The 287,196-nt window shown below is 36.0% G+C and overlaps 29 protein-coding genes, 3 long non-coding RNA genes, 2 other non-coding genes and 4 pseudogenes across 46 annotated transcripts in view; 17 read left to right on the top strand and 21 right to left on the bottom strand.

The window, feature by feature from the left end:
* The window catches only part of LOC125583603, a 4,232-nt gene extending 902 nt beyond the window's left edge, over positions 1–3,330 (top strand). The window contains exons 1-2 of the mRNA XM_048750812.1: positions 1–2,265; positions 2,606–3,330. The exon at positions 1–2,265 is cut by the window's left edge and continues 902 nt beyond it. Coding sequence (XP_048606769.1) covers positions 1–1,022 — 1,022 coding nt within the window. The 3' untranslated portion in view covers positions 1,023–2,265; positions 2,606–3,330. The remainder of the gene's footprint in view (positions 2,266–2,605) is intronic.
* Positions 3,331–6,728: 3,398 nt separating this feature from the next.
* LOC106389488 (extensin-2-like) lies at positions 6,729–8,013 on the top strand. Its single transcript, XM_022698266.2, has one exon. The coding sequence runs from the start codon at positions 6,855–6,857 to the stop codon at positions 7,776–7,778; it is 924 nt and encodes a 307-aa protein (XP_022553987.2). The 5' UTR covers positions 6,729–6,854; the 3' UTR covers positions 7,779–8,013.
* Positions 8,014–10,402: 2,389 nt separating this feature from the next.
* On the top strand, positions 10,403–11,251 carry LOC106359244. Its single transcript, XM_013798972.2, has 2 exons — positions 10,403–10,655; positions 10,764–11,251. The coding sequence occupies exons 1-2, from the start codon at positions 10,403–10,405 to the stop codon at positions 11,249–11,251; spliced, it is 741 nt and encodes a 246-aa protein (XP_013654426.2).
* Positions 11,252–19,283: 8,032 nt separating this feature from the next.
* Positions 19,284–22,039, bottom strand: LOC106389489 (phosphatidylinositol 4-kinase gamma 5-like). Of its 2 annotated transcripts, none has more exons than XM_048750810.1 (2): positions 21,779–22,039; positions 19,284–21,627 (listed from the first exon to the last, which is right to left on the bottom strand). In XM_048750810.1, the coding sequence occupies exon 2, from the start codon at positions 21,474–21,476 to the stop codon at positions 19,620–19,622; it is 1,857 nt and encodes a 618-aa protein (XP_048606767.1). In that variant the 5' UTR covers positions 21,477–21,627; positions 21,779–22,039; the 3' UTR covers positions 19,284–19,619. The 2 variants fall into 2 exon arrangements, with proteins under 2 accessions (XP_048606767.1, XP_048606768.1); XM_048750811.1 differs by having other exon boundaries at positions 21,741–22,028.
* Positions 22,040–38,860: 16,821 nt separating this feature from the next.
* Positions 38,861–43,637, bottom strand: LOC106386001 (transcription factor CAULIFLOWER). 4 transcript variants are annotated; one of them, XR_007320634.1, is made up of 11 exons: positions 43,271–43,634; positions 41,951–42,029; positions 41,767–41,837; positions 41,539–41,638; positions 41,369–41,410; positions 40,961–41,002; positions 40,203–40,336; positions 39,548–39,921; positions 39,344–39,456; positions 39,168–39,253; positions 38,867–39,050 (listed from the first exon to the last, which is right to left on the bottom strand). XR_007320634.1 is itself a non-coding variant. In XM_048750809.1 (8 exons), exons 1-8 carry the CDS (start codon positions 43,453–43,455, stop codon positions 39,819–39,821), a joined length of 756 nt encoding a protein of 251 aa, XP_048606766.1. In that variant the 5' UTR covers positions 43,456–43,634; the 3' UTR covers positions 39,274–39,818. The 4 variants fall into 4 exon arrangements, 1 of the variants encoding a protein (XP_048606766.1); XR_007320635.1 differs by having other exon boundaries at positions 38,861–39,050; positions 39,344–39,921; positions 40,197–40,336; positions 43,271–43,637; XR_007320633.1 differs by having other exon boundaries at positions 38,865–39,050; positions 39,344–39,921.
* Positions 43,638–55,695: 12,058 nt separating this feature from the next.
* LOC106386758 (putative methylesterase 13, chloroplastic) lies at positions 55,696–58,127 on the bottom strand. The gene is made up of 5 exons (XM_013826571.3): positions 57,651–58,127; positions 57,027–57,266; positions 56,808–56,951; positions 56,425–56,556; positions 55,696–56,359 (listed from the first exon to the last, which is right to left on the bottom strand). The coding sequence occupies exons 1-5, from the start codon at positions 58,116–58,118 to the stop codon at positions 56,072–56,074; spliced, it is 1,272 nt and encodes a 423-aa protein (XP_013682025.2). The 5' UTR covers positions 58,119–58,127; the 3' UTR covers positions 55,696–56,071.
* A 1,362-nt stretch (positions 58,128–59,489) lies between these two features.
* On the bottom strand, positions 59,490–62,794 carry LOC106386390 (annotated as a pseudogene).
* Positions 62,795–64,781: 1,987 nt separating this feature from the next.
* On the bottom strand, positions 64,782–65,168 carry LOC111203781. Its single transcript, XM_022697825.1, has one exon. The coding sequence runs from the start codon at positions 65,166–65,168 to the stop codon at positions 64,782–64,784; it is 387 nt and encodes a 128-aa protein (XP_022553546.1).
* A 17,063-nt stretch (positions 65,169–82,231) lies between these two features.
* On the bottom strand, positions 82,232–83,584 carry LOC125583602. Its single transcript, XM_048750807.1, has one exon. It carries the CDS (start codon positions 82,976–82,978, stop codon positions 82,391–82,393), a length of 588 nt encoding a protein of 195 aa, XP_048606764.1. The 5' UTR covers positions 82,979–83,584; the 3' UTR covers positions 82,232–82,390.
* Positions 83,585–92,828: 9,244 nt separating this feature from the next.
* On the bottom strand, positions 92,829–95,842 carry LOC106360156 (annotated as a pseudogene).
* An 8,351-nt stretch (positions 95,843–104,193) lies between these two features.
* LOC106385925 lies at positions 104,194–106,398 on the bottom strand. Of its 2 annotated transcripts, XR_007320632.1 has the most exons (5): positions 106,265–106,397; positions 106,046–106,153; positions 105,849–105,963; positions 105,180–105,671; positions 104,194–104,395 (listed from the first exon to the last, which is right to left on the bottom strand). It is a non-coding gene; the product is annotated as an uncharacterized LOC106385925 (long non-coding RNA). The 2 variants fall into 2 exon arrangements; XR_007320631.1 differs by having other exon boundaries at positions 105,180–105,963; positions 106,265–106,398.
* A 12,448-nt stretch (positions 106,399–118,846) lies between these two features.
* LOC111203780 (valine--tRNA ligase, mitochondrial 1-like) lies at positions 118,847–124,189 on the bottom strand. The gene is made up of 20 exons (XM_048750806.1): positions 124,042–124,189; positions 123,898–123,939; positions 123,640–123,705; positions 123,312–123,487; positions 123,161–123,233; positions 123,002–123,067; positions 122,828–122,911; positions 122,650–122,727; positions 122,491–122,574; positions 122,324–122,403; positions 122,189–122,246; positions 121,800–122,105; positions 121,553–121,723; positions 121,286–121,476; positions 120,549–121,209; positions 119,970–120,467; positions 119,785–119,891; positions 119,587–119,686; positions 119,357–119,508; positions 118,847–119,258 (listed from the first exon to the last, which is right to left on the bottom strand). Exons 1-20 carry the CDS (start codon positions 124,042–124,044, stop codon positions 119,072–119,074), a joined length of 3,183 nt encoding a protein of 1,060 aa, XP_048606763.1. The 5' UTR covers positions 124,045–124,189; the 3' UTR covers positions 118,847–119,071.
* A 3,658-nt stretch (positions 124,190–127,847) lies between these two features.
* Positions 127,848–129,877, top strand: LOC125583180. The gene is made up of 5 exons (XM_048749787.1): positions 127,848–128,085; positions 128,155–128,289; positions 128,366–128,587; positions 128,697–129,334; positions 129,422–129,877. Exons 1-5 carry the CDS (start codon positions 127,848–127,850, stop codon positions 129,875–129,877), a joined length of 1,689 nt encoding a protein of 562 aa, XP_048605744.1.
* A 7,911-nt stretch (positions 129,878–137,788) lies between these two features.
* Positions 137,789–138,625, top strand: LOC106384493 (berberine bridge enzyme-like 4). Its single transcript, XM_048749786.1, has one exon. It carries the CDS (start codon positions 137,789–137,791, stop codon positions 138,623–138,625), a length of 837 nt encoding a protein of 278 aa, XP_048605743.1.
* Positions 138,626–147,511: 8,886 nt separating this feature from the next.
* Positions 147,512–148,270, bottom strand: LOC106384495 (berberine bridge enzyme-like 4). The gene has a single exon (XM_013824452.2). The coding sequence runs from the start codon at positions 148,268–148,270 to the stop codon at positions 147,512–147,514; it is 759 nt and encodes a 252-aa protein (XP_013679906.2).
* Positions 148,271–154,904: 6,634 nt separating this feature from the next.
* LOC106386821 (berberine bridge enzyme-like 4) lies at positions 154,905–158,048 on the bottom strand. Its single transcript, XM_013826636.3, has one exon. The coding sequence runs from the start codon at positions 156,625–156,627 to the stop codon at positions 155,047–155,049; it is 1,581 nt and encodes a 526-aa protein (XP_013682090.2). The 5' UTR covers positions 156,628–158,048; the 3' UTR covers positions 154,905–155,046.
* A 997-nt stretch (positions 158,049–159,045) lies between these two features.
* TRNAN-GUU lies at positions 159,046–159,119 on the top strand. Its single transcript has one exon. It is a non-coding gene; the product is annotated as a tRNA-Asn (tRNA).
* Positions 159,120–159,570: 451 nt separating this feature from the next.
* Positions 159,571–161,347, bottom strand: LOC106386505 (14-3-3-like protein GF14 iota). Of its 2 annotated transcripts, XM_013826337.3 has the most exons (7): positions 161,200–161,347; positions 160,809–161,115; positions 160,530–160,617; positions 160,337–160,446; positions 160,117–160,265; positions 159,973–160,037; positions 159,571–159,884 (listed from the first exon to the last, which is right to left on the bottom strand). In XM_013826337.3, exons 1-7 carry the CDS (start codon positions 161,276–161,278, stop codon positions 159,879–159,881), a joined length of 804 nt encoding a protein of 267 aa, XP_013681791.2. In that variant the 5' UTR covers positions 161,279–161,347; the 3' UTR covers positions 159,571–159,878. The 2 variants fall into 2 exon arrangements, with proteins under 2 accessions (XP_013681791.2, XP_048606762.1); XM_048750805.1 differs by lacking the exon at positions 159,571–159,884 and having other exon boundaries at positions 159,958–160,037.
* Positions 161,348–161,545: 198 nt separating this feature from the next.
* Positions 161,546–161,618, top strand: TRNAA-UGC. The gene has a single exon. It is a non-coding gene; the product is annotated as a tRNA-Ala (tRNA).
* Positions 161,619–161,955: 337 nt separating this feature from the next.
* Positions 161,956–165,255, bottom strand: LOC106384497 (PR5-like receptor kinase). The gene is made up of 5 exons (XM_048750804.1): positions 163,987–165,255; positions 163,628–163,696; positions 163,441–163,520; positions 163,326–163,358; positions 161,956–163,240 (listed from the first exon to the last, which is right to left on the bottom strand). Exons 1-5 carry the CDS (start codon positions 164,283–164,285, stop codon positions 162,060–162,062), a joined length of 1,662 nt encoding a protein of 553 aa, XP_048606761.1. The 5' UTR covers positions 164,286–165,255; the 3' UTR covers positions 161,956–162,059.
* On the bottom strand, positions 164,327–164,813 carry LOC125575382 (PR5-like receptor kinase). The gene is made up of 3 exons (XM_048749785.1): positions 164,759–164,813; positions 164,432–164,692; positions 164,327–164,370 (listed from the first exon to the last, which is right to left on the bottom strand). Exons 1-3 carry the CDS (start codon positions 164,811–164,813, stop codon positions 164,327–164,329), a joined length of 360 nt encoding a protein of 119 aa, XP_048605742.1.
* A 2,518-nt stretch (positions 165,256–167,773) lies between the features above and the next one.
* LOC125583179 (glutathione S-transferase T3-like) lies at positions 167,774–168,436 on the bottom strand. The gene has a single exon (XM_048749784.1). The coding sequence runs from the start codon at positions 168,434–168,436 to the stop codon at positions 167,774–167,776; it is 663 nt and encodes a 220-aa protein (XP_048605741.1).
* A 1,144-nt stretch (positions 168,437–169,580) lies between these two features.
* LOC106384500 lies at positions 169,581–172,367 on the top strand (annotated as a pseudogene).
* Positions 172,368–174,033: 1,666 nt separating this feature from the next.
* LOC106397593 (peptidyl-prolyl cis-trans isomerase NIMA-interacting 4-like) lies at positions 174,034–174,607 on the top strand. Its single transcript, XM_048750803.1, has 2 exons — positions 174,034–174,277; positions 174,387–174,607. The coding sequence occupies exons 1-2, from the start codon at positions 174,090–174,092 to the stop codon at positions 174,427–174,429; spliced, it is 231 nt and encodes a 76-aa protein (XP_048606760.1). The 5' UTR covers positions 174,034–174,089; the 3' UTR covers positions 174,430–174,607.
* A 3,178-nt stretch (positions 174,608–177,785) lies between these two features.
* LOC111204669 lies at positions 177,786–178,235 on the bottom strand. The gene is made up of 2 exons (XR_002657181.2): positions 178,079–178,235; positions 177,786–177,997 (listed from the first exon to the last, which is right to left on the bottom strand). It is a non-coding gene; the product is annotated as an uncharacterized LOC111204669 (long non-coding RNA).
* LOC106402257 (beta-glucosidase 40) lies at positions 177,901–186,013 on the top strand. Of its 3 annotated transcripts, none has more exons than XM_048750801.1 (12): positions 177,901–178,205; positions 183,701–183,739; positions 183,773–183,826; positions 183,933–184,008; positions 184,135–184,206; positions 184,292–184,379; positions 184,482–184,737; positions 184,814–184,929; positions 185,015–185,238; positions 185,307–185,338; positions 185,423–185,525; positions 185,599–186,013. In XM_048750801.1, the coding sequence occupies exons 1-12, from the start codon at positions 178,047–178,049 to the stop codon at positions 185,883–185,885; spliced, it is 1,506 nt and encodes a 501-aa protein (XP_048606758.1). In that variant the 5' UTR covers positions 177,901–178,046; the 3' UTR covers positions 185,886–186,013. The 3 variants fall into 3 exon arrangements, with proteins under 3 accessions (XP_048606758.1, XP_048606757.1, XP_048606759.1); XM_048750802.1 differs by adding an exon at positions 178,686–178,789 and having other exon boundaries at positions 178,035–178,205; positions 183,701–183,826; XM_048750800.1 differs by having other exon boundaries at positions 183,701–183,826.
* Positions 186,014–190,660: 4,647 nt separating this feature from the next.
* Positions 190,661–192,885, top strand: LOC125583601. Its single transcript, XM_048750799.1, has 2 exons — positions 190,661–191,946; positions 192,135–192,885. The coding sequence occupies exons 1-2, from the start codon at positions 191,737–191,739 to the stop codon at positions 192,270–192,272; spliced, it is 348 nt and encodes a 115-aa protein (XP_048606756.1). The 5' UTR covers positions 190,661–191,736; the 3' UTR covers positions 192,273–192,885.
* Positions 192,886–197,511: 4,626 nt separating this feature from the next.
* Positions 197,512–198,471, bottom strand: LOC106384515 (glutamic acid-rich protein-like). The gene is made up of 2 exons (XM_013824467.2): positions 197,860–198,471; positions 197,512–197,673 (listed from the first exon to the last, which is right to left on the bottom strand). Exons 1-2 carry the CDS (start codon positions 198,469–198,471, stop codon positions 197,512–197,514), a joined length of 774 nt encoding a protein of 257 aa, XP_013679921.2.
* Positions 198,472–198,580: 109 nt separating this feature from the next.
* On the top strand, positions 198,581–201,970 carry LOC125583600 (annotated as a pseudogene).
* Positions 201,971–202,179: 209 nt separating this feature from the next.
* On the top strand, positions 202,180–204,137 carry LOC111210381 (zinc finger protein ZAT9-like). Its single transcript, XM_022710714.2, has 2 exons — positions 202,180–202,827; positions 202,923–204,137. The coding sequence occupies exon 2, from the start codon at positions 202,957–202,959 to the stop codon at positions 203,914–203,916; it is 960 nt and encodes a 319-aa protein (XP_022566435.2). The 5' UTR covers positions 202,180–202,827; positions 202,923–202,956; the 3' UTR covers positions 203,917–204,137.
* Positions 204,138–223,422: 19,285 nt separating this feature from the next.
* Positions 223,423–225,335, top strand: LOC106389543 (CLAVATA3/ESR (CLE)-related protein 9-like). The gene has a single exon (XM_048750797.1). It carries the CDS (start codon positions 224,533–224,535, stop codon positions 224,998–225,000), a length of 468 nt encoding a protein of 155 aa, XP_048606754.1. The 5' UTR covers positions 223,423–224,532; the 3' UTR covers positions 225,001–225,335.
* An 823-nt stretch (positions 225,336–226,158) lies between these two features.
* LOC106389539 (zinc finger protein ZAT4-like) lies at positions 226,159–228,354 on the top strand. Of its 2 annotated transcripts, none has more exons than XM_048750795.1 (2): positions 226,159–226,882; positions 226,947–228,354. In XM_048750795.1, the coding sequence occupies exon 2, from the start codon at positions 226,972–226,974 to the stop codon at positions 228,169–228,171; it is 1,200 nt and encodes a 399-aa protein (XP_048606752.1). In that variant the 5' UTR covers positions 226,159–226,882; positions 226,947–226,971; the 3' UTR covers positions 228,172–228,354. The 2 variants fall into 2 exon arrangements, with proteins under 2 accessions (XP_048606752.1, XP_048606751.1); XM_048750794.1 differs by having other exon boundaries at positions 226,170–226,882; positions 226,963–228,354.
* A 98-nt stretch (positions 228,355–228,452) lies between these two features.
* Positions 228,453–232,517, bottom strand: LOC106389544. 3 transcript variants are annotated; one of them, XM_013829829.3, is made up of 4 exons: positions 231,181–232,517; positions 230,635–230,708; positions 230,043–230,542; positions 228,453–229,879 (listed from the first exon to the last, which is right to left on the bottom strand). In XM_013829829.3, exons 3-4 carry the CDS (start codon positions 230,488–230,490, stop codon positions 228,582–228,584), a joined length of 1,746 nt encoding a protein of 581 aa, XP_013685283.2. In that variant the 5' UTR covers positions 230,491–230,542; positions 230,635–230,708; positions 231,181–232,517; the 3' UTR covers positions 228,453–228,581. The 3 variants fall into 3 exon arrangements, with proteins under 3 accessions (XP_013685283.2, XP_013685282.2, XP_048606750.1); XM_013829828.3 differs by having other exon boundaries at positions 230,635–230,697; positions 231,181–232,013; XM_048750793.1 differs by lacking the exon at positions 231,181–232,517 and having other exon boundaries at positions 230,635–231,159.
* Positions 232,518–233,068: 551 nt separating this feature from the next.
* On the top strand, positions 233,069–234,487 carry LOC125583599 (eukaryotic translation initiation factor 5A-2-like). The gene is made up of 5 exons (XM_048750796.1): positions 233,069–233,397; positions 233,670–233,792; positions 233,869–233,925; positions 234,016–234,090; positions 234,184–234,487. Exons 1-5 carry the CDS (start codon positions 233,278–233,280, stop codon positions 234,286–234,288), a joined length of 480 nt encoding a protein of 159 aa, XP_048606753.1. The 5' UTR covers positions 233,069–233,277; the 3' UTR covers positions 234,289–234,487.
* Positions 234,380–236,341, bottom strand: LOC106385954 (transmembrane emp24 domain-containing protein p24delta9). Its single transcript, XM_013825851.3, has 4 exons — positions 235,889–236,341; positions 235,617–235,826; positions 235,452–235,528; positions 234,380–235,353 (listed from the first exon to the last, which is right to left on the bottom strand). Exons 1-4 carry the CDS (start codon positions 236,099–236,101, stop codon positions 235,209–235,211), a joined length of 645 nt encoding a protein of 214 aa, XP_013681305.2. The 5' UTR covers positions 236,102–236,341; the 3' UTR covers positions 234,380–235,208.
* Positions 236,342–246,372: 10,031 nt separating this feature from the next.
* LOC106389546 lies at positions 246,373–251,968 on the bottom strand. 2 transcript variants are annotated; one of them, XM_048750792.1, is made up of 4 exons: positions 248,262–251,968; positions 247,831–248,170; positions 246,688–247,760; positions 246,373–246,603 (listed from the first exon to the last, which is right to left on the bottom strand). In XM_048750792.1, the coding sequence occupies exons 1-3, from the start codon at positions 249,113–249,115 to the stop codon at positions 246,699–246,701; spliced, it is 2,256 nt and encodes a 751-aa protein (XP_048606749.1). In that variant the 5' UTR covers positions 249,116–251,968; the 3' UTR covers positions 246,373–246,603; positions 246,688–246,698. The 2 variants fall into 2 exon arrangements, with proteins under 2 accessions (XP_048606749.1, XP_022553542.2); XM_022697821.2 differs by having other exon boundaries at positions 246,699–247,760.
* Positions 251,969–254,157: 2,189 nt separating this feature from the next.
* Positions 254,158–254,493, bottom strand: BNAC03G57340D. The gene has a single exon (XM_013824468.1). The coding sequence runs from the start codon at positions 254,491–254,493 to the stop codon at positions 254,158–254,160; it is 336 nt and encodes a 111-aa protein (XP_013679922.1).
* Positions 254,494–268,128: 13,635 nt separating this feature from the next.
* Positions 268,129–272,561, top strand: LOC106386437. Its single transcript, XR_001277511.3, has 3 exons — positions 268,129–270,560; positions 270,649–270,752; positions 270,847–272,561. It is a non-coding gene; the product is annotated as an uncharacterized LOC106386437 (long non-coding RNA).
* The last annotated feature ends 14,635 nt before the right edge of the window (positions 272,562–287,196 follow it).

Raw genomic sequence — 287,196 nt, 5'->3', positions numbered from 1 at the left:
TATTGTATAGGAAGGAGTATGAGAACCTAGAAAGCTGTCCAAGATGCAAAGTTTCAAGATGGGAAATGGATAAGCACAGTAATGAGTTAAAGGTGGGGATTCCGGCAAAGGTCCTTAGATATTTTCCAATCAAGGACAGGTTTAGGAGGATGTTTAGATCACAAAGGATGGCTGAAGATCTGCGTTGGCACTATACCAATGCCACTGAAGATGGTACAATGCGGCACCCTGTTGATTCTATCTCTTGGGCACAAGTGAATGCTAAATGGCCAGACTTTGCTGCTGATCCACGGAATCTTCGACTTGGGATTTCTACAGATGGGATGAACCCTTTCTCCATGCAAAGCACCAATCACAGCACATGGCCAGTGTTGTTAGTGAACTATAACACGCCTCCAACCATGTGTATGAAGGCTGAGAATATAATGCTGACTTTGTTGATCCCTGGTCCTACTGCTCCTGGTAACAACATTGATGTTTACCTAGCACCACTGATAGACGATCTAAAGGATTTGTGGGCTGAGGGTATTGAAGTGTATGACTCATTTGCGAAGGAGAACTTTAATCTCAGAGCCTTGCTGCTTTGGAGTATCAGTGACTATCCAGCCTTAGGAACACTGTCTGGATGTAAAGTAAAGGGGAAACAAGCCTGCAATGTATGTGGAAAGGATACACCTGCAAGGTGGCTTAAGTTTAGCCGCAAGTTTGTCTACATGAGTAACAGAAGGAGACTACCGCCTGGCCATCGTTACAGATATAAAAAAGCTTGGTTTGACAACACTGTGGAGGAAGGGAATGCTAATAGGATACAAACAGGCGCTGAGATATATGAGACACTACAAGCTTTTACGAATGATTTTGGTAGACCTCTAGAGAAGGAAAAAAAAAGGAAAAGACTAGAGTTGGAAGATGATGAGAGGTTACAAGAAGAAGAGTGTGAAGAATCAAATGAACTATGGCGGTGGAAGAAGAGATCAATATTCTTTGATCTACCTTACTGGAAGGTAAACTATAGTAACTGACCTATATTATCTGATTACTGGAAGAAGAGATCAATATGTCTAACAGTTTCTTGTTTAATGTGTTAGGAGTTGCCTGTTCGTCACAATATTGATGTTATGCACGTAGAAAAGAATGTGTCCGATGCTATATTGTCTCTGTTGATGCAAAGTGCGAAGTCAAAAGATGGGTTGAAAGCAAGAAAAGACTTAGAAGATATTGGAATCAGAAAGCACTTGCACACAGAGGTGAGGGGAAAGAAAACATACTTACCTCCTGCTGCCTACTGGTTATCGAAGAGAGAGAAGACCATTTTCTGCCAAAGGTTAGCTAAGTTTAGAGGCCCTGATGGTTATTGTGGTAATATTGCGAATAGTGTTTCAGTTAACCCTCCAAATATTGGTAGTTTAAAGTCGCATGATCATCATGTCTTAGTACAGAACTTGTTACCAGCTGCATTAAGAGGGTTGTTACATAGGGGTCCTAGGATAGCCATAAATAGATTATGCAGTTACTTCAACAGGTTGTGTCAGCGCATCATTGACCCAGAGAAACTTATATCCATGGAGACAGAGTTTGTGGAGACAATGTGTCAGCTGGAGCGCTTCTTCCCTCCAGCCCTTTTTGATATCATGTTTCACCTTCCACTACATTTATCAAGAGAGGCACGGTTGGGAGGACCAGTTCACTTCCGATGGATGTATCCCTTCGAAAGGTTTGATCAACATCTCTCTTCAATATATCCACTTCCCACAATGATGTTTGACTAATATTCATATTTCCTGAGTTATAGGTACATGAAAACACTAAAGGCTTTTGTTAAGAATTATGCAAGGCCAGAAGCATGTATGGCTGAGGCGTATTTAGCTGGAGAATGTGTTGCATTTTGTTTAGAGTTCCTTAAAGAATCAGTACCAGTTCAAGAAGCAGTTAATCGTAATGAAGATGTTGAGGCTGATAGAATGATGGTTGAAGGCTGACCTCTGCAGAAGGGTATAGAGGTTACCCTGTCAGATAAAGATAGAGACATTGCACATCGATATGTGCTAATGAACATGGCATCTTTGGATCCCTTTCTTGAGTAAGTAATTCTCTATGTTTCTTCTACTTGTTTTACTCATAATTTCATTTTCATATACTGTTGTTTAATTTAAAATCAGGATGCATTTGGAAGAGTTGCAAGCTAAGGATGCTCGATTGGCTAAAAATGAAACTTTGTTATGGAAAAACCATACTGAACACTTTACAGAATGGCTTAAAAATAAGGTTACAAACTCCAAATTCTTTTCTTGATTATTATTGTAAATACTGGGTAGCTTGTTTGGTGATGACTGGTTAGCTTGTTTGGTGATGACTGGTTAGCTTGTTTGGTGATGACTAGTTAGCTTGTATCATGATGCCTGGTTTGTATCTTGAAGAACATGTCCATATTTTAGCGAATTGATGTCTGAGTAGCCTATAGCTTGATGAAACTGTCTGGATTTTTAGTATTTTTATGACTGGTTAGCTTGTAGATTGATGATTGGTTTTGTGGTACATATTATCATGTTTTGATTATAATTTAAGTACCTCGGCTTGATGATAATCCTCTGATTTCCTGCGGCAGATTCATTTAGACTCAAAAGATAGTCATTCTAAGGAGATAAGGTGGTTGGCATTTGGACCAAGAAATGTTGCTTTAGCACATAAAGGATTCATCATCAATGGCCAACGGTTTCATACTGATGCGGTCAAGCTGAAGACACAAAACAGTGGAGTAACTTATGAAGCCTTTAGCATGTGTAGATCAAGTGCAAGAGATATGAGACAGGTCGCGGATATGATTACATACTATGGAGTGATAAAGGAGATTTTGGTCATCGACTATCACATGTTCAAAGTGCCACTCTTTAGATGCAACTGGGCAAACACAGCGAATGGTGTGAAGGAAGAAGATGGCTTCACTCTTGTTAACCTTCATATGAACCAAGCAGCCTATTTGAAAGATCCATTCATTCTACCTTCTCAAGCGAAACAGGTTTTCTACTCTAGGGAGGATGATGCTTCAAATTGGTATGTTGTTATGAGAGCACCACCTAGAGGTTATCATGAGTTGGAAACAGAAGAGGATTTAGGTGGTGCTCCTTTACCTGTCCAAGAAGTTGATGATATGGGTGATGATATGGATGATGATAGTGTATATGTTAGGGATGATTGTGAAGGTTTATTAGTGGTAGATTGATGATATGTTGTATGCTTGTGTGATGGTTTGTATGAATGTGATAATGTTGTGTTATGGGATTTGAATAATTATATTGATTTTTGGAATTTTAATAATTTATATTGTTTTTATTTCATATTTTTGAATTAATTATTTAAAAATCAATTCAATAATTATTATTAATTAATTTTGGGATAATTATAAAACTAATTAATAACACGAAACATTTGCTATCTTTGCTACTAGGAAAAATCAAATTATTTGGTTCTAATAACATTTATTAAACGTTATTATAAATACTAACAATTGCGAACACAAAAACGCTATTGTTATACACTTAGTAATAGCACAGAGGAAATCGCTACTAAAAGGGTTGGACTTTTTATAACGGGTGATGTCAGAGCGTCCAAGGAAACGCTATTAAACCAAAATGATAGCGCTTTTCGTCCGCTATTACTAACCAAATTTCCTGCAGTGAGTAGAAGATAAGGAAGATGGGGTTTGGGGTTTCGGATCTTAGGGATTTAAACATAATCCTCTTTATTTCCTCGTAAACTAACGAGGAGCTTAAAACGAATCCTAAAAATAAAGAACGCGGGACTCGTTAATTCCACGTAAGCAGAATTCGTCGTAAAGCCCTCGTAATAGGAAAACGCGGGCCTCGCTTATTCCTCGTAATTAAAAATGCGGGTCTCGCTAATTCCTCGTAAATCAACGACGAAGTTACGAAGAAACAGAATGCGGGCCTCACTAATTCTTCGTAAAGAAAAACACGGGTCTCGCGAGTTCCTCGTAACTTTACGAGGAAATTACGAGGATTACTGATTTCTTATATATACACTCGAGCTTCTCACTTCCATTTCGTCTCCACTTCCTCTCTCTTTCGTAGCAAAGGTACGTACTCTCTCTATTTGCTCTCTAATTTGATTAGTTTAGGATAGATTAGGTGGTTAGTGTAGAGAATTTAGATAGGTTTACGGATTTTATGTTAATTAGTATTGATTAAATGGTTAATGTAAGGAATTTAGCTAGATTTATAGAATTTGTTAATTATAGAATTTGTTAATTACTGTTGATGTTAATTTTAAAATTTTAATTTTTTTTCCAGACGGTTCGAAAGAACACACTTACTCCCCATTACAGAGAGATGTTCGGTGAGCCTGGTAGTCGTTTAGACCCGTCTTCTTCAGCTCTCGGTTCTTTGGGTCCAGAGACCGTCCCCGAGACTCAGTCTTCTCAGAGAATCTCTCGGTCGCCTCCTTCTGGTGCCCCATCGGTTCCTCGATTCGTTGCACCACTGATCATGTGCCACAGGTGCCTCCTCATGTGCCTCCTCCGATGGCTCCTCCGATGCCGATCGGGATTCATCTGGATTTGATGGTGCCGCCGAGTGCTCCTTACTCGCAGTACACTGTCGACGACCTTCTTGCTCAGCCAGGCAGAAAAGGTTTACCATTCTTAGACCCCGACCGACCGGACGGAACTTTGTGGTACGTTACATTTTTTTTTAATTCTTTTATAACAATAATAAATAATTTATACTTTAAATTTGTATTTTTTTTTCAGGTTTGGGGTTGACAATTGTGTTGCTCGGAATGTAACCGAGACGATCAAAGGTTACTTCTCCGAGCCACATCCGAACTGGAAAAAGACGCCGATCTACGTCAGAAAGACGTGGTTCAAAATTTTCGCTGTAAATTACTAGTAATTAATTATATATACTTTAATTCTTTATGATGTAGATTTTTTAATTTTTTAAAACTAATTCTTAATTTAATTTTTTTCTGTCATAGCAAAAATACCATTGGTCCATGTGAGTCAATGAGAAGGCGAAAGCTCGCTTGTTGGATACGGTCTCCAACTGGAAGGGTGACTGGATCGGGAAGGGATATGAGCGTGGAAAACCCCCTGAGCTAGCTCACCACGGATGTGTGGGATGGCCTCATCCGTGATTGGCGGGATCCTGACTCCATTAGAGTCGCCGAATCTTGCTCCGCCTCCCGTCAGATGGTAGATGAGCACGGCCACGGGCCGATGCTTCACTCTACGGGTCAAAAACCCCACGCCGGTGTCCGTCTGGATATGGTAATTAAATATTTAATTTAATTAATTTATATATATATATATATATTCTAACTTTCTTAAATGTTTTTTAAGCCAAAGAGATGGGAGAACTCCCGTCTCTTTCGGAACTTTACCAGAGGACCCACAAGAACAAGGCGGGCCAATTTCTAGATGCTAGGTCCGAGCAGATCTTCAACGACTTGGTTGGTCAGGTTGAAGACCGCCAGACCCAGCTGACCCAGCAGTCCACCGACGGATTACACGTCACCTTATCCACATTTGAAGTGGATAGGATTTACGAGGAGGTAAATTTTTCTAAATTTTAAATTTTTTTATTATTCATTTAATTTAACTTTAACTTTTTACTAACAATATTTATTTTTTTGTTTTTAAGGTTGTCCCTAAGAAAAAGGGACGTACGTTGGGGACTGGTTCCGTCAATGATGTTCCGAGAGCGACATCGTCTTATGGTCAGAGAGACGGGATTATGAAGTCACTCAGCTGCGTAACGAGTTGGACTCGATGCGATCTGCGTTCACGGCTTGTATGGGTGGAGTTGAGGGCTTCTTGGACGTTGTAGCGGCCTCAAATCCGGAATGGGAGTCCTTGTTGAGGAACATGCGACGACAAAATCTCATTCTAGGCGAGTCATCCGGCACACATGACGAGGCGGATGTAGAGAGGAGGAGTGAGGAATTCTATCGGGCGATGAACGACCCTTAGTTCTTTTTTTTTCTTTTCGTTGGTTGTATTATAAATTCAAAACTTATTTATGTATAAAATATTTTCGTATTTACGTTTATTTTTCAAATTATATTTTTATAATAAATTAAATAATTTTTATTATTTTTTTTGTTCTGGAAAATAAAAATCGACTTATCGTAGATAAATTACGACTACATTACGTGGAAAGTTTACGAGGAGAATACGGGGAAAACTTTTACGTCAACACTACGAGGAAAGCTGTACGAGTATTTTACGTGGAAGAGTTTACGTGTAATTTACGAGGAATTACTTTCGAGGTATTTACGAGGAAATGAAGCGTCCTCCTTACGTGGAAAGGTTACATGGTTTTTACGATGAATACTTTTCTTCGTCTTTACGACGAAATGTGTTTTTCGCTAGTTTACGACGAATTAACGAGGAAAAATGTGTTACGACGAACTAATAACGACGAAACTTGTTTCCTTGGTAATTCCTCGTAAAATCTATTTTACGACGAACTTACTACGAATTTCGCCATCGTTAATGTTGTGTTTTCTTGTACTTATGCGCTTTAGCCATCTAAAGCTACACTGCTAAATGACGTTGAGTTTAAATTGACAACTTCAAAGTCTAACCATCCGATCTGAAAGTTATTAAAGGGTAGCTACCAAAGACTTCTTCCTGATTTTTATCTTAAACAAACTCTGAAGTTAATTTGACTTATTAAACAATTTAACCCTATAGCAATAAGAAACATTCATAACCTTCAATAAACAATCATACCAATTGCAGTGATGACTGCTATATAAACTGCTTGGTTGCTATTACAACATATTCAACAATAAGTTGGTTAGAAAGGCTTAGACAGTATAACAGTTTTGTCAACATGGCCAATCCTAATTGGCCATCTCTACTTATGTTGGTCTTGGCTTTGTTTACCATTGTTGTTCATTCAAGTGCACAATATTCTCCCCCATCACCACCACCATATGCTTATAGTTCTCCATGGCTTCCACCATATGTTTACAAGTCTCCTCCACTACCTCCATACGTATATAGCTCTCCACCGCCTCCTCCATATGTTTACAACTCGCCACCACCACCTCCATACGTCTATAGCTCTCCACCACCACCACCATATGTCTACAAGTCTCCTCCACCACCTCCATATGTCTATAGCTCTCCACCGCCACCACCATATGTCTACAAGTCTCCTCCACCACCTCCATACGTATATCCCTCTCCACCGCCTCCTCCCTATGTTTACAAGTCTCCTCCACCACCTCCATACGTCTATAGCTCTCCACCACCACCACCATATGTCTACAAGTCTCCTCCACCACCTCCATATGTCTATAGCTCTCCACCACCACCACCATATGTCTACAAGTCTCCTCCACCACCTCCATACGTCTATAGCTCTCCACCACCTCCTCCGTATGTCTACAAGTCTCCTCCACCACCTCCTTATGTCTACAGCTCTCCACCGCCTCCCCTGTATGTTTACAAGTCTCCTCCACCACCTCCTTATGTCTACAGCTCTCCACCGCCTCCCCCGTATGTTTACAAGTCTCCTCCACCACCTCCCTACGTGTATAGCTCTCCACCACCTCCACCATATGTCTACAAGTCTCCTCCACCACCTCCTTATGTCTACAGCTCCCCACCGCCTCCTCCGTATGTTTACAAGTCTCCTCCACCACCTCCGTACGTGTACAGTTCTCCTCCACCACCATCTTACATCTACAGCTCTCCACCACCTCCAAGCTATAGTTATAGCTATAGCTCACCCCCTCCACCAATATACTAACCATATATATATAATACAAAGAAGGTTTTACTAATAAATTACGACCATGGTATCCACGGTTTTACAATATTTCCCTTTCGAGACTTCAATATAGACGAAATGTACTTTCGTTTGTACTTATACTTTGTGCATTTTGATATTGGGTTGTTGCTTATGATGTTTGTTATGCCTACTAAAAGGCCAGTGTATTAATGTCTTAATTTATAGCTATTGAATAAACTCAATTACTTTTTAATGAATCGGGTAAATATATTGGTTCATAAATTTTTCAAGTTGTACAATAGAGTATATATATGAAAGTATAGCTCAATTAGCCGGCAGACCTAAGTCAAAGTTGGCCAGATCCTGGACATAAACAGGCCATTAACTATATAGAGAAAAGATCGATTAACTTACTATTGTGGCCGCGCGAGTACACCAATATATAGGAAAGTAGAACGTGTAAGATTATTCATATATATTTGCTTCTAAACGAAAAGTTGGTACAGAATTTGTTATCGTTGTGTGTAGTACATATGTTGTAAAGGTCAAATATGAAAACTGATTAATTCACATTAACAAGAATATTATAATAATAATTATTACTATTATTATTATTTTATACTAGACATAGAATCCATGCAATATCGCACGAGAACTCATTTTATATTAAAAAAATATGCTATATTTTATATAATTGGTTTTAGAGAAATACATGTGTTACAAATTATCTAGCATATATCTATATTTTGTTTATAGATTGGTTGTGATAAAAAAAAATACAAATATGTCAATACCAGTTAGTAAAGACACACATTAAAAATTTAATGCATGTTCTAAATTATTATCAGAATTTTTTTATATTAAAAAAGTATACCACTTTGTAGAAATTATACTTTTATATAAAATATTTTATTGTGCTATAAAAGAAGTTCTTGTATCATCAAAGTAAACTTAAATGAGAAGAAAATTCATATATTTTGATTTCCATAAACTTTTAAAATATATAATATAAGTAAAATGAGAATAACCACAAACCATATCAATAACAAATATTCAAAATGAAGACACATAGTTACATATATTGTTTTACTGAGAAATATGGTTGCCAAATAACTTGTTAGTAACAATATCTTATTTGTTTCAGTGATTGCTATTCCAGCCAGATTAGAACTAAAGTTATATGATTTATTTTTATAGTAAAAATAAATTCTTGACAAACAAAATTTACACTCAAAATTGACATTAGGACATTTCTCCAGCCCCACTGTCAATTTTATTTCATGTATACTATATTTGATATCATAGTTTTCTTTAAATATCATTTTATGTATTCAGAATAACTTATAATATGTTCAAGTTATTCGGTAGATAATTTATTTAAAATCTCTGAAACATCTTTGTTAACATTGTAAAGGATGATGTATATAAACTAATTTCAATTATTTTTGCATGACATTTAAATAATTTTTGTTAACATTTTTTAAAAAAATATGGAGAGGTATTAAAATAATTTTTTATATCAGATTAGGAAATTGTCTTCAGAATACATATTTTAAATGTTAAATTCATCTTTATGTTACAAAAGTCAAATATGGCAGGAGACGCTTCAATTATTGATTTTGTAAACAAATGTGGGGTCCACTGTCACTATGCACGTACAGTAACTTTACTTTTTAACTTCTATATAAACGATCGATTTCGATCATTTGTAACATATCTCATCTCTCTTCTCCCTCTTCATAATAAGTATTCTCTCTCGCATATTTATCATATATTAGTGTTATCTTCTTTCTGCAGCTATAAAATTTTGCCCTACTTAAAATTTCGCGATACAATAAAATTCCAGTTCTTTTCATAACACGTTGTCAGCACGATCGTTCTCCAATTTGATAAAATTTATTTGTATCATTTATACCCTGCTATAATGGTCGGTATACCGCCTCTACTATTATTTATATCATGTTATAATGGTCGGAATACCGCCTGTATTATTTATTAGTAATTTAATTAATTTATTTGTCGGCCGAGCCGCCTTATATTCTATTTATTGTTAATTACTCGGCCGAGCCGCCGTATAATTTATTTATTACTCTGCATTGATCGGCTGAGCCGTCGCATGATTTGTTGTCATAACATAAATATTCCATTGCCATAATTTTATACTTTTATTAATTTTTATGAAATTGTATAAATTTGATTGACTGTTTAATACGATATTTACAGACTGATTTTTGGTGCACTCGATTTAACCCCAACGGTCACAAAGAAAAATTTCAAAAAATTTCCCCTTTTCAAACAGCTATGAATAGTGTTTTTCATCTATAAATACACTCATACTTCACTCATTTACTTCATCCAAAACATTTCATCTTCTCTCAAATATTTTCAAATCACTGTATTCCGGTTTTTCATTGCAAGAAAGATGATTCGCATATTTTTGGTCTTATGTGCAATTTTTATTTTTGTTTCTATGTACGGTCTTTTTATTGGAGAATTTGCTCCTGGAGAATTTACGCTTAATGTTGGTTTACTTTTCTATGTGTTGTTTCTCCTTGTAATTGTGTGTATTATTAATATAAATGGTTCGTTTTAAAATTATGAAATTCTAATAAAATATATTACTTTGTGTATTAGAAATACAAATGGAAAACGTGGAGAAGCTCCAATTTCCCGCTTTAGATATCACCGGTACCAACTACATTTCATGGGTTACAAATGTTGAACTTCATCTTGAATCTCTTAGTCTATCCCAGACCATTAAAGAGAATAATACTTCAACGCCTCAAGAAAAGGCTAAATCGGTGATCTTCCTTAGAAGACACCTTGATGAAAGTATTATTTATGACTATGCCAACATGAGAGACCCTAAAGAGCTATGGAAGTCTCTGAAAGATCGTTTTGATCATCAGAAAGACATAACACTTCCACTTGCTCGGGATGAATGACAGAGTCTGAGATTCCAAGATTTCGACAAAGTGATGAATTACAATTCTGTTGTGTTAGGAATTGTGGCCGAATTGAGATACTGTGGTGAAACGATCACCGAATCTCAAATGCTTGAGAAGACATACACCACATTCCACAAGAGCCACATCACCCTTCAACAACAGTACAGGTTGCGGGGATATACCAAATTTTCGGAATTGATTGTAGCGCTTCTCATAGCAGAAAAGAACAACGAGTTAATGATCAAGAATCACATGACTCGTCCAACTGGTTCTAAACCGTTTCCTGAAGCAAACACATTAGATGCGAAGAAACCACTCAAGGAAAATAATACCTTTCGGGGTCGCGGTCGTCAAAACTACCGTGGACGACGACGAAAGTACAATCCACAAGATAGGAAGTCATTCCAGTGGGTCCGCTCTGAGCAAACCCCTAAGGGAAAAGAGCACCAAGGAAATACCTCCCAGAAGCGAGAAGAGGCTTGTTTCAGATGCGGTACTAAGGGACATTGGTCTCATTTATGTCGTACCCCTGCACACCTTTGATGTTAGGAGTTTTCAAGGCTCCTAAGACAAATGATGTAGTATAAAAGATTGTCGAACCAATTCTAAGGGTTTCAAAGCACCGAGAATGCAAGTACGTACTTAATCTAAGTGCAACCGATAATTTGGATGGTTTTAAACTACTACTAATAATAGAATGCAATAACAGAACAATAAAACAATAAAAGAAGTGACTTTCTTTGGTTATGATAAAAGAGAACTCATGGGGATAGGAATTAGACCTTGGGTGATCAAGTTTCGAACTAAGGATGGCAAATGATCAATCAAACTATCAACCTTAAGCTTAGACACAATCTTAAACAAACTCTACGTCTAGATGAATGTTCATTTACTAACATATTTCAAACATCAAATGTCTTTGGTTGAATAATATGAAAGCAATCATTACTAACAAGTCTATTGGCTATCTTAACACCTTTAACAACAAATGTCTTTGGTAAAGTATGTTAAAAGCTTAGGAGAGTTGTCTCAGACATTTCATCAAACGCGTTGTGGGTGGGAAATGCTTAAAGATCAACTTTTGAGAGGCCAACTCAGAAGATGCATTATGAATACTCTACTAGGAAGAATAAGAAGGATCTACACTATAACATCCTAGATCTAGCCTGATCACCCTTAATCTCCCTAACCCATGAATGCAAGAGTGGATTACTCACTACTCTTCATGATTCCTCTTAAACTCATATTGGATTTCAGATTAATCATGTAGAGAAATATAGATAATAGATTAGAAGTCAACAGGATAATATATGATCAAATGAATCAAAGAGATGAACTTTTCAAGAGGTTTTTGGTGGTTTTCTCAAAGATCAAAGATAATCTCCTCCTTTTGCTTACAAAAGGTACTTAAACTTAGGTTTAGAAAGTGTAAAATGTCAAGACAAATGACCAAAAGGTCCCTGGAAAATCATAAGTTTCGACTGAGTAAATGACGCGCAGAGACTTCGTGGTGTCGCTCCGGGAAGTCGCTCTGGCTTGGGAGCGACCTCAGGTGGTCGCTCTGAGAGGTCGCTCCAGGCCTATTTTTTTTTGCCTCCAAAGCGATGAAAAGGCGAGTGATGTAGGTGGGTCGCTCTGGAGGTCGCTCTGGGTTAGGAGCGACCTCAGGAGGTCGCTCTGAGAGGTCGCTCCAGGATGGATATGCCTCTAGTAAATTGATCATAACTCCTTCATTACATCTCCAAATGACTTGAAACCACTTCCACTAGAAAGCTAACTCAATTTTCTGTGTTTCCACAAAATCTTAGCAACATAAGATTTCTCTAAGGCCTCCATCCATGCTCATCTTTCACCCCTTTTTGGATCACAATGCTCCCAAACATCTCAAATCACTCCATGGCACACTCCAACACTTAATAAGGACAATGAATGCAATATGGACTCTAAAGCTGCCTAATTCTTAATCTATATGATCAAAATGTACAAGAATTAATGGCTAAAATCATGTAATTATACATGATATCAACCTTTGCGCTCTATACAAGGAGTCCGTCAAAGGGAAAGAAAAAGAAGTAAACTTTGCGGAACACTCTGAGGGTACAACGCACCTCGATGCGTCTGACTTTGTGAATGATTTCGAGGAGACCGCTATCACGGAAGCTTAAGTGCCCATCATGTGACTCTTGAAATTCCACAATTATACCATAAATAATTGTTGTTTGTGGAAGATTAATGTATAATTATTGTGTGCTTTTCACCTTCTTATGTATAATTATTGTGTGTTTAATGTTTCCTAATGATGTATAATATTTTATGAATAATATTATCTTATGTTAATTCTTTTTGTTTGTCTTAGAAATGGACATTACAAATGGAACATCAACCAAGATCAATACTAAAGATATTTGTATACCAGATAGTGGAACAATGCACACTATTCTGAAACACACAAAATATTTTTCTGAATTAAAATCGACAAATATCACTGTTAACACAATATCGGGTCATGCAGACTTGATTGAATGGATTAGTAAAGCCCATTTCACATTACCCAATGGGACAAAATTCTCGATAAATATTGCACTATTTTCTACAATTTCTAAAAGGAATTTGTTGAGTTTTAAAGACATATTTCTTCAAGGATTTGATACTCAGACTGCAACTGAGGATGGAAAGAAGTATATGTATATTACTCTTGAGAAATCGGGAAAACAAAAGGTATTGGAAAAATTACCAAAACTCTCTTCTGGTCTGCATCATACATATATAAGTACCATTGAATCACATTTGGTGATTAAGGAAAATTCTGGTGATTTTACACTATGGCATGATCGTCTTGGTCATCCAGGCACTACAATGATGCGAAAAATCAACGAGAACTCACATGGTCATTCACTGAAACCCCAAGAAGTTTATCAGGGGAGTAAAATGACATGTATTGCGTGTTCTCTTGGAAAGTTGATTATAAGACCATCGCCAACCAAAATAGAGAAAGAGTTACCAAAGTTCCTTGAATGAATTCAAGGCGATATTTGTGGACCTATACATCCACCTTGTGGACCATTCTATTATTTTATGGTAATGATCGACGCGTCGAGTAGATGGTCACATGTTTGTCTATTGTCCTCTCGAAATTTGGCATTTGCGAGATTTTTATCTCAGATAATCAAACTAAGAGCTCAGTTTCCTGATTATCCGATAAAGAGAGTTAGACTGGACAACGCTGGTGAATTTACCGCTCAAGCATTCAATGATTATTGTATGGTAACTGGAATTGATGTTGAACACCATGTCGCTCATGTTCATACACAAAATGGTTTGGCTGAATCATTAATTAAACGTCTGCAACTGATTGCGAGACCATTGATCATGAAGTCTAAACTCCCAACTTCCGTGTGGGGACATGCTATTTTGCATGCAGAAGCACTGATTCGGGTGAGACCAAGTGCATATCACAAATACTCCCCAATACAGTTAGCATTTGGACGAGAACCAAATATTTCTCATTTAAGAATTTTTGGTTGTGCTGTATATGTGTCAATTGTACCTCCCCAACGTACAAAGATGGGATCCCAAAGGAGGTTAGGGATATATGTTAGTTGTGACTCTCCATCAATTATACGATACCTAGAACCGCAAACTGGTGACGTATTTATGGCCCGTTTTGCTCATTGCCACTTTGATGAAAAAGTATTCCCAGTTCTAGGGAGAGAAAATAAACAAGTAGGAAAGGATATCAAATGGTGTGTACCATCTTTGCTACACCTTGATCCCCCTACAAAACAGTCGGAATTAGAGGTCCGTCGAATTATGCATTTACAAAGCATCGCAAATCAACTACCCGATGCTTTTGCAGACACCAAATTGGTTACAAAATCACATATACCGGCTACAAATGCTCCTGCTCGTGCAGAAATGCCACATGAACGTGGAGTAGAAGATAATACACGAGAGTCTAAAATACGCTTGAAGCGTGGTAGACCTATTGGTTCTAAGGATAAGAATCCTAGAAAATGAAAGGATGCAGAGAAACAAAATCTTTCCAATATAGCAGAAAAGTTGGAAGAGATTAACAATGAGGTCGATGAAAATGTTGAACATCATGACTCTGAAGAAATTCATGAGATTTCTATAAATTACATTCATAACAGAAAAATATAGAATCGAAACAAAGTGAATGGTGTTGATGATTCTTTCTCATACTTTGTTTCGAATGAAATAGATGAAGAGAGTGATGACCCTGAACCATAACTATATCGGAATGTCAAAAGAGACATGATTGGATAAAATGGAAAGATGCAATACAAGTTGAACTTGATTCACTTAACAAACGAGAGGTATTTGGTCCTATTATAGTCACACCTGAAGCTGTGAAACCAGTTGGGTACAAATGGGTTTTCGTTCGGAAACGAAATGAGAAAAACGAGGTTTTGAGATATAAGGCTCGTCTCGTAGCTCAAGGCTTTTCTCAAAGACCTGGGATCGATTATGAAGAAACAAATTCTCCTGTTATGGATGCAATCACATTTAGATTTTTGATGAGTCTTGCGGCTAATCAAAATCTAGAGATGCGTCTAATGGATGTTGTTACTGCATACTTATATGGATCTTTGGACACTGATATTTATATCAGAATCCCTGAGGGATTTAAAATGCTAGAACCACTAAGTTCTAAACCTAAAGAGTTATGTGCAATAAAATTGTAAAGATCATTATACGGTTTAAAACAGTCAGGACGCATGTGGTATAATCGTCTCAGTGAACATCAAACTAAAGAAGGATATGTAAACAGTCCTATATGCCCATGTGTTTTCATCAAGAAAACATCATCTGGATTTGTTATCATTGCCGTATATGTTGATGACCTAAATATTATTGGGACTAAAGTCGAAATACAAAAGGCATCTGATTATTTAAAAGGAGAATTTGAGATGAAAGATCTCGGACAAACAAAGTATTGTCTTGGCCTACAAAATAGAACATTCACAAAATGGTATATTTGTGCATCAATTCACATACCCTAAAAGAGTGTTGAAACGATTTAACATGGATAAATCAACTCCTCTTAGCACCCCGATGGTCGTTCGGTCATTTAATATTGAAAGTGATCCATTTCGACCACCTGAGGAGAAAGAAGAGATACTTGGTCCAGAAGTACCATATCTAAGTGCAATTGGAGCGCTGATGTACCTTGCAAATTGTACACGGCCTGATATTTCATTTTCTGTGAATCTTTTGGCAAAATTCAGCTCATCTCCAACTCGAAGATATTGAAATGGAATTAAACATGTTTTTCGTTACCTCCAAGGGACCATTGATTTAGGCTTGTTTTATCCTAAAAGTTCAAAAGATCAAAGGGTTGGTTTTGCAGATGCAGGATATCTTTCAGATCCACACAAAGCCCGATCGCAAACAGAATACGTTTTCACTATCAGAGGCACTGCTATATCTTGGCGTTCTCAGAAACAAAACGCTCGTGGCTACTTCTTCAAATCATGCTGAGATCATTGCACTCCATGAAGCGAGTAGAGAATTTGTATGGCTAAGATCAATAAGCCGACACATCTGGTCGAGCAGTGGGATTGACAAAAATATAGATCCAACTATTCTATATGAAGATAACGCGGCATGTGTTGATCAAACGAAGGAAGGATATATCAAAAGCGATAGGACAAAACATATACATCCGAAGTTCTTCTCATATACTCAAGAGCTCGAGAAAAAGAAAGAAATCGAAGTAAGATATGTCCAATCATGCGACATATCTTCACAAAATCACTTCCGACTTTGGTATTCAGAAAACATGTCCATAACATTGGAATGCGCCCTCAGAAAAATCTACAACTGCTCATTCGAGGGGAAGTTTACGTAGTTGTACTCTTTTTACCTTACTATGGTTTTTCTCATTGGGTTTTCTTGGAAAGGTTTTTAACGAGGCAACATAGACGTTAAGCAAAAGACGATAGTGACACTGGTCCCCAAGGGGGAGTGTTACAAAAGTAAAATATGGTAGGAGACGCCTCAATTGTTGATTTTGTAAACAAATGTGGGGCCCACTGTCACTATGCATGCACGGTAACTTTACTTTTTAACTTCTATATAAACGATCGATTTCGATCATTTGTAACACACATCTCATATCTCTTCTCCCTCTTCATAATAAGTATTTTGTCTCGCATATTTATCATATATTGGTGTACGGGTATAAAATTTTGCCCTACTTATTAAAATTTCGCGATACAATAAAATTCTGGTTCTTTTCATAACACTTTATGTGCTTCTAATACGTTTCCAACAATACATATTTAAAAACACGTTGGAAGCTTACGCTTCTGTTTAGAAATCACGCCTCCATTTTAAAAACTTAGTTTCATGAATAAGTATAAAATAAATTGTATTATTATTTTTTATAAAATCTAAAACTAATAGTATTAAAATAAAGGAAATACAAAATATGCAAATATCAAAACTACTACTAAAATTATCTTTGTGCATAATAATTTTTATAAGAGATTAGCGCATATATATACAAATATATTGTGACAGATATTTATGAACTATTAAAAATAATTAGTTTGATAATATTTTAATAAGCTTAATCTGTTAATAATTTTATAATTAAATATGAAATCAACTAAATGAAAAATTATTGAAAATGAATGTGATTTTTTTTATTTCAAATCACATTTTTAGTCATAAGTTTTATAAAATAATTTTTTATGTTATATATATATATATATATATATACATATGGATATACGTTTCCAATATGTACTCGCTTCATAATTTTTAAAAAAATCTTGATTCTACGTTGCCACACGATTCCATTTCCGCATAACCGATTCCGTTTCCATGTAACATAGGTCGATACGAGGAAACAACAATTGGAGGGAATAATATATCAGATGTAAGAACTGGAAATTTCAATTTATAAATCTTTTCTAAAAGGTATCTTTGAAAACTCCAATTCCCGATAGGCAAAAACACGTCCTTTGCTTCAATAAATGATGACATCATATTTTTACAATCTTAGAAAATTATTTGCATTATGAGTGAGAAGACACATTATTTTAGAATGTAAAGACACATTCTAATGATCTTAAAACATATCTATATACATTTTCACAATTTTTTCATAAGACACATACATACTTATAGAAATACATATCACTTCATAATTTGACAAAAAAGTTAAACCAGTTTTATTTTTACAATGGAAAGACATAACTATTTACACTAACTAATAAACAACTCTTGAAAGTTGAAACAAATGATTGTACAAAGACATTTTTGGGATATTTTACAACTTTTGAAAACTAATTTATCATTTATGATGAAAAGACACAACTCTTAAATTTAATATTTTTTAGAGTTAATGTCTTAAAACACAACATATCACCTTAATTGAATAGATTATTTATAGATTTTAAAAATCTATCTGAATAGTCACAACTCTTCAATTTAAACAGTCATATCATTTTCATTCAAATGTAGTTATTTTGAAAAGATACTTATAAGAATAATTGTGTTCACCTTATAAAAATAGTTACAACTTATCAAATTTTTCTTTTATAAAAGCAAATCATGACACAACATAACCAATTACACTAACAAAATACACATCTCTTAAAACAAAGAATTGTACAAAGACATTTTGAGTATTTAACATCATAAAAAAAACAAATATTATTTTAAATGAAAAGACACAATTCTTAATGTTAATGATTTTTTGTTAACATTTAAAAAAGACACTTCCTTTTGACAACTTTTTAAAAAGACACAACCTTTTAACATAATTTAGATTCACAACATTTGGAATTAATTGAAATTGCTATTATTTGTAGATTAACGTCGCAAAACTTTATATTTTGATGGACATATGTATATATATATAGTTTCATTATTATTCAAAACATGAGGACGAAACAGATCTTCATCTTTGCAATATGTACTTCTTTTGTCAGCCTTTGTAATATGTACATATGCAGAGAAAGAATCAAGAGTAAGAAGCAACAACATTGTGTCATGAAAAGAAACATATGTTGTTAGGGTCACTGCCACGAGACTACTGTTGTGTTCTTTTCTTCCCCTATAATGCTTTTTTGGAATAAAATGTGTCTTATCTTCATAATTAAATGAAACTTGAACTCATCATCATGATCAAAGCCTGACCTTGTAGACTCATTTAGCCTCTACACAGACCACTTGAACATCACTAGACTTTCCGCCTCTCCTTAAGCAAAATGAAAGGCATGCCTCTCTACTACCATCATTGAACTTACGTCCTATTCAGACAAAGGGACTAATGCCCATAGCAAAGTGATCAAATCTAAACTAGCTCTATACTTGGCAACTGAATCTTTTCAAACACCATTCAAGATTCTAATGACAATAATCTCCGTTTTGATGGGCGGTCGTAACAGACTAACAGGCAGCTAGATGAGCTATGCTCGCTTAGATTAAAAAAAAACATGAGGTTGAATAGAAGCAAACACTGACGTTTTGGCAAGAGCAGTTGAAGGAATATGTGCAAAATGAAGATGATCAAGTTCACAAAAAAAAGTAGACGATGATATGAAACAAAGCTCTCTATTATCCCATTTATTTTTCTAATCTACAAAGTGACTTATAAAACATAAGAGGGCTATACATGGCTTTGAACTAGACAGCATAAACCAACAAGATCCTAGAGGTTTACGAAGTTAAAAAAAAATGCAAAGAGAATTAAACTCTCTCCATCTCTCGAGTCTCCTCCACACTAAAAGCTGAATCAACGAATATTTACACTAAATCCATACCACTCATCATCCCTTCTTGCCCATCTTTTTCCACCAAGTCCAGTCTCAGGCAAAAGCCCTTAGAAACAAAGACTACACGATCCTTTATTCTTCTTCTTCAGTCTCTGACATCCTCAAAACTGGCAAGAAGTTCCCAGCCTCTGCCTCAGATTCTGTCCTAAAGTTATCGCCTTACGCTTAGCAAAAGCTGGATAAAGCAGCTCCTGATACTTCTCCAGGAACATAGTCCACTCCTCTTCACTCATATCCGCCAGATTCACAAAGCTTGTACTTGCTGGGATCTGCTCTTCTGCACTCCTGTGTGCAGACGACGCATATGCGCTCTCTGCTCTCACTCCTGGATGTTTCTGATACTTTTGGCTCTTCTCACCAAGAAAAGTGGTTTTCAGAGACATTGAAAGCTTTGTAATCGCCTGCACTTTCCCTTCCTTCTCCTTGATGTCTTCTTCTTCTTCCTCTTCATCATCTTCTTCCTCTGTTGTTTCTTCCACCTTTGGAAGATGACTACGAGTGAACCCTAGTGTAAATGCTTCCTCACAGTCCAAATCAAACTGGAACTCAACCTCACCACCCAAGTCTGATCTTGGTGACTCAGCTTCCTTCTCTCCTATCAAACTCCTAGCCTCAAGACAAACCACTTCAATCTCACTCGGCTCCTCGTCTCCAGGACGAACCTCTCTCGTCATCATCTCACCAATCTCAGCCAAACACAACCCATACGCAGCAGCTTCCTTGAGCAAAACAGTACAGAGAACCAAAACACGGAGACTCGCCTCACGTACCATAGGAAGCTCCCTTCTCAGCATCTCACAATCCTCAAAAGGATCAAGACTCGCTATGTACTTCAGCTCCTCTTCAGAGAACGGTATCGACGCCTGAGGCCAATGAATCCACTCGAAGTAAGGATCCTCCAGAGTCTCCGGCAAGGAGAGACCGTGATCAATCGGAATCAGCTCCACTTGTCCAAACATCCCAACTCCGTCCAGCTTCCTAACCAGAAGGTTCCCTGAGTGCCTATCAGTATTCAAGATTCTGATATCAAGAATCCCTACACGGTGCACGGATGAAACAGGGAAGCTAGACGTTCCGTGCTCGCTAGCGTCATAATCATGAGCTATGAACTGCTGCAAGGAAGCAATCTTGCTCACCAACATCTTCTCCATACGCTTGCTCCCACCCTTCACACCATTATTGACATTGAATATGGAATGAGAGATCTTCACGAGAGCAGTGGGAGGAACCTTTGCAAAACCGTCCTTGTCAAGGAGATAAGCCGCCACTTCTCTGTAACCCGTTTCCCCAACGCGCACGGAGCGTTTCAAACCAGGCTGTCCAAGCGCCTTGCCGACAAAGCCTTTAGGGTTGTTAGGAGCAAAAGGCTCCTCATCAGTTGGTTTCACAATCGCAACGCTCTCTCCACGAACGTTCTTGAAGAAGTAAACACCTCCAAGGCCGCTATGTACAGAAACTGGTTCAACATCCCTCTTCAAGGCCTTTGTGATATCCTTAACGACTTGCCTCAAACAAACCGAGTTCCCAAGAATCTCTATAGAACCGCTCTCATCTCTATGCTGCTGAACATCACCACCACGCCTCATTGGTGAAAGACATGGAGTCGACGAGCTTCTATGAAAACTGTTCCTAGTTAGTAGCAGAGGAGAATCACTCCTCACAGCAGTTAGATCGTTCTTAAGCACCAAATCCCCAAAGGTCAAGGAGCTTTCATCCGTAGGGAAATGAAGAGCAACCTGTAACTTCCTTTTCACTGTGTGAGCGTTGTCGCTGCGATCCAGATCCAACCCCAGCACACAACCAGTGTCCGTCTGTACAAAAACACGCCTACGGCCCACCACAGGAGAGTTGATTCCTAATCCCACCTTGTTAAACTCATGAAACTCCCCGGTCAAGGGACTCTTCAGAACCGAAACTGCCATTTGTGTTTGGATAGGACTGTCTAGCTTACGTGACATGAGCGTGGGGGAAGAATCAAAAGCTAAAGAGCAAGTCACAAAAGATAGCTCCTTTCTTCCTCGGCTAGATCCAATCAAACGGAAGAATGAATCAAACTCCACAACGAGCTTCCGTAGTTAAACCCTAAGATGACATTAAACAACAACGAATCTGCAAGTAAACAAAATAAAAATCAAAACTTTAAGCTTAATCTCAGCATAGATCTCCAAAAGCAACAACATACATGAACAGAGCTATCTATTAAACTTTTCTCAGATTCATACTTAAAAACGCAAGCTTCATAAGACAAAGACTCTCTCACCAGGCTCGACGGAGAAGAGAAAATGACGCGCCGGCGAGGGGGAAATGAGCTTAGATGAAACAGCCAACGGAGGAGGAAGAGATCGAAAACGAATACAGTAACAAAATCAACTCGGTCCGAGTCGACTCAGGCAGGTCTCTCTCGCTTGAAGCTGTTCTTTCTCTGTTCCTCTCTCTCTCTCTCTCTCTCTGGTCACTCGCATTTAACCTCTCCCCACAGCTTAACCCAAGCGTTAAAAACTAACCATGGTTAAATGGCCTTAAAGGCCCCAGGAGAATATATATAAGAAAATTTAAAAGATCACAGCCGTTGATCGACTGAGAATAATGTTGGCGAGACGAGGAACGTACGATGGGAGACACCGGCCTTGGAAGGGACTAAGAAACAGAAGATGATGACGTGGACATTAAAGATTTGAGCTTTGACGTGGCTGGGTCAAACTTGATTTACCCCTCAGGAGGACCAGTTTTATTTTGCTAAATTTGGAGTTTTTCTTTTTTTTGTCATAAAGACAAGTGTGTGATCGATACCGACATCTCTAAATTGCATTTGACGTATTCTCCAAGTGATTTTGACGATCTTAACGCAGTATCGTCGGGATAGTTTAGAACAAGATCATAATCTTTGGTCACTTTAAAGTTAGAAACACAATGATCTAATACTTCATGATTAGAGATTAGACAACTGTATTATTCTAATTATAAATCATTTAAAAGCAATTTTCTTTGATATTCGCATTTTATAAATATAAACGTTTATATGCAATTCAAAATGCGTCTTCGACGTGTTATATTCCAGTTCGAAAACGCGGTCGCCTAAGCGGCGAATATACCCGAATAGGTGTAGTTATTCATTGATCCGCGTTGACCTGCGTAATTTCTGCGTTAACCGCCTAATTTTCGCCTAATTTTCACATTGACCGCCTAATTTTTTTCTTTTTTTCGTCCGTATAAAGTTGAAACGCGATTGATTATTTTTTACTCATTATTGACAGATTTTGTGTAATTATTCATTATTATTAAATAATTACAATTAGCTATCAAACCCAAAACAAACACATACGTACTGTATTTAGGGATTTTTCATACTAAACACACTATAATCTAAATGTTCGACGAATCAAAAATAAGCTGTTTAAAATTATATATAAAATATTATATAATTATGTCTAATAACTTGTGTCATCATGTTTAAAATTAGCTAAATATATTATAAATATATTAAATTATATTTAAAATTAGACCCCGTGTAATTTCCAAATACTCTCTGATTTTTCGGTAACTCACTAGGTCCGGAGTTACCGTCCGACTAGCGCCTATCATAGTTCTGAACGGCTTATATTCGAAGTCTCTTCCTCCATTTTAGCCTATTTCCATATTTTCTTTATTCTTTATCTTTCATTATTTTTAAAGTGATAGCATGTGTTAGTGTTTTTAATCGTTAGATAACATATATCAACTTTTTTAAAAAATAGTTTAGAATTTATTATTATTAGAAATAGCCATTTTTATAGTTAATCTTGAACCTCTAATAAGGCATTAATGCCATACCACCATGCATACTTTTGTCTCGTAGAAAATAAAATTTGGTAAGTGAGTGAAATTTCTCCATTTTGATTTTCACATAATATGCTGGTTAAATAGAATGTCTTACATTAAACTAGTAAAATATGAATAAACATGGGGAAAAACAACTTATTGTGTTTCATCAAAAAAAAAAACAACTTATTGTGTTTCAGCAGTTAAAAAGGTTCATTTTACAGTTGAAAAACTATGGCTAGTCTCTTTCTGAGTTTCTGTTGTGATTTTAATCGTGGTTGACAACTATCTATGTTTTATATGACATGAACTGTCGGTGCTACACAAGTTCGAGGAATTAGTCTCGACTTAGAGTCGAGATTTCTAAGACTGAGTGAATTGACTTGCAAGAAAATTGATCTGCAGATTACATTGAAGGTTGTGTATAAACACCGTAGTGTTTATACTGTACATGTTTAAATATTTTTGGAGTTTAATTTTTTATCATTGTATTAGTTCTAGAATAAAATGTCATTCTCTATCCACTCATTCAAACCCCTTTCACACAACATTCAAATATTCAATATTAATTAAATACCCAACCATATATGTGAACACCAAATATGAACCACCAATGTTATTGTAAGCATCATGTTTAGGCACGATGTACGTGGTAGAGGTGCAGAGCCGCAACGGCCGGGATAGATATTTTTCGACATAAGCAATTCCACTACAATGTTTGTTTATTCGTCTGCAGGCGCATTTAATATATTATTTCGAAAAGCTGAAATTTCACTTGTTTTAATCTCAATGAAAATGACGATTACTAAAACTGTTATAAACCTGAGTAAAATAAACTAAAATTAGACTCCACTTTTATCTACCATACAAAATTAGAATCGATGTTAGTGTATATTGGGACAGGTACTATCGAATCGACATTAGTTTTTAGAAGAAGAAACTAAAAATAAAATTAAAAAAAAATAAAAATTTCAGTTACAAAAAAAAACCTAAAAATAAAATAGTTAATACATTCCACCAAGAGGAGAAGACAAGGTCGTGCAGGCGACTAAATGCAGAGGACTGGTGATTGGTGAACGTGAGGCTGATTCAGTGGCTAGTTGAGCTATACGACGATCTTATCCCCTCACGTGTCATTATCTCGTGCTCAAAGTCTAATACTGCAAACTCGCTTATATTTAGATTTACTTAACTGGGCCATATACAATTTTTATTGTTTAATATTTTTTTTTGAAACCCCATTTTTCTTGTTTAATCAAAATTATTAATTGTAACCAAAAGTTCAAGTTGACAAATAAAAACGAAGTTCAAAAATTAAAATTGTGATAAATGAACTGTGGTTAGGGATGCTATGGGTTGAATATATATATGTGGGGTTTGGGCTCTAGATTTTGTCTTTTTCATATAGATTGGTATATAATTAAGGGTTAATCAGGTGAATATACAAATTTTTTTGTGTCGAAATTGAAAAAATGTGCATATTAAAAATTAATTTGCGAACAGAATGAGAAGGTTAAAATGACATAAGTAACCTCGTGTAGCACCGAGAAACAATTATCTTTACCCCGTAGCCAATTATCTTGTCTGCTTCAAAGAACATGTAGTTTGACAACGACAGCTTTAAAACAATAGAATTTGATGAACTAAAAATTAGAAACAAAAGACGTAATATCTTATAACTTTGTGCAAACTCGCTTATATTTAGATTTACTTAACTGGGGCATATACAATTTTTATTGTTTAATATTTTTTTTTGAAACCCCATTTTTCTTGTTTAATCAAAATTATTAATTGTAACCAAAAGTTCAAGTTGACAAATAAAAACGAAGTTCAAAAATTAAAATTGTGATAAATGAACTGTGGTTAGGGATGCTATGGGTTGAATATATATATGTGGGGTTTGGGCTCTAGATTTTGTCTTTTTCATATAGATTGGTATATAATTAAGGGTTAATCAGGTGAATATACAAATTTTTTTGTGTCGAAATTGAAAAAATGTGCATATTAAAAATTAATTTGCGAACAGAATGAGAAGGTTAAAATGACATAAGTAACCTCGTGTAGCACCGAGAAACAATTATCTTTACCCCGTAGCCAATTATCTTGTCTGCTTCAAAGAACATGTAGTTTGACAACGACAGCTTTAAAACAATAGAATTTGATGAACTAAAAATTAGAAACAAAAGACGTAATATCTTATAACTTTGTTCGAAAATGCGGGTAACGCGTCCGATTAGGGGCTGGCGAGTCGCTCGGCAGAGCTGGGTCGTGGAGATTTCACCATAGTCGGCGAACAAATCGGAGATTGCTGTATAATTTTTTTTTTTGAGTTTTGAATGTTTAAAACTGAATTTTTATGGCAAATCTATGTATTTGAGGCATAACTACCACGAATTCACACAACAATTTGATTATTTACATGGGAATAGTTGATGGCCGCCATGGATTTAGCTTTGCAGAGGCGAAGTGAAAGGACCCGACCCATTTTTTCGTAACATCAGTACGAGTCTGGCTCGACTTCCTCGATCAGACTTGGGCCGTTTTCAAATTTTTCCTTACTTAGAATTATTTCAGGGTTTTAGTTCTTTTTCAGACAGTCAAGTAAAGCATAATACGATTTGAATAGATAATCTGAGGTTCGAGTTAACAAGTCAGTTCGCTATAGGCTATTACATGTTAATCTCGTCCTATATCTACCCAAACCCACCATCCTTCCTCCCTGCCCTTGTCTCGCGTTCAAGCTATGTCTTTACCCTTTCGGGTCTGGTCCTGATCTGCATCCAAACAAGGAGGCATAAGCAACAGTATGCTTAGTGAGAGCGGTCATTCCGTCCCACTCAGCCAAGTAAAACAATCAAGTCAATCAGTCAATAAACGGACATGCTTATCATCAGTCAGTTACTTAGCCGACCCAATCGTTCCAAGCCAAAGCGCCATCAGATTCAGTCAAGCCCTAGCAGGCCAATACGGCTCTAGGCGCATGATCTGATCCTGATGCGTCGATGGAAGGAACCGACTGTTCGGACCAAGCCAGAACTTAGCAGATAATTCGAATTAGACAAGCAATCAGTACACAGAACATTCCTATCAATCAGACTATGATTCAATACGTTAGGCTACGGTCACGCACTCACCTTTTCTTAGAGTCGGTTTGTTCTGTTTGATTCGGTCTCTTCTGACACCTCTTTGAGCGGTTTCCGTCGGATCTTCGAACGTTCAGACAGTCGGATTCACCCCACAGACGATCGTTCTTGACTCGGTCTTGATCAATCCAGCCAAATATCGAAAACTCTCTCTTAATCGGACTTTTCTCTTTCTGAGTTTCTCTCTGGTTCTCCCCTTCTGTTTCCCGTACAGAAAAATGGCAAAATAAGGCAAAGGAGACGATTAAAATGGGCAGTTGGGCGGTTTAGGCCCGAGAAACTGTCAAGTTAACCATCCCCGCTCATTTTACTCGCGGCTCTTAATCCGTAACCGCCACCCCGCGCTCCAAAGCGTTCCAGCGCGAGTTTTTTCCCTTTTTCGGACTTTAACTGTTCCTGCCAGTTTTACTTAGACAAAACTCGAGCTAGAGCTGACTGATCCAGTCGACAACTCTAACCGCCTTGTCCGAATCAGACTGATACTACTAGATCAGCTCATCACAGCTTAGCCAGCAGACTTAACTTGTCTGATTTCCGACAATCGCTGTCTAGCCGACCAGCTCAACCGTCTTGTCCGAATCCAACAACACTTGTCCGGATCCGACCTTAGCTGTCCGAACATTCCGCTTTGCCTGGATTTTCATCGAGTTGTCCGAACATCCTGAGTTTCAACAAACCGAACGGCCTGTCCAAGAACCCGAGCGTAAGACCGACTGATGGAGCTTTGTTTGGCTCAAAAATAGATCCGTTCCTAGCTTTAATCGGGTACATGGTTCCGCTCAGTCGCTACTAATCAAGCGCCGATCCAAGTTCTCCCATCCACCCACGGAAAGTCCTTCGAACTCTGATCAGCTCTTTCTAGCATCATCCAATCCATTCAGTACGTTCTCACAGTTCGGCCAGTCAGTCCTTAGATCATCCTAACATCGATCTTCGGAACACGGTCGCTACAAGTTCTCCCCCACTTGGCTCAGACTCGTCCTCGAGTCTTTCTTCCTGAATCTTCTGTGAGTTTGTCAAACCACTTGGGAAACTCAACTTTCATTCTCGCCTCTGGCTCCCAAGTCGTTTCTTCCTCTCCATCGCAGTCCCAAACGACTTGAATCATTTTGATATTCTTCCTGCCTTCAGGCTTGGTTTTTCTACCAATGATCCGGACTGGTCGTCCCTCCACAGTAAGGTTCTCTCTCAAGTCAGATGGTGGTTCAGGAACCACATTGTCTTGATTCCTTATGCATTTTCGCAGCAAAGATACATGGAACACGGTATGAAACTGAGCCATCGATGAGGGCAGTTCCAGTTTGTAGGCGACCTTTCCAATCCTTTCCAGGATCTTGTACGGTCCCATGTATCTTGGACTTAGCTTAGCATTCTTTGAGGATCGGTCCTTTCCTTTGTAGGTGACGGTTTTGAGATATACCATGTCTCCTACTTCGAACTCAAGGTCTTTTCTACGTCTGTCTGCATAACTCTTCTGTCTGTCCTGAGACTCTTTCATCTTCAGTTTCAAGACTCGGATTCTTTCAGTTGTCTCTTCCACAAAATCTCGGCCAAATATGCTGCGCTCCCCCACTTGGGTCCAGCATAGCGGTGTCCTACACGGACGTCCATATAATGCCTCGTAAGGCGACATTCCAATGCTTGCGTGATAGCTGTTGTTATAGGAAAACTCAGCCAGATGCAAGTACTGATCCCATTTGTCTCCCCAATCCAGAACACAAGATCGCAGTAAGTCTTCAAGTGTTCGGATTGTCCTCTCTGATTGTCCATCCGTTTGCGGATGATATGCTGTACTCATATGGACCTTGGTCCCCATCGACTTCTGCATAGCTCTCCAGAAGGCCGAATAAAACTTGGAGTCTCGGTCTGACACTATGCTTACCGGAACTCCATGAAGTCTGACGATCTGTTCCACGTACAACTTGGCTAGCACCGCTGCATTGTCTGTTTTGTTGATAGCCAAGAAGTGTGCGGACTTGGTCAATCTGTCCACTATCACCCAGATAGCGTCCTTGCCGTTCCTGATGGGCAAGCCAGTCACGAAGTCCATCGTGATCTTATCCCAAGGCCATTCTGGGATGGGTAAACTCTGAAGTAGTCCACTCGGAACTTGATTTTCTGCCTTAACCATTTGGCAGATTTGGCACCCAGCTACCCATTTTGCAACATCACGCTTCATTCCAACCCAATGATAGTATCTCTTCAAGTCTCGATACATCTTATTGGCTCCTGGATGTATCGAAAACTTTGACTGATGTGCCTCCTTTAGGATTTCATCCCGCAATCCTTTGTCGTTAGGAACGCACACTCGGCCATTTACCAGAATTGTCCCATTGTTTGAAGTCTGATACTCTGTCTTCTCGTTCTCGGAAGCTTTGATCAGATCCTCATCCTTTTCCTGTGCAAGGCGAACTCGGGACAACAAGTCCGCCTGATCCGCTGCACCAAGACCCAACGGTTCCAATTCGTCAGTCAAGGCAGCTAATCGTAAGGTTCCAACCATGTGAACCAATTCCTCCATGTCTCTCTCTGAAGCCGAAGCTACTCTCTTCCGGCTCAGGGCATCCGCGACCAGATTTGCCTTTCCCGGATGGTAGGCAATATCCAAGTCGTAATCTGCAACCAGTTCCATCCAACGCCTCTGTCTAAGGTTCAGCTCTGGTTGAGTAAAGATATACTTCAAGCTCTTATGGTCCGTGAAGACTTGGACCTTAGCACCATAGAGATATGACCGCCATATCTTCAGGGCAAACACGACAGCAGCCATCTCTAAGTCGTGTGTTGGGTAGTTCCCTTCGTGTTTCCTTAGCTGTCTAGAAGCATACGCGATCACTTTTCCTTGCTGCATCAATACGCACCCAAGTCCAACTTTGGATGCATCTGTGTACACCACGTATGGCTCGTTGTCCATTGGAAGAGCCAATACTGGAGTAGTCGTCAACATCATCTTGAGTTTGCTGAAACTCACAGCACAGCCTTCTGTCCACACAAACTGAACATCTTTCCCGGTCAACTTTGTCAATGGTTGAGCCATGCTGGCAAATCCCTTAACAAACCGTCGGTAGTATCCAGCCAGTCCGAGAAAACTCCTGATCTCAGTTGCGTTCCTTGGTCTGGGCCAGTCCGCAATGGCCTTGATCTTCTCTTGGTCCACGGACACTCCCTTGTCCGAGACCACATGACCCAAGAAACCAATTTCTCTTTGCCAAAAACTGCATTTGCTGAGCTTGGCGAACAACTTATGTTCCCGCAGCTTGTCCAAAACCTTTCTCAGATGGTCCTTGTGCTCTTCCTGATTCTTTGAGTAAATCAAGATGTCGTCTATGAAGACTATAACGAATTCATCCAGGTAATCTCTGAAAACGTTATTCATCATCTTCATAAAGGCTGCAGGGGCGTTGGTCAATCCGAAGGGCATGACCACAAACTCATAGTGGCCATATCTCGATCTGAAGGCTGTCTTACGGACATCCTCTTCAGCAATCGGGATCTGATGGTATCCCGAAGCTAAATCAATCTTGGAGAAACAAGTAGCACCTCGGAGTTGGTCCAATAACTCGTCTATCCTTGGAAGAGGGTACTTGTTCTTCACTGTGACTCTGTTAATTCCCCTGTAGTCAATGCATAGCCTGAAGCTACCATCTTTCTTCTTCACGAACAGAACTGGTGTGCCCCAAGGTGAACTGCTTGGGCGTACAAACCCTTTCTCCATCAGTTCATCCAACTGTTTCTTAAGTTCTGCCATTTCAGCCGGAACCATCCGGTATGGAGCTTTCGAGATTGGCTTTGTGCCCGGCTCAAGCTCAATCGTGAAAGGATCAGCACGGTCCGGTGGTAATCCTACCAAGGATTCGAACACGTCATCATACTCCTTTACAATCGGAATCCCTTCCAACTCAGTATCAGGTCCGACTTCCACAGTTGTGATTGAAGCCAGATAAGCCTCACATCCTTTTTCCAGCATTCTTTCTGCTTGAAGTGCTGAAATGATCAGACTCCCATTGGTCGGTCTGACCCCTTGATAGACAAGCTTCCCATTGCCTATCTCAAACTGAACTCGGCCACGATGACAATCAAGATGTGCCTTGTATTTGCTCAGCCAATCCATTCCAAGGATCACATCGTATGATTTCACTGGACAAACGACCAAGTCGGCTGGCATGTTCACTCCTCCGATCATCACAGAGACGTTTCGGATTTTCCCTGAAGTGTACATGATCTGACCACCAGCTGCCCAAACCACTCTTACTTCTTCTTCTGGTTCTTTCTGGAATTCCCCAATTCCAATCATCTCGGGTTGCACAAAGCAGTGAGATGCACCGGAATCAAACAGAACATGGGTTGCCACTCCACCCATGACTAAGGTCCCTACATATTCACTCGGAACACTAAGGACCTACTCTACAAGCAAGCAATTTCACACAGAAATTTTTAAGGCAAAGGTGAGAGATAGGATGACTCACCAGTGATCGGACAAGACGTGCTTGGGTCCATTGACTCATCACCGATTGTGTACACCCGCGGCATGATGGCCTGCCTCTTTGCCGCCGGTTGAGGCCCATCACTTGGACGCTTCCCAGCAGATTGTGCATCCTTCGGACACTGATTCTTGTAGTGTCCCGTTTCGCCGCAGTTGTAGCACACACGTTCCCCAGCACCCTTGTTCTGGCTCTTCAGCCTTAGATCTTCCTCAGGGCAATCACGCACCTTGTGATCCATACTTCCGCAACGATGACAAGCTCCCGTAGCAGCATGGCAGACACCAGAGTGCATCTTCCCGCAAGTCGAACACGCACTGCGACCTGTTGCATTCGGCTTGCTGGAAGAGCCAGCCTTCACCGGCTTTTGATTCTTTCCCGCATGCTTACCAGGATGGACATGCGCCACTGTGCCAAACACCTTGGCTTCCTCACTGATTCCAGCTTCTTGTTCTGCGGCCTTTTCTACCAGCTCGGCCACAGTATCATAGTTGCGGATTTTACAACGAGTTCGGAGATCAACCCTGAGTCCGCGCATGAATTTGCGGACCAAGGAGATTTCCGACTCGGCCTCACGCCCAGCATACTTCTTGAGGCTGTTGAATTCCGCTTCATACTCCCTCACAGTCATAGTTCCCTGTTCCAGTCTGAGGAAAGCTCCTTCGAGCTGGTCAAATGCTTCCGGCGGAAAATACTTCCCACGGAATTCAGTCTTAAAGTTGGCCCATGTGCAATGGTCTGCACCAATCCGAGCCGCTACACCTCGCCACCAGAGGTGTGCATCACCGTCCAAGTAGTGGACATCAATGTCCTTCTTGTAAGCAAGAGGACAACGGATCGACTTAAAGTTCCGCCCTATCCTGTCAATCCATTGATCTGCTTCCTTTGGTTTGGAACCACCAGAAAAGAACTTCGTTCCCAATTTCTGCATGTGGTCCATAACCTTGAGGTAAGACGGATTCCTAGCAACGTGTGCCTCTTCTCTATCCGGCACCACGTTCTCCACTTCCTCCACAACAGGTGGAGCCACTGGAGGTGCCGCCGCAGCAGGCAATCTTGCCAAGACTTGCGCCAAAATAGCCAAAACGGCTTCCAATCCCACCGGAGCAGCAGCAGCTCCAGCAGCAGCACCAGCCGCTGCAGCATTGTTCAAATTCGCTGCATTCTGAGCAGCATTCCGAGCCTCTTCCGTACCAGCTTCATTCCTGGCCACGTTGCTCGCAGACCCCTCAGCGGTCTCATTCACAGTCCTTCTTGTGTTACGGTTACTTTTTGCCATCTGCAAACAGATCACAGGCAAGTTAGTCAAAACTAACTTGGGATCAGGACTCGGTACACAGAATTTACCGCGAGACGTCAGGCTTGGAAGGATGGTTTGCCCCAATAACCCACTATACTTAGATTGTCCTAGAACTCGACTCCGCTCTGATACCACTTGAAAGGACCCGACCCATTTTTTCGTAACATCAGTACGAGTCTGGCTCGACTTCCTCGATCAGACTTTGGCCGTTTTCAAATTTTTCCTTACTTAGAATTATTTCAGGGTTTTAGTTCTTTTTCAGACAGTCAAGTAAAGCATAATACGATTTGAATAGATAATCTGAGGTTCGAGTTAACAAGTCAGTTCGCTATAGGCTATTACATGTTAATCTCGTCCTATATCTACCCAAACCCACCATCCTTCCTCCCTGCCCTTGTCTCGCGTTCAAGCTATGTCTTTACCCTTTCGGGTCTGGTCCTGATCTGCATCCAAACAAGGAGGCATAAGCAACAGTATGCTTAGTGAGAGCGGTCATTCCGTCCCACTCAGCCAAGTAAAACAATCGAGTCAATCAGTCAATAAACGGACATGCTTATCATCAGTCAGTTACTTAGCCGACCCAATCGTTCCAAGCCAAAGCGCCATCAGATTCAGTCAAGCCCTAGCAGGCCAATACGGCTCTAGGCGCATGATCTGATCCTGATGCGTCGATGGAAGGAACCGACTGTTCGGACCAAGCCAGAACTTAGCAGATAATTCAAATTAGACAAGCAATCAGTACACAGAACATTCCTATCAATCAGACTACGATTCAATACGTTAGGCTACGGTCACGCACTCACCTTTTCTTAGAGTCAGTTTGTTCTGTTTGATTCGGTCTCTTCTGACACCTCTTTGAGCGGTTTCCGTCGGATCTTCGAACGTTCAGACAGTCGGATTCACCCCACAGACGATCGTTCTTGACTCGGTCTTGATCAATCCAGCCAAATATCGAAAACTCTCTCTTAATCGGACTTTTCTCTTTCTGAGTTTCTCTCTGGTTCTCCCCTTCTGTTTCCCGTACAGAAAAATGGCAAAATAAGGCAAAGGAGACGATTAAAATGGGCAGTTGGGCGGTTTAGGCCCGAGAAACTGTCAAGTTAACCATCCCGGCTCATTTTACTCGCGGCTCTTAATCCGTAACCGCCACCCCGCGCTCCAAAGCGTTCCAGCGCGAGTTTTTTCCCTTTTTCGGACTTTAACTGTTCCCGCCAGTTTTACTTAGACAAAACTCGAGCTAGAGCTGACTGATCCAGTCGACAACTCTAACCGCCTTGTCCGAATCAGACTGATACTACTAGATCAGCTCATCACAGCTTAGCCAGCAGACTTAACTTGTCTGATTTCCGACAATCGCTGTCTAGCCGACCAGCTCAACCGTCTTGTCCGAATCCAACAACACTTGTCCGGATCCGACCTTAGCTGTCCGAACATTCCGCTTTGCCTGGATTTTCATCGAGTTGTCCGAACATCCTGAGTTTCAACAAACCGAACGGCCTGTCCAAGAACCCGAGCGTAAGACCGACTGATGGAGCTTTGTTTGGCTCAAAAACAGATCCGTTCCTAGCTTTAATCGGGTACATGGTTCCGCTCAGTCGCTACTAATCAAGCGCCGATCCAAGTTCTCCCATCCACCCACGGAAAGTCCTTCGAACTCTGATCAGCTCTTTCTAGCATCATCCAATCCATTCAGTACGTTCTCACAGTTCGGCCAGTCAGTCCTTAGATCATCCTAACATCGATCTTCGGAACACGGTCGCTACACGAAGCCCTAAAAAAAATCTGGGAAGATGATGAAACTGTTACGATTATGCCACACATTAAAAAATTAAATAAAAAGCCCAAAAAGAGCTTTGGTTTGAACCCAGCAACCGGTGAATACCAATGTCTCTTACCACTAGGACATTGACAATTATTGTTACATCTCCCAAATACTAAATTAAATTAACTATAATATCCGAAAATTGAAAACTGTACCAAAAACTAGTCCCTCGTTAATCCTCGCTTAAATCCCGATTTTTTGGTAACTCGCTAGGCCCGGATTTAACCACTTAAATTAATGAATACTAAAGTTATATAGTAGCACAACTCAATTTGGCCATGTGTAATCTTTTGTAATAACTCAATTTGGCCATGTGTAATCTCTAGTAGTTTCTTTTGAAAATAGAATAAGACAATGAAAGTAAAAAAAGTTGTTACATAAAACATGATGGTTATTGGATGTTGTATCCGGTATTTTAAAATTATAACTGGTTATATGTGGTTATTAAATTATTTAAACTAAATTGCATGTGAAAACAATTCATAGTTTATCAAGATCGATAAAAAGTAATTTGGTTAAATTGATAAATATAGCAATGATTTGTTTTACAATCGTAATTTTAAGATATTAGTAGGTTAATATTACCAGATATACGATAAGCAATCTGGTTAAATCTATATAAGACGAGTTTGTGATTTTCATATAAATTTATGTATTATTCGTGTGGCATGATACATTTTTAATTTTTTAGTATTCAAAATATATAAGTTTAATATCCAAGTATTGTTTTTAGCTGATTTTTGTAAAATTAAACCAGTTATTTCGGGCGGACAAAATTAATTATGCTAAATTGCATGTGAAAAATATTATACATGGCTAAATTGAGTTATTAGAATATATGAAGTAGTGTTGATACATGGATCTTATAATTGGATATTGCACACTTATGTTGGATCATACTTATAATAGCCTTGACATCTAACAAAAACAAAAGGAAGATACAACTTTTGAATCCAAAGCCAGAGAAAGTCACCATCTTTCCACGAAAATAGTAACTCATTTCATCCTCCTCTTAGCATACAAAATTAGATCCAAAACCAAAAAAACTAAATGAAAGACTTGAGTAAACAGTGCCAAAAGAGTTATTCTTGGGTTTCCCTTATGATGAATCTATATATTCACCCCTAGATAATAACTAATAAAAAACTACCACAAGTCATATTTTGTTTATGAGAAAAAAATAAATTAAAAATAATATGAATTGTAAAAATAATTGAAATTGTAACACTTTAAACCCTAAATCTCATACCTCAAATTTTAAACACTAAATCCTAAGATTAACTCTAATCCTTATAGCCCAAACTCTAAACACTAAACCCAAAAAAAAAATTGGGTTCACCAACCAATAGTATTTTTTTATTTCATATTTCATATTATTTTAAAGGGAAACAAAATAATAAGTATTTGTCAAGTTATATTATGTTTTTAAAATAAAAAGATAAAAAAATAGTAGAATTTGCAAAAAAAATATTTTTTAAAATAGTTTTAACGCCGTCAACAAAGCACTAAATCCTAAACCCTAAATACTAAATCCTAAACCCTTGGGTAAATCCTAAACCCTTGGGTACACAATAAACCCTAGGGTTTAGGATTAAAAATAGTAGAAATTGCAAAAAAAATGATTTTTTAAAATAATTTCAACGCCATCAGCAAAGCACTAAACCCTAAAACCCTTAGATAAACCCTAAACCCTTGGATAAACCATAAACTCTAGGGTTTAAGATTTATCCAAGGGTTTATGATTAAAAATAGTAGAAGTTGCAAAAAATGAATTTCTAAAATATTTTTAACCTCGTCAGCAAAGCATTAAATCATAAACCGTTGGGTAAATCATAAATCCTTGGATAAACCCTAAACCCTTAGGTACACAATAAACCCTAGGGCTTAGGATTTATCTAAGGGTTTACGATTAAAAATAGTAGAAGTTGCAAACAAAGATGATTTTTTAAAATATTTTTAACGCCAAAGCACTAAACCCTAAACCCTTGGATAAACCCTAAACCCTTGAGTAAACCATAAACCCTAGGATTTAAGATTTATCCAAGGGTTTATGATTAAAAATAGTAGAAGTTGCAAAAAATGATTTTTAAAAATATTTTTAACGCCGTCAGCAAAACACAAAACCCTAAACCCTAAATACTAAACCATAAACCCTTGAGTAAACCCTAAACCCTAGGGTTTAGGATTTATCAAAGGGTTTATGATTTAGGATTAAGGGTTTAGTGTTTTTAAGATTTAGTGTTCAGTGTTTAGGATTTAGGATTTAAGATTTATGCAAGGGTCTAGTGTTTACCCAATGGTTTAGGGTTTACCCAATGGTTCAGGATTTAGTATTTAGGGTTTAGAGTTTTGTTGACGGCGTTAGAAATGTTTTTTTAATCGTTTTTTATAAATCAGATATGGGGTTCGAATCCCAGACTATACAATTTCTTACATATTGCACATTATAGGAGATATAGGTTTCGGAAAAAAAACGATTTATTAAATAATTATTCCTGCAACAAAAAATAACAATCAATCATTTAATACCAAGAACAACAATGAATTATATTTTAGTGGAAAAGAAACTTGGTAGACTATATTATGCAGGAATATAAGACCTCAAATTAGGGTGATCTAATAATAGCGATACATTAATATGTGTGTATCTGGTTATGTTTTTTAAAAACCAGTTATATAACAATATATATTAAAATCACAGGCAGATATATGTTATTCGAAAAATACTCATTTGTTCGATGACTGACTATATACAAGCTCTCAAATTATATATTAATAGATTTCTTTTGAAAAAATCACTTGGATCAAACGACATGGTCATGTAAAACCAATGATGACCATATATGGTCTTTGACAGTATAAATCTTTAAATAATGATTAATGGCTAGCATTATATAAAATAATTCAGAATACTAACCGAATACAGAATATCCAGTCTAAATATTGTTTTGTTACTGAGATTTCAATGTTTGTGAGCTCCAAATATAACCGGAAATGTGATGAGTTATCCGGATAAATAATATCCAGTCATATTCTACAATTGTCGTGGATTAGCCATCATCTACAATGATGGGATCTAGAAACCACTAAGAATACATTCATCTATACGAGAAAGCCACAAGCAGCTCGTAACTTTCTCTTCCTCACCAAGCTTTGCGTCGTCTCTGGTCGTGGCGCAGTTGAAATCCACTAGAAATTTTTGAGAAACTTCTTCTTGTTCGTTTGGTTCATTGTCATCTGCGTTGAGTGAGCCGACGTAGAGGAACTCTGATTCTGGAGGGAAATCATCTGTGAGTTGGAGAGAGTCTTCGTCCCATGAGAAACTACATTTACCGACTTTAGCGTCTCTTTTGGATTAGAGAAAAACATAACTTTTAACAAAAAAAAAAAAGAAAAAAAAAAGAGAAAAAAAAGAAACAGACCGAGAAAGAGAGAAGGAGAAAGAAATGGCTAAAGAGGTAACAAGTTTTGTTGGATTATGTTTGCAAAATACAATAAGGTTAATCTTGGAATTATGAAAATTGTAAAGTGCCTATGGGTATACACCTAATAAAATAAGTTTTCGTGTATATCCACCGTAAATTCCCTATAATTAATAAATTAATATGATTCATTCAGGAAAAATGCAGTTTCAAATACTCTTTAAAAAATGCAGCAGCAACGGCTATGTGAAAGGATATAGTAACAAAAAGAATATGAGTACATTAGTTAAATGACAAAACTTTAGAGATAATTAAGTAAATATCAATTGGGTAAAGAAAAATTAAGTAATTGGCAAAAGACTGAATCAAAATATTTTAATTTAATTCTTACAGTTCAAGATATTTTTTTCTGGATCATGATTGTTTTTCATGTATATATTTTTTAACGATATTGAATTTATCTAATAGATGATTTAACAAAATTATATCGTTAAATTAAAATCCTAAAATATAATCTATATTAAATACACTAGACACTTACAATTAAATAGGTCAGAAAAGAGTTAGCTTACCTCATAACAGTTACGTAAAACACAAATGTTCTAAATTCGTCTAAAAATTAACTAACACTTGGTTTACTTCCATTGTTATTTTCTTAAGTATCACTTAACTTTGCCATTGTATACACATATTCTGAAAATATTGTACATCGTTTTCTGTTTCATATTCGGCATATAAGTCAGAATAAATTTTTATGAGTAATCATAAAAGTGCACTCTTCATCTTGGCAAAGAAGTGTACCGGCCGCTATTAACCTTTTTACTTATACCGTTATTAATTTAAGATTCGTTTGTTTTTCTGATAACCCGAGAGTATTCACTAGGCAGAGGTCCAACCGACTAATTTCATAGAAATCTATTTATCAAATGGGAATTAAATATATCACACAAACTAAAGTTAGATTTAGTAGGTTTCGAATCCGGAATGTTTATCATCTTTCTAAGTCCATGTTAGCACTTGATTGCGTTTAACTTAAGAGTTCAATTAAACTATTTGTCATTTTGCAACGAAGCATGCACTATACAAAAAATAATAAACATATAAAACGAAGATTCATGTATTATTCTCGATTAAAAATGTAAGGAATACTTGACACAAGATAATGTCGTTATTGATGATGTGTCAGCGATGATTATGTAACGGTTCCCCCAGTTTCTTGATGTTCTTCTTGAATTATTTAGACGATCTTCGCTTTTTCTACTTTTGTTCTGTATATTGTCCTACTTTATTAAAAAAGTTTTTTTTTAGTACAGAAAATTGCTACTACAAAAAATAAAATAAAATATTTAGAATAGAGAAATTTTTATTTCTTTTTTTTTCCAGTGAATTTGTCGTCTTTAAAGTATGACATGTTGCTCAAAAAAAAAAAGTATGGCAATATATATCGTTTCTTAAAAAGAAATAAAAGCTGTAATATAGAAAGAAAAAAGTAGAATTGATTGTTTCTTCTTGTCTGACAGAATTTTCTCTATGGGCGGGACTATCTGTTGGCTGACCAGCCTTCTGTTTCTGGTTACTTGCACACGCACGGAGCAATAAATCAGTCCTCCAATATTTTTTAACAATATTCATCACAAATTCACAATATGTATTTGAATATACAAAATATCAGTCTGTTCAACTTACCAATACATTCGAAAAATAGTTGATACAAAGTTATTTTCTTTTCGCAGCGGTGAATCTCTCAACGGTAGTGTTTCGCCAAATTAGGCCTTATCCGGCCAAAAAAATCGGAGAAAAAAATCTGGTCTTATTCAGTTCAAAATCACATATTTGTTCAACATGCGAAAAGTTCAAATTACCTATGATAGAATGAACACAAACGTAATGCACACAGTTCATCTGGATCCACCAAAGAACATTGGGGAAGTGGCTCCACAGAATATATACCACTTCTTCACAGAGGATTTGTTCACTAGGAGCAACAAAAATAAGTTTGAAAAATTTTAAATATCGTGAAAGAGTAAAATTCAAAACAATCAATAAAAACATAGAAAACGCCAAACCAAAAATTAGTCGGAGTCATGGAGTGTGTAGCATGTCTAGGAAATCTATCAGTTGGCATGGAGACGAGTTTGGTCTGGAGGGTTTATGTAGTATAAATCAATGTAACGAATTTTACACAGAATAGTTTCACTCAAAAAGTTAAATATATTAATTAAGGATAAATAGAATTTCCGGTGTATATAGATATGGTGGCTAACCATTGCTGCCTATTATTATACGTAAAAATCGATCTTATATAAATTATTTTATGTCGATATATGGCGAGTCCATTCATGCGGCAAAGTAACCAAGGTTGCAGTTGTAAATGGGTTCAAGAGTCAGATCGAGACGGTTCCTCCTCACCGCCGTTGGATATTCTCCTTGGTACATGCCACTGAAATCACAATCATATGGCAAATTAAAAAAAAAAAAAAAAAATATATATATATATATATATATATATATATATATATATCATTCCATCTTATTAATTATTGTATAGTTCTAGACTTGTAGTTACAAAGCCATCAACCTCTAACGCCACACTTAACACAAACCCTAAATATGAACATACATACATACAACATCATCGCATACACTGAATTACTAACACCAAGAGTGTCGGATCTATATGTATATATGTATACCAAGATAAAAATGAAACACTACCGTTACCCCATATTTAGGAAAGGAGATGATGCCATGTAAGGATTTAACTGCGGTTGCGGCTGAGGAGCTACATGGTGGCTGCGGTTTTGCTGCTCTGATTGGTTTTGATGTGTCCTTAGGATACTCTCCCTCTCCCTTATCTACCAATTTCAAATACCGATAAACGTTATGATCAACCAAATTTATGTATCGAATCACAATCAATGTTGGCACGGAATTATAGTAAGAGCAAGCATGTATGTAATATTATATATATATAGCACCAAATACATAGTAATTATATTAGTTTCCATTTTGATTAAGTAATTAGTTGCAATTATCAAGGAATTACTCCTTAGTATTGTTACATAATTTTTCTTGTAGTATGTTATTTTCAAACAAAACTACGAGACTAGGTACATATTTTCATAATGCTCTTTCTTAAGAAAACTCAAGGAAGATGATGTACTTGTTCAAATAAACCTACTGGCTACTGTATGTGCAGCGTGTTTATATATAGACTATGATTACGAGAAGACAGTTCAAGTTCAATTCTAGGAGACAACCTTAATACTAAACGGACAAAGCCCACCTACATGTGTGCACATATGCTCATGATTATACCAATCAAATGAAACAACTAATTCTTCCTTTTTTAAAAAAGAGTTGGTGCCGAAAGTTGAGCAATGGTAGTTTAATGTAGAGGTTGAAGTGGAGTAGAACAGTGGAGTTTAAATAGTAAAACAGTTGTGAAACAATTAAAAAATGCAACATACAATGATTACCTGTTTGGCAAGCATGCTGTTTTCCTCCAGTATTTCTTTCTCCTGTCAATTTTACAAAATGAAACAATTCTCAGGGATCGCGCGCTCAAGAGGTTCTTTCTACATCTATATGTATATACACATATAATTAAACACTAATATATTAACCTCTATAAATATATATATATATATATATATATATATAATCATATAAACCGAATATATATGAACCATATGTTTTTTTGAATGAATGTTAAATTTTATTCAATCCAAAAAAGCCCCTTTGTTTTACATTTACAATGCTTCCTTCACCCAAATAGTCTAACATGTGTAAAACCATATGTTTTGTATTTAACTGAAAGATTTAAACGGTAACATAAGTCACACATACACACGTACGACTTGAGAGATGAAATGGGTTTAACGTACCTTTCTTTGGAGGTGGTTGAGGGACTCGTGCATTAGTTGATTCTGCATACAATTGAGTCCAAATTGTAATCATTCATATGAGACAAACTCTATAAAATTAGGCATGTATATCTTCACAAACTCAAAGATAAGATAGAGATGTTTGCGTTTGTATGTTCTTATTTACACACTTTTCTCGAGCGAATATGTTTAAGAGAAGTGTCAAGCTGCTGCTCCAGATTCTGTAGCTCCTTTATGCTGATTGATTCTAAATCTTCGCCCAGATAATGCCTATGATTAATCCATACCACCATCTTTTTTGTTAATTCCCAGTGTTTAACTAATACAATAATTTTACCAAAAAAACTAATACAATAAACTATTATTTACACATGCTAATTTCTAAATTCTATAAGTACCTTTGGTTTCTCTCCAAAAGCTCAATCTTAGCCTTAAGCCTGCTATATTCCACTGACCAGTTCGTTTGTGCCTACACATTTTCATTATGTAAACAGTGCATCAATTATGTTAATTAAGAAAACACATTCAAGATATAGTACATAAATATATGTTTGATAGAGTCTTGGAGATCATTAAACATACATTGACGTGAGAGTCTGGAACTTTTAGCTGTTTCTCGGCGTAAGAGTACCTCTCGTAGTGTTCTAGTACCTTCTCCATGCTATCATTAGGCTTAGGATTAGTGTAGATTCATTCACCCAAAAAGTTGCCGTATTAAATTAGTATATGTGCATTTCTAGATATAATTAATTACCACTAATAGTCTGCACCCAAATATTTTCTCAGCTTATCAGAAGACCACACATTTGTCTAAGATGTAACTATTAACCCAAAATATCCAATACACACACACTACTATCATTTAGTTTGCCTAATTAATTAGCGATGCATTTAAAACATTAACTTTTATTATGGAAAAGAGATAATCCCTGGTTTAGTGCCTTAACCCTAAAAATATTCTTACATCTACAGTTTCTCTACATTAAAAACCAGTTGAATCACTAACCCCACACCTCTAGACGTGCAGCGTCCTATATGTCCCAGCTTTGAGTTCCAAATTCTTCAATAAAGTTTTGTTATATGTTTTTAAAAATAAATTTGTTATTAGATATTTATGTATGAAACGACATAACATAATACACATATAATAGTTTGTCCTCTTCTTAAAGGAAAAACAGTTGTTGAAGTTAAGTTTTGACCATCGGTAGACTGAGAAGCTGATAGAAAATAGAATGATCTCTTTTACATTGATCCCCAGAGGTCAAAGACCCCCTATACCTAGATGTCACATCCTAGTTCTAGTTTCTCTATATAAACCATTTGCAAAAAAAAAAACGAGAATTATACAACTTTTATACAACGATATTGAAAGATTTTCTTTCATACTACTATGCTGCTGAAAGATATTTAAGCATAAGGACAGCTTTTCAAAATTGTAAGGCAAAAATCACTCTAGCCTAGATCAACATAACGTTGGTTCTTTCTATGATTAAATTACTTAACTCTCTATTTGAAACAAAAAGGTCTATACATGTTTAAATTAAAGAAGATATACAGTGACGATTCTTGTAAATCCATGTCGCGACCAGTAGAAGTAGATCTTGATCTAGGGTTAAGCATATCTTAATAAGGTGTTACCTGAAGTAAATCTTTCACTTCACATAACACCTTATTATGCCCTAATTTTTTTATTTTCTTCTGATATAAGCAAATATGCTATAATGGTTTAATTTCACTTTGGTGAAATCAATTCGTAGATCCAAGTAATTAACTATAAAATTTGTGAGAATTTTCATAAAAACATAAGAAGATACCAAGAAAAGGCCTAAAGGAGAACAAAAACTATTTATTAGGGCAAACAAAGGCACACTAAAACAATTAAAAAGGGAATTATGCAGTTACCAAGATTCAGACGAGTACTCGAACAGTTTCCCCTTATGGGAGAAGACAATAAGGGAAACCTCAGCATCACAAAGGATCGAGATCTCATGGGCTTTCTTCAAAAGACCAGCTCTTCTTTTCGAAAACGTCACTTGTCGGTTGATCTTGTTCTCTATCCTCTTCATTTCAACCCTACCCCTTCCCATTTCTCGTAGAATATATAAATTATATAAAAGAAGTCCAAAAAGAGAAGCAACCAAACAAGCCCCAGTAAGAAATATAAACTATAATAGAGAGATAACGAAGAGCTCGATCTAATTAGGAAAGTTTTTCTTCTTTCCCTTCTGATGATAATAACAATGTGAAAGAGTCTTTCTTTATTTAAGGAGAAGATATTTTGGAATAAGCGGTTTCAGGGAAACCTAAAGCTGGTTTTGGACAAGGATAAAACAAGAGTAGTTTACTAGGTTTTGCTGTCGACTTCTCATTGGTCTGACTGGACTTCCATTGGCTAATGCAAGTCTATTTATTTCGATTTTTTTACTCGCCATGGCACTTTTTTACTTAGGTATTTCACGATGAGGCACATCTCACCTGAGGCAACCTTTCATATAAGTTAAAGACATCAATACCCTCATAGTAAATGAAACCAAACCGAACTGAGTATTCCCCTAAACCAAATCATACCAAGACCAACTTATACGAAACCCTAGCGATCTATCTCCCTCATTTCCCTTCTTTTCTAACTCTCTCACTCTCTCCCAACGTTTGCGGCGGAGACTAAGAACCCTAGTTTCAGACTCGCCTGTTTCACTTCTACTATCCCAGCCGATAACACTTTTTACGCCGGCGTAGACAGATTCCAACATGCAAGGTTTACTCCGAGGTAAACACTTTCTGAAACTGGTCTCTCAAACCAAACTCTGAGATTTGATTTTTTATTTTCGCGATTTTTTCTGTCTTACCAAAGATTTTATTTTTAATTTACGAGATTTCCCCCTTCTCTATCCATTTGTCTTCTGCTTTCTCCCCTCTCTATTCATGTGTTTTGTTTGTTTTATTCTCACGGTCATAATCTTTTTCTCATCTCGTTGTAGGAAACAACAAACCGGACAAACGCCTCCCACCAAGGCTGTTCGCGACAGACCGGTTCCCTACCGGTCGGCTCAACATCTACTCCAAGCCAGACATTCTACCTTTCATACAACATGTCTTAAGGAACACGAAGGAGCTTCAGTACATCAAAAACTCTTGTTTCGGGAAGTTGTTTGAGCTCCCAGCACGTCAATGTCATGTCTCGTGTAAACTAATTCACGTCTTTCTCACCAAACAACTAATTTGCGAGGATAATAACACACTCTGGATAGTCTTCCGTAGCGATCCCATCCGGTTTGGGCTTCAAGAGTTTGGCACAATCACAGGGTTACCATGTGGAGAGTTCCCTACAGGCTATGACACCGAACTAGAAGTCTAGAGCAACAACATCAGAGATCCTGACTGGGTCAAGCTGTTCGGGAAGGAAAAAATTGTTACCATTGCTGATCTGCGCCACAAGCTCGAGACCGATGCACGAATGCCAGGGTGGAAGAAGCTGCAACTGGCTCTAATATTAATTGTTGACGGTGTTCTAATTGCTCATCAACAGAAGACACGCCCTACTTTGAAGTATGTCAAAATGGTCCAGAACATCGACGCTTTCTGCCAACACCCTTGGGGCAGGGAGTCTTTTCTGAAGACCATTACTTGCATGAAACCTCCCCAGGAATGCAAAGACCCAATCGGAGAGCTTGTCTGTCTGTTGAGGCAGGATTCTTTCAGACTCAAGGGATTCCCCCTAGCATTACAACTTCTTGCATTTCAAGCTATCCCACAACTTCAGACCATAATCCCTGCGCCTGTAGAAAATTTATCAATCAGTCAACTTGAAGAACCTCATATTCCTCTTCACTCAAACATTAACTACGTCGACATACTCCGCGTGGAAGCTGAGCATAATGTAAGAACCTCACTGTCTTTGTTTTTTAAGTTTAATTTGCTTGTCTATTAGAGCTAGGCTGATGATGGTTGAGATATGTGCATATAAGCTATGTTTGATAATTTTTGAGATTATGATTTATGCTGCTCATTTTTTTGCCATTTACAGCTTGCAGTAACATCACTGATACAAATACAAAGCCAAACACAATCGGGATGGGGAGTTTGGACTGACGTTGTTGCTGATGAGCGGGTAACTTACATGGAGAACCTCATAGCGAACCACTACCCCTTCAGGAAGCATCTTTGGCCTGGAGGAGACAGGTCTGGGCCCATTCTAATTTATGTGCCTCATGAGGAGCAACCAGCACCGAATAGGAATGCTCTCAAGCCCAGGAAAACCCTAAAGAAACCATCATCGTCCCGTAAGCAGAGGAGGATCAGCAACTACTTCCCCAGAACTGGTTCAACCAGCAACTCAAACGATCAGGTTCTTCAAATGTTGACTAAAGTTTCTACCCAAGTTTCCAAACTCCGAAAAGAGAACAAGGTGATGCGCCAACTGATCAAACGCAGAAAGTCTCGTACCCACAGCAAGCAATCTGCTTTCCACTCTGTCATTTGTTGTTCTAAGAAAGCTCATCTATCACACAGAGGATGTCAGACTGACCCAATGGTCCAAACTACAGATGTTCCACCTAACAAAACAGTACAATTTATTAATTTCCTTCAAATTCACAAAAAAATATTTTTTCTTTACTCGCCTCTGCCACCAATTACAGGGACCGACACCTATGGAGGAAGACCAGACTCAATGCAACTCCCCTGTCGTCAGTCAATATGCAGCTCAGCACTACGGCCAAAATACAAGCAACTCAGATCCGTTACACATCCCTGCACTACCCCAACACACATCCCCCGTCCACAACTCCCCTGAGAACACCTCTCCCGTTCACAAATCCCTTGAACACACACCCCCCATCCACAACTCCCCTAAGAACACCTCTCCCATTCACAAATCCCCTGAACACACACCCCCCGTCCACAGCTCCCCCGTCCACAACTCCCCTGAGAACACCTCTCCCGTCCACAGATCCCCTGAACACACACCCCCCGTCCACAGCTCCCCCGTCCCCAACTCTCCACAACACACATCTCCCGTCCACAACTCACCGCAACACACTCCCTCTGTTCCACCAGGTTCCAAACTCATTGCACATGTACGAACTTCACCACTCCCAGCTTCCCCTTCTGGCACACCTCCTTCGTTGTACACTCCCGAGTCCCTCCCTGTCATTTATCGTTCTTACATCTACGATGCTGCTGATCATCCTAACAGCCCCCCCCCCCCCTTGCACCACCTCCTTAACCAAGGTCTTGAAATCTTCGAGCCCTTCGGTCAAGAGCCCTCTTCACTGAATAATCCTCGATACGACACTTCAACGTGCAAAGATCCTCAGCAGCAACTAAACCCCATCACACCAGAGACCTCTCCAACTAAGAGCAGCAACTTTACTGAACATGCCGACTCTGTCAATGCCTTCGCTGCAACCGCTACATCTAAACGTACCTCCACCCCCATCTTAAATTTTGATCAAAGCCAGGTAGAAATTGATTGTAGATGTACTGTTAATCTATCATTCTTTCTTTCCAATCCTTACTGCCTTAACCTCTTTTGTAAAGGAGGAATGTGTTGATGTAAGTGACTCCTCCCCGGCGAGGCCCACTCCAAGGCATCAGCCATCAGATGAGGAATGCCACCTCGCAGCAGAACTCAGGAAATGCCCTTCTATACCAGCCCTTGCACTCTTGGTTCCACTCCCACAGACTCAGTGGGAGCTCTTCAAGTCGACTCTTAAGTCTAATATTCAAGTGTAAGGGTGTTTCTACCTTTATTCATGTCCAAACGACACATTTAAGCATTTACCGCCATCTTGACATTCAAGTTCTAACACTTGAACAGGTTTCACATCACGCCCTCTAAATTTGACTTTTCCAACAAATTCATTCTTGAAATAGCGGAGCCTCAAAAATGGGTCACCACATTTGTAAGTTCTTTTTTTGTGGTTTGTAGATTTTATGATCAATACTTGTCTTATCACGTAGTAACATAAGACGTTTCATCCTAATGCAGCATATGGAAATTTTTATGTACATGCTCGTTGGAAGGCACAAAGAAATGCTTCATCGAGAGGGTCTTGCGTTCACAACACCCCATCTAGTTTTTGGAATTCAGGAGTTATGGAAGAGGTTCAAATCATTGAGAAGGAAAGACCTATTCCAATGGGGCAAGCGTCTGGCTGACTTGGTGCTAAAGGCGGGGGAAAAGTGGATGGAGGATGTGACCAAGGTATACACTCCAATGATCTGGGCCGATAAACATTGGGTGGGGCTCGCTATTAACCTCGACATGGGCTACGTTGAGATTATGGACCCACAACCTTCGTTGAACAAAGACAAGAAGGTGTTCACGTTTATGGAAGTGCTTCTCACTGCACTCCCCTACCTCGTGAAGAAGGTTTCCAAACCACAACAAACTCAGTTCCGTGGTCTCGAGCCTTTCTATTGGAAAAGGATGAAGGATATCTACATCAACGAACGCTCGGGTGATTGTGGACCTCTCAGCATCAAGTTCATGGATTTTCACGTTCACGGTGATCCAGCACCCCACATGTCTGGAATCACAGACATCGTAGTTGATTATCTACGCAAGCAGTATGCCATGGATGTCTACAAAACCATCGTCCTACCTGCTTATCACGCTCCAACATTTCCTTGATCATGAGTCCATTCCATCACCGCTCTAGTACTATTGTCTCTAAGCTTTTAATTGTGTCTTATGCTATGTAAACTCTGGTGACTGCAAAACCTTTTTTTTGTAGAGTCACTAGTTGGCTTCTTAATCGGCTTTCTCTAGGGTGATAATGTTTTCCAGACTTTTTGCCCAGTTTGTGTTGGATCTTTTTTAAGTTTCCTATTGTTGCTTCTGTTTAATTGGAACCAACATAGCTGTATAATGGTCCCTTAAATCACCTTATAATTGGATGTACATACTGACCGGTTAGATCAATCTAAACCACCATTACTTAACCTGTCTTCTATATATGTACCAAACGATAAGCTTAAGACGTATCTCTCAATTAGGGTTAAAACTCTGAAAACCATCTCCGCCTCTCTACTTTCTACATCCTCGTCGGAGTGAAGATGACCAGTTCGTCTTCTTCAAGCTCCAGATCCGCTGCCCGCAGGTCCGTTCACGGCGTCCCAAAAAAATTTTGGTGTGGGAAAGGACTCAGCATCTGGGCTTCCGAAACCAAGGAGAACCCATTCCAAAGATTTTACCGCTGCGAAATCGCCCTACAGGTCCTCCTTTCACCCCAGTTATCTATTATTCGAATATCACTGCTTTAAGTCGTAACTTTTTCTTCTGTTCTGCCCTTAAAACATAGGAAATCTGAGTCCCACCTCTTTAAGTGGGAAGACGAAGCAATACTAGATGAAGTTAGTATGGTGGAGGCCAAAGTCTTGGATCTCGTCCACGACTTTCAGTCCCTCTCGAAGAGCGTAACTGAACAGATTGACTCACACAAGACTTGGCTACAGGAGCTTGAGGTTGAGATGATGTCTAAGCTCAATGAACACATGTCGAAGGTGGCCCAATCTATGGATGAAGCAACTCGACAGTTCAAAGAAGACATGGATGCTACTCTCAATTCAAACATGAACACAACACTTCTCAGCAACAATGGACCGGTTCATAACTTCGCAGCTGCTGTTGGCATTGTGTTAGCTATCGCATGCCTCTATTGGAAGCTCCTCTGAACATTATAAATAAGTTATCGATGCTTGCTTCTCGTTTTAGTTCTTCTTCGTCGCTACTCTAAGTTTTTATGTCAATCTATGAATCCTAGTTCAACCAACTATCTCATCTTATAATCTAATCTGATTTACAACTCTTTACATATATAATTAGCACAGATGATCTCAAAGTGTTTTTTGTGATGGAGGGGATTTACTATGTGTTTGCCTTACTTTAGGTTCGTTGTACATGTGTTCCATGTATATATCCACATCCACACCTCTATTTATGTGTGCGTATAACAACGCCCACATGCATTACACACTACCTAATCCGACAATCAAAAGTGATAACAAAAATCAACAACAACTCAACATCCTTAAGTTTTGGAAACACAATTATCCCAACTTAGTAACAATACACTTAAATCTTGATAAGCAAATGATTTAGTCTCAAAATACTCCGAAAAGCAATACTGATCCCAAATAAACGACTTAAACATGATAAGTTCGTTTTTTCTAAAAAAAAATTCTCTCCTCCGATGGGGTCCTATCCCACTTATGTTTCCTGCAAAAAAATCTCACTCTCCTCTCTATATGGATTCATTGCAACGGCTCCTGTTGTGCCCTACACCACGACATCTTCCACACCTATTAGGAATCAGCTTTGTCTTCTTAGACACCTGAAACAAATTTACCAATTTTAATGATTCTCATTGGCCACACATTATGTTCACGAGGTAAAGACATAACTATGCATGTACGTACCGGGAATTCACCAGTAGAGGGGATCCTGTTCTTCCTACGAAGCCCTGCTGGCCTCGACGTCAAGGGCGGCATCAACACCATTTCCTTAACGTGTTCAGGAACATCCACATCTCTTGGATCTCCCTCTGGATTAATTATACCAGCATATGTCTCCCTCCAAGTCGTTGTCTTGTACCAGTGACCCACCAATGTTTCATATGTCACTCCCAAACTGTCAGCAGCAATCATTGCATGACCATAGGGAATTTGCAGCTTATCAAAATACTTGCAATCACATTTCTTTTCAGCAAGCATCACACGCTCCTTTCTTCCAAACTTTCCCACAATTTCACAAGTCCAATTAGAGACCGAGTTCACTTTGCTACCCTTCATTGTTGCCATACTTTTCGTCATCTCTTTATCAACCTCCACACTAACAATCCCCCTATGCTTCTCTGCTTTCTTTCTCCTAGCAGCAAACCACCTTGTCATCTTCCTCTGAATGAATATTATCAATTCCATTATCGGAGACGTCCTCCCTTCCACCAAAGCGTTGTTAAGCTGCTCAGCTATATTGCTAATCATTATATTATAGCGCTCGCCAGGAAAGTTCGCTCTAGACCAATGAGCAGAACCGATCTTCCCCAAATAAATGCCGCATGCATTGTTCGTTGCTCTCACCTTACTGAACAGATCTCTGTAATCCCGTTGTCTGTATGCAGTTGCAGCATCAGTCACCATCTTGGCCAAGTGCTTGCTAGAGTAGCGTGAGTTGACGTTCCTTGCCAAATGGACAATGCAGGCCCCATGTTGAGCAGATGGATATGCACGTTTCACAGCATTAGAGATTGATGTAGCACGATCAGATATAATAGCCAGACTTGGGGAATCAGCTAATATACACTCAACCTTCTGGAGGAACCAAGTCCACGCATCAGTGTCTTCACTGTCCACAACAGCAAAAGCTAGAGGAAATATCTGGAAATTTGCATCCTGCCCACTAGCAGTCAATAGCACCCCCTTGTACTTGCCTCCTAGGTGTGTACCATCTATCACCAGCACACGACGTAGCTTCTTAAACCCATCTATGGACGCCCCAAAGGAAAGGAACATATAAAGAAACCGCTCATCTCCATCCTCATTTATCTCAGTTTCCAAATCAGCAACAGTTCCAGGATTGGCAAGTTTTAACATGTGTAAATACTCGGGCAGCTTCAAGTACAACTCTTCCTCTGATCCACGAATGTCAATGATAGCTTTTTCTTTTGCCCGATAGCACTTCATGTAAGATGCTGTCACTCGGAGATCCTCCGGCACTAGCCTCTGCAACTCAGACGCCACTGGTCCTTTACCGGGTTGCCCAAACTTACTTTTGTAAACCGCTGCAATCACCTTAGATGTAGCTTTGCTCTTATACCCCTGCCTTGACTCGATGGGGCAACGATGATCTAGTTGAGCTTTCCTTATCTCATAATACCCACATCCTCTAATCTCGTGAGCTGTAACCCTCCAATCACAGTGTTCATCGGGACACTCAACAACAAAGGAATCAACTTTGGTTCTTGTCTGCTTGAAATGGAATTGATTCTTAATAGCATATATTGCCAAAGATATCTGACAATCTTCCTTGTTACCAAAGACCTTCCCAACATAGATCCTCCCATCCCTGTCATCCAAATCCATGTCCGGGATCTCTGCTGCAGCGTCGCTAGTATCATAAAACAGTGGAGGGATATCAAACTCCTCATCATCAACTTCATCTAATTTTCTTGTGGACACCCTACACGGCCTGTCCACACTAACATGGGCATCCACGCCATAGAGCCACGGGTTTTGCTTACGAAAGTCTTCATCTTTCGGGAGTTTGACGCCACTGCTACTACCACCCAACTCAACAACATGGTCAAAAGCATCATTAGTGGTGAAAGTGTAACGGCGAGGTCCACTATTTGTTGTCAAACCATCAACAATCTCATCCTCATTGTAGATGACATTAACAGCATTGGAGCCTTTATAGTCACTGCTTAGTAATGGGTTCCAGAAATCTTTGTCATACCCTCGAGGGCGAACGTCTAGCTCGTTCACTTCTTCTCCTCTTACAGTTTCGTCCTCCCCACCACTACTACCGCTAAAAGCATCTCCTTCGACATACTTGCTACCGCTTTTGCTTTTCTCCCCACCACCACTAGCCCCAAAATTGTCACCTTTCCCACACTTGCTTTCGCTTTCAATCTCTGCCTCAACTCTCTCCACCTCGCTCATAAACTCCACATCAACAAAGTCAAAAGCTTTTGCCTTCGAACCATCCGTTATAACATATCCCCCGTTGGAGATACCATACCCTATTTTTGATGAACGCTTAGATCCAAAGGCAACCGGCGTAACGAAACCCATTCAAGAGTCGTCAACATTCTCACTCCCATCACAGGTTGTAAGTTTCTGCTCAAACCTCACAAACAGATACATAGCCCCCTTCACCCTAAAGTGCTGCACAAAATACTTTATAGCTCCATCACTTGTAAGCTGGACAGGAGGTGTTCGAATCCCCGTTGCTAGCTCCAAGCTACTCGGCGGCCAGTAACTGAGAACAAGTTTCCACAGCTTCTCTTCTTTACCAAACTCCCTCAATACACTCACTTGAAGTTCTTTCATTGTAATACCTTCTGAAACAGGAACAAGCCGCGCCATTTGCCATTTGTCAACCACAAAATCCCACTTGCTTCCATGTCCACACACCCAGTCGCCGCACATCACCAAGCACTGCTCCTCCATAGCGCCTGAAAAACTCAAAAAGGCATAACAGAATACGAAATACAAGTGAGGATTTAGCTTCTTTTTCCTTCATTATGCTGAAAGGAAACAAAAGAAAAATAACCTAGTTTGCTACCTCTTGCACAAACACAGAAGATAGTGTCTGTTTCTTGTTCTTAAACGTCGAGCACCAATGTGCATTTAACTCACGTCATTTTCACACCCAACGCTCACACAACTTTCAAAACTCACCCTTGGATTTAAAAGTTCTTTTTCCAATCCAACGGTGTAAAAATAAAGTACACACACGATCCTTGGAGTGTACAAACCGGCCAGACAGCTAGCAAACCGGTTTCCTAACCAGACAACAACTTCCCTAAAGCAACTATGGGGGCAGAAATGTCCAATTTCCTACTTGATCCAAGATAATGTACCTTACAAGCTCATTGTTTCTCGATATGCAAACCAAAGACATAATGTGTCCCTTCTGGTAATCAACTCATTCATTTCTCGCACTGTATCCCCTATATATTATTTGTGAAACATTACAACTTCTTTTTGTAGCCACATGTCATCACTACGATGATTCTTAGAATTACTAGAGAAATAGGTTGGTCCATCTAATTATATAATAAAATTTTTATTAAACTAACCATAAATTCATTATTAATGTCATTTATTATTTCCTTAAATAAAGATTACGGAATTACCTAATGTGGATAAAGTATATATGACAATTAATGATTTTGAATAATAAAGATCTGATAAAAAAATGTATCTTCTATCAAATTTGTTTAATTTAAAACTATTAAAATAACTTTTAAAAAACACAATAACCATATTATAAAATTTTAGATTTTTCTGTATATTTTATATTTTGAATTTTAAAAAATGACTATAAATTACTAAAACTGTTAAAAGTCTCACATTCAAATTTTGCGATCCATTGTTTAAAATTTTTGTTATGACAAAATAAAAATAATTACAAAATCATATAAGTAAAAGTCTAATTTAATTAATCATTAAGATTTAAAATATATATGTATATATATCATTCTAAATTAAACTATAAACCATATTGAATAAATAAATATTTTAGTTTCAAAATTTACTTTGAATAATTTTTTTTGATAAAAGTTTTGAACTAACATTGATAATGTTTTTTAAATTATCAATTACTAAAATTATTAATCCCACAATGAAAATTTTGTTATCAGTAATTTAAAGTTTTTGCTGTTAAAGATACACATGATCAAAAAAACATATGAGTAGAAAGCATCATTTAAAAAAAAAATAGACATTAATATTAAAAATATACTATGTATGTTAATATCATTTAAATTTAATTACATATCCTATCAAATTTTTTTAAAAAATTGTTTGTATTAATAAAATTGATTTATACGTTCGCACCAATTTAATTATATATGTAATAGTTACTGACTTTTAATTATTCAATATATATTTATTATTTCATAATATGTAAGAACATATAATACATAAAATAATTTTTATATATAATTTTTATCTCGCGCAAAGTGCGGATATTGATCTAGTTATTTACTACTCCCTCCGTTCCTAAAAGATCCATGTTATAGTTTTTTCACGCTTATTAAGAAAACATTTAAAATTGTATTTTCCAATACATTGTTTTCCTTAATTAGCTATTTTCAATAACTTTTAACCAATGAAATTTTATTAAACACAATTATATTTTTTGAAAAGTACAATTTTTCATTAATTAATGTCTTGAAAATGTAAAAAATGTATCTTTTTAAAACAAATTTTTTTTCTAAAAAATAGATCTATAAGGAACAGAGGGAGTATTAGTGAACACAACTAAAATTAAAGTACAGTAGTTGGGTTATATCGACGTCTAGTAACAAGTGAAATAAGCACGGACCATGGCGCTATCCCAAGTGTCACCTTCACTTTGCATTGACGGCGGAGTTTTTTTCGGTAAATGTAAATAAGTACTTATAGAGTTTTTAATTGCTCGGCGGTAACAGTGGTGAAGTACGTATAGATGTTATTGGCAGACATGAACACCAATTGACAATTGTGTATTATGTCGAGTCAATAGATATTAATTCACGTTATATTTTTGGAAACATTAGAAGAAAATTGATTATCAATTCTGGTAATTAATGAACATATCATTTTATAACAACTTCGGGAGACTGTTATCATTATTTATATATACATATGTATTATCATAGACCCAAAATATAACTTATATGACACAATTTACGCATGTGGTATGCTGAGTTATAGCGGAATGAAGGATCGAATGAGATACGAGAGAAAAAACAATATCGTAGGGTTTTCATTTATTTATAACAATACATAAAAAAAAAAAAAAAATAATAATAATACATATATGGAGATGAAATCAGTTAAACAGTATCAAAAGAGAAAATTTAGAGCGAAACTAAAAGAATCTAAATCTCGTGCTCTCGGCGACAGCATCCGCTGATCTCCACTATCGACATCTTTCTTACATATGAGTACTCTCCTTTGTCCATTATGTATCTTGTATGTATAGGAAAAGTTGCAACTGCTCAACTCGGCTCATTTTTTTTAACTAACTGGGGTCATTTTTTTCATACTTTTGAGTTTTTTTTTCTTTACCTTTTCTCACAACCAGAGGAGCGAAGCCTGTTAAAGTACATGTAGCGTTCCCCGAACCCACTTTTTAGCGACATGATAGCATGAACTCTTCCCCAATGTAAACATTTTAAGGTCTCCCGGTTTGATTAATCTTCCGATCAAAAACTTTATTTCTGAAAAAGATTTAGTCCTATACCTTTCAATGAAAAATTCCTGTTCTTTCAGTCGAGTTTGTGTTCACAACCTAAAATCTAGACAGAATTTAAAATGTTAAGAAAATCACCAAGCAGAGTATAGATTAACGCGTGACTAACAGACTGACTATTACATTTAACATTACATAATTCGTGGACAGCTCCGTGGAGTCAAGTTGCAAATGATGATAGTGAGTCTATTGTACGAGAGGCAGATCCAGAATGTATTAAAAGTCTTGAGGATAAGAAATATGATCAAACCTTTTGTACCATAAGAACAAAAAAAAAAAGATGGTAACGACACTCAAGATTGGGTAACATATATATATGGTGTCAACAAGTTGCATTTCTCATAGACCAACCGTGTGCAACAAGCGATTTCGAATGTCTATCGGAGAAATATATATGATTATACAAAATATCTAGAATATGCATATGAAACAAAAGGAGATTAAAGAGGCTATAGAAGTAGGAAATTAAAAACCTAAATGTGAAATTCATTTCCTCGACATAAGGAATTATTAATATGGCATACTTTTTGTGATTACTAGAAATATTCTTTTTATTAGAAAAATGTATCAAAATAAATCAACAAATAACATACGATATTCAGACCAGGACCAGATAATGTTCTGCTCACTGCTCGGTCCAACTCTCAAAACAATCTCTAAGGTTATGAGATCCAATAACCGATTTGGTTTAGTCTTTGTTATCCGGTTTGGAATAATAACCAAAATCATCAAATATATCACGATGATTTTTTAAATGGTAGTTTAGCTATCTCGACGAGGATTCGGTTCAAGGACTGAGGCCGAGAAAAGAACGGTGCATGATCGGCTCCTTTGAGCTGAAAAACTTGTTCAGGTGGGTTCAATTTTATCATCACGTCCTGAAGAGGAACCGGTATGGCACAATCCTCCATAGTTTTTATGTAGAACCGTCGAATAGAGCCGTAGTTTTTCTCCGACACGTGAAGTTTTTCAACAATTGGCGCGAACGGAAACGGTCTCATGGATACCGATGACAATGCGAGGTCCTATACAAAAAATCCAAGTAAATTCAGTAATCAAACCGGACTGTAACGGCTCGGTTTAGATTTACCTTTGGTGGGCTCTTATCAAAGATAAAATCTCTAAGCAAAGATCTGTCGTAGTCAACGGCAGTTGGAGGGTTCTTTTTGCCGTTGGCGTACAGAAATATATGAGCTTGTTGCATCAGATCATTTGATCCCAGCTGAAAAAGAATTAATTGAACCAATGAGCGCAATTAAAAAAGCATATTAGAAGCAATGAATTTTTCATTCACCAAAAGATTTGAATTGTCGGTTTGTAAAATCATCAATGTAATATCTTGGACGTGTATATTCATTAAAAGTTTGAATTGTCTTGATTAGTAAAATCATCAATGTAATATATTTTTATAATTTGTAATAAAATAATAAATTAATGTAACGAGCAGAAGATCTAATAAAATGAAAAAGGTACCGGTTGATTAAAGAGATCGAGAGTGCTTTGACCATTGGCCAACATAACAGCAGAGATAAAAACAGCTTTGGAGATTTTAGTAGGAAACATTTCCATCGCATAAGACATACAAGCCCCTCCAAAATCATGCCCCACCAAAATTACCTGTAATTAATTATGGTCTTAAAACATTATAAATTGTCTTAATTTCATCACAAATGTTCAAAGACTAAGTCGAACCTTCTCGTTGGGTTTGAGGGATTCCAGAAAGTGGAGGAGAGGCTTGGAGTAATGATCGAGGCTTGTGATGGTATTGGTGTCAGTAGAGCTAATACCTGAACCGGTCAAGTCAACAGCATCTACTTGGAAACCATGTTTCTCTAAGAGAGTTATGGTTCTGTACCAACACCAAGCCCCAAATCCTCCACCATGAACTAGCACACACCTCTTCGTCTCTGAAACTTCCACCTTCTTCAGCTCCTGTTACAGATACACACATATCGCTCACAATGTCACAAGACATAGATAAGCTACTATTGTTCAAATGCCATTTTGTGTGTTTGCATCTTATTTTCTTAAATGATAAATAATGTTTACGACAATGTAAAATATAAAAAAAAAAACAAATGTAAAATTTAAACCTAAAAGAAGAAACTTTTTTCTCAATTTGTTTGCAATTTTGTATAATTACAGAATGATTTCATTTAAAATGCTAAAAGTAGTGGCTTATTCTAATTAAAAAATACGAATATCTATGATAATTTTCAATGTAACGAATAAGCTTATGCGTAAACGCAAAACGCAAACACATATACCTCAAAATAAGCATATATTCACTAGTTTTCTATTAAATAAAAGGCTTGCCTTGTCTGGGACCTGGTTAGGCTTGATCACTGGATTGACACTAGACTTTCGCCTAGAGCTAGAGGTTCTTACGAATCCACAAGTCGATTTCTTGGGACTCTGGACGGCTGAGACAGGTCCTGAACCGCCGCTTGAGCTGGTGGACTGTCTGAAATTAGGAGGAACAACATAGTTGCTGTTACGAGGGGTTTGGTTGAAGAGGAGATTAGTGGCTGCCAAAGTTTCCTCCTGAATAATATGAGAGTTTTTATCGTGTCCATGGTGATCTTGATGATGTCTCTCTCTTATCTTCTTTTTTGGTTTGTTTACACCTTTCTTGGAAGATGAAGTGGAGGATGAGCCAGAGCAGGAGAGCGATAGGCGACGCATGTATTTTCTGGTTTTACTTCCTCCTTTGCCACGGCCGGCCGAGGATTTTGTGGGACGTCGTTCTTCCTCGTGCGAGATGCATGTGAACGAGTTCCCCATTTTTTTCTAAATTTTCTGTGTTAGTTTCTCCTCAAAAGGACAAAAGAATGTTTATAGATGCATCACCACATGTTCTAATGTTTGTTCGTGCTTGCCTCTGTTGGAGAAATGTAACAGTTGAGACCTTCACGTCGTGAAAAAGGTCTTTGCATTAGACTTTGAGGTTGCTGGGTACTCAAACTATTAAATATTTGACTAATTTGACCTGGTATTAAGGAAACATTCTGAGAATAGTTGTTCTCAAAAGCTATGTTATTTTTATTTTTGACATAAAATAAAATAATAACTTTTTGTGTGTTTATGTTGATTCATTATAACATTACGAATTATGATCAATATTAATTAGACGATTTTATAACCCATAATTATATGTCTTATCTAAAAACATTTATAAAATTTTAATTAAACCACTTGATATAACTTAATTATGAACAATTTATGTAAACAAATTTGGTGGCCAAGATGGAGACATATATAATGGAGAAACATGGAGGGCACACCCTTCGAGCACTATTTATTACTCCTTCCGATTCGAATTAGATGTCGTTTTAGAGTAAAATTTTTGTTTCAAAATTAGTGTCGTTTTATGATTTCAATGCAAAATTTATTTACTTTTTATTCTAATATATTTTTCTATTGGTTGAAATTTAGTTAGGTGTATTGATAATGATGTTTTTATCTAGTAAATAGATAAACTTAAATGTTTTATTAATCTGTATGTCGAAGTCTACAACGACAAGTAAAATGAAACGGAGGGAGTATAAGGTAAACACATTGGTGTATTGATTGTTATTCACCTTCATGACCTGGCTTTACATCTTCAGCATTTCTAAAATTGTTTTTAATTTCAGAGAAGAGTTTTCGTTTCTTCGCAGTCATTGGCCTAGACTCATTTCCACCTATACACCATATGTTTCTATTTTCTAATAGAACTAACTTCAGGAATGGTTGTCCCAACGATGAAACCATTACATGCAGGGAATAAGATTCATTCTTATATTAGACAATGGACAGATACAGTCATGCAAAACATTGTGTGGTTGAAGGCAAATGGTGATATTGATAGAATTAACTTTCTACCTTGACTATAACAAGAGGTAATCATTGCTTCCTTGTATTCGGAGTGGTCCTCTTCTTGCTTTAAGTTTCCTTCTGCTGCACAGAGTTCCTCAGATTCTTGGGTTAAATCCTGCAAGTTGGACTGGTTCAGTGTGGTATTCATGACATAGACTTCTTGACACATCCGATTATACTCAAATGAGGGCTGGTCGATTTTTTTCTGTCACCTAGATTTGTCTCCTCCGTTTTGTTCGACGATATTGTTGCATGTGCGCGAAGCTCTTCCCGTAATCCGAATTTTAAAACAATTTGGTTTTTATGTATTTCATATTTAGCGGTTTAGCTATATAAACGTCTTAAGAGTGATCTGTGAGACACAACATACATTTTTATTTTCATTAATTGAATTTCAGAGATTTTAGTCTTTTAATGGTTCAAAAATTTAAGAATCTGTTTGGTGAATGAAACGGTTGAGACTTGAGACCTTCACATCGTGAAAAGGGACTATGCGTAAGGTTTTGAGGTTGCAAAGTACTCAAAAGCATTAATTGGTATTTTTCTTATATAACTTTATTATGAATAACAAGCAAATTTGGCTTCAAAAACATATAATGGAGAAACATGAATAGAATCACTAATCTACACCAGAGAAAGAACACTGGTTGTGTTTAAACAAGATGCGTTAAAGTCACTCATCTGTTTTGTAATGATGAGAGCCGACTCAGCCAACCATAAGGGATCAATTCTTGTCAGGTTGTTGATGTACTTCTGGCTGGTTTGCATAAGCTCGTCGAAGATAACACACTCAGGTTTGGAACGGAATAAAACAGAACTTGGGTGGATGTGCACAATCTCACCACTTTCCAAAGCCCTGTATGTACCATCCATCTGTCTCTGTGCTGCTTTAAGGAAAAACGACGCAGCAAGACATTTACGGTACTCAAGCATGTCATCTCCGCAAGAAGACACATTAAACCCCATCTGTTCAACGTTTCCACGAATTTGTCTGCAACAAGAAGCATATTCAAAATTGATCAAAAGACAGAACCACAATCATGTGCAAAAAGAATTTCAAAAAGAAGACAAGACAAACCTATAAATGTCACGAGCATGTTTCAAGGAACGACTATTCACGAAGTTGTCCTTACACCACTTTCTCATATTTTTCTCAGCTTTGGCTTCACTGTTTTCCGCCTTTCTCTCCTCCAAGAACTCATCCAACTCTCGATAGACACTGAGATAAGTTAGATGATCCCCTTCAACGCTAACAAAGTGGTTTCTTGAAGTTCTTGCCTGACCAAACAAAGATTAAAAAAAAGCAGCTGCTTTAATGAACTGTATATATAAAGAAAAAAATGACAATCTCTCACCTCTTCTCTCTTCTCACGACGATCATATATAATATATGGATTCCACAGAAAGCATTGCGACAGTGATTAACATTTCCTCAAGACAGTTGAACTGATTAGCTAAAATCAGAGCTCTGGAGTAAACAGGCTTTAGTGGGAGCCGTGCCATTTGTTCCCCAGCGGGTTTTGCTAGTTTGCAATCGTCAGTCAAGGCACCAAGCAAGTGCAACTCCGCCAATGCTTTTACAATGGCGCTCCTGTTCTTTTTCAACAAAGCAATAAAAGAATAGATACTTCAGCCATGTGTCAAGACTACAAATCAATTCATTTGAAAGTAACAAAGATAACAACAACAACAACAACAGGAAGTACCTTGAAGGTTTATCAATAAAATCAAATCCAACAATATCATCAATCCCCAGAGCCTTGAGCTGCAAAATAACATTAGAGAGATTGCATCTCTTGATCTCTGGTTTGGTTGAATCCTCCAGTTTCCAAAAATCTCTCTCAGGATAAAGATGGAAACTTTTCCCATAACCCTCACGTCCTGCGCGCCCACTAAAATATAATCCAAAAGAAAAAAAAAACATATAAACCCATGCACATTGAATGTAAAACATAAATGGATACAGAACATGGTACCTTCTTTGAATGGCCTGTGCTTTTGATACTGGAACAACATCAAGCGTCTCCATTCCTTTGTTCGGATCATAGGTTCGTGCCTTAACAACCCCAGAGTCTACCACATATCTTATTCCAGGAATTGTAATCGATGTCTCCGCTATATTTGTGGCCAAAACCACCTACAAATTTTACAAAACTGGATTAGTATCATCAAATGTCCCAACCAAAAAAATGTTACTCAACTTTACTAACCTTACGGGAACCAATAGGCGCAGGGGCGAAAACTCTCATCTGCTGCTCTGACGGAAGAGCAGAGAATATAGCAAGTGGAAGCAGCTTCCTCTCGTCTTCAGGTAAATGCTGAAGTTTTTCTTGGACTAGTCTCTCAACAGATTCAATCTCCTCTTGTCCAGTGAGGAAAACAAGTATATCACCTTCCTCCTCCTCTGAATGAATCTTTAAAAATAAAAAATAACAAATGTAAAAAATTAGATTTACTTATTCCCTATAAGATGATAAGGTAACAAGATCAATTAACCTGAAATATAGTATTCAAAGCTGCATCTACATAATCAGTCTCGGGATGAACAGTGTAAAAAATGTCCACATCAAACTGTCTCCCTTCCACATGAAAATCTTTGGCACCGCCGTAGTAGTCACAGAAAACACGTGCGTCTAAACTCGCGGACATGATTATCAGCTTTAACGGAGATACTTTTCTGCCTTGACACCCTCTCAACACACCACCACCAATCTCACTTCTCTCCCGTTGCACCTTTTTAAGCAAGGCCAGGAGAACATCCGTGTGGACAGTCCTCTCATGAGCTTCATCGATAATAATGACTGAATATCTAGAAAGAAGCCGATCCACCAAGGCCTCTCTGCCAAAAAAAAAAAAATTTGATGAGAAGAGACCAAGGCCTCACAGCATAAAGTTTTCTAACTTGTGGTTTTTTAGTTTTACCTCAGCAAGAAACCATCAGTCATGTATTTTAACCTCGTGGAGCTGGAAGTAGTATCATCAAACCTAACGGCGTAGCCAACCTTTTGTCCTAACGGAACATCACACTCCTCAGCTACCCTTTTGGCAATGGTCAAGGCAGCGATACGCCTCGGCTGTGTTATCCCTACCATCTTTCCTTCCCGACAGAAACCAGCATTGAACAGGAACTGAGGCAGCTCTGTCAAAAACAAAAAAAAAACATATGATCAAGTCCAAACAACTTGGATTAGAAAGTAATTGAGAGTTAACAACTTACGAGTAGTCTTCCCACTACCGGTTTCACCAACAATAATCAGAATATCATTCTTTTGAACCGCCTTAATAAGATGTTCCTCCTCTGTTAATTAAAAAAAAAATACAATCAGTTAGTCTCTCCACGGACATGAGACAAGTGTGAATTAGGGTAAGTGAAATAAAACTTGCACCTGAAGCTATAGGAAGAGACTTTCTATGTTCTGCTATCTTCTGCCTCTTGCTGTGTGATAAGTTCAGAGTGAAAATCGTTACTTTTTGTTCTGGGGATCATTGTAAATTACTCTAGAGAGTAGAGTAGATACTAACCTTGAGCGAGAAGCAACGGGTGATTTAGGGTTTCGTTTTCTGTTTAGCACAGAGCTCTTGAGTTCTCCTTGCGCCATTGATCAGACAATTTTCACCTAGATTTGACAGAGTTCGTTTGGTTCGAGTTTCGATTTGGGACAGAACAGGAAACGGTAAGGCTTGTGTTTTGTGTTCTTCTACTGTGAACGGAAATTAGGTTTTTGCTAGGTTTGTGGAAAATACCGGACGGTTGAACCGGCTAACTAACTTTTATTTTCTTTTCTCTATTTGATAGTCGACCTCAATTTTGAACCTTAAAGAGGTAGAGTCAAACCAATCCGGTTTTAAAGTTAATTCCTTATATTTTTTTTTGATGAAATGTTAAATTTATTGATCATTTTAAAAAGAATATATGTACAGCTATATTGAATTCAAAAGAGTAAACTTAGGAAGGAAACTGAAATATGAAACTAGAACCTTTAAAAAGGAACTTGAAACTACGCAGACTAAGTTGTAGTGTCGTGTGCTTCAAACCATCGAATCATCAAGCCCCGCAATCGCAGGTTGCAGGCATACTTGAGGGAAGTGATACGATTCCTTACGGTTTTGTCGATCAAGTTAGCTAGCTGATCCACAGACTTGTAGCTGGTGTTGTGCTTTCTTTCATTACGCTCACGCCAGATTAAAAGAGAAGTATTGTAATAAACGTATTCACACTATAATAGATACGTAGCATCTTCACAATTATTTGATAATAAGTATGCTAACGCATTCACACTATATACATAAATGTGTTCACACTATGTACTTTGCATTTTTTTTTAATATAAAACTCACATACATGGTTCAAATAAAATTTTGAATTTTTCAGTTCGAATAAAAATAGATAACGAATCAAAAATCAAACTATATATATATATATATATATATATATATTATTTTTATTGTTTACGGATAAAGTTGAGCAAAATATTCATAAATTTTGATTCGATTCGTTATCCGTTTTGATTTGAACCAAAAAATCTGGATATCCGTAACTCTACGAAACAAATCAAATAATAAAATACAATATCAAAAAAAGAAGCAAATCATAAATACCAATATTTTTAGGAACATATATCTAATTCGATCTGTTATATGGATATATATATACATATATGTAAAGAATTATATATATACATTATATATATATTATACTTTATATCAGTTTTACAATATTTTTATGAATTAAATTTATTATATTAGGTACTAGAATTTAAAATTTTAAATAATTTTTTATTTTTGTAATAAAATGTTATTATTAAAATTTTCAATTATTTTTAGAATTATATTTTATTTACAGATCAAATCGTTCTTTAAAATTCTAAAAAATTTCGCATATCCGAGTCACCGAATATCTAGGTGGCTAAAGATTGAATCGACACGAATGCTTCCAAATACCCAAATATTTAATCTGTGTCCACCCCTATCTACGGATATAATTTTATTTTCTTTATATGAAAAAATGACTATTGTCAAAGCCTTTTTTATTTTAAATTAATTTTGATTTTATCTTTCATATATTATTTTGAACAAAAATGTCATTTAATATTCATTAACAATATCTTTATATATTTGTCAACTATTTTTATATTCTTTTTTACATACATATACATGTTCACCTTGATGTGAGCACCTTGTAACTAAGTATTTACCACAACTCAAGTATCTAATTTTTTGAAAGTTGAAATATTTTTTCTTAATGCTTCTTTTACTACCGACAAAATTGTATTGAAATGATTTGTCTTAATAAACTTTTTTTTTCTTAAACTATTATCTGTTTAGTAATCTTCTTTAGTTGACCGTTAATTTTTTTTTTTTTTGCTAGTTGTGCATATTTGAAAATTTCTCTAGAATTAGTCTAACGTATAGTAGTATACGATTGCTTTTGTAATGAAGGTATTTTTTTTTTTGGTAAAATGTTAAGTTTACCATTTTCTGAAAGAAGATTACAATGCTGTTTTTAAACAACTTATTACAAGAAAAGAAGCACAAACAGAGGAACATGAAATGAAAACAGCCTAATAAAAGTAGTAGAATAAAAGAGAACTAAGGCGGAAACAAGGAGCGGGAGGATAGGTAGAGCTGCAGGTAAGAGACTGAGCCGTCCCGAGGTGGTGGAAGAGATTCGACCGCGTTGATGACTGCAGCTACAGAGGAGGATGATTGCCTGAAGATACGATGGTTTCTTTCTCTCCACAGCATATAAACAATGGACTGCATCAAGAGTTTCACCACAGTTGCTGCACCAAGGCATGAAACTATGTGAGACCGGCCTATGATAGTCAAAACTGAAGCAAGGGAAGCAGGAGGAGCTGAGGACATCCATCCGACATAATGAGACCAAACTGCTGTAGAGAAAGGGCACGTGAAGAACAGGTGAGAATGAGATTCTTGACCCGAGGAGCATAAGGGACAGGACGCTGGAACTGTCATTCCCCATGAGATAAGTCTCTCTTGTAGGCAACCTTGCCAACATTGTCATCCAAGATACAAAGGAAAACCGAGGGATCCCTTCTTTAAACCAGATAAGATTTGACCATGAAACGGTAGGAGATCTCTGCCTCAAGATATTCAAGATATTTGACCATGAAGGTTAATTATTATAGTCAAAGTATACTAAAACGTTTATCATATGTAATGCTTTTGTGTTCAAAAGATTCTTGAATTGGTTTAATAAAAATATTTGAGTTTTAATCATTGAACTTCATTACGAAACAAACCATATATGGTGAATTAACCATTTCAAGAAAGCCAACAAGATTGTAGTTACCGGTCGTATACTTTTATAGTTTTATTTCAGAATACACGCATGGCATTACTCATACGATATGCGTGAAAATCCTCATCCCCCTATATATTAAAAGAGAACTTACTTTAGTGATTTCTGCTGACATGACATTAATATAGAGTTTCTCAGAAAAATTGTTATAATTCTATTATTCAATTTTTTTGAATTTTATTTTTCATTCATTTTAATCAATCGCTTATGTAGACAAGCCCAAAACTATTGTCGATTTCGTTAAGCCCATATATAGCTAGGAGGATAATAATTATCGATTTAATTTAGCCTTGGGCAAGATTTAGAACTAAGACAAATATTAAAAACTTTCCTTATTATTCAAACAGTAAACTTGCGCATGTTGATATCATATTAATTACATTTGCTTAGAAAATATTTTAATGTTTATAATTAGGTTGTTTGTTTTTAATAACTTACCTTTCTAATATGAATTACTTGCGTAAGTTGAAATCATTAAATATGCAAATAACTTATTGACAAAATTTGTTTTTAATAACTTACCTTTCTAATGTGGATTACTTACGTAAGTTGAAATCATTAAATATGCAAATCACTTATTCACAATACACATTTAATATCTTTTTTTAAGCGTTTGATTTATTTATTATGCAAATTATTGTGCGTCGTTAATATGAGAAATAAATCGACTGTATATATATAGAAAACAACCAAGGTCTTATAATGCAAATTCTTGAATGGCTCTACTGATCATGCGTCTCTCTTCTCCCAACAGGGAAAGATAGGTCCTAACCAGGACGCCATGATTGTCTGGGAGGTGCGTTTGTTCTGTTAAAACCAATTTTGTTAATTAGTATGTGTACATTCTCATTAAATGTATTACTTCAATATAGTTCTTGTTGCTGTAAATTCTATATAACTATCTTCATTTACTTTCTAAAAGTATGTCATCAAATGTTTTACTCCAAGGACCATTGGTTTAATTGTCAAATATATAACTTTTTGAAGTTTTATCTTTTTAATAAGTTGTATAGGCTTAGTGTCACTCAGCTGAATATTTGATTTTTTTTTGAAATGTTTCAGAATTTTGGGTCAATGGAGGACACTGTATTTTGTGGTGTATTTGATGGACATGGTCCTTACGGTCACGTTATCGCAAAGAGAGTTTGGGATTTGCTTCCTCTCAAATTAGGCTCTCACTTGGAGTCCTATCTCTCCTGCGAGGAGGTTCTTAAAGAGATCAGCCTCAACATTGCTGACAGAATGACCTCTGACAGCCTTGTGCAAATATCTGCTAATGGTGAATCCCAAGTCTACAACAAGGATCAGGATACGGTTCAGATGTTGTTGACCTCGATTGTTAAAGCCTACAGATTCATGGACAAGGAATTGAAGATGCAAGTGGATGTTGATTGCTTTTGTAGTGGTACTACTGCAGTTACTATGGTTAAGCAGGTAGATAGTTGGACCAAATATTCTCATGTTGTGTTAGGAGCTGGTGTTTTTTTTAATGAAGATGAACCTATTGGGAGTATTCTCAACAAAAAGACTGTCAACCAATCCATGTTTTTGGCCTGGTTCATAGCAAACAAAAAAAATACCCAGAGGTAAGAGAGTTGACATTTGTAACTATTTCCAACAAAATTTGTTTGGAAATCAGGTACGAGAGAATGGGTACCACGGAGACGAGGCTTTGCGATAGGGAGGATTGCGCATATTCATCCAAAATATGTTGTCTACAAACAAGTTTTTCAGAATATTCCGTAGTCACCGTACATAATTTTAATCTACTTTTTTTTTTCAAATACAAATTTTAAAATATATAAACTGTTACAATTATTTATTTTTTGTATTTGCCAGATGGGTTGTGATTAGTTAGGAGACCGATGACGGTATGTCAATTTAATATTATTTCGTGTTCAATAAAATTTAGAAATTTATAAATCTATCAAATAATGTTAACCCGTCAAATTGCTTACAAAATTTATTTAATTTTTTGCAGGTTTCTAATTGAATTTGCTTTCTTTATCGAGAATTGTACTTCATAATTTATATTATTTATAGATAATATTTTCAATTTTATTATATTTTCTTTTAATATGTCTACATAAATGTTTGTTTATTATTTATGGAAAAATAATATTATTCACCTAAAATAAAGAATTATGACACATATACAATAAAATTCTAATTAATGATAATATAAAATCTGTTACTTCTAAAACTATACACTATTTATTCCATTTTTTGAATGAAAGTATCTTCTTAAACACACAAAATATTTTGTGACGTTGCAATTATACATACACACAATATCTGCCTCTTCATACTGATATTACTTTGTTCCCTCTCGTCCATCTTAAATATTGACTACTAGTTTTTTTCCATGGCTGAAGAATTCTCCCAAAGACGGTGGTATTATGTTGTAAAAGCCGTTACTTCTAAAAACTATATAATATTTATTCCATATTTTTAATTTTCTTATGCCCGCACAGAGTGCGGACCGGTCACCTAGTATATATTAATTGAGAAGTCATTCTGCTGACGTGTCGCTCATAGAAGAACTCTCCAATTAATTGTTATAATTTGATTGGTTGATGATTTTTCATTTTTCATTTATTTAATTAAAATTTTTAAAAGGAAACTACTCATAGAATTACATAATCTAATCTATATTTCCAAACATACAATTAAGCATCTTAAATATCCTCATATATATTTAGTGACTTCTGCTAATATGTCGCTCATAGAAAAACTCTCTAATTAATTGTTATAATTTGATTGGTTGATGATTTTTCATTTTTCATTTATTTAATTAAAGTTTTTAAAAGGAAACTACTCATATAATTACCTAATCTAATCTATATTTCCAAACATACAATTAAACATCTTAAATATAGATGAATTAACATAATTTTTTTATAAAAATAATTAAATATCTAGATTACATTATATAAATTGATAAGATACATATAAATACATATGATACTATAGAAACAATTATAAAAACAGTTTTTATTATGTTTATATTAGTAGTGAATAAAATAAATCATAGATTTTAGAAAACTAATTAATCTAAACTTAATAATATTGATTAAATTCACTCATTCACTATATATATAGTATAAAAATGTGTCAAATGAATGAACAACAGTGAAATATATAATTCTAAAAAATTCCAATCATTTTTCAATGACAATGTGATATCATATATGCGTTATCACTTTTAGAAATGATTAAATTTTTTTTATATTTTAAAACATAAAAATTATATGGTAAGTTATTTAAACGTATATTAATCAAGAAATTTTTTATTTAATTCATCTATTAATATAAACAGATGAATTAACATTATTATATGGTAAGTCATTTAAAATTATATTATTTGGTAATTCATTTAATTTATTATATGGTAAGTCATTTAATTATATTAATCAAAGTATTTTTTACATGATTTTTCTAGAATTAATACTCTATTAATATAATTCATATAGCTTGGATTATAATAAAATTAGCATGCTTATTTTTAATAGGAAAAAGCTGACATAAATAAAATAACATAAGGGAAGAATAATAAAATATGTTTGTTGTGTTCTTGGTATTTTTATATTCTTATGTATTTAATTTTTATTTGTTTGTCGAGGTACATGTACTTCTTTGTGTTACTATAAATGTGAACTAAAATGTTAAGTTAAATTTAGTAAGGACGTTTCAATAAAAATGACCATTTCTACAATTGTTAAAGTCAAAAATGGAAACTTTAATGTAAATTGAAAGCAAGAAAAAATATTTAAAATTAATTAGATGTATTTTTACGCTATAATAAACTTTTAAAATGTACGATAATAAAATTTTAACAAAACTTATACAAATAAAAACATTTTATTTCATATAATATTGGATCTCACATTAATATTAAGTATATATGCCTAAAATAAAGAAATTTGGTTATTTAAAAAATGAAATATATTTTTTTTCTTATTAGTTAGTCAGTTTTAATTAATATAGGCATGCTTTAATTTAATTTAAAATAAATTAAAACAATAATTATAAAAGATATGTAAACTATGATTAGTTTTAATTAAAAGATATGAATGAGAAAATGTGATTTGGAACAAATTATGAGAAAAATTGCTTAAACTACAATTTTCCTAATACATGTTTTTATGTTTAATAGGTTAAGTTTTAAGAAAATAGTTATATTTTAATTTTTTTTTTGTCATCGATTTATACAAACTCATATGGACCCTGTGGCCCACACCGGGAGATCTTGATCCATGTGAACGACGAAAGACGGCTGCTTCCTGACACTACGTGCTAGGCGATCCACCATTGAATTTTGCGTCCTTGGTACATAGATGATCTCTGATCGGATGAAACTTCCTTTTAGGATTCTAATATCTTCCAAATAACTTGCAAATGCTGGCCATTGTTCTGGATCCGAAATCATCTTCACCAATTGAGAACAATCTGTTGAAAACTTAACCTGAAATTGACGTAAATTCTTCATACATTTCATTGCCCATATTAATGCTTCCATCTCCGCATGCAGAGGAGTTAAACAAGCCCGGACATTCCTTGTCCCCAACAAGGCATCAAAACCTTCTAAAGTATTACACCAGCCTTGTCCAGAAAAAATATCATTCTCCTTCCATGAACCATCTGTGAAACACCATCTTCCTCTGATAAATGGGATAGTCGTAACCTACCGATGATACTATCCTGTTTTCATTCAATACTTGTGCCGCAGCCCAAAGTGTTGACTATGTTTCTGCCAATTTGAGTGTATCCCTAGGATCCATGTCCAGATTACTAAAAACTTTATTATTCCTTCCTTTTCAAATATACCAAAGAATCCACGCAAACTGATGATCATCCATCTGTGGTGTAACTCTCCAGAAAAGATGATCCATATTTGTAAAGAGAGAGCATGTTGGGAAAGTAGATGGGTTTGATGGTATCTTGGATATAGCCTATACCTGAAGTGCTGGAGGACATTAAAAAAACACGTGGTTAATCGATTCTTCCTCTGCTCCATATCGTGCACAACATATATCCCCTTGTATTCCTCTCGCTTTCAGATTCCTCTTGACTGCTATACATCATGTTACCAATTGCCATAGAAAATGTTTCAACTTAGGAGGACACCTATTTTCCAACAGTAAGGCTTCAATGCATCAACTGTAGGTCCAAACATTAAAGGTAGTTTTTCCCTGTCTGGGTAAACTCGTTTTATCTGATATCCTGATTTAACCGTATACTTTCCATTCTTTGTAAAATGTCATCCATCCCTATCCAACATCTGAGTTCTACTCAATGGTATACTGTCTATAATTTTCACATTCTGGGGATCCATCAAAGTCCAGAGTACCTGCGATTTCCGAGTTCGCGAAGTAGAATCGATAAGAGAATCCACTGTAAGGTTTGGGTCGAAAATGTGTTGATTTTTATTTGCTGGTCTCGGGCGAGTGGTTGGGAACCATGGATCATTCCATACAGAGATAGATGATCATGATCCCACCCTTTTAATTAGTCCTTTGCTTACCAGAGATCTAGCAGAAACTATGCTCCGCCAACCATATGACGGAGAATATGAATGAATCGGTTCCAGGGGTGAGGCATTCCTGTAATACCGACCTTTGAAAACTCGAGAAAATAAAGTATTTGGCATCTCAATCAGACGCCATAACTGTTTACCAAGCATCGCTGTATTGAAATCAGTGATGTCCTTAAATCCTAACCCTCCATCCTCCTTGTTAACACATACTTTGTCCCATGATTTCCAGTGCATACCTCTCGTACTTCCCCCTGGGCTCCACCAGAATTGTGCGACCGCAGACGTCAATTTTTTGGCTGTTGCCTTAGGTAGTCGATAGCAAGACATTACATGATTTGGCAATGCCGTAACCACCGATTTTATAATCACTTCCTTTCCTCCTTTTGTAAAGAATTTAAATGTCCATCCATTAACCCTATTATTTAACAGGTCCTGCACAAAACTAAAAACTTGTATCTTGGAACCCCCCAGATTTTCTGGAAGGCCTAGATAAGACCCCATACCTCCAAGATTCTGGATGCCCAATATATCTTGTAGTTCATGTCTAGCCGATTTCTCAATTTTGTGCCCAAATTGAATCGAAGACTTATCAAAATTTATAAGTTGGCCAGATACTACCTCATACTCCTTTAAAATTCTGAGAATAGTAAGACACTCTTCTTTTTAAGCTTTGCAAAAGAAAAGGCTATCGTCTGCGAAAAGCAAATGAGATAACGATGGACATGCTCTAGCTACCTTCATGCCCGTTAAAAGTCGCCCTCGTTCCGCCTTTTTAATATTTGCAATTAAAGCCTTAGTACACAAGATAAATAAATAAGGCGATAAAGGATCTCCTTGTCTTAATCCCCTCTGTGGAACAATAAGGCCCCGTGGTTGACCATTTAGTAGAATCCGATATTGAACCGATGATATACATTCCATCATTAATGTAATCCAATGTAAATCAAAGCCCATCTTCTGGAGTAAGGCCTTGATAAAAACCCACTCCACTCTATCATACGCTTTACTCATATCCGTTTTAATCGCCATAAATTTTTCTTGACATGCCTTATTAGTCCGTAATCCATGAAACATTTCCTGAGCTATAAGAATATTATCTGAAATCAACCTTCCGGGCACAAAAGCCGATTGGGTTTCGGAAACGAGTGAGGGTAGGCAAATTTTCAGTCGCTGACACAGAACCTTCGAGATAATTTTATACCCAACATTACATAGGCTAATTGGCCTGAACTCTGTCATCCTTGTAAGCCTCTCTGTCTTTGGGATCATACAGATGTTTGTAATATTTAATTTTGGGTCCAATATTCCAGAGACCAAAAAATTATTCACCATAACCACCAAATCCTTCTTGATAATATGCCAAGAGTGTTGGAAAAAAAAAGTTGTCATGTCGTCCGGTCATGGTGCCTTCTCTGGATGCATCATAAACAAAGCGTCATGAACCTCATCCTCTGTTGCTAGTCCCAACAAACGTTGATTCATCTGAAGGGTGATACCCGGTGTTACTTCTGTGAGGAAATCATCAAATTCCGTTGGTGAAGTAGTAGTAAAAAGCTCCTCAAAATAGTCTACGGCCACCTTTTCCACCCCAGTATCTTCAGTAATCCAGTTGTCTGCGGCATCATGTAAGCCTACAATCCTATTACGGACCCGTCATTGCTTAGTTAAAGCATGATAAAATTTTGTATTAAGATGCCCAGAAGAATACCACGTATTCCTACTTTTCTGGTGCCAATACTCCTCTTCGTCTTTATATGCCTCTTGTAATTTCCTGGAAATCTCTAAAATATCCTCTTGAGATCTAGAGTTATCTGTTTGTACCTCCTCTAGAGCTTTCTGTAAATCATTTATTTTTTCCTTTCCATAAGGTGGGTTATTTTTCCGCCATCTAGAAATTTTGCTTCTACAATTGCTAATCTTTTTGACTATCCCAACCTCACTTTCCTCCCTAGACTCTGTCCAGCCATTGTAATTGATTCCAAAAGGCCTTCTTGTCCAATCCATCTTTTATCAAAACGAAACTGTCATTTTCTTCTAAATCACAAAACCCAAATCTACAATATTTCACAAAAAATGAAAATTTTCTAAAAATAAAAGTTTTTCAGAAAATTATTTAAAAATACAACATATTAATAGAAAATTCTTAAAGAATTTCTAAATCACAAAACCGAAATCTACAATATTTCTAAGAAAACGAAAACTTTCCAAAAATAGAAGTTTTTAAGAAAATTATTTAAAAATATAAGATATTGATTAAAAGTTCTCAAGGAATACTCATCTATCCACAAATAATCTCTTTATCCTAATTTCTAAATCATAAACTCAAATCTACAATATTTCTCTAATAAATAAAAACTTTCCAAAAATATCATTTTTAAGAAAATTATTTAAAAATTCAACTTACTCATGAAAAACTCTGAAAAAATACTCAACTATCTTCAAATATTTTTGTTATCCTAATTTCTAAATCACAAACTCAAATCTATAAAATTTCTCAAAAAATTGAAAACTTTCCAAAAATGGCAGTTTTAAAGAAAATTATTTAAAAATACAACATATTCATGAAAAACTATGAAAGAATACTCATCTATCCACAAATATTCTTGTTATCCTAATTTCTAAATCACAAAATCCAAATCTACAATATTTATCAAAAAACTGAAAGCTTTCCAAAAATAGAAGTTTTTAAGAAAATTATTTACAAATACAACATATTGATGAAAAATTCTTAAAGAATACTCGTCTATCCACAAATATTCATTTTATCCTAATTTCTAAATCACAAAACTCAAATCTACAACATTTCTCAAAAAAATAAAAACTTTCCAAAAATAAAAGTTTTTAAGAAAATTATTTAAAAATACACCTTATTGATGGAAAATTCTTAAAGAATACTCATCTATCCAGAAATATTCTTGTTATCCTAATTTCTAAATCACAAACCCAAATCTACAATATTTCTCAAAAAAAATTAAAACCTTCCAAAAATAGCTGTTTTTAAGAAAACTATTTTAAAATGCAATATATTCATGAAAAACTCTGAAACAATACTCAGCTATCTACAAATATTTTTTTTATCCTAATTTTTAAATCACAAACTCAAATCTATAAAATTTCTCAAAAAAATTAAATCTTTCCAAAAATTACAGTTTTTAATAAAATTATTTAAAAATATAACTTATTCATAAAAAACTCTGAAAGAATACTCATCTATCTATAAATATTCTTGTTATCCTAATTTCTAAATCACAAAACCCAAATCTACACTATTTCTCAAAAAAATGAAAACTTTCCAAAAATTGTAGTTTTTAAGAAAGTTATTTAAAAATATATTGATAAAAAATTCTGAAAGAATACTCATATATCTATAAAATTCTTGCGCGGAGTGAATTCTTATAATAATGTTTGTCTAGAAATGAGCTGGCTTAACTCAACGTTGTTTTGGGAATTATCACACTAAATATAACTTTTACTTTCGTAATATTGTAAAAGTTAAACTGTCTAAACTAACTAAATAATATGAAGGCTTAACTCAACGTTGAGTTAAACTAACATATTAGTTTTAAGAAATAATATTTATCAACAAATTAAACCCGAACCCGTTTTATCTCCACCTAATAATTTTCTTATAAATGTTAGATTGTTTTAACTAAGTGAACCCGTTTTTATCACCACCTAATAAATTTTTCTTACACAAACCTATCCGACGTGATCCATTTAAGAGGCGGTACATATATGTAATCGATACCATTTTCAACAAAAGGCATTTAGCCCGGAAAAATGGAATTAATGCATAATTACCCGCATTACCGGAACTCTCTGAACATAGTGATGAGACCGTATTATATAAACGACGGAGAACTGAATATTGTAAAGAATAAATTTGATAAAAAATATACCAAAGATTAAGAAAATGATGATACAACTGCAGAGGCGAGATATTATCTCTTTCCTTAACTCAAAATACGTCCCGTAGTGCGACGGTTCGATAACGTAATGAGTTCTAAGATACAACTGCAAAAAATCTTCTGATTTGCGTCACTCTATCAGAAGCCTGACGAAACTAGTTTTGTGTATACTCTCGTACTCAAAGAAAATATCAAAGAGAAAGAAGAAAAAATAATAATAATTGTCTCGGGTGTGTTGCTTTCTACACAAGTGCTCTCCTTTTATAATCAAAAGGAAGTACACGTTATGCAATCTAAGGAGTCAGCGAACGTACGAATCAATTGTAGTAATGGCATTGATTTCCAAGATTCTTGTAAGTTAGCTTTGCAAAGTAATGTCTTGATTTTGACCAATTCAACAACCTTTATTATACTTTGCTTGGGTTTATAATTTTATATATAAATATATAAATTATCATGAATAAAAATAACTAAATAAGTTGATTGACATAATGTCCAATTAACAAATTTAAATTCAAATTCCAACCCATATATCCAAAGTGATCTAATTTGCTAAATATTTTATATTTAACCAAATTTAAAACTTTATAAGTTTTGCAAGTCACTCACTTTGGACCTCCATTTCTCATTTAACACAACTCTGATTTTGACAACCAAATACACTAACTCATAGTGTTCACGGTGACGATTGCATCGTGCCCAAGTTCCGGTTCTTCCGACAGACGTCTCCGTTGAAAAATCCATCGGAAAATTGGTCCACACCACTTTCTCAAAAACGAGTTCCAACACATAGGAGACTGTATAATCGTTCTATTAGACCCAGTCATGATTAGACCTTCCAACCAGAGTAGCTGGAAACCGGTTACTTTGTAAAGCAAGCAATTTATCCGATCCAATTGACGCACACGAAACAGGAATAACATGGAAGGGACGGTGACAATCGGAAAAGCACTTACAGATGTTGAAGCGCCACCCATCAAGCAAGAACACGGGCTGCTACCTTATACTAAGGTAACTTTGCATCTCTTCTCCAAGAATCCAATGTTTCATAAAACATATTAAGATGTATTGCCATGCCGTTAGAGAGAATTAAAGGCTGGTGTTCTCAGAGTTCTCTATATTAGGTAAAAACTTCAACTCACATACGTCTCACCAATTCTGTGTATATTTCTGTCTGGCGACCTTACAAAAGCAATCGTACATCACAACTCCGGTTAGTTTTGTTACATTTGGGAATTGTCTAGAAATGAACCTGCTTTCCTAGTTAAACTGTCTAAACTAACTAAAATATTCAAAATGACAAACAAAATAAACTATTAAAATCTTTAAAACATCTTGGAAAACATTATTACTGATTTTACAAAAAAATACATCTTGGAAAACATTATTACTGATTTTACAAAAATTTCACAACTAAAAGAGTAGACATGCAATTCACAAAACAGATCACAAACAAAACTATTATAGATCATTCCTCTACAAAGACAAGCTTGGATTCCACTTGAGTAGACAAGACCACACGACTTTTAAGAAGTCCAGACGACTTCTAAGAAGTCCAGACGACTTCCAAGAAGTTCAGACGACTTTGTCAGAAGACTTTTAGGAAGTTCAGACGACTTCCAGACGACTTTACAGGAAGTCCAGACGACTTTACAGGAAGTCCAGACGACTTTACAGGAAGTCCAGACGACTTTACAGGAAGTCCAGACGACTTTACAGGAAGTCCAGACGACTTTACAGGAAGTCCAGACGACTTTGTCAGACGACTTCCAAGAAGTCCAGACGACTTCCAAGAAGTCCAGACGACTTCCAGACGAATTCCAGACGACTAACAGGTAAGTCGTCCCAGAAGTCTTCCAGATCTGAAAAACCTGCATATTAAATCCAGATCTGAAAAACCTGCATATCCAAAAACGTTCAAATGGCTTAAAAACAGAAAAAAATGAGTGAAAGATTAGATAAATCTACCTTTACAGAACACACAAAAATACATATCTAAAAATAATAGATCTACCTTTAAATTAGTGGAAGATGAGTATCATCTAATTAAAAACCTGCAAAAAAGATAGATTAGTAAGAAAGACATGAGACAAAACTGGAAAATTCATATAAAGTTTGGTGTTTTCAAGTCAAAGAGATTAGAGTGGGTTTGGAGAGTTTTAGTTTGGGAAAAAAGTAAGAACTTTATACAACAAGAAGTTCCCAAATGAAGAAAAATCAGACATAAGAACTTACCAAAACGCTCAGATCTATTATGAAAGGGAGACTTCGTCAGAAGACTTCCATGAAGTTCAGACGACTTCCTGGAAGTCCAGACGACTTCCCTGAAGTCTAGACGACTTCCCTGAAGTCCAGACGACTTCCCTGAAGTCCAGACGACTTCCTGGAAGTCCAGACGACTTCCTGGAAGTCCAGACGACTTTGTCAGAAGACTTCCAAGAAGTCCAGACGACTTCCAGACGACTAACAGGTAAGTGGTCCAAGAAGTCTTCCAGATCTGAAAAACATGCATATCAAATCCAGATCTGAAAAACCTGCATATCCAAAAACGTTCAAATGACTTAAAAATAGAAAAAATGAGTGAAAGATTAGATAAATCTACATTTATAGAACACACAAAAATACATATCTAAAATTAATAGATTTACCTTTAAATTAATGGAAGATGAGTACCATTTGATTAAAAACCTGTAAAAGAGATAGATTAGTAAGAAATACATGAGACAAAACTGAAAAATTCATATAAAGTTTGGTGTTTTCAAGTCAAAGAGATTAGAGAGAGGTTGGAGAGTTTTAGAATGATGAACATTACATTTTTGTTGCAGCCATTTGAGAGGAGGAGAGAGAATGTGTAAATTTTTCTTTATATAGGGAGACAAAAAATCCAATTAGATTAAATATTTTTTACTCAGACGACTTCCTGGACGACTTACATTTCAGTCGTTTGGTGAAGAAATTAAAACAGACGACTTACATGTAAGTCGTCCAGAAGAGTTTAATATTTTTAGCGGGAAATTAAATATTTTTAGCGGGAAACTAAAATAGAAGACTTTCCAGACGACTTACAAGTAAGTCGTCTGGTTTAAATTATTTAAGCGGGAAAATATTTTTTTTAAAAAATTTTAGGCGGGAATATTTGGACGACTTACATGTAAGTCATCTGTTTTAATTTCTTCACCAGACGACTGAAATGTAAGTCGTCCGAGTAAATTATTCAACAGACGACTAAAATATACGTCGTCCGGGTAAAGTATTCAACAGACGACTGAAATATAAGTCGTCCACACCCTAAACATAACCCCTAAACTTAATTATCTAATTAAAGACTTCATAAAATCAAATCAAACTTGAAAAGTGTTTACGATACACATAAATAAACACATATAGATGAAAACTAATTTTTGAAAAAAACATTTTAGTTTTCCAAAATCTAACCCTAACAATACATACAATACTACAACATATGTTTGCCAAACTCCTAAACCAAAGTATTTCATGATTCACTACTTCCACTCATCTATCTTCAAAACAAATCAATTTTATCATATCTTAATTTATATCACTTAAAACTGTTTATAATTACTTGATTTTTATTTTTCACGCATCAAAATATTTTTTTACAAGATTTATAAATTATTTTTAAAATAAACCGGTACCAGACGACTTACACTTCAGTCGTCCAGACGACTTCCAACATCTCAGACGACTCAGACGATTTACTAGGGCTATATTCGTAAAAATGGCTTCTGTTTTTTTGTTTGGTCACAAGGGGCTGAGCTGTAATTTCACTAGGCTTTTAGGTTAGTTTTGCATTTGATTCAAGTTTGGGTATAAGTTTGGGGTTAAAATCAAGTTGTGGGTTAGTTTTGGCAAAAACCCCTCATATTTATATATATAATTATTAACATATTTAATTTATTTAATATATTTAATATATTTTCGGATTCTAGTTCGGATTTAGGTTCGGGTTGTATCCCAACTCCAAAATACTAAGCTGTTATGTTCCTTTCAGATATTTTTTGTATAATAGTTTGGATGCGGTTTCTGTTTTTCCGGTTTTGGATAAAATCGTCGGCGCCTAGTAACTATATCTATACTATTAAAGCAGGATCCTATTATCATAATTACCTTAGGGGCATGTTTCCTTCACTAACATTGCATGTTTCATTAAGGGCAATTAAGTAATATTAATAACAAATCTATATTGGGTCATTATTTTTGGATCCAGCCCAAATCAAATCTCTCTTGGGCCATTTGGGCCTATTAATATAATTTAAGCATTCATAAAAATAATTGAATTTTTTTATTGAAAAGTATAAATCTTTATTAAAAGTATATAATTTTTTAATTAAAATATTAACCCCATAATAAAATTAATTTATCAGAGTTATACCAAATTAATTCATTAAAAAAATAAAGTTTAATTTTTTTAACATAAATAGTCATTTAAAATGAAATACGATAAATAAAGATAAAATTTTTAAGTCTTTTATAAAATAAAACACAAATATATGAAAATGTGACATTTACTAAATATTTGTCAATTGAAAAAAAAAACAAAAATAAACCCGCGCTTTGAAAGCGCGGGTCAAAATCTAGTATACTATTAAAGGAGAATATCTCCTAGGATTTTGTCCTAACTTTTTGAATTATTTACAAAGTCATGCAACTACTATTTAAATTTAATTCTAATATTATTTATTTAAACTAATCAAAGAAATATTCACAATAAATGTTTTTGGAAACTTTTTTTCACCCCTAATAATGTTGTCTAAAAAATATTAATGTTGCCTAAAAAATATTGCATCATTAATGCAACATAATTTGGGTAGTAATATATCCCCTTATTATTCTTACAAGGTTAAGATCCGCGCCTTGCGCGGAATCAACATTATATATATAAATTATTTATGTATTAAATATTTTTACATATTATAAAATAATAAATATATATTAAATAATTAAAAGTCAGTAACTATTAAAAATCTAATTAAATTGGTGCGAACATATAAATCAATTTTATTAATCCAATTTTTTTTTATTTGATAGGATATGTTATTAAATTTAAATGATACTAACATAGATAATATATTTTAGTATATTTTTAATATTAATGTCTATTAAATGATAATTTCTACTCATATAATTTTTTGATCATTTGTATCTTTTATAGAAAAAAATTTAAATTACTGATAACAAATTTTTTATTGTGGGATTATAGTTTTAGTAATTTATAATTAAAAAAAAATAAGTTGTCAATAATCGTTCAAAACTTTTATCAAAATAATTGTTCAAAGTAAATTTTGAAACTAAAATATTGTATTTTATATGGTTTATAGTTTAATTTAAAATGATATACAGTATAACCTCTTTAAATTAATACTCTATAAATTAATATACACTAAAAATCTCTATAAAATAATATAATTTTATAGTTCCAAATCGAGTTTTTGGTTCAATTAGTATATTGATAAATTAATATCTCTATAAATTAATAAAAAATTATAGTTTTGGTGTAGTCCCAATATTATTAATTTATAGAGGTTTCACTGTATATATTAATCTTATTAATTAGTTAAATTAAACTTTTTACTTATATAATTTTTGTAATCATTTGTATTTTGTCATAACAAAAATTTTAAACCATGGATCATAAAATTTGAATGTGAGACTTTTAACAGTTTTAGTAATTTATAGCCGTTTGTAAAAATTCAAAATATAACATATACATAAAAATCTAAATTTTTATTATATTGTTATTGTGGTTGTTTAATTTATTTAATAGCTTAAAATTAAACAAATATGATAGAAGATACACTATTTTTTATCAAATCTTTATTATTCAAAATCATTAATTTCCATATATACTTTAGCCACATTAGGCAATTCCGTAAATTTTATTTAAGGAAATAATAAAGTACATTAATGATGAATTTATTGTTAGTTTAATAAAAAGCTTATTATATAATTAGATGGACCAACGTATTTCTCTAATGATTCTAAGAATCATTCTAGTGAAGACATGTGGTTACAAAAAGAAGTTGTAATGCTTCTCAAATAATATATAGGGGATTAGATTTCCGTTTTGTGTATTAAAATATTTTACCAAAATATCTTCGTAATTATATATCATCTTATTATTCTCAACTAACAAAATGTTTTGCATACCATTTAATGATGCCCACTTATTTAATATTGAAAGTTTTTTATTTTCTGTTAAAATGTTGGGTAATTCTCTCAAATAGACATTTTTAAGTTTTTGTCACAGAAATAGATTTCAAAAACTAAAATGACCAAAATAATATTTTTATTTTGAAAATTTTAAATTTATTTTATTTTTTTAAAATTTGAAATCCTATCCCCAAAACCCCACTCCTCGACTCTAAACCCTAAACTCAAAACCCTAAACCCTAAACCTTAAACCCTAAACCCCACCCATTAACAAAATACGCTAATGTCTAGATTAATTAATCCTATGGGTATAAGTGTATATTTACTTCTTTTGATAAAACATTTAAGTTTGTTTTGGTCATTTTTTATTTTTAAAGTCTATATTTGTGACAAAAAAAAATTTTAGATCTATCCTGAGGAATTTCTCTAAAATGTTTAATAATACCCATTGAAAAAAAAATTGATCGTGAATTATTTATCCTAAATATTTGTATGTCAATGCACTTTTAAAAATCCACTTTAACAAATTGTACAAATCTATTTTTATGAATCTATATTATCAAACATATATAAAAATTTAAAATTAATTTTATTACTACATATTGTTTTATGAATTATATACATTTCAATAACTATTTCATCATTATTTAGTAAAATAAATAAAATAAAATTATATTTTATATCAATATATTAAATTAAATTGGATTACATATCGGTTCAGACGGTTAACTTTAGGTTTTAGAGGGTCTTTTGCGGATTATATCGAGTAATCGATAGTTCTTAAAACCCAAACATGATTATATATCAGATCACTGGATTTAGCAGTTCGACTATTGATTCGGATTGGGTATAAAAACGGCTGATTTAAATACTAAAATGTTTAAATAGAAAAAAATATTTTAAATTAACAAAACATTTGAAACTATTAATGAGATTTTTATCACAAAATATTCCGTACTTTAAAAATGCGGATCAAAATCTAGTTAGGAGATGATTGGTAAGTGCTGTATAGCTATAGACAAAATTGGATTGATTGACATATATAGCTGTACACTAAATTTTGGCTGTCAGAGCAGCACCCGATCAAAATCTAGTTAGACAATTAACAAAGAAGAATCATATTCGCTGACAATTAAAACAAATCAAGAAATTAATATTTTCCACTTTATAATACAAAGATTTGAGAAAGGTGAAAATGAACAAATTAATAACCTGCTTTAAACTCAAGTAAACAAAAACAATAAGAAACTAGCAGAAAATCTCAACCTCTGTGCAATGGAGAGCTTTGTTGAAATATCATCTTCGATTGCCGAAAAACCTTACTCGGGCTCGGAAAACTCCACCCCTTCCCTTTTCCCGTCGCCGGAGGGTATTTCATATCTCCCACGACCGCAACAGATCTCGACTTCCTCATGATCGCCGGCTTCGTATCTCCTCCTCTGTTTCCCATTAACATCCTCCAAAACGACACCGTTTTCTTACTCAGCCCACGAGCCGGTTCAATACCCGACCCGGAATCGTCAACTGTATCCGGTTTAATCGGAACCGCCATCGATTTTGATCTCCGAAACGCCGGTTCGCATTCGATCAAACTCGCGACTCGACCTACGGACCCGCTCCCAGGGAAACTAAAAGTAATGTCTCCGGCAAAGAGGGTGAACGAAGAGGAAGACGAAGAAGACGACGGAGAGAAACACACGTCGGCGCGTGAGCTACAGGAGCATGGTATATCGGTAGCACAGTCAGGGCAAAGGGAAGAGAGTCGTTCGTGGAGACAGAAAGGGCAAACGCCAATAAAACCGCATTTTGAAAAGTGTTTGGGACATTGCGAAAAACCATCTTCGTCCATGTTTTTTTTTTTCCTTTACAAAAATTTTCTCGCGTTTCTCTTCACTTTCTCGGAGTTTGAAGAAGGAATAGAGCTTTTATAAAGTGTTTACTCTGCGTTTTAACGGCGTTTAGTCCATTATTGATTAATGATACGGTGCGTTTCATGTTTAATGTTATTTACGTTTTCTGCCATCTTCATTGGAACCATTCAGTTCATTCACGTGCGGCATGATGACTTTGGATTATTAAATGAAACGAATTGAAATTTATTTATATTTAAACTATAACCAAAATTCAGAAAAGAAAAATTCAAATTCAGATTTTATTTTATAGAGAATTTATGGTTCAAACTCAATTTCGTAAGGTTTATATGCTAGAAAGTAGCACTAATTGACGGGACGAGGTAGTTCACTTGGTAATGATCCTGTGGGCCAATTGTCATGTTCACGGGTTCGACGCCAGACGGAGGCGAACTGTCCATTCTGTCACCAAATGCGGTACTGGGTGTTGGTCTTTGTCCCCAGCCCAGGTAAAGTCCTCCCGGGTAAAGTGGACCGCTGCCTAACCGGGCCCAGGGGAATGATCCACGTAAGTGGAGAACCCCTGGATTATCAAAAAAAAAAAAAAAAAAGTAGCACTAATTTTATTGATTTTAACAATGCATATTGTTTTCTGGACCAGAGTCAAATACTCAAACTCATAAGTTTTGAATTTAATTAAATGCTGAAAGTTTTAGTTATTTCTTTCAAAATTGTTCTGTAAAATCAAACCTAACGAAATAAGATTTGTTCCTAACCAAAATAAAGTTTGTTATCAATTCTATGAAAGTATTGTTTTCAGAAAAAAATCTATGGAAGTATTGATGCGAGCCATTTTTAAATTTAAAATTTAAAAAGAGATATAAATGTTGTAGATTGAGTTATCTTAAAATCTAGAAATGGATTTAACAAGTGCACGAATCAAAATATTTGACGTGTAGATATAAAATCATGTACGTGCTTAGACAAAGACAATTCCTGAGTTATGGAGACAAGCTTACTTGGAAAGAAAGCGACCTCCGTCTAAATATTTTAGATCACAGGCACAGCGACTTGGTTCCTTGGCAAAATGTTAATGGAAAGTAATCTTAACACAAGAATATTTACAAAAAAAAAAAGTAATCTTAACACATAAATAGTTGGACGAAAACAAACTCGTCAATTTGGTATATTCGCGTAAAACTTTATACACATAGACAAAACAGTTTTCTTTCTTGACAAAATGAGAATACTAGATTAATTATTTTTTTTCTTTCTCGTAATTGTGATAGATTATAATAAAATAAACATTACAAATTTAAATGTTTTTTTTTGCAAACATGTTAAGATTGTATTACCATTTTCAAGGTCTTTTATAAAAATTACAAAAATATACAAATATCATAGTAGAATAAACTATAACTAGGATAGGGCAGGGTAAATTTGTATAAAAATTATTTAAGAAATATCGTACGAAAAATAAAATTTATATTATTGATCGAATTAATATTTTTGGCCCTTAAACATTTTTTAAAAACTTTTTTGTTAATTATATAATTTGTTTACTAATGAACTTATCTCATTTTTTAAAATATTTTAGGTCAAAAAATTAATTATCGCATAAAAACCTAACGTTTATGCCGAAGAATCTCATGCCTACTATTTGGTTACAATGAAACTATGCAAGCTCGGTTTTATATCATGATTTAGCAATTTAAAAGTTAATTATGGTTATGAAAAATTTACGTTCACGTGTCAATCCTATCTATCTTCGATATTTTTTTCCTTTTTGTGTCATTTTAGTTATTGCTCGATATAAATATTTATTTTTGAATTTATTCTCATTTCTTTCTTTTATTTTGGCCTGAGATTTAGAAAATGTTTAAGATTCAAAATTATTAAAGAGATACATACTTAGGTTAAGATCTACACATTGTGCAGAATAAATATTTTATATTTATTACTTATTTTATATTTTTCTGCATATTATGAAATAATAAAATAATAATTATATATTAAATAACTAAGAAATCAGTTACTATTATGTAATAAATTGGTTTGCACATATAAATCAAATGACCGCTCTTGTTTATTCGCAATCATTTTTGGAAAAATAAATCAAAACAATCAATCTTATCTATCGTATATGATATATAATTAAATTTGAACGATATAGAGTATATATATATATATATATTAACATAAATACCTATTAAAATAAAATTATTTATTTATATGATTTTATTATCATTGAATCTTATTATAGAAAAAAAATTAAATATTGATCACAAAAGTTTATGTGAGACTTTTAACAGTTTTAGTAATTTATACTCGTTCAAAAAAATTCAAAATACAACATATACAAAAAATCTAAATTTTTAATATATGATTACTGTAATTGTGTAATTTATTTTAATAATAACGAATTAAACAAAAATGATAGAAAATATACATATTATTAGCAAATCTTCATTATTTAAAATCATTAATTACAATATATATATCATAATCATATTAGGAAATTCCGTAGGTTTTATTTAAGGAAATAATATATAAAAAATTTCAATTGATAAATGAATGGTCTATAGTGGACATACTATATAATATAACGTTCTCTAGCAATTTAATTTTGGACTAACAAAATTTTCAATTGATTTTCAAGCCGCCACGTAAACAAATTTACATTCCAATTACGTGACAGTTCAGCATGAAATTTTTTTAATTAGTACAAACTACATGTTCTAAACTTTTTAAATGTTTCTCTATTAATATATAGGGGATGTTAAACCACTAATCATTAATTTTTAACATAATAATTTTAACAGTTTTAGTAATTTTGTCATTTTTTAAAATTCAAAATATAACATATATGAAAAAATCTATATTTTAATTTTATAGCTAATTTTGTTGTTTAATTTATTTTAATAATATAAAATTAAACAAAAACGATGAACGAGATATAAATTGTTATCAAATCTTTATTATTAGAATCATTAATTGTCATATATATATTAGTCATATTTGGTAATTCTGTAGTTTTTATTTAAGGAAAGGAAAAAAAATACTAATTGTACACTTTAATTTTATGATTACTTTAATGAAAAGTATACTATATACTTAATTGGACCAACATATTTTGTAAGGATTCTGAATTTCATTATGGTGATGACACGTCGCTACTCAATGTTGAGACGACCTTTATAATATGAATCACGAGCTGGTAGATATTGGATTTCCCAAGCTCGCTTCCAAAAGATCACCCACCACAAAAATCCAATTATGTTCATCAAGCACGAACACCATCACGAGACCAGAAATTGCGGTAGACGAAAATTGTTCATCAGCCATCATTTCACAAACTACTGGAAGCAGCCTCCTCTGCTCTTCTTTGCCAAAGCTCACAAGCACCTTATTACTCCTATTGAACCCGAGAGAACCCACACGAACCACCTATCAAAGCTTCAAGCTAGATACTGTTCTTATTGGAGAGGCAAGTGGCTAGTAAACCTGCCACAAACACCAGAACCTGCACGATGAAAAGAATACACACCACAAAGCTTTGAGTCCGGGAACATAACACCGAAAATGTCGTGAAAGCAAGAAAAACACGCTGCCACCGAGAGAGCAGACCAAGGTTGAAAAAAAAAAACCAACAAAACCCTCTCATGCGACTTCCTCCGAGAACTAAAGGCAAACTTTCCACCATAGAAAAACGCTCCAACCAACCCGCTTCCTCAAAAGGCTACCTACAACTGACTCAGACGAGAAGGGAGAGCTCAGACCTCGACAAAGGCTTGAAAGTCTCGCCTTCTAGTCACAAGAGCCAACTGCACCCACCTTAAAAGAGACCCAACAGCATCTCACCGCTGCCGCCGAAGAATACGCCCAAGACCCAAAATCTACACTATACACATCTCTCTCTCTCTCTCTCTCTCTCTCTCTGGTGAGAAGAGAAGAAAATGGGTTCGTGAATATATATATATATATATATATATATATATATATATATATGTTTCTTGTTTTTTAAATAATTTCTTATTTAGTTATAGTAGTTATGGTAATTTAAAAAAAAAATGTTTGATTTAATTGAATAAAAAAGAATATAGTGTTAGAATAAAGAAAAAAATAAAGACAAAGGTGAAAAGGAAGAGTTAGCAAAATTTCACCAAACTCAACTAAACGTTAAGTGTGAGCAAGTGTAAAGTCGTAAGTGTGAATAATTGTGAAGTCCTAACTTATTTTGGAAGACAAAGTAATGAGGTGAGCTTGTCCAAATCGACTTCAAGAAGAAAATGAAATTGTTGGAGAGAGTTCAAACTGGTTTGAATTTGAAAATAGAGTTGCTGAATAAAGAAAACTTCTTACCCAAATCTTTACCTAGTCACCTCTTTACCCAGCTTTCTCCTCTGTAACTCTACTCTATCCAATCAAGCATGATCCTCTTGACAATACTTGGTTATATTTATTCTCTGATTCTCTTAGTCTCTCATGCTCACAAACACTCTCAATCTTTCTACTCTCTTGGATACTTTTATGCATTATGTACCATTTTACTTCATTTACCATCTATTCTCACATGGTATCAGAGCCTACCAGCTCTTGAGCCCCAAGAAAGCTTCCCTAAATTCTGTTTTTTTGTTCAATCTTCTCAAAACTAGTTGAGTGCACCTTTTTGTCCAGTGGTCCATAGCACTCCAAGATGGAGAAGTCAAGAACTATGACAATTCTAGTGGTTCACAAGGGACATAACTACCTTCTCGGGTTCAGGATGGTGAAGACAGTCCTTCGAAGCAAACAAATGACAGCAATAATACCTTATGGTATTGTTCATCCTCCAAATTAAGCTTCCTTAAAGCATCCATTATGGAAGCTTATTACTATTTTGAAAGTGTAAATGAGCTGTGGGAGACTCTCCACAAAGTTTATGGGAACTCTTCTAACCTATGTTGAGTGTATGGGGTCAAGAAGGCCATCAACAACCTATGACAAGAAGAAATGGGGTCAAATTGCTATGGACTTAACCCATGAAGGTTTCTAGTTTTGTAACAAAACTAGCCGGAGTTCAAGAATATGTCAATATTTTCTTGTAATTTAAATATACGATTGTTTTTGTAATGAATGTTTTTTTTTTGGTAAAATGTTAAGCTTATCATTTTCTGAAAGAATGTTACAATGTTGTTTTTAAACAACTTATTACAAGAAAAGAAGCACAAACAGAGGAACATGAAATGAAAACAGCCTAATAAAAGTAGTAGAATAAAAGAGAACTAAGGCGGAAACAAGGAGCGGGAGGATAGGTAGAGCTGCAGGTTGAAAATTTCCGAATACGAGCCACTGATGATCAAAATAACCAGAAGTTTTCAAGCGTGGTCAGTGAAGATGCTTTCTTTTGCCGGTAGACTACAATTGCTGAGATCAGTTATCTTTGGTTTGATCAACTTCTGGACTTCTACTTTCATGCTGCCAAAGGGTTGTATAGCGGCTATTGAATCTTTATGTGCTCGGTTTTTTTGGTCGGGGAACATCGAGAAAAAAGAAAAAGCCAAAATAGCTTGGGACACTGTTTGTCTCCCTAAGAAGGAAGGAGGTCTAGGGATAAGAAGCATCCAAGTCTGGAACCAAGTGCTGGGTCTTAAGTTCATATGGCTCCTGCTGTCTCGCTCTCCTTCTCTTTGGTCTGACTGGCACACCACTGAGCATCTTTCGACCTGCTCGTTCTGGGAAATTACTCCTTCGCAAACTGATTCATGGGCTTGGAAGAAAATCCTTCAGCTTCACCCCATAGCGATTCAATTTTGCAAGACAGTGGTTGGAAATGGCCGCAACGCCAGCTTCTGGTTTGATGTGTGGACTCCTCTAGGCCAATTAATCAAAATTTTAGGTAGCAGAGGGCCGCGGGCGCTTAGGTTGCGTAAGGAAGCAAAAGTGGCTGATGCTATCTCACATTCACGATGGAACTTACCTCACCCAAGATCTCAGCAGGAAGTGGACTTGCACACTTACTTAACCACTATATCTCTTCCTCTATCTACTGATGTTGATGATGTATTCGAATGGCAAGCTACTGATTACCCTTTGAATGTGTTTAATTCTCAGGCGACATGGGAGATCTTGAGGCCAAGACAGCCTGACCAACCATGGCATGACGTTGTGTGGTTCAAAGGGGCAGTCCCTAAGCATGCTTTCACGATGTGGGTGACAAACTATGATAGATTACCGACTAGGACCAGACTTGCAGCATGGGGTCTAACGATTCCAGACACTTGCCCACTCTGCGCATCTCTTCCAGAAACGAGAGACCATCTTTTCCTCTCCTGCCGCTACACTTATGATATCTGGTCGCAGGCCCCCCTCTCAGATGTTTGTCGATTGGGCGGAGCTTCTATCTTGGATCCGGGCTGGCTCTGATAAGAAGAAGATTCTACTAAAGAAGCTAGCTGTTCAAGCCGTCATCTTTCAGATATGGAAACAGAGGAACAACCTCATCCATAACAATGCCTATCTACCTCCTTCTTCTGTTTTCAGGGCTATTGACAGGGAGATAAGAAATATAATCTCCTCTAGGAGATCCACAAAGCAGTTCAATTCTCTAATGGTGATGTGGTTAGTTTAAAGCTTTTGCTGTCCTTTCTATAGGATGTTCTTGATTTATCTTGTTTTTTCCTTTATTTTTGCCAAGATGTTTCAAAACTTAAGGTCTTGATTTTGTAAAACCTTCTCTTCATTTATATGATATTTACAATTTAGCAAAAAAAAAAAAAAAAAAAAAAAAAAAAAAAAAGGTAGAGCTGCAGGTAGGAGACTGAGCCGTCCCGAGGTGGCGGAAGAGATAGGAGGCGATCTCCCATAGAACGGTCGACCGCGTTGATGACTGCAGCTACAGAGGAGGATGATTGCCTGAAGATACAATGGTATCTTTCTCTCCACAGCATATAAACAATGGCCTGCATCAAGAGTTTCACCACAGTTGCTGCACCAAGGCATGGAACTATGTGAGGCCGGCCTATGATAGTCAAAACTGAAGCAAGGGAAGCAGGAGGAGCTGAGGACATCCATCCGAATGAGACCAAACTTCTGTAGACAAAGGGCAGGTGAAGAACAGGTGAGAATGAGATTCTTGACCCGAGGAGCATAAGGGACAGGACGCTGGAACTGTCATTCCCCATGAGATAAGTCTGTCTCTTGCAGGCAACCTTGCCAACATTGTCATCCAAGATACAAAGGAAAACCGAGGGATCCCTTCTTTAAACCAGATAAGATTTGACCATGGAACGGTAGGAGATCTCTGCCTCAAGATATTCAAGATATTTGACCATGAAGGTTAATTATTATAGTAAAAGTATACTAAAACGTTTAGCATATGTAATGCTTTTGTGTTCAAAAGTTTCTTGAATTAGTTTAATAAAAATATTTGAGTTTTAATCATTGAACTTCATTACGAAACAAAACATATACGGTGAATTAACCATTTCAAGAAAGCCAACAAGACTGTAGTTACCGGTCGTATACTTTTATTCCAGAATACACGCATGGCATTACTGATACGATATGCGTGAAAATCCTCATACTCGTATATATTAACTGAGACTTACGTTTGATGTGTCGCTCGTAAAAAAACTCTCTAATTAATTGTTATAATTTGATTGATTGATAATTTTTTATTTTTCATTTATTTAATTAAAGTTTTTAAAAGGAAACTACTCATAGAGTTACCTAATTTAATCTATATTTCCAAACATACAATTAATCATCTTAAATATATATGAATTAACATAATTTGTTTATAAAAATAATTAAATATCTAGATTACATTATATAAATTGATAAGATACATATAAATATATATGATACTGTAGAAACAATTATAAAAACAGTTTTTATTATGTTTATATTGGTAGTGAATAAAATAAATCATAGATTCTAGAAAACTAATAAATCTAAACTTAATAATATTAATTAAATTCACTCATTCACTATATATATAGTATAAAAATGTGTCAAATGAATGCACAACAATTATATATATAATTCTAAAAAATTCCAATCATTTTCCAATGACAATGTGATATCATATATGCGTTATCACTTTTAGAAATGATTAAAATATTTTTATATTTTAAAACATAAAAATTATATGGTAAGTTATTTAAACGTATATTAATCAAGAAAAAATTTATTTAATTCATCTATTAATATAATTAGATGAATTAACATTATTATATGGTAAGTCATTTAAAATTATATTATTTGGTAATTAATTTAATATATTATATGGTAAGTCATTTAATTATATTAATAAAAGTATTTTTCACAGGATTTTTCTAGAGTTAATACTCTATTAATATAATTCATATAGCTTGGATTATAATAAAATTAACATGCTTATTTTTAATAGAAAAAAACAGACATAAATAAAATAACATGAGGGAAGAATAATAAAATATGTTTGTTGTGTTCTTGATATTTTTATATTCTTACGTATTTAATTTTTATTTGTTTAGCGAGGTACATGTACTTCTTTGTGTTACTATAAATGTGGACTAATTAGTTTTATGTCTTTTTAAAATGTTAAGATAAATTTAGTAAGGAAGTTTCAATAAAAATGACCATTTCTACAATTGTTAAAGTCAAAAATGGAAAATATAATGTAAATTGAAAGTAAGAAAAAATTATTTAAAAATTAATAAGATGTATTTTTTACGCTATAATAAACTTTTAAAATTGTACGATAATAAAGTTTTAACAAAATTTATACAAATAAAAACATTTTATTTCATATAATATTGGATCTCACATTAATATTAAGTATATATGCCTAAAATAAAGAAATTTGGTTATTTAAAAAATGAAATATAATTTTTTTCTTATTAGTTAATCAGTTTTAATTAATATAGGTATGTTTTAATTTAATTTAAAATAAATTAAAACAATAATTATAAAAGATATGTAAACTATGATTAGTTTTAATTAAAAGATATGAATGAGAAAATGTGATTTGGAACAAATTATGAGAAAAATTGCTTAAACTACTATTTTCCTAATACATGTTTTTATGTTTAATAGGTTATGTTTTTAAAAAATAGTTATAATTTCATTGGTTGTTAACATTTATTAGTTATTATTTTAATCAGATCTAAAAATAAATGGTAACTCTAGAACTAATTAATACAAATTATCAAATAACACAAATGATATTACAAATAATGATTTATTATAGCTAATTGTAGAATTAGAGAAAGAATATATATGCTTTATCAATTTCTTTATTTTTATCAAATAGTTATATATAATTAAATAAAATACTTTAGCATTTTTAAAGAAATAAATTTAATGGTTATATATTATTATATAAAAGAATTATATTTGTAGGTAAGGAATTATAATAACTTTTATGTTTTTAAAAGCCACACAAAACCGTTTACAAAATATATTTCATGATCATATTGGAGTTACACAAAAAAACACACACTTTTTTTTTTCTTGAGAGCTAGAGTATTTTCGGTTTTTCATGTGTTAAACTAAAATATAAAGTAAATCTACAAGCAATTATCTGAATTAATTATAGTATTATTTTCTGTAAGAGAAAATTTTTTAATGACTAAGGTTTATGTTTTTGAACTATTTTAAATTTCACATATCTTCTAAATATATATTCTAAGTTTTTTTACTATCCAAATATTTGAAATTAAAATTTTAAATTTCTAATTATTATTCAAAAATTATAACAGTGTAAAGATACTGTATATTTCTTTATATAATATAACTACCGGGCAAACACCTAGTAAAAGTTTAAAAACAGATCTTTCCAAATATTTGTGGAAAATCGATTTCGTGAAATTCTTTACTGAGTAATGAATAAACATAACAGAATGATTTATTTATTTATTTTAACTAGAAATATAACAGAATGATCATAATGCCAAATGGGACAATAAAGAAAACGATATATGCTATATATTGGCCTCTAACACATGCCCACATAACTTATCATAAATCAAATTTGAAAAAAGTAACACTACTGTTTCACACGAGCAGGAGGAATGCTCTGCTCGTTCTTGAAAAAGTTCTCAGGATCATACTTGGCTTTAACTTCCATCAACCTCTTTAAAGTCCCCACGAAATACTTCGAACCATAGATCTCAGCTTCATCAACTGTTGTAATTCAAGAACGCCTCTCTCGGGTTACTTGACACATACGGTTCCGCAACTTCGTATAACTCCTTCATCATATCCAAACTACCCTTTGTGGCGTTTGCGTCAAACCATGCCGTATAATATTGTATCTTGAACAAGTTCCCTTCCCGATGAGGAAACGATGTTGCGGTCGCCGGAATCGTGTTCATCACGCCACCGTAAGGGTTCCAATGCATATACACAATATTATTGTTGATTTTCAACATTGCATTCCAAAGCTTCTGGATTCCTTCTTTTGGGATTGGTTTCTTGACATAATCCAATTTGCTCTTAAAGAACTTTTCGGGCTTGGACGGTCTGTCCAAAAGAATGCTTGTCGGTGTACCGACAGGCAGGTCTTCCCAAAACAACGTTGTGTTAAGCCAGCTCATTTCTAGACAATCTTGGCTTTTTAGCCCTAGCTCAGGTAAGCTTTGGTTCATTATTGACATAAGCTCATTGGCTCGACCCAAGAACTGAGCATAGAATAAAACCGCGATGGTTCTCTCCCCGGATCTCGTACCATTGGCGACCTGAGACATTGCTTTGACGTAAAGACTTTCAGGGAGTTTAGATGAGACAAGCTGCCACTTGTAGAGAACATCAGTTCCACCTTGTTCGAATGTTTTGTTAACCTTAAACACTGTCAAGATCTTTGGAACATCGACTAGGTTTATTTTCCAAGAGAGGATAACTCCGAAGCTCCCACCACCACCACCGCGAATCGCCCAAAAGAGATCTTCTCCCATGGTAGATCTATTCAAGAGCTTGCCATTGACATCAACCAGTAGAGCATCAACGACATTGTCCACTGTTAATCCGTATTTTCTCATGAGGTTTCCGTACCCTCCACCGCTTATGTGTCCTCCAGCTCCTACGGTAGAGCAAACGCCAGCAGGAAAAGCTAACGTTTCGCCTGCCTCGCTGATCTTTGTGTAGAGCTCTCCCAATGTGGCACCAGCTTGAACCCAAGCTTGCTTGCTTGGCACGTCAACGGTTATAGACCTGAGATTGAACATATCGAGAATGACGAATGGGACTGAGGAGATGTATGATAGCCCCTCGTAGTCATGGCCTCCGCTTCGGATACGTATCTGGACACCGTTGGACTTTGCGCATACCACCGTGGCCTGGATGTGGGATATGTGTTTTGCCGTGACGATGGCCATCAGTGTTTGGTAGTTAGGGCTCGCGAACCTCGTGTTTTTCGTGTAGGACAAGTAAGAAGACAAGAAGGTGGTGGTGTTATCGGCGGTGAAGATATCATCGGTGATTGGAGATTCGGGACTAGGCCAAGAACGAAGACATCCGAGGAATTCTCCAAGACCTGGTTTCGTGACTGCTGCTTCGGAAACCGAAACAAGAAGAGCGAGACACAAAACAGAAAGTGCTTCTTTCATTTGGATCCTTTGTTTGTTTTGGTTTTGTGCTTTATGAAACTTTCTTACGGCTGGATCTTAATTTATAGAATTTTTTCTTGAGAGAACACGTTTACAAAAAAAAAACTGTTCATACATTTCATTTAAAGTTCACTTTTTGTCATAAAGGTTACTTTGAATTCTTTCTCAAAAAGGAGGTTTTGTTTTGAATAACTTATGGTATTTTTTCTCTTCAACACAGATAACAGAAAATATGGTAAGCAAGTATTGGAGGATTCTTTCTCATGGACATGGTCAAGTATTGGAGGACTCTTTCTCATGGTCAAGAAAACGGCTTGAATTACATTTATTTGCACTTTTTTATTCTACTTCCACATATTTATTTCGATACCTTTTTAGGGTTTGGTCAATAACAAATGTTACATCCAATTATGATGATAAACTGGAAAACTTTCGAACATACTCAAGTTTTTAATGGAATGTAACGTGAGACTTCATTTCAGTAATGTTTAGTAGTCCCTATTTTTTGAACAAAGGCTTTAATGTTTAGTAGTTAGTCCATGAACATGTATGGTATTTGATATAACCAATACTAAATTTTGATTTGCACTTTCAAAACACTTGAAATTATTTTAGCCGAAAAAATTATTAATTGTTCTTAGTTTATAATCGAAATGATAATTCTATTTGTTCAACTTGTTTTGTGTTTTGTATTTGATAAATATTTTGTGTTTTAAATGAAATAAACCGTAAGAAAATTGTAATCATAATTTTTTTTTATTAATTATAGGTTGGTTTAGAAAAGTAGACTATAAAATTATGCATTCGGTCTCGTTTTTGTTTCACTGATGTGAGTGTTTTTTTTTTAACTTCTTTTGTGAATTCGATGAATTACATAAGTGTCAATTTAGAAAGATGGACATTTGTGAAAATTAGTTTCACTCTAGATACATATAGAAGAATCAAACTTTTGAAAAAAATCTCCTGCAAACTCTATTCACAGGTTAGTGTTCAAATCTAATATATCAAACTGTTATAGAATATAAGTGAAGACTCAAAATATAAATATCCGTCTAATATAAATATCCGTCAAATTTTTGACCTGGTGATTGTGGTCGAGTGGTAAGGAGACGGGACTGAGACGCCAACACGTTTCAGGTTCGATCCACCTGCTGCGCGAAACTAAGTCACAATTATCCTGGTCACCCAACACGGATATGGGCCTATGCTTTAGGGCCCATTTGAATATCCGGAGAGAGGGTCTATCCGTGGGCTGCACCTCCCGTTGGGGATTAGTCCGGACCTCTCCATGGGCCTGGGATACCCCTAGGTTAACAAAAAAAAAAAAAATATATATATATATATATATATATATATATATATATTTACCAGTTCGGTCTAAAAATAATTTAATTCTAGAACAACAAAAAATTACTTATTTTATTAACCTACGCTTTTGAAGTTTAGTTACTTAAAAATATACAAATAAAAAATATATATAATATTTTACTATTCTAATATATGTAAACTATATATAAACTAATAACTGTTTGATTTATTAAATGACAAACCAAAAAAAATTATAATATATAGTTAAACATCGAATTTGTGGTGCATGTGAATTATCTCTACCATAAAGATCAATACCTTCCTCAGACTTCCGGATACAGATCGAGAACCTGTTATGCCTGGAAAAGAGATAATTACACAAACCAACTTAAAACCATTATTCACGCATAGATGAGTGCTCATTGAGGAACTCACTGAATTAACGACAATATCAGTCAGTTGATCTGCCAAAGCTTCGTACAGCTACACAAGCCACAAGAGTGAATCGAGCTTAGGGAACAAAAAGAAGAATCAACCAATATGAAAAAGAGATTAATCATAAAATACCTTAGTTCATCACCCATAGCCACATGAGTCTAGTGACAAAAAAAAAAGCCACAAGAGTCTTGAAGTTCTCAAGGAATTGCAGAGTAGCGCTCTTAGCAATCTCAAAACCATCAACTAGAACACGTGGATGCCTTCCTGATACATGTACGCACGGATTTAGGACTACTTTGATACAAGCGATGGTCTTGGTGAGGTTAAGGGATAAGGACTACATGTGGCAAAGTATAGTAAAGTAAAAGTAACTGTGGTGTAGTTAAAATAAGGGTGAATTTGCTCAATAGCCAAAATGCAAATGAAAATTAGGTATATGACATTGATTTTGACATATTTAACAAACTAACATATGTACCATTTATGAACCGTTTATACCCCTCTCAACAACAAGTATCCAGTTAGCAAAAGAGAGAAGGGATGACGTCTACAAAGAAAGATATGGACACAAATTTAACGAGCATTATTCACCATATAAAGGCATGTAAAGCCACCCACATAACAGTTTTAGTTACCACATACATATTATAGGTGACAGAACTGATGGTGCCAACTTAAGTGATGAATGAAACTAATTTGGGATGTCTGAGACTCCAGTGATTGTGCCTAAAATGAATCGAAATGTACAAATACATGACTTGGACTGAAGTTCCTGAATGTGTTAGTCCATACCAATGGCGTAGTATAGGACTACTTGGTCCCAAAACTATTCCATTTGAAACCGTTGGAATAGAAATTAGCGATCATGAGTATAATATTCACTACTAAGTCCTTGCAATTGAGTGCATGATAAGGCGAAGAACAATTTTAATAGCCGAAATAGTATAGATGATGAAGCACATAATATTATAGAGGTGACTTGAAAGAGAGAAAAATCACGTCACTTAAATATTTACCGCATCCAGAATTACTGTTTACAGCAAATGTATGGACTAAAATAGAACTCATTCCAATATATTTTGTATTCCATTTACCAACCTCAGTTACTCTATTCTATTTTACCAAAATAGATAGAACACCAACTTCATCACAACTCTAAATAATAAATTGTATCCCAATCCACCTCCAATCCATAAATATTAAACACTAACCCTAAGAGGAAATATAAACCTTAAACAGAAATATAAACTTCAACCCCAACCATAAATACTAAAGTTTTTTAATTAAAAAAAATGTATTCTATATCACCGAAATAGTATATGATTCTAATCCCACTCACAACCACTAAATACTAAACCCAACAACAAAACATACATCATGCTTATTCATTGTAAAATAATATAAACCCTATCAACTAACCATTAACTCTACACAGAAATATAAACCCAAATCCAATAGTCAACCCTAATTTTCCATATAATAAACCCAAATTTCGAAATGCCAGTAAAATGCATTACCATTCTACAGGAGGCATATAGAATAGAAAATATGAAAATGTAGTTGCAATCTGAAGATCATCTTAACATATTTTTCAAATGTTAATATGGTTTTGCCTTCATGGAAAGTGGTAATGCTTGCCCCAACGTCAACCCCAATAGTACAAAAACTAAACCCTATCAACTATTCACTAAACCCCACACAGAAATATAAACCTTAATCCAATGTCAACCCCAGTCTTCAATAAACTAAATCCTAACCACTAATTATTAAACCCTACATGGAAATATAAATCATAATCTAATGTGAACCCCAATATTTCATAAACTAAACCCAAATTTCGAAATATTAATAACATGCATTTTCATTATAAAGGATCATATAGAATAGAAAAGGTGTCAAACGATATAGCACAATACATATATATTGTTCAAATTTTGAAGTATTCATGATTGCAGAGAAGGAAGTAATGCTTACACCAAATTCACATTGTATTCTGTTTTATTTGTATGTTATAATAAATTATATTCCATTTATGTTTAACATATTATTTCTCTTTACAAAATCATATACAAACTAATATAAACCACATATATACACCAATACAAAACTCATATCAATAGAACATGAAACAACAAACAAGATTGAACCATCTCTTTCAAGCATCAAATGAAATATAACTTACTAAATAGTACATTATATATTAATAAATATGACAAATAAGAGAAGTGCCAAATTTGAAAAAGACTGTTTGTTCCATTTCATAAAATAGTATAGAAATACTATTACCCTTCCAACTCATCCATGACAAACCTGAAGAACAAAATGAAAATGAAGATACACGTTAGTTTACAAGTTGGAAGGAAATGGCAGCTACTAGTATATGAATTACTTTATGGTTAGGTTAAATGTTTAGTTGTTTCAATCCCAAATAGCCTAGCTATGCGAGTAAATAACTAACATATGCAATTAGAATTATACCATCTGATATAATATAGAATTTATATATATGGAACAGAACATGTGGTCAGATGGAATGGAAATCAAATAATATATTAGTTCTAATATGATTCCTCAGAAATAGCAGAAGAATGAAATGACACGTAACCAGTCTCTAAAACTAATATTTTCCATTTCAAATAGCACAGGTTCCATAAGATATTCCATTTCACACAAAACTAAACTTTTTTATCGCAAAAGGGATTTTTCATTCCAAAATCACTATCCTCCTTTTGCAGTAAACAGATGAGTACGACGAACGGAAAAAAGTTCAACCCTAAACCAAAAAAGAACTTACAATATGGTTACAGGGTTGGAAATCGAGATATCAAGTCGAATCGAATATTGAGGCCGGAAATCTAACCGCCTTTCACTTCCTTGGGTCTTCTTGTGATTTCGACAACTACTTACTTCACCGCAACAGATACTCCCTCGCCCAAAACGACTTTGCTTACGGAAACTCTCACCGGAGTGAAGCAGGGGAAAAGAAGAGGCGAATGTGAAAATATTCAACTTTCTTCCCTTTTACCGATTAAAAATTATTGTGTAGAAGGGGTGTGATTCTCGAAGAACCACGATGCCCGTTTTACCAAAAAAAATGGGTTTAATTTTAATTTTTTATTTGGAAAGTTTTCCCGGTTGCTTCCAAGAGTAATACGGCAATAATACATATAATTCAAGGGGAACAGAAAAAAGGTAGGGCAATTGGCCAGTTTCTTAATTATAAATTGTTTGACTACTATATGGTGCAATTTCCCTTAAAATAACTTTATGCTTTGGTTTTATAACTAAATTTTTAAACCTCCCTTTGTAAGCGCGGATATACTTTTTGGTTGAAAATTTCTATAAAAATTTATACAAAATTATTTGTTTTGCAAAATGAAGAAATGTAAATATTTTAATTGTTTTTGTTTATTTGTGTTGCTAAATATATTAAATATTGTTGGTAATGATAAATTTTGTTGTTTTGCACACTTTATATCATACAAAATAAATATAGTGTTTTCGTATTTAACCCGGATCCGCCCATGATTTTTATTTATATTAATATAATTTAAATAGAAAATTTATTAAATAAATTATTAAACTTTAATATTATTATTTTTTATATATATACTTTGTCATCTATTGTTACCAATTATTGATCTATTTTTACAATATTTGGTAGATAAATCCTTATGTTAAACAACTAAAAATAAAAAATCCTCAAAAAATACTGTACACAATTTTTATTATTTGCATACATTAAATTTTATAATTTTCATTATTTATACTCTATATTCAACATTATGTGCATTTTTCTTAGTATTTAAACGTACTTTTAGAAACATATATATATATATATATATTTGCATTATAAATTTTTTTATCAACATTTGCATTATAACTATTTTACATTTTTGTGTCTTTCATAAATTTAAACTAATATTAAGTATAACCTTGTTATTATTTTTAATGGTTTGCATATATAGTACCAGAAACCAACTTTTAACAAAAAGAGTTGTATACGACATATTACCGGATATTTCTAGGCATAGAGCCAAAGAACTGATACATTTATACATTTCTTTATTTTTGGGTGTCATTTTGGATTACTAAAGCTAAAGTTTCTACATCTCATCTTGGTTACAAAGATGAGGCGTAAAAGTCAAAACGAAACCTTGTATCATTAGATTTCTAGTTCACTTCTCTTTGAGAACGTATCACTAAAGCCCTATCTTCAATATGATAACAATTATCTGGTCAAAGCTCAATGAAGGCGTATGTCATATTAAGAAGAAAGGATCAATGATAATAAAAAGGAATCAATTCGTCTTATGTTCTTGTTCCTAAGAAAGATTAAGAAGAAAATGAAATAATAAGAAGAAAAGGAAGGAATTATATTTTGTATAAAACTACATAATTTGGTTTCTGTCCAAAGACTGTTGTACTACAGAATTTAAGTTCAAAACAGATCTAGATCTTCCAAGCTCCTGCTAGCTCATAACCAAAAATTTGACTTCTAATTTTTTTTCTAGTATAACATTAAAAATGTATGAATAGAAAACCTTGGGTTAAGAAACTGTACCTTTAGTATAATCCATTTAACACGTCGTTCATTGATCCACAACCAAAAACAAATGTAGTCTTTGTTCCATATATTATTTAAAAATGATTATATTCAAAATATAATAGTATATAGCAAACTTTATGTTTAAGTGTTATTTACCAAATATGCTATTTGAAAAGTTTGAAATTTTAATAATTCATTAAAGATACTAATACGAAATCAGTTTTAACTATTAATTTAATGTTTATTTTTAATTATAAAGAAATTATGTTGAATATAATCACCATTAATTTTCCATCTTTGTCAGAGTATCACCAATCATGTCAAAGTCTCCAATGACCGTCAGTTTCCATCTTTTGTATTCAACTAAAACTCTAAAAATTAAACAAAAGATTTTAGCTTTAAAATGTCAGACCATTCTGATATATATTTTTTGTTCATTATATTTTGTAAAACCAACAAGTTAAATGCCTCAAACTAAAACTAAACTGAAAAGTAAATCATTCATTGTGTATTTATATTTAGACATTAGCATGGTTAGACAGTACTTGTAGTCTTGTAGCTATTTCAAGATTCTTTTTGTTTTATATTTTTCCAAAGATAATTTGTAAAATACCTCATATCGTTTAAACTAGTAATAACTCTATATAAACTTTGTTATAGTTTTTATTTCTAACCGTCAACAAAATCCCAGAAACATTTTTTAAATGACAATCTTTAGGAATATGATTACGTGTCAAGATGAGAGAACTCCTGAACTCTTTTTTTTTTTAATGGACCAACCGTACTAGAATTAATATAAGTGTCATTGAATGGATTACTCAATAATTTAAGATATATAACCAAATTAAATTAAAGGATAACCATTTAGCTCTTTCTTTAAATGTTTGATAGTGTGTTATAAAAAGAAGCTTAAGGCATGTGAAGCACCCTATGTACAACATCATCGCATTCTGTTATCCTATCTGAAATGAAATTTTATATAAAAATTGTATATCAAAGATTAAACATTTTGTAACAATACGTGACTTTGCTCAAACAATTTTGGTTGGCCTTCGAATGCCAACAATTATCTTCAAAAATTTAGAACAGAACATATACTTTGGATTGGTCTGAATCGGTTTGGATTTGACTAGGTCGATTCAGTTTGATCTCCCAATTTATACGATAGATTTCACCGAAGTGGAAGGAGGTGACTGGAACTAGAGGGTATGCGAGGTGGCTGGAACTAGAGGGAAATTATATGTGAGGTGGTAGCTTGGAGTGACGTGAGCAGTTACGGATAATTTTTTTTCCATTAGTCACAAACACAATCACTTCCGAGTGTTTTGAAACCCGATCCGGACCCGCGGTTGAACCGGTAAATCCAGTGACCCAGAAAAAATCTAGTTTGAGTTTTGTGAAATACCCAATATTTAGAAATCCGCAAAAACCCGTAAAAACCCAGTAAAACTCGGAACCTGATACCGGTTGAATCACTGGTTGAACTAATAAATAACTTTAACTTCTTTTTTTAGTTTTTAATTATGTTTTAAGATTATGTTTTATATTATAAATTTCCAATTAAGAAATTAGGTGATGATTAAAAAAAAAGTTAGGTTTTCCATTTTCAATTTTATATTTGTAATTTTTAGATTTTGATGAAGATTTCACTATGCCACCTGAAGAAAATGAAAAGAACGATGGTAGAGAGAACCAAAATTAGTTGATGTGATTTGGTGTTAGTTTATTTTCGTTATTGACAATTTATTACAATAATTTTTTACTTTTGGTTTATTTTGTATTTGAAGTTTAATTTATTATTCACATTACACATTTAAATATTTATAAATTTTATGTCTTGATTTTTTTAGATGTCATACATCTTACCATGTTAGAGAAAATTTTAAATAGTTTAAACTATTTTTTGATATTTTGTATGTCAAATGAAAATAAAAATATAAAAAATAAAGTTAAGTATTTTCTAAATGTTTTTAAACATAAAATATATACATATCCAAACTATTATTTTACTTTCTTAAAAAACATTTACAAAATATTAAACTTTAGTTTCTATATTTTTATTTACATAGCTGATATATTATTATATAATAAAATTAATTTATTTATTAACCCGCGATCGACCCAGTGATCCAGCAACCCAATAAGTCGTCCGGTTCAGTGTCCGGATTGGGTTTAAAAACATTGCTTCCAATACATCATCTAATTCGCATATAATCATGCAATCAGTATCGTATGGTTCCAGTTGGTTGCTAAATTTTTTTTAGCGAAACTAAAAGCGCACAAACTTATATAGACATGAAATAAATATTGTCTGTTAAACTTCATATAAAACTTACTCACTCATTATCTGGCATGTATCACACTTGGTATAAAATATACCAAGATTACATATCATCAATACTATTAAAACTAAATGGACTTTTTTGAGATCACCTTGGAGTTTTGAAGTATTTACGGATCTTTGCCACCGAAATATTTTTAGTCTATACTGTTTATTTAGTGATATATTAACACGAAATGCCTTTTAATTCCGCAAATGATTTTAGTTTCTTTTCCCTTTAAGTGTAATTAATTAAAGTTCCACCTTCGTTTAATAAAAGTGAGGTTTAGCTGATTTTAGTATTCAAGAGATTAAACACTTCAAGATGATTTTAGTTTCTCAAATTTACGTAACGTTTATGTAGTATATTGCTTCAGCAATTATATTCAGTTTAAACTAAAACTTTTGACCTTTAATTAAGTCCTATAATCAAAGCTTTACAACATTTTTATGAAGAAAATTTTCTGTATTTAATTTAAACTCTCCTTTTGTAACATATCCAATACCAAATTACCAATCATGACAAAACCCTATACCATAAAATATAAAAACGGTCAGTCGTTACATATACAAATCATTATATGTATCAAATAGATGTTTTATTTATAAGTATGAACTTATCATATTTAAGATAACTAATCACCACACAAATTGCATATCTTTCTCACGAACAATATTTTACATTTCGGAATATGGAATATATGGATCATTCGAACTTCGAAGTATGGATCTTTCATAACTGTAAAGATTATCCACTAGATTTTCATTTGATTTCTAAATCCCTATTCAGGCTCAATATATTAACAAGATCAGCAATAATAATACTGAGCTTTAATTTTGTTAGACAACCGACGCACAAAAAGGTACGTATCTTTCCAGAGATACCAATCAAAATATACATATAATTTTACATAACAAACTAATAAAAGATGCTCTACGCTATATACCTTCCATTCAGTTACAAATTAAGAAATGCAATATCCTAAATTATATTTTTAATTTTCTATATTAGTTAGTTTCTAAACCTGATTCGCTAGGAAAATATTATTGAATATCCCCGTGACCTGTTTAACATTATTTTCCAGTGCTATATATACACCGTAATTGGCAGAGGTGGCAGCTAACACAAAATACCAATAGCTACATAGAAAACATGAAGCTTACAGAGAAGTTATCATATACCTCTCCGAAGTGAAACCTTGCAAAACGAATTGGTGGATCCAAGTGAAAGCTGTTCACATGCACATTTAAACAATTCAATCAACAATTTGGTGACACATTAGAATCATTTTCTATGACAAGGTAAACGATTATAAGCTGATTGAGTCAAGAAATATTCAATATTTCATGCGTTTGTCATGACTTATTAATTATTCATATCTTTGTTACAGTGTATTAAAATTCATGCAACAAGAAAAACTACTTGCTTAGTTTGGGGAGGACTGCCGTATGGGTGATTAGAAAAACCTTGAAATGTTTTACTTAATTTCAGCACTGGTGAATACCGACCTACCGCTCACTGTTTATAAAATGGGTTTTATAGACCTCACCATAATTACTCCGTACGAATTCAATAGTGACCGATATGTTTCTTTCTTTTATGGAGTTTGAAACTATTTTGAATGGAAGGCTAAACACAAGTTTCTTGATTGATAAGTTTAAAAAATCGTGATTGTTTAAGAAAATCGTGATTGTTTGAATTTTGTTTGACTGAATATTGACTAGTGTTATGTGTTGCGTTTTATGTAGATGTTGTGGGGCAAGCAATATTTATTGGAGAGCTACAAACCCTCCAATGTAGTGGAAAAGAAAGAAAGAAAATAAAATTCACACTTGGAGGCATAAAGTAAGTTTAGTTAGAAAGCTCAATTTAAATATCATTCTGTTAAAATGTAAAATAATATTGTATATCCATAACGTTATATTCAATAGTAAAATCAAAACAACTACTATTCATATACACTAATTACAACATAAGCACACACAAAAAAAACAAAAGGAGAGCTAATGAGTACCTGTTAAGATTATTTTCTCAGTTGTTAGTTGAAAAGAGCTTCTTCTTAAAACAGAACCAATACTGAATAGTGTCTGGAAAGGTATGGCGATCCTGTTTTACTAAACAAGAAAAAATGTTAGTTTGAAGTTATGTCTTTCAGTAGTTTTACGAACATAAACATATGTTCAGTGAAGAACAAATCATTATTTTACAAGGTTCATTGAACAATATATTATACAAACTTTATAAAGATAGACTTGAGATCTACTTATCTTAACAGACTTTATTGTATTTTATTTATATAAATTAAAATTAGCTTCTGAATTATTAGAGCCTAAATTACATGTAAATACATCTAAATTAGCTTCTGAATTTTTATTGTAGAGCCTAAATTGTCTGAAAATAATAATTCCACAATAAGAAACATAATATATTTTCTGGATAGAATACTTAGCTTTGGTAAAAAAATATCTTCTTCTCTTTTTGTAACTTCAGCTATCAGGAGAATCCTCTGTTATCATATGTAAACAACTTGGACACATCCATAAGAAGTAAGAACACAACGCATCTTACTGATTGCACCAAAAACACACACACACACACACACACACACACACACACACACACACACATCTTACTGAAACAAAAATGGAATTGGGTAGTTAAATATTATATGAGTCAAATATACCTCGCTTTAGTAAGTAGCGTATATATGAAAGACGTCGTGAGTAGTTGAATGAAATATACCTCGCTTCGTTTTAATATGATCCTAGAGTAGACAATATTAATAAACTCAACGATTCCTGTTTGGGAATAAGAGTTAGAGATCAGGATCAAGGTAATAAACGAGCTAAGGAGACATACAAAAGAAAGATAAGGAAGTACTTTAATCTTAGTGGTTGATAAGCTAATCGAATCATGTCACCGCCATAGCAAGATAATCAGAATCTCATCGGATTAAATTTTCGAAAGTTATCGACACCACATGCAAATCTGATACCAAAAGAAAATGTTCGGTTATCTCTCTCGATGTGGTTTCAATTAAATGATTCAGATCATCAAACTCGTGCTTTATGAAGAAGAAACAAAGAAAACAGATCCAACCTGTTTCGATTTGGAGGAGGTGAATCTTTATTGTGCTTTTTTCTTGAATTTTTCGTAGCAAAGAGATAGAGAGAAATAAACATTTGTTGCTTTTTTCGATTGGGCTTTGGCCACGATCATTACCTTTAAAGGGAGAATTGCCAAGTGTGACTCAAAACTTGGAGTAAAACCCAAAACAATACCCCAACTTGGGTCAAAGGCAAAAGTAACCTAAAAGGCTATTGAAATTACAACTATCCCCTTGTGACCAAACAAAAAAACGGAATTCTTTTTACGTTTCTACCCCTCGCAAGTCGTCTGTTTAGACGACTTGAAAATAAGTCGTCCAGACGACTTAACTTAAAGTCGTCTGGACAGTTAGTCTTAAACATAATTTAAAAATTTTGTAAAAAATATTTTGATAAGTGAAAAATGGGAATTATGTAATTAACATATGTCTTAGGAGGTATAAATTAAGATATAACAAATTTCAATTGTTTTCAGCATAGATGAGTGAAAGTAGTGAGTCATGATATTCTTAAGTTTATGTTTCATCAACATATGTTGTAGTATTGTATGTGTTCTTAGGGTTAGATTTTGGAAAGCATTAAAACCGTTTTTGAAAATTTTTAAAATTACTTATGCGTGTTCATTTCTGTGTATAGTAAACACTATTTAAGTATAATTTGATTTTATAACGTGGTTAGTTAGTTAATCTAGTCATTTTAGTTTAGGGGTTCATTTTAGGGTCTAGGACGACTTAATATTTTGTCGTCTGAAAACAGACGACTAAATATTAAGTCGTCTGTTGTACATTATCAGCCAGAATAAGTCGTCTAAACCGGACCAAACCTTAAAGTTTACCAATGTAATTTTAAAGCTAACCGGATTATTTACCCAATATATAAGGTGATTTTTTTTTTTTTTTTTCATTTTTCGCGATATTCAGAAACCCTAACAGTTCTCTCTCAAAGGCGATTTCGAATTCCCACGATTTCCGAACAAACCATCGTTCTCAACATCGGCTATCTATCTCACTTCATTCTCACCGTTGTCGCCGCAGCTTCTTCTAACCCTAGCGCCGCCGATTCCTCTAAACCCTAGCGCCGCCGATTCCTCTAAACCCTAGCGCCGCCGCTTCCACTATTTCCGAACAAACCGTCGCCCTCGCCACCGTGGTCACCAACGTTCTAAACACTAGCGCCGCCGCTTCTTCTAAACCCTAGCGCCGCCGCTTCTTCTCTGTAAACCTTAGCGCCGTTTCTCTGTAAACCCTAACGCCGCTAAGTCATCAATCTCGAGGAAAAGATGAACATAAAACGTTGTCTCTATCAATTTACTCATTCTCACCGTTTCACGTTTATTTTTTCAGATCTATAACCGCAATGACGAGTACTCCAACTCCTTCTGCGACTGGAAGACTTGTAAGTAATTTAAGTCGTCTGGAAAGTCTTCCAACTGGACGACTTAGTAGATGACTTAAATATAAGTCGTCCATTTGGAAGACTTTCCAGACGACTTAATTATAAGTCGTCTACTAAGTCGTCTGGACTTATATTGTTGTCTTTGATTATTTTGCAGACAAAAAGGATGGATATTCCAGAACTCCCCCGTAGGTTATACACATCAGGGGAAGAACCAGAAGCCCACAATAGCATTTCGTATCATACGGATAACAGCAAGTTGCATACTGCTCTTAGGAAAGCTCTTACTGATGACGAATTTGAAGAGCTCAAGGAGTCGAGTTTGGGAGTTTTCATCAAGTTCAAGGAGCAGGGATTTGGTTGGGCTTCAAGGCTGGTTCACTACATGCTCAGTTTCAAGCTGGACATTAAGAAGAAGTATGAGATGTGGTCTCTCGTTGGTCCAGAACCTTTGAGGTTTTCACTGTTAGAGTTTGAAAACCTCACTGGTCTAAACTGCGAGTACATCGAGGACCTTGAGACACCAAAATGTGACGTTACCCCAGAGATGGTTTCTTTCTGGGGGATGCTGGGAGTTCATCTGGAAGCTGGGCCAACTACTGATCAGATAATAGCAGCACTGCAGAGATGCGGGGATTGGTCCAGGGAAGATCGCAAGCGGCTCGCGTACCTCTCCATCTTCACTGGATTCATTGAAGGGAGAAAGTTTTCAACCGCTACACGATCTACTCTGGCAAGGCTAGTGATGGATTTAGAACGGTTTGAGAATTATCCATGGGGGAGAGTCGCATTTAAGGTGCTGATGGACTCTTTGTGGAACAAAGAAATTGCTGGCTGTTACACCGTGGATGGGTTTATACAAGTTCTTCAGGTCTGGACGTACACAGCTATGCCGGAATTGGGTGCTAGTATTGGTGGTCCCAGAGCAGACAGTCCGTCTCCACCGATACTGGCTTACGAGGGCAGCAGAGGCCGCAGATCAATGAAAGCTGCTATCTTGAGTCAGGTATTTACTTCAATCCAAAAGACTGCGCAGACGACTTATTATAAGTCGTCTGGAAGGTCGTCCAGCTGGACGACTTATCGGACGACTTAATTAAGTCGTCTGGAAAGTCTTCCATCTGGACGACTTATTAGACGACTTATTATAAGTCGTCTGGAAAGTCTTCCATCTGGACGACTTATTAGACGACTTATTATAAGTCGTCTGGAAGGTCTTCCAGCTGGACGACTTAGTAGACGACTTATAATTAAGTCGTCTATTTAGTATTTTTTTTCAAATATCTAACTCGATTCTTCTATTTACTGCAGACCCGCGTGATCAACTTTGTTGAGAAGGACATTAGTGAAATGTGGCCAAAATGGGACTCTGAGGTTGAGGACCTGCCCGCGGAGAACATCATTAAAGTCATGTATGAGCGGAGACCGTGGAAGTGGACCATGGATTGCTGGGAAGTCACTGGTACTAAGGTCAATACAAAACCTAAGGTTGTGACTCCATCAAAGAAGGCCAAAGAGATGGTTGTGTTGGAGGAGGAGGAGGAGGAGGAGGAAGACAATCCAAGACCTCGGAAGAAAGCTCGTAAAGAGGCTCCTAAAGTGGCTAGTGAAGAGGCTAGAGAAGAGGCTAGAGGGGTGACCAGAGAGGAGTTGGAAATTATGTTCAAGGGCGTAGCTGACTGCATGAAAAAAGGGTTTAATAAGTGCATGAGGGAGTTTAGGAAGTTGTCCGATAGATTGGAAGCTGTGGAGAAGAAGGTTGGTGTCACCAATCAGGCTACCCCTCAAGATAAACAGCCTACCCCTCTTGCCAAAGAAACCGGGGGTAGAAACAAACAGGCTACCCCTCAAGATAAACAACCTACCCCTCATGCCAAAGAAACCGTGGTTAGTAACCAGCCTCCTCCTCATCAAACCAAACAGCAGCCTCCTCCTCCTCAAAAGAAACAGCCTCCTCCTCAAAAGAAACAGCCTCCTCCTCAAAAGAAACAGCCTCCTCCTCAAAAGAAACAGCCTCCTCAAATCAAAGAGGTTAGTATCAAATCCAGGGTTAACTAGTTGTCCAGACGACTGTAAAAGTTGTCTGGACGACTAGTTGACCCTGGACGACTTAAACGTAAGTTGTCTGGACGACTAGTTGACCACGGAAGACTTAATTTTAAGTCGTCCAGGTCCAACTAGTCGTCCAGACAACTTTTGTTTAAGTCGTCCAGAGTTAACTTGTGTGCAACTTTTATTGCAGAGATGGTTGCCGGAGGATACAGCAACCGAGGCACTCGGTAAATAAGACCTCCAAAGAGATTGTTGCTGTCACTTCCACCGATCACCAACCGAGCCTCGCTTCCACCGATCAACAACCGAGCCTCGCTTCCACCGAGCCAAGCGATCCAGTTTCAGAACCGAGCCTGGTTGTATTGGACAAGCGTGCAAAGAGTAAACGAGCGAAGAAACCTGCTCCCACTGTGAGATCTCCTTATACGGCAGAGAAAAAAAAAGATAAAGTGGCAGCCTATAATCCATTTCCGCCAGTAAACAAAGATCGGTTGAAGGAACTCGCTGATTGGTTGAAAACTGATCCGTAAGTGATTGCTTTACCCATAATAGCTTGATTTAGTCGTCCAAAACTGATTGCTTTTTTGTTTGCAGTCATTATTTAACTAAGACCGAGGACAAACCACGTACATCACCAACAAGGTGGTACCACTTCCTCCGGACAGCCAGAGGATGGCTGGAAGACTGCGTAAGTCTTCTGCACACGATTTAAGTCGTCTACAAAGTCGTCCAAGTAGACTACTTTCCAGACGACTTATTATAAGTCGTCTGGAAAGTCGTCTACTTGGACGACCACGTAGACGACTTATATTTAAGTCGTCTGGTAACTTCTAACTTGTTATATTTAATATGCAGCATATAGATGCTTGGATTAATGTGCTAAGGCAGAGGTATCAGGAGAACCCACAAGCTTTCAGGAGCGAGCGAATGTGCTTCCTGGATCACAACTTTTCCCAGTCTTGGAGAGAGCAGTATCACCTCTTCAAAACATCGGAACCTGATCACAAAGGTTTAGGAAGAGTTCTACCTGGTGGGGCGTCGTATTTTTATGACGGATCAATACCTTCATTTTGCCAATCAAACAAGAAGTGGGGGGAGGACATTGATGATATCTATGCGCCAGTGAACTTGGACGACAAGCATTGGGTTGCTATTTGGATATCGATCCCTAAGAGGCACATAGTCGTCTGGGACAGCATACCTTCATCTAGTGTACCAGACGCATGGGATGCGATAATGGAGCCTTTTCTCCAGATGGTCCCTTATCTGCTTGTTGAGTGCGCAGCCACCGACGAAATACGGGTCAAATACGGGTTGGAGCCATACACATATGAGAGACCGCTGAAAGGTGTACCCACGGCCAACAATGGTGATTGTGGCGTGTACACTGTAAAGTACATTGAATGTCATGCTCTCGGTGTCTCCTTTGACCCTAAAGACTTTGCTAGGTGCAACGCAAAGAAAATGAGGGATAATATGGCGGTGGATATATGGAAGGAGCTTGTTGATCAGCATCTAAAAGAAAATGTGGATGGTGATAGGTTCGTGGGCTTGTATGATTAGATTAGTGTTTGTATTTGAACTTGTCTTTGTATTTGAATATATAAGTTGAACTTGTAAATATATAAGTTGTAAATATATAAGTTGTCTGGAAGATTAGTGTTTGTATTTGAACTTGTAAATATATAAGTTGTCTGGAAGAAATAAGTCGTCTGGAAGGTTTTCCAACTGGACGACTTACAAATAAGTCGTCTAGAAGGTTTGGACGACTTATTATAAGTCGTCTGGAAGGTTTTCCAACTGGACGACTTACAAATAAGTCGTCTAGAAGGTTTGGACGACTTGAAGGGATAGTAGAAGGTAGTCTAAAAATAAAATACACTTGAAGGGATAGTAGAAGGTCGTCTAAAAATAAAATACACTGGACGACTTAGTAGAAGGTCGTCTAAAAATAAAATACACTGGACGACTTAGTAGAAGGTCGTCTAAAAATAAAATACACTGGACGACTTAGTAGAAGGTCGTCTAAAAATAAAATACACTGGACGACTAAAAATTTAGTCGTCTGGACGGGTAATCAAGACGGGACGACTTAAAAATTTTGTGTACATTGTGGTTTCGTATGGCCAGTTTCCTTGCAGTTTGAGCATCTCCGTGCCCTGTGTTTCTTCCTGGGTTTGTGTCCTCTCATCCTAGATAGCTCCAACCAAGATTGCCATCTTGATTTCTTCGGTCTCCCCCGACCACGCTTTAGTTCTGGAGGAAAGCATTCTCGTTCCTCAATATGTTGTGACACGATAGGATATATATTCTCTGAGTATCCTGCATACAGATAATTCTTTGAGTACAGTGGACATACAAGTGTGGAGATATGCAAACCAGCATGTATTCCAGCAGCTATAGCATGAGAGCAAGGTATTTTCTCCACTCCATAGACACCACAATCACACTTTGCATGTTCCAAATCAACCACACAGTCCATTTTGCCACCTTTGACAAAGAAATGCCATCCATCAATTGGTTCGACCGTCATCGTACCCGCTATCTCTTCTCGAACAGCAAGCAAGTATTCAACACCCCCGCTATGTTCAGTTGTGAGACTCAAAGCATCTTGTCTCCTTTTCCAATACCATTTTCCTAACTTCTGCCTTATGAACTCCAGCAGGAACGTAATCGGAAATCCTCTTGCTCGCTTCAGTGCGGAATTAATAGATTCAGCAATGTTGCTTGTTTTTATGTTGAACCTGTTCCCCTTACAATAAACCCTTGACCATAGCCTGACGTCGGCTTTCTCCAAATACGTTGCAAGTTCCGGGTTTGCACTCCGTATCTCAGCCATGTACCGGTCAAAATCGTAAACCGTGTGAGCATAAGCAGCCCCTTTCACCAAGTACATGAGATGTTTCCCTTTAAACTTTTTGACAATGTTATCTTGAAGGTGATAATAACATATTCCTCGGGTTGCCCAAGGAAACACCTTATCACACGCACTTTTAATGGCCTTGTGCCGGTCGGAGACTATCACCAGAGGCTTGTCATGAGATATACAACTAGCCAATTTTGTGAAAAACCATTCCCAAGAAGGTATATCTTCCTCATCCACGATCCCAAAAGCCAATGGGAATATCTGAAAATTGCCATCTTGTGCGGCTGCAACTAACATAGTTCCTCCATACTTTCCACTTAGGTGAGTTCCATCCACCACAATGACCCTTCTCTGATACTTAAAACCTTTGATAGAAGCTCCAAAAGAGAGAAATAGATACTTAAATCTTTTCATAGAATCAAGTTCTATCGCCGTGATAGAATCAGGATTTGCAATGGAGATTTGCTCGAGATATGATGCCAGACGCGAATACCCTTCTTCTGCTGATCCTCTCACCAATCTTTGTGCATATAACAGTGCTCTGTATGAAGTGGTGTAATCAAGCGCCATGCCAAACATGTTCCTCATTGCATCAGTGATATGCTGCGGAGTTATCCCATCAATGATTCCAACACGATCAATGAAAAGACTACCTACATACTTCGGAGTACAGTGTCTCCGCTGAGCGATTCGGTCTCCCGCTGAGCATAAATGTTTTTCCACATACTTTGTTACCCAAAACGTGTTTGTCCCATGTTTGACACTCGCTCTGACCTTCCATCCACAATAGCTAACCGGACATGTTGCCACAACGAGAGTTTTCGTTGATTTGTATAATTTGAAAGAAAACTTACCCCTCACTGCTGCCAACCGCAGCTCTGAAAGCAGAGCACCCTTGCTAACAAAACTCTGGTTGACATAGATACTGGTACCATTCGATTTTCCTCCTTCAATAGCATTTGTCTTAGCATATGTCTTTTGGATTTCTTCAAAACAAATATTATCATCATCTTCCTCGTCCTCATCTGGAACCTTTCCATAAAGACTGTAATCCCCACCATTCTGATCCGTTTCACCAACAATAGAATTATCAGCATCCTCCTCCCCATTTTCCTCCTCCCCATCTTCTTCCCATTCACCAGCTTCATCATTATCACCAACATCTTCTTCCCATTCACCAGCTTCATCATTATCACCAACATCTTTTTCCCATTCACCAGCTTCATCAATATCCCTTTTCTCTGAAACCGTTTCGACCTTGCTGCGGCTTGATACACAAAGACATACTCTATGGGTTTTGAGTATCTCCAGCAAGTTTCGAACTTGTCTATCACTTGTAACATGAATGGGAAGACTGCCTGGAGCCATCATCATTTCTGCTGGTAATGAGTAGCTAATCTCCACACTCACTGTTCTCATGTCCAGGTTATAATCTTCTTGAGCCATTGCAACAAGTTCAGCATGTGTTGAATCTTCATTCAATAAAAACAATCTTCCTCCTTTGAGATCATCAACCACAAAATCCCAACGGAAATCTCTCAACAACCATTCTCCATACACTGCATGTAACTGAAAAATCATCTGCAAATATTCAAAATAAAACACATTAGTAAACATAGAGAAAAGGGAAATGAAGAAGTTCAATAAACATTGCCGCAGACGACTTAGCATTAAGTCGTCCAGAAGACTTAAAGGTAAGTCGTCTAAAGAGGTCACTTTTGCAATTGAAAAAGGGACGTCTAAAGTCGTCCGGCTTTGTTTGTTAAAAAAAAAACTTCAGACGACTTATATATAAGTCGTCTACGAGAAACGGGCTAGTTTTGCATTTGACCGAATCGTGTCAGATCTTTGACTATTTCTGGACGACTTATAATTCAGTCGTCTCTGGGAAAGTTAAAATTTCAATATTTTATGAAAACTTGACGACTTACACGTAAGTCGTCCTAGGTTAGTTTTGTAATTGAAAAATAAAACTTGAAATTTAACTTTCTCCAGACGACTTAGATGAAAGTCGTCCAGCTAAACGACTTAATTTAAGGTCGTCCGGGATAAGCAAGGTTTGACCAGAAAATTGGGAAAAATTCTGGACGACTTTGCTTTCCCCGGACGACTTTAAATTAAGTCTTCTGGAGGGACGACTTTATATTAAGTCGTCTGGTTAAAGTTAAATTATGAAGTTTTATTTTTCAATTACAAAACTAACCTAGGACGACTTACACGTAAGTCGTCAAGTTTTCATAAAATATTGAAATTTTAACTTTCCCAGAGACGACTGAATTATAAGTCGTCCAGAAATAGTCAAAGATCTGACACGATTCGGTCAAATGCAAAACTAGCCCGTTTCTCGTAGACGACGTATATATAAGTCGTCTGAAGTGTTTTTTTTTAACAAACAAAGCTGGACGACTTAATTTAAGTCGTCCGTTTGACCAGAAGACTCATCAGTAAGTCTTCTACATACAGATGACTTACTAGTAAGTCTTCTACGCGAACAGATCTTGAAAAAAAATTCAAATTCGTACCTTAAACTAGGTGAGATGACTTCGTTTGCACACAGGGTCTTCTCCAACCACCCAGAACCTCAAACGAAAGCAACCGTAAGTCAAAACGAAAGAAATATGGCTCTGCAACCATAGCCCATATTTTGAATCAAAAGCTTGAGTTTTTTGGATGAATATAGAGAGAAAGTGAAAGAAATGTTGTTTTTAGTTCATAACAATTGAAACAGAGAGAGTGTAAAGAGATTTACGTGCATTAAAGGGCATTAAAAGCTCCAAACAGTTCGTACAAGGTTGTTGCCACTATTCATTGCAGTGGCAGTATTGTAAATACTTGAAGAAGATGAGGTTGAGACAGTAAAGAAGCCATTTTCGAAAAAAAAAAAAAAAAAATGTTAATGGCATTTTCGTAGATAAAGTGCAGGTGTGGGGTTAAAATCTCAAAAAAAAAAGGAGTCAAAAGAAAAGGTTAGTTTTCTGTTTGACTCCAAGTTTTGAGTCACTTTTGCAAAAAGCCCTCATTTTAATTGTAGTAAAACATCAGACTCACAGTTTTGAATAAAATAAAGTAAAATATGGGCTTAAACAATACAATTATCAACTTGAGATTTCACAGATGATATAAAAATATATATTTAAATCAATAATATTAAATTAACATGTTCTATAAGAATATCATAATGTAGTAAAAAAAGAAACACAAATTATATGTCTATAGCTTATTAATATAAATATATTTTGTTACTTACTTTTGTATAGTTGAGATTTAAAAAAGGGTAATTGCGGTAGATAACCAGAGAAATAAAATATATTAGCTGAATGGTTATGCTACTGTGCGAAATACTAAATCTCAGTATTAACCCTACAACCAGGAATGCATGTAGAGCTGTTGATGACCCTACATGTAAGAGAATAGACCCTACAAAAATCTAGTTCACGCGACTAAATATGTATAGAATTGCAGTTTTCAAAACTCATTATTTCCAGAGTCTTCTTCTCTCTCATTGTTGTTTTGGTCTATAAAAAACACCGTTTGGTCTATAAAAAACACAGTTTGGATCTTGCATCATCGAATGTATCATGTTCTTTCCTTGTTTGAAGACCAAAATTGAAGATGTGTCCGCTCGGCTTGTAGACTCGTCCGACCCAACCGAATCGCATATTAGTGCTCCGATTCCAATCCAGAAATGATTTTCCTCCATAAAAAACATATGAATCGACAATGAATCACGTGTCGGACGAGACGATTCAAGACATTCATTAGATTGTTGATTTCCATGTAGTTAAAAAACATTATATTTTAGATCGGAAATCTTTGCTAAGTATATATCTAACCAACTGGGTGAGTCGACTCAGTAAGTTGGTCATTTTACTGATAGCAGTTGTATCATATGCAGATTTACATCTAGATATGTTTGATGTTATTTTTACAAACCACTGGATTGGCCGGATAAAACTTTAGATAGCGTATAATTTATTTTCTTGCGTATTATTGTTGAGTTGGATGCATATCATGTTTTAAAAGGATGGATCCCTAGTTTTGTTATACAAGTTATTGCTACAAATTTAATTATCGGTAAACCTAAAATATCGGCTAAAGTTTGTTATTTTCAATATATGTAAGATATATATTGATTGTGATAGCTGGTATTATGAAAAGTTATACGAATAATATACAAAATGATATACATTTGGTTTCCAGATTTGGTAATTAGAGTTTTGTATTATATTCAGATTTTTATATTAATTTGAGTTTAGGGTTTATATTTGGTATAATGATGCTGACGTTAGTTGGGAAAAAATGATGTCCATGTTAGCGTTGACGATATTAGGATTTAGGGTTTAGGATTTGGATTTAGAAATAATGATTTTTTTACGTATGTTTAGCATTTCTAATTTATGGTTAAGAGTTTTGGGTTATAATTTAGGGTTTATTTTTTAGTTGGGTTTAGGGCTGAGGATTTACGGTTTAGTGTTTATGATTTACGGTTAAGATTTTTGGGTTTAAAGTTTAGAGTTTTGGAGTTTTGGGTTTAGGGTTTAGTATTTATGGTTTAAATTTTAGTATTTAATGTTTATAGTTTTGTGTTTCGGGTTTTGTTGACAGCGTTAACGCTGACATTTTTTTCCAGTTATTATTATTTTTTAAATTTTAATATCATTTTTTATTTGGATGTCACTGTGATTGGTGATAAGAACATAAGTGAATTTAACAATTGATCGTAGGTGAAGGTAAGTTTTATTCATTTTTCAGCTAGTAATAAAAGACTTTTCTACTGTTCACCATTAAGTAAATTGTGTGTTCAACTTTAAAAATGTTAGTTAATACAAATTTGTCAAATTATATTTTTTCTAAAAAAGTAAGAAATAATAATAAAAAAAATATTAATTGCTGAATTTTTTATGTTGCTTGTTAACGCAGTTAGCTAAACTCTAAGCCCTAAATCCTAGGATTCACCCTCTAAGATTTAGGGTTTAAAATTTTGCCGATAGTGTTTAAGATTTAGATGTTGATGGTGTAGAAGATTTATGGTTTTGCTTACAGCATTAACAACGTCAATTGTTTTTTTGACAAGTATTTTTCTAAGTATTTTTACTTTCATAAATAAAATATAACTTGAAAAATTTTTATTGCTATGTGATTGCATATGTTGACTCGTAAAATAACTCATAAAACAACAAGTATTTCTCCAAACTCATAAAACAAACAAATTTAGATATGTTTCAAAGAAAAAGAAAAAAAAACTATATATTAAATCTGACACATAGTCTGACAATTGCAGACCTATCTATCCTACATGCTAAGTGACTTGGGACAAGAGGGTAACTTGGCTTTGCTCCACATATCCAGCTACCTAAATAACTATTTTATTGCATACATTCCTAAACATCTTCTTATTCATGGTTTTCTAGCTAATTAGACCTTTAAAAAAGAGTAAATCTCCAAAATAGCACCTTTCTAAGTTTATATCACAAAAATAGCACTCAAAAACTAAAATGACCAAAATAGCAACTTTCTAAGTTTATCCTTTGAAAATTTTAATTTTTTTATTTTTCAAAATTTGAAATCTTATCCCCAAAACCTCATTTTTCAACTCTAAACCCTAAACTCTAAACGCTAAGCCCTAAACCATAAACCATAAACCATAAACCCTAAACCTAAACTCTAAACCCTAAACCCTAAACCCTAAACCCTAAAATCTAAACCTTAAACCCTAAACTCTAAACTCTAAACCCTAAACCCTAAATCCTAAACCTCACCCTTTAACTCTAAACCCTAAGTTTGTGACTTTTGATAAAACATTAAGTGCTATTTTTGTGACTTTTGACCTTGAGTGCTAGTTTGGGAACATAAACTTGATTTAGTGCTATTTTTGTCTTTTTCTCTTTAAAAAACTTATAAAACTAATAGCATTAATTCGTTAATAATTTTTATAAAATAAATCTGTCTTTCGGAATTTCATTCTTAAATAGTTTACAAACGTAGACTATACGAAAAAAATATTATTTTCACTATTAAAATCAATTTAAATATAGATAGGTTTATAAAAGATAAGAAGTATTACTTCCATATAGAACTGAATTACTCGAATATTTTTAAAATATTTAAATTTATCTATTTTTATTCAAAAAAATTCAAAAATATAGTTTGTAATCGAATTATTCGAAATTATCCAAAAACATGAAACAAAATAGAGCCAAATTGAATTCAAAAATTTATTGGGTTGCTAACATTATATCCAGATCAAACCAAAACCAAAAATAATCAAACCTTAACCAAACCTAAATTAATAAATAATTGAATGTTTTCTATATCCCTTGAACCGAAAAACCGAAAACTACAACCGAACGCTCATGACTAAATATATTTGTGAACAAACTTACGGATTAATAAATTTCTCAACAAAAAAAAAGTCCCGCGCTGTCAAAATCTAGTTTCTTTTACACAAAAAGTCTATTTCGGACAATAAAGGGAGGTGGTGTTTTCTCACTTGTTATGCTGCTCCATTTGCTGGTTTCCAGTCTCGGCAAGGAGACGAGCACTTTCCTTGTCAAAGAAATCGAATTCTTGGAGAATCTTAGCGAGCTTTGTGGCGTTGTCTTCTTTTATGTGCGCAGGGACCTTGTCTTGGTACCCAGACGCACTCATCATCTTCTGCAACTTGTCCTTTTGTCTAAAAAATGAAACAAGAAAGCCAAGTTTGCTTGTTATTTACGTTTCAAACATTTTTTTTGTTGTTCTAAAGATTAGGGAGGGAGGGGGGGGGATTACCTTTCAAGTTCTGCAATCTTGTTTCTGAACTTTTCTTGCTCAGCTTCTGTGTTAATGGCTCTGTCCACTTTGAGATAGACCTTGAGGTTCTCGTTCACAGTCTCAACTGCAGATCCAGCTGGGGCTGCTGCGTGTTCTCCCTTTAGCAGAACCTATAGGGAAGAAGCCAAACCCATAAATAGAACTCAGAAAAAGGAACACGAAAGAGTGGGAACCTGTTTTATTATTACCTCTAAGGACGATAGATTTGCAAGGGTTCTGATCTCCAACTCGTGAGATTTTACAATTTCGGATGTTACGTTGTTTTCACACAGAGCAAACGCAGGTAACCTGAGAGAAAAGAGAGAGACAAAATACCATTTGTTTTGTTAGAAAAAAACATTGTCTCAAAGTGTTCCTTTCAAAAGAAAGAGGGATTTTTATCAGACCTTTCATTTTTATGTTTCTCCAGCAATGCAGCCCTGAGTGCTCTCAAGCACTTGACGGTCGCTAGAACGGTTTCCATTTCCTTCTCCACTTTTTCATTTGTCCAATTCTGCGAGTTAACAAAGAAGAAGAAGAAGAAGAGTTGAAAAGAACCAAACTAATGAAAGCACAAAAAGTTATCTCTCACCTCTATAGGAGACGGGTAGTCACATATCATGATAGATGCCTTTCTTTCACAGTCCTTGGGTGAAGGCAGCCGTTGCCATAGCTCTTCAGTAACAAAAGGCATGAACGGGTGAAGCAGTCTCAAACCCGTCTCCAGAGATACCCAGAGAGCATCTTGTGCATGAGCCCTCTCTGAAGCAGCCAACGGCGCATTAGCAAAATATGGTTTGATAGCTTCAATGAAAACATCACAGAATTGATATTGCCACCATGCATATACTGTGTTGGTTGCTTCCGACAAGTCAAATGCATCCAGTGACTCCACCGTCTTCGATATTGTCTTATTTAGTTCAGAGAGAATCCATTGGCAGCTGAAGGGCATCGTTTCAGGGCTTAGAACCATGGTCGGGGCGTAACCATCGCCAAGTCTTATCAAGGCAAACCTGACAGCATTCCAGAGCTTGTTACACCATTGCCGGTATCCAACCACACGTAGAATGTCCAAGTTTATTTTTTCAGACTACAAAAACAAACAAAACATTCTTTGTTTTAAACTTCATATAAAAATGGAAAAAAAAACACAAAATAATAATTTTAAGACCTGAGCAGTGTAAGAGACAAGTGCAAACCGAAGAGCGTCCACACCACACTCAGAGATTCCGTCTGGAAAGTCCTTCAGTTGTCCTTTTATGGCCATATCCAGCTCTGTTCGATCCAAGTTACCCTTTTCTAATCTTTTACGAAGTGCATCAAGAGTTGCCCCCTCGATTACTTCAATCGGGTCAATCACATTTCCACGAGATTTTGACATCTTGCGCCCATGTGCGTCACGTATCATAGGATGCAAATAAACCTTGCTGAAGGGAACCTCGCCGCCGCTTAGTTTTATTCCCATCATAACCATACGAGCAACCCAAAAAAAGAGGATATCATGTCCAGTTTCTATGAGAGAGGTTGGATAGAAGGCTTTGAAGTCGTCTGTTTCATCAGGCCATCCCAGAACAGATAACGGAAATATCCCAGAAGAAAACCACGTGTCAAGCACATCTTCATCTTGTGTTAGCTCAAACTTGTTCTTCCCACCAAATTTTTCAGCTGCCTCTTTTCGAGCTTCTTCCTCGTTTCTAGCAACGATCCAGTGGTCATTGTACGCACCAACCTCCCTGCGCTCGTCTTCCTCGAGACAAGCATACCATGCTGGTATTCTGTGTCCCCACACAAGCTGTCTTGATATACACCAGTCACGAATGTTTTCTAGCCATCTGTCCATCGTTGTGATTGTTAATTTAGAAGAAAAAAAAATAAATGGAGGCAATGATAAGTAAAAATGAAACAAACCTTGTCCACTCTGCAGTGTACTGCTTTGGTATAAACTCGAGCTTTTTGCTTTCAGCAACATTGAGAGCCTCCTTTGCCATCATGCTGCAATTGAGGTACCACTGAGGCTTAATCATAGGCTCAATAACATCACTTGTTCTCTGGCAAAGACCAAGCCTCATTTCCTTGTTTTCGGCACCTCTGTACAGCCCCTGGAATGGAACACACAAAGTTGTTTTAAAAGGTTTATGATCACAGTTATCTTAATTTTATCAAATCAACAGTTACCTGCTTCTTCAAAGCTTCAACAAGTGCCTCACGTGCTGCAAAGCGTGGCATCCCAGTGAAGTCAGGCCCTCCATTTGTGTTGATCTTTCCATCATCAGTGAATATGTTAATAAATTCAAGGTTGTGACGCTTTCCCAACTCACAATCATTGGGGTCATGGGCAGGAGTAATCTTACAAAAAAAAAACACTTTATTTAGATGCCAACTAATAGGGAGCCAACCAGAAACATAGCATCCAAATACATACCTTAACACAACCGGTACCAAAATCTGGATCAACAAGCGTTCCATCACAGATAATTGGTAACCTGCGTCCATTAAATGGGTGCACAGCAAATTTCCCATGAAGATGCTTGTATCTTGCATCATCGGGATGAATCGCAATGGCAGTATCCCCCAGCATTGTTTCCACCCTTGTGGTGGCAACCACAACCTCCTCGCCCAAACCTCCCTCCAGAGGGTAAGCAAATGAAGTAAGAAGACCAAATTCTACTGGCTTCTCATACCCAGGTACATTTAGTAGCGTCTTTTCTTTGATATCCATATACTCAACCTATCAGATATAATAGACACACTCCGCATTAAAAAACAAAGAGAGAAAGAAAGATAAGACACATATATATTCTACTGACTTACCTCATCGTCAGAAACAGCTGTTTTCAAATGACAATCCCAATGAACAAGCCGAATATCCCTGCACAAGTCATAGTCAGTTAAATGTACTATTCCTCCTGTGTTTTATTTTTTCTCAGACTTAAAAAAAAAACATACCTATAGATAAGCCCTTCCTCGAATAAACGTACAAAGGTCTCGGTGACAGCTTTTGATGTTTGCTTGTCCATTGTAAAACACTACAACAACACATCGGTTAGATGAATAGACCAGAGGGGACAGATGAAGTAAAATTAGACATCAGTCAAACAAAGGTCAGAGCTTACCTCACGAGACCAATCAAGAGAAGCTCCTAGACGTCGTAGTTGTGTAAGAATCGTGCAGGCATTTTCGTCCTTCCACTTCCACACCTTTTTTTCCAACAACGAATTTTTCAAACAATGAAAAATGATTCAAGAGGCGTATTTTTAAATATTCTAACTTACTTCATTCAAGAATTCTTCGCGGGTAAGGTCCTGCCTGGTCAATTTTTTATCAAGGGCAAGTTTTTTCTCAACCATAGTCTAGAAGAATCCATGTGCAAAAAGGAAGAAAAACATATTTTTAAAACAAATTCTACAACTACGGCAAAAGAAGCTTTGAACAAGGATGATGTTTTTAAACCTGCGTAGCTATACCAGCATGGTCCAACCCGGGCACCCACAGAGCATTATACCCAGACATTCTCTTCCAACGAATAAGGGTATCCTGCATCAGAAAATTTCAAGACGTGTGAGCATCACAAGAGGGAGAGAGAGAGAGAGAGAGAGAGACAAACACAAAGTGTTAAAAGGAAACCTCAATAGCAATTGTTAGGGCATGGCCAATATGCAAGACTCCAGTCACATTTGGTGGTGGAAGAACCTGCAGAAGAATCAATACGATAAGGTTCAAGAAACCCCCCCCACCCACCACATAAAAGAAAGAAAGTAAATAATATTCAACAATGCGCTATACAATGGCAAAGGGTGGCTTGCAACTCTTAGGATCAGCCTTAAAGAGGTCACTTTTCTCCCACCAAGCATACCATCTGAGAAAAATCAGAGATGATGTAAGAAAAAATTGGTGGGATGAGTTGATGTAAATCAAAAAATCTCTACAAACATACGATTTCTCTACGGAAGCAGGGCTGTACTGTTTAGCCATCTGCGAGGAGAGCCTTTTCCTCTCACCAAGAGGAGTTTCAGGGTCTACAAAATCCTCAGGATTCTCTTCTGATGCATCATCCCGTTTGGGACTCTTCTTCTTTTGACTGGCATTGGTTCCACCTTTCTCCTGTTTTGCCTACGCAACCATGTGAAGAAGAACAAAAAAAACAAAAATCTTGAGTTTTTTTTACTCAAGCATAATACTCAAGAGAGAGAGAGAGAGAGAGGGAGAGAGAGAGAGAGAGGGAGAGAGAGAGAGAGAGAGAGGGAGAGAGGGAGAGAGGTTACCTTGAGTTCTTCAAGCTTCTTTGCTTTGTCCAAAGCTTTAAGCTTTTTCAAAGCCTTTTCTCTAGCCTGTAATTAGAAAAGTTTATTCCTTCGGGTTCAGTGTAGATCTAAGAAAACAAAACATTTAAATCCTGAGCGCCAAGGGCATCACTTTCTAAGGATTAATTAATGTTCTCATAATCAAACTCTACAAGAGCAACATAACCGCACTAAATTCTAACCATGATTGATAAGGAAGAAGCTCACAAAAGGGCATACCTTTTCATCCTTCTTCCTCTTCTTCTCATCAATGGTTTCGCACTGCGATATTCAAAAAAGACAACAAAACAAAAAAAAAAAACATTAGATTCTCGGATCTGACCTGATAACGACCAATATTTGTGTGTTCTATGTACCACGTACCATTGTTCCTGACGCCGTCGGAGATAACACAAGAAGCTCTTCTGACCTAAACTCAACGAAAACTTTGCTACAATGTGTTTTTTTCTTTCTTATCTCTCTGAATATATTTTATTATATATTATATTGTGACGGGGCCATCTTTATTGGTGGGATGAAAAGAGAGGGAGAGAGAGTCCCTTGTCTTGTTTTTTTTTTTTTTTTTTTGTCATTGAAGAGTAAGGGACAGCCCTTTTCCCCTAAGGGATGCCTTAAGGGACTGCCAATACAGATGCCCTTCACCAAACCCAACCTAGTACTAACACATGACCCAAGATAAGGCAAACTAACATTTTTTTTTCTTTCCTTTTTTTTTTTGGGTAGATAATATAGTTCTGTGTTTTTAATAGATCCGAATTTAACCCTTTTAGTTTACAAAAAAAAAAAATAATAATCCCGATGAATGATAGATACGTGACGTGACAAGATAAAAAAAAATCAGAATGTAAACCACAATGAAAGAAAACATAAAAAAGGAATTTAATGAGCATCGAACCGTTTCCACGTTTATTGATAGTGGAACACCTTTACCAATTGACCTAGAGTTATCAATACTTTCATTTTGAACTAAATAATTTCTATAGAGTAGTCGGGGGCACGTGCCCCCGTTCTTAACACCGTAGATCCGCCCCTGTCTCCGGGTGGAGGTAAAGTTTCTAGATTCATTGTCTCAGGTCTTCAAGACAAGTGCTACGCTATGATCTCGCTGGTCTTCCACTTGGTCCTCGCCTTGCAAGTTTCTGGCTTGATCCTCCATAGTTTTCTTCCCTAACTATGTCTGGTTTTATCTATCAGTTCTTCTGATCCTTCCCTGTATTTCTTTATAAAACAGTGGTGCTTGCTTGCTCCTTGTATTGCCTAATATTTATATAAAAACCCTTTAAAAAAATATATATTTTCACTTCACCTAGATTTTGCTTTATTATTAATAACTTTCTTTTGTTTCTTTTAACATATTTTTTTTCCATTAACTTATTTGGTTTATTTGACTTTACTAATTCTTTCTATTCTGTTTTCGTTTCTAAATTTCATTTTCTTTTCTGAAACAATTTTTGAGTTTATTATTTTCTACTACTGATATTATCAGTTGCTAATAATAAGAAAATAATTTATATTTAAATAGTAAACTATACATATTTACTTTGTATTTAATACTTCAGACTTTATTTCTTTTGATAAAGTGACATGTATGACACTATATTACATATGTAAAATTAAATACTACATTATATATATAACTAGTGTTGATTGTATAATTTTATTATTTTGATTAATAACATTTGTAGAATTTTTTAAAAATATTAAAATAATTTTATAAAACTTGTTATAGGTTGTACTGTGTATTATATTTTGTTTCCAAATTATAATTAATAATATTAATTTACATTTTAAATTTATATTAATATCTTATAACAGTTTTTCATATAAAGTTATATTATTATGAATTTAAGATTATTAAAAATATTTATAGTGTGCCCCCGTCACATTATTTTTCTGGATCCGCCAATGCACAAGCCCTAACTACCAAACACTGATGGCCATCGTCACGGCAAAACACGTATCTCGTATTCAAGCCACGGTAGTATGCGCAAAGGCCAACGGTAGCCAGATATGTATCCGAAGCGGTGGTGATGATTACGAGGGGCTATTTTTCATTCTCGATATGTTCAATCTCAGGTCTATTATTCTTGACGTGTCAAGAAAGAAAGCTTGGGTTCAAGCTGGTGCCACATTGGGAGAGCTCTACACAAAGATCAGCGACGCAAGCGAAACGTTAGCGTTTCCTGCTGGCGTTTGTTCTACCGTGGGAGCTGGAGGACACATAAGTGGTGGAGGATACGGGAATCTGATGAGAAAATACGGAATCACAGTGGACCATGTCGTTGATGCTCTACTGGTTGATGTCAATGGCAAACTCTTGAATAGAGATACTGTTTGAACGGGATTCAGTCGACTAAGATGAAAGAAGTCAGAAATGGGATGGCTAAAGACGTTTTATTTAGATTTGGTCTGAAGGGTTACAAGAGTGACAAGAAGATGAAAGAGCAACAAGATCGAAGAGTAACAAGATCAAAGAGATAGCCTAAAACCCTAGATCTAGCCGCTCAGTCTGTTCAATGGTCCAAAAGTCTCCTTCTTCTTCCTTCCCTTTCACCTTTTATAGGACTCTCGCCCCTGATGCCCTAATTTCATATTTCTTTGGGCCTTGATGCGAGAGGCCGAGTACGCGGGCCTGGACAAGGTTCTCTCCAAGCCGGGTACTTCTGGCCGGCTTACTCGACCGGCTAAAAGCACTCTAAGGTCGAGCCGATACGTTTGGCCGCCGAGCCGACCAAACAAATCCAACTTGCTGGATTAGGGCCTGTTATTCGGTGGGCCTTGTGGAGGAGTGTAATCCATCTCCTACAATAAGCCCCCCCCCCAGTTCACTTGTGAGCAACGTGGCGGTCTCAGTGAATTTGTGGGTCATGTTTATTCGGATAGTAGGCTCTAATACAAGGGATAACCCTTCCCGTTTAGTCGTCGGTATGTGCTTTTAGTCGCGTGATGTTCTGTAGACGTCTCTGGTCGCTCAGAGTAGCGCTTGCCTTGACTCACTTTTATAGTGGGATACAGTTTTACTCGGTGATAGTTCATCTTGGATAAAGCGACGGGGATCGGTTTTGCTGGTTAACTGAGAACCGGTTTAAATCAAGACCGAGAATTGATTTCGGCCCGACAACCTGATTGAAAATCGGTTCGAGCGAGAAACCGAACCGTCGCGAGTAAGTTTCTGGGCATTTAGGCGGCCTTTTGAGGCTCATTTAGGCCTGTGTAGATCTAATGATTGTGCTCGGAGAACGTGCCTTCGTTTTTGCTATAAATAGGTCTCTCTCCTTTGCTTTCGTCATTCTTCTCTACAGATTCAGGTATCCCGTTTTCTCTCCCTTCTCTCTACTTTTGCTTTCTCTCTCTAGATAGGTTTTTCTTCGTATAGACTCGTTGGTATCGTTTGGCGGTTGTAGTCGTCCCCTAAATTAAGGAACATGCCTTCGACAAGTCGATTGTCGCGGGAAGAGAAAGGGAAGGACATCGCAGATTCTCCGAGTCCGACCAGAGATGTGTCAGCGACCGATAGTCCTCTGGATGATTTCGACATGATTCATCGCGATGCTCTTCGGGACACGGAAAACATGACTCTATCTCAGCGTCTTTTGGTCGCTGATGCTCATAGGATGATTCGTGATGAAGACGCCGATCGTGTTGAAGTTGGGAGCAGTGATGTGAGCGGAAGTGAGGATAGAGGGAGAGATCAAGGCGATATTGCGACTGGTTCTGAACGTGGCGAAACTGATGAGTCTGATCGGTCTCCGACGCCTTTGAGACAGGTTCGCGAGAGAGTTTGTTTTGACCAGATAGACTGACGCCCAACTATTTACCATCCTGGTGGGATCTTCGAAGAGCTGGCTCCGCTACCACCCGGACTACTACGGGACCCGCGGGCTCAGTCGTGGGGGAACGTGTTTCGATCTTCTGCTTCTCATCACACCGTGAGGAATCTGTTAAGGGTGAGTGGCGGTGCTGGCGTTACTTACATCATCCCGTCTGCCGAGCAGCGTCCCTGGTCGCCTCTGGTCGGTTACCAATGCGTGTATGAGTCATATTTCGGGGATCATACGAAGCTATGGTTCCCGATTCCCCGGTTAGTGACGTCCTACGCATTCCACTGAGACATTGCCATCTCTCAACTTTTGAGCGGGTCGCTGCGAATAGCCGTCATGTTAATGGTAATGGCAGCTGAGATGGACGTCTCGATGAGCGTGAGGGTCTTCGAAGAGTTGACTTTCACGAAGGCGGAGCCAAACAGGATCTTCTCGGTGAAAATGCGTTCGAACTACAACGTTTTGACCCGTCATCCAAATAAGACGCAGGATTGGCAACGCGCGTATTTCTTTGTGAAATCCGATGAACATGCTTTCGAAGAGCCGCCGGGGGACGACTACCACGTTCTGTGGAACCGGCAACTCGGTAGAGACTCGTCTGTTGGAGTTTCGTTTTAGTCGTTAGTCCTAACCTTTCTTATCCTTGTATTTGCAGTTCATCATCCGAATACGATCGCCTACCCCGAGAAGTTTTTCGAAAGTGCTCAAGCGATCGCGGCGTATAGTCATCTTCGTTGGCCGGATCTTAGTCGGGAGTGGATACGTCATCAGCAAGCTAGGATCGCTAAAGGTAAGCCTGCTGATTGTTTTTAGGGCCTACTCGAGTTTCCTTTTGCGATTTTCATGTTGATTCTCTGCTTTTGCAGTTGATTGGGAGTCGAGGCTTCCTTGCGTTCTCGGTCCCCGTAAGTCACACCTTCCTTTGTTTACTCACAAACAACAGAGACTTCTCGACAAAGCTAGAGAAATGGACGGGGTTCCGGACCTAAGCGCTCTGTTAAAAGGGAAGTTGCAACTGCTCACGAAGAAGTCGACTATAGTCGATCCTCAGGGACCGTCTAACTCCGGAGTTGACGTCACTTTTGAAGGTGGTGGAGCCTCCCGAGAAGGGGCCTCCAGAGAAGAAGCCTCCAGAGAAGGAGCTTCCAGAGAGGAGGGTCATATTGCAACCGATCGGGGGGGGGGGGGGGACGGTAGAGACTTCTGCTTCTGGTCCTAAGAAGAGGAAGAAAAAGACCAAGAGGACTAAGGTGGGAGCGACCGACGAGGTTCCTCCCGAAGAGTCTGCTCCCGTCGATGCGACTTCCGAGGGTTCGAAGTCCAAAAAGAAGAAGGATGGGAGAAAAAAGTCTCGTGGCGGAGAAGAAGAGCAAGAGGCCGTTTTAGTCAGGGCGGCATCAGGTGGTCACCCGAGGAAGAGAACTAAGAGGTCTGTTGAGGCAGAGCCACACCCTTCTACCTCCGACGCGAACATTGCTGACGCGGCCATAGTCGACGCTGTTGGGGAAGCCAGCGGTACTCCTGGAAACTTGTCAGAGGAAAGGAGGAAAACCTGCTCGCGAGAAGGAGGTTCTGGTGGTGAGCCCGCGAGGTCTACTCCAGACTCTCCTGCGAGAAAAAGGTCTGGATCTGAAGGTTCCGTTGCGAAGAGGAGGAGGGTCGAATTCCCTGATCGCGTCGAGTTTTCCTATAACGAGACAACTCCCCTGATCCTTAATCCCCTTAGGTGTGTGGAGCTGACGCGTCAAATTCGTGGTGGGACGAAGGAGATGCCGCAATTGGAAGACCTTTACTTCAAGAATGAATACATCGACGCTGCTTCCTCGAGAGCGCGGGTATTTGCGCTACCTTTCACCTTTCGTCTCCTTCTTTGATTTATTGGGTTGATCCATCTCACGTGGTCCGTGTTTGTCATTTTGCAGAGTGACGGGAGCATGAACTTCCTCGTTGAGAAATACGACAGCGCCCTGAAGCAGACGATGATCCAGTTGGGATCTTCGGAGAAGCTCGCTCAAGCAAGATTGAAGGCCATTGAGAGGATGAGGGATGAGCATAAAAATGCTAACGAGAAGGCTGCGAAGGAGAAAGAAGTCCTTCGAGTGAAGTTCGAAGAGCTGGAGGGTAAGCTCAAATCCGCCGGTGCGACCAAGAAAGAGCTTGCCCGAGAGAACACCCGTTTGGAGCAAGCGACTGCGACCCTTGAAAAGGAGAAGACAGAGCTACTCGAGGAAAGGGACGTTGCGGTTGATAAATTGATCAGAGAGAGGCAACGCTTGAAAGACTCCCGGGGACTCGAGGTTACTCGTGAGAGGGAAAGGGTCGAAGCTGCTATGATCGAGAAGGCAAACGGCTGCTTTGGTCGCGGCGCGACCATCTAACTCGCTTGGACGCCTTTGGGAAGGCGAAGAATCTGTCCGGTCAAGCTTCGGGGACGAGGAAGTGCCTCGAGATGATAAAGGCAAGTGGGACGGAGATCCCGCAAGAAATGATCGACGTTTTTACCGAGCAGGAGAAACTCTACGAGGCGGAGGCTACGAAGCTTCGTGTAGGTCCGCTGTCTGATAGCGACCTCACTCTTTCTCCGCTGGTTCTCCCTTCTCGTTTCGTCGAGGACAGGTTTAGAGCGTCGTTTGATCCTTATGGATCAAACGTAGATTTGATCAGACCAGGGACGGTTTCTCAGCTCATCACCTCGCTCGAAATTACCGAGGAGCCATTGGTCGATGTCACATCGGTCCCGGCCGAGCGCGTCGAGGTCCTGGAGGGAGGTGGTCTTAGTGAACGTCCAGGGAACGAGAACCTGGAGGAGGTCCCCGGGAAAGACAACCTTGAGATAGGCAACATTCTGGTTCGAGAGGAAGAGGCCGGGCACGTGGGCATCGAGGATCCTGTCCTCGTCTCAGATTCTTCTTCTGAAGGACGAGAAGGTGAAGAGGAGGAAGACAACAGAGTCGAGGAGACGTCGTCGTTGCAGCCCGTCGAGGACGAGAAGACCGACGAAGTCGGGAATAGAGATGTTCCTCCGCCTCCTGCTGTGGACTCTCTTGTCTCTATTCCTACTCGGGTGGAAGACCCGACTGTTGCTGAAGACCCAGTTGGTCCTTCTACTCTTGGGACGCCAGAGGAGGTCGGTCAAGATTATGCGCCTTGACGCTTTATCTGTGTCTTCTTTTCTTTTTGTGTTTGTGGTCTTGATAGACCCTGTTGTTGTATTACTAGACGTACTTTTATTTTATCGGCAAGTCGCTGTTTTCAAGCAGACTTTTAGATTTGCGGGTTGTTGTGTTCCCAATCTGTACTTGCAATTTGCCTAAGTGAATTTCAATTAGCTTTAGAGTCTCGCGATATGTTCGCCTAGAGACAATAGATCCTTGACCGTTGGCTTTTGCAAATAGATAACGACACAACCCGCTAAGAGACTTTGTTCAGTTCTTGTCGTGTTTCGATTGAGATAACGTCTAGACGCGTTTTTCTACTTTGAAAACAAGAGACTGAGTCTAAGAGTAGAAGGTTCTTTTTTACGCGTTTTCTCAAAAACTATTGAGTAAATGGGTAGCTAATCCGTTACGCGTTTAGTCGAGAAAAGGTTAAAGATTCACTCCGTTTGGTCGGTCAATGCTCTTTGGGCACAGGTGACTCGCAACCGTTTGGTCCTTAGGCTAATTGTCTGATCAGGACATAGCTAGGAGATGGAACGTGAGTGTCCGCGTACCCCCTGCTGGAGGTACGGGAGCCGTTGGGTTCGACAATCGGTATATACTCGATCGGAGTCGAAACAAAGAAAAAGATTTTGACTTTGGTTTTGTTACAGCTGGACCGGTTAAGGCTGCCTACGTACCTCGGTTGAGGATCAAGCCATTCGTAGTTCGTTTTTCCCGAGTGAAAGTGGCCGTTGGAAGCGCATTTACTTGGTTTTTTTTTTTTTTTTTTTTTTTTAGGGGTAGAAGCGTCTTAGATGCATTGAGTTCCATGCTCTAGGCACTTCTTCTCCGCTTGTAGTTTGAAGTCGGTAGACTCCTGGTTTCACAACTTTGATGATTTTGTAAGGTCCTTCCCACCTAGCGCCGAGTTTGCCGGCGTTCAGCTCCTTAGTGTTCTCGAACACTTTGCGCATGACAAAGTCGCCGAGTTCAAGGGGTCTGGCTCGGACCTTTTTGTTGTAGTAACTCTCTATCTGATGTTGATAGTTTTGGACTCGCAGCAGAGCTTGGTCCCGTCGTTCTTCAATTTCATCGAGGGCGTCAAGCAGCATCTCCTTGTTGAGTTCGAAGTACTGGGGCATTTTCGAGCGTCGGAGGCTTGAAACGTTAACTTCTGCGGGAGCCATAGCCTCGACACCGTATGAAAGAGAGAAAGGTGTCGATTTGGTCGACCCTCGTGGTGTTGTGCGGTGGCTCCATAGAACTTCGTCGAGTTCGTCGGCCCAATGACCCTTTTTCAGGTCTAAACGTTTCTTAATGCCGTCGATGATGAGCTTGTTGGAGGATTCCGCTTGGTCATTTCCCTGTGGGTAACGAGGGGTAGAGGGGCTCAAACGAATGTTCCATTTGCTGTAAAACTCCTTAAAGTTGCCCGACATGAACTGTGATCCATTATCAGTAACGATTTCATACGGTAGACCGTGGCGGCAGATGATGTTTTTCCAGACGAACCCACGGACTTCTTTATCGGTGACTTGAGCGTAGGCTTCAGCTTCGATCCATTTGGTGAAGTAATCAGTGAGGACGAGAATGAAACGCCGTTGACGGGAGCATGGAAGAGGTCCTATGATATCCATTGCCCATCGCATGAACGGTTACGGTGCGACTGTCGTTCGTAACATTTCAGTTGGACAATGGATGCTTGGTGCATGCCGTTGGCACTTGTCGCAGCCTCTAGCGTAGGACTCGCAATCTGCGTTCATCGTTGGCCAGAAGAAGCCTAGGCTTCTCACTTTGATTGCTAATGCTCGTCCGCCTGAATGGTTTCCTCCAACGCCTTCGTGTGTTTCGGCCATAACCCTGACTGTTTCTTCGCCGTGGATACATTTGAGTAGTACTTTACTCGCAGTCCATCGATGGAATTCGTTGTCTAGGATGACATAATGGGCACTGCGCGTTTTTAGTCGGCGGGCTGCCCATTTCTCGGTTGGAAGTTCCCCCTTTGAGAGATAGTCGATGAACTCAGTTCGCCAGTCGGGGCCGAACTCATCAGTAACGAGAGTGTCGGTTTCAGTGACTGGGGCTATGATGGCGGTTTGGTCCGTTGAGATATCGATGCTCGGCTTCTCAATGCGGTGTATTGGAATAGTTCGTTTAACTTGGTCATGAAGCTTGCTTCCAAGGGCTGCAAGGGCGTCGGCGCAGACGTTTTCTCCTCTGGGAACTTTGACGAGTTTGAAGAATTCGAACTCTGCGGCTAATCCATGTACTATCTTGAGGGTGGCATCCATCCGATCGTTGCGGGCGTCGTAATCGCCGCTAAACTGACTGGCGACTAACTGCGAGTCGCAGTAGGCGCTTAGGCGTTTGGCCTTGACAGCTTTTGCTAAGCGGAGTCCAGCGATCAAAGATTCGTATTCTGCTTCGTTATTCGAGGCTGGAAAGCCGAAGCTAAAAGACTTCCTGATCAGTACGCCGGTCGGGGATTTCAGTTCAACTCCAGCACCTGCACCCCTGTTAGTCGAAGATCCGTCGACATGCAGTGTCCAATTTGGGTTTGGGAGCGTGAGATCTTGCTCTAACTCCGGGGCCAATTCGATTAAGAAGTCTGCGAGAACCTGAGATTTCGCTGCAGTTCTGTTCTTGTAAGTGATATCAAGCTCACCGAGTTCGATAGTCCACTTCGTTAGTCTTTCGGACCTGTTTGTATTTTGAAGTATCGTTCGGAGGGGCTGGTCGGATAATACTTCAACCGAATGTGACTGAAAGTAGGGGCGAAGCTTTCTCACTGCTTCGACGACTGCCAGTGCCATCTTCTCCAGAGTTGGGTATCGCGTTTCTGGTCCGGTCATGCGCCTACTCGTGTCGAAGATTGGCTTTTGCTCACCACGATCCTCTTTTATTAGAACGCTACTGACTGCTGCTTGTGATACTGCGACATAAAGAGATAGAACGTCGCCGACGTCTGGCTTGGCGAGAACGGGTGGAGTTGTCAGATAATGCTTGAGCTGGATAATTGTCTCCTCGCATTTCTCATCCCAGATAAACCTTTTGTTACCTCGGAGGAGGTCGTAGAATGGCAAGCATTTGTCGGTGGATCTAGAGATGAACCGGTTGAGTGCAGCTATCCAACCCGTAAGCCGTTGCACTTCTCTACTGTTTTTTGGGCTCGGAAGGTTCAGGACCGCGGAGATCTGCTTCGGGTTGGCTTCGATTCCCCGCTGCGTGACTACGTATCCAAGGAACTCGCCTGAGGAAACCCCAAACGTGCACTTTGCTGGGTTCAGTTTCATGCCGTATTTGTTGAGAGTTTCGAAGCAATCTCTCAAGTGACAGAGGTGATCAGCAGCGTGTAGCGACTTGACAAGCATATCGTCGATGTATACTTCCATGGTGACGCCCAGCTTGTCTGCGAACATTTTGTTCACAAGCCGTTGGTAGGTTTCTCCCGCGTTCTTCAAACCGAATGGCATGACCTTATAGCAGTAGGTTCCTCTATCCGTGATAAATGCCGTTTTTTCGCGATCGTCGGGGTGCATCATGTTTTGGTTGTACCCAGAGAAAGCGTCCACGAAGGTGAGCATCTCGTTTCCAGCCGTGGACTCGACTAAACGGTCGATGTTGGGAAGAGGATAGCTGTCCTTTGGACAGGCTTTATTTAAGTCTGTGAAGTCGACGCAGACGCGCCACTTCCCGTTCTTCTTTTTGACGACTACTGGATTTGCTAACCACTCAGGGTAGCGCACCTCAGCAATTGAACCAGCGCCGAGCAACCGGTCGACTTCTTCGTTTACAGCCTTTGACCTATCTGGACCGAGCTTGCGCTTCTGTCGGATAGGCTTGACTGTCGGATCGACGTTTAGTTCGTGAGTTGTTATGGCCGGATCAATTCCTTTCATGTCTGGCATGGACCACGCGAATGTGGACACATTTGCCTTGAGAAAGTCGAGAACTGGCCTCTGCATTTCTTCAGACAGGTACGCACCAATCCTTGCGGTCCGGCTTGGATCGGTATCGTCAATAGGTAACTCGAGAATTTTGCCTTCCTGGGAGCAGACTTTATAGGTTGGAGGAGTGTCGGAGTTAACCGATAAAGACGATCGTTGGAGTTTAACTGTGGCGACTAGGAGTTCCCTAGCGGCCTTTTGATCTCCTCGCAGTGTTTTGATTTTTCCGTCAGTACCGGGGAACTTGACGCACTGGTGATAAGTAGATGGAATGGCTTGCATTGAGTGTATCCAGGGGGTTCCAAGTATGGCGTGGTAAGGGGCCTTCGTGCTTACGACGGCAAACTTGACAGTCCGAGTGACTCCACATGCGCGTACCGGAATGCGGATTGTTCCCAGTATTGTTTCGGAGGATCCGTTGAAGCCGGTTAATGTTCTGGAGGATGGTTTGATGTCGTCGATATCGACTCCCATCTTCTGCAGGGTTCCTCGGAAAATGAGGTCGACGGAACTTCCTGTATCGATGAGGACCTTGGTGACGTCGTACTCCCCAATTTCAAGAACTACAATAAGAGGATCATTGTGGGGTACATGAATCCCCTCAGCGTCATCCGGTGAAAAGGTTATCGGAGGGTGATTTGGCGGCCTAGTCGGCCATCTCTGCGAAGTTGCGACCTTCCGACGGTAATCCTTGGCGGAGCGAACAGAGTTGCCGCAAGGAGGAGAACCGCCCATGATGACATTTAGTTGACGTCGCGTTTGGACCTGCTTGGAGTCTAAGAAGGCGCGTAAATCGGTTGGTACGCTGCTATCGTTTTTTGATGACGGAGTGTCGTTGCTTGACATCTTAGTTTGCTCTAAACGCCTCCGGAGGTCAGTGGGCTTCGAACGATTGAGGCGGATTCGGAGATCGCATGCTCCTGCGTTGAGTTTATCCCTAAGGTCGTCGTTCGGGCGTTCTTTGGGATCGGGGTCAACTGCCGAGATACGCCGCGACTTCCGTGCATTCAACGTTGTTCGGAGATCATTGCGCGTGGAGCTGTTGCTGTTTTCGGATTCAAACTTTCGTTTCAGAACATCTCTCAAATCTTCGAGTACAGGTGTGTCATCGACAAGTTTTACTGGGAAAGTATGACCTCAATGCATCTGCGGTTAGCTGGTTGCTCTTTGTCAGCCGAGGAGTCTGCCTCGCCATTACTCTTCGGGGCATCCTCCTCGTCATCTCGTTGTTGAGTTTCGCTAAGTCGACTTTTGCCTGTAGCTTTGCGCTGGGCTCTCCTTTCTTTATTCTAGCTCCAGCTCTTGCCGTTCTTCGGCTTAGCCTTTAGTGGTTCGAACTTGAAGTCGCCACTTGCTAAGGATGAGAGGTAGTGCGCATAGAGTGACTTGCACTTTGTCCTATCGTGCCCTTTGACATCGTGATACTTGCAGTGTTTGGTGAGATCGATGGTTCTGGAAGGTCCTGCCGCTGAACCTGCTGCTGTTGTAGTCTGGGTCGAGCAAACGGCGTCGACTGGTTTGTCGGACGAATCGAGCTCCCTTACCCATTTGTTCCATCCTTCTCCGCGGACTACGAGAGTTGAAACCGGCACGTTGTTCTCGTTGATGACATACATGTATCCGTCTTTGCGGCCGTTTTTGTCGATTGGAGCATGCTAGCGCAGTTCTTGTCGCGTGTTGGCGTTTTTAGCCGCTGGAGCTTTGGGTGCGTTCAATTTACTGAGAATGGCGTTAGTATCTTCTTCCATTCGGATGAAATTGTCAGATCGCACGATAGCGTCCTGGAGCGACGTAGTTGGGTTTCGGTATAAATCCTCTCGGAATTTAGAATGAACCCACAACGTGTTTCGCAGGGCGTCGATGGCGATACCGTCTGGAATTTCAATCCTCGAGACTACGGCTTTGAACTTCTCCATGTAGTCGCGGAGGCTCTGGTCTTTAGTTTGGTTGAGATTCCACAAGCTAGAGGCGGTAGCGCTGCGCTTGGTGAACATAATGTAAGTCTTGAGAAAAGCTGCTGACAAGTCGCGGAAGCTTCCGATGGAGTTTTCTTCTAACTGAGAAAACCAGGTTAGGGCTTGCTCGTGGAGAGTTTCGACGAACAGTTGGCAGTAGCCTGCGTCCCTTTCTTCGTCGGGGAGTCGAGCCCGTGCCATCGCGATGTTGAAAGCCGTCATGTGTTCCATTGGGTCTCCGCCGGGTTTGTACTCGGGTAAGCGCAGCTTCTCTATCTTTCCGAGTTGCACACTGGTCAGAGCGCTAGTAAAAGGAGTGCGTGATGTTGCGGCGAGGACGCTCTCGATTTGCGGGGCCGCGCTGGTTACTTGATGGATCTTCTCACTCATTTGTTGGAAGCTGAGTTTGAGCTCAGCGAGCTCGCGTATGGTCGCAGATCAGAACCTACTGGGGGGTGGTCGGCGAGAAGGGTTTCATTAGGCTCCGAGTCGTCTGAGATATGGTCGACTCCGGTCGCCGTTGGGTTGGTGTTAAAGAGGCCACGGCGTATCTGCTGAGGACGGCTTGTTTGGCCGTCGGGAGCTGTGAGTGCCACGACCAAAGCAGCTAATTGGTCGTTGGTCATCTTTTGGACTTCGTCTTGACGAGCAAGTCGAGCCATGATAGAGCTCATAAAATCTGCGGCGATGGGTGGCGCGGCTTCGGGCGTTGGGGTCGGTTCTCCGCCCAGAGCACCGAAGGTGGCGTCGTCTTGAACCATGTAGATCTAGAACGTTAATTTAGTCAGCCCCACGGTGGGCGCCAATTGTTTGAACGGGATTCAGTCGACTAAGATGAAAGAAGTCAGAAATGGGATGGCGAAAGACGTTTTATTTAGATTTGGTCTGAAGGGTTACAAGAGTGACAAGAAGATTAAAGAGCAACAAGATCGAAGAGTAACAAGATCAAAAAGATAGCCTAAAACCCTAGATCTAGCCGCTCAGTCTGTTCAATGGTCCAAAAGTCCCCTTCTTCTTGCTTCCCTTTCACCTTTTATAGGACTCTCGCCCCTGATGCCCTAATTTCATATCTCTTTGGGCCTTGATGCGAGAGGCCGAGTACGCGGGCCTGGACAAGGTTCTCTCCAAGCCGGGTACTTCTGGTCAGCTTACTCGACCGGCTAAAAGCACTCTAAGGTCGAGCCGATACGTTTGGCCGCCGAGCCGACCAAACTGATCCAACTTGCTAGATTAGGATCTGTTATTCGATGGGCCTTGTGGAGGGGTGTAATCCATCTCCTACAGATACCATGGGAGAAGATGTTCCCGGTGGTGGTGAGGGGAGCTTCAGAGTTATCCTCTCCTGGAAAATAAACCTAGTCGATGTTCCAAAGATCTTGACTGTGTTTAAGGTTAACAAAACATTGGAACAAGCGGGGGGGGAACCGATGTTCTCTACAAGTGGCAGCTTGTCTCATCCAAACTCTCTGAAATTCAGTCTTTTCATCAGAGCAATGCCTCAGGTCGTAAACAGAACCATCGCGGTTATATTATATGCTCAGTTCTTGGGTCGAGCCAATGAGCTTGTGTCAATAATGAACCAAAGCTTAACTGAACTAGAGCTAAAACGTCAAGATTGTCAGGAAATGAGCTGGCTTAACACAACATTGTTTTGGGAAGACCTATCTGTCGGTACACCGACAAGTATTCTCTTAGATAGACCGTCCAGACCGGAAACGTTTTTCAAGACCAAATCTGATTATGTCAAGAAACAAATCCCTAAAGAAGGAAACAAGAAGCTTTGGAAGTCGATGTTGGAGTTCAACAATAATGTGTATATGCAATGGAACCCTTACGGTGGCGTGATGGACAAGGTTCCGGTGACCGTCACCCCGTTTCCTCATCGGAAAGGAAACTTGTTCAAGGTTCAATATTATACGTCATGGTTGGACGCAAATGCCACAATTGGTAGTCCTCTGAATATGATGAAGAAGTACGAGGTTGCGGAACCGTACATGTCAAGTAACCCGAGAGAGGCGTTTTTGAATTACAGAGACATTGATATCGGAAGCAAACCGAGTGGTGAAACAAACGTTTATATGTAGTTTTTGTGTCAAATATAATTCACTCAAATAATTATGCTGGTAAAAACATACATATTTTTTTACATATAACATAACTTGAAAATTTTTAATCAGTTTTTTTAAACATTTCGATTAAAGTTTGTACTATACTATAGCAGAATCATATTAAAATAGAATAGTACAACTAATTTATACGTAGAGTGGTAAGTTATGTGTATTTGAGTTTTGAAATTCCATGTTTTATAAACTGTATTATTTTGCTTGAATGTATACTTTAAATTAATGGAAATTCAGAAACATGTTTGTCTTGACAGTTTATATAAATTTTATACAATATTTGAATAAACATCACATTTTAGAGCATGATTATTGGAGGGTTCTTAGAGTGGAGTTCTTATCGGAATATAAGAACCCGTCTCTTAACTTTTAACTAAAAAAGCTAAGAACCGGCTCTTAAATAAGAGTTTTAAGAGCCGGTTCTTAATTTTTTTAGTTAAAAGTTAAGAGACGGGTTCTTATATTCCGCTAAGAAACCCACTTTAAGAACCCCCCTATAATCATGCTCTTAGTATACTAATCTATTTATCAAAATAGTATAGCTTCTTCCCCAGTTGCTTTCACTCTTACATTCCCTTCCTACTTTTTCTCTTCTCCCCTCCCTCCCTCGATCTCTATCTCCCTCTTTCTCCATACTTCTTTCCTTCCTCCTTCGTCTTCCTCCGCCCTCCATTTTCCTCCCTTCTCCTTCTCTTCTCATTCAGCCTCTTTCCTTCTCCCGTCCGCCCCCTCTCCCCATCCTATTCATCTTCCTCCTCATTCTCCTTTTTCTCTCTCTTCCTCCTACTTTCGCAGTGAGTAAACAATTATGTTTTTAAGTTTGTTAAGATGTTATTAATACAAAACTGGATGTTCTATACTATTTAGATAACATATATAGTGTAGTGTATTTTGTCATTTGAACATTAATCAGTCATACGCACGAGTGTTTATAGGGAGATAATGGTCAAGCTTGGAGTAAAAATGTCTCATCAAATACATCTTATATATTAAAACAAAAGTCACAACCTTGATTCATGTGCGATTTTTTTAAAAATAGACCTAATAGACATATTCATAGAAAGTTATCTTACATTTAATCTCTAATCTTATCATTTAAATTTTGGGCCTACCAGAAATTTTTATTGGGCTATCAATAATTGGATTTAAACAAAGATCCATTGGATTTATAGATAGTATAAATTAAATAGATATAATTTAATGTTGTAATACTATACCTCCATATGTTAAATATTTAAATATTTGTCGATGTTAACTTTTAAAATTATAAAGATTTTTTTAAATAACAAAAATCATATTATCTAACAATGATTAATATTTACTATCTTAAACCATTGAAAACAAATTTTAAACTATATAGTTTATTACAAAAACTAGATGTTTAATTATTTACTCGATAATATAAATTTATGAAGAGAAAAGTTTATTTTTTAAAAAACTTTCTAAATTTTTGAAATGTTACAATATCTTTGAATATGACAATAAAATAATATTTTACTAATCTTTATAGATATAGTTACGATTTTAATAATGAAATAATAATCAGAAAATATATATATAGAAAAAGATACAAATACATGTGAAAGTTTGAAATAATCTATTCAATGAAAAAAATATACCGTAAACTTATTATGTTTTAAAAATTGATAGACACATATATATTATAATATATACCAATTTAGAATTGAAAACAAAATTTTTATATAAAAATAAATGAAAACAAAAACCTGCGCGGTTGCGCGGATCGAGGTCTAGTGTTACTGTTAAATGGCTATATTCTTCATTCTTTTGCATGTTATGAATATAGAGCAAATTGATCCAATATTTTAAACCAGTAGAATTTTATTTATTTGGATCATAATCTGATGTTGTCGCAAGTAATGTAGCGTTAATTTTGGCACTGCCGGCACCGATACCAACAGCCAACGGAGACAGAACAAGAAGGAAGAGTCAGGTGGACCTGTTCACGGCCTCACTAGAGGTAGCTCCACCACTGTACGTGCGAATCGTTTGATCCACCACTGTACATGCAAATCATGTAGGATCAATACAACATAAACGAAAGACAAGGTCACATGAACTTCATGCAAAACCAACAACAGCATTTTCAAGCCGAATACTCCATGGAATACATAAAATTATGAAGTTTCAGTATAACTATTAAAATTTATAAAAGTAATGTATTCGAACTAACACCATGTACAACACAATTATAATACAAATCAACAATATATTAACTGAAAATATAAACCTCAAATTTGAAAATTATATAACATAATCTGAATAATTTTAATGAAAATTTGACAAAACAATATTCGTGCACATCTGTATCTAGTATTTTTTTAAATTTTTTATATGCTCTATCGGCTAATCCGGTTAGCCCCGAGAAACTGCACTTAATACTACAAAGTAAATTAATCTAAAAGCACGCTGTCTAACCCGAGTTTGGAATACCTTTCATTTACTTATCATTTTACTGTTTTAGCTATATAGAAAAATACTTCGACGATAGCAGGATATGATATAAGCAATAACTAAATGAGACAAGCACTTTTTACGTGGAAAACCTCCTCGATGTGAGAAGGAAAAACCACGGGACCGTAGTCCACTCAACAATCCACTATATAAATGTATGTGAGTACAACCACGTCCTCCCTGTTCAACAACCTGAACAGAACAGAGACTCAAGCTACAAAGAGCTATCTCCAACACAAGAACAACAACAACAAGAGAGCAACAAAAAGCTTCAAAACCAGCAGAAACCAAACGACCTCAGCTCATAAGGATTCCGGCAACCAGAGAATAATCCCACCGTACAAATCCAAGATAAACCAGTCAACAACACCTCTGCCAAATTTCAGCTCAATCAGAGAAGATGTCACCGTCTGATTTACCAAACACTCAAGACAGCACTGCTGAAGAACTGTGACGACCAGCTTCACTAAAACCCAGATAATAGAAGATCCAACCGTTGAAATTTAAATCCCTTTGGTGAACCTTTAATTCACTGACTGGAGACGCTTCTCACAAAATATCAGCCCGATCGGGATCCGTTTGACCCTCCAAATCTGCCTTGACAAACCCAGACGAAATTCTGTCTCCTTCCCTCTTTTCTCTCTTTTGTCTTTTTGATTCTTGTAAGTCTCTACATAAACAATTAGGTCAAGAGACTATACATATGTGTCTCACTAACCCAAAGAACCTCCAAGGCCCAATACTAATCTCATGGACTAATACCAATAGCCTAACTTCCAAGTTTGGTTATCACCAACCAAACCCAATGAGTTTCCTCCATCTAGAAGGAACCCAACAAACTCCCCCTCCGACTAGGTGGAGGAAACAGCCATTCCGGCTATCCCTCGGCATACTTCAAGCTTCCCCCTCGGCAAAGACTTTGTCATTATATCAGCTCCATTATCATCCGTATGAACTTTCTCAAGTTCCACTTCCTTAGAAGCAACCACATCTCGTATCCAATGATACCTCCTCTGAATGTGTTTTGATTTCGAATGAAATGTAGAGTTCTTCCCGAGACAGATAGCGCTTTGACTATCACAAAGCAACACATACTTTTCTTGCTTGAAACCGATCTCTTCACAGAAGTTCTTCATCCACAACAACTCTTTACAAGCTTCAGTTGCAGCAATGAACTCTGCCTCAGTGGTAGATAGTGCAACGCACTTTTGCAGCCTTGACTGCCATACCACAGCTCCACCCGCAAATGTTACCAAGTAACCCGAAGTAGACTTGCTAGAATCAACATCTCCAGACATGTCAGAATCAGTGAAACTGACCATTAAAGGCTTCTTACCCCCAAATGTAATCTTCAGATCAGAAGTCCCTCTGAGATATCTCAAAATCCACTTCACAGCATTCCAATGTTCTCTTCCTGGATTGGAGATAAACCTGCTGACAACTCCAACGGCGTAAGCTAAATCCGGTCTTGTACAGACCATGGCATACATCAAACTACCCACTGCAGAAGCATATGGAACCTTCTCCATATCTTCCTTCTCTGCATATGTCTTCGGACTTTGTTGACTGCTCAGTCTTAAGTGTGGAGCAAGAGGAGTACTCAACACTTTAGACTTGTCCATGTGAAACCGCTTAAGTACTTTTTCAATGTACTTCTCCTGAGATAAGTGAATCAGCTTCTCACCTCTATCTCGAACAATTCTCATACCAAGAATCTGTTTTGCTGGACCCATATCTTTCATGGCAAAGGACTCACTGAGCTGCTCTTTCAGCTCCTTAATTTTGTCCATGTTCCTGCCCACAATCAACATATCATCGACATACATCAACAAGATGATAAAATCATCCTCACCAAACACCTTCACAAATACACAATGGTCTGAATCAGTCTCTGCATAACCATGCTCCCCCATAACAGACTTGAACTTCATGTACCACTGCCTTGGTGCTTGCTTCAATCCATAAAGGCTTTTCTTCAAGCGGCAAACCAAATTTTCTTTGCCCTTTTTCACATAGTTTTCCGGTTGTTCCATGTAGATCTCTTCCTCCAAATCACCATGGAGAAAAGCAGTCTTCACATCCATTTGCTTAACCTCTAGATCAAGGCTCGCTGCCAATCCAAACACAACCCGAATGGATGACATCTTCACAACAGGAGAAAAGATTTCATCATAATCAATTCCCTTCTTTTGGCTGTAGCCTTTCACAACCAATCTAGCCTTGTGTCGAGGTGGCAAATTGTCGTCCTCATGCTTAATTCTGTACACCCACTTATTAAGCAGAGCCTTCTTGCCCTTAGGCAATTCCACCAACTCAAAAGTATGGTTCTCCTCAAAAGAATCCATCTCCTCATCCATGGCTCCAAACCACATATCCTTGTGTTCATCCTCCAAAGCTTCATCATAGCTTTCAGGCTCTCCCCCATCAGTAAGTAATACATACTCACTAGGATCATACCTTGTCGACGGTTTAAGACCTCCCTCGGATCTTCTTACAACAATAGGTTGGTTCTCATCAGCTTGTGTCACACCATGATCGTCACCATGATCACCACTACCATCTTCATGTGCGAGAGCATCTGCACTGGGTGTATTATCCTGAACCTCAACCTCAACCTCACCGTGGACCGATGTAGAAGGAGTAGCCTCTAAATAAATCAAACTCTCATAAACCTGAGCTGAAATTTTGGACTTGTCAATGTCCTTAGTCGTTTGATCTTCCATGAACACAACATCTCTGCTCCTTACGAGCTTCCTTTCAACGGGATCATAAAATCTGTACCCGAACTCATCCTGACCATAACCGATGAACACACACTGCCGTGACTTCATCTCAAGCTTCGATCTCTCATCCTTGGGAATATGAACAAATGCCTTACACCCAAAGACCCTCAAGTGACTGTAAGAGACATCCTTACCAATCCAAACCCTCTCTGGAATATCACCATCCAATGGAGCACTCGGTGACAAATTCAGTACATGAACCATCGTGTTCAAAGCTTCTCCCCAGAAAGTCATCGATAAGCCTGACTGTGAGATCAAACATCTCATCCTCTCGACAATCATCCTATTCATCCTTTCAGCCAACCCATTCAACTGTGGAGTCTTAGGTGGCGTGAACTGATGCCTTATCCCATGCTCTTTGCAATAAGCATCAAATGGTCCAGAATATTCTCCACCATTATCACTGCGGATACACTTCAGCTTCTTCCCCGTTTGTCTCTCAACCAACGCCACAAAATGCTTGAAATATCCCAACACCTGATCCTTCGTCCTCATAGGAAATACCCACAACTTCCTCGAATGATCATCAATGAAAGTCACAAAATATGATGCGCCGCCAAGAGATCTTGTCCTCATTGGACCACACACATCTGAATGTACCAAATCCAGTACCTCGGGTTTCCTAGAAGGCGCAGAAGACTTGAAAGACACTCTGTGTTGTTTTCCCGCAAAGCAATGCGAACACTTCTGCAGGTGCAAACCAGAGATTCCTGGAATCACCTCATTCTTAGACAACACAGACATTCCCTTCTCACTCATGTGACCGAGTCTCTTATGCCATAAATCCATGGCACCATCATTCTCCACCGCATTAACAGCGTCTTTGGAGACCTTAGCCTGCATCCAATAGAAGGATGATGACTTCTCACCTCGAGCCACAATCAAAGAACCGCGAGAGAGCTTCCATTTACCACCACCGTGCAAACTGAAATAACCCTCATCATCAAGTCTTCCCGTCGATATCAGATTCATCCTAATATCAGGAACATGCTTAATATCCTTAAGCACCAACCTAGTCCCAAGACTAGTCTCCAAGCATATATCGCCAATGCCAGTAACTTGAGCCATTGCATCATTTCCCATCTTCACGGAACCATAATTACCCGTAGTATAGGTAGAAAACAAATCCCGCTGTGATGTTGCATGAGTAGTGGCTCCACTATCAATCACCCAACTGGTGTCTTGGCATGCGACATTAATGGCATCACCCTCAAGAAGAATGAGAAACTGATCTTCGGTGGCAGTCACCCGATCCACCTTTTCTTCTTGATTACCTTGCTGTTTGTTTTTCAACTTCCAGCAATCCTTCTTCATGTGCCCTTTCTTGTGACAGAAATAGCACTCTATGTTAGCAAATTTATTAGATTTGCTCCAGCTCCTGTTCTTCTCTCTCTTGGGATCTCTACTCGAACTCCTCCCCCTTGACTCAGTAACAAAGACATCTGAATGCGAACTACTAGCATTCGACTGCCTTCTTGCTTCCTCATTAAGAACACTGTTCTTCACTGAATCCATCGAAATAACACCTTCTGACGCGGAGTTACAAAGAGACATCCTGAAAACCTCCCAAGAATCCGGTAAAGTACCGAGAAGACACAGACCGTGAATCTCATCATCAAACCTAGGCCTGGGCAAAATAACCGGAACCGAAGAACCGAACCGGAACCGAACCGAAATACCCGAAACCGGAACCGGACCAATACCTTTAAATATCCGAACGGTTCCTAAATTTTTATATCCGAAATAACCGAACCAAACCGGAACCGAACCGAGAACCGAACGGGTACCCGAATATATAAAAATATTAATTATATATACATATAACATCATTAAATATATATTTTAAATTTAAAATTCTTTTAAAAGTATCTGAAAATAGTTTATGATAACTAAATTATTATAAAGTATCCAAACTACCCAAAAGTATCCGAAAGTATCCGGATAGTTTTATCCGAAATATCCAAAGTAATCCAAAATATCCAAATTTTTTATGTAAATCATCTTAATTATTTGATATTTTACCTTAAATAACCGATATTTTATCCAAATTATCCGAACTACCCGAACTATCCGAACCCGAACCGGATCCAAATGAGAACCGAACTTTTTCCGGATATTTTCCGGTTCCTACATTTACTATCCGAACCAAACCGAACCCGAAACTATCCGAACCGAACCGAACCGAAAATAGGTCAAGTACTAAATGGATCCTCTACCCGAAACCCGAAATACCCGAAACCCGAAATACCCGAACCGAACCGAACCGATACCCGAAATGCCCAGGCCTAATCAAACCTGATGCCCATATCAGACAGCTTGTTGAGCAATCCCTGAAACGCATTCAAGTGATCCGTCATCGGAATTCCCTCCTGATACCTCAGCTCAATCAACTTCTTGATCATGTACATCTTGTTGTTTACGGTCTTCCTAGCATACAACTGCTCCAGCTTCTTCCACAAAGAACGAGCATCTGTCTCAGTCTCAATATGATGCAACACATTATCATCTACCCACTGCCTTATCAACCCACACACTTTGCGATGCAGCAGCTTCCACTCTTCATCCGTCTTCTTCTCAGGTTTCTTCTCCTCGAAGACTGGAACATGGAATTCTTTAACAAAGAGCAAATCCTCCATCTTGCCCTTCCATAGATGATAGTTAGCACCATTCAAGCTTATCATCCTGCTCGTATTTTCCATCATTCTCACAATCAACAATAACCCGAAGTTATCAAACCCAAAGCTCTAAAACCAGAAGCTCTGATACCACTTTGTTGGGGAAAGCGGACACGAGGCACAGCGGAATGTAGCAATCGTGTTTCCCCTGACCTTGTGAGAATCTGAGAGAAAAATACTTCGAAGATAGCAGGATATAATATAAGCAATAACTAAATGAGACAAGCACTTTTTACGTGGAAAACCTCCTCGATGTGAGAAGGAAAAACCACGGGACCGTAGTCCACTCAACAATCCACTATATAAATGTATGTGAGTAAAACCACGTCCTCCCTGTTCAATAACCTGAACAGAACAGATACTCAAGCTACAAAGAGCTATCTCCAACACAAGAACAACAACAACAAGAGAGCAACACAAAGCTTCAAAAACAGCAGAAACCAAACGACCTCAGTTCACAAGGATTACGGCAACCAGAGACTAATCCCACCGTACAAATCTAAGATAAACCAGTCAACAACACCTCTGCCAAATTTCAGCTCAATCAGAGAAGATCTCACCGTCGGATTTACCAAACACTCAAGACAGCACTGCTGAAGAACTGTGACGACCAGCTTCACTAAAACCCCGACAACAGAAGATCCAACCGTTGAAATCTAAATCCCTTCGGTGAACCTTTAACTCACTGACTGAAGAAGCTTTCCACAAAATATCAACCCGATCTGCCTTAACAAACCCAGACGAAATTCTGCCTCCTTCCCTCTTTTCTCTCTTTTGTCTTTTTGATTCTTGTAAGTCTCTACATAAAAATTAGGTCAATAGACTATATATATGTGTCTCACTAGCCCTAAGAACTTCCAAGGCCCAATACTAATCTCATGGACTAATACCAATGGCCCAACTTCCATGTTTGGTTATCACCAACCAAACCCAATGGGTTTCCTCCATCCAGAAGGAACCCAACAGTTACTTGACGCGTACGGTTCCGCAACCTCGTATAACTTCCTCATCATATTCAGACTGCCCATTTTTGAGTTTGCGTCCATCCATGACGTATAATATTGAATCTTCAACAAGTTACCTTTCCGATGGGGAAACGGGGTGGCGTTCGCCGGAATCTTGTCTATCACGCCACCGTAAGGGTTCCACTCGATATACACATCATTGTTGAACTCCAACATTGCCTTCCATAGCTTCTTGATTCCTTCTTTAGGGATTGGTTTCTTGACATAATCAGATTTGCTCTTGAAGAACTTTTCCGGTTTGGACGGTCTGTCTAAGAGAACACTTGTCAGTGTACCGGCAGGTAGGTCTTCCCAAAACAACGTTGTGATAAGCCAGCTCATTTCTTGGTTTTTTACCCCAAGTTCAGGTAAGCTTTGGTTCATTATCGACACAAGCTCATCAGCTCGACCCAAGAACTGAGCGTACAATAAGACCGCGATGGTTTTGTTTACGACCTTAGGCATTGCTCTGACGTAAAGACTTTCAGGGAGTTTGGACGAGACAAGCTGCCACTTGTAGAGAACATCGGTTCCACCTTGTTCCAATGTTCTGTTAACCCTAAACACAGTAAAGATCTTTGGAATATCGACTAGGTTTATTTTCCAAGAGAGGATAACTCCGAAGCTAGCACCACCACTACCGCGGATCGCCCAGAAGAGATCTTCTCCCATGGTAGATCTATTCAAGAGCTTGCCATTGACATCAACCAGTGTGACAGGATTATGTCAAGAGTATTCTAAACCAACTTCATACCGGTTTTAACTTCGTTATTGGTTTTATATATATTTCTTATCTCAGATAATTATCAATCTGTTAGGATAATTATCATAGGTGTTTTAAGTTTACGTTCTTTGTTTTTATATAAGGCATCGGCTTCCCAAGTCTAATAAGAATCAATTTTACAATCTTCTAAACCTCTTATTACTTTCTGTGCAAGTAAACACAAACTATCATCGGTCTCAGCATCTTCGAGTTGGAGGACTCTTTCTCATGGTCAAGAAAACGGCTTGAATTACATTTATTTGCACTTTTCTATTCTTTTTTTTTTTTTTTTTTTTTTTTTGTTAACCTGGGGATATCCCAGGCCCATGGAGAGGCCCGGACTAATCCCCAAGGGGAGGTGCAGCCCACGGATAGACCCTCTCTCCGGGTATTCAAATGGGCCCTAAAACATAGACCCATATCCGTGTTAGGTGACCAGGATAATTGTGACTTAGTTTCGAAATATTTTTCTATTCTACTTCCACATATTTATTTCGATACCTTTTTAAGGTTTGGTCAATAACAAATGTTACATCCAATTATGATGATAAACTGGAAAACTTTCGAACATACTCAAGTTTTTAATGGAAACGTAACGTGAGACTTCATTTCAGTTATGTTTAGTAGTCCCCTTTTTTTTTTGAACAAAGGCTTTAATGTTTAGTAAAAATTTTAGCCGAAAAAATTATTAATTGTTTCTTAGTTTATAATCGAAATGATAATTCTATTTGTTCAACTTGTTTTGTATTTGATAAATATTTTGTGTATTAAATGAAATAAACCGTAAGAAAGTTATAATTTATTTATTAATTATAGGTTGGTTTAGAAAAGTAGACTATTTTAAAATTTGTTTGGACACAAAATTAATTATTGTGTTGTTTGTAAACATTAGATAATGTAGATAATATATAGTACAATATTGTTTTCATAATTACCTTAATGAAGTTTAATTGTTTTCATTAATTATTATTATCATTTATGTAATATAACACATGACTAAAGGTTATTTTCAAATTGTGACCATGTTTCAATTAAATAAATTAGATGATAATCCGTGCACATGCGCGGAGGGGGGGGGTAAGTTTTTATACTAATTTTGTTCGTTAAATGGTTTTAACATTTTGAAACACTATAATCTTTATTGATTGTAAAATTACGAATAAAAATGTTGGTCTCTTAAATTTATCATCGTTGTTGAAGAGTTAACGTATTACATCTCATTTTAATTATTTTTAAGACTTCATATGCACAAAAAAAAAATGTTTTGCGGGTGACACAAATCACCTAAATCGTAAAAATGATAAAAGAAGATAAGGTTTTCTGCTCTCGATTTGTTTAATAGTTGCTCTCCATAAGTGATTTCATTTTTTTACCTCTATAAAATTGTGCATTTGGTCTCGTTTCTGTTTCGCTTATATGAGTTTTTTTTAAACTTTTTTTGTGAATTCAATTAATTACATAAGTGTCAATTTGAAAAGATGGACATTTGTAAAAATTAGTTCCACCCTAGATACATATCGAAGAATCAAATTTTCGAAGAAAATCTCCTGCAAACTCTATTCACAGGTTAGTGTTCAAATCTAATGTATCAAATTGTTATAGAATATAAGTGAAGACTCAAAATATAAATATATGTCTAATATATATTCACCAGTTCGGTTTAAAAATCATCTAATTCTAGAACAACAAAAAAATACTTATTTTATTAACCTACGCTTTTGAGGTTTAGTTACTTAAGAGTATACATATAAAAAATATATATATAATACTTTATCATTCTAATATATGTAAACTATATATAAACTAAGAACTGTTTGATTTATTAAATGACAGACCAAAAAACTTATAATAAATAGTTCAAATCTCGTATTCGTACAATTATAATAGCCAGATATGGTATTAGAAAGAAAAAATATTAGACAAATGATCAAATCTTTCATTTTTCGAAAAACTCAAAAAGAGGTGATTGAAATCTAGTCGTGATATTTCATTAAAAACTTTTTAGAAATAAAAGTCAAGACTAAATTATTTAATCTGAATGAAATAATATATATATTTAGTGCTTCCAAAATTAAAAATCACTTCGATTTGAAGAATTGTATTTATGGGATTGTCATGATCAAATAACATATTAGAAACCACCTATTTAAAAAATATCTTGTATAAAAGTATATAAATTAGAATAAGCACATAAATCAAAACTATTACCTTTTTTTATTTACAATCATGTTTTTGGTAAATAAATAAAAAATCATTTTATTTATGGTATATAATTAAACTTTAGCGATATTAACATAGATATATAGTATATTTAAATATTAATATTTATTATTGACACTTTCTACTCATGATTTTACTAACATTTGCATATTTGCAGTAAAAAAAATTTAAACCGTTAATCACAATACTTTTCATTTAAGATTTTTCAATACAAATTTAAAAATTAAAATATTAAGATTTCAATAACTTTAAATGCAAATTTTGAAATTAACATGTTTTCATATATTTTATATAGTATATTATTTAATTTAAATTATATTATATTAATATATATATATAATATGAATATCTATTAATGAGACTTCATATTCATATATAGTATATATGTATATATGTTTGGAGATGTATGGATCTCGTAATGCTTGCTATATGATTTTGATGTCTATGTTCATTGCAAGTATATGCATGAACTTATCATAACTGTTGGATGTATGGATCCGTTGGATGTATAGACTTCTATCAGGTGGATTTAGCAAAACATACCATTGAAGTGTATACCAACGGGTCCATAAAGAGGATATCTTGTCTAGTTTCTATGAGAGAGGTTGGATAGAAGTCTATATCCATACATCCAACGGTTATGATAACTTGATGCATATACTTGCAATGAACATAGACATAGAAATCATATAGCAAATATATATTATGTATGTAATGTCAAAAATATAAAGATTGTATGAAAATATATATTATGTATGTAATGTCATAAATTTTGAATAATGATTAGAAAAATTAAAAATATATTTTAACTTCAGATAATTTGAAAATCAGTAGTAAAGTTTTCATAAATTTGATGTAAAAAATACTGATGAATATTTAATAATAACAAACACTTGTGGAATTATATATGTAATTATCACCATATTATGCATCATTTTCGGGCTCTTCTTATTTTTCTCGTTATCATTTTGTTCTTTTTAATTAAGTTTTTGCTAATGTTTTCCTAATGTTTTACATATTTTTTTTCCAAATATTTATTTCTCCCTCTAAATAATAATACAAAACTTACAATAAATGAACCAAAAATCCATCTTAGAATTATTTTCAATCATAAGATTACTTTATTCAGTATAATATTTGACTTAAAATGCAAAACAATTTTTAAATCAAAGTTCTCACATGTTTCGTTAAATATAATCCGTCCAATCTTCGAAGCCTAATTATTTATAAACCATTATTAATAATTATCATAGATACTAATATACTTATAGGAATATGAAATAATTATATCAATTTCTATAAATTGTTTTCTATTCATTAATATTTATAATAATTCTTTATATACGAATATAATATTTTATATAAGAATACTAAATCATTATATCGATTTCTATAAATTATGTCCTACTAATTATTTTATGTAGTATATAAAATATATAATAATAAGTCAAACAATATTACACTTAATATAATTTTTAAAATTAATTACCATAAATTATAATTTTTAATATCATATAGATTATTTGGTAAGTATATTGATTAGTTTTAGACTTACTTTTATTTTAGATCTAATTAAAATAATTAAAAATTGAATATCCCTCAACTAATCAAATTATAAAAAGAAAATCTTAAACTCTCTCTATGATTGACACAAAATCAGAAATCCCTAAAGTAACTTCTCAATTTTAAAAAATTTATAAGTGTAAATTCTTAAAATACATTAATATTTGTTATCTGTATTATATCAAATTTGTATTTTGTTTCAAAAAAATGATAAGATGATTTTTTTTCTAATGTTGAAATATGTAAAACGTTTGATTACTTTTCTTTAAATTTACTCTGTATTTAAATCATTTTTTTTCCTATTTACCCTTTTTATTACCAAAACTGTATCATATTATTAGATGTGTTTTTAATAATAAATTTCATAATATAATATTCATTCCTTATATCATTTGGTTTGATAATGAGCAAATGAAAGTATAAAGATTTTTAAGGCAACTACTTGATTATCATTATTTCTTATCAATCTTTTAATTAGTTAATATAATTTAATATGCATGTTATTGGGTTATTGACAACTAACATTAATTAGTTTTATACTTTTCTATTCTGAACATAATTAAAATAAATTAAAATTAAAATTCATCGACCAATCAAATTATAACAATTTTTTCAAACTCTCTATATGAGTGATATTTAAGAAAAAAATCACATAACTTCTCAATTAAATTCTCAACTGAATCAGTTATTATGAAAGAAAGAAATGATAAACAAAAACAAACAAGACATCATTTTCTTGTTCATTGTAAAAAATTTATTAGTCTGCAAAATTTATCTCTAAGTTCTGTTTTAACTAGCTGCGTTGCGTCACTCTTCTGTTTTGTAATGATGAGGAGCCAACTCAGCCAACCATAAGGGATCATCAATTCTCGTCAGGTTCTTGATGTACTTCTTGCTGGTTTGCATAAGCTCGTCGAAGATAACAACACACTCAGGTTTGGAACGGAACAAAACAGAAGTTGGGTGGATGTGCACAATCTCACCACTTTCCAAAGCCCTGTCAAAGACATTATTAGATGATTACAAAAGTTAGATAGGCAAGCGAACCATTGAATATATACCTGTATATACCATCCATTTGTCTCTGTGCTGCTTTAAGGAAAAAAGATGCAGCAAGACATCTTCGGAACTCAAGAGTGTCATTTGCACATGAAGACACATTAAAACCCATCCGCTCAACAAGAACATTTATAATTTTCAAAAGACAGAACCACAATCATGTGCAAAGAATCTCAAAAAGAAGACATGACAAACCTATAAGTGTCACGAGCATGTTTCAAGGAACGACCATTCACGAAGTTGTCCTTGCACCATTTTCTCATAATTTTATCAACTTTGCATTCACTGTTTTCTGCCTTTCTCTTCTCCAAGAGCTCATTCAACTCTCGATAAACACTGAGATAAGTTAGATGATCCCCTTCAACGCTAGTAAAGTGGTTTATTGAAGTTCTTTCCTGGCGAAACAAAGATTAAAAAAAAAACAGCTGATTTCATGAACTGTATATAAAGAAGAAAAAAAGAAGAGAACCTCTCACTCACTCACCTCTTCTCTCTTCTCACGAGGATCATAAAATATGGATTCCACAGAGAGCATTGCAACAGTGATTAACATTTCTGATTGGCTAAAATCAGAGCTCTGGAGTAAACTGGATCTAGTGGGAGCCGTGCCATTTGTTCCCCAGCTGGTTTCTCTAGTTTACAATCATCTGTCAAGGCGCCAAGCAAGCGCAACTCCTCCAAGCGCAACATCAGATGACAATCTAGATCAAAGTCTTTTCAACAAAGCAATAAGAGAAAAGATACTTCAGCCATGTCTCAGACTACAAATCCAATTCACTGAAGTATAAGACAATGACAAAGATATCAACAACCAAAAGGAGCAAGTACCTTGATGGTTGTTTATCTATAAAATCAGATCCAACAATATCATCAATCCCCAGAGCCTTGAGCTGCAAAATGAAATTAGAGAGATTGCATCTATTGATCTCCGGTTTGGTTTCTCAAATTCCCACTCTCAGGATAAAGACGGAAACATTTCCCAGGACCCTCACGTCCACTAAAGTATAATCCACAAGAAAAAAAGTAAGTATATAAAATTGCATGCAAATTCCCTAACTCTATCAAACCTAACATAAACCAATACAGAACATGGTACCTTCTTTGAAGAGCCTGTGCTTTTGATCGATGTTCAAGCGACTCCATTCCTTTGCTCGGATCATAGGTTCAGTAACAAACCAAAATGTTACTGAACTTTTTATAACCTTACGGAAACCAATAGGCGCAGGGGCAAAACATTATGCTTTGAAGAAACAAATTGAAGAAAGCTGAAATCATTATGCTTAAACCTTTTTGGTAAACATATACGCTTTTTCTATACTCCAAACGTTAAAACATGATGCTTTCTTTCATTATTTGTAAACATATACGTTTTTGTATACCCAGACGGTATAAATAATTCTTTTTGTAACATATATGGAAATTTTCACTAGAACTGGTTTAACGTATACGGTTGCCTACTTGCTTTTGTTATTAGAAATCAAAGTATACAAAAAGAACGTTTAACATATGTAATGATTTGAGTTTAAAAGTTTCTTGCGTTGGTTTAACTTAATACACAAGTATTGGAGTTCTAATCATTGACCTTCATCACAATTCACAAAACGGTAAATTAACTAAGGGTTAGTCTTCGACTATTCTTTGTTATTTTAAATTTTTGGTCTAAGGGCCTCGGCTATTCTAAATAAAAGTACAAAACCTCGGTTCGATGAAAGTCTTTATTTAGTAATGACTAAATATAACAAAATGATCATAATGCAAATTATGGGACAGCAACGAAAACAATACAGCTAATATAAAGTCTATAACACATGTCCACATAACTTATTACAAAAAAATAGCAACACTACTGCTTCACACGAGCAGGAGGAATACTCTGCTCGTTCTTGAAAAAGTTCTCAGGATCATACTTGGCTTTAACTTCCATCAACCTCTTTAAATTCCCCACGAAATACTTCGAACCATAGATCTCAGCTTCATCAACGTTTGTTTCATTACTCGGATTGCTTCCAATATCAATGTCTCTGTAATTCAAAAACGCCTCTCTCGGGTTACTTGATACACACGGTTCCGCAACCTCGTACAACTTCTTCATCATATCCAAGCTACCCCTTGTGGCGTTTGCGTCCAACCACGACGTATAATACTGAACCTCGAACAAGTTTCCTTTCCGATGAGGAAACGGGGTGGCGGCCGCCGGAACCTTGTCCATCACGCCACCGTAAGGGTTCCATTGCATATACACAATATTATTATTGTTGAACTCCAACAATGCTTCCCAAAGCTTCTTGATTCCTTCTTTAGGGATTGGTTTCTTGACATAATCCGATTTGCTCTTGAAGAACTTTTCCGGTTTAGACGGTCTATCTAAAAGAACGCTTGTCGGTGTACCGACAGGTAAGTCTTCCCAAAACAACGTTGTGTTAAGCCAACTCATCTCTAAACAATCTTGGCGTTTTAGCCCTAGTTCAGGTAAGCTTTGGTTCATTATCGCCACAAGCTCATTGGCTCGACCCAAGAACTGCGCATAGAACACAACCGCGATGGTTCTGTTTACGACCTGAGACACTGCTCTGAGGAAAAGTCCATCAAGGAGTTTGGATGAGACAAGCTGCCACTTGTAGAGAACATCGATTCCACCTTGTTCCAATGTTTTGTTAACCCTAAACACCGTCAAGATCTCTGGAACATCGACTAGGTTTATTTTCCAAGAGAGGATGACTCCGAAACTCCCACCACCACCACCTCGAATCGCCCAGAAGAGATCTTCTCCCATGGTAGATCTATTCAAGAGCTTGCCATTAACATCAACTATAAGTGCATCAACGACATGGTCCACCGTGAGTCCGTATTTTCTCATGAGGTTCCCGTATCCTCCACCGCTTATGTGTCCTCCAGCTCCTACGGTAGAGCAAACGCCAGCAGGAAACGCTAACGTTTCGCTTGCGTCGCTGATCTTTGTGTAGAGCTCTCCCAATGTGGCACCAGCTTGAACCCAAGCTTGCTTGCTTGGCACGTCAACGGTTATAGACCTGAGATTGAACATATCGAGAATGACGAATGGGACTGAGGAGATGTATGATAGCCCCTCGTAGTCATGGCCTCCGCTTCGGATACGTATCTGGACACCGTTGGACTTTGCGCATACCACCGTGGCCTGGATGTGGGATACGTGTTTTGCCGTGACGATGGCCATCAGTGTTTGGTAGTTAGGGCTCGCGAACCTCGTGTTTTTCGTGTAGGACAAGTAAGAAGACAAGAAGGTGGTGGTGTTATCGGCAGTGAAGATATCATCGGTGATTGGAGATTCGGGACTAGGCCATGAACGAAGACATCCGAGGAATTCTCCAATACCTGGTTTCGTGACTGCTGCTTCGGAAACCGAAACAAGAAGAGCGAGACACAAAACAGAAAGTGCTTCTTTCATTTGGATCCTTTGTTTGTTTTGGTTTTGTGCTTTATGAAACTTTCTTACGGCTGGATCTTAATTTATAGATTTTTTTCTTTAGAGAACACGTTTACAAAAAGAAAACTGTTCATACATTTCATTTAAAATTCACTTTCTGTCATTAAGGTTACTTTGAATTCTTTCTCAAAAAGGAAGGTTTTGTATTGAATAACTTAAGATATTTTTTTTCTTCAACACAAATAACATAAAACATGGTAATCAAGTTATTGGAGGACTCTCGTGGTCAAGAAAACCGCTTGAATTACATTTATTTGCACTTTTCTATTCTACTTCCACATATTTATTACGATACTTCTTTAGGGTCTGGTCAATAACAAATATTACATCCAATTATGATAAACTGGAAACCTATTGTACATACTCGAGTTTTTAGTGGAAACGTAACATGAGATGAGACTAATGTTCAGTAGTTAGTCCATGAACATGTACAATATTTGTTATAATCAATACTAGATCTTCGTTTTCAAAACACAAAATTATTTTAGTTGACAAAATTATTTTAGTTGACAAAATTATTAATCGTTTGCTAGTTTATAATCGAAATGATAATTTTATTTGTTCAACTTTGTTTTGTGTTTGATAAATATTCATGGGAATAAAACCTTAAGTAAAAATGTTTTTTTAACAAAATCGTTAAAAAAATTATTTATCAATTATAGGTTGGTTTAGAAAAATAAACCACATTTTAAATATTTTAAATATTGTTTGGACACACGACTAATTATTATGTTGTCTGTGAACATAGATAATATATAGTATAATTTTGTTTTCATAATTACCTTAATGAGATTTTTTAATTTTTTCATTTACTTACTAGGAATGTTGAAGTACACCATCTAATTTTAATTGTGTACTTCAATATTTTTAGTAAATGTTAAAACAATTAAAATTGAATGGTGTACTTCAACATTTACTAGTAAGGTGTGAGTTTTTAAATTTGAGCTGTGAGGAAAACAGAGGTAATAATATAACACATGATTAAATGTTATGTTTAAATTGTGATCCTAGATAAATGACATTTTAAACTATTGAAAAGTGTCTAATTAGTAATAAGAATCCAGACATGGGATACAGAAGAAACTTACGTTCCTACAAAAACAGTGTCACACTAATTAGTTAACAATTGTGGATTGTTACTTAAGATAAATACGTTCCTAATCCTATACGTTAGCGATTGTGTTTAGTAGTTTAGCCTTATAATCTGTACTAGGTTAAGACCCGCGCAAGATCAACATTATATATATAAATTATTTTATGTATTAAGTATTTTTACATATTATGAAATAATAAATATATATTAAATAATTAAAAGTCAGTAACTATTAAATATATAATTAAATTGGTGCAAACATATAAATCAATTTTATTAATCTAAAAAATATTTTTTTTATATTTGATAGGATATGTTATTAAATTTAAATGATACTAACATAGATAATATATTTTAGTATATTTTTAATATTAATGTCTATTAAATGATGATTTCTACTTATATAGTTTTTTTGATCATTTGTATCTTTTATAGAAAAAAATTTAAATTACTGATAACAAAATTTTCATTGTGGGATTAATAGTTTTAGTAATTTATATTTTTTTAAAAAAAAATAAGTTGTCAATGATCGTTCAAAACTTTTATCAAAAAATTGTTCAAAGTAAATTTTGAAACTAAAATATTGTATTTTATATGGTTTATAGTTTAATTTAAAATGATATATATATTAATCTTAATAATTAATTAAATTAGACTTTTTACTTATATAATTTTTGTACTCATTTGTATTTTTTCATAACAAAAATTTTAAACTATGGATCATAAAATTTGAATGTGAGACTTTTAACAGTTTTAGTAATTTATTGCCGTTTGTAAAAATTCAAAATATAACATATACATAAAAATCTAAATTTTTATTATATGGTTATTGTGGTTGTTTAATTTATTTAATAGTTTAAAATTAAACAAATACGATAGAAGATACACTATTTTTTATCAAATCTTTATTATTTAAAATCATTAATTATCATATATACTTTAGCCACATTAGGTAATTCCGTAAATTTTATTTAAGGAAATAATAAAGTACATTAATGATGAATTTATTGTTAGTTTAATAAAAAACTTATTATATAATTAGATGGACCAACATATTTCTCTAATGATTCTAAAAATCATTTTAGTGATGGCATGTGGTTACAAAAAGAAGTTGTAATGATTTTCAAATAAGATATAGGGGATAAGTAACACATGTTCAGTCGCGTCTACTACTTATATATGTTCTTTGACCGGTGGTTTTTATTTAGGTTGGGTTAATGATCGCTGGTTTGTCAAAGTAACACTTATTGCAGAGTAAATATTATTCAGTAGATATCAGAGCAAAAGCTGGAATAGCTCAGTTGGTTAGAGCGTGTGGCTGTTAACCACAAGGTCGAAGGTTCGACTCTTCATTCTAGCGATAGCTTTTTACATTGTTCCTATTTCAGTTTCATTTTGCTCAGTACCAGGCAAAACTCTAATAACTCTCTACAAGCTTTGGAATTTTTACTTACAGAAATTCATTTCATTTACTATATAAACTAGTACTTAACAAACATCAAGAAACAATCATATACATAGCTTCCCAATTGAAGTAATCACAATATACATTCTACGACATCACAAAAGACCACAACAAATATTGACTACTATGTTACATCGCTTTGGGGCTCCAAGTTTGCTTCTATAGTCACTGCATGGCCTGCTTTAGAGCTGGGCTATTGGTTTTAATATGTTACCTTTGAATTTTTCAGAAATCAGATGGTGAGAAAATTGACAATCTGAATCACGAGGAAGAGTTTAACTTTAAGTGGTATTCGTTTCATTTTCAAAACACTTTTTGTATATGGTAACTTTAGATCTGTCCCCAGTTCTTATCGTATTGTATATTATGCATTTCAGTATATAACAGTTATGCAGATAATACAATTGATTGTTCTGCATAAAAATAGTCAAAACATATCTGAACAAATCATAAGATAAATGCATATCATAAAATATTTGATATCATGACAACAAAATAAATAACAAAAAGGTAATAAAAGAAAATGAATATAGGATTGAATTCAATTGTTTCTGATCACATCTTCTTGATAAAACCAAGCTATGGAATTCAAAGGAATTGTCCTCCCCCTTCTGGGCATCAAATCTAAACTCATTCAACTTCCAGAGCCTTTGATCAGTTCTGAAACAAACACACAAGAAAAATAATAAACCACATTAGCTTATTAACATAAGAAGAACACGTTGACATATATTTACAGGTTAGTCACCTCAGTGGCTTCTGCAGGCTTAGCCGGTTCTTGCTTGGCTTCATCGGTCTTAATGTTGTCTTCTCCTTAAAAAAACATAAACCGATTCTTAATCTCAAATTAACCAGCTCGCTTTAACTCATGCTTTGTGACTTTTAAACGAACCTCCATCTTCTGGAAGATCAGAAGTCCAGAGGGTAAGGTTGTCTCTCAGGAGCTGCATGATCAAAGTGCTGTCCTTGTACGACTCCTCACTTAGAGTATCCAACTCTGCAATCGCCTCGTCAAAGGCTTGCTTCGCCAAATGGCAAGCTCTGCAATAGTTTTCCAAGAAACCAAATCACCAACAAAGTTGACATTTCATTTAGGAATTAATGTTTGTTACCTTTCAGGAGAGTTCATGATCTCATAGTAGAAAACAGAGAAGTTAAGAGCAAGTCCAAGACGAATCGGATGGGTCGAAGGAAGGTCAGTGCTTGCAGCTTGTGTTGCAGCCTAATCAAAACTATAATCTATCAGGCTAATAATCTCCTAGCAATTTTCTAAGCTTTTGAGAATATAACATATTTAGATAATACCTCATAGCCTTTGAGCGACTGTTCAGAAGCTTCCTTCCTCTCTTGTTCAGTCTTAAACTCAGCAAAGTAACGGTAATAATCACCTTTCCTACAAAATTTCAAATCAAATTTTAATTTCATTTACATATGATGATGCTGAGGGCCAGTCCTAACATTGATTAGTGATAAAAGTTCAAGAAATATATTTTCTTAATTAATTAGGACACCAAATGATCTAATGCATGCATATTAACCACAATAAATTTGGAGGCGATGAAGAGTGTTTTATTTGTTTCTTACATCTTGTAATAGAAAACGGTAGCTTCTCCTGAAGTAGCGTGAGGGATGAGATGCTGATCAATGATAGTGAGAATATCTTTACAGATGTCAGCAAGCTCGTCTTCTACCTTTTGGCGATAACCCTTGATTTGTTTCACGTTTGATTCGTTGCCCTTGGACTCTTCCTTCTGCTCGATGGATGACATTATCCTCCACGAGGCACGTCTTGCTCCGATCACGTTCTTGTAACCAACCGACAACAGATTCCTCTCCTCAACCGTCAGCTCGCTGTCCACCTTCGCCACTTTCTTCATTGTCTCCACCATCTCTGCCAAAATTATTACCAAACCCTTTGTAATTTCTACTAAAACTTGACAAATTAAGATGTATTGGGACATATGAGATTACATACCGTCGTATCGCTCGGCCTGTTCGGAGAGCTTAGCCAAGTAGACGAATGTCTCTCGGTCTTTGTCGGATCCTGACGACATGTTGTCGGAAACTGAGATCTTGAGTTCTGTTGGTTTTTTTTTTCTTTTTTAGTGATTTTTTCTCTAGTAAGATATATAATAAGAGGTCTGAAGATGGTTCGTGAATGGCGGAAGAAGACTGAATCTCAACCTTGAGATCCTAAATGTTAGCGAAATTCCTGGGTTTTCCCTCGCAACTATTTGTAACCAACTTAACGAACTTTTTTTGCCGTCTTTGGACGTTGTTCTTTGGATAGTTATGTTATATTATGTTATGTACATCAACATGGGGATGTAGCTCAAATGGTAGAGCGCTCGCTTTGCATGCGAGAGGCACGGGGTTCGATACCCCGCATCTCCAAATGTATTTATGGTTCATGCACACTCAACTCGCGCCATGTGTTTATTCGATTATTCCACGGTTGTGGACTAAAACCATTTAAAATGTTGAATTTAATCATGCAATTAGTGATATTTGAAATTTTGGTATGCCCACTATATGATTCCTAATTTCCTATAATCAGCATTAGCATTTTAAAATATGGCCTATCCAGTTCAGGCCAATCAATCATATGGTATTCATCTCATGACTTTCTTTTACCACAGCTAAACAATCATTTTTAGCAACAATAAAACTAAAAATCATTGCTATCATTAACGATTTGGATGTCTGCGTCAAAAGAAAAGAACACCGGATATCATCTTGTAAGTATTTAAAAAACACAATCAAATCAGAACTAACAACCAACGAAAGTATATCAACATCTTGACAAGTTATAAAAGATCCACACTTGACTTTAATTTAAGAGTCTGGACACTGAACTATGTCTTCTTTGGAAATAGAGTTGCGTAAAGTGTCTTCGCCAGCTGAGAGCGTACATCTTTCAAACTGACTTGGGTTAGAGACGCTTGAAGTCTCATTACCATCTTCAAGAATTTCTGGAACAGCTACCGTGGGTAAACACAAGAGAGGCTTAGGTGGAATTTGGAGAGCCTCCACACTTCCTTCTAACATTTCAATGACTTTGATCATTGGTGGACGATCAAATGGATTGGTCTGAATACACCACAGACCAACTAATACCATTTTCCTTGCAATTTTCTCTTCTTCTTCGGTTAGTTGATCCCCAAAACACCTCATGATCTCTCCCCTCTCGAACTCCTTATAGATCCAGTCTGGAAAGTACATTGAACTGTTATTTGATCCAGATTTCTCAAAATTTTCTCTATTCCTTGCTCCAATAATCTCCAGAACGACCATCCCATAACTATATACATCTGACTTGTGCGAAACTCCTCCAAAATTCCTAGAAACCACTTCAGGGGCAATATATCCAAAGGTCCCTCTCGCGTCTAGCATTGACATGATGCTCTCGTTATTCTTGCAAAGCCTAGCAAGCCCGAAATCTGAAATCTTGGGGCAAAAATCTTTGTCCATGAGTATGTTTTGTGGTTTTATATCAAAATGCACAATCCTCGATACACACCGGTTGTGCAAATATTCTAGGCCGCGAGACAAACCTACCACAATCTTGTATAACGTCTCCCATTCCATCTTCGCTGACATATTCTCGGCAATGAACTTATCAAGGGATCCATTCGGCATGAAGTCGTATATTATTGCTTTGTTGTTCTCTTCATAGCAAAATCCAAGCAGAGAAACAATATTAACATGAGACGTTCTACTCATGCTTGCTATTTCATTGATGAACTCTTCTCCACTTCCCTTTACATCTTTCAAGATCTTTACTGCAACGTCTTGGCCTCCATCAGGTAATTTTCCTTTGTAGACAATTCCAAATCCTCCTTTCCCAAGAACATGCGCAAATGAGTTTGTCATCTTCTTGACTTTTGCGTAACTATATTGTCTCAACATTACAACTGCTTCAAAGTTTTTTCCATTCCTACTACTCTTCCTCGCATATTTTGCTCTCGCCATTAAAATGACCGCAATAATGATGAATACAGAAGCTCCCAAGGCACCTACAATAAGAGAACAAGCGTTTAGCTTAGTTTTCTTTTTGCCTACGTGCATGAGTAACTGTCACATGGATTAGGGAAAGGGTACCGAGTATGTGTTTCAACTTCCATGATCGTTTTTCTGCAAAATGTTCCAACCTAAAAGTCTCATTAACTAAAAAAGACGCGATATATTTTGGTGTGGGAAAGAAAATAAAACTTACGTCTTTTCGGTATGGCTTGAAATGGAGACTGAGTTCGACTTCCTCTTGGAGCCAGAGCCGGTCCAATGTTTTTAGATGTCCTACACAAGATTAACGTCCAGCCCATTTTCATGCTTATTAAAGCAAACAAAATCTCTGACAAAAATTGACTTCAATATATGATGACTGAAACGATGGATTCACGTACCTGTGAGTTGGAGCATGCTTGTTTGGTACTGGAGAGGGAGACGGAGCCAGTGCGTTCTCCTCGTTGTTGCTTCTCGAACATGTAACATAATCACATATCAATTTACCAAAAAAGAAGAGAGTAGCAAATTCGTTTGTGTTACTGTGGGAACATATAGATCCAAAATATGGTCCATTTCAACTTTGATCATTCTCAGATATATATATATATATATATATCATTCCTAAAAGGGACTATCTCTTAAATTTATCAATATGCACTAGTGAAATGTTGACAAACATCACCTACCCACTAACATTAAAATAGTACTCCCTAACGAATTGGCGATAAATATACTACTGCTATCTACTAAAATTTACTTGGTTATCCTGGCATTTAAGGGGCAAAAAGTGATGAGATAGCCAGCGGAGTTTGTGCATTTCCAGAGGTTGCTACTGTCATCGTAGTTATAGGCAAGTGGGCATGCTCTCCTGAGATCCTGCGACTGCGAGTCAACCGTCAGTTGGCATTTTTCCGCAGAGGCGTAATTGTTATCGCTGTCACTCTCGCAGCAGATCTCAGGCAAATTGAATTTTTCACAAGCGTTGACGCAACTAATTCCTGAAAGTTTATATTCTTTCACCGCCAACCGAGGACAGTATTTATTAGTGACAACCATGCAATCAGTGCTGGTACATGTTGGCTCATTTTGGGGGGCAATCAGCAATGGAAGGTTATAACCCTGAACGGCGCTAACTTCATAGCTATCATTCAGGCCGTGAGAATTGTTGAAGTTAAACTTAGCTAGAGTGAGAGAAGGTTTGCCTGAGTTTCCCAAGCACTCGATTTCTCCAGAGTTGCAGTCTCCGGTTTGGCATGAGAAACTCCCGGTTGTGTTGGTCAAGCATCGTGACCTGCCCCAGATACGACCTTTCCATGTAGACGGTGGGTCGATTTCACGCCTCTCTCCTTTCTTGAGAACGAAGCCAGAGATGTTGAACGGATGATCAGCAGCCGTTGTTTGAATCCCCGGCCACACAGTGAATTCGCATTCGTTCACTATCGTAATGTTCCTCGATGTTACTCCTGCAGATTAAAAAAGAATCATGAAATGATAACTAAACAAGGAAAGGTCGTATACAGACAACATACCTAAGATAAATAAATGTGAGACAAGGAGGAACATCAATGGCAATCCCACAGCCATTGGCCTGAAGAAGAAGAAAGAAATAAGAATAACTTTACCAAGGAAAAAACTAACACCATCTTTAACCCTAAAACCCTTTCAGGGATCCTTAATAAAATTTTAATAATAAATTAAACCTTAAGTGGGGTTAAGGATCTATGTTAAGAAACTTCCATTTTAAGCGGTACAATGGGGGTTTCTTAGGGGGTGTATTCAACTGAGAGTTTTAGGTAATTTGTATTAAAATGATAAATCCACTGTTATTCAAACATGAATTTTAAAAACTCATTTAAAATCTACTGTTATTGAACTTAACATTTCGTAGAGTACTCTAAAATCCATTGTTATTGAAAATATTTTAACTTGTGGAGTTTTAAAGTTTCTAGGTGATTTTAGGGTGTTTGGGTGGAGTTTCTTAGTTAAAAAAATTGAAACTCAAATCCCATGGTTTTAGGTTATATTCTAGAGTGGTTTAACAAAAATCACATAAATCTCTGTAACTTATAGAAATCATCTAAAACTCTATTAAAAATTAAATCAATTCAAATGTTATATTGAATACACCCCCCTTAATTAGAGGTTCTTAAAAAAATGTATTAATTTTTTTTTAATAAAATTCATTTATTAAATAAAACATATTAAAAGATAACATTTAAAACATAGATTTAAAAAAAAATATGAAAATAAAGATTAGTACAATAATCGAGAATAATTCGAAAACAAACTTCCGAACTCAGTTCATCACGTCCAAATTTATGTCATATATGTTCAACCAAATCAGCTTTCAGTTGTTGATGCTTATGTGGATCACAAATTCTACTTCGAGCACCCATCATATTGGCGATATTTGAAGGGATATCTCTTTCAAAATCGAGATCGACATGTGAACTTCCGGTGTCTTCTCTTTGTTGGAACTCTGAAAGATTAAACTGAGTATACCATCTCGTTCGTCTTCCACTATCATATTATGGAGTATGATACATGCTCTCATAATCTTCCCAATTTTGGCTTTGTCCCAAAAAAATTGCCAGGTTTTTAACAATAGCAAAGCGTGCTTGCAAGACTCCAAAAGCACGCTCGACATCTTTTCGGACAGCTTTTTGTTGTTTAGCAAATAAAACCGCTTTCGGCCCTTGTGGCTCCTGAATTGATTGGATAAAAGTAGTCCATTTCAGATAAATACCGTCGGTGAGATAGTAAGCCAAATGATACTCCCTTCCTTTGACAGAGTAAGTAACTTGCGGAGCTTGACCTTGTATTATGTCATCAAAAACAAGTGAGAGATCAAGAACATTGATATCATTTAAGGTACCTGGAGGTCCAAAAATCGCATGCCATATCCATAGATCAAACGAAGCAACCGCCTCTAAAAATATTGTGGGTTTTCCCGAACCACGTGAATATTGTCCTTTCCAAGCGGTGAGACAATTCTTCCACTCCCAATGCATACAATCGATGCTTCCTATCATTTCGGGAAATCCACGGAACTCACCAACTTCAAGTAGACGTTGAAGATCAGCCAATGTTGGTCTTCTTAGGTACTCATCACCGAATAAATATATTATTCCTTCCACAAAATGTTCCAAACATGACATAGTAGTTGTTTCACCGAGTCGGAGGTATTCGTCAACAGCATCAGCCGCATTACCATATGCCAAGATACGAATGGCTGCTGTACACATTTGAAGTGGAGAGAGATTAAGACGGCCGAGAGCATCTTTCTTTTGTCGAAATAATTCAACTTCAATGGAGAGTTGATCAACAATACGCATGAACAATGGCTTGTTCATTCTAAATCGCCGTCGGAATAGATTTTTAGGATATGTTGGGGTTTCACTGAAATAATCTTCCCATAAATGTACATCGTCTTCTTCACGATTCCTTTCGATGTGAACTCGTTTTTTCCTTTTTTTTTTGGACTTCTTGATCACCATAATTAATGGCTAAACTCTCGAATGTTTGATCAAAATATTGATCAACATATTGATCAAAATATTGATCAAAACTTTCACCATCTACTCCATCAAAAGTGTTATGGGAAGAAGATGCCATATATGTGATGAAAATTTAAAAAGTGTTTTGATTTTTTTTTGTGAATAGTTTTTTTGATCAAGGAAAAGGAAAGAATGAGACAATGTGAGAATGAGAGAACAAAACTTTGTGATTAAAATGAGAGAAGAAGTCTCGGTCAGAAGATGAAACTTGTTGGTGAAGAGAAGGAGAGTGTGTTGGTGAATGATATTGTGTTCGATAAATTTGTAAAAAAGGAGAGAATGAGACTTTGTGAAATTAATACTTTCTGTCTCAATACTTTATATAGAAAAGGAGAGAAGCATAAAGTTTACAGACAAACATCTCGTGACATATAAATTTTACATATGAATCTGCATAAGCAACATAAAAATCTCGTGACTTAAAGTTACATACAGACAAACAGAAACATCACATACGGACATATCACAACTGTAATCTCGTGACTTCTCTTGTGGTATTATGTCTCTGACCTCTTCCCGTGACCTGTTTAACCAGACATCTCGTGACTTCTCTTGTGGTATTGTGTCTCTGACCTCTTCCCGTGATCTGTTTAACCAGACATCTCGTGACTTCTCTCTGCAATCTCGTGACTTCTCTTGTCTCTTTGTATAAAACAACACATACGGAAAGAGATACAATCAGTATCGTGATGTAATATCAAGCTTCAACAGAACATGTAAATAGAAACTCTTTTTTAATAAAACAGCACATACAACTGAACATCAAACAGATACATAAAACTTAAACATGAAACCGATACATGAAACAGAAACAAGAAACATGAAACATGAAACAGAAACAGATACATCAAACAGAAGCATCAAACAGGAACATCCCATTAAGAAACATTTAAACATGCGACAGAAACATCAAACAGAAGCATCCAACATCTCTGTAAGAAGCTTACTCTTTAGTGCTTCTTCTTTTTCAGAAAGTGGTTCTTTTTTTTAAATGAGACTGTCAAGCAGACCCATTTTGGAAAGTCTTTCTTTCAGGGTCAAGTCTTTCTCTTTAATAGAGCACATCTTGTCAAACTTTTCATCAGCCTCCTTATCTACTATTGGTTTCTTTGCAGAAGCTGCTTTCGCAGCCTTAACTCCAGGTGGACGTTTGGTAGGTTGATCATCTACATTGATAGTAGCTTGAGAGCTTGCTGTTTCTGCTCCATCCTCACACTTTTTCTTCTTAGCGCTTCCACCAAGATTACTACTAGCATGCTCACACCTTTTCTGGTCATAGCGGAGCTCCTCCCAAGCATGGTGAAGGTTAAATTTAATCTTTTGATCGTTGAAAAAAATTTCGTGTGCGAGTTTCACAACATTACTCTCACTCTGACCACTTGTTTTCTGTCTTGTTGCAGCCGCATAGGATCCACATAACTTGCAAACAAAATCGTTGATCTTCTGCCACCTTTGCTTGCATTGAAGAACTCCTCGCTTATCTCCTCTTTCCACCTTCGGACTAGCTGCATAGTAGGCTGCAATGTGGCTCCAGAATGTGCCTGCTTTCTGCTCATTGCTCACGACAGGATCCTTGCTGGTGTTTAACAATGTGCTTATGAGCACAAGATCATCAGAAGGAGGAGACGTCGAGTGGATCGACAGAGTCATCGTTTCCGTCGTCGGTTTCGATCCTTCTCCTCTCGCGGAGAAAACAAGAACGAAGGGGTGAGAAAAGAAAAAAAAAAAAAATTAAAAAATGAGCAGCTGACACATGAATTAATAATCCATGATATTTTCGGTCACCAAATCACCCCATTAAAGATCGATTATCTAGCATTTATTTCTTTTTCATTTAATTAAATCAACATTAATGCTTAAGGATCCCATTAAAAATCACAAATCCTTCCCGTTAAAGATGGTCTAAGAGATGAAAAGTAGTACAGTATATGAAAAAAAGAAATAGACAAACCATTGAAATTTCTCCGAAACTTTCGAGGCCGACAAAATCTTAGCGAGATCCTCTTTTTTCTCTGTTGAAAACTGGATGTTTCCTTTTTGAAAGGTTTTTCTTTCTCCTTAGAAGACACGTCAAACCATAACAAGAAAATTGGAGTATTATATAGTAACTTGTTATGATTACTACTATGGGGCTTCTTCAACACAATTAGATTATGGAGGCTTCAAACATTTTTTAAAAAGTTTTGTAAAAACATATTTCATTACTATTTGAGAGTTTATATCAATATAATTTTTTTTTAAGTTTTGATGAGCAATATCAATGTTTCATTGGACCGTGCTCAGATCCGGCCATGAACCAAAACTAGTAAATTTGACTGTGAAACCCATGTAACAAATATATATATATATATATATATATATATAGACAAATATATATATTAGTAAAGCATAATCCTATCTTAAAAATTTTGGATTCTGCCCTTGAATTTTCATTGTATTTACATCTAATGTCATTTTTTTTTCACTTATAAATATAATTAATTTTAATAAATAAATTTACAAAAAAGACATGACGAATATGAGTTTCCTTATAAATCATAGGTATTATATTAAATTACCTAATATTTAGCCAATTTAAAGGATTGCAATCTTTCAATTTAATACTTAGCAAAATGAATTTATAAATAGCATATATATATATATATATATATAATCATATCTAATTTTAAATTTATTTAATATTCTCAAATCTAGGTTATAAATTATTGTTTACATAACGTGGTTTTGTAACAATATGTTATTTTAATTTTTTAATTAATATGCACGATTTTAGAATGTTTACAAAACGTGGTTTTGGAAAATATACCAAGAAATTCGATTACTATGGTATATTCCAACATTTTTGCCGAGTTGGTTTATAAACCGATATTATCTTTATAAAATGTGGACTATATACAAAAGGAATAATAGAATTCAATACCAATTTCCAGAATATACGATTTTAGGATTGTTTCTAAATATTATTTTGAATTTTTTTAATATTTCTTTCTATGAACTTCCTTAATGTATAGATATGTATCCAAACACAAAAACGATTTAGCATTTTAAGGAATAACTTGGGGAAAACATGATGTATTAACTACTAACTTGGACATCAAGGATATGTATTAACTACGAAAATTAATACTGGATACTATAAAGGGGAATTGCAAAAAATAACACTTTTAAGATACCACTTTTCACTTATACCTTAATCAACTTTGCCATTAAAATTTTAATTGGCAAATGACTATTATGTCCCTAATTAATTAAACCTAAACTAATCAATTAGATAGGTTATATATTCCTCCTCGACGTGAGATCCGGCAAGCTCCGGCAATGGACGATGATTGGAGATTGCTTTCGGTTCATACACAGACTGGAACCGCAGAAGAGTTTGCTAAAGTGAGTTGCTTTGAGAATCTGCTAGGCTCGCCTACTTTCGTGGATATAAGAAACAGACGGCTCAGATGCGTGGAGACTAGTCACGAAGTTGTAGCCAGAGACGAAGAAGCATACGCTCGTAACAAACGGTGTCGTCTGGGACTCATCGATCATGCTCTATCTCATGGGAAATCTTCTCTCACCATGTTCTTGCAGTGCCAAATTTCTCGGTTAGCCAAAAATTGAAACATTTGTAGTTGATTGTGTTAGCTTAAGTTATCTATGGCTAAAGTATTTACCTTTCTTCTTGTTTTTTGGCTATGTTCTTAGTTCGAAGCTCGTGTGCAAGCTTATTGGGGATACTGTGAACAAGAACGATGAACATATCTGGAAATACGTAAATGGAAAGAGATTTCTACACAGATTAGGTTAATGAACATGATATCAGATTCATTGACATCTTGTACTGATTCCAATTTTGTCTTGTGCTTGTTATTCCTGGCTTTTAATGTTTGGTGTTGATGTATCTGATAGAGCAAGTGGAAAGAGGAGCTGGAACAAGCGGAAAGACCGAGAAAATAAAAGTAACCAACAAACACATACGCATTAAGAAAGAAACTGACTCCAATGATTCAGAGTTTTGGATGCTTAAGTCAAGTTCTGGTTAAGAGTCAGAGCAGGAGAGTGATGAAGAAAACTGCAAAGGTACCTCTTTTTGTTTTTTTTTGGTTGTTCTACTTTCATCTTTCTATCAAAACTTAAACTAGATTTGTGTCTGATCTTGGTACATGTTCTCATTGTGATGCTAAAGAATATGAGGAGCTCTCAGAAAGGTAAATGTATACATTTACTCTGATTTCTGTGTATTTTTTACAAAATTGCAGATTGGTTTTGATGTTCACCTCTAGTTGTTTTGTCTCTTCTACAGAACAAAGAGGATGTCAATAGAGATTGAACCAAGTATAATCATTACGGTAGCGCCATTATGATCATGAGGCTCAAGGCTACTATTCAGTCTTTGGAAGGGCAGATGAGTTCTGTTACTGAGAAGAGTGCTAAGTATGCTCAGATTGCTGCTGAGGAAGTGCCCAAGAGTCTTTACTGCCTTGGTGTTCGTCTCACTACTGAATGATTTCAGAACTCTGAATTACAGGGGAAGCTCGCAGAGAGAATCTATGTTGCGGCTTCTAAGCTCACCGATAACTGTCTTTACCATGTCTGTGTGTTTTCTGATAACATTGTTGCTACTTCGGTTGTGGTTAACTCCACTGCTCTCAACTCCAAGGCCCCTGAGAAAGTCGTCTTTCATCTTGTCACTAATGCGATGAAGTCATGGTTTGCTATGAACATGGACAACCTCAGAGGAGTCACTGTTGATGTTCAGAAGTTTGATGATTTCAACTGGCTTAATGCTTCTTATGTCCCCGTCCTCAAGAAGCTCCAAGACTCTGATACGCAAAGCTACTATTTCTCTGGACACAACGACGATGGACGCACACCGATCAAGTTCAGAAACCCCAAGTATCTCTCAACGCTCAATCATCTCAATGTTCAATTATATCTTTTTATAAGGCCTTATAAATTGTGTTATGAAGATATTAAATTCTTATAATCTTTTGAATAAACCCTTATAAATAGATTTATAAACTCTTATAAATAGATTTAAACCTTGTAAATTAATTTATACATTTATAAATAAATGTATAACTCTTATAAATAGCTTATAAGTTCTTGTAAATAGTTTTATAAACCCTTTTAAATAGTTTTATAAACCTTAATAAATAGTTATATAAATATTTGAATGTGTTTTATAAATTTTATAGATGGTTGATAAAAGCTCTTATAAAATTTATAAATGGTTCATAAATGGTTTTATAAACTCTTATAAAAGAACAATGTCAAGAACAATGAAGGCGAAGAAGAATCAAATGGGGAGTGTTGGGTCAAATTTAGGGTTATGGTTTGGAGTTGCAAGAACATTATAAGCAGCAGAAGAGAGCACACTGGCAACAATTCTCTAGGCAAGTGCTATCCATTGGAATGTGATTAGCAACTATGTAGAAATATCATTCAAACAAAATCAATGATGTTCTTTGCTGTACTTTTATTCCGAAATTGGAAGGAGAACATTATAAGCAGCCATAAGGCATATACTTGGATGTTTCATTTCCCTCAATAATCAAGAACCAACAATCTATAGCAAGCTAAAAGCATCTGATTTTATAAATGATTTATAAGCCTTTATAAAATGTTTTAAGAGCCTTCATATATGAATTACCTTTTGAAATTCTTCAAATCCTTGTAACTGATTTTATAGACGCTTATAAATAATTTTAAATATTCTTTTTTTTTTCTTTCAACAATTTTAAATATTCTTATAAATGATTTATAGACCCTTATAAAAAGTTTTAATATATTCTCATAAATGAATTATAACCCCGTAAAAACTAGTTAATAATTTAAACAAAAGTTTTCTACAAATCCTTATAAATATTTTATAAAACCTTATAAATATTTTTATATATTCTTATAACTGATTTATAAACCTTTATAAATAATATATATATATATATTCTTAGAAATGATTTATAAACCCTTATAAATATTTTATAAGTATTTATAAAGATTTATAAATCTTCATAAATGATTTATAAACATTTATAAATTATTTATATAATCCTTATAAAGCCTTGTAGAAAGCTAAGTTCAAGTTTTTTATACATATCCTTATAGACTGTTTGTATAAACTCTTATAAATGAATTATACTTTAATAAGAAATTTAGAAAGCTTTCCAGATATACTCGTTCTCTTTTTGATCAAACCAAATTTTATAAATAAAACTCAAGCTCCATCAATGGAGACATTGTTTAGCAAACATAATAACACAGCCAAAATGACGAAGGAAACTGCTGCATCAAAGGCTAAGCAGATAACATAAACACAGATAAAGGCAAAAAAAAAACACTTAAGAAACTTAAAATTGAAACATCATAAGTGCTAATTGGTGAGATGAAACCACGGGAATCAGAGGAGACACTCGGTGAACTGCTACCCGAACATGCTGCAGCAATAAAGGCATAAAGAGCAGCAAGAAACTTGGCTACAAAGGTGATCATACACCATTTTGATGAGCCTTGAAATTGTGAGGAAATCCTCAGCCACAAAGGGGTGTGGAGTTGCAAGAACATTATAAGCAGCAGAAGAGAGCACACTGGCAACAATTCTCTAGGCAAGTGCTATCCATTGGAATGTGATTAGCAACTATGTACAGATACCATTCAAACAAAATCAATGATGTTCTTTGCTGTACTTTTATTCCGAAATGGCAAGGAGAACATTATAAGCAGCAGCATAAGGCATATACTTGGATGTTTCCTTCAATAATCAAGAACCAACAATCTATAGCAAGCTAAAGGCATCATACTAAACCATATGTCCAAGCACTGCAAAATATTATCCAGTCTACCATTTCCATGGCATCGCTATCCTCTACCCTTCAACATGATCATAAGGAACCTCATCAACTAAACGATCTCAATTCGTATACTAACACCAATAAAATCAACCAAATCGCCCTAAGGTACCTGAATCTTATCGAAAAGGTAAGAAGGATCTGGAAATTCAGAATCGCTATCGCTGCTACACCACAAATCACACCACCACCACCGCTTCCACCACCTCCCATCTCGAGAAAATTCGTAACCATAAGGCCTAGGTCACGTTCACCATTGAGACTAGAATCTCTCCCTCGTTCTTCCCACCACTCTTCTGCCGGAACAACCCTCAAGTCCATCCCCATCGTAACCTAAAGCAAATCAAGGCCATAGATAGAAGATAGCTTTGACATGTACATAACATCTGAAAACCCATTTCATAGTTCATTGATATTTAGAGACCTGCGAGTTTCAGTTTTCGGTTAGCTATATGTGTGTCTAATGAATGGTGGGGAATCTTCTTATCATATCTTTGCGTGGACTGTCCCAGATTGCAGCAGAGTACTCGGAGTGCCCATCAGGGAAAAAAGGAGGAGATCTTGGATGGTTCCCTAGAGGAAAGATGGCAGGTCCATTCCAAGATGTCGCCTTCAACACACCTGTTGGTGTCACTAGTGCACCTTTCAAATCTACGTATGACTACTAACAATCCTCTCTCTTCTTTCTTCAATCCTATTCTGATTTTCTTTTTTTTGTTGGCTTTGATTAGTAGTTGATGAATGTGATTATGATGTGATTGCAGGCATGGATACCACATCATCTTGTCGGAAGGAAGGAAATACTGACAGATTACATCTCTGTTCTCCTCTGCTCTAGTCTTGTGGAAGTCACTTGCTAGTTGTTACTGTAACCTATATATAAAACACACAGCCTTTGTTGTTCTGGCCAAAATGTTTGCTACAAGTTGTTAACAAATCTTCTCTGTTGTTTTGAATAATGAATTTCTGAAGGCTATGTGATTCATTTCGGTGTTTGATTCCTGCTTAAAAGCTCATCTCTAAACTGATTCTGAGAAGCTATTATATCTAGCTTGTCTATCGTCGTACTGAGTGATCATATTCATACCTATCTCAATAGAACGAGTCCACCGATGGTCAGTAGAGCTTGTATATCTAGCCCGTGCATTGACCATAAACGGCGTAGCATAGGAATAATGTGAACACGTGTTAGCTACACAAACGGATAGGAACGTGAACACATGTGTAAATGGGTAAAGACTAATTGCATCTGGAGAGGATAAAAAAAAAAGATAAGAGGGTCTTGGAGGTCGTTGACTTATTAGTGTGAAGCTAACAAACGCATATATGTAGTGATAATTAAGATTCATTTGATTGCGCAACTCCCCAATCCTCCATCCACTTTTCTATTAAGACAAAGTTGATTTGTGTAGAGTCAATAATTCGATAACGGGTGGTGTATGAAGAGAACTTCTAATAAGCAATTAAGCATTTTCAATTCCAGAAGCCACTAGTATTCGTTATTGGAATTTTTTCAGTTTTCTATTTTTATCAAAAATAATATAAAATGAGTACATATTAATAATGAATATTTTCACTCAAACATGAAATATTTTGATATTTTTAATAGAGTTTCAACATTAAAAAAAATATATATATATATATATTCATTTATTAGATATCCACAAGTATTTTAAAACGTGTTTTTACATACAAAGAAAAAAAAATAAAAGAGCATAAAAGGAATGATGCTTATCACAGAGAATTAAAACAATGAAATGCTCGTGATTGGTGAACTAAAAACATTACTAGACATTGACCCGCCCGACCGGACGGATATTTATTTTATGTTTTTAATTTTTTAGTTTATATTAAATTATGTATTTGTAGTATTTAAACATAAAATTATATTAAAAATTAATCTTTGCAGTTATAATAAAAATTAAAATTAAAAATCTAATAAAATATTCTGATATAAATTTTATCCTAATTAAAATAATATAGAAATGGGTCATAAATGTTTTCCAGTTTCAAAATCTTAGCATCCCTTAAAAACAAAATAAATAAATTTATATATATAAACATATTTGGAACTATAATATCTATTAAAATAAATTTGTTAAAGAAAAATAATATTGCGCTGTTGTTGTTTATTTCTAGAGCTTGATCCGTGACCGTATAAATATTTGCTTTCACTTTAAATTTTTTCTTTGTACTAATGGTATAATATATATTTGTAAATTAAAATGTATTACATAATTGTTAGTATAATATTTTAAAACATAACAATTTTATTTATTACTTTGAATAATTATATTTTGTGATTTTAATTGTCTATTATATCACAATGTGTCATATAAAAAATCCAATATTTATAACTAATTGGACTTATAATATGAAAGCATTATACTAATAATATATGAATAAAGTATTTTATATTTTATATAAATTGATTATGATGTGTAATTTTTTATTTTATTATTTATTACTAACAAATATTAAAAATATTTAATATGTTAATATAAAATACGTTAGGAAATCTATTTTGGTTAAGATTTGATTAAGAAAATCTATTATTTAATTAGGAAAAGACATTAAATGTTTAAATATATTATTTAAATTAGGAAAATACAAGCATACTTAAATATATGTTCAATAAATATCTCAATGGCATTCTAATGTAAATAAATGGTAAAATTAAAGGTTATTTTTATTTTGTACTTCTGTTTTAATAATATAAATTGATAATCTTTCAAACCAGAGATTCAACACAAAATTATATTGATACTTAATTCTTTTTAAATGTAAAAGTAAAGGGTATATTTAAATGTTGTTGTGGGCATATAAAAAATTCCTTACAAACTTACACAAAATAAATTTCAAATGAGAGACTTTAATGAATTTCTTACAAAACTGAATATTTACCTATATAATATTATTATAATTTTGTATTCATAGATTTATTAAAGATTAACAATACACAATTCGGAGAATTAATATTTTCTCTAATATTTTCCTTTGTATTAAAACTGATGGTGAAAGAGAGATGAGGTACACAGGCAATTTACAATTTGGGTAAACCTAAAGAATTATTTGGAAGAAAAAAAAACCAAATGGAAACAATTAGTAATTTAGGAGTTGACTGATTTTTCCGCGACCACCCGCAAACACAGCTTTTGTGATTAGTAGCGGTTGAAACAATCATATAAACTGCTTTGTATCGTTTCAAACCACTTTATACCGCTCAAAAATCAATAGCTATTTCCCGTAAGCGTTTTGATTAGAGGTCCAGCTAATAAATCTAGAGCAGAATCTATGCTACTGCACGTTACGACATTTTCTGTGTCTATATAAAAACCACTCGAACGAGTTAAGACATCATTGAGAGGACCAGAGAGTGGCTTATACTTCTTATACTGGTTTACAGTATGTATAAAAGGACACCAGAAAATCCACGTCTTGGAATAATTTTTTTCAAGTATGTTACACTTGATGAAATATTTGGTGATCATTATAATTATATGAATGAAATAATAATCATGCCACAAATTTAATTGTTTTTAATTATTATAGATCATTTTGTTATTGGGTTTAAAGTTACCATTTTAATTATAACTTTTTATAATTAATTTTTGTTTATTAAATATTTTTTTATCAATTAAGATCTGCATCAATGGGTAAATCAATCAAAAATGACCCATAAACACAACAATTTTCAAACATTTAATAATGTTTGAAACCGCAACCATCCGTATCGGTAAACTCCCGCAACCGCAACCAATGCATTTGAAAGGCTCTTTAACTATACAGATGAGCTACAAACGCAATTGTTACTCGCTAATTTGCTATTTACTATATGTATGATCTTTTTTTTTGTCAATACCATGTTCTTTTTTTTTTTTTTACGAATATACCATGTAAGTTCTTATTGAAGTAAATAGCAAAAAGAGATGCAAAATGTATAAAAGATTACATAAATAATAATAAATAAAACATATAATTTAGTGAAGTATACTTATGTTGCTAGATATCTTTCTTATATATAGTGATTGGTAAAATAATAGAATATGATTTCATCCAACTTTAAAATAAACTTTATCCATATAACTAGTTCTATAACATAAAAAATATTTCACTATTCATTTTTGTAGGTCTATTTTTAATGTCTTTCATTTTCTTTTCTCAGCAACAGTTATTATAATATATTTATATTTATATTTGTTTAATTAATAATTAGCATCTTATCCGAAGATTTCATATCTTTTTTTATAAAGCCGAAGATTTCATATATCTCACATTTCCCACTTTCCTATTTATAGCACTCCTTTCATAGCTTTGTTTTTCCACTCGCACTCTTCTTTATTCTCCTTGTTTCGTATCTCTCACTTCTATCTTCCTGCGATTCACCACAAAAGATCTATGTATACGTAACTGGAGACGAAAAGATGAACAAAGAGATGGCTCCAAGAAGATTAACCATGATGACGATGACCATAATTATGATGATGGTGACGATGGATAAGACATGCATATGTGCTGAGGAAATTTCCAGAGGCAGTTTCCCAAAAGGCTTTGTCTTCGGAACTGCTTCTTCTGCTTTTCAGGTCCCCTCTCCTCTCTCCTCTCCACTATCCTTCTCTTTTTCCTATTTTTTTTATTATTCATTTGTTTTATAATCTTTTCCTTTTAATGGAATCTGAAAGCAATATTATTCACGACCAAAATTTAGGTCACATCAGAACATATACGTTCCCCATGTGATATGTTTTTTGTTCTTTCAGTAGCAACAAAAACATAAAAAATACGTCGACATATATATCTTAGTAGTTGGTAACACAATACTAAACCAATTTTTTATCTAACACTAATGAAGACAAAGCACTTTAATGTATCTTGAAACACTTAAGCTACCTCTGTAAATTCATGGTAATATTTTCTTTGTCATCATCATCATACTACTACTATATGATTTTTTTATATTTAAACAATATATGTATTTGTTCCTGAAATATGCTCCATATAAATCGATATACAAACAAATGCGTGACGCGTAACCAAGGACACATACCATTCATGAATCACAGGCATCCAATACATGTAAGTGCGGATGAGTCGAGTCATCATGTAAGTGCGGATGAGTCAGAGATATATAGCAGTAAGTAAATGACACACCGAATTTGTTAACGAGGTTCGTTTCTTATTCCCTGGGACCTTGTCCAGTATTCGAATTCACTAAAATAAGAAAATAAATTACAACCAATTCGTAAACGCGTAATACAAGCACAACCCTCTTGAATCACCGCTCTCTTCTATAACATGAACTCTTCAAGGTTAACCAACCTTGAGCTAAACTCCCCTGAGTCTAGGCTTCAACCTCCAAGTCTCTGAAGGTACGTCACCAAGTACTTCACCTAAGTACATCACCGAGTATAGGGCTGGGCAAATAAACCGAACCCGAAAATCCGAACAAAACCTGATCCGATAAAAATGAATCTGAACCGATCCGAACCCGACATAAATACCAAATGGATCTTGTTTTTTGGTATTTTGGGTTATGGGTATTATCCGATAGAACCTGAAACATTTAAAATCACAAAAAAAGAACTTCTACCAAATATGATCTTAATTCTTAATATGTATCCAAAATACTTTAAGATATTATTGAACTTCTAAAATAATTATTTATTACATGAAGGTTGACGGTGGAATGTGTCGGTTGAAGCCTGAAGTTTTTAGATTTTGGTTTTGTTTTCATTGAATAATGTTTCTCATTTCATGAGAACTTAGTTTTTGTTTTATGATTTCATTTATCTGGTTTTCGTTCTATCACTAACAATGTTTATCTTTCCCTTGATTTTGAATGATCACGTTTGATGTTTTTTTCTTATTTTTAAATCGATTTTACTTATGTTTTGGCTATTAAAATATGTACAAATCATCTATTTTAAATCCAAAGAACCGATTTCATTTATGTTTTAGATACAAAATAGGTACAAATCAGGTATTTTTAAACCAAAGAACCGATTGGGACCCAAACCCGAAAGTACAATGGGTTATACCGGTTCTTTCAAGATTTACTAACCCCCACCCGAACCGGTTCCGAACTTTTATATAACCCGAATGGAGCTGATTTTGATAAACCCGAAAAACCAAAACCCGAATGGATAAAACCGAAACCCGAATGGGACCCCGAATGCCCATGCCTAACCAAGTACGTCAGAACCTAACGCACACCAAGGATACCAACGAGCACACCAACACCAACTTACAGATTGATCACCACACCACAACGGACAACTCCGCTACACGTAACACCAGCACCAACATCACAAAACCAAGTACAACGGAACACTCCGTCAGACACTACGTCAGACACTCCGTCAAACACTCACCAAGAACACAATGAAACTTTCTCTCACTTTAATATTTGGGTGATGTCTTTCTCATAAGGGCACGTCCCTCCTTATATATAAACCGTAGACTTGCTCTCCAAGATCATTAAATGCACCTTAATGAACTTGCATTCCCATATAAGGAAACTTCCTATTCCTCTCCAAGTAACACTTCTTCTCCAAGAAAAACCTCTTTGCTTAATGAAAAATGCCATTTGTCTTCAACAAGATATTCTATTTCCTTTTCCAATCTCCACTTACACACGCAGTCACCTTAGACAATCTCCTTGTAAGAAACTTCTCCACTCGATGTCTTGCCGTACGTCTTGACATACGTCTTGACACACCTTCTGATGTACATCACAAACTACATCAGAATCTCTCTGGAAATATCATCTACAATATCCCCCTTTTTGACTATGCATGTGAACTCAACAACTCAGGCATGAAGCAGCATCTTCAATCTCCCCTTTTGAGTCACATCATGGTCAAAAACTAATATGAAGATGATCGCCATCCTCCATACTGAGGATAGAAACCCATTCCACCATCTCCATAATGACCAGATCTTCCAAACCACGTATCCATGAGCCTTATCCCTCCATGATTAGCTCTATGACCAGAATTAAGCCCACCACGCTGAACATGACCTTCAGCTTCACAATAACATACTGGATTATGAAACCTCATACCATATGTTTGCTTCATCTGATGTTTCTCCCTCAACAGCATGAAGCACCTTGGCTTAATATGACCACGAACTCCACAATGATGACAAACAGGAACACAAGCTCGTCGAGGTGCGCTCTTCACTTCTAGAGTTTTCCTTGCAGCAGTCGCTGTCGAACCCCTTGCAGCAGTCGCTGTCGCAGCCCTTGCAACAGTCACTTCACCAGTCCTTGGGACAGTCACAGTAGCAGCCTTTGCTGCAGTCGCAGTAGCAGTCGCAACCTTCACATCAGCAATCGCAGCTTTACCGTCTGTTACAGTTCCTCTTGAACTCTTAACAGCTGGTTTTGTAGCATATGTCGCTATGTTCTCTGTCGCACCAGCAGACACAAAAACACATCCACCTTTAGAAGATTTACCCTTGAACCCGAGACCACACCGATCATTTTGCCCAATGCTGAGAAGATGATCCAACTGATTTGTACCAGTATTAAGCATCCTCAGACCTTTCTGAGTTTCTTCAAGTTGAACTCTAGCTTGTCTTGCTTCTTCTTCTTTCTCTGAAGCATGTTTCAATGCTTCACCAATCCGAGCCTCTAGTTTGACTTTCTCCTTATCCAAAACGGAATTCTCCTCAACCATCGTTAGCCATTGCGCATACAATGTCTCAAACTTCTTAGCCAGATCGAAATCCTCAGCATCATCCTCACTTCCAGCAACATCATCATCTCCACGTGTAGACCCTGACACAGATGATGACACAAACGATGACACATATTCCACTGCAAACTTCTTCACATAACCCAAGGTTGTAAACGCCACAAAGTTCTTCAGATTCTCACCATGATCTGAATCAGTATCAGAGTCACTCTTATTGTTCATCTTCTTATCGTGCCTCTGTAAATTTGGACATTCCAAATGAACATGTCCAATCCCATTGCACTCATAGCATCGTAGCTTTGATGGTGATCTTCTCGAACCACCTTTTTTTCCATTGTCTCTTCTGTCTCGCTGTTGCTTCAGATACTCAGCAAGATTTCTTGACAGCATCGCCATAGGATCTTCAGAAGGTGAGACTTTCAAAGCAACACCATAAGAATCTTCTGTCTCCTTATCCTTCTTCTTATCTTTATCTCCATACGCCTTGCTCAACTCAAAGGCTTGGAGAATCCCAAAAAACTCATCAAAAGACATCTCATCCAGATTATGAGCTTCTTCTACAGCAGAAATCTTTGACTCAAACTTCACTGGCAGCGACCTCTTCAATTTCTTCACCAGCTTCTTGTCCTTGAACTGCTTCCCAAGCGCAAACCACTCATTAGATATGTCACACAACTTGGCACTAAACTGAGCCACGATTTCTTCTTCATCAATCCTTATATTTTCAAATCTAGATGCTAACATATCCAGCTTGGTTCGCTTGACACTTGAAGTACCTTCAAACATGTTTTCCAATGTCTTCCACGCCTTTGGAGCTGACACACATCGAGAAATCAGCTTGAAGTAGTTCGCATCAATAGCATTGTAGATCGACGTCTTCGCCTTAGAATTTCAGCTTGAAGCTTTCTTCTTTGCAGCAGTCCACTTCTCTCTCGGCTTAAGAACTTCAACCTTCTCAATTATACTCCAACACTCTTCATCAAGACCACTAATGAAAGCTTGCATACGGACCTTCCAATATCCATAATTAGATGAATCTCGGTGGCTTTGTCATAGAAGTCCCTTCTCGATATCCCTCTATCAAGACGAGTTTCCAAACTCTGTCATACTTCCTAACGCAGTCTCTGTCACTCACCCTGATCTACTCGAAACTAGTCGTTAACTCTATCGAAACCTGGCTCTGATACCACTTGTAAGTGGGGATGAGTCAGAGATATATAGAAGTAAGTAAATGACACACAGAGTTTGTTAAAGAGGTTCGTTTCCTACTCCCCGGGACCTTGTCCAGTATTCAAATTCACTATAATGAGAAAGCAAATTACAACCAATTCGCAAACGCGTAATACAAGCACAACCCTCTTGAATCACCGCTTTCTTCTATAACATGAACTCTTCAAGGTTAACCAACCTTGAGCTAAACTCCCCCTGAGTCTAGGCTTCAACCTCCAAGTCTCTGAAGGTACGTCACCAAGTACTTCACCCAAGTACGTCACCGAGTACGTCAGAACCTAACGCACACCAAGGATACCAACGAGCATGCCAACACCAACGTACATATTGATCACCACACCACAACAGACAACTCCGCTACACGTAACGCCAGCACCAATGTCACAACACCAAGTACAATGGAACACTCCGTCAGACACTCCTTCAGACACTACGTCAGACACTCACTAAGAACACAATGAAACTTTCTCTCACTTTAATCTCTGGATGCTGTCTTTCTCATAAGGGCACGTCCCTCCTTATATATAAATCGTAGACTTCTTCTCCAAGTTCATAAAATGCACCTTAATGAACTTCCATTCCCATATAAGAAAACTTTCTATTCCTTTCCAAGTAACACTTCTTCTCCAAGCAAAACCTCTTTGCTTAATGGAAAACGTCATTTGTCTTTAACAAGATATTCTCTTTCCTTTTCCAATCTCTACTTACACACGCAATCACCTTAGACAATCTCCTTGTAAGCAACTTCTCCACTCGACGTCCTGCCATACGTCTTGACACACCTTCTGATGTATATCACGAACTACATCAGAACCTCTCTGGAAATATCATCTACAATACATCCTCGTCCTTTTCTTGTGGGTTCTGTTTTTTACAAAACTCTAGGTCTTTTCAAACAACGACCCTTTCTTTTACACATTTTCACAATTTACCCATGAACTTTTCTCTTTTTTTCTTCTCCTCAATTCCAGCCCAAATTAAGTCAAATAAAATCATATATAGCTTTCTCGGAATGTCTCTTGCCTAACCAAGCACACACAACAATGTTTCAATTACTTTTTAAAAACGTCAGTACATAATAAAAATGAAAATAGTAGTGGACCGAGCCTTGTAATAATAATAATTAAAGAAATCAATGATTGGCGCAGCACGAGGGAGCAGTAAAGGAAGATGGAAGAGGTTCTACTATATGGGACACCTTCTCCCACACTTTTGGTAAAATCACTGATTTTAGCAACGCCGATGTTGCTGTTGATCAGTACCACCGGTACGAGGTAAACCCCATTTATATAAACCAAAAAAATTGTCAATGCATATACAATTCCTTATAAAACTACACGAAGTAATGATTTAACTGAAATTATAAAATGGCGAGGGCAGGAAGATGTACAACTCATGAAGAATATGGGAATGGACGCTTATAGATTTTCCATTTCGTGGGCTCGCATTTTTCCAAGTATGTTTTTATAGCCATTTTACCAATATTTTAGTAATGATACTAAGTACTACAATATTTTAAGTTTTATATGCCCTTTTTGATGGATAAATAAGATTATAAAGATGATGTATGTATGGTTTACAGATGGTGTGGGACAAATAAACGAAGCCGGAATCGATCACTACAACAAACTCATAAATGCTTTACTAGCTAAAGGTAGTGAACATCAATCATTGACTATGGTTTTTATTTAAATTGTTGTTGGTTGAGTTTCATATGTACTATAACGAAACAACTGTAGGGATCGAGCCGTATGTGACGTTGTACCATTGGGACCTTCCTCAGGCACTCCATGATCGATACCTCGGTTGGCTAAACCCACAAATCATGTACAATCCATACAAAAGGCGATATAAACATTTAATAAAACTATTAACTAGACAGAAATGAATTTCAAAAGATAAAAGGCTATATCATGTTTTTTTTGGCAGAAATGATTTTGCAGCTTATGCAGAGGTTTGTTTCCAGAGATTTGGAGATAGAGTGAAGCATTGGATCACGTTCAACGAGCCACACACATTCTCTATACAAGGCTATGACGTTGGTCTACAAGCTCCAGGTCGTTGCTCTATTCTTTTTAAGCTCACTTGTCGCTCCGGAAACTCATCTACCGAGCCTTACATCGTCGGTCACAATGTCATTCTAACTCACGCCACCGTATCAGATATCTACAGGAAAAAGTACAAGGTAAGTTAATACTACATTGAAAACATTATGTTATATAAAACTTAAGATATACAGAGCTGATGTATACTTATGACAGGCAAAGCAAGGAGGTTCACTAGGGATAGCGTTTGACGTAATGTGGTATGAACCGGAATCAAACAATAGAGAGGACATGGAAGCTGCACAAAGAGCTCAAGACTTTCAACTTGGGTGGTAATTTTCAACGAGTTATAATATCATTCTATTACACAACCACCTCTTTTTAATTAGAAAGTGATGTATCTTGATACGGTGTTAGGTTTTTGGATCCGTTGATGTTTGGGGATTACCCGAGTTCGATGAGAAGCAGAGTCGAAAGCAGATTGCCAGTGTTTACAGGATCTCAATCTGCTCTGATAAAGGGTTCCCTAGATTTTGTAGGGATTAATCATTACACAACGTACTATGCAAGAAACAATGCCACTAATCTCATTGGCACTCTCCTACACGATGCTATTTCTGATTCTGGAACCGTCACTCTACGTAAGAAAAACCACAACCGTTGTTATGAGTATCTATTACTTTATTGATAATCTTTGTTTGCATTTCAGCTTTCAAGGGTTTAAGCGCAATTGGAGATAGGGTAAGAAAAAAATACTTTAACTCGAATAAGTTATCATCTACCAAATAAATTAATAACCACTGTTATTTATGCTCTTGTCGACAGGCCAGTTCGATATGGTTGTACATAGTGCCTAGAGGGATGAGAAGCTTGATGAATTACGTCAAGCATAGATATGGAAACCCTCCAGTCTTTATCACTGAAAATGGTAAACACACAACCCTTTAAAATTCACAAGAAATAGAGAGTTTTCGATGATGATTGTGTGTATTTGTGTGTAGGAATGGACGATTCAAACAGCATTCTGATCCCAAGGAAAGAAGCTCTCAAAGATGCAAAGAGAATCAGATACCATCATGATTATCTATCGAGTTTACAAGCTGCGATTAAAGAGGATGGTTGCAATGTGAAAGGATACTTTGTGTGGTCGTTACTGGACAATTGGGAATGGGCAGCTGGTTACAGCTCAAGATTTGGTCTCTACTTTGTTGATTATAGAGACAAGCTTAAGAGATACCCTAAGGACTCTGTTCATTGGTTCACTTCTTTCTTGAACTCCACTTCTTGATTTTCCTAATTGGTTTCGCTCAATCAATACAAAACTTAATGTTAAGTTATTGATTTGGATTTAGAAAATAGATTAAGCATATAATAAAACCAATGAATGTTAGTTGTCATTGAGACAGTTTCAAACTATTTTGAAGTGTGTGCATATATAAATCTTATGATGAGAGTATTAGCCCTGTTCGGGATACCGTAGCGGCTTTTAGCGTCAGCGTCGAAATTTAAAGAATGCATCTGAGAAAAGATTTCCAGAGTTTGGACGCAGCGATCATTTCAAGCTTTAGATTAGACATGCTTTGGGACGCTGGAATTAACAGAGGCAGACGCATCCCCTTTTACAGTCGCTGCGGCAACGCCGGCAAGCCACGATAATTAAATTTTCTTTCAAGATGGCTCATTTTGTTTCCGTCGAAGTGTTATTTGTTTGCCGCTACCGCTGCTCCCGGCAGTTATGAAAAGAACATGCACCAAAAAAAGGTATATGACAATCTGTTGAGACATTATATATAATGGAATGCACCACTTGCATGTTTACTAAGACAATGTATCTACTCTATTGCCGCCAAAAAAGGGTATTTACTCTATTGGTAAGCCGCTCGATTCATGGCTCAAGGACATGCTAATGTGCCATGAAGAAATGGGTCAACTTAGAGAAACTATGTACTTCCTATATAATATATTGTACTGAGCTGTAATATCTTGTTGTAAGTTGTAATATCTGAAGCTGAGCAAGGATACAAAATAAAATTTCTCTAAATTGATATGGTTAGCATGATAAGAACTATGGTAGAATACTAGAATCATCTCTAAGAGATAACAAAATTTTGTGCTTTTATGTTCTGCAGTTTGGGTTTAATCGTAAGAAATGAGGAAATAAGCAATGAAGTGTAAAATTTAGAAAGTAGTAAGGACTAGCTTTTGAACAAAAAAAAAGTAAGGACTAGCTAGAAAAGTGTGCTGGTCTTAAATTATGAGGTCCAGCTGACATGAGTCATCACCTTTGGTGCCTCCAACCGCACAAAGCAGAATCTCCTATGGGCTCCATAATCGCCTATGCCCCTTTTTCATTAAGTGGACGTGAAATGACGGAAATATTCTTGGAAGGTGGAAAAAAATAAAAAATAAAAATAAAAAGAAAATTCAAATTTGGGGGGGATTTCGGTCTGGGTTTGGTGTGGGTTTCGGTCCGGGTTTTGTGTGGGTTTCGGTCCGGTCGACGGGTTTGTCATTAATTCAATTCAATTGAAACCGAATCAATTCAATTGGATTTCTGGAAAAAGAAAATTTAAAATTAAAAGAAAATAAAATCCCGCAGCTCGAGGAGGAAAGCTCCTCTACAGCTCCCACCCGAGAAGCTCGTTATTGTCTTTGGTTCGCAGCTCCCTCACAGCAACTCTGTTCTCGACGACGATAGCTACTCCGGCGACGCCGTCGGACCGCAACGTTTCCACCGACTAGCATTATTTCAGATAGGTCGTAATGCAGGTTAGTTATTTTCTCCTTAGCGAGCTGAAAGATAAAAATTTGATTTAGGGTTTGTAATTGAAAGTGTTGAAATAGCATTGATTCTGGGATGATTTGGTTGATTTATATATGAAATTGTTATGCATTGGGGTGCGTGAATTGTCTTAATTGTGAGTAGCTTTGCAGAGAGATCTCTCCGATCAATCAATCGTACAAACATTTGAGTTCTTATTTAAGCATTAAGCATTACTTTGTATAACTAGGTATAACAAGTAGAACTGATAATTGTTGTAGAGTAGGTAAAACTTGGTAAACTGTTGACAAGTCGGTAGAACTAAGAACTACGGGTATAACTAAAACTTTTTTATTTTGTTCTAGCAGGATACAATGATGAAATATGTGAGCGTCTATTTCAAATTCAAAGGGGGGATCTCTTGTGTAACCTTGAAGACAACAGTGGAGGATATAAGTTTGCAATGCTAGAAGAAAAGTTGTATAAAAAGCTTGCGTTGGATGAAAGTAAGGTAAAACTGGCATTGAAGTGCATGCCGATGATGTATGGATCTGAAGAACAGCAAATTATTCGTGATGATGATGATCTGTTTGGTTTCCTAACAACCGTTGATAAAGACAACCGTAGATCTCTTTTGTTAGTGGAGGAGACGAGAAGATCAGATCAGTTAGAGAAGGTGTCGAGAGTGGGCATAAGTTCGTTTGGTATGAACTACGAAGTGTTGCAGGGAAATGATGATGTTTATGATGAAATCGGACCAAAGGCCATAACTCTGTATGTAGAAAATGGTCAAGCAAATCAACAGAAGGAGCCGATAGATGCAGAGAATGATTTTATGGATACGGACACCGCAGCTGGGACAGACACTGCAGCGGAGACAGACACTGCAGCAGAAACATACACTGCAGCAGAGACAGACACCGCAGCTGAAACGGACACAGCAGCTGAAACGGACACAGCAGCTAAGACGGACACCGCAGCAGAGACGAACACCGCAGGTGAGACGGGTATGGGTGCAGATAAGTATGTTGAGCAGCCACCTATAAAAAAATCTAGTCAGGTTATAGAGGATTGGGAAGATGGTTTGGGTCTGTATAAGCTTCAGGGTTTCCAAGTAAGAAAGCACGTCAAGAGGTGGTCGATAGAGCTGCATTTGGTGAATGCTTTCGTTATGTTATCAAAAAGTCAGACCGGAGACGATTGGTGTTAAAATGTTGTGAAGCAACCTGTTCAAAGACTGAAATTTTTTCAGTTAGGAGGTACACAGGTGTGCATACATGCTCTCGGGCTAATCAAAGTAAAAGCAGCAACATCAAGAGGAAAGGCTCAGCAGAATTAGTTGCAACTTTTCTGAATGAGGAATATCCTGGAAAACTAAGTACTCCTGTTCCGAAAGATATCATGGATCTTATAAAGTTAAAACTTGGTGTAACAATATCCTACTCCACAGCCTTTAGGGGGAAAAATCTAGCTATTTCTGAGTTGCGTGGTGGTTCGGAAGAGAGCTACAAGATGCTATATAGCTACTTGTATATGTTAGAGCAGGTCAATCCGGGAACAAAAACAGGGGTGAAGTTGGATGAGGCAAATAAGTTCAAGTACCTCTTCATAACTCTGGGAACTTGTATTGAAGGTTTTGCAGCCATGAGGAAGGTGATAGTTGTCGATGCCACATTTCTGAAGAATGGATATGGTGGTGTACTAGTATTTGCTAAAGCTCAAGATCCTAATCGTCACCATTATCCGCTTGCGTTTGGTGTACTCGACGGTGAGAATAATGCTAGTTGGACATGGTTTTTCAAGATGCTCAAAACTGCTATACCAGACTCTTTTGAATTAGTATTTATGAGTGATAGAAACTTGAGCCTAATCGCGTCTGTAGCTAATGTGTTTCCACAATCTCACCATGGCCATTGTATATGGCATTTGTCTCAAAATGTGAGAGGGCATGCTTGTAACACAACCAAAGCCATAATGGCATGGAGATTTATGGAGTTGGCTAGGTGTTACACGGTGGCTGAGTTCGAGTCTGCTTACGCATCTTTTAAGGTGAGATTTCCTCCAGCGTACAAGTATTTGGAGGAGCATACTGATAAAAGCACATGGGCTCAGGTTTATTTCCCAGGTGTGAGATACAACTTGGACACTAGCAACAGTGTGGAGTCAATGAACAGCGTGTTTAGGGACGCCAGGCGGTATGCTTTAATACCATTGTTGGATACAATCATCAAAAAGTTTTCATACTGGTTTAATGAACATCGGAAGGACTCTGTGGCTGGGTCGATTGATACCAAACTGGTTCCTCTTGTCGAGATTCACTTGCATAACCTATGGAGCACAGCTGAGAAAACACCAGTGCGTGAGCTTAATAGTTATGAGCTTGAGTACGAGGTAACCGACACTGAAAATGGGAAGAATTATGTTGTGAACTTGATAGAGAAGAGTTGTAGCTGCAAGGTGTATGATTATGAAAAGTATCCTTGTCTGCACGGACTTGCTGCTTACTTATATTTCCTTGAGGTTGAAGCCGCTCCTGGTCGTCGACGTGAAGTCAAGATAGAGTATCATGAATTGTGCTCGAAATATTACTGGACAGAACTTTGGGCATTGGCTTATTACAAGACCATTTATTCTGTGCTGGACAGGTGTGATTGGAATGTACCAGATCACATCAAAGAGCTTCAGATCATACCTCCGGATCGCCTCAAGAGGAAAGGAAGAAAAAAGAATAAGAGGAATCCATCTGTTGGGGAACGACGTAAAAGGACACAAAACATAAAGCGACCAAGGCAAAATTTCGGTTTCAGTTGGCTATTGTTTGGAATGCGTAGTAGTAATCCCAGTGAATCAAACTAGATCTTCTTGTTTGGATTTTATTGCTGTTGTGTTGTTTTGGCTTTTGGTATGTTGCTTTTGGTATGTTGCTTTTGAAAACATTGGTAAAACTAAGTATATATTTTGTGGCATAGACTCGAATTTTCTCCTTTATAGACTTGAATTTTCTCCTCTCTCTCTCTCTCTCTCTCTCTCTCTCTCTCTCCCTCTCTCTCTCCCTCTCTCTCTCTGTCTCCTCTCTCTCTCTCTCAACTCTCGACTGTTCCCCTTCTCAGTACAAAATACCGAAGATGCAAGGAGATGGTTCCGGATCGTCAAGGAGAAGGCTCAAATCTGGTCGGAAATTGTGTTTATGTGGCTTAGAGGCAGCCATAACCCAAGCTTGGATAGAGAAGAACCCAGGGGGGCGATTTTATGGCTGTCAGCGTTTTAAGGTATCCCATCTGATTATAGAACTACCGATTCTAATGGGAAAATAGCTTTACATTTGAAATTATGGCAGGAGAAAAATGGATGCAAGTTCTTCTCATGGTTTGATGAAGAGAACGGGACATTATGGCAAAAAAGAGCTTTGATTGAAGCCCGAGATGAGATCCGAGAGAAGAGTAGAGTGATTGCGCAGTTAAACGAAACAATTGCAGAACTGAGAAGCAATTTGGAGAAGATACAAAATGAAGAGGAAATTGTTAGAAAGTTTGAAGAATTCTATGTTTAAGCGATCTTACCATGTATTATCTAAGTTTAAGTGTTTGTTTTACAACCTCTGTTTAAGCGTTTTGGCAGTTATGTTTAAGTGTTTTGGAACCTATGTTAAAGAGATATATTGGAAAACCGCGGAAAACTAGTATAACAAGGTGTAACTATGATAGAAATCGGCATAATCCGAAAAATCCCAACTACATAAGTCTTAATACAGAAACACGGTCACCAAAAATTATATAGCAGATACTGCTTCTCAAAATACAGTAGTGAAGATAACAAATATTTACAAACCTCATAATACAACAACTCATTGTTTTATGAAAAATATATCATCATATATAGTCTTTCCAAGAGTACTTTGTTAATAAGATCAGCTTATAAAGAAGTATTCTATAGTTTTCATGATTTAAAATATATTATTGCACTAATTATTTATGCTTACATGGTAATGCAGAAAAATGACAAGTAAAACTTTCTTTAGAAATTAAAATTATACGTAAAACTTAAAAATGTTGAAATCACGAAAAGTAGAACTATGAAGAAAATTGGTAAAACCAGAAACTTCAGTATAACTAAGAGCAAATATTTCGGAGGGAGAATAAAAAAAAATTTCGCGCCTAAACGAAAAAAGCCAAAATTTTCAATTATTTGTGTGAAAAAGTAGATTCCCTCTGCTCTTTTATCTGAGTCTCGTCTTTTCCTATCTTTTCCTAGACACTTTTTCACTTCCCCACCACTCTCTCTTTCTAATCTCTCTCACCATTCATACACTCTCTCTTTATCCATTCTCTTTCTATATTCTCTGAAGATCCACGGTTTTACTCTTTCCCTTTTACTAAACATGACTCACCCGTATGAAGAGATGACGGAGATGAAGAAGCTGAAGAAACACTACGACATGTTAGGGTTCGTTGCCGATGTCCAATATGGAATTCCTACCTGTTGCCCATGCGGTGGTGAAATAATGACAAATGTTTCTCCAGCTCCGAAGTACAAATCAGATTTTGATACCTTGCCTGGGAGTAGGTACTTCACCTGTAAGATTTATGAGGTAATTTCCACTTATCTTTGTCTTCGTTGTAAAACTGTGTTATACTCTAGGTGAAACTGTGTTATACTCTGGATATCTCTGGGTGAAACTGTGTTATACTCTGGGTATCTCTGGGTGAAACTGAGTTATCCTATGGGTGAAACTGTGTTACGGTGAAACTGACTTCCACTCTGGTTGAAACTGTGCAGGACGATGGGTTGCACTTTCGTCAGCCATGGGCTTTTGGTGTTCAGCAAGAAGTGGATCGCCTAAGGGGGGAGGTGAAAGAGTTGGCAGAAGAGATTGCTAAGCTTAAGAGGCTCATTACCTCGACCTCCCGTCCATGAGATTCTCGACCTCGCAAGTTCTGAGTTAATGTGCTAAAAACTTTGTCTTTCGTACCTATCTATTTTTCTTATTTCGGTTAATACAAGTCTTTGTTTGTTAAGAGAGGACTCTTGTTAAAACTTGTGTAAGTTTATGTGTTCAATCTTATGTTATGGAGCCCAAACTTATGTTATGCTAAGCACTCTTATGTTTATCAATTAGTACCAATTGGTACTCTATGTTTAGACTTTCATCATCAACCATTATTCTAATAAACTAATTTCCTAGACATTATCAATAGGTACTCTCTTAAACTAATTTCCTAGACTTTATCAATTGGTACTCTCCTAGACTCTCACTCGACCTACACAATAAAAGTAAAAGCATCCACAACAAAGATCGCATATATAGTCATAACATAGTTAAAAGTTCTAAATCCACATCACAAACAAGAAACACATCAAAAGACATCGTTTGTCTACTTCATAAAAAACATAAAACAAAGTTCTAACACACCAAGCAAGTGAGGCATCTCTACTTCACTTCTTCCTACGTTTCTGTTTCTTTGCTTTCTCTTGTGCTGGTGCTTCTTCTTCTGCTGCTTTAGCTTGTGCCTCCTTCACAAACTCCTCAAACGGGGCCAATCTCCCATCCAATTGGTCAACCTTCTTGTCAACTGCCCTCATCAGTCTCATCGTTCTTTTCAGCAACTTCATAACATCTCCCAGCACTACAAGAAAACACACCGAATTCCGACGGAGGTTCCGACGGACACCAAGATCATCGGAAATTTGTGACGGAATACTGACAAATTTCCGACCAAATCCAAAAAAATTAAGTCGTCGGAATTCCGTCGGCCATTTCCGACGGAATTCCGACGAAATATGGTTCGTCGGATATTTCCGACGACTTTTCGACGACATTCCGATAAAAAATGTAACCGTTGTAGTCGTCGGAAGTTCGTCGGTATATTCCGACGAATTTCCGACGACATTCCGATTAACAGCAAAGTCGTCGGAATTCCATCGGTATTTTCCGACGGAATTCCGACGAACCATGTGACCGTTGCCGACAAATATATATGGCCGTTGTATAGCCGTTTGAGATTGGATAATTCCGACGGAATACCGACGGACTGCTTTACATCCGTCGGAATTTTGTCGGAAAGTCGTCGGAGGTCCGTAAGAAATTTCCTATAAATACAACCCCTCCTCATTCAACTCATTCACACTTCATTCTCTCTTCATTCTCTTTAGTCATAACAATTCCGTGAAAATCATGTCTTCAGAAGTTTATTATCGTTCGTGGATGGATAAACCTCATTTGGATCCGAACACCAATTTGCTTACGGAAGAATACGTTCAAGGGATTGGAGAATTCATGAGGCTTGTTCAACAGCAATCGGATGCAAAAAGTGGTATGTTAAGATGTCCCTGCTCTTCTTGCAATAATAATAAGGTTATAAAAGAATTTGATGTTTGGACTCATTTGTATATAAAAGGGTTTTCACGTAATTATAAAGTTTGGTACCTTCATGGGGAAACTGGTTATGAATATGGTAGTACTAGCGAACCTCAGCCTGTTAGTGAACCTCAGCCTGATATTAGGTTAGAAGAATCTAGAACGGATATAGATTATGGTGTAGGTACTGAGCAGATGGTACATGATCATTATAGAGGGGAAGAACCAAACCCCGAGTCTAGGAGATTTTTTGACATGTTGGATGCAGGAAAACAACCTTTGTATCAAAATTGTAGAGATGGTCATTCAGTCTTATCATCTGCAACTAGATTAATGGGTATTAAGACAGACTATAATTTGGCTGAAGAATGTATGGATGCGATTACTGATTTTGTCAAAGGTATTCTACCTGAGGATAACCTTGCACCGGGTTCATACTACGAGGTTCAGAAACTTGTTGCAGGTCTTCAACTACCGTATGAAGTGATAGATGTATGTATTGACAACTGCATGATCTACTGGAGAGCGGATGAGACACGGAATGTATGCAAATTTTGTGGGAAACCTCGTTATCAGGAGACGAGGGGAAGAGTTCCGATCCCATTCAAAAGAATGTGGTATTTGCCTTTGACGGAAAGATTGAAGAGGTTGTATCAGTGTGAGCGCACAGCAAAAGCAATGAGATGGCATGCAGAGCATTCCACAAATGGTGAGATTAGACATCCTTCAGATGCAAAGGCTTGGAAACATTTCCAGTCAACATATCCAGAATTTGCGGAAGAGAGAAGAAATGTTTATCTTGGATTATCTACTGATGGTTTCAGCCCATTTGGATAGCATGGAAGACAGTATTCTCTATGGCCAGTTATTGTGACACCGTACAACTTACGGCCGAGCTTGTGCATGCGACGAGAGTTTTTGTTTCTCTCAATTCTCGTCCCCGGGCCAGATCATCCTAAAAGATCACTAGATGTGTTTCTTCAACCACTAATATATGAGTTGCAACAACTATGGGCGCATGGTTTTGAGACATACGATGTTTCGCGCAAAGAAAACTTTCAGATGCGGGCAGTACTTATGTGGACAATAAGTGACTTTCCAGCATATGGTATGTTATCTGGATGGACAACACATGGGAAGCTATCATGTCCATAATGTCAAGATGACACAGATGCTTTCCAACTAAAGAACGGAAGGAAAACGTGTTGGTTTGACTATCACAGACGATTTCTACCACCTGATCATCCATACCGCAGGAGTAAGACTTTGTTTACGAAGAACAAGCAGGTGTTTGATGGTCCACCTGAGGAAGTTAGTGGGAAAGATTTGTTGAAGCAGTTTAGGTATTTTGATGCAGAAAGGACGCCAGATGTAGGTGGACATGAAAACATTCGAGTCAATGCGGTTGGAGAGCTACATAACTGGCACAAAAAGAGTATTTTCTGGGATCTGCCATATTGGGAGAGTCATCTATTGCGGCATAATTTAGATGTCATGCATATTGAGAAGAACTTCTTCGATAATCTGATGAACACAGTCCTTAACATCCAAGGTAAAACGAAGGATAATTTGAAGTCAAGGTTGGATTTAGTCGATATTTGTGATCGTTCTGAACTTCACGTTGATGAGAACGGTACGGCCCCTTTTCCCATTTATCGGCTAGATGCCACTATCCGTTCGGAGAATGCCACTATCCTTGCTGATTTGGCATCCCAGAAGAAGTTCAACACCGAGATTATGCAGAAGCTAGATCGTTTGATGTCTTCGAGTTCATCTTAGTTTATTTCGGCTTTTTAAAACTTTCGGAATGTTTTTTTTTTTATTTCGGTTTGTATGAATTTTAAACTTTATGAATGTTTTTTTCCTATTTCGGTTTTTATGAATTTAAATTTTATAATATTATTAGTTTTAAATTTCTGATTTTTTAAATTTATTAATATCAAAAAATATATAAAAATGCAAAATTAATTTGAAAAAAAAATGGGTATATACCGACGGACAGTGGTCGTCGGAATATACCGACGGACATATATCCGTCGGAATTTACCGACGAACCTCGTTCGTCGGAATTTACCGACGGACAACGGTCGTCGGTATATTCCGACGACCACTGTCCGTCGGTAAATTCCGACGAACGAGGTTCGTCGGAATGCACCGAGGAACACTCTACGTCGGAAGTGTCCGAGGAACGTTCTCCGTCGGTACGTAATTTTTTCGATGAACTCTGGTCTCGTGTATCCGCATCGTAATATCGTCGGAAGTTCGTCAGAATGACGTTTCTCGGTATTCGTCAGAAAGTTGTCGGAAGTTCTGACGAAATTCCGACGAATTTTTTTTTTCCGACGAAACGATACCGACGGACGGGTTCGTCAGAAATTCGTCGGAATCGGTCTATTCCGACGAATTTTCGACGATTTCGGCCATCAGAATCCCCCTGTTTTCTTGTAGTGCAGTTGAATCGACTGCTCACCTGTTCTATTCCATCCCCTGCTGCAGCTTCACTCGCTTCTGCCTGTTTTTGGCGCGCAGCTACATCCTCGCCGTGCATGTCTTGAAAAAAGACCTTATAGCCTGCATCCAGACACTTCTCCCAACTCTCCACAGCTATATCAGATTCATCAACATCGTCTTCATCTTCCAAAATGTCATCCAAGAGCCTTTCTTCTTGTGGAGTTCTGGTGGGGATGATGCTGTCGATATCCTGTTACAAACACAATTAATTTTGAATCTTAGCAACACACGCCTACCTTAGTGAGACCATTGTTCCGTTCCTAGTCCTACCTTAGTTCAACCATAGTTCCATATCTAGTCCTACCTTAGTTCTACCAGAGTTCCCTATCTAGTCTTACCTTAGTTCTACCATAGGTCCCTAACTAGTTCTACCCTAGTTCTACCATAGTTTTACTTTAATCCTACCACAGTATTACTCTAGTTCTACTACAATATTACTCTAGTTCTGCTTTAGTTCACAGGTAAACTTACGGTTGTGTTAGACAATTCCTTGTTTATCGCCGAAAGTGACACCCCTGTCATTCTATTTCGTTTGAATGAGAACTTGCACATCCTCGGGCAGTTGACATCAGCTTCTTCAACAGGTTCTCTGAACGCCAATCCTAGCTTAGGAATTGCCTCGAATGCAAGAAGCTGTTAAACACAACATTTATAAAATACCATCAGTAAATAACAATAGCAAGTCATTAATGGGATTTTGCATACCTCTAGTGGAACATAGAAACCCGACAGCGGCCATAATGTATTCTCCTTCACCACCCCTCCAAAATGCTTCATTGTGTGAGAGATCTCCTTCAGCATATAATCATAAGAGAATCTCCCCCATGGAAAAAACTTACACAAGTCAAGATCATCCACTTCTCTCTGGAACACCTCCAACACATGATTAGCCTTGTGTCCAACCTTCGTTTGCGCGCAAACAACAGAAGCTAAGAAGAATAGAACCGCCATCTTCAGTCTGTCGTTGTGGGGTCCCATTTTCACGAGCTTCTTCTTAACATCCTCCAACCTTCTAAGTTCTTATTACTTGAAATGTCGATCAACGAACTTCGTCCCACCAAGCTTTTTGTAGCCGAGAGGATAGTTGTGGCAGAATAGCCCAGATATCAAACTGTGTTCCCTCAGCCCATAACGGATGGCAACGCCATTCACAATGAACCACACTTCTCTCCGCCTCTCGCAACCGGTAGTACGCAGCAACAACATCCACATACCCTGAACCCTGTGGTTGTTCTCGCTTTTCATGTGGAAAATGTGTCTGAATTGAGGATGCTCCGTGAACCAGTTCTACTCCGCGTTAGACAGCTTCGGTTTCAGATTGCTTAGCGTCTTAATCGCACTAGCTATCATGCACCTCGTCCCTAGCCTTTTTTTTTTTTTGTACTCAGATGGCTTGAAGAACATTATGGTTGGTTTGATTGCCTCGAGTGCCTCATTTCCATCCAAATCCTGCAAGTTATATCCAAGTTATATCCAAGTTATACTCAAGTTATACTAACGCATACCAAAGTAATACCAAAACTGACAGTTTTTCCAATAGTTCTTCTAGTATTACTAACATTAACCCACTCGATTTACTACCTCTCCCTAATCATATGTTACGACTTCAATTCAAACTCATTGATAATTTGTTACCTGAGGTTCAAGTGGATTCTCATTTTCGTTTGCTTCCTCTTCTCCTTCTCCATTTGCTTGTTCTTCTTCCGAACGTGCATTCACTTCGTTCTCTCCATCTAGAGGTTCTTCTTCAGAATCTTCATGGTCCTCGTTAGAACTCTTCTTCTCTCCATCTGGTTTTTCTTGTTCTTCTTCAGAACCCTCATTCACTTCATCTCCAGAAGCGGTTTTCTCATTCACTTCATCTCCAGAAGCGGTTTCCTCATTCTCTTCATCTCCAGAAGCGGTTTCCTCATTCTCTTCATCTCCAGGACCTTTGTTTAGTGTCGTCGGAGCAGCTTCTGCAACCACATTAAACGGCTCCGTCATCTCCGCCATATTCTCAGACAAGTCCTTTCTCGTCTTCTCCGTCGTCTTCGTCTTCTCCATCGAGACATCCGTCATCTTTGCCGTCGATTCATCCATCGTCTTTGCCGTCGATTCCACAACCTTCACCGCCCTCGTTTCACTCTCCTCCGTCGTCGTCTTCTCCACATTTTCTCTGGAGCCCGTCTTTGCAAACTTCACTCTCGTAGCCTCTTCCTCCGTTGGATTCTCCTTCCTCTTACCCCGTCGCGTTTCGACCACCATCGCAATCGGAAGATTTCACCGGATTCTATCTCGATTCTCACCGAATCAAGCTCGATTTTGGAAGCTAGGGTTCTTCTTTTCGCTCGTGAGGAAAGAAAGAAGAAGAGGAGAGAAATGAGTTTTAAAATTTCGACAAATTGGATCTCGAAATACATTGAGAGGGTTTGCTAAAACCGACAGCTTTGGTTTGGTTTTGAGGGACTGGTTCGGTTGGTTAGTATGGTTATACGGTTAGACGATTCGGTTCAATTGATTTGCCCATACAAACGGGTTGGGTCGGGCGGATGGATTATACCCTGGTACAACTTGTAAATACTTCAACTATTCCCAGGGTTTTATGTCATTTCCGTATTTTTCGAATTAAAGAAAAATTATTATTTTTTCTGTTTATCAGAGTGTCTAATAGAGATTGGATTATCACATTTGGGGCCACCAGAAGTGATGACTCAGCTGACATTCAGGGATTTTTAAGGGGTCAAGCCGATTAATAGCACGAACCGCATCCACCTTTTATCTTCTTTCGTGTTCTTCCCCCAATTTTTTCTACGTAATCAATATTTTGATTTCGTTTTACTGCAATTTATATATTTTTCCAATTGATCTGTAGATTCGTCTAATTGACGTTTCCCTCTTTCGATTGATACCAATCATTATATATTTCATCTGTTAAGAAAGATCTAGGGTTAGGGTTGTCGATCTCCTCACACGTCGATCGATCAATTTCTTTTGCTATTTAATCAATTTTCATCAATATCCCTTTTCTAAATTTGATGTTAATTTCCATTTTTCGTCCCTGATTGAGATCTAGGGGTTATTTTTTTCCGATCTATCACAGGGCTTTCTCTTGATTTGTATGTATTTGGTCAATTCTTATCTATTCCTCTCTTGATTTGGTTAATTTTTTTGGGTAGGCCGGAATCTAGGGTTAGGGTTTTCTTTTTCTAGCTTAAGCCTCTGAGTCTTCTGGTGAACGTTCTTGTTTGGTGAAGTTGGCTTGAAAACATTATCTGAGCTTATCTCCCTGTACAGAGGTAAATAATACACACCATTTGTTCTTATCTGTACTGTTTTGCTTTTAGCATTACTAATTCTGTAAGTTTTTGTTATTGTACTGGTTCATTGTTGTGTTGCATGTCAATTTAAGTAGGATGTCTGTCCTTATAGGAACTTATACAGTTAGGTATCTTACATACGGTTTTTGTTATAAGGTCTCTTGCATGCATGCATTTGCTTCACAACTGTGAGGAGATTCTTACCGTTTATTTCTAAGGATTCGAGTTGTTCTCTCGTGTACTATGTAGGTTGGAAATGGGATTCAAACGCCCTTTAGATGACAACAAGTTTCATGAGCTCCCATTTAAACACTCTAGACAGCTTGGCTTTAACGACAAGTCTATGCAGTTTGAAGAGTCTTCGCAGAGTACTCTTGCCACGGGTAACCATAGCTTGTGAATTTTTTTTTTTTGTTGTTTGTTACAGGACCAAAGTCTTCTATGTGATTGAAAATTTTCTTTTGAATGGGTTTTGTCGACAATAGTGGATGAGGGAGATCTTTTGAAACCCCAAGGAGGTGAAACCTTTGATGAAGAGTCCAGTTTTGCTTACCTGGGTCTTGACGTGGAAGGTTGTATTGATCCGGTTATGGAAGATTGCCACAGAGAAGATGCAACTCACTCTCCAAGAACGTTTGCTCCTGTTGAGACTTTCTATTCTTTCCTCTTGGATCAACCTGCTAGAAAGCAAGTGCCCATTGGACCAGATCATCAAGCCATGATTCATGAATGGGAAGGTAGTCTAAATGGGAACCTAGAACCTCTAGGCACTGGTACATGTGTTATTCCCATGCCGGCACATATGGATGACAACATTGTAGGGAAAGGTTGAGAGTTCTATGTCTGCCAGGACATGGGTTCTATAAGGTGTGTGCGCCAGCATGTTAAAGAATCTAGAGAAGACATGGTTAAGGTGCTTGGATCTGAGAAATTCAGAGACATGGGCTTCTGTGATATGGGAGAAGAAGTTGCACAGAGGTGGTGCGATGAAGATGCACTACTCTTTCATGAGATTGTTTATTCCTATCCAGTGACGTTAGGTCAGAACTTTTGGAAGCACTTGGAAGCTGTGTTTTTATCTCGAACCAAGCACGAGATTGTTAGCTACTACTTTAACGTTTTTGTTCCTAGAAGAAGGGCCGTTCAGAATAGGTCTTTGATATTGGACATTGATAGTGATGATGATGAATGGCATGGAGGTTCTGGAGGAGGACCTTTGGGTGCTCAATATGTCGAAGAAGACGGTGAAGAAGAAGACTTTGCTGTCGATTCTCCTCTTCATCAAGAGACTGAAAAGTTCAATGAGAAAGTGCATCCACTTCATCAGGATGAAGTTGGCAGTATTAGTGACAATGATGAAGATGATACCAGAGAAGGTGGTAGTGGACTGTGTGATGAGCACAAGATGAATGCTGGGTATATGGATATGTTTTCTGGGTGCAATGAGGAGAGATTGAACGTGGAAGATGACTCATGCTTGACCTTATGATGCGGTGAACTCTGTCTGGAAGAACTGTGCAAAGAAAGAAGAGACTGGTCTTGGAGATGAACAGAAGAAAGTCGAAGGAGTGTAAAGATCTGAAAGTTTCAACCAAACTGAGCAGCAAGATATTTGGTCATGACTCATGGATCATGGGAAAACAAGGAAAGAAACAAGTGTGCCGGCAACATCATTTTGTAACAACTTGCAGAATGCTAGGAAGAGACTTTTGGGGTTATGGGGTCCTCCAAATGTTTATAATTTCCTATTAAAAAGTAGAGACTAGAGAGAGAGCAGTGAGTCGCAGGAAGGTGGAAGTGAGACAGGTCGGCTTTTAGGGTTGAGAGGAGCTAACGAGTCGATTTTCTGTTTTAGATCTCCGGTGCTCCTCTTACGGCGACGGCGTGTGGCTCAGTGGGAGACCTCCTCCACCTTGGATCTACAGTCCGGTGTGACGGTGACCCAAACGGAGGTGTGATGCGACGGCTGGTGAAGATGGTTCTGGTCCTCGGTTCTCGTGGAAAACGCGTCGGAGGGTTTGTTTCACCGGAGGAGTCTACCGGAGGACGAACTCTGCAGTGGGTACACGGTGGAGGTTCACATCCCAGCGCCGGATGGTGACGCCTCCCGTCTCGCCGGCGGTGAAACTTCATGCCATGGATTCACCTTAGGTACTGGTCTGGTCACCGTATGCTTGTCAAAGCCCGAATTTCAGTACGGGTTCTTTCCCGGTTCATGGCTAAGGAGCGGATTCTGAACTTCGACGGCGGCAGGTTCTCACCAGATTTGCACCTTGCGGTGATGAGATGTTGGGCCGGGCCTGTCACTCTAATCTTTAGGAGTCCAATGTCATGGGTCTATTAGTAATCTGGTTGTTAGCTGTGTTGTTATCGAGTGTTTAGAATTGTCGTCTCGTTTGGTCTAAGTAGGGGTCAAAAAGACGGTTTCTCTCGAGTCGTGAGAGGAATTCGTTTCATTGTGGTGAAAAATACACTTATGAATTGATTGGGTAGTGTAGGATCCGACTCAGTGTTCCTACGCGTTACTAGATCGCATCGGTTGTATGTTGGGTTTAAAGTCTCTTGAGGTTGTAATCCTGTATTCACAGTTGGTTAACGAGAAGTTGTTGTTGAGCAAAAAAAAAAAAAAAAAGAAGAGAAAAAAAGAATCGGAGAATATGTGGTAGAGACAAGGAGCCAATTGTTGTTGTCTTGTTTGGCCCCATGGTTTGTTATACCCGCTACCAGAATTGAATTTCTACTCATTCCAGTTTAGTAGTGTACTATAGAAAACTTTCAGCGGATTGTGCAATTTCAAGATTTGTTTTTTTTTTTGAAAATTTGAGGAATGGCCAAATATATTTGAACAATCTGTTGTATCTTTTCTCATACCCTTTTGCTTCCATGCATAAATTGAAAAACACACACACACACCTAATTAAGAGATCCATGCATAAATTGAAAAACACACACACACACACCTAATTAAGAGATAGAGAGAGAGAAAGCAGAGAGTGTGTGTTGTGTTGGTTGAGAGAGAGAGAGGAGGAATAGATCCAAAAATGCAGCTGACCTTTTCAAGTAAATCACTTCTCTCTTTTTTTTTTAAGTATTTTTTTTTCTTATTTGCCCCAAAATCAAAAGAAAGGAAACAAATCTCTAAACTTCAAAGGATAGATTGTATTTTTTAAAACTTTTCTCTTTGCTTCCTCTTATTAGCTTGAAGGTCAGATCTTGTACTTAGCTAGAGAACAACTGTCACATCCCAAACTCTGATCCCTAAGAAAGCATCAAGCTTTGTCGTTTTGTGCAGCATTTTTCTGAGGTAAACTCATCAGTCATGCTCACAAGAATGGGTTCTTCTCGCTAATCTTTATGCTTTCGTTTACCAAAGAAAACTCTTTTTCTTGATATATTCAGCTTGTTTGGTGTTGGATCATTTGTCTTAAGATCAATGGAGAAGATGATAGAGAGGGAGTACATGTGCAAGTTCTGTAACAAGAAGTTCCCTTCTGGTAAATCACTTGGAGGTCACATCAGGATTCACACCAACCATTACTCACTTCTTTCAAGTAGCTACAATAATGCCAAGAATCCTAAGAAGAAGAAGAAGAAGAAGAAGAAGAAGAGGTTGGTGGCTATGAAACAGCAACAACAACTTTGTTGCAGAGAATGTGGTAAAGCTTTTGATTCTTTGAAAGCTCTTTGGAATCACATGGATTGTTGTCACTGTGAGGGAGAGAAGTTGGTGATGGATAGCCAATCTGATACTGAGACTACTTCTTCAGGTCCTACCAGGAAAAGATCCAAGAAGCAGTTCAGTTCAGAGTCTTTTAGTAATGGGAGCTCGTCTTCTTCTGCTTGTGAGATTGACCAAGAACATAAGAACTCTGTTTTGTCTCTCATGATGATGTCTATGGATTCTAGAGGACTTACCTTGGTGGTGAACTCTCTAGTAGCTGAGTCATCAGAGAACAACTCTGTTGGTGATGATAATGGGGCTATTCTCTATGATTCATATAGCTCAGACTCTGATTACTTCATGAATGGTCCAAAGAGGTCAGACTCAGCTATCTCGGTTGATGGGTGTCTTAGTAACAATGGTGATGATCTTGCGGTCAAGGAGGGAAGATCAAAGTATGAGCTGCGCAAAAGCAAAAGGGTTGTCTTGCCTTGTTATGAGAGTGATTCTTGTGCAGTAGACACAAACAGCAAGATTCATAGCAAGAAAGCAATTAGTGCAAACAAGAATGGCAAATGTCACGAGTGCCCATTCTGCTTCAGAGTGTTCAAGTCAGGACAAGCTTTAGGAGGTCACAAGAGATCACATTCTTTTGTGAACCAAGAACACAGGGTCAAACACAAAGCTGCTGATATGCGAATCGATCTCAATCGTCCTGCTCATGATAGTTGAAGAATGAACCAGAACCTGAAACCACAGCTCATCCCTTGGTTTTGTTATATTCTGGTGTTTGTTCTAGATTTTCTTAAAGGTAATTCAAATGTTTGTTCATGTAAAGCCTTATCAGTTAGCCATTTCTTTGCTTTAGGACTTCGAGTGTTGATCTGAAGCTTCATGTCTCTTACTAAGATTCTTCTTGTCTTCAACATTTAAAGATCTTTTGTTTCCCTAGCTTTCACCCTTCCTCTGCAACTCGTACCTTAGTAATAATATACTTACTAGACCTTGATCCACGAGTCCGTGCAAATGTTTATTTTCAATTTGTAGTGTTTTATATTTATTATTGTTTAGCTATTTATTTTAGTTTGTATAAGTATAATCTTGTTAATAGTATAAAAAAGAGCTTAAAATGATAAATTACATTAGTTTTTTTTTATTATATCCACATCGTTGAGACGGGATGTTTGTTCATCATAGAATTTGTTTGTGTTTGTTTGTATATATAACCAATTATAATAAATACTAATGTATTTTCTATTCATCAAGTTTTTATAGAAAATAAATAGTTTTTATTTTTATTTTAAATAAATAAGTTAATGCGGAATAATTAACATTACATTTTTTCTTTCTTTTATCAAAATATTACCTTTTTATTATAGTTCAAATATGGTTGGATAGATTATATGTATATGAGATAAATTCGATTTAATATTTTTTTAAACTATGGTAATTTTATATACTTATATTTCCACACTACCCCCAAACCAAGTCAAGACTAGAGCCATGTATGTCTCTTGCTTTCTATAATGTTTCGGTCTTATTGGAAGTTGGAGACACAGATACCTTTTCATTTGAGTGGACCATTCTTGTTGCGCTTCTAAATATTTTTGGTGGAATCTTGTTTCCCATGGAAGCTGATAAAGACCCGAGAGATAGCTTGAGATAACTCAATACACGTTCTTGTTTTCCTGTATTGGTTGTGTGTACACACGTACTACACTTTCATGTTTGACAAAAAAAACTGATCATTTTCTTAAGTACTATAATCAGGTAAAAAGCAATATAAAGTGAAATAATTAATTCGATCAGAATCACAATACTAAAAGCAAGATATACTCAATGGTGAGACTGCCACATCAGATTAAAAAATCAACCAATAGAGAAGTTCTTTTTTGCCAGGTCAGCTCAGCTGAACTAAAAATGGTATTTCGAGTGGGCTCTGTAAAAAATAGAATCGAGTCCATTCCCAGCCCAAAACTATCTCCTGTCAAGTTTCACGGTTCTCTCCCCTTCAACTCTTTCACTTCGTCTTCTCCAACCTATGATTTCTTGCGTTACCTAAAACCACTCCTGATGATCAATGATAATCTTTAAACTTACAATTGGCCTTTATTAATAGATTTGGAAGATTCGTACGGTAATTCTCCTCTTTCTTCCCTATGTTTTTGTACGTTTATGTTTCTGTGTAGATGTCTCTTTGGAAATAGATGTTTTTTGTTGTCTGAACGTATTTGATTCTTGGCAGAGATTTTTGTTATGTTCTTTCTGAGATTTATCATTACTGAGAAAATAAGGTTGTGTGAGCTCTTTCTGTAAGGGATTGAGAGAGGAGATAATGCAGTGGAAACACTAATATGTTGTGTAATTTAGAACACTAAATCAGTTGTAGTCTATGCTTGGTGGTGATGTTCTGTTGTGGTTTCCTTTGGTTTCTCAGTTATTGTTTCTAATTCAGGAACTGGATTCCCATCCATAAGGGGGCTTCGAGGTCAGAAGGCCCGTTATCTTCGAGGTTAGCCAAAATGATGATTGATTACGTATAGGTGTTGACACAATAGGTTCCATTCTGACTAATCTGAATCTAGCCAAAATGATGATTAATACAAACGTCGTTTATTTTTTATTTTTCAGATGTTTCCTGGTGGGCAAATGACAAAGATGCAGAACTGTTACGTCCTAGCTATGTAATTCTATTCATCCTTAGTTTCTTTTTTTCCCTCAAAATTTTCATTTTTACACCTCTGCTGTTTAAAAGAGATCCAGGAGGTCAAGTTCTGTTTGCTTCAAGCTAATGAATGTTTACTTGCTTTAGTGCAGGTCAAGCCTGAAGTAGTTAGTTGGTCGCCTCGAATTATTGTGCTTCATAACTTTTTAAGCTCAGGGGTTAGTGTTTAATTCATTGTGTTAAACTTGGTGGGGATGTGTTCACTAATTATAAAATGATTTGTTACTTTTATCATATTTCCAGAGTAGCATATTACTAAGTATCCTTAACTTTTTTTTTTATCATGATCGGAAAAGATAAAGATTTGAAGGAGAAACCAAACCTTAGACTCAGTTCTAATAAAATTTATCATAAGGGTTATTAAAATGGCTATTATCCTTATTTGTCTTGCCTTTAAACGAATTTGCTTTTGTTCTCCTAATTTGTATGATCGGCAGGAATGTGAATACTTAAAAGCAATCGCCCGACCTCGCCTTCAGGTTTCCACTGTTGTTGATATAAAAACTGGAAAGGTATTTGCCAAATTCTGGACGCTACAACAAATGCTATAGTTTATGACTTGGAGACTTATTCTCTTATTATTGCTTTCCTCATGCTTAGGGAGTTAAAAGTGATGTGAGGACAAACTCTGGAGTAATGGAGACTGGCACCGAGTAAGCAAAGGGAGGTTCCAGAGCAGGTACCTAAGAACTAATTTTGTTTTACCTCTCTTCAAATTTTAGAATTGTTTCTCTTCAATGATTTAACCTTTAAAACATTTTTTTGATGATTTTCAGATTCTTGATCTTTACAACACAAGAGCTGATCTAAGGAAGAAAGATCACTTAGCAATCGATAAGTACGCACTGCGTGGACTGAGGTCATTAGCTGTTGCAAAACAGACTATACCTGAGAAAACAAAAAAAAAAAGCTCTGGTGATCCATGGGAATTCGTTGGTGGGTTGCCTTTGTTTGATCCTCCACGACATGATAATGCATACACCATTAGAAGAGCTTCAGACCTCGGTGTCAACATCAGTGATTACTGGTAAATATCTATGGATACTAATCTTTGACTTTAACCTTCTTTATGTTGTATTGGTTTTATTATAGGTGATCAACTTGCTATTTCCAGTGAGACTCGACTTAAGCTCGGTATGGGATCAAACATGTATCCATACCATCAGCTTCTCTACTTGGATAAGAAAGCCATCCGAGAGAGTTTAGGCAACCAAGTGATGTTTTTCTAATCTCTTGATTCCAAGTAAGTTTTAAGTATTTATACAAATTCTTGAAAGCAAACCCCTCAGACAAAGTTATCCTAATATTTTAAAATTGTTCACTGCAGACTCTGAGCCATAACATTCAGCAAGAATACATAGAAGTTATAGAGAGTTGTGTGTTTACAAGTTTTGAATAGTTTATATGTCTAACAACTCAACTGTTCCCAGTAATGATATATGATATAAACTTTTAGATATTTTTGGGTGTTTTGTTACTTCTTGACAATGATAGTTAGTCTCAACTAGCAGATGAAGAAGAAAGGACTTAAAACTCTGCTTTTCTCAGTTTAAATTTATTAATTTGGTATTAGTATAGGGTCCATGATGATCCTTTCCTGTGTGTAGAGGGTGGATAGATTGATTGAAACTGGAGACAGTGAGCATATTTTTCAGAAAGCAATCATGTAGTAAGGAAGAGGGCAGGCTATTCAGGTTTCGACAATACGTGTGGTTCAAGTTAGTTTTTTTCTGCCTTCGTGCATGCATGTAATAAATATTGGATACACTAGCTGAGGTTCAAGAACGACATGGCGCTTTCAGAGGCTTAGAGAAGAAACTCCTCTACATTGTAGTTATAAGAAAAATGATGAATTTGAAGGTGTCAAACAAAATGCTGATTAAAGAATGCATTTGAGATCAGTAAGAGGTTCTTCCCATTCCACTTTTTCCTCCGGGCAGAATATTTTTTTGTTATTAAAGCTTTTTTTCATGTGGTCAGTTCAGGTGCTATGGATCGGAAGAGGTGGAAAGGCCTCAAAGCCAGACAAAAGGTAACTCTGTATGTATATATATTCTTGAAAAACCTTGAACTGTTTGCATGGAGCTCTATTGTTCAATGAACATTAGTATCTAAAGAGTTTATTTGTGCATCTGTATATTAGTCGTTCCCACGAACTAACATTTTATATCGAGTCAATCTCTTGCCAAAGGTTTTTCTACCAACTTTACAGAATTAGCCATTCAAATAGGACATAAACAAGTGATGATTTTTTTTGTTTCTGAAAGGAATGGTCTATTACTTTTTTTTTAGGAATGGTCTATTACCTTTAGGGGGACAAGGCAAATGTCACGAGCGCGTTTCACCGAAGTTCACAAGTACTGCTAGACTGAGCCCTTTACCTTTTAATTTAAGGGTAAATATATCTGAAATATTCAGAATTTATATTGATCAATTTCTTAATTCCTACATATATATTTTCTGTTGCAGTTTTTTTTACCATTTGAGATTTTTCTTTGTTGGGAATAGATTTAACTTTAAGCTTATGTTGTGCTGATTACTCGCACGATATACTTATGGCCTTAATATGCAGCATTTTGTTTCCACCAAGATGCGAGTCTATATTGGCAGTAGAGAGACCAGGAAGAGAGTCATACATTGGCACTAGAGAGGAATAAGAAAACGAGTTGGTGGACGCTAAAAAAGATTGCCATGTTGTACATGAAGTCTATTTTCATAAAATATGACAATAATAGGAGGGGTGTCCTTTGGATTTGGGATTTTGGAGGAGTACATAGCAAATGAGAAAGTATGGCATTTTTTCTTTGAATATTTTTTCGAAGAGCTCTTGATCAAATGGTGTGAACACTTAGCTTGATTCTTTTGCCACCTAATATATGCTACGTATGACCTTCCTTCTTTAAGTTTGTCATGTAAGTTGTGTAACAAACACTAGCCATAAGCCTAACTAAAATTTTTCTATAGGAAAAGGTATTTTTATATTTTCCTATATTGTGTGGGTGGAAAGAAGTAATTTAGTATTTATTTGAGTTTTTGTTTTTTCAAAACGCAGGATTTTTTTTTGGTCAGTAACATTTTATTTAATGAACTTTTTACATAATTTATGCATTTAATAATTTGTGTTATAATATGTTTGGTGCCGTATGTTTAACCAAATCTTTCTCTTCCTTTGAACAGAAAAGATTATTGAGCATATTTCATAAAAATCTTTTTTTCTTAAGCGATACCTATGGGTTTGATGTAATGCCTGTAGTGCGAAGACTGCATTCATCCATCATCTTCTTAAACTAAACTGATATCATCTGGTGCGACAGAAGCACATTTTTCTTGGGATTCTTTAGCAGTAGTATATTCTTCTAGCTTCATATAAGCAGTGCTGCAAATACAGAATAGTGTACGAAGATATATCACGCTTCAACCCAAATTTAAATATATCATCAAAGTGTCATCATATTAAATACAGAGAGACGATGACAATATCATACCCCTTTCGGAGGTTAGCTCTTGCCAATGTGGGATCTAATTTGATGGCTTTCTTATCCGCAAAAGTTTCTGCTCATGGAGAACAGCAATTAAGAAATTCAGACGAACCCTTCTAGGTGACAACGTTTAATCTGCTTTCGATTAAAATCGAATCTTACCATATAAGAAGCAAAACCTATGCAAAATATGAGTTTGACAGTGGCAGAGGGAAGAGATAGACATGTGGGGTTAGTAAACAACCAAACTTGGAGAAACCAAAGGCAACGATAACCTAAAGCCTGAACAATTTAATTATAAATCAGTTTATTAAAATTTTATAGTTTACTTATTATAAGACATTTGAACATTTAACTAAAGAAAAAACATAAAAAAACTCTGAAAGTATTACCTATTTACAATTTAAACCCTCAAATTTTTTGGCTAGCGCTTTTGACTTTCAGATTGACATTTATATCATTAAAACTTTCAATCTAACTTATTTGTTCATCAAATAAAAAATTGACATGTTGTACAGATAAAAATGATGATCTGTCAGTGATTTTCAAAAAAAAAAAAATTATTTCATTATAAAATAAATAAAATAAAAATTTAGAAAATTAAATAAAAATTTGAAAACTAAAAAAATTCAGAAAATAAAAAAAAAATCAGATAATTAAAAATTCCAAAAATTAAATTAAATAAGAAAAAAATAAAATTAAATTAAAATACATAAAAATGTTAAATGAAAAATTTAGAAAATTCACAAAAATTAGGAAATTCAAATAATCAAAATATATTTTTAAATTAAACAAAAAAAATATTTAAAATTACAAGATTGCTTTAAAAAAACTGACATATCATCACTGACAATAAAAATTTCAAACATATCACTGTTAAAATGACGGTTTCTCATATAACCATTAACAATGATGGTTTTTGACATATACTCAACGATAATTTTTGACATCATCGTTTAAAATGAAGGTAGATATATCAATAACGACATTTTTAACAACCATCATTATCAACATAATAATATAATTATTACTTTTAATTTTTTTTACGTGAGTTTTGATATTCGAAAACTAAATATTTATAAAACTAAGAATACTAATTTTATGTTTTAAAATTTTGAGAGACAAAACTAAAAATATATTTTCTGAATATACATTTCTAAAATAATAGCTCTAAAAGAATGAATAAACTAAACTGATCAACATCATGTTAATGTCAAAAATTTCTGCTTATTCAAATGAAGTCCATCAACAGAACAAAGTAAAATGCGATGAGAAACTATCACATACCATTTTTTGTCAAAGAGAATTATTATTTATGTGAAACAATTAATTATTTTATAAAATTTAAAAAGATAAATATAAATAATTAATCCGCGCGTAGCGCGGAAACGGACCAGGTCACGTACTGATATTTATGTCGATGAAAATGAACCTAATTAATTTTGGTAGAATTTTCTTTAGCCCATGAAAGCCAAGAAAGACCCGAGAGATAGCTTGCATTCCACCCGAGAGATAGCTTGCATTCCACGAAACACCTCAATACACGCTCTTTTTGGAGTTATTCTTGGGTTCACCTCCTAGGGTGAACTTTTAGGTTCACCAACCAATAGAAAATTGTCATTTTAAATCTAGTATCTTTTAATTAAGGAAACCAAATAACTTGGCAAATTATATTATTTTTTCAAAATAAAATTTAAAAATAAATAAAAATAATATATAAAAAACGAATTCAAAAAAAAAATGTTGTCAACAAAACACTAAACCCTAAACTCTAACACTAAACCCTAAACTCAAATCCTAAACCCTAAATCTTTGGGTAAACCCTAAATCCTTGGGTAAACCCCTAAACCCTTGGAAAAACACTAAACATGTTGTCAACAAAACACTAAACCCTAAACTCTAATCCTAAACCCTAAACCCTTGGGAAAACCTTAAACCCTTGGGTAAACCCTAAACCCTTGGGTAAACCCTAAACCCTTAGGTAAACCCTAAACCCTTGGAAAAACACTAAACATTTGGATAAATTCTAAATTATAAATCTTAAACACTAAACTCTAAATCTTAAAAATAAATATTTTTTAAAATAATCTTTTTTTAGAACTATTGTTATTTTTATTTATTTAGTTTTTTATTTTTTATTTTAAAAGCATAATATAATTTGGCAAGTTATTTTGTTTCCTTAATTAAAAGATACTAGATCTAAAATGACAACTTCCTATTGGTTGGTGAAGCTAAAAGTTTACCTTAGGGGGTGAACCCAAGAAAAAGTCCTCTTTTTGTATTGTATTGGTTGTGTAAGTGTGTACACGTACTACACTTTCATGCAAAATACTTTTAACCGATCATTTTCTTACGTACTATATAATCAGGTAAAAAGCAATAGCAAGTCAAATAAATCGATCGGAATGAATATAATAAGGTCACGTATTAATATTTATGTCTATGAAAATCAACCAAGGACACACAAAAACGAACTAACGTTGATTCATGTGCATCTTCTGCGTTGCATTAAAATCCCAATGTGCCTTTATGCTCATATAATAAAAGGACCATTCATTAGAATTGGTCTTATTGTCATATAATAAATAGATAGCTAATTAAAACCCTGAAATTAGGATATAGACAATTACGACAGTAGATTTTATACTTGATAATAATTTGATTGTTGACCGAATGGCTGACCAATGTCTGGGGGTATTACACAGATCTTTTTTTGTGCGGGTCGATGCACCACTTCACGCCGCAATGATTGTTTCACCTCGGAGTGAAGTTCGTAGTAACTATGACGGAGTAGAAATTCGTGACAATCCCATCGCAAAGTCCGCCTCCAACATTTTCACGAGACCTTTGTATTTGGTGAACAGTACAATGAAAACTTGTTATCATCATTTATAGTACGCTTTTAAGCCCATGTAAGTGAGAACCGCCTCCACCATTTTTGTATCTTCGATATTGTTCTTCAATTTCTCGAATTCGAAATAGAAATCCATCATCGTGCCTTGATCCCCAGGAGTGAACTCGAGCTTAGCACTGACGCTATTATGATTCTCCGTTATCATCGTGCCAATGAACCCCAGCTCCATTGTTGGGGTATCACTCAATTGAATGAGGAGCCTTAATTTATCTACGAAAAAGAAAAATAGATATATCTAGGAGTTTTGAGAAAAGAGATGTAACTAAAAATCAAGAAACATGAATTTAATGAAAACTTGTTATCATCATTTACCGTTTTCTTCGGTTCTTCTTATTTTTCTTCTCATCATTTTGTTCTTCTTATTAAATTTTTGCTAATAATTTCCTAATGTTTACATATTTTTCCCAAATATTTATTTTTCTTTCTAAATAATAATATAAAACATACAATCAATGAACAAAAAATTCATCTTAGAATTATTTTCAATCATAACATTACCTCATTCAGTATATTATTTGACTTAAATGCAAAACATTTTTTTAAATCAAAGCCTAATTATGTATAAAGCATATATAGAAAATATAAGGGATTAATATCTATTATAGATATTGTATTTTTATAGGAATATGAAATCATTATATCAATTTCTATAAATTGTTTTCTATTCATTATTTTATGTAGTATATAAATATAAAAACAATTGATCAAATATTATTACACTTTCTATAATTTTGAAATTAGCCACCACTATTATTTGTAATATTATTTAGGTTATTTAGCAAGTGATAATAATTAGCTTTAAACTTACTTTTTTATTTTAGATCAAATTTAAATAATTTAAATTATAAAAAGTTGTGTTCATTATATTATGCAGTTTATAAATATAAAAAGAATTGATCAAACGCTATTATTCATTATATAATTTCAAAAATGAGTTACATAAATCATTCTTTATAATATAACGTAGATTTTTGGCAAGTTATATTAATTGTTTCTAGATTTATCTTTTATTTTGAATCTAAACTAAAATAAATAAAATTAAAAAATTATCGATTAAGCAAATTATAACAATTTTCTTAAGACTTCACAAAATGATCTACGTATAAGCAAAACTCATTTAAGTGACTTCTTGTTGAATATATAGGAGATTCTTTATTTTTTATAAATATTATATAAAGTCATATAAATAATTTAAAATTAAGATAAAATAATTCTAAATTAAGATAAGATAATTTTGTAATCCATGATATATAATTTTATAAATGTTTTAATTTTTTTGATAAATGACTTATAAGACATAGGGAGATTTGCCAAAACTAACCCACAACTTGATTCTAACCTCAAACCTATACCCAAACTTGAATCAAACGCAAAACTAATCTAAAAGTCTTGTGAAATTACAGCTCAGCCCCTTGTGACCATACAAAAAACAGAAGCCATTTTTACGAATATATCCCCAGTAAGTCGCCTGAGTCGTCTGAGATGTTGGAAGTCGTCTGGACGACTTTCTTGTAAGTCGTCTGGTACCAGTTTATCTTAAAAATAATTTATAAATTTTGTAAAAAATATTATGATGAGTGAAAAATAAAAATCATGTAATTATAAACAGTTTTAAGTGATATAAATTAAGATATGATAAAATTGATTTGTTTTCAAGATAGATGAGTGGAAGTAGTGAATCATGATATTCTTTGGTTTAGGGGTTTGGTAAACATATGTTGTAGTATTGTGTGTATTCTTAGGGTTAGATTTTGGAAAGCTGAAATGTTTTTTTCAAAAATTAAATTTCACATATATGTGTTTATTTCTGTGTATAGTAAACACTTTTCAAGTTTGATTTGATTTTATGAAGTGTTTAATTAGATAATTAAGTTTAGGGGTTATGTTTAGGGTGTGGACGACTTATATTTCAGTCGTCTGGTGAATAATTTTACCCAGGCGACTTATATTTCAGTCGTCCACATCGTACCGAACCTTTAATTTTACCAATGTACGTTTTAACCTAACTAGATCATTTACCGGACATATAAAAACTGTTTTTTCACTTTTTCACAACTTTACGAAACCCTAGCGCCGTTTCTCTCCAAGGGCGATTTTGAAGGCGATAAGACGAAAACCCTACCGTGATCTTGTTCCGCCGTTCTCTTCGCCGGTAATCTCTCCGATTACGACGAATTTTGTTTCTCCTTCATGTCGTAGAGTATTTTGGTAGTTTAAACTGACCATCCGCTTCCTTTTTTTTCAGATCTGAAATCTCGTTTGCCAAACTCCGCCGCCGGTATGTTATTTCTCATGTCTTAAGGCGTTTAGCCGCCGGAAAACCCTAAAAATTGTAGTCTTGATTCTTCTTTTCCCTTCGATTTGCAGATCTGTAACCGCTTGGGACCACATCTTCTCTGACCATATCTTCTCCGACTGTAAGTCATTCGTCTTTTGTTTAAAAGATGGTTTTTCTATTTATTCAGATATGCATGCTCAACAAGATTTTGAGATCTGTAGGAGGTCGGTTGTGACAATTGTTGTAGTCTTTTACTGAAAGACTACTCGGACGACTTCCAGGAAGTCTTCTACGATGTCTTACTCTCTGGACGACTTATTTAAGAAAGACAGTGAGTTTATGTGAATCACGGTTCTCTTCCTTGATGAAAATGTAAGTTAATCTTCGATCAATCACATTTATTTAACATAATTGTTTTTAATTGATTTCCTGATTCTTTGTTGAATAATATTATTTGCGGATTCCGTGATTCATGGGTTCATTCCCGCCGGACGTGCTAATCATTACATGCCATCTTTGAAAGTCGGTTCCATTGTGAAAGTCGATCGTTTCGATGTTGCTTGGTGCTCAAGCATGTACAAGATAACTGATCATTCATTCCTCATTCGTTTCATCTCACCAACAATCTCCAAGTGATTGCATACACAAACCTAGAACTCCAGGTATATTATCATATTGCAGCTGAGTTTATATTATGTTTCGATATCATAACTGATATTTAAACTCGCAGATGTGGTTGGGCAAATTCGTTCTGTCCAGAGGTCTGACCTCACCATAAAAACAACTAGAGTCGTTATATGTCTCCTCATTGACACGTAAGAAAAAATCAACATACAATTCCCTTCATATTACTGTCTATATTGTGCTAACATCAATGATCAAAAATATTTTCTACCCAAGATATGTGGTCGTCTATTTATCTCCCTTATTTCAAACTAGTTTCACACAAACATTTATTTTACAGCTTAAAAGAAACCACAACCTAAACAATCAAAACACCAAAAACTAGAATCCAAAAAAAAGACGAATCATTGATGATCACCTGTCTTTTTTGTTTAATCTTACAAATAAACTTCAAAACAAATATACCAAATCAATCACCTCAACAAAAATTCAACGACACATACATCGAGTTAGCAAAACAAATACAAACTACACTGCCATCTATTTAGCAATTTACAAACTTACTTTCGCAGATGCTTACGAAGAAGACGAAGACGACAACCAAGATCAGAGATATCATGTAAACGAAAAAGTAGAGTAAATTATGAACTCTGATAAATACAACTAACAAAGATTTTTGTTTACATATTACCCATCAAATAAAAGAGAAACAAACACATGCACAACAAGAGATACAAGAGACAATCCCGACAGACACAAAGACATCAACAAGATCTCCACCTGCTAACCCCTCTTATCTTATGAAAATAACTTACATGCCCAACAGGCTAATGCTATTGTCTTCTTATGAGAAATACATAAATTCGTTTAAAATTCTTTAAGACCCAAATACTCAGAATTGTCACTTATTTTATAGTTATTTCTATAAATATTTATTTAGTATTTGTTTTAAATGTCCGGCAAAAGGAACAAGTTTAAAAATAAAAAAAAAAAACATATAACAAACATAATAAAGATAACAAAAATTATTACTTAATACACACAACTTACACAACTAAACTGGAAAAAAATATTCAGAAACAAAAGTACTCTCAACAACCTTTATATAATTTATGTACTCTCAACAATACAAGAAACAAATTAAAAAGACAATCAAACAATAAGTATCAATGACACAGCAAGCAACACCACGAACTATATCAATCACATTACTAACACAGTTTCGTCCTTCATACGTGGAGAAGAATGCCTATACAGTTCATCATCACAACTCTAACCTATAACAATAAAAAACTTGAAAAAAATGATCCACCCAAAACGCAAAATTCACAACTACAAAAACCCTAACAATTATTGAGATGAAACAAGAACTCTTTCCACAGCCCCGCGCTTGGAAGTCGTCCGAGTAGTCTTCTCACTTCCTGGAAGTCGTCTGCAAGTCTTCTATAGTATTTAGAATAGTGCGCTACCTATGTGTTTGAGATGGTTGTTTGTGATTGTTTGCCGGCCTTAAAATGGATTTACCAGAACTCCCGCCGAGGATGTTTACATTAGGAGAAGAGTCTGTCGCAATCAGGAGCATTTCGTATCATTCTGATGACACGAAGTTGTTTAAAGCTCTATGTAATTGTCTCACAGCTGACGAATATGAGGATCTGAAGGCGTCGAAGTTGGGAGTGTTCACCAAGTTCAAGGAGCTTGGCTTTGGTTGGACTTCAAGGCTGGTACATTTTATTCTCTGTTTCCAGCTGGACATCAAGAAGAAGCTTGAGCTTTGAAGTCTTGTCGTTTCACAACCTGTGAGGTTTTCACTGATAGAGTTTGAACATCTCACTGGTCTGAACTGCGATTACATCAAGGACCTGAAAAATCCAAGGTGTGAGGTTACGAAAGAGATGGCTGCTTTCTGAATATTAAAAAGTCAGGGTCGACATAATCTTTCGTATTCATGTTAACAAAATGCACAACTTCATGTTTAGATAGTAAAACATAGATCACGTAAACACAAGACTTTTTTTCATCAAAAACATAAAGGATTCTATTACAAAATTTTGAAGCTATAAAGTATTAAAAGTATTTTATTAATGAAACAAATTTAAAGGTTCAATCAGTTTATGAGTTTAGATTTACAAGCAATTTGCTGTAATTTAATTCAATGCTCCTATGACATTTTTTATTACACTAAGACTATACCAACAAATCAGTCGGGTCGACCTCCTATAACATTTTTTATTACACCACATACTGTGAACAACTCCGCACTTGCGGTGGGCTATATAATAGGGTTAGGAAAAACATATTTATAGAAAAATAACTGAACACAACAATTATTAACAAAACTTAATATAATTAAACACATTGAAAAAACAACCGAGAACATGTAAATGAAGAATACATATCTCCGAAGGAATCATAGGTCCATATTTGAACAACTAACTAAATAAGATGAAGAATACATACTTGCACAAAATTATTCTACATGAAAGAGCGTTAAAAAAAATTTATGTTGGTAAGAAACATTAGATTTAAACAATATACATATAAATAAAACCCCATTAACTCACTATATATAATATATTATAAACACAAATCAAAACAATTCATGAAAATTAATACTCAGCATAATATTATTCCATAATAATTATTTGATGCTTCGAATGGTAATAAACGGAAATTGAAATACAAAAAACTTCGTCCCACATATAAACTAAGCAAATATTAACGACTGATATATATGATTTCTAAGTTTGTTGGACTATAAAGCACGTTAATGGACTACTGTCATACTTGATATTACAACTACTAATATTGCAATTAGCTTTATAATTACTTCCCTCACACACATGAAAACACCCTAAAAAAAAATGAAAATAAAGTAAGGCATATATATACACCCACTACAAGAAAACATAATCTTAACCAGGGCGGTTTTCCTCGTGAGTTCGTTGTAAAAGAGGCTTTACGACGAATTAGCGAGGAAACACGTTTGCTCGTTACTCATCCGTCGTAACACATATTTCTTCGCCAATTCGTCGTAACTTAGCGAGGAAAATATTTCGTCGTAAAGACGAATTACATCATTTCGTCGTAAAGACCACGTAAATATTTCACGTAAGGAGGTCGCTATATTTCCACGTAAATACCTCGAAACGAGTTCCTCGTAAACTACACGTAAATACCTTGAAAGTGTTTTCTCGCAAAATACACGTAACTACCAAGAAAGTATTTCCTCGTAAAATACTCGTTTATCTTTCCTCGTCATTTCCTCGTAAATGTTTTCTCGTAAAATACTCGTTTATTATTTCTCGTCATTTCCTCGTAAGATTTCCACGTAAATAGGTCGTACATTAGCTACGAATTTACATCGTTTTTATTATTTTACAGAATTTAAAAATATAATTAAAAATAATTAAAATTATTTAATTTATTAATAAAATTATAATTTAAAATAAAAATAAATCAATACGAAAATATTTTATATATAAATAAGTTTTGAATTTATAATACAACAACCGGGAAAAAAAGAACTAAGGGTCGTTCATCGCCTGGTAGAATTCATCACTCCTCCTCGCAACATCCACCTCGTTATGTATGTCAGATGACTCGCCTCGAATGGGATGTTGTTGTCGCATGTTCCTCAACATGGACTCCCATTCCGGATTTGTGGCCGCTATAACATCCAAGAAGCCCTCGACTCCACCCATACGAGATTTTGTCGCGGCCAACTCGTTACGCAGCTCAGTGACTTCATCATCCCGTCGCTGACCATAAGACGATGTCGCTCTCGAAACATCGTTGACGGAACCAATCCCCAACGTCCGTCCCTTTTTTTTAGGGACAACGTTAAAAACAAAAAATAAATATTGTTAGTAAAAATTTAAAGTTATATTAAATGAATAATAAAAAATTAAAATTTTTGAAAATTTACCTCCTCGTAAATCTTTTCCACTTCAAGTGTGGATAAGGTGACGGGTAATCCGTCGGTAGACTGCTGGGTCAGCTGGGTCTGGCGGTCTTCAACCCGAGCAACCATGTCGTTCTAGATTTGGTCGGACTTGCCATCTACAAATACGCCCGCCTTGTTCTTGTGGGTCCTCTCGTAAAGTTCCATAAGAGACGGGAGATGTCCGGCCTCTTTGGCCTAAAAAACATTTAAGAAAGTTAGAATAAAAATATATATATTAAAAAAATTATTTAATAAAATATTTAATTACCATTTCCAAACGGACACCGGCGTGGAGTTTTTGGCCCGTAGTGTGAAGCATCGGCCCGTTTCCGTGCTCATCGACCATGTTACGGGAGTTAGAGCAAGACTGGGCGATTCTAATGGAATCAGGAAGACGCCAATAACGGATGAAGCCATCCCACACATCCGTGGTGAGCTCAGCGGGTTTGCCACGCTCATACCCCTTCAGGATCCAGTCACCCTTCCAGTTGGAGACCGTGTCCAACAAGCGAACTTTCGCCTTCGCGTTAAACTTCTTCCTCACCCTCTCAGTGATCCCCAAGGCCCAATTATATTTTTGCTGTTAGAAAAAATAAATTAACAATTAGTTTTTTAGAAAATATATATATAAATCATGACAAAATTAAAGTATATATAATTAATTAATAGAAACTTACAGCGTAAATTTTGAACCACGTCTTTCTGACGTAGTGATGCGTCTTACTCCAGTTCGGATGTGCCATGGAGAAGTAACCTTTGATCGTGTGTGTCGGTTACGTCCGATGCAAGACATCCGTCAACCCCCCACCTGGAAAATACAAATTTAAAATATAAATTATTTTTTTAATGTTATTAAAGAATTTTAAAAGAATTAAAAAAAAATTAATGCAACATATCACAAAGTTCCGTCCAGTCGGTCGGGGTCGATGACTGGTAAACCTTCTCTGCCTGGCAGACGGAGAATGCCCTCTACAGTGTACTGCGAGTAAGGAGCACTCGGAGGCACCATCAAATCGGGATAAATATCGGCGGCCATCGGAGGTGCCATCGGAGGAGGCAAAGGAGGAGGCATCGTCGGATGAGCCATCGGGGAAGGCACATGAGGAGCCGATGGTGCATTAGAAGAAGTAGACCCAGAGACTCTCTGAGTGTATTGAGTCTCGGGGACAGTCTCCTGACCCTAAGAACCAGGAGCTGAAGAAGAGGCCGGGTCTAAACGACTACCCGGCTCACCGAACATATCTCTGTAATGGGCAGTAAGTCTTCCTTTTCGAACCTGAAAAAAAAATTTAATTTTTAAAATTAACATCAACAGTATATTTCCCAATATTATCCACCTAATCAACACTAAATAACATAAAATCCGTAAACTTATCTAAATTCTCTATACTAATCACCTAATCTATCCTAAACTAGCCAAATTAGAGAGGAATTAGAGAGGCTTACCATTGCTACCAAATGGAGAGGAAGTGGAGAGGAAGTAGAGAGGAAAGAAAGAGTGAGTGCTCGGGGGTATATATAAGATTACATATCGTCGCAAATTCCTCGTAAGGTTACGACGAAATAGCGAGCAGTTACAAAGGCACGTGTTATCCTGTACGAGGAAATTGCGAGGAATCACAAAGGCCCGTGTTTTTATATACGAGGTATTAACGACGATTTTGCTTACGTGAAATTAACGAGCCTTGCTTTCCTATAAATATACCCACAACTCTCATTCTCAAACCACACACAAACTCCCAAATCACACCCTATCTCAAATCACATTCCTCAGCAAAATCCTATTCAAATTATAAATATTTGAAAAAAAAAGGAAAAGGAGAAGATATTAGAATTCATGTGGGCGAGACTTACGTATTATAGTTGCTGGAAGTCTTGCCACATGTGAATCTGGTATTTTTCTCCTTTTTATTTTTTTGCTAGTTTTCACACTACGAGGTATTTACGACGATTTCTGCTTATGTGGTGTTTACGACGGTTTCTGCTTACGTGGTGTTTACGACGATTCTGCTTATGTGGAATTAACGATTTGTGCTCAGATCCCTGAAAAATGCTCCAATGCCTTTTATATTCCAAAAAAATTAAACACATTGTTAGTCATATATTATTTTGCTAATTAGACCGTTATAAAATTATTGTGATATAATACACTACGTACCTGCAAGTGCTTCATGTACGTTTGTTGGAAGTAGCTCCACAAATGCAAAGGGCAGTAGTCGTTGCATAAAGACATGACAATCATAACTTTTCATCCCGGAGAACTTTTGACCCTTTTCAACACATCTAGAGAGATTTGAAACATACCCATCGGGGAACTTCACTTCTGATGCCACCCAGTTGAACAACACCGACTTTTTTCTGAAGATAATCTGAATATCGGAATGGGAACTTGTCCATTGCTTTTAATATGTAACTCGCTTCTTGAGAAAATATCCGGCAAGTCCAACCTCGATTTTATGTTGTCTTTTGTCTTCCCTGGGACATTCAATATTGTATTCATGATGTTCTCAAAGAAATTCTTCTCTATATGCATCACATCGAGGTTGTGGCGCACAAGAAGATCCTTCCAATATGACAACTCCCAAAATATACTCTTCTTGTGCCAGTTGTGATGAACACCGTAAGAATCAGACATTACGAGGGACATGCCAATTACCACCCCAACGAACTGTTTCGTTAGCTCCGTAGTAGTCGATTTGCGCTTCAATTTGTTCTCCAGTTAGATATCGAGGAGGAGTGTCTCTCACAACCCTTTTGTGCCTAAACAAATTCTTGTTTCTTCGGTAAGGATGGCCAATGGGAAGAAATTGACGGTGACAATCAGACCAACTTGTCTTCCTACCATTCTTCAGTTGAAACGCATCTGTCGTTCCATTACAATATGGACAAGCTAATCTCCCATGTGGTGTCCATCCAGACAACATCCCATAGGCAGAAAAATCACTTATGGCCCACAAAAGCATCGCTCGCATCGTAAAATTCGTCTTCGTTGAACAGTCATACGTCCTCACCCCTGTTGACCACAAATCCTTCAACTCTTTTATCAGTGGTTATAGGAAAACATTCAGGGACCTTTTTGGATGGTTCGGACCAGGTATTAATATGGTCAAGAATAGCAACTCCCGTTGCATGCACATCTCCGGTGGCAGGTTGTATGGTGTAAGAAAGACTGGCCACAATGAATATTGTCTCCCTGACATTCCGAACGGACTAAATCCATCTGTGAATAGTCCGAGATACACATTCCGGCTATTGCTAGCGAAATCCGGATATACTTTGTTGAAATGTTTCCAGGCTCTTGCATCTGATGGATGAGTCATCTCACCATCCGTCTGAGTATGCTCGGCATGCCATCTCATTTTTCCAGCAGTCTACTCTGATTGATACAATCTTTTCAATATGTCTGTAATTGGTAGGTACCACATCCTTTGGTACGGTACCCTATTACGTCCCCGTCCTTGCGGCTTGAATCATGGCTTCTTGCAGAATCGACATTCTTCTAGCTTCTCATCATCTCCCCAATAGATCATGCAGTTGTCGATGCAAACATCTATCATCTCCGAAGGCAACCCAAGACTATAAACCAGTTTCTGGATCTCATAATAAGAATCAGCAGACACATTGTCTTCCGGCAAATACTCTTTAAACAAGTCCGTCCATTCGTTCATGCAACTTTCAGGTAGATTGTGATCAGTTTTAATATTCATCATTCTAGCAGCTAACGACAATTTAGAGAGACCTTCTCTACAACCACAGTAAAGTGGTTGATTCGCCGCGTTTAACATTTCATAAAATTTTTTGCATCTATATTAGGTTCTTCATCTTCATCATGAGCTACGAATGCATCAGCTACCATATCATGAACCCTATCATAATCTACCATCTCCTCCTGATGGTAACTATGTTCATTATGCAAATGATGATCAACCAGTTTTTTTTCCTGAAAATTTCTATTACTACTACTAATTTCGTTCTGATCATAATTAAAACCTTCTCCATGTTGAAACCAGATATAGTAATTTGGCGTGAAACCTCTATTTATTAAATGCTTCCAAACATTTTCACGGTTTGCCAGTTTCGAATTGTTGCATTTCCAACAAGGACAGAACATCTTACCACTTTCTTGGGCGAGCGGTGTTGAATATGCTTGATGCATAAATGTTTTCAGACCCGTAAGGTATTCTTTCGTCACTCTCCCGTTAGCATCTCTATGCATATACATCCACTTCCGCAACTAGTAGATAGTCCCGGAGCCAGCCATGTTTTTCACGTTTTTTGTTGTTGGTGTGTTTAAAATGATGTTCAAACATCCATATTTATAGGAAATTTCGAATCTGGTAGTTGTAATTTTCCTATGAATTTACGACGAAAATTAATTAGGTGGCAAAAAAAAACGTGTAACACCTACAAAGTTGGTGGATTCAAAATTTCCTCGCTAAATACACGTAAACTATTTCCTCGTAAATAACACGTGAAGTTTACGTCGTATTTACGTGGAAATAGTATTTCCTCGAAAAATACTCGTCAAATTACATCCACTTTACGACGAAACGCTTTTGTCGTTACTTTACGAGGAAATAACGATGACATTAGTTTTCCACGTAAGTTTCTCGTAAAATCGACGTAAATTTACGAGGATTGTTTTTCCTCGTTAAATTTCCTCGTTAAGCATGTGTTTTTTTGTAGTGACCACAACCCGCAAAAAAAGATGACAAAATCAAACAAACGGCAAACAACTAATCCTAAACTCTGGATATGCCCTACGAACATTACAACAAAACAAACTCATCAACACAACACAACGTCACCATTTATATCCAAAATTACACACATAATGAACGAACTTCTAAATTAAAACAAATTCTCCAACAGCTACATCAATCTTTTTTGAAACATACGACAACAAAATCACTCAAAGTCAACATCTCCGCGCTTGCGCGGGGCTCCACCTCTAGTATCACTAACAGGGTTCTTGGGATCTCCTTATAAATATATAGAGAAGGTTTCATCTCGTTTAAGGACAAATGGGCCGGCTTTATAGCCCAAAATTTGTCACATAAGTCTAATATTTTTGGGTTTGAATCGATTTCGGTCTGATTTTTTAGCGATTATTTGGCTTTTAAATTAATTAATTAATCTGTTTTCCAGTTAATTAGACCGAATAGGTCCAAATCGTTGCGGTCCGAGGAACGGCGTTCCGCCTCCTAGACGGGCGCCCTTTCATGTAAAATACTTAAAACCAATCATTTTCTTACGTACTATAAATAATCAGGTAGACAGCAAATGAAAGTGAAATAAATCGATCGGAATGTATCACGTACTATATTTATGTCTATGAAAATGAAGCAAGGACCCACAAAACGAACTAATTAACGTCGATTCATGTGCATCTTCTGCGTTGCATTAATATCCCAATTTGCTTTACTTCCCTCTTTCCCACAAAGTTTGAACTTTTCCTTCTTCAACAAAAACTTGCTATCTCTCTCACCAAATCAAGCAATGTCCACGACACACCTGAACCGTTCGATCTTGATCTCTCTCCTCCTCCTCCTCCTCCTTCTCACAACTTCCATCACTTATCCAACCGCAGAAGTAAACCGGACGATGACATCAAGAAACTTCCGTTACCGAACTCACCGATTCATCCCGAGGGTTCACCTCCCGTATTACGTGACTCCTTGTGACTCCTTCTCTCGTCCTTACGCGCGTTCTATGTGCCTTGAGCTTCAAAGGATCCACCGTAGCAGCTGGAAGCAGCCACTTGTTTCCCCTCCTCCGCCGGAGATCGATCCAAGGTACGGCGTCGATAAAAGACTCGTTCCCTCCGGTCCAAATCCTCTTCACAACTAAAGCTCTTGCCCCAATTCGTATACATATACATATAGACAGAGTCACAGAGACCTTTGCTAGTTAGATATTTTATAGTTGACACATTTCTTGGGGTTTCTTGGAGTTCTTTTTTCGAGAGATCTGTGTTATTCATATATAGAGTTCTTTTGCCCGAAGACGAAAGTTCATCATTTCTTTGTGGATCTTTCTTGAATCTTGATTCTACTCTTTTGATCTTGTAATTAGAGTCCTACGTTACTTGGGCAGATATTATTGATATTTTATTTTCCACGCTTGTTTTGTAGACTTGTAGAGTGTGTAAACAATCACGAAAATGAAAATAGTGTATTTTTGCTTGTTTTGTGCTTATAGTTAAACATTTTTTTTTTTGTAAGATTGCTTATAGTTAAACATCATAAGAAAAAAAAAGCAGAAAATATTTAGATATGGTTGAGAGAGGAGAGGACAATGACTCAATGAGAAACGCATGCGTTCCATCAATTTGGGAGCTGTATATTATGTGTAACATGAAAGTCTCTATTTGTCTATGAATAAATTTATACTTCAAAAAATGATGGCCCATATATATTATCCATATGTATCCTCTTCTCTCATCTCATGATATATCGCTGTAAAGTAATTAAATTCGCTTGTCTCTGTGAATACCCAACAAGACACTGATTTATAGAACCCTGCAAATATAATGAGTTTTTTTTGTTGTTGTAACGTCTGTTTTTCTATTTCCAAATCAATTTTGGTTTTTGCTAAAAGGAATTTTCAACGTCTTGTCCGTTTACTAAGTAGGACATGATGCCATTATCATCCGATTCCTGATTATATTTAAGTTGTAGACAATAGAATTCTAACTATTTGTTTTGTTTCATTACATAACGTGCAGTCTGTGTATTGACTTGGTTTTAATGAATGTGTGTATGTGTGTGAGTTGTACATAGGAAAAAAACGAGGAAAAAAACTTTTTACTATTTTCTTAGATGAGGAAAATAGTGCAAAAACCTGTGAATCAAGTTTAAAAGTTATAACCAAACAAAGAAAAAGTGGGAATATAAAAGTATATATTGAACAAAATTAAAAGAGTAATTAGTCTAGTGGTATAATACAAGTCCATTAAGAAAAACACTATATCTCAACACTAATACGCTTGTTGCAGCTAAAAAAGGTAAAAGACTGAAAATAAGGAGAAACCGAAGAGGCAACAATGAATGACATTGATACAAGTTTTGAAAAATGATGAACATATAGCTGAGAGATGGGGAGTGTAAGGAGGACTTTGGTGATAACATGAATTTTATTGGCAACAAAATGGAAAACAAACGAACTTATATTGTTAAAGACAGGAATAAAAATAAGAAAAACTTTGGATTTGAAAGACTCTAACCAAAAAAAAGAAAGGAATTGTGACAGACACTCTTACCCATTTTGAAAATGGTGGATAGTTTTCAGAAAAACAAGAAAATAGCTTAAAATACAGAATGCATATATAGTTTTACAAATACCACAGATTTTATGTTTAAGAAAAAAATCATTAATCATTAGTACCATTTTAAAAAAATAAAGTTTTATACATTGGTATCCACTCATTTAAACCTACCCTTAATCTCAATTGGGAAAATTGCATTCTGTAAATCTGATTATAATTTTTCATCTTTTCATTCCCAACTCTAAAAAGAAAGCAAATCTCCTAACTTTAGATATTTTCAAAGTCTGTTTTATTTGTTTCCTGTTTTTGTGTTCTCTTTTGCTTGATGGTAGGATCTGTAATTTAACAAGGGAGGACTGTTACATTCCACAACATCTGATCTCTGTGAAAAAAGTATCAAGCTTTGTGCTTGATGCTTCTCTCTCTTACCATCTGGGGATATAAGTGTTACTTCCAAGACTTGAGGTAAATCAAACAAATGGGTTCTCACTACTTTCCCTTCTTCTTATGGTGTTTGCTTATTATACAGTGTTTGATATTATTAGTCTTAAAAGATGGAGCAGTGCCAAGAGAGGAAGTTTGCGTGTAGGTTCTGCAGCAAGAGGTTCCCTTGTGGTAAATCACTTGGAGGTCACATCAGAACTCACATGAACCACGAGAACTCAGCTGATTCAGATGAACTCAATAATCTCAGAGTCGACGAAAATGGAGGCAACTCTAGCTACGGTCTGAGAGAGAATCCTAAAAAGAACAAGAGGTTTGTGGTTCAAAGAAGCATGATGGCTCTGAAACATCAACAACACCAACAGCAACTTCTTTATTGCAGAGAATGTGGTAAAGGCTTCCCTTCTTCTAAAGCTCTTTGTGGTCACATGGCTTGTCACTCCGAGAGAGAGAAGATTGTGATGGATAGTCAATCTGAGACTGAAGCTTCTTCATCACCTACCAGGAGAAGATCCAAGAGAGTTGTTGGTGGTAGCATCATGAATCAGTACGGTTCAGCATCTTCTGATGACACTGGGATTGAGCCTGAACAAGAGGAAATGGCATTGTCTCTGATGATGATGTCTAGAGACTCAAGTTTCAAGAAAGGACATAACATGGCTGAGTCTTCAGACTACTCTGTGATACTTGAGACCAAGTCATCTTCAGGAGAACAGCTGAAGAAATTTTGTAAGCAAGACAAACTTGGAGGAGTAGATGTTCTGTATGAATCAGACAATTCTGATTCTGGATACTTCAGGAATGGACCAAAGAAGTTAGACTCAGACGTTTCTGTTGATGCTGGATTCATTAACAATGCTGCAATGGGGCTCAATAACAGATTCCGGAAGGAACGGTCAGGAACCGGATCAGGTCGTTCGTCTACAAAGTATGATCTGAGGAAAAGCAAAAGAGGGTTTCCTTGTTACGGTCGGAAGAAAACCAAGTATGAGTTAGCTGAATCAGTTTATGACAGTGGTGATCAGCTAAGCTTGGAGACTGAATCTTGTGCAGACACAATCAAGATTCATAGTAATAGATCCACAATGGTTAAGAAAGCAAGTGGTGGTGGTGCAAAGAAGAAAAGCAAAGGCCATGAGTGTCCTATTTGCTTCAGGGTGTTTAAATCAGGACAAGCATTGGGTGGTCACAAGAGATCACATTTCCTTGGTAATCATGAGCACAGGACTTTGGTGATCCAACAACAACACCAAGTGGCTCATGAGATGCATACACTCATCGATCTCAATCTTCCTGCTCCTATAGATTAATGCCATCAGCAGTAACTGAAAAATCAAGATTTTGTTCTTCTCATTCTTGTTTCTCCTCTGTTTTATTTGTTCTTTGCTTCAGATTCAAGCATACTTTTTTTACTTTTATTTGTTCATAATTATATCAAGCTATTGTCCCTTGTTAGAATTTTTTTAAAATATCAAACTGATTAAATTTGGTTATTAGTTAAGAGTATAATAGGATTTTATACTTTAAAGATCATATTAGAACAATGATTGGTAGAAAAGGTAAACTGTACCTTGGCATCAAACAGTTGCAATAATAAACAGATGTATCTTTTTTATAACCAACAAAAGGTGACATTCAATAACATCAATGTATTCTAATACTAATTGTACTCTTTGCAATGTTTCAAGGTTTGTGAAGTTCTGATTGTTTCCTCAAACTATCATGTTAAGATTACAGTTGCAGGAGGAGGGCACCTTTGTCTCCTCGGTCTTCTTGTTGCTTTTCCCCATCCTGTAGCCCTACTGTCTCCACCAGAGGTGGACTCTCTGCTTCTCATAAGCCCACTAAACAACTGTATATCTTCAGTGACTTCGTGCCTTGATAGAGAAGAGAGTCCAGGGAGAGTATCTCTCTGGAAATCCCTCTTCGGTCTTCCTCTTCTTGCTTTTCCTCTTCTTGGCTTGTTCAAGCCCGTCCCTTCGAAGATCATATTCTCAGGGACTAATGGCTCTGGCATGTAGTCTTCTTCCTTGGTCGGATGTAAACTCAGGGTCATGGCTTCAAAGTAGTCAATCTCCCCAGAAGAATTCTCTTCTCCAGAACCATCAATCTTTCTTTCTAACTCATCACTGCAAGAAGTGATAATGTCTGCGAACCAAGAGAGTGGACTTTTCGATGCCACATCAGTTGAAGAGGAGGAAGCTGCGTCATCAGGATGATCAGACAATGAAATGGCGACTATTGCTTCTGCTGCTGCTACCTTGATGAGTTCATCCTGCGAGCTCTCTCCATCTTCTTCTTCTTCTTCTTCACTCTGGAGAGTGGGGGGAGCTTCCAAATCTATCGAAAAAGTTCCTTTTGTTTTCACTCTTAGACTAGAATGTAAGCCTGAACCTTCATCATCCTCACTAGCACATGCATTCAAATCAAAGCAGTGTCTGATGTTGGCAGCTTTGTTCTCTCCTTCCTTTTTAAGACAAAAGGCTTTAGCACCATGCTTGTCAACAGAAACCGAGGCATCATCACATGGCAAGTTGATATCGAAGTCTCGCTTTAACAAGTGGTTCATTTCCTTATGCTGATCAGCGATGCACAAGGAGTGAGAGAGAAGGGAAGTATGCTTCTCAACTCTTACAGTGTTGGCATTGTTAGAGCATGAAGCAGATGATCTCAAACTTTTCTGAGGGGAAACACTATTCAGGCCATCTGTGAATTGATTTGTTGATGCATTCAAGTCCAAGAAGCCATTGGATACTTCAATTTTGCAAGGGAGCTTAGGTTTTAGCCAGGGCAATCCAGCTGAGCATTCATAAGAAGCCACACTTGATTCCACGTAGCTATCATAAGAAGCTTGAGGATTCACTGAACGAGCTTCCAGCTCACGATGTGCTCTTTCCCGGGAGAATGTTACATTGCTATAATCAGTCGGAGGATAGCTCTGCCTCTGAGGTTGAACTGCATTGTCAGAACGGGAAGGTATATGCAGGTCTCTCTGACTCTGAGTGCTTCCGCCATGCCCTATTAACATTTGAGAAATAGAACTTAAGCAAAAACGGCAACATACAATTAAAAAAAAAAACCATTTTAAGAGCCGTCAACATGTATCATAAATGACACTATTACGACATATTTAAAAACATATATCATTAGAAATGGAATGAAAGTGAAGAGAGCATGTAACCTGCGTCAAGGACCATCCATCCATTTTGACTTGTGTTTTTCTCCGACCAGTGCCCTTCAACATCTGCATTGTGTCTCCTATAATGAGAATAGGTATCCCTGGAGAGCGCAAGAGGTTCTGAATCTTGCAATGTGAGTGGCTCATTCAAGTCAGCTAATAAGCCAGTTGAGTTCTTCACATCTAAGCAAGATCCTGAAGGGTTGCTCTGATGAGAAGCATCATCCCCTCTTCCAGATTTAGAGCGTTTATATGGAGCGCAGATCGTATTATCATCGGTCTCATCCGTATCAAGATACATGTGTGCAGGGAGTTGAAGGTCAATCATTTTCCTCCTGGCCTTAACAGGACTAGCGTTGCAAGCTTGTGAAGTTGAGTTTGGTAAGAGAAACACAGGAAGCTGTCTTTTAGTTGCATTCTCAGATGATGTATTATGATCACTCAAATTCATATCTTCAGTTGAGTTATTTCCCTTTGCTTAATCCACCAAATTCCTCTTAACTCTATACACAAGCGGATCAATAGAAAACCAAAAAAATATCAGTACATGCGTAAATGAAACCATATGAGTGGAAAATAAGAATCAAGAGGAGACCTGGTTCTTAAAAACGGCATCGCATTGTTTGTTTTTATGAAACCTCTCTCATATATGATGAATCTGCAGACAAACTGCAAAGCATTAAAATCTTCAGGACAAAAAAAGCTTTTACACACAGGGATCTTGCTCTGCTTATAAACACAACTCGTGCAGCTTTAATTGTATATATGTAAAACCCGGAAACGCAATCACATGATTCTCGCAACACAAGAAGAAGCAAATTATGAAATAATTTGGTTTAATAGATAATCATTATCAATAAAAAATTGTTGCATCTAAAAAGCCATATTCTACAAATGGAGCTACATTCATCTTTTCAAACAAGGAGAAACAAAATAAATAAAGTGAAAAGGGGAAGATTTATAATCACAGAGGTTGTGGATTTTAGGATGGATTTGACTTTAAATGACTAACCTACATTCATCAAACAAAATAACACTGATTATGCAAATTACTTTAATAGAAAAATGGCAAATCAACTATAAGAATTATAAAATAAATATTAAAATAAAATATAAAAAGTAGGGTGATAGAGATTGTTACCTCAGACCCACATCATCCGATCGCACTTTGAACAGAGAAAAACAAATCTTTGATCGTTGATGATAAAATAAACACTCATTCCTAAATCGCCGGTCAGACTAATAATAAAAATAAAAAACAAAAAACAATGTAGTATAAAATAAGAGAAGAGAGACTGCCAAATAATCAATACTCCATGGAAGAAGAAAGCTCTCAAGCCGTCTTCTTTTTCTTCGATCGCTGGGCCAACTCTATTTCTCTCTCTCTCTCCCTCCGGGTCTCTGGCCTTTTTTCTCTCTCTCAGATTCTATTATGATGAAGGCAGCAAATAAAAGAAGAATCAAAGATTTTATATTCCTTTTTTATTGGATTTTGTGTTTCCATAAAAACAATAAATATTAAATGCAGACGCAGGAGTCTTCTAATAACCGTGACATGCCATATTTTGTCATACTCGGTCCTTTCATCGCTTTTTTTATTTTCCTTTTCTCATTTTCTTGGTTTGGTTTTCTAGTAAATTTGGTATTGATAATTAAAAACTTTATGTTTTCAAATTTTTGAAAGAAAAAATATGTAAAAAATAGTAATATTATAAAACTCAACGTGGATAAGTCAATTATGTACAAAATTCTAAAACAACATCTAATAGAAAATGAAGGGAGTACTATATTTTAGTTCTTCTTTACTTTTTTTTTAACACTTTAGTTCTTCTTTACCATTTCATCTAAATACTACTCCTTAAAAAAAATAAAATTTTTGTTGCAATAAAAATTGTTTTTGGATTTCAATGCAATTTATATCACTAATTTATTTTTTTTATTCCTACATTAATTAAAAAAATAAAATAATAGAATTTTAATAGTTAAATAAATTGAATATTTAACTATTTTTAATTGGCTTGAAAAACTTAGAACGACAACTAATTTGAAACGGAATGAATAATATATTTTGCTAGTAAACAATCAATTATTATCATACTTATTTGTACTGAGTTTTGCAAATCAAATTCTTCCAGCAAAAATATGATCTCTTCTTACGAGGTAATACATAACAAAAACGCATATTAAAAAACAGTTAGATTTCGAAATCCAACATACGATTTCACTCTAGATTCTCTGCGTCTTTAAACACAGACCCTGATTTTACTTTAACAGCCTACTACTACCTTTTCTCCGTACGGTTAATATTTATTTAAGCTTATCTTTGTAGTGTGCATGATTGTAACTTACATATATACCGTATAACTTTACTTGATCTACCATAACTATATAAGGAAACAAAATGCACCAACATGGCCCATTTATATAGTACAGTATCATGAGTTCATGTAGAAATAAAATAGCATTGATAAAAAGGACAGTGGGCCGTAGATTGTCAGGTCCATTTAGCCCAGTTTCCAATGTTAATCACAAAAATCTCCCCTTCCAATATTCCAAGATGTTGGTCCATGTCTTCGAATTTCGTGAGAATGATATCCTCATCATTGACTATGGAGTACGGAGCTCTGGTGTTTAAAACTTAAAGAATAAATGAATTCTGCGTTAGTTACCATTTGAATGTTTGATACGAGTAGAAGAAAGGATGATGTTGCAACATGCATTGTAAATACTCTGATGAAAGAGGTAATCCTACCAACACTCAACTCAAGCAAGAACTGCAACTTAAGAACGATTAAACAAATAAACCGAATAATAACTCCTGACTTTTGGTTAACTCACAGGTTAAGCCTTTTAGCAAATAGATTTGTTTACAACACACAACGAAATGATTTTGTATAAAGAAAAGTCCAACTTAAATCTGGCCTTTTCAAATCTAGAATGGTCTCATTTTATTATTTTTAATAAGAAAATTAAAAAAAAAAAGGAGAATTTGTGCTAGCGATCAGACACCGCAAACAAGTGTAGGGCCGCGTGGTTTGCACGCCGTGACGCACCAGAGAAGATAAATCTAGTTAAATCTCAACCGTTGAGATATTCCCATCCTACGGTTGAGAAAGATATTAATACAGTAACCCTAGCCTTCTTCCTCCGTATAAAAATTGACATCACTCTCTTTTTTTTTTTGGTCATTCTCAATCTGATTCATTCTCCAATCTAATTTCCATCTCTCTCCCTCAACATGTCTGACGAAGAGCACCACTTCGAGTCCAGCGACGCCGGAGCTTCCAAGACCTACCCTCAGCAGGCTGGTAACATCCGTAAAGGTGGTCACATCGTCATCAAGGGCCGTCCCTGCAAGGTACCGCCTCTCGATCTCGTTATCATGATTCTAGATCTCTCTGTATAGCTCCTTTGATTTGGATTGAGTTTTTGAGATATGTTAGTTTTTATTTAATTATTGTATCCTCTTCTGTGATGAAAATAAACATAAGAGATGTGTTTTTTGTTTGAATGAATATACGGAATCTAGTTTTGTGTTTTTGATCTAAATATTGTTACGGATGATAAAGTCTTTTGATTCGATATTTATTTATTTTTGTTTTGGGCTCTTTTGGGATGATTGATTGATAGGTTGTTGAGGTTTCGACTTCGAAGACTGGTAAGCACGGTCACGCGAAGTGTCACTTCGTTGCCATTGATATCTTCACTGCCAAGAAGCTCGAGGATATTGTTCCCTCTTCCCACAATTGTGATGTAAGTCTAAAACATAACTTTACAAGATTTGGTTTATATTACATGATCTGATTCAGATTGTTTTTGTTTTTGTCAGGTTCCACATGTGAACCGTGTTGACTACCAGTTGATTGATATCTCTGAGGATGGCTTTGTACGTTAACCTTTCTCTTCACTTAATGTTTTGGTTTCCTCTTTGGGCATGTTTGAAGTTATAATTTTTGTTTGTTTGGTCATGTTACAGGTTAGCCTTTTGACCGACAGTGGTGGCACCAAGGACGACCTCAAGCTTCCCACCGATGATAATCTCAGCGCTCTGGTTAGTTTCTTGTCTTTTTCATCATATACATGAATTGTTTTTCATATTTGAGATTGTGATATTGAAAACAATTTTGTTAAAAAAAATATGCAGATGAAGAGTGGATTCGAGGAGGGAAAGGATGTGGTGGTGTCTGTCATGTCTTCCATGGGAGAGGAGCAGATCTGTGCCGTCAAGGAAGTTGGTGGTGGCAAGTAAACCAATAGTATCATTCTCTTTACACAGAGAGGATAATATTACTCTATATCCAGTTGTTATAAGAACGAGGAAAAAAAATGTCTTTTCCTTCTTTTTCTAATTTAGACCATTTATGTGTGTTTCTTGTTGCAAGACAACCATATCTATTGGTTTTGGATTGTTGAAACGTTTGGTGTTTTAAACAGCGAAAGTTCTACTAGCCTTTGCTTATCATTAATACCTGTTGGTTATATGTTATTCAAGAAGATTACGTTTAAGCAACTTAGTTACCATTCAAACGATATTTGTAAATCATTTGAAACTTCGTTTATTACAAGGTCTTGAGTCTCTTGACCAAGCAACACAGTCAGGTAAATAATCATCTCTCTTGAAAAAACTAGAATCAGTGTGTGATCTGTGATTGTACTTGGAGAATCTGATGAGTGTGATGATAGTACCGAGTTAATCTCCAGTACACTTCCTCTCAATTGTTCATTAAGCGCTCTATGTGAATGAGAGTAGTTGCAGCATGTTTAGGAGAGAGACAAAAAAAACATAATGGAGGTTTAAAGCTCCGTCTTTATCTATAAGAGAATTTAGTTAAAAGGCAAAAAATGTCTCTAATCTACCTTCACAATCTAATAATTGTGGTTAAACTCAGAGAGAATTGTTTAGCTATGTGGTTTAACGCACTGGTTCCAACTGAATCTCTTGTTGGTAAACTTCTTCTTCTGCCTAAGTATATAACGTTTTCCAAGTTATTCTTTCTGTTGACAGAGTGCAAAAATGGCATAACACTTTCACATTCATTTAGTTCAAGAGGCAGGCCATATGCTCAAGCCACAAAAATCTGAATATACAAAACCCACCAGAGAGTGAAAGATTCCCTTCCCTGAGCTGATTAAAGAAAGAAAGAGTGGAATTATTCCATTTTACACCTCTTAGATGACTTTCTTCTTCTCAAAAAACGTCTTCAAGTGCATAAACTGCATCCCAGCAACTCCTAAGCACACGAAAAGAGACAGTAAACCCAACCACGCCATCTTCGAGTTTGTAGCCCTGTTCAGATCCTGCATCTCTTCCTCCCTGAGACAAAAAACAGTATTGATCACACAAGTCTAAATCAAAAAAAAAATTGCAACAATTATAGAAAGTGTAAGCCTATAGAAAGAAACTTTCATTACCGGTCTCTAAGATAAAACATCTCATCATGAATCGAGTTAACGGTTTCAATCAATGCCTTTACTTCAAACTCCATGACCTTTTGGTTACAAACACAACACAACAAGACATCAAGAATCTGATGAGTTATTATTATTACCAAAACAATATTTAAAAAAGAAACTCACTTCGACTTTGCTCCTCTTCGCCAAACTACCCAAACTCTTGTAATGAACACCCGTCCCCCACTCCAAATCGATACCCAACGTCACGTCAGGCTTATGATCGTGAGCAGCGAAACACGCCGAGTATTCCCCACCTTCCACCGCCGTGAACGAGAACTGCCCAGAGTCCACCTCCTCCGCGTGATGGTACGTGTTCCCGTGACTCGACGTCACCTGTAATGTGTTACATCAAAAGTTCACAAATTTCTGAAAAAAGGAAACGAATTTACGAGTACCCTTATGTTGATCTTGTGAGATTGTGGAGTAGGGTAAGGCTCGTTGGGATTGACGACGGTGTACTTTCCGACGGTCATCGCATGGCTTTTGATGTCCTCCGAGATGCATTTTGATTTGCCTGATTTTAACTCGAAGTGGAGAGATTGAGAAACGTGCGATAGGATGGCTATGATTAAGAGGAATGAGCATAGATATTTTGATCGGAGAACCATGATGAAATGTTTAAAGGAGAGATCTCTCTGTTTTTTTTTTTTTTTGCTCCTCAGGTCGTTTGTTTGTTGCAGAGATGAACGATGACGACGGAGGAGGAAGGGAGCTTTGACACGTGCTCGTTTCCGATTGGCGAGAATGCGTCCACGGTGATTTGTAACCTTCTCAGTTTCGTCTTTATAAAGGTGGACTTTTGACTTTGTATTGTTTTTAGACAAATGAAACTTTCTATTTTTTTTGTTTGACTGGATAATAATAGGGGCAAATCTCCAAAATAGCACTTTCTAAGTTTATATCACAAAAATAGCACTCAAAAACTAAAATGACCAAAATAGCACATTTCTAAGTTTATCCTTTGAAAATTTTAATTTTTTTATTTTTCAAAATTTGAAATCTTATCCTCAAAACCTCATTTCTCAACTCTAAACCCTAAACCCTAAACTCTAAACCCTAAACCCTAAACTCTAAACTCTAAACCCTAAAATCTAAACCCTAAACCCTAAACCCTAAATCCTAAACCCCACCCTTTAACTTTAAACCCTAAGTTTGTGACTTTTGATAATTAAGTGCTATTTTTGTGACTTTTGACCTTGAATGGTAGTTTGGGAACATAAACTTGATTTAGTGCTATTTTTGTCTTTTTCTCTAATAATAGGCCCACTAAGACAACAAATTACTTATCTAAAAAAACTAAAAATATTGGTTAGCGAATAAGGCGTTCACTAATTTGTTGTTACAAAAATGGCGTTCCCTAATTTATTTTGTTATATAATATTTTCAGCAAACGATTACGATCCAAAATGGTGCTGTTCGTTGCTCACCCAACTAATTCATCTGGGTGAAGATCCAAATCGATGTTCGTTTTGTACATTATAATGCTACATCCAGACGGATCACCCAGTTAAATTTTTTAAAACTCATCTCAAATTCTCTTCCAAATTATCCAGATGCACCATCATTCAGTCCAAAATAATAAATAACAAAAATAACCTTTTAAAAATAACCAAAATTCTATTTTTTTTTTGCATATACATTTTTTCGTAGAACCGAAAAATGCATTTCCCGCCAAAACTAAAAAACAAACTTTCCCGCCAAAAATGCATTTTTTCGCAAAAAAACGTAAAACACACATTTCCATAAAAACGCACATTTCGGCCAAACCAGTAAAACCACACTTTTCGGCCAAAAAGGTAAAACACATTTTCCCGTCAAAACCGTAAAAATGCATTTTTCCGCCAAAAAAGTTAAACCGCAAAAATGCATTTTCCGCCAAAACAGGAAAAACGCATTTTCTCGCCAAAACCGGGAAACGCATTTCCCCACTAATACCGTAAAAACACATTTTTCCGCCAAAACCGCAAATCTCATTTTCCCGCCAAAACCGCAAAAAACACATTTTCCCGCCAAAACCGTCAAAACTCATTTTCTCGTCAAAAACACACTTTTCCCGCCAAAACCGCAAAAACGTATTTTCCCGCCAAAACCGTAAAAACACATTTTCTCGTCAAACCCGCAAAAACACATTTTTCGTCAAAAACACCTTTTCCGCCATAACCGCAAAAACGTATTTTTCGCCAAACCCGCAAAAACGTATTTTTCGCCAAACCCGCAAAAATGCATTTTTCCGCCAAAACCACAAAAATGCACTTTTTCGTCAAAAAAAACATTTTTCCTTAAAAACTGCAAAAATATTTTCGCCAAAACCGTAAAAACGTTTTTAGATATTTTCATATTTAGACAAATATTTATATTCAGTTTTATATATCTATTTGTAAATTCAAACTTCAGAAACTTAAATACACACAAATGGGTAAATCTATTGCAAAACAATCTACACATCAAACTTATTCAATTGTGCTGACCTAGCTAACGTTTACGTGCCCTTTAATAAAACTAAAGTTGACGAGGATGCTTGGAACTAGAAGCTTCGTTTTTGTGAGAAATAACGAAATAATATCGACGGTACGTGGAGAAGTCAGCCATGTACGTTGCATTTACAGACCCCACCCAAAAATAAAATAAAAGGAGAGTAAAAAATTAGGATCAAAAATCAAAATAAATCCTAGTCATGTAGATGCTGTTCTTTAGCTGTAATTCGATAAATACATAATTTAACATGTTTATCGAAAAAAAAATCAATAAATACATGAGAACAGCATTGAACTATTCAATTTTATGGTTTATTCTAAAACATGTAGCAGCCATATCTCGTTAATTTTGCCTTGTTTAACAAATGCCGTAGTTTTTCCAAAAAATTATTAAAATATTGGTTTACATTTTGGATATGAATGGTGATTAAGGAATGAAAAAGAACAATGTATTTTTTAATATTCCTAATAAATTTTACTATTCATAAATAATATAGTTTTTCCTTTTAACATTTTTTTTCATTTTTTTATTGTAAAAAAATATAGAAAAAAATGCTCCTCACTAAAATTGATACGGAATAATTAATTTTCATCATTTCTATAATTTTATTTCATTCCATTTTTTATTATTTTATAATGTTCTTGGGACGGTTACCAGTTTATCTGAATGTTTTGTGGCTTTGTAAATGGCCAACAAGGCAGTCAACACCATTATCCTATACTTCATATGCTTTTAGGGAGGGACGGCTATGGGCTATTATTTCATCTTTAAGAACCCATTTGGAAGTCGTATTTCAACTCCATCCAAAAAGAGCATTCCACAGTTGAGTGCCTAGTTGAGTGGCTCCTATGGCAACTACCACTATATAGTAATAGTATATATACTCTAATAACTTGTCTTTCGCATTTTATTCTATAGATTTTTATTTGAGAGCATTACACTAGAGGTTACTTTCTGTTGGATCTATAACATCTTTAAGTACTTTCTGCTGGAAGAGTACTTTAGGTCTACCTTTTGATTTTTCTGATCCGAAAATGCCCCTGTTAAAAATAAAAATAAAAAGGAGATACAGAAGAGAGAGAGAGAGAGCGCGTTTAAATCTGGTGGTCTCATGGTTTTTTCCTCCGTTTATAATTCTCCTTTCCATCTATTTCTTCTTCTCTAAATTCAGAACCATTTCATGGAGATTTATATTTACTTCAAATTCTAGACTTAAAATTTCCGTTCCCTTCACCCTCGATTTTCCCCCAAATCTTCTAAGTTTGCCTTCTCTTTTTAGTTTTTTCTACATTTACTTCATCTGACTTAGCAAAAATCTCTGTTGTTACTGATCTTGAGCCATCATCATCAGACCCATAGACAACATCTTTAAAGAGAATTGTGTGGGTAGGTTTGTTTTGGTCATGGAAAATATGGTCAGAGTAGTTGTGGCTGCGGGAATTGTGTTCGATGGAGTCGTGGCTGCAACTGCTGGTGAGCAACTACGGCGGATTAGAGTAATTGTCGGTGACCAATTACGCCGGTGTGGGCACCACCTCCGCCATATTCGTAGTGGCGGTTCTTGCGTTTCGTGGCCGGGAGAAGTGTGGTTGAGTGAAAAGTGGTTGGGTGACACGTCGGTCGGTGAAACTTGGCTTAGTGATAAGTGGTCGTTGGTGAGATGTGGTTAGGATCGGTGTTCATATGGTCATAGGTGCAAGACTCCTCCTTCCCTGAAAGTGATGTTTGTGAGGAGAAGCAGATAACCATATGTTAATTCTCGCTATTTTTTTCTTGGTCACCTATGTTCTTGATTTCAATTTCATTCATATCATCCAATTTTCGCCGCCACGTTTATAGAAACCATGAGACACCTGTGCTTCATCTTAACCATGGAAATAGAATCAATGCTTAAGTTCCATGAATCTCAGAACAAAGAGATATATAATGAGTAAAGAGGGGAGAGAGAAGAAGAAGAGACATTGTTAACATCAGATAAGTTGGAGAGAGTGAAGGAACGAAGGGAGGCGGAAGAGACGGAGGAAGTGATTGGAGAGAGAAGATGCATTGTTTGGTCATGTTTAGGTTAAGGGATTTTTAGGTATTTCGGAAGAAGAAAGTATGTGACCAGTTCAAAGTATGTGTAAATGTAAAAAAAGAAAGAAAAAGTATGTCTTGATGTAAATTTTTCTTTTTATTTATATCGATTTAATGAAAACATCGATTCAGAGCATAAAATGAAGATTACACTTTAGGATTGGCAAAGCTTTTTTTTTTTCTTTTGCTAATTAATATATTTTCCTAACTAAAATCTTAAATTGATACCATTCAATTTTTTTACGTGTTACTTTTTTCTTCATTGTCAGATTCGTCTTGTAACACCCCAAAACCAGCCCAATTAAAAACTTTTAAAGTCTAATGGGTTCTCTACAGCCCAACTAAAGAGCCCTAGGGTTTTCCCCTTTCTCCACTTATAAAAGCAAGCTCCCACCCTTTTAGTCCCGCATCAGAAACTTAGAAGCGAAGCCCTGCAGAGAATTCCCAGAGATCAGAAGCCCTAGCCGTCGACTCTCTTTCTCTCTCCCCGCGCCGCCTCCCTCTTCTTTCTCTCTCTTCGCCGCGTTCCTCCTCTCTCTCTCTCTCCTCGCCGCGTCTCTTTCTCTCTCTCGGCCGCGTCTCTCTCTCCTTGCCGTGAGCAGCCGCGAGTGGTGGTGGTGGCCGCGTGGTGTCATAGATCTCAGATCCCGTTTCTCTTACTCCTTATTCTCAGATCCAGATCTAGGCTAAGGTGAGGTGTTCTACCCAGATTTCTTTCATGCTCTTTTATATTGTTGAATGGGTTGCTAGGATTGATTAGATCCTGTTTGTTGTTAGGATGATAGATCATATTGCATCAGGACTCTCATACTGATTAAGAACTTTACACGAACGGGTTTAATGATGATTGATGATTGACTGATTGTTTGATTGGTTGAAGATCTGTGGGTTGTGATTGAGAGCTAGGATGGTTAGAAAGAAATGAACGTAGGATCATAAGAGAAATGTTAACCGGTCTGGTTAGATGAATGATAGAATATCTATGCATGATTGTTAAATGGATTGAGTGTGACACCGAGAACGGGTGGCGTTTAAAAAGGAAAGTAAGAAAGAGTCTAAGGGTTTAAGGAGAAGGAAATGAAAAGAAAAAGGAAAAGTTAAATGATTGAAATAAGAACCACCGAGGAACTGGTGGGGAGTATGGAAAATGAATAGAAATGGAATACAAACCACCGAGGGATTGGTGGGGAGTATGGGAAAACGCGGCGGCCGTAGCGTTCAAAAACGGCAGGTTAATAATAGAGGCGCCGGTAAGATTGAGTCACGCCGAGTCTTGGCGGGAAGGGGCCGTAATACACTGCAAAGGGTATAGACTACATCCAAGGGAACCGGATGCCGAGTGTACCAGGGCAGGCGGCTCCACAGGAATGCAGCAAGAAAAGGGGAGGGTTGGTCCGCTTGAGCTGTGTAGGTCCTAGAGTTCTAGGATGACTGGAGTCTTAAATAATAAACTGAATTGTGTGAATTGAGTGATGACTGAGTTCATTGCACTACTTGTTTTCGTGAAATGAAACCTTAATAGCTAGTCAAGAAATGGGTGTAGTGACTAGTCGGTTCTCGTTTCGCATTGAGCAGTATAAAAGCTCATGGGAGAGACTGGTCTAGAATCGCTTCACTGAGTATTCATACTCACCCCTCTTTTTCCCTCTCCCTTTTTGCAGAACTATAAGTGGAAATGTCAATGGTAAGAAAGGATACACACCTTAAACTCATGGGACCAGAAACGGGACACACGGAGATGTCGGGAAAGTAGACATGTGTGTCCTAAACCCCGCGCCCAGGAACCCCGGTTGGAAATGGGGAAGGGGCGGGTGTTTCAATTGGTATCAGAGCCAGGTTAAGGTCCCTTAATACTAACTTAAGGGATCAGCGTTTCCGATATTGCCCATTTCCCTTATGGTTCTGATAGACTGTCATAGCTAACGTTGAAGGAAAATTCGAACAGCTCAGAGTCTCCGGTCAAGATCAGGTCAACAAAAAGTCCGCGTACCGCAGTGTAGTGGAGTTTCAGAGATTCAGGAATGAGTAACAAGGAGTTGTAAGGCAAGTATACAGAGGGATTAGTCGCCTAGCACGGCAAGTTAAGGGGGAATGGAAAGTCGGACCTACGAGCGGAAGGAAACGTCTCGCCGGCGATACCGCCCCACACCGGGCCAGGAAGGCCGGGGGGAAGAGAGACGGACGCAAGGCCGAGGCGTGCGCAGCTTCACGGAGGAATTAAACTCTGCAAAGAAATTGACTCCTGGCATTCCGATATAACAGTCAAACTCGTTTCCACATATATTAAAAAAAAAAAAAAGAATGGGCGCGGGTCTCACCACCATGGTGTGGGCCCGCCGATGAGGAAGAGGCCGACCAGGGCGGCCAAAGGACTACCGACGAGACAGTAGGAGAAAGTCAATTTCAGATTGTGAGAATTAAGCTAAGGATCATCTTGGGGTAAAAAGGATGATGGAGGATCAACTTGGGGTAAAAAGGATAACGGAGAGTTATCTTGAAGCAGAATGCGAAATGCTAATAAGGATATGGGATCTTCATAGGGTAAAAAGGGACGATAAGAACCACACCGTGGATGAGATTTCATGGAATGCTGAAGCAGCACTAGTTTTGAGAAATGATTGAAAAACTGCCATCTCTGCATGACTACTATTACATTCTGATCAAGTCTTTGTTTTTACGCTGCAGGATGTCTTCACCAGTGCATCACGAGCTCGGAGAAAGACGCATGCGCTATGGACCAAAAGGGACAAGGGTGTACGCCCGCAAGCCCTACTGTGACGCTTGGGGTGACATGGTACCTGCACTCTTCCCAGACAAAGAGGAAATGGAGTTCGCGGAGCAGCCGGACGCCCCCATCCAGGAGACGACCGTGAGGCGTCGGGTTTTGATGCCCCATTTTCAGCGGGCAGCCGAGTACAGGCTATTGTCACAGGGTCAGGGGCCTTTCCAGTTTGCGCCTGAAGTTGACATGACACCAGCCACTAAGGGCCGAGGGCGCCCAAGGACGACGGGGCCGACCAGGGAAGGTCCGGGACCAATTAGGATGGAGGACAGTGTACCAACGAGGAAACGTGGGCGTCCAAGGAGGATTCCGAGCATTGATGCAGAGAGCCTGAGGAACATAACCGGAGTATGTCGGTGTGGAACAGTGATGCAGGCCAGGCAGGGACCGCACTCAGTCCGGGAGTACACAGAGGAATTCCTGGAGTCAGCAAAAAGATGCAAGCCCAAGACAGCGGAGGATTGGTGCCGGTGGTACAAGGCAGGACTCCGCGAAGAAATTCGGGGAAAGCTGATTGGTGTGTTGGAACCATGGGAATTCGCCTTGGTGAACCGGATGGCCGGTCAGGCAATGGAGGCTGAACGGACACTTACTCGTCGGGTCGTCGCCATCTCGAGCTCTGAGGAGGACATAGAGGTGGAAGAGGATCCATCGGAGGACTCAGAGTGGGAAGAGGAGTCGGAGTCGTCGACGGGGAGTGGCCGCGTGGCTGGTCCTAAGCCGGAAGGGGAGCAGAAGTATCCAGTTCGAAGTGGCTAGTTGTGATTCCTGAATCAGCTACTAGGAGTAGGACACGGTTTTCTTCATTTCCTATTGTTCTTTTTAGCTTTTCATTTCTTGTTATAAGGATATTCACGGATTTTGGCGATACCTTGAGACCTATCTATTTATTGTAGTCCTACTCCATTTCATTTATTAAATTCGCTGTTGGTTTTAAATGAACTTGAGCAAGTAAGATGCCTTTTGTGTGCTTTCCTTGATTGTGTTTGAAAACTTTCCTCGGGTTTTGAGATGTGAAGGTTTAAAGCCTGAAGATTGGAATTCGGGGCGAATTCCGATTAACATGGGGAGAATTGTAACACCCAAAAACCAGCCCAATTAAAAACTTTTAAAGTCTAATGGGTTCTCTACAGCCCAACTAAAGAGCCCTAGGGTTTTCCCCTTTCTCCACTTATAAAAGCAAGCTTCCACCCTTTTAGTCCCGCATCAGAAACTTACAAGCGAAGCCCTGCAGAGAATTCCTAGAGATCAGAAGCCCTAGCCGTCGACTCTCTTTCTCTCTCCCCGCGCCGCCTCCCTCTTCTTTCTCTCTCTTCGCCGCGTTCCTCCTCCTCTCTCTCTCCTCGCCGCGTCTCTTTCTCTCTCTCGGACGCGTCTCTCTCTCCTTGCCGTGAGCAGCCGCGAGTGGTGGTGGTGGCCGCGTGGTGTCATAGATCTCAGATCCCGTTTCTCTTACTCCTTATTCTCAGATCCAGATCTAGGCTAAGGTGAGGTGTTCTACCCAGATCTCTTTCATTCTCTTTTATATTGTTGAATGGGTTGCTAGGATTGATTAGATCCTGTTTGTTGTTGGATGATAGATCATATTGCATCAGGACTCTCATACTGATTAAGAACTTTACACGAACGGGTTTAATGATGATTGATGATTGACTGATTGTTTGATTGGTTGAAGATCTGTGGTTTGTGATTGAGAGCTAGGATGGTTAGAAAGAAATGAATGTAGGATCATAAGAGAAATGTTAACCGGTATGGTTAGATGAATGATAGGATATCTATGCATGATTGTTAAATGGATTGAGTGTGACACCGAGAACGGGTGACGTCTAAAAAGGAAAGTAAGAAAGAGTCTAAGGGTTTAAGGAGAAGGAAATGAAAAGAAAAAGGAAAAGTTAAATGATTGAAATACGAACCACCGAGGAACTGGTGGGGAGTATGGGAAATGAATAGAAATGGAATACGAACCACCGAGGGACTGGTGGGGAGTATGGGAAAACGCGGCGGCCGTAGCGTTCAAAAACGGCAGGTTAAGAATAGAGGCGCCGGTAAGATTGAGTCACGCCGAGTCTTGGCGGGAAGGGGCCGTAATACACTGCAAAGGGTATAGACTACATCCAAGGGAACCGGATGCCGAGTGTACCAGGGCAGGCGGTTCCACAGGAATGCAGCAAGAAAAAGGGAGGGTTGGTCCGCTTGAGCTGTGTAGGTCCTAGAGTTCTAGGATGACTGGAGTCTTAAATAATAAACTGAATTGTGTGAATTGAGTGTTGACTGAGTTCATTGCACTGCTTGTTTTCGTGAAATGAAACCTTAATAGCTAGTCAAGAAATGGGTGTAGTGACTAGTCGGTTCTCGTTTCGCATTGAGCAGTATAAAAGCTCATGGGGGAGACTGGTCTAGAATCGCTTCACTGAGTATTCATACTCACCTCTCTTTTTCCCTCTCCTTTTTTGCAGAACTATAAGTGGAAATGTCAATGGTAAGAAAGGATACGCACCTTAAACTCATGGGACCAGAAACGGGACACACGGAGATGTTGGGAAAGTAGACATATGTGTCCTAAACCCCGCACCCAGGAACCCGGTTAGAAATGGGGAAGGGGCGGGTGTTTCACGTCTCCTATTAAGAAGATTATAACTGTATATATCAGATTTGTTAAACCAAGATAATCCGTTTTGGGGCTACCTATTTGTTTCATAAATCTCATAGACTCTTCAATCTAACATGGTCCAAAATATCAATATGTTCTTTATTTAGCTGATTCTCGTTAAAAATTATCGAGAGTTTGTATAAGTCATTAGGATCATATCCAAATGACATATTATGCATTTCATTCTGCATATTCACTTTATTAATACATCCTTATTCATTCTACAAATTATGTCATTCTTAATTGTGCAAATTTTAACCTGTATTGTCGTGTATGAATGATAGATGCAAGCAGTAAGCAAGGTTCTTTGATTTAGATCACAAAAATATTATTTATGTGGTACCATCTCCAAATGTCATAGAAATAATACTACAAAATAACTAAAAATCTATGGGATAAATTAATATTGATATTATATATTTTTGCTATTTAAATCCTAAAAAAAAAAAATTATCAAAAAATTTATAAAGTCAGTTCATTTTTTTCACCAATAGCAATGATGCTAATATACTATTTTTAATTATTATTTTCGCCTTTATAAAATAATGTTTTTAGAGTTGTCACACAACTTTAGAAACAAATAAAATTTAGTTTTAAATCAGACATGTACATTTTGTCTGTGGGTTTATATCTCTGCAATCAAAGAATAATATATTTGGTCTTTCGACTCTTAATTATTTGAAAGCTAAATATACCCTTTCTCTTTTTAACCTAAATATACGCTTATTCATAACTTAATTGATTATAGTGTGAGAAGTTGGGGTAATTTATTGTTTGTCAAAAGAAAAATTGATTGTTTGTCAAAAGAAAACAAAAGGACAAAGTAGGCTAAAAACGCGCCCGATTCATCAAAAGATAACCACTTTGAACATTAATAACAAGAAAATGACAATCTGTTTCAGGTAGAAAAATAAAATTCCATTAATTAAAAACATCAAGCGTTAAACATCAAACAAGCTCCAAAACGTTAAACATCAAACAAGTTCCAAAAGCACTACATATCCCAAAAACAAAACAAAAAATTCTTCCTCTTCATGCTTCTTTAAAAACTCCAAACCATCTTTCATTCTTAGATATCCATCACCACTGACTAAAACATACATGCTTGTCATCTACAGCTGACCCATCTGCCATAAAAAAACCACCATAAAGAGCTTTACTTAGTTCATGCTAAAAACCAAAAATCAAATGCTGTAAAACATATTAATAACCTTATAACAACTTAGTATTGTGTCGATTGACTTGGTCCATCTCCAAAATCCGACGTATCTCCTCCGTTTGTGTTTGTGGAATCATAACCATCTTCTCCAGTGTTTGAACTCATCCTCTTTCTTGGTTTCAAGAACTTTGGCACCCCAAAATTCTTACAATTCTTCGCATTGTGTCCAGCAATACCACAACGCCCACAATGCATTATCCTTTTCTCTCTGCTAACCTTCTTTTTAGGAGACTCATTCTGTCCTTTCTTTCTCTTTGGCTTCGGTTTCCTCCCTTTCCTATTTTCTACCTCTTCAATAAGACCAACAGGTGGCTTAACAACACAACCAAGTTTCTGCCAAAACTGCATACCGGTAACTGGACGTATCGAGTCACTATATATTTGTTGCTGCTGTGAGTTAGAGTACCAGCTAGAGGTGTAGTCTTCGTAGTTGAGCTTCTTATCTGCAAACACGCGTAATGCATGACGACATGGAAGTCCACTCATTTCCCATCTCCGACAAGAACAAGTCCTCATCCTCATGTTCAAACTGAAGCTTGTATTACACTCTCTTACTTCACATCTTCCATCTGATCCTGGATACATCTTGCAGAACTTAATCTTTTCTTGCTCTAACTCTATGAACTGTGTAGCCCGAGTAGTGAATCTACTTTTATGTTGTCGTGCTTTCAGCTTTCTCAAGTCAATCCTCACCATGGCACTTCTTCTTATTACCTCTAACATCTCAACCATTGGTGTATACCTAGCAGGATCGATGGCATTGTTGAATGACTCTGAAATGTTGTTGTGAACATCTATGCAGGAAGCAGTTGGTCCACAAAAAGCCAAGCTACAATTCTTTGGATTCTTCTCCATTATAGCTTCAAAGATACGCATATCATATTTCCGAACAGCTTCCAAGTTTTTCTGGTACTCAGGTATGGTATAACTTTCAGCTACTCGCCAAAACAGAGTCTTCATCTCACTTTGGCGAGGAAAAGCCTTTTTCAAGTTTGCGTAGATGTGGCGAGCACACATCCGGTGTTCTACCATAGGTAGCTCCCTCTCAACTGCATTCAGCAAACCCTGAAAATGAAAATATGTTTATAATCAGAATGATACTATATATCTCAAAAACAATATAAATACTACATACCTTTTGCCTATCAGAGATCAAAGTAAAACCACGACCATTTTGAAGATTCAAGTCCGCCTTCAGATTTTGTATGAACCAGCACCAATTGGGTTCATTTTCTACATCAACAACCGCCCACGCTATTGGATACATTCCATTATTAGCATCCCTTCCAACAACAGCTAATAATTGTCCTTTGAGTGTAGACTTTAGAAAACATCCATCTAGACCAAAAATAGGACGACACCAAGTTTTCCATAGTCTTTTGATCACTTCAAAGCAGACATAGAATCTGTGGAATGTTTCTGTCCCATCATCATTCTCAAACGTATCTAGCAGGACAGTTGATTCATGATTTGACCTTTGCAAAAATGCACAAACAATTGGTTAAAATGAAGAAAATCTTAGGAGTTCTAAGACATATAAAAAAAGAAGCATAAACTGAAATTTACCTTAAGAGTTCTAAGCGGTAATCTTTAAGCCTAGAAAATTGTTCCTCGTGGTCTTTTGCAATGATCTCCAAGGCTTTTGCCTTAGCCTTTTTAATCTTGTTTGGAGATACGATCAAATTGAAATTTTTTAGAATTTCATTCTGAATAGCCTTCGGTTTAATCTCAGGATCAGTCCTCCAGTCATTCAGAAACAGCTTTGTAATCACAGGAGATTTCAACATCTTACAATATCCATCCTTCACACAACTGTGTTTATCTTCAAAAACCTTCACCATCCACTTTCCAACATGTTCTTCATAAGAGCAGTGTATAAACCATGGACAGTTTTCTTTCTCTATCCCACACTTTGCTGCAGATTTATCTTTCCCCCAACGACAGAACTCAATATTCCTTCCTTCCTTTAGCACATATTCCACTAACGCCTCTTTAAAGTCTTCTAAAGTGTCAAAAACTTGTCTAAGCTTCAGCTGCCCACTGCCTCGTTTCCATCTGTAAACATTGTCCTCTTCTTCACCATCAGAGTTAGGAGGTGTGTTGTGATAGTCAAAATTTTCATCTTCATCAACAAAATTCAGTGCACTCCTTTCAACTCTAACCTCTGCTTCACACGGCTCCGGACCATCAATATCATCTGGATGCTCACTTGGGTTAACTAAAAACAAATCAACAAACTTAACCCATCTAGCTGCTTCACACATTTTCTCAAAACTCTCATCCCCAATGCAAAAACTCTTCCGTTCCTTCAAGTCTTCAAAAGGCATCTTATACCACAAATTCTGTCCAGACAACCCATCACTAAACTCATTTGACAACCTAATAAATATTTCTTCGGGTTTGCTTTCGATACTTTTCATCTCCCCACCAAAATATGTGAATTCTCCATTATACAGCTTCACCCAATACCCACCATGGTACACACTGAATGCTACGTCACCTAAGTAGCTGCAATCCACATTCAAAAATTTATTAAAACCAAAAATCTTTTCAATCAACTGAATAAAAAACGCAAAGCTTTTAGTTTTTAATCGGATTAAACTAAACCCTAAATAAACTCAATTACCTCATTCTTCCTTCTCAAAGACTTCAGCTTGTAAAGTAAAGTTGTTTCTCTGAGATTTAACTTCGATTCGTTCTGAAAACCCTAAGCCCCACTTATGTTCGAACACAATTTTGGAGGAGGAGACGATAATAATGTTAATATTTAATTATGTTTCCATATTTTCCAAAAGTTGTGTTAGTCAAGTGGTTTAAGTGTTCATAAGTTTAGTAGCTTTGCCCGAGTTCGAACCTTGCTTGGTATATATAAGAATGTTTATGATGGCGTACAAGTAAGATCATGTGGTACAGTGGTTGAGAGTATTATGTTGGCTTTATTGGTGCAGGTTCGAGTCACCTGAAACACAAATTTTTAATTTTACAATATTTTGCAAACGACGTCGTTTTAATTAGAATTGACATGTCAGCAATCCAGTCACCAGCTTAAACGGTAGACTAACCACCGTTATAGTCAACATTAATTTATACACGATTTTAAAAGTTGGTATAGTGATTTTAAATTTATAACGAGTTCATAATGAAATCAGTATTGTATCCAAGTTTGTGATGGAATACGCGCGATACAAGAAGTTCAGTCTGAAATAGGCACTTTTTCCCTTTGTACCCATCCTTTAAGTAGCTTTTATAATTAACTAGAGGGGTATCCGCGCTTCGCGCGAAATATTATTTTACTGTTGTTAATCATGACTTTATTGATGATATAATTACGCCTGTTAAGAACATTTGGTTTTTTATTTGTATTATATAGTAGTAGGTGGTAGGTTAATATATTTTATGTTTGTTTTCTCACTAATGTATTGTTGTGTGTACTTGTTAGTGGTGCAATGAGTCTATGATATAAAGCATATTGTATTTTTTTCATATTTTTGAACATTATTCCTTTAAGATGTTTTTTCCTCTCTCTATATTTTGACATTTAGTTGTCACCATCTATGTATTTCGTTTACCTTTCCAGCGTACAGTGCTTCTCACCATCACCGAAAAAGACTCATCTCCGTGCTTGTTCTTCCTCGCATTCTTTCTCTGTGTGATTATCTAATATTTGTTGTAGATCTTGTTTATGAGTTCCCACTTGTGCGGTTGTTTCTCACGGTTTTGTAGGCTGTTCCGGTTAATATTGGGTTTTCTTTTTTTTTCTTAGATTTAAGCTGATGTTAGAGACTGCATATCCATGAATTGAGTCAGAGTTTATTCATCTTTGATATTGTCTTCCTTGTCGTTGGCTTTCCGTCGGTAGTCTATGCTCGTCTTAGGTTTCAAGATTTGGTTTTTGGTGATCAGACTTCTATGCTCTCTTTCATAACTCAAAGACGGCTTCACAGTTTGCCGATTTCGTTTTGTCTTTCTTTTCCTATATGCTCTCTCATCTCGTTGCAACTTTCATCGCTGCTCGCATCTCTGGTGTCTCTCAGTTTCGCCATGTTTGCCACTCTAAGTTTGGATAGTGCTTTATTTTTCGTGTATGCTTTGTGAGCTTGGAAGGTTATTTCTGGTCTCAAGCTTGGACTCTAGTTTCTCGGTGATTGGCTTCCGTTCTCCCTCCTTCAGGTTGTTTTTCTTCTTCTTCTGTTTCCCTTGGTATAGGCGTGCAGAATTAGTTTTGGAGCTTTGGTCCCTTTTATCAAGAACGTTGTGGCTCTTCGCTGGCATGGATGTCTTGTATGTACTTTTTTAGTTTGTGAGGTGTTTCTCACCTCTTAGTTGGTAGTTGTGCTTTCGGTACTTTAGGCATATGTATTCATGCTTCGTGGTGGTTTTGGCCTTCTGGTGATTATTCTTTCTCCAACCCACTTTTTTTATTCTTTGCGTTGGTGCTTGATCGTGCTCTTTTGTGTTCGGGGATTACTTTATCTCAGATTTTTATCTTCCTATCATTTTCTAACCTCTATCTGTTCTGGCCAAAACACTATATAGTAAGGTGAAGTAAGTTAGTCTTTGTTCTTGATCTCTTTTCAACTCCGGACCTTTATTGTGTTAGTGTTATTATGACATTTTATTTTTCTCTGTGATTCAAGAGATTTTATGTTTAAATAATGTGTTTTGCTTTAGTTTTTTCTTATTAGTTTGGTTAATTTATGATTTTTAATTGCAAAATAAATATATAATTTGTAACTAAAATAATAGAAAATAGTAAAATTTTATGTTATTTTAGTTGTCAATAAATTAAATATTAAAATATATTTGTATTACTTTATTTATCTTTAATTTTAGTGATAAAAATAGATTATCAAACTTCATATGATGATGGTTAGTGCGAGAATGATTAAATAACAAAAATTCTCAGTTCAACACTACCTATCAAATTAAATCATATTCAAACTAATAGAAATGTCTGTCTTTTTGTCTTTTTTTATTTATTAATTTATCATAAATATATGATTTTTTATTTAAGTTACATGGATAATTTTTTGATTAACAAAATAGTGAATTTTCAAAGGAAATGGAAGAGGACACGTGGCAGCAAACCTCCCTGCCATTTGTCGGAAGAAGGGAAGAAGTCTACTTTATATATAAAGATTAATATATTAGACTTACTCTCAAACCTATAGGTTGATATGCCATTAATATGTAATAAATTAACTTCTAGTAAAGCTCTGTTATTGATTTTTTGAGATTACTTGAATGAACTGCTTAGTGCTTATAAACTATATTTTCAATTTATTCCTTTGAAATTTAGAGTCTCTAAATGTTAATGTTATGTTAAAAAAAAAGTGGACTCATTGGTACGATAAACAAAGGAGTCGCGAGTCTTAAAGTTGTTGGGTCCATTTTCCTTTGTGTGTTTTCTGATATTTGAGATAGGATTAGTCACTAGCTAGTTTACTGTCTAGCAGGAAACAACAAGAAGTTTTAAACTTTTTACGATTTTTGTCCAAAGTTTCTCTTCTACACCTGATCGTGTTATTTGATGATAATTACTTGACCAACCACTTTGTACTAGAGTAATGCTCTTCGTTCATGTGTTATTAAAGACGCAATTATTGATTTTTTGTCATAAGAACATCTCCAAAAACAAACTCTATTTTGAAGTTTCTCAGACTCTATATTTGAAGTTTAAAAGTGTTCTTCTCCAAAATCAAAATTTCAAACTCAACTTCAAAATTATTTGTATTTTTTAATAAGGTCATTATATTTGTCATAATCAATTTGAATTCATAAAAATTTTGTAAATAACTAGCACATATAAAAACACATTACAACAATATTAATTAATAAAATATTATATTAAAATATAAAATTTTAAACAGAATAACTTAATTAATATTAAACTTTAAGATAAATACCATATTATTCCATAAAGTGATTTTCATAATGCATATATGATCTACTAGTGCATTTCGAAGTAAAAACTGCTCTCCTCATTTTTAATTTGTAGATTAGAGATAAAAACTGTTGAAATCAGGTGATATTAATACTTGTAAATACATTAGATCAGAACAAGAAAGTAAAAGAGAAACATAAATTATTGTTAAAAGACTAACTTTTATCGATGATATTAATACTCATGAATATATTCAATATGAACAAGAAAGAATTGTACGAAAATACAGCATCAACAACAACAACCATCTTCTGTTACAGAAAACAAACTGGACAATATTTGGAAATTTTGAAGGTTCCGGATCAAACTTACATGACTATTAGTGTTGTTATTATATTTAAATCTTTGTAATAGCTATGTCTTCATGTAATTTTTAAAAGCTTTTTTGTTAAGTTTCTTTTGTATATTTTTTGTTATCTAAATCTAGTTTTAAATATTTTAAATTTTCTTTTAAAGTTTTATTTAATTTTATGTGTAAACTTAAATTTTGTAAACAAAACTTAAAATATTTATGAGATATAATTTTTATAAGGATTAAAACAATAAAGAATAATATATTTATGAATCATAAATGTGATGTGTAGGGACCAAAATGCAAATAAAAATATGAAATTTCAAATTTGAAGTTTTGAGTTGTGAAACTTCAAATATAGAGTTTCACTCCTCAAAACTTCAAAATAAATTTTTTTTGGAGAGCAAAAAACTTCATATTTAAAGTTATAAAGTGTTTTTTGAGATGCTCTAGGGACAAAACAAAAGATCTTCTTTACTGAAACGACCTGTCCAGCCAAGAGCCCACCACACAAAACGTGTTATCCCAACTTCAGTTCAATGTTTTTGAATTTTCTCACTTGGGAATTAAATCCACTTGCCAAGCTGTATGGATGTAACTCAATATCTCCTAGTTTCTATAAATATACATTGAAAAAAAAAATATTGCTGTAACGAATATTGACTGTGAACGTATATATAAGAGACTCGTTGAAACTTGATTTTATCAACTCGGTCATACATTCAAGGTTAAAAACACATATATGAAGACCTATAGTTAATCAAGTAACTTCATTTATTTTGCATGCATACATGATACATGTTCGAAAATTAAAATGCATGACATGAGCACATACTACTATAGCTATTTCCTTTCATTTTTGATAACAATATACAAAACGATAAAACCAATTAAACAATTTAGGCCTCTGTTCAAGGATTGGCATAGACAATGACGATTTTCGAATGATATGTATAATCTTGATAAATTGAAAACCATATTTGTTTCTACGAGTAAAGGTTATGCGAGTTAATTTAGAAAATTAATAATCATGATTTTTTATTTCTTACTAAATTCAGGATATGGTCAACTCATGCAGTTATTATCAATACTCAATAGCCATTTGGTCATTGGAAAAGACACGATCTCTCGGTCTCTCTCTTCCCTTGTCTTCGGACAAAAGAAATTTGCTGTCTGATATTGTGTTTTCATTTTCTTTGTGAGCATATTTTTTAATTAAAAAAAGACTAATCTGCTGCTGGCCAAATGACGTCACTCAGCGACGGAGCCACCGTAGTCTTCTCCGGCTTCCAAGAAGCCGCAGGTAAATCTTCAGCAGAAGCTACCGGCATAGATACGCCGGGGCTTTTGATTACTCGTCGGCGAGTGCTCCAAGACCTAAGGTTTCTCATATGCCTCACAGATTCATAGATACATATATCATAAGATGAGAGTCCTAAGAAATGATGGTGTTTGAAAGACGCTGAAAACATTGACTGAGCTCTTGGAACCGTCGGAGTAATATTCCGGAGAAGATGCTGTAAGCGTCCGAAAGGTAGAGGCTTCACCGGAACCGAAGCCATGGTTGTTGGGAGTGGGAGGGCTTCTTGGTATCTCAACAAAGACTCAAAACATGTTCGCCTCTTTCTAATTACATAAATACTCAGATTTACAGCAGTGGACAATTATAATTACAAACACAGATTTGTGTGCATAAAAAATATTATATATATATATTTTTCACAAGTTACAATGAAATGTACAGTAAAGGTCTTGCATTAGTAAATTAAGGGCTTGTAACCAAATATTGAAAGGAACTATACCTGTTTATTTTAACTATAATTGTTTAGTATATAGTATAAATATAGCGCAGTTTGTTATGAACCAGATTGTGGATGGCTCATAACCAAGAGATTATGATTTGTAATCTTTCCATTTATCTATGACGGTGTAATCTCCTGTATAAAGAACCTCTATGTTATGAATAATGATAGACTTTTCATTACTTTTATAACACGTTATCAGCACGAAACTCTAAATCCCTAAGCTAATACCCAAATCGAAAAACCCTAAAACCCTAAAAGCCTAACCCTAGCCGGCGATCCGACGAAATCGCGTCTCTTGTTCCCGCAATTGTTCCAGCTCGCGTCCCCGATCAGCTTCAGCCCAAGGCGTTCCTGATCCTAGCTCAGACGTTCGCGACCTGAGAGCAGCTCCAGCACGCGACCTCTTCTTCGTTCGCGACAGCATCAGACAGCTCGCGTCCGACGATCAAGGCGTTCTCGATCAAGCAACAAAGGACGTCCGCGACCCGATAGAAGCGACTCGATCCATTCCAGCTCGCGTCCCGTTCGTGTCCAGCTCGCGGCTCAACTCCTTTGGTGGTCCGATTCAACAATCATCTAAGGTTAAAAGGTAATTCAAAACCTAAGAACCCATAATCAAACATGGATTGATTGATAAATAATGAAACCCTAAAACCCTAATCTTTATTAATCAAAACCATAGGGTAATAGATCAAAAATCCTAATTGAGTAAATCGAAGCCTTAAAAATTCGATACCCCAAACCCTAAATCATGTTCCTACATGATTAAAACCCCAAATCAGTTTTTTACAAGTTAAAATCCGATAAACCCTAACTCTATATCTATAAACCCTAAATAATATAAGTATCATAATTAATTATACTATAATTATCAAATCACATATTAAAACCCTAATCGAATATTTTGAAATCAAAACTGTTTTCGGTTTTGATCATTGAGGCTTTAAATCTGATTGAATCTGATGCTATGTTGCTAGAATTGTTTGACCGTTAAATTGATATATTTATTTTCTCATCCTGGTTGGTTAATTGTTAATCTGATTTAAAATTGTTTAAACCGACCAGCCTGTTAAAACATTGATTGAATCCGATAGGTTGCGAGCTTGCTTTGCTTATATAATCCGATAGGTTGATAGATTGATTGAGGTTTACATGTTTAAAATCCGAATGATCTGATTGCATGATTCTTGAGGTTTAATATCATCTGCTAGGATTGATAGTTTGTAATCTGATCTGTTTTAAATAGAAACCCTAAATAATCTGTATGATAGGTTATATTGATCTAATTTGGATGTCTTTGAGAATTGAGAATCCGTATGCTAGGTTGATAGATTCATGATAAAATCTAATGTCTTGAGGTTTAAGATTGTATGCTAAGTTCGATTAAATTGATTGATCTGATTATATGTTTTTGAGGTTTGATAAATTCGGATACTAGATAAATTATTTACACACGGTTTATGCTAAATACCAATCAGCCTTGAAACTGATTCATTGAAATTCATGCTTGAAATCTATATTCTAGTATTGCTAAAATCAGCCTTGAAACTGATTGAGTCTCAACGGATGCAAATGTTGCTGATCCCTTGACTAAACCTCTTCCACGACCTAAGCATGAGAGTCATACTACTGCTATAGGCATAAAGTTTCTTAAGATGTGATCTTGATTCTAGTGAGAGATTTTTTTTTTTTTTATGATATGATGTTCAGGTTTACATACATTTGGTTATGTTTTAAAATTAAAGGAATTGTTTCAGATTTATTTTATTATTGGATAATTAAATAAAAGTCCCAAAATGATTTATATCATTCTTATAGGTCATCAAGTACGTGACTTGATCATGAAACCCTATATGTGAGAGATGTTATAAATTATTGAGGTCCCTAGTCAAGGTTGTTAACTTGGGACATTAATAACCGAGAATGACTAGTATGTGAGGTGATTGATGACTAAGTTTCATGGAGTCATTCAATATGTGGTATTGAAGTCAATCACATGGATATGTGTTAGAGAACACATGATCGGACTGACCCGCTATGAGAACTCTACAAGATTGTTATATGAGTGTCATAAGAGTTTCTCATTACGACTATAGAGTATAGTCCTTAGACCTGAGTTCGTCATGATTCCTTATTTATGGATTAGTTCACTTTGACCTTGTCAAACGTTAGCCGTAACTGGTGATTATTAAGGCATTGATTAGGTGTTTTATGAAGTTTGTAAAGAACAGGGATGGAACAAGATGGAATTTGTCCCTCCCATATAACGGGAGATAAATATCTCTGGGCCTATCGAAGATTTGATACTGAAAAATGCATGGCCGTGCTCAAACGAGGTGATTGTCAGTCGTTTGTTTTATCAGTGTAAATCAGAGTTCGATAAACGTGATCTAGCTTAATAAGGATGACCTAGTTCTTGCCTTATGTTGAGATCGAGATATAGAGACAAAAGGATTATGAGAATAGATGATTCTAGTACAAGTGGGAGATTGTTGGGAATGTCCTAAAATCATTTGTACTTACTCTTGTTAAAGTCGTAGTGTCGAGATTGACAATCGTATAAAATTAGGTGGTTATAATGTTTTGCTAGAAACCGCTTATAATTTATGAATTGAGAATTCATTACTAATTTTATATGATCCTATAGGGTCACACACCTAAACAAACTAGATGAAAAATAGTTGGGGTTATACGATATTTGTTATATGTATTTGTTATATGAGATATATCAAATTCCATATATATGCAATATCAAGGAATAATATTATTTATACTAAGTGTTATATATGATATAACACACGTACACTAAGTGGAAGAATAATTGTTGTTTCTTCTGATATGGGCTTAGCCCATTGAACACTAGGTTACGTGCATCATTAGGTATAAATGATGATTATGGTGAAACCAATTGGTCATGCCGAACCCTAAATACAAAGTCAGTCAAAAAGGTTTACGTCACTTGCGAGATTTGATCTCTGCGGCACTAGCATCCCGTTTCGATCTAGTTTGTGTGCGTGTGGATACCGGTAGAGGCACAACATTTGGAGTGCTAGAAATCTCGACTTGGTTTATTCATCTTTCCGCTGCGTTTAATCAGGTATATCGAAAACCCTAAGATCTAGATTTATTTCAGTATTTACATGAGATCTAGGCAAACCGAATTCATAGATTGATTTATAAATAGTTATAAATAGATATGAATTTCCAACAGTTTCTAATCGTGAACACCGATCATAAAAATATAATATTGGTAGATAATATAAACAGGTGATTGACATAACCTAAATTCGTGTCCTCTCAAAGACGAACGAATCTTCGATTAACGGTTAAAAGGTCGATTATTGATTAGTTCTCCCTTCTCACACGTTATAACTTTTGTTTGTACTAATACCTTACCCCATCCATCTAGAAATCTTGGTTCAAACCCTACGTTACCGGGTAAAAGATGCCTCTTCTTTGCATTTTTTTCGGTTCTGTCTATACGAGTATTGCAATTGGAAGAACTTTGATAGTAAAAAAAAATCAATTTTGAATCCAAGATTTTTATTGTTCTTATATAATTCTCATGTATGTGAATACGAATCCATCTTTTTTTTTCTACCCAAGCAGTCTTCTCATTTACGATCGACATCTTATGACGTCTTTTTTGAGCGAATTTTATTCTATGGAAAAATACAACATTTTTTAAAAGTCTTTGTTAATAATTTTCCACAAAGTACTTCACTTGTGTAATAAGATTGGTGCTGATTTGGACAAAGCAGAGAACGGCGAGTCTTTGGGTTTCGTACCGTCAATCTCATATCAATCAAATACTCCTTCCGTTCTTAAATGTAGGATATTTTAAAGAATTTTGATGTTCCAATATATAAGATGTTTTCATTTTTCTAGGTAATTTTTTACGTAACCAATCATATTTGATAATCTATTTTGTAATTGGTTGAATAACGTTAGTTTATAATTTTAAAAATACTTTCTAGACAAAAAATAATTTTCTTAATATACGTGTTTTTACCTAAACATCTTATATTTAGAAATAGATGGAGTAACAAATAAACAATCTTACCCACAATGCGAAGTAAAACCAAGCTATTAAAATAAGCATGCTAATTTTCATAAAAAGTGACTTTGAGACCCAAGATTCTTCTGCCTGTTTACACAATCGATTTTTTTTGTTAATTTATTTATGATATATATCTTCTCGGTTTACTTGGTTACATGTATAGATTAGTTGTACCAATGAACTAACACTTATTTAGGTTAGATTGTTGTATATATATAAATCTGATGTAATCATTTTCCTGATTAAGAAGATATATTTTACTTACTTCCACACTGTATCATAGCCAAAACAAATTTATTCTTCCACTTCACCAAAATTCATTTTTTTCGTTCGATATTTTATGAAATCTGAGCTCAAGAATCAATATCGATGAGCGTTTCTCACCTCCGATTGATCATCATCTTTTTCATTGAACTTCTTGAGTTCATTTTGGATATGTGTCATTTTTTCTCTTTCGTTTGAGCTGCGATTGACTTCGGATTCATGTTATATTCACTGATTCGTCATTGTTCTTGCTTAATCGTCATCTTCTTTTTTCGTTTCTACTTGATCTATGAGTTTGCATCCGGTAAATCCAGCAGTTCTTAGCTCAGTATGAATATCATTTCTTCATACATAACTCTTATCATGTTGGCTTGGTTTTGGTTTTTGATCACTTAACATCCAATGCTAAATTTCATTCTTGGCGTCACTCGGTTTGTCTTGCCTTATATGTCAGAAATAAACTCGGTTTCATAGACGACACGATTCCAAAATCTGTTGATAATCAGTACGAGCTTATTTAAGGGCTCACATACTGTTTGGAGGGCAGGGGGTAATAGATGTCAAAGAAAGTATAGAGATGAAACTGGTTCTTTGTCACAGTGTAACAACGTGGTAGCTACTTGGCTAATGAATTAATATAAAAAAAAATCTCCCAGTCTTCTTTTCATGTCAACTTCTGAATCGATCTGAAAGAATTTATTGACCAAATTTAATCAAGATGATGCACTAAGAACATCATTTGAGAAGTTTTTATTAAGGTTCAATGGATGTTACTACATACTATATTGATTTAGTGACTCTTTGGGAGGACTACAAGATCTATGTTGAGTTACTAGTATGTACCCTTGTTCGGAAACTCGCTAGGCGCTACGCGTGCGGCGCATCCGGGCCTAGCGATTTATTGAAAAAGCGGAAAAAAATCGGGGAGTACTCGGGGAGGAATTTTTTGTATTTTATATGTATAATACTTAATTTATACCTATATTATAGGCTAGTGGTTTGGTCATTAGTATGACCTGAAATATTCTAGGTTCTAGGTAATTAGAGTGTTATTTAATTTCACTGTTTTTAGTAAACTGTATTAAATTAAATATAAGTATATGTAAAGATATACCAAGATAGTGCTGTTGTCCAGTGGTTTGAGTTTCTTATTTACTCATTGGGTTCACGGGTTCGAACCGAGAAAAAGGTAATATTTTTTAATTGTAAGTTAATGCGAAATTACTATATTGCCATTATCTCCTTCCTCTCAACTCTGTCGAACAGAAATCTCATTTTTTTCACTTTACCTTTCTTTTTTTAAGATTCTTAACCGTTTTCATTGATTTTATGATGTTTTTAACCCGATTACCCTAGATTCTCAACGAAACATTCGATTTTGTACTTGAAAATTAAGAAAAAGTGAGTTTTCTGTTGATTTTTTTTTTAAAAAAGCGTTGAATCGTGATGTTAATTACACGGACGCGTTTCCTTATAACTCGTTCTACGCGGCTAAAACGCGGAAAATATACGGCTACCGCCTAATGCTACCGCCGAGGTCTGATTCGCCGCGGCCACCTACCGTGTAGCGATTATTCGGACGACTACTCGGCTCCGCGCCCGAGTTTTTGAACAAGGGTATGTACATATGGCCGTTGAGAGTGTAATACAATTTTTCTATGGGAACAGCTGCAATAGAGGAATTGTGTAACTAAATTTTTAATGGGACTTAGTGAATTCCATGATTCTAGTCGAAGACACATACTGATCGTGAAGTCGACGCCATCCACTGAAGATGTATTCAACATGATTACTGATGATGAAAGGCATAAATACATTAAACATGTTACGAAGTTGGATAATGTAGTTTTCAACACTACTGGTTCTTAGATTGGTTATGACTAGCAACATGAGAATTCATCGTTTGCAACTTAGAATCATAACAATTACATGACAAAAGAGAGACTTTGTGTACTAACTATGGGATGCTTGGACATGTTGTGCAAAAGTGTTTCAAGCTACACAGATGTCATCTTGGTCATAAGTTTCATCAGTTCAATGGTGGTTTATCTAAAGACACCAATCAAACATGTTTTGTTCCCCGTATATAAACATGAAAATAGTCACTCACACAATGAGTTTGTCTCCATACCTAGAACTCAGAATGCATCTCACATACCAAAGACTAATATTGGTGCGAATGTCATGAGTAGTTTTGAATCACTGTGTATGCCCTTTCTTGCTACAAATGCCATCAATCTGGATCTAAGTCATCAACTAAGATCAACAACTACAATTTTAGATTCAGCCTCTCCAGAGTATGCAGTCCCTCGACGTGCTTCTATAACTTAGAATGGTCACATGGCTGCACAGTCATCTTCTGGTAATTTACCGTTATACAACTCTCTTTCATTTCAACATCACTGTTTATCTTCTATTTCTAATCCTCTTTCCATTGATTCTTGGATAATTAACAGTGGGGAAACTTCACATGTTTGTTATGATTTGGAAAAGTTCAGTGATCTCTATTCTGTTACTGGAGTAACATTCTCATTACCTAATGGCATTAGAGAACCAATCACTCATATGTGGACTATAAGAATTTCATCGTTTCTAGTTTTTTATAATGTGTTTCATGTTCCTTCTTTCCTGTTTAACCTCATTAGTATGATTTGTTTGCTTCATGTAAATAACTTTGATGCTCACTTTCATCCGAATTTTTTATGTTATCTAGAAATATATTCAGCGACTGATGATTGGTTGAGTAATTCTTATCAACAATATCTATATACTTAAGCCATACATCATCCCTGCTTTTATCAAATTTTGTGGATCCTTGCTTGCAAATGGACATCTTTGGCATCAACGCCTTGGACATCTTTGGCATCAACGCCTTGAACATCCATCACATGTCAAGTTAAAGCTTCTTTCTGGTATATTACATTTGTCTTAAGTCTAGTTATGTTGAGTCTGATCATTGTTAAATTTTTCCTCTTAACAAATAAAAATTATTACCATATACCTCTCGTAATCATTTGTCTTCTTAACTAGTTAATTTGATTGATTTAGATATATGGGTCTATTCTCTGTTGAATCTTATAGAAGGATATAAATATTTCTTAACAATAGTTGATGATTGTACTTGTGTCACTTGGATTTACATGTTGAGAAATAAAAACGATGTTTCTACTGTTTTTCCTGCTTTTATTCAACATGTTAAGACTCAATATCATTCTGAAATAACGATCATTCGTACTGATGATGCTCCAGAACTTATATTTGCTATAATTTTAAAAATCATGGTTTAGTTCATCGATTCCCTTGTGCTTATATGCCTCAAGAGAACTTTGTTGTTGAGCTTAAACATCAACATCAGTTAAATATTGTCCGAGATTTACTATTTCAATCTAGTGTTTCATTAGAATGTCTGCATTTATACTGATCTGTTTCTCATCAATAAAACATCATCTTATGTTTTTCACAACAAGTCACCATATGAATTGCTTGCTAAGAAACCAAATGATGTTATGAACCAGATTGTGGATGGCTCATAACCAAGAGATTATGATTTGTAATCTTTCCATTTATTTATGACGGTGTAATCTCCTATATAAGGAACTTCTATGTTATGAATAAAGTTAGATTTTTCCATTACTTTTATAACATGTTATCAGCACGAAACTCTAAATCCCTAAGCTAATACCCAAATAAAAAACCCTAAAACCCTAACCCTAGCCGGCGATCCGACGAACCCTAAACCCCGATCGCGTCTCTTGTTTCCGCATCTGTTCCAGCTCGCGTCCCCGATCAGCTTCAGCCCAAGGCGTTACTGATCCTAGCTCAGACGTTCGCGACCCGAGAGCAGCTCCAGCACGCGACCTCTTCCTCGTTCGCGACAGCATCAGACAGCTCGCGTCCGACGATCAAGGCGTTCCCAATCAAGCAACAAAGGACGTCCGCGACCCGATATAAGCAACTCGATCCATTCCAGCTCGCGTCCCGTTCGTGTCCAGCTCGCGGCTCAACTCATTTGGTGGTCCAATTCAACAATCATCTAAGGTTAAAAGGTAATTCAAAACCTAAGAACCCATAATCGAACATGGATTAATTGATAAAGAATGAAACCCTAAAACCCTAATCTTTATGAATCAAAACCATAGGGTAATAGATCAGAAATCCTAATTGAGTAAATCGAAGCTCTAAAAGTTCGATACCCCAAATCCTAAATCATGTTCCTACATGATTAAAAACCCAAATCGGTTTTTACAAGTTAAAATCCGATAAACCCTAACCCTAAATCTATAAACCCTAAATAATATAAGTATCAGAATTAATTATATTATAATTATCAAATCACATATTAAAACCTTAATCGAATATTTTCAAATCAAAACAGTTTTCGGTTTTGATCATTGAGGTTTTAAATCTGATTGAATCTGATGCTATGTTGCTAGAATTGTTTGACTGTTAAATTGATAGATTTATTCTCTCATCTTGCTTGGTTAATTGTTCATCTGATTTAAAATTGTTCAAACCGACCAGCCTGTTAAAACATTGATTGAATCCGATAGGTTGCTAGCTTGCTTTGCTTATATAATCCGATTGGTTGATAGATTGATTGAGGTTTACTTGTTTAAAATCCGAATGATCTGATTGCATGATTCTTGAGGTTTAATATCATCTGCTAGGATTGATAGTTTTGTAATATGATATGTTTTAAATAGAAACCCTAAATAATCCGTATGATAGGTTATATTGATCTGATTTGGATGTCTTTGAGAATTGAGAATCCGTATGCTAAGTTGATAGATTCATGATAAAATCTAATGTCTTGAGGTTTAAGATTATATGCTAAATTCGATTAAATTGATTGATCTGATTATATGTTTTTGAGGTTTGATAAATTCAGATACTAGATAAATTATTTACACATGGTTTATGCTAAATACCAATCAGCCTTTAAACTGATTCATTGAAATTCATGCTTGAAATCTATATTCTAGTATTGCTAAAATCAGCATTGAAACTGATTCATTGAAATTCATGCTTGAAATCTATATTCTAGTATTGCTAAAATCAGCTTTGAAACTGATTGAGTGATTAATAAATCTTTTTACTAGTCTTTCTAAAATCCATTGATTGTTAAACCCTAATTGCATGATTAATTGAATCCGTTTTTGGTAATCTTGATAAACCATAATATTATGAGCACATAGAAATAGTATTGCTGAGACTTGCTAGAAATTGACTGATTGATTAAATGCCTTTAAGATTGATAGTCTCATTGTCCTCACAAGATTGAAATCTGAATTGATTGTTTTTAAGAGTACAAAGATTATCCTAAATATTGAGTAATATATGATTTGAGATGCCAAAAATCAACCTGGATTTTTCTGCCCTAAATCTCTCTGGAGATAATTATTTACGGTGGGCATTGGATACAAAGATTATCCTAAAGTCAAAAAGACTTGGTGAATGTATCATAGAAGGCAATAATGCCAATGAGAAAGATTGATACATGGCAATATTAATTATTAGCCATCATCTTATTAAGAGTCTCAAAGATCAGTATCTGACTATAGAGAATCCTCTAGACCTTTGGACAGAGTTAAAAATCGAGATATGATCACCAAAGAACAGTGTTATTAACAAAGGCCCTATTTGATTGGAGGAATCCCATAATCCAGGACTATAAGTCCGTGGATGAGTCTATTGCTAGCTGGGCAAAATAATGGATTACTGATGAGAAACAGTGAATTGAGACCTCCTGGATTAACCCCATTACCTGATACCAATAAGGCCGCAGAAAAAAAAAAAGGTAACCACGTCCAGAATGATAGACCACACGGTCATGGCCGTGGAGGGTGGAAAGGACGTGGCCATGGCCACTATAACACATTTGGCTGTGGGAATCACTATGGCAGAGGCCGTGGGTATCAACCCAATTTGAGCCATGGTCAAGGCAGTGGCCGTGGTATATCCTTTAAACCACAAAGCTCGACCAAATCAGTGTGCCATAGATGTGGAATGGGGAACCATTGGGCTAAGATATGAAGGACCGCCAAACATTTTTGTGGCCTCTTTCAAAGAGAGTCTGAAAGGGAAAAATTCTGAAACCCACTTGGTCTATAAAGATGGTGAAAACAATTTCGAACATGATCAAGATGATCTTATAGAATATGAGACTTATGATTGCCTAAAAGAATCAAGTTGATAATCTGATTTCGACATCAAACTTGTATGATTCCTTTGCTTGTACGCTTTCTCTGATTTTTATCTCATTGAATTTATTTCTATTACATTGTCCGCTTAGATTAAATTAATGAATGATTTTTCTATATGAGTACACTGAAAAACGCCAATATAAGTACTAAAGTAGGTATCACCAGTCTGAAAGAAAACTATGGCTAGGCTAATATATTATTGCCTAAGGGTATGCATCTAGAAATCAGTGATGCCTTATATTCACGCAGCTCTAAGAGCAAGAGCAGCCTATTGAGTTTTAAAGATATAAGAATGAATGGTTTTCATCTTGAAACAATGGGCAAAAGAAACAAAGAGTTCCTTCAGATATATGTATAAAATCGCTCAAAGCCATAATAAGTTCTAAAGACTATACATGCATTCTCTACTGACCTAGAGTATGCATAGATCAGTATGACAGAGGCTAAAAGCCTGCGAAAATATACACTTTATGGCACGACCGGATTGGCCATCCTGGTTCAAACATGATGTGAAAATTGATTTTCAAAAGGCACACATTAAAATATAAGAAAAGTTATCCCAAAGAATCTCACGTGCGTAGCATGTACACAAGGGAAACTCATTAGGTCATCACCCGTAAAACGGCTACGAGCCCCTTTTTCATAATAAATACTATATGTCTAGATAATACTGGTGAATACATGTCCCAAGCGTTTAAATGATTATGGTATGTCCATGGGGGTAAGTGTGGACAATTCTATGATACATGTCCATACCAAGAACGGATAGACCATAACTTATGAGGTCAAAACTCCCATTCACAGCTTGGGCCACCCCGAAATTTACATGCACCTAAGTTAATACGCATCAGACCATTTAGTGAGCATAGATATCCCCTATCACAATTATTAACGGGTCAAGAGCCAGACATACCCCATCATAAAAACATTTGGATGTGCTGTCTATGTACTAATTGCTCCACCACAGAGAACTAAGATGGGACCTCAAAAGGAGGATGGAGATATATGTTGGATATGATTCTCCCACAATAATAAAGTACTTTGAGCCAACTATGGGTGATTATATTTGAGGCCAGGTACACGGATTATTTTAAGACCAGGAGGAGAAAAAAATAATAAAGCTGGTAAAAGAATGGTAAAAGAAATAGAATGGAATCAACCATCAATGTCTTGGCAAGATCCTCGGACTAAAGAATGTGAAATAGACGTCCAAAGATTATACATTTACAAAGCTAGCTAATCAAATGCCAGACACATTTGCTGACCCGAAAAAGAATGACTAAGTCATATATAAACCAGCTTGTAAAGCACCAACGAATTTTATGTCCAAGAAGAGACACAGTCAAGTTGCTACAGAGTCTAGACAACGTATGAAACGTGGTAGACCAATAGGTTCCAAAAGATAATAATCCTCGGAAACAAAAGAAAGATGCAGAGAATGATAATCAAAATCCAAATCCGAGGTTACTAAGGAAACCATCCCAGACATGGAGATAAGGCCGGCCGGCTCTAAGGTACATGTAGCAAAAAATGTAGCTTGGGATGCCAAGCTGCAAAGTATTAATGGTCCTGATAATAATGAATCTCAATCGATTATATCATGTGTGGAATATAATGGAACCAATAAGGAATGTCGACATAAGATGATTTATTTGCATACAAGGTAACATTTGAATTTAGGAATATAAGCGAGGATCATGAACCCACGTCAATATAAGAGTGAGCACTCGTAGAACAGATTGGATTGAATGGAAACGTAGGGTTAACTAGTTTAAGGAAGAAAGGTGTATTTGGCCATATGATTAAGACGCCATATGATGTTAAAACCAGTGGATATAAATGGATCTTGTGAGGAATAGAAATCGAGAGATATAAAGCTGATGTTGCACAAGGATTCTCACAAAGACCAGTAATAGATTATGAGGAGGCATACTCCCATGTGGTGGATGCAACTACTTTTAGATTTCTCATAAGTCTGGCTATATAAGAGAGAAAATTAGACTTGCAGCAAGTTGATGTAGTGACTGCATATTTATATGGTCCACTGGATAATGAAAGTACCAGAGGGTATTGAGCTGAAAGTACAACAATTTCTCGAGAACAATATTGATAATCATCAAAGTATATGATCTGAATATCCTAGGAACCTCTGGATACAATTTCCCAAACAGTTGAATATCTCAAGAAAGAGTTTGAGATGAAAGATCTTGGAAAACAAAGTTTTGTTTGGGATTACAGCTTGAGTACATTAACAATGAAATCCTTGTGCATCAAATAGTATATACAGAAAAGGATACTCAAGAGATTTAATATGGACCAGTCTCACCCATTATCTAGTACATGGGCGTGAGATCACTTATTTTGGACACTGATCCATTCAGTCCAAAGGTGAACGATAAAGAAGTCCATTTAGTCCTGAGATGGACGATGCAGAAGTCTTGTTTTAGAAACTGATCTGATTGGTCCATAAAAAGGACGATGAAGAAGCCTTTGATTTTGGTTTATTTTATACTAACCAGCCCAAAGAGGGGTTATTTGGTTTTGTTGATTTGTTTTCACACATGTTATGTTTTACATATGGTGGTACACGCATATCACAGCAACATCATCCAAGATTTTGTGTGTGTGTATTTGATGTCGATGACTCAATATGTTCGATCAGATTGTGGCATGGTCGTTGGTAAAGAAGAACCAACTATCATGTTCGAGGACGAAGCATATTCTGCCCAAGATCTTCATCACCCACGGATTGCAGAAAATTGGAGAGGTCCAAGGGACCTTCAGTAATGTCCAAATCAGGGGGAGTAATGTGTGTTGTACTCTTTTTCCTTCACCATGGTTTTGTCCCAATTGAGTTTTCCTGGTAAAGTTTTAATGAGGAAACATTAAAACACATTACAAGCTCTAAATGGTTATGACATCCAAGGGGGAGTGTTATGAACCAGATTGTGGATGGCTCATAACCAAGAGATTATGATTTGTAATTTTTCCATTTATCTATGACGGTGTAATCTTCTATATAAGAAACCCCTATGTTATTAATTAAGATAGACTTTTCCATTACTTTTATAACAAATGATTACATTTTTTTTTTGTTTATTTGGATGTTTGTGCTATGTATCTACTTTTCTTGATAATAGATATAATTTGACTCCACATGCTGTCAATGTGTGTTTCTTGGTTACAGTTAGGATTTCAAAGGTTATAAGGTTCTCCATCTTGACACTTGCAACATTGTTTATCATGAAATTATCTTTTCTTTTGCCACTAAGAAACCGAGTTCTTTAGATTTCATGGACATATTTAAAAAAACCATATTACAAAAATGTATACTCATCTGGTTTCAGATTTTACTGTCTCTGACAATGCACATGCATTTCCATCTGATAACAGTCCTATCTCTAATGTCCCACCTACATCACATGAGGCTGTTACAACAAGTACAAGACACAGTTGCTTGATCATTGCCAGACCAATACGGAATGCTAAAGCACCAGGTTACAAGCCTTACTATCATTTCTCTTTGCTATTTCTCCTTCCATTTCGAATCCTTTATATCTAATTTCTTATGTTCATACACTTCCGCATTTTTCTCCATTTTATCAGTCACACAGTTTCTCTTATTCTCTTGACACTGAGCATACTACTTTCAAGCAAGCCATGTTATCACTTCAGTTTAAGAAAACTACGAATGATGAACTTCAGACTATGGATGAGATAATCAAATGAGTAAGAAATATAGAAATCTTTATATATAAAAGAAGCTTTGCTTCTCTCCTAGGTATGCCAACAAGGACGCCAAATAAGAAATTCGTTGAACGACAGCTTGACACGTGTCCAAGGGGAACAAAGCTCAGTGTTTCATTTAATTGTGAAACACTTTCTTTGTGGGCTACGTAATGTTTATGTTTGGGACTGAAGTGAAAGTTATTGGGCTCCGCATCAGTCAGCGTCATCCTTTCTTCCTCCTCTTGAATCCTCAGCGGAAACTTCTCTATTCTAAGTTCTGCTTCTGTTCATCTTCCAAACGAAAAAAATCTAGAAACGTTACGGAGTTAGGCTGAGTTGAAGCGTCATCTTCAATGCATTCACTAGCCGTTGGTCTCTACTCCTCACACGATCTACCTTTAAAAGCACCCACCTCCCTTTACTTTCTTTTTCAGAATCTTCCACTATAAAAAGGTGTGCTTTATCCCGTGAAATTCATCAATCTAATAGTCTCAATCTTGAGCTTCCTAAAACAATAGCCAGGTCTATCTTTATCCTTTCCACATCACAATTATATGTCCGTCAATGTTTCCTAAAGCTCTAGATCTATCGTCGTGACCTCTCCTATTGTTTTCTTCAACGACGTCTTTTCAGGAGTAAGCGAAGAGAAGATGAGAAATCATCTCTTTCCAAAGGTCATCAATGTTGGTATGATTTCAGCCTCGAAGAACAAAGATTTATCATCTTCCTTTGATTTTTCTTTTCTTCTACTCTCAGTGATTTCCATACCTCCTCATTTGTTAAGCAAATTTATGATTTTTCGTAGCCCATTATTGGCCTTTTATATGCATGATCAATCTGGACTAATGGGTTTACTGGTAAGCTATCTTACCTTCCCTTTTATTTTCAGTGTAAAGGAATAAAGCTGAACTTGTTGATTCAGAGTTAAACATGTATATGTGTGTGAAATTTTGATTTGATGGTCTGGGAGGTGATTGGGGATATCAGCTTTCTCAGAAGAAGACAACATATTCTGAAGGTGCTGATTACAGAGTTAAGGAAGACAAATATATTCTCACTCGCTTTCTCCAACGATTGTCTTTTCTAAACCCCCAAAATCATGAATTTTTGCTTCCATCCCAGTGTGGATGTCTATGACAATATTTGTTTCGATATTCTTCAGGTATAAAACAATCATTTTGCTTCTACTACTACTTGTGTTTAACTGGTTAATCTCAAGCTACCATATATCAAATAAGCTATATAACTTTAAAGGAAACAGAAAAAATGTTTTACATTTTTTGTAGGATAAATGGTCATCCGTTTGATGCAGAAATGTTCTACTTGAGGCATGTATGCACAAAGTGACAGAAGAGTCAGCAAAACGTGGAGCCGTTTGGTCTGAAAAGTGGCCAGAGTAGAGATTGTTCATCTAAGGAAGACACATATGGAAATCAGCACAAGAGGATTTCACAGCAGACATGTACGTTGAAAAACTATTGTTTCAGAGTCATACCTCAAGGGTGTAGGAATTGATTGGTGGTATGTGAGAAACGTTATTGATTGAGAGCGAGAGCTGTATATGGAGGGTAAGTACTGAAAAAAAATCTTTCACCAATACAAAATTGGCTCCATGTATCTGTTACTAAATGATATATCTCTCTTTCTGGCTTTCAGTTTTATTGCTGCATTGAAGGATCTGAGACTCTGTGTGATTAATGTACTTTCCTCAAACTTACGACCTTCATGATGATTCATGTATTCTCTGCACTGAAGAAGAGGTATGTATATATACATCACTCTCACATATATGCATCCCTATTGCCTTTTTTATATTTATGAATGCAAAATCTGATGTGTAAACAAAACCTTTAGGTGCAGCTTGGTGTCTGTAATGGCTGAAGTGGACCGAATTCTTATATCACAAGGAACATTTATAGTAAGTGATGACATGGAAAAGATAGGAGAAATTGAGAAGATGGTGGAATCACTGAAATGGAATGTAATAATGACACATTCCAGATATGAAAAAGGAGTGATCTCTGTTCAGAAGTCATGGTGGAGTCCTACAGAGGTCGAGACCATTACATCGGCGATAGCAAGTGAAAGAGAATTGGTTTAATATATATAGTTTTATGAGAATGTTTCTTTTATGATCACGTTGATTGTTTACATTGTATTAGGCTAATATGTGTATCCTTTTTTGCATTGACGAAGATTGTATACAAGACATTGTCCCTATAATGTAAGCTTTTATAAGTTTTTTATTCGGTCCTAAACAGCCGTGGAATATTTACTACTGCAGCAAACTTATATAGACTTTCTATTTGAACTATAGGTATGATGAGCTCATGTTAATTACATCACCAAAGAACTCTTAATAGAAAAATAAACTAGAGCAAAAAGAATTATTAAATTAAAAAAAAATTGTAACAAATTTAAAATATAACTTATTAAATTCAATAACAAAATATAGTAAAATTGTTACTATAAGAAATAACTTATAAAATAAAGTCAATGTAAATTCTCATACCGAAAATTAATCAATAAATCTTATATTAAAAATTATAATTAGTTATTCAGATAACATGGTTTTGTTTGGTGTCCAAATATAATAGCATATACAAAATTCAAATAAATATCTATATTTTTAAGTAGTAACAATTGATATTAGGTTTTTATGCTATCGATGAATTACCTACTTTTCTTTTAGTTACTGTAAAAGAAAATAGGTAATTCTTGGCGGTTAAACTCAATCTCCATGTTATACTAATTATGTATATATATATATATATATATAAACATAATAGATATAGACACGTTTTCATCGATAATCACAACTATTATATTAGAAAATTTAGTCACCTAACGAAACTAAATTTGTGTCTTTACAGTAAACGTGTTCAACAAAAAAATGATAAAAATTTAAAAAGAAATTATAAAATAACATTCCATACATTAATTAGAATAAAATAATTTAAACTAAAAAAATGTTAAGCAAAATATAATAGAGAAACTTCTCGCGCGTGGAATATGATGAGTCCATGTAAATATTACATAACCATTATAAAAATAGGAGATCTCCATTATAGAAATGTACTATTTGTATTGATAATTGATAGAATTAGAGAGATGGAGATGCTCTTAACAGGAAACAATTTGGTTTTGGTTCGTACTCAATTATATGTTCGCTTCAGTTTCAAATGTATTTTGTTAAGAAATTGTACAATCAGTGATGTTCTTGCTTTAGTCGATAATGTTTGGCAATAACAATATTTAACTGATAACATGGAGATTCATTATATCGACACAAAATAATGAAAAAATAAATAATATATATAGTAGAAAGTCTATAAATTAATACTCGGCAAATGAATAGACACAATAATTAATAAATTTTACTGATCTTGAATTGGACATATGTAAAATATAACTTAATTCGATAAAATAGTAATAACATAACTTTTGTATAAACATAAACAAATCATCTTTTAAAAAATGAATTCATCTTTCTTTCTTTTTTAAAATTTCACTACTCTGATGTTTTCATTGAACTACAAATAAATGATATTTATATACTATCATCAAATTTAACACACATTATATATCAAATAACTTAATTAAGTAGATAAAATTTAACTAACATATAGTATCATAAAGGTAATTTTTTTGGAAGACAGAAAAAACTATTGTAAACAAGCAAAATATAATTGATCACATATAAATCTCTCACCTAAAACTTTCTAAAAGACGAAAATCATTATCATACACATTTCTTGCAAATGAAAACCTAAAAAATAAATCACAAATTCATAAAAAATAATAACCTAGATTACAAGTAAATCATATCCCGCCCGTAGGGCGGGCCGACCCTAGTATAACATATTTCTTCGTTTTTAAACAAACTAATAAATAGCCGGCTTGAAATTAGTTAGGGAATGTAATATTATAGATTGAGTAAATCTAATCATATATTTATTAGTTTAAATCTTACCATAATTAGGCTAGATTCTAGGATCAGTAATATTAATATTAAATGTTAGGCTAAAATGTAAAAATAGTATAGGGTATAGTTTTTTTAATTATTCTACCTAGAATCAGGGTTATGTCCAAAGTTGTGTTTCTTTTTTACTAGTATTGATATGATAAATTTGCATTTTTTATAGTTAAGATCCATTTAACCAAACAACTAAGTTATTGTCTTATGATTCTATTAGATTTCATTAGTAATATTAATTTGCATTTTATTTGATTACATGATACCTAATATACATGATATTTTATTGATAGTTATTTTTATTTTCAAATAAAATGAATATAAAATGGCTTGACAGTTATGCATATTAATATATGTTGAAAAGTATGCATAACAATAATGCATAGTTATGCATACATAAAGATTGTTTTACGTTAAGCAAGATGTGTGGTTTTTTGCCAACAAGTTTTACCCGTAGTCATGCATACATAAAGATTTAATTGTTTTTACTTTCTTAGTCATCCAAACCATTGGTTGTATAACATTTTGTACAATAAAAAATGTAGATATATTATATTATTTGGTTGATAAATCTATTTGTAACGTGTAGGTTAGTATTTGTTATCAATATAATATAATATGACTAGTTACGTGACTCAATTAAATCCTTAAAATTTAAAAACCAATTATGCAATATATAGAGTTAGTCAAACTATTTTTTGTATATATACCGATAATCGTATGTATATTTTTAACTAAATAGTGTATTAAATCAAAATTTATTATATTCTCAAATTACTTTTGATGGAAAACCTTAGAAAATGAATGAAAATCGTATGCAGTATAAAATGAATAAGAACCAGAAAAACCATTAAAAATGAATGAAAATAATTAGACACCTTTAGATATTTGATTATTAAAATATAGGATGATTAATATAGTGTAAGATCTTTAATATTTTTAGATTTGGTTAGATAATATGTTTGTTATTATTATGTTTATGATGTTTGATACATGTCAACCTTAGTTGGACCATTAAAATTTATTTTATAAAGTTTTTGATAATTCAAAAACAAGTCAATAAAATTAATTTATTTTAATATAATAAATTAAACAAAACGTAATGAAACATATTTTAATATTCGGTGTGACTATATAATTTCGGAGTCCCATCAGAATTGGTGATATACCATGTTTTTACCACTTTTTGACCATGGTATAATTCCTATATAGAGTTTTCTATATTCGTTTGGAATCTGTTTTATAATATTTTCAAGTTCATGTATGCTTTTGAAAACTTTGAAGATTTTGGAGCTATTTGAGGTGGATAACTATTCAGTCGCATCAAAAATTTTGAAACGGATGGAGTACTTCCCATGATCTTCTGAAGCTCATATTTTGACACAAGAGTTGTGCTCGTTTTACTGAAACGTGGTCCGTCTGACGCACGAGAGAGAGCTGTAGAGGTTTTAGTATAGTGTCGACCGAAACCACCTTGGTATCAAATAACACTCCTTCGGACCTGCTTCCGACGAGTTTATCCGCTTCCAAAAATTTTAGTTTGGTTCTAAAGTTTTATTTATTTACAAAAGTGCCCATGACGTGATATAACCTATACATATCTATTTTCCAACCACATTTAGGTTAATCTTTGTTTTGAGATTGAGAGAGAAGAGAAGAACTCTTCCGGGAGTCTTCTTGAAACTCTTGTGGAATTATCTATTATATCTATTCAATATTTGGTTTTTGTTTCTTTAATCTTGTGTTCATATTGTTAAGATTTAGGGATTTTCTAGGGTTTATGATGAAGTGATGATTGATTGAATTGCTAGGCTTTATTTTATTATAATATTCATAGGATTGTTCCTTTTTTTTTTGAAACACTCATAGAAACCGAATCCTGCTGAGTTAAGTTGATAGACTTAACAAGATTTGTCCTAGGAAACTTAGGCTCTAAATGGTGACTAATGGAATTGGTGGTAATAGTAAATTTCTTATCATTCCTTACAATTTACACAATTTAGAAGGAATATTTTTTCCTATGATTCCTTTATATTCTTTAACATTTAAGGAATAATAGACTACAATTATTCCTTATCAAATTAGGAGAGAAATAGTTTTTCTTCTTATTTTATTATTTTTATTCCTTTCTTTTTTATTCCCCATATTCTTTTAATGGTTACCAGTTAGAGCCTTAGTGAACAAATCGAATTGGAACGTTAATGTTTGTCTAGAATCATTATCTGATAGTTTAGGCATCTGATTAGACTCGTAGAGAGAGAAAGAGCTGGATATCTTAATTTTGAATTCGAGTTCTAGAATTGCTCTTTATAAAACTTTGGTACCTATTGATTGAATTTTTGAATCACCTGTTTTATTTACCCAAGTCTAGCGCTTTCTTAACGGCTTCAACCCCTATCTATCTATTTACTTTACCCATGTTTTACTGTTTTCATATTTATGGCTTACTTTATTGTGAAACCATATGTCTATTGTGTGATTTCTTGTCCGCATGGATCCGATCCATAAATGCTACGTTAAGGATCAGTTGGCCTAGTAGTTCAGTTCGGTCAGAAGTGTGGTAAACAATTTGCTTTTTCAGAAGCGGGTTGGTGTTGTTCACATAACCGACCCATCCGGGATATTAGTTTAGATAGTTTTCTTATATTTTTACCATTTATAAAATTAGAAATTTATAAAAATGAAAACATTTTTGTAAAAAAGTAATTTTCTTTTATTTTTATCCTTTTACAACCCTATACTAGGATAAGATATGCGTCTTGCGCAGGGTAAATTTATATGAAAGTTATTTAAGAAATATCGTATGCAAAAGTAAAGTTTATATTCTTGATCGAATAATATTTTGGCCCTTAAACAATTTTAAATTTTTTTTTTGTTAATTATATAATTTGTTTACTGATGAGCTGATTCCATTTTTAAAAAAAAATTTAGGTCAAAAAATCATTTTTCGCATAAGAACCTAACGTTTAGACCGAATAATCTCAGGCCTACTATTTGGTTACAATGAAACTATGTCAGCTTGGTGTTATATCATTATTTACCAATTTAAAAGTTAATTACGGTTATGAGAAGTTTACTTTCACGTGCCAATACTATCTATCTTCAATATTTTTTTTTTTTTGTGTCGTTTTTTCATTTTGATTATTGCTCGATAGAAATATTAATTTTTGAGTTTATTCTCATTTGATTCTTTTATTTTGGCATGAGATTTAAAATATGTTTAAGATTTAAAATTATTAAAAAAAATGTATACTTAGATTAAGATCCACGCCTTGTGCAGAAGAAATATTTTATATTTATTACTTTTATGTATTTTTGCATATTATGAAATAATAAAATAATAATTATATATTAAATAACTAAGAAATCAATTACTATTACATAATAAATTGGTGTACACATATAAATCAAACGTCCGCTTTTATTTATTTGCAATTTTAGGGTATATAAATAAAAAAAACTAATATTATATATCGTATATGATATATAATTAAATTTAAATGATATTAACATAGATATATAGTATACTTTTAATATGGAAATTTATTAAATGAAGTTTCTAAACATATGATTATATGATTTTTTGCATATTTGTGTAACAAAATTTAACACTAACGAATTTCTTTAAATGTGGAATGTTTAGTGGTTTCAATAATTTATAATCATTTTTAAAAAACAATGAGGATTTCAAAATTAGAATATTAATTTTTCAATATATGTTCAATGCAAATATCAAAATATAAGTATGTATTTTCATATGATGTATAATTTAATCTAAACGATATGAAATATATATTAACATAAACACTTATTAAATAAAAAAATTTACTCATATGATTTTATAATCATTGTATCTTATTATAGAAAAAAAATTTAACTTTGATCACAAAAATTTATGTGAGACTTTTAACAATTTTAGCAATTTATACTTTTTTTGAAAACTTCAAAATACAACATATACAAAAAAATCTAATTTTTTATTATATGATTAATGTAATTGTGTAATTTATTTTAGTAATAAATAAATAAACAAAAATGATAAAAAGTAATTAGATTCTTAGCAAATCTTTATTATTTAAAATCATTAATTGTCATATATATTTTAATCACATTAGGTAATTCCGTAGGTTTTATTTAAGAAAATAATATATAATAAATTTCAATTTGATAAATAAATAATCTGTAATGAATATATTATATAATATAACATTCTCAGCAATTTAATTTTGGACTAACAAAATTTCCAATTGATTCTCAAGCTGTCACGTAAGCAAATTGACATTTTAATTAAGTGACACTTAAGCAAGATTCTTTTTTAATTAATACAAACTTGAGGTTACAAATTTTTAAATGTTCTCAATTAATATATAGGAGATTTAACATTTTTTTAAAGATAAATGCTTGCGTATGAAGGCAAATAAATGCGCTAAATATTTTAAACCTCTCATATGGACAGTGGTTCTTAAATATTCTCAGATTAACATCACATCCCTTAATGTATTTTCCTTATCTAACAGCAAATTATTTTCGATCCAAGCCTTGGTGCAAAAGTATTAGTGTATTAAATACAAAATTAACATTTTTAACAGATACACGATTGCTTATCAAGGCACATTAAATTCGCTAAATATTTTATACCTATACTTCGGACAGTGGTTTCTTTGATTTCTCATATTAACATCACCAAAACAATTTTTTTCCTTATCTAACTCATAATTAATTAAGATTGATGGTGTGGTGCCAAAGTTCTCTTGTATAACATATAGATAATTGCTCATGAATATACAAATAATTAGTTAAATTTTTTCATAAGATTAACACGAACAGTATTTTGTTAAGGTTTGCAACAATTTAGGCGCATTCCACTTAGAACCAACATTTACATTGCACAACGTGTTCCATCTTTTTTTTTCTCATATTGACATTAACATTACATGCACTCGAAAGCCACATTAACAATGCATACTCAATAATGAACATTAACATGTTCAGCCATTGTGAAACAATAAAGTGTTGGTTTATCTATTAACAGAGACATTTTACACGTTTGACACCAATCTCCATATTGAAAACAATTTGACACTGCTCATTTTACAGTAACCCCTAACATTGTCACCATTTTTTTAAAACTGAATATAGTATTCATCGAGAATTGAATACTGAAAGAAGTCTATAAAAATATAACTAAACAAAAGATACAATAATAAATAAAGACTATAATAGTCGTCATTTTTCATATTTTGGCTGCCAAGTTTTTGATTTTGGATCCCGAACAAAATGACATATAGAACAACACTCGGGATCTCTAGCACTTTCTCGTCCACGATTGAACATGTTATTCTTCATCCATTCCAACAACTTGAATTTTTCTTCATTAGCAAGGACATTGACATAATTCTCTTCTCTCATAACAATACTGTTATATTGATTCAACTTGTTCAGTTCGGGGTTTGAACATGCATTGATTAATTAAGATCCCTGAAACATATATAACAACAGGGTTAAGATGATATGATAATATTTAAGAAAAACAGTACAAAATATAAATAGATCAAAGTAACTAACATCAACCAATACAAATTCCATAGGTTTTTGCTTTGAAGATGTCTCATTATGCCAATTGCCTGAATCCTTCGGGAAAAAATGAGTTTTTGGTCAACAGAATTTGATTGAGCTTTGAAACGGAAATGGTCTCTATGTTGTAGTCTAACAATAATAAAAATGTTAAACCTTTTCATGAGATGGCCATGTGTATTTTGATGACTTCGTAGAATAAGTTTTAAGAAACAGTTACACACCATTTTTGGTAGCCATCGTTTATATAAATATCACATCATGCCTTGTACCAAAAGTTTTTTCGTATTAAATACAATATATACATATTTACAAAAAACATAATTGTTTAGCAAGGAAAATATATTCGATATATAATAGCCCCATTCAAATACGACCAAGGCTTATAGTAACAAACCATTTAATAATGAATTCATCCCCTATATATTAATTGAGAAGCATTTGAAAAATTAGAACTTTAATTTTGTATTAATTAAAAAAAACCTCAAATCCTAGGTGGCACCCTAAATGCCTTCTAAATTCAATTTCAAAGAATTCTAAAGCATCTAATATAAAGTATAGTTTAATCTAATAGTGTCACATTATTCCATAATTATATAACGCTAGAGAAAATTAATATTAACTTAAAATATAGGAAGTGTGTATTCTTTCCTTAAATAAAAGCTACAGAATTACCTAATATGATTTACATATATACGGGAATTAATGATTATGAATAATAAAGATTTGATAACAATTTTTGCATCCTTCTTCATTTTTGTTTAAATTTATATTATTAAAAAAACTTAAACAATCATATTAACCATATAATAAAAAAATTAGATTTTTTCTTATATTTTATATTTTAAATTTTTTAAAATGACTTTAAATTACAAAAATGAGAAAACTTTATATGTTATATATATATTTTTAAAAGACTTTAAAATACAAAAATGAGGACACCTTATATGTTATATTTTTCTTATATGTTAGAATTTTCTTATATGTTAGAATTTTCTTATATGTTATATTTTGAATTTTTTTAAAACGACTTTAAATTACAAAAATGTAAGTTTTCCTTAAGTAAACGACTAAAAATATTAAAATAACATGTATCAATTCGATGATTGATTTGAAAGCTTTCAAAACCATATGTAAGATAAAAGACAAAATAATTCAACTATAAAAACAATACTGTTCATTTTTTTCAAGAATGTGTTCGATGGAAAAAAATAAAGTTTTTATGTCTTAATTTGTTTAATGTCCCCTAGAGAACATTAAATTAACCTAAAATATAAGAGGTGTGTATTATTTCCTTAAATAATAGCTACCGAATTACCTAATATGATTTACATATATATGACAATTAATGATTATGAATAATAAAGATTTGATAACAATTTTTGCATCCTTCTTCATTTTTGTTTAATTTTATATTATTAAAAAATAAACAATCACATTAACCATATAATAAAAAAATAGATTTTTTTATATGTTATATTTTGAATATTTTTAAATGACTTTAAATTACAAAAATGAGGAAACCTTATATGTTATTTTTTTTTTAAAACGACTTTAAAATACAAAAATGAGGACACTTTATATGTTATATTTTTCTTATATGTTAGATTTTTTCTTATATGTTATATTTTGAATTTTTTAAAACGACTTTAAATTACAAAAATGTAAGTTTTCCTTAAGTATACGACTAAAAACATTAAAATGACATGTATCAGTTCGATGGTTGATTTGAAAGCTTTCAAAACCACATGTAAAATAAAAGTCAAAATAATTCAACTGTGAAATCAATACTATTCACTTTTTCGAGAATGTGTTCGAGGGAAAAAATAAGGTTTTTATGTCATAATTTGTTTAATGTCCACTAGAGAACATTATATTAACCTAAAATATAAGAAGTGTGTATTCTTTCCCTAAATAAAAGATAAGAAATTACCTAATATGATTTACATATATATGACAATTAATGATTAACAATTTTTGCATCCTTCTTCATTTTGTTTAATTTTATATTATTAAAAAAATAAACAATCACGTTAACCATATAATAAAAAAATTAGATTTTTTCTTATATGTTATATTTTGAAGTTTTTTAAATGACTTTAAATTACAAAAATGAGGAAACCTAATATGTTATATGTTTTTTTTAAAACGACTTTAAAATACAAAAATGAGGACACCTTATATGTTATATTTTTCTTATATGTTCGATTTTTTTTTAGATGTTATATTTTGAATTTTTTAAAACGACTTTAAATTACAAAAATGTAAGTTTTTCTTAAGTATACGACTAAAAACATTAAAATGACATGTATCAATTCGATAGTTGATTTGAAAGCTTTCAAAACCATATGGAAGATAAAAGTCAAAATAATTCAACTTTGAAAACAATACTGTTCACTTTTTTCAAGAATGTGTTCGATGGAAAAAATAAGGTTTTTATGTCATAATTTGTTTAATGTCCAATCCGATCAATCCATGATGTATTAATTATAGTTTTGTTCTATTATTTTTAATTAAAATTGATCTGATCCATCGGAAAGAAATTATATAATAACAATAAAAAATATTTTATATATATAAATAAAACGATCAAATATATAAAAAAAACTATCGATAAAATATACAAATAAACTCATCCTGCACAAGGCGCATGTCTTATCCTAGTAATTATTAATTGCCAACTTTGGAAGTATTTGAATGTGTTTAATGGTGCTGAGAAAATTAATATTATAAACCGGTCTGATGATTTGATCGATTGGACTCTAAAGTCAACTAAAAGAAAGCAGATCTACAATTATCTTTCAATAACTCTGCATCACATAAAATAATACTTACTCAAAGCTAACGTAACCAGATACGATCCCAACCCTATTTAACATCTTAAAACAACAATAAAAAGTTAGTAATATAAACCTCCAAACCGTTTCGGGTTTAAGGTGGTGACTAAGACACTACAAGAAAACAGCGGTATTCTGACGGACATTCCGACGGAAAATAAAATCCTCGGAATATCCCGAGGAATTTCCGAGGAAACACAAAATTTGGTTTCCTCGGAATATACCGATGGAATTCCGAGGAAATCTTAATCCGTCGGAATATTCTTATGGAATACCGAGAAAAAATGTATTCCTCGAAAAAAACCCAATGAATTCCGAGAATATATTATAGCCGTTAGAGAGCCGTTGGGGGATTTTAAAAATTCTGAGGAAATTCCGACGAACTAGCCATTGGCGTCGGAATTCCGTCGGAATTTCCTCGGGCTGTCGGTAGGATTTCAACTATAAATACAAGCACCCCTCTTCCTCTTCATTCACTCCATATCTTCATCCTCCCTCTTACTCTCTTTACACACGAATTTGATTCATAAAAAACATATCTTCTTCAAATTATTTTCGTTCTTGGATCGATCGACCTCATTTGGATCCGAACACGAGATTGCTTACGGAAGAATACCAACGAGGTATAACCGAATTCATGGGGTTAGTTCACCGACAACCGGAAGCAAAAACAGGTATGTTGAGATGTCCTTGCTCTAATTATAAAAATAGAAAGGTTATTAAAGAGTGGGATGTTTGGACTCATCTATATTTGAGTGGGTTTACACGAAGTTACAAAATTTGGTATCATCATGGGGAAACTGATTATGAACATTGTAGTACTAGCGAACCTCAGCCAGCGGTTAGATTAGAAGAACCAATTAGAACGGATGTAGATTATGGTGTAGGTACTGAGCAGATGGTAAATGATCATTTTAGAGGGGAAGATTTACCCAATGCACAAGCTAGGAGATTTTATGATATGTTGGATGCTGGAAAGCAACCATTGTACGAAGGTTGCAGAGATGGTCATTCAGCTTTATCATCTGCTACAAGATTGATGGACATTAAAACAGATTATAATTTGGCTGAAGACTGTGTGGATGCGATTGCTGATTTTGTAAAAGGTATTCTACCCGAGGATAATGTAGTTCCTGGTTTATACTACGAGGTTCAGAAACTCGTAGCTGGTCTTGGTTTATCGTATCAGGTAATAGATGTATGCAGCGACAACTGCATGATTTATTGGAGGGTGGATGAACAGCGGGTTACATGCAAATTTTGTGGAAAGCCTCGTTATAAAGATACGAGTGGAAGAGTTCCAGTGCCATATAAAAGGATGTGGTATTTGCCTTTGACGGAAAGGTTGCAGAGGTTGTATCTGTCTGAACGCACAGCGCAACCAATGAGATGGCATGCGGAGCACTCAACAGATGGTGAGATCAGACATCATTCAGATGCAAAAGCGTGGAAGCATTTCCAATCAAATTATCCCGACTTTGCGTATGAGAGAAGAAATGTGTACCTTGGATTATGTACTGATGGTTTCAGTCCGTTTGGGAAGAGTGGAAGACAATATTCTCTATGGCCCGTCATTCTTACACCATACAACCTACCCCTAAACTTGTGCTTGCGACGAGAATTTTTGTTTCTCTCGATTCTCGTTCCCGGACCAGAGCATCCTAAGAGATCACTTGATGTGTTTCTTCAGCCACTAATATATGAGTTGCAACAACTATGGGCTCAAGGTGCTGAAACATACGATGTTTCGTGTAAAGAAAACTTTCAAATGCGGGCAGTACTAATGTGGACAATAAGTGATTTTCCAGCATATGGCATGTTGTCTGGATGGACAACGCATGGAAGGCTATCATGTCCATATTGTCAAGATAACACTGATGCTTTCCAACTAAAACACGGAAGGAAAACGTGTTGGTTTGACTGTCACAGGAGATTCCTACCACCTGTTCATCCATATCGTAGGAGTAGGAATTTGTTTGACAGTCCACCTCTGGAAATTTGTGGGAAAGATTTGAAGATACAACTAAGAGATTTTGGTGCAGAAAAGACGCCAGACGTCGGTGGACATGAGCGTTTTCCGGTAGATGCTGTTGGAGAACTACATAACTGGCACAAAAAAAGTATTTTCTGGGATCTGCCATACTGGGAGAATCATCTGCTAAGGCATAATTTAGATGTCATGCATATTGAGAAGAACTTTTTTGACAATCTCATGAACACGATCCTTAATGTTCAAGGTAAAACAAAGGATAATTTGAAGTCAAGACTGGATTTAGTCGATATATGTGCTCGTTCAGAACTTCATGTTGATGAGAATGGTAGGGCTCCTTTTCCCATATACCGACTTGATGCAGAGGGAAAAGATGCGTTCTTTGATTGAATTTCAAACGATGTGGAATTTCCAGACGGTTACGCATCAAATTTGCGTAACTGTATCGACAGAAAGGAAGGAAAGTTTACTGGCTTGAAAAGCCACGATTGCCATGTAATGATGCAGCGCCTCCTTCCGTTCGCCTTCAAGGAACTATTAGCACGAAATGTTCATGAAGCAATTGCAGGGATAAGTGGTTTCTTCCGCGATTTATGCACGAGATCAGTGACTCTTGAAGGTATTGAAAATTTGAAAACTAACATAGCCGTGATTCAGTGCAACCTTGAGAAGATATTTCCTCCCTCATTTTTTTCTATGTTATGGAGCATCTTGTTATTCACCTGGCAAGAGAATTGGAACTTGGTGGTCCTGTGCAGTATAGATGGATGTATCTGTATGAGCGGTATATGTTCCATTTGAAGAAGATGATGAAAAATTTAAGTAGGGTGGAAGGTTCTATAGTCGCACATATGATCAATGAAGAAACTTCAAACTTTGCCGAGTACTACTTTCCAGCAGAAGTTCAGAACAAAAACAGAAGACCTGCTCGGCATGATGATAGAGGCGAACGGGCAACATATCATGTTACGGTTCCAGACATTTTCACAGACGTTGGACGACTTAGCGGAAAACCAAAGGACCGTCGACTTACTGAGCAGGAGCGCAGTCATTTGCAAACATATTTGCTCACCAACTGCGAAGATGTTCTTCAATATGAGAGGTAAATAAATTAGCTTACAAATTTTTATTTTAACAATTTGAAATTTAAATCTTAATTAATTACATTATTGTCATCATATACATGATTTTCATGGCAGAAAAGCGGTTCGAGTATAGATACGCCACAGAGGACGAACTAGAAGAAATGAAGCAGAGAGAATTTTCTGGATGGATGTTTACTTATGTGAGTGCTTTAAACAAATTAAAATATATTTTATCACATATTTATACTAATTCACATTTATTGATATAACATATATATATGTGCTATTAATAGGTGTCTGCTGGTTTGGCCAGAGGTGAAACATTTGATGATTGGATACGTGAGATGGTCGCTGGACCAAACTTTGTTGTGAAGTCATATCCGAGATTTTGTACTCGAGGATATGCATTCACAACTCAGAAGAGGAGACGTTCGAGTACGACTTATGATGCTGGCGTTCGTGGTCGACCTGGTCCAAACTCAGGTGGTAGACGAAGTGTCTCAGCTTCAAACCGAGGATGACGCTTCGACGGCTTCGACCAACTTGTCCCGGTTTCGAATCAACTAAATCGTTGAATCGGTAAGTTTTTTTTTTTAAAGTTCAATTTATTTATTTCTTGATTTTTATTTTATCATCAGTTTATATTATTTAAATTTGGCTATTTATATTTCAGTCGGTTCCAAAGAAGAAGGGACGTTTGGTCGGTTTGGGTCGTCGCTCCCGGTCGGCTGCTCCTTCTTCTGCACCACCGCCATATGTTGATCCAGAAGTTCTTACGGCTCAACTGAAGGACAAGGATGATCGGATATCTGCGTTGGAGACCCAGATGGCAGCTCAACAGGCGGGCTATGAGACACAGAAGAGGCTGAACGAGCAGATGATGGAGGTGATGAAGAGGATGTACCCGAACGAGGTGTTCCCGAACATTCAAGACCCGTAGTTTTTTTTTTTTTTTACCAAAAACTCGGAATGTTTTATTTTTATTTGTAGAACTTTGAATTATCTAATATGTTTTCAGTTTTAATTTTAATTTTATATTTTCGAATTTAAATTTCACAAATTTTAATTTTTTTTAAAAAATAATTTTTTTAAAAAAATTAATTTTTTCGAAATTCCGAGGAAAAGCACCCTCGGAAATTTCCGACGACCTTTTCCTCGGAATAAGTCGTCGGAATTTAAAAAAAAAACCGAGGGAATGTTCCTCGGAATTTTCCGAGGGGCTACGTTCCTCGGAAATTTCCGAGGGCCACATTCCTCGGAAATTTCCGAGGACCAGGTTCCTCGGAAATTTCCGAGGGCCACGTTCCGAGGAACTCCTCCCTCGGTATATTCCGAGGAACTTTCCGACGATCTAGTGGTCCTCGGAGTTTCCATGAAAATTCTGTTCCTCGGAATTCCGTCGGAAATTTCCGAGGGATTTCCGAGGAAAAATGAATTTTCGAGGAGTTATTTCCGAGGACTATTTTCGTCTGTATGTCGTCGGAATAGCGTTATTCCGACGACATACCGATGATTTTTTCCCTCAGTATGCCGCTGTTTTCTTGTAGTGACAGCAGTTTCGTATAAGCTTTTCCTTTGTATTGTTTGGCATAAAGAGAACATTTGATAGTTATCGTTTATGAGAACATTTGATCGTCATCCACTTTTTCTTACTTAGAAGACGTAAATCTTACTTAGAAGACGTAAATATATAGTTATGTTTCCACGGCTTATACGGGGTGAGTAAAATGATATGCGACTCAAGCTATTAATAAAACTATGTGATGAGTCGTATGTAATATACGACTGTCCAATAGCATCTGTATTGGAGGGTTCTTAGCGGAATATAAGAACCCGTCTCTTAACTTTTAACTAAAAAATCTAAGAACCGGTTCTTAAATAAGAGTTTTAAGAGCCGGTTTTTAATTTTTTTAGTTAAAAGTTAAGAGATGGATTCTTATATTCTGATAAGAACCCCACTCTAAGAATCCCCCAATAATCATGCTCTAAGCTCACCGATATGCTCTATAATAGCGCCATGTCAGCCTTTTTAAGTCATAAAAAACTGCCACGCATGAATGAGGGTTTTTTTTAATTATTACAAAATTCAGGTTATAACTATTTAACAGATCGTCAGTTAATACATAGGAGATTTACAATGAAGGTAGGGTATTCCTAGATTGTGAACATGTCAGCCGTCGAAACAAAAATGAACATGAACGTGACACTATTGTAATTAGAGAGTTTAAAGACTGAATATTTCTATGTTCTTATTAATGATCAAGGGGGTTCCTTTATATAAGGATTACAAGATGAAGATAAATGAAAAGTATCCAAAACCTAAACTCACTAAGATTAGGAAAACTACTAATACATAATAATGGAAAGATTACATCTACTAGGAAAAGGAAAGGGTTTCCTTTTCTCCAAGCTTTGTGGCTGTCTCTCTCTCCTAAAGTCGGCTCTCTCTCTCTCCTCTCTCTAGGGCTTCTGCCGTCTCTCCATCTTCTAGGTATTGGGCCGGTCTTGGACCGGGCCTGGTTAATGGCAATCAACTCCATGATTTATAACACTCCCCCTTGGATGCCATAACCATACAGGATTCGTAGTACGCTTCGTGTTGCCTCATTAAAACCTTATCAGGAAAACCCAGTGGGACAAAACCATGATGAAGGAAAAAGAGTACAACACGCACTACTCCCCCCGATGTGAACCTCAGTGTAGGTTCTACATTCAACGCATCTTGGTGCGTGATATTTCCTG

The sequence above is a fragment of the Brassica napus genome, chromosome C3 (genome assembly GCF_020379485.1).
Source record: "Brassica napus cultivar Da-Ae chromosome C3, Da-Ae, whole genome shotgun sequence".
Taxonomy (NCBI): domain Eukaryota; kingdom Viridiplantae; phylum Streptophyta; class Magnoliopsida; order Brassicales; family Brassicaceae; genus Brassica; species Brassica napus.
The sequence above is the reverse complement of the archived record's forward strand: the minus strand, read 5'-3'. Positions and strand labels throughout refer to the sequence as shown.

Bases quoted from the DNA above. Each gene is read 5' to 3' on its own strand.
- LOC106389488 (XM_022698266.2), top strand. From the start codon at position 6,855: ATGGCCAATCCTAATTGGCCATCTCTACTTATGTTGGTCTTGGCTTTG.
- LOC106359244 (XM_013798972.2), top strand. From the start codon at position 10,403: ATGGAAAACGTGGAGAAGCTCCAATTTCCCGCTTTAGATATCACCGGT. The intron at 10,656-10,763 runs GTTTTGATCATC...CTGTTGTGTTAG, and splicing joins ATGGAAGTCTCTGAAAGATC to GAATTGTGGCCGAATTGAGA.
- LOC106389489 (XM_048750810.1), bottom strand. From the start codon at position 21,476: ATGTCACGTAAGCTAGACAGTCCTATCCAAACACAAATGGCAGTTTCG.
- LOC106386001 (XM_048750809.1), bottom strand. From the start codon at position 43,455: ATGGGAAGGGGTAGGGTTGAAATGAAGAGGATAGAGAACAAGATCAAC. The intron at 41,411-41,538 runs GTGTGTAAATAA...AATTGTATGCAG, and splicing joins AACATATTCGCTCGAGAAAA to AATCAACTAATGCACGAGTC. The intron at 39,922-40,202 runs GTAACGGTAGTG...TTGTGATTTCAG, and splicing joins TCTCCTTTCCTAAATATGGG to TGGCATGTACCAAGGAGAAT.
- LOC106386758 (XM_013826571.3), bottom strand. From the start codon at position 58,118: ATGGGGAACTCGTTCACATGCATCTCGCACGAGGAAGAACGACGTCCC. The intron at 57,267-57,650 runs GCAAGCCTTTTA...TATCTGTAACAG, and splicing joins CTAACCAGGTCCCAGACAAG to GAGCTGAAGAAGGTGGAAGT. The intron at 56,952-57,026 runs GTTCGACTTAGT...AATTAATTACAG, and splicing joins CCCTCAAACCCAACGAGAAG to GTAATTTTGGTGGGGCATGA.
- LOC111203781 (XM_022697825.1), bottom strand. From the start codon at position 65,168: ATGACAGTTCCAGCGTCCTGTCCCTTATGCTCCTCGGGTCAAGAATCT.
- LOC125583602 (XM_048750807.1), bottom strand. From the start codon at position 82,978: ATGGACGAAGATGGTTTTTCGCAATGTCCCAAACACTTTTCAAAATGC.
- LOC111203780 (XM_048750806.1), bottom strand. The intron at 122,404-122,490 runs GTAAGCTCTGAC...GTGTTGTTGTAG, and splicing joins CTCTTGATTGGTCTCGTGAG to TGTTTTACAATGGACAAGCA. The intron at 121,477-121,552 runs GTAACTGTTGAT...GTTCCATTCCAG, and splicing joins TTGAAGCTTTGAAGAAGCAG to GGGCTGTACAGAGGTGCCGA.
- LOC125583180 (XM_048749787.1), top strand. From the start codon at position 127,848: ATGGCAGCTGAGATGGACGTCTCGATGAGCGTGAGGGTCTTCGAAGAG. The intron at 128,290-128,365 runs GTAAGCCTGCTG...CTGCTTTTGCAG, and splicing joins GCAAGCTAGGATCGCTAAAG to TTGATTGGGAGTCGAGGCTT. The intron at 129,335-129,421 runs GTATTTGCGCTA...GTCATTTTGCAG, and splicing joins CTGCTTCCTCGAGAGCGCGG to AGTGACGGGAGCATGAACTT.
- LOC106384493 (XM_048749786.1), top strand. From the start codon at position 137,789: ATGGGCCTTGTGGAGGGGTGTAATCCATCTCCTACAGATACCATGGGA.
- LOC106384495 (XM_013824452.2), bottom strand. From the start codon at position 148,270: ATGGGAGAAGATCTCTTCTGGGCGATCCGCGGTAGTGGTGGTGCTAGC.
- LOC106386821 (XM_013826636.3), bottom strand. From the start codon at position 156,627: ATGAAAGAAGCACTTTCTGTTTTGTGTCTCGCTCTTCTTGTTTCGGTT.
- LOC106386505 (XM_048750805.1), bottom strand. From the start codon at position 161,278: ATGTCGTCAGGATCCGACAAAGACCGAGAGACATTCGTCTACTTGGCT. The intron at 161,116-161,199 runs GTATGTAATCTC...TAATTTTGGCAG, and splicing joins ACAGGCCGAGCGATACGACG to AGATGGTGGAGACAATGAAG. The intron at 160,447-160,529 runs GTATTATCTAAA...AGTTTTGATTAG, and splicing joins AGTCGCTCAAAGGCTATGAG to GCTGCAACACAAGCTGCAAG.
- LOC106384497 (XM_048750804.1), bottom strand. From the start codon at position 164,285: ATGGTTGTCACTAATAAATACTGTCCTCGGTTGGCGGTGAAAGAATAT. The intron at 163,521-163,627 runs GTACGTGAATCC...AATCTTGTGTAG, and splicing joins AAGCATGCTCCAACTCACAG to GACATCTAAAAACATTGGAC. The intron at 163,359-163,440 runs GTAAGTTTTATT...AACATTTTGCAG, and splicing joins TCAAGCCATACCGAAAAGAC to AAAAACGATCATGGAAGTTG.
- LOC125575382 (XM_048749785.1), bottom strand. From the start codon at position 164,813: ATGGCTGTGGGATTGCCATTGATGTTCCTCCTTGTCTCACATTTATTT. The intron at 164,693-164,758 runs GTATGTTGTCTG...TTTAATCTGCAG, and splicing joins CTCACATTTATTTATCTTAG to GAGTAACATCGAGGAACATT. The intron at 164,371-164,431 runs GCAAACCTTCTC...CCTGAATGATAG, and splicing joins CGAGTGCTTGGGAAACTCAG to CTATGAAGTTAGCGCCGTTC.
- LOC125583179 (XM_048749784.1), bottom strand. From the start codon at position 168,436: ATGACTCTGTCGATCCACTCGACGTCTCCTCCTTCTGATGATCTTGTG.
- LOC106397593 (XM_048750803.1), top strand. From the start codon at position 174,090: ATGGTGGGGAATCTTCTTATCATATCTTTGCGTGGACTGTCCCAGATT. The intron at 174,278-174,386 runs GTATGACTACTA...ATGTGATTGCAG, and splicing joins AGTGCACCTTTCAAATCTAC to GCATGGATACCACATCATCT.
- LOC106402257 (XM_048750800.1), top strand. From the start codon at position 178,047: ATGAACAAAGAGATGGCTCCAAGAAGATTAACCATGATGACGATGACC. The intron at 184,207-184,291 runs GTAGTGAACATC...AAACAACTGTAG, and splicing joins AAATGCTTTACTAGCTAAAG to GGATCGAGCCGTATGTGACG. The intron at 185,239-185,306 runs GTAAGAAAAACC...TTTGCATTTCAG, and splicing joins TTCTGGAACCGTCACTCTAC to CTTTCAAGGGTTTAAGCGCA.
- LOC125583601 (XM_048750799.1), top strand. From the start codon at position 191,737: ATGACTCACCCGTATGAAGAGATGACGGAGATGAAGAAGCTGAAGAAA. The intron at 191,947-192,134 runs GTAATTTCCACT...GAAACTGTGCAG, and splicing joins TCACCTGTAAGATTTATGAG to GACGATGGGTTGCACTTTCG.
- LOC106384515 (XM_013824467.2), bottom strand. From the start codon at position 198,471: ATGGTGGTCGAAACGCGACGGGGTAAGAGGAAGGAGAATCCAACGGAG. The intron at 197,674-197,859 runs GTAACAAATTAT...TATAACTTGCAG, and splicing joins AGAATCCACTTGAACCTCAG to GATTTGGATGGAAATGAGGC.
- LOC111210381 (XM_022710714.2), top strand. From the start codon at position 202,957: ATGGAGAAGATGATAGAGAGGGAGTACATGTGCAAGTTCTGTAACAAG.
- LOC106389543 (XM_048750797.1), top strand. From the start codon at position 224,533: ATGTGCATCTTCTGCGTTGCATTAATATCCCAATTTGCTTTACTTCCC.
- LOC106389539 (XM_048750795.1), top strand. From the start codon at position 226,972: ATGGAGCAGTGCCAAGAGAGGAAGTTTGCGTGTAGGTTCTGCAGCAAG.
- LOC106389544 (XM_013829829.3), bottom strand. From the start codon at position 230,490: ATGAATTTGAGTGATCATAATACATCATCTGAGAATGCAACTAAAAGA. The intron at 229,880-230,042 runs GTTACATGCTCT...AAATGTTAATAG, and splicing joins ATGGATGGTCCTTGACGCAG to GGCATGGCGGAAGCACTCAG.
- LOC125583599 (XM_048750796.1), top strand. From the start codon at position 233,278: ATGTCTGACGAAGAGCACCACTTCGAGTCCAGCGACGCCGGAGCTTCC. The intron at 233,398-233,669 runs GTACCGCCTCTC...ATTGATTGATAG, and splicing joins TCAAGGGCCGTCCCTGCAAG to GTTGTTGAGGTTTCGACTTC. The intron at 234,091-234,183 runs GTTAGTTTCTTG...AAAAATATGCAG, and splicing joins ATGATAATCTCAGCGCTCTG to ATGAAGAGTGGATTCGAGGA.
- LOC106385954 (XM_013825851.3), bottom strand. From the start codon at position 236,101: ATGGTTCTCCGATCAAAATATCTATGCTCATTCCTCTTAATCATAGCC. The intron at 235,827-235,888 runs GTACTCGTAAAT...AACACATTACAG, and splicing joins CTCACAAGATCAACATAAGG to GTGACGTCGAGTCACGGGAA. The intron at 235,529-235,616 runs GTGAGTTTCTTT...TGTAACCAAAAG, and splicing joins CGAAGAGGAGCAAAGTCGAA to GTCATGGAGTTTGAAGTAAA.
- LOC106389546 (XM_048750792.1), bottom strand. From the start codon at position 249,115: ATGAAAAGTATCGAAAGCAAACCCGAAGAAATATTTATTAGGTTGTCA. The intron at 248,171-248,261 runs GTAAATTTCAGT...ATTTTTGCAAAG, and splicing joins TACCGCTTAGAACTCTTAAG to GTCAAATCATGAATCAACTG. The intron at 247,761-247,830 runs GTATGTAGTATT...TTTCATTTTCAG, and splicing joins TGATCTCTGATAGGCAAAAG to GGTTTGCTGAATGCAGTTGA.
- BNAC03G57340D (XM_013824468.1), bottom strand. From the start codon at position 254,493: ATGGCTTCGGTTCCGGTGAAGCCTCTACCTTTCGGACGCTTACAGCAT.